Here is a 232,648-nt window from a genome sequence, read left to right as displayed (position 1 = left end):
GAACGCTGCTAGTATCATATAGGTGAATGTTTGTCCACTATATAAAACCAGACCATTAGCCTTGCATATTTTTAGGTAACCGTAGGGAAGAAAAGCCTTAGACTATTTAGAATTTTAAAATGCATATTCAAGGAAAAGAGATGGTGTGAGTTCAAAATTTGTCAAAAGTAGATCAGTTCCATTCAAATCCATGTTGTTGGTCTCTCATCGTCACGGGAAAACAGCTAAGCAGTTTGACAATTTTTCAGCGTAGTTCATACTATCGCGAACAGGGTTTTATTATGTCATTTTTATCCAAGTTCATATCCCAAAGGGACTTCAAAATTATGCCAAAGTGTCTCAGGAGCGCTTCAAGTTAAAGAGATGAAACTCGTTAAAATAATTGAACACATCGCTGAGCATTTTCGAAATTTCTGCTTTTGAGGGGTATAAAGGTTGCCAATTTCTATATTTTTTCCGTCCACATTCAAATCTGCATTGTTTGTAATTTTTTATCGCATCACTGGAAAACGACTAAGCAGTTTTAAATGCATATTGCAACAGTGTATAAATATTAAATTTATTTATACTAATAGTCTGTATTTACCATTGTTATTTTTTAAAAGAAAACCTATGTGACATATTAATTTTTATACATACATTTTCGGAATGTAGAACGAATTAATGTTATCTCCATTATTGATACGAGAAAGCTCTATTCTGTTCATGACACCAGTAACACACTTAAGCTCTTGAGCGTCAGTCGCTCTGCCACTATATTAATATTTCAGTAGTAGTAATTAACACCATAACAGAAATAATTGTGACAAACAATTTTTCGCTTTTCCTTCATAGGCACTACTCGACAAAGAGGAGGCCCAGGAATCGAACTTCCGGATAGTTCCGTAACTGTGTCAAAGCAACGCAAAATTTGCGATAATCGGTACAGCAGTTATGATTTTCTGCGTTGCGTTTCTGTATCAGAGGTACGGAATGCTCCCTTCGACGGCGAATACTAAGAAAAGCGTCGTATGTTGCTTTCAGTATAAAGTACATATCGATTCGCCTTTAAAATAATAATAATAATAATAAAAGCAAATAACTGCTTTCAAGTTTATCCTACATAAGCTTTTGTTTATATCATCATAGATATTCAGCCAACCATCACTAAGACGATCACTTGCCAAACTGAGAAGCGTGTATGCACACAGTCCTTAGCTAACCTCTCTTCGCCTTCATGTAGCAATTTTATGTTGTAATACACTCCGTACCTGTAACCTCTTTCGTCCCCTCTCTTACCACTATCGTACACTCGATTATATCTCTCGTGAAAATTTCTTCTCAACGATTTTTTTTTCTCCTATTATTCCCAATACTTCCTTATCACTTTTTGTTCAACTTTTTTCGGTTGCTTGCTTGTTTGTTTGTTGCCATGTTCCGAATGCACCCAGTCTTTTTGTCATCACTTCCGCGAAGTTTCCATCCTTCTGTACCATAAGATACAATACTCCATACACACACACATTTATTTTGTCTTTTTCTTAACTCTTTACAAAGATTGAGTTAAACGTGTGTTAATACACGCACACACACACGAAGCGTAGATCAGTGCTAGAGCGCTTACCTGAAGTGCGTGGGGTCCCAGATTCGATCCCCAGCCAAGTTAGTTTGTGGTGGACAACATCGTGTCCGTGGGTTTTCTCAGAGTACTCCCGTTTCCTTCCATTTCCTCATTCCACCAATTCTTCTATCATCGTTCACTTGCTTTAATCATCTCTCTCAGCCTGAGGGGCATAATTGTGGGACGTTGAACTCATTTTCATGAAGCCTAGAAACAACATTCGAACACAGCATCTTGAGTTCAACTTTCCACAAATTTTTATTGAACTTTGAGAACATGATTTTCGTTAAATTTTGCATGCATTCTTTTTTCTGATCGTAATATTTCGTCAATTCCGAGACAGACTCTATGAGAGTCTGATCCGTTTCCATCGAAACAACTTGCAGACATACTTGTCAAGCCGGGTTTCACAAGGCAACAAATCAATACGCACATTTTACCAATAATCTTCCAGCTATTCCGTAGCAGAGTGGAAGAATTGTAGTGGGCAAAATTCCGCCGAAAGATGTCGCTTTTTCGTGCAAATTATAGCATGTTCTGCATGGTGAACAATGGCCAGTGGTACAGTTAAACGTCATGCACAACTCCTATTACCAATGAAACTGCATCCAAAAAGGCCATCAGTGAAACTAACGAGACTTGTACTCAAGATCCAAGATATGGCGACTTATGAGAATCCATTTCTGTAGTGTTATGGCGAAACTATTATTTGTGGCCCAATCAACAGTGAATCGTGCAATCCTTGCCCTAGATGGTGACTGCTGGAAATTTGTTGTGACAATGAATGAAGCATTTATCTACCTAAGTGACTGTAGAGTAATTCGGGCCATTACCTACAAGTGTGTTCACGAAGACAGATGTAACTTTGTAGCTCAAAGGAAGTTCGTCGAAATGTTTTATGATTGTTACTGGTTTTCGCTATAGAGAGATGCTCAAGATTCTTACGGTTGGAAAAACTATCACAAACAATGGTGCTTATTACCAAGAACATGTTTTATAGCCACTTTACACAGATGAAATATCAGCATTGTATGGCGTTAACACCCATCGTGTGGAACCTATCGACGCATGGCAGCTGCAATTGATATCCGTGCTATTCCCTTCGAGGATATTCTCATTAGATTCTATAGCACGGCCAACAAAAGATGGTCTCTGACGTTTCTTACCACATGCGGTGGGACATTGCAGCCCCTACTTTGAATCCAGTGTTACCAACCACGATCACTCTGTCTTATACCATTACTTAAATTGCCACTACAATTGCACCAAAAAAAAAAAAAAAAAAAAAACCTTGACACGCGCGTAGTGGCAATGTCACTGCGAGCTGTCAGAGACGTTTTCTTACTGGACGCACTATAGTATCTTTTGGACTTCTCAAACGTCGCCTTTCATTACACCGGGTTAGCAGGGTGAACAGCCTCTGGAAAGCCTGCAAATAGGAGTGGGACAAGTACAGTTGCAATGTCATGCAGTGGTCCATACCGATGACTATCGTCCTAGGTAAGCAACAAGTTCAATTGGTTCTGATGCAAACCGATCAGTCGCTGTATTGTTAATTACATATGCAAACAACTGCAAACTCAGATCGTTCTCGAATGATTCTTACGCAAACTAGTAGTTGCGCTCAAGACATCGCCCCACTGTATACAATAGGTTAAAATCGTGCCGCGTAAAGCTTTGTTTATATTTAACAAATTATTGAGTTTGCTCACCAATTACCCCAAACCCCACATATTTTGCATCTATTCAAGAACTTTGCTATCCACAGAAATCCCATAAGTAGTGACATTACTGTTGAAGTATCTGCCAAGCAGGCAAGTGATAGCATGTTGCGCAATCTATTAGTGTGACGCAATGTGCGTTTGTCGTTTATTATAAGGAAGTCTTATTGTACCCTTTATCTTTGTACAGTTAACACTACAGGTAAGGTTGTATAACTCCCATAGGATAATCCTTACGACTATAGCATGTATATGTTACATGTACTTGCAGAAATTACTTGTTGCTTCGATCAAAGGAGAAACTGCAAGCAATAGAGTAAATTTTTAGTATAAAGTACCTTATTTTCCTGTCTTGTGTGTGAATCAAATTTGCTGCACTTTCTATCACTTTCGTGTTAGTTCAGTAATAGAATATTCTACATCACCACTGCAGTCTGATGACAACTTTGTGCGAAAATCTCTCTCCTGCTATTAAAGAAATTCAATACAAAAGTTGTAAATACATTTATACGCTTTCATATCTCACTCATAACCGCACCCCAAACAAACCTTGCAGTGACTCACGTGATACAAATAAATCCTGAGAAGCAAGCGATGGTTGACTTGCCTGTTCCTGTTTTTGTATGCCTTATAATGTCTATGCGTCAACACAGCTATCATTTCTTGCTGCAACCATATTTTTTCCCTATCGACAAAACAGGAAACGAATTGCAAACGTTATCAGTGAGAATTATGCATTGCATATTTTCGTGACGAAATGGACACGTCTCTTCAACACTAGATGGAAGGTGGCCTGTGTACAACACAATTACTTGACTTCAACTTCATGGACTTCCCACATACCAACAGTGAGTACTTGCGTGTTTAGAATTCAAAGAAACATTTCAGTAAACTATTGAGACTGATGGCGGGTATAAAACATTTTGTATTAAAGTGCTATGCTGTAAACCAGTTCTCTCCCAGTTCATAACCTTTTGGTCATCCTCTAGGGCCGCTTCACCATAGTTCAAAAATTAAGTACACCTTGAATAAACTTTTGGCTTTAAAGCTTAAGATTTCCAACGTTGTGCGTTCGTTTTTAATGTATTTATCTGTGAAAGCATTTCACCATAGAGATGCTTAATAAAGATTGTCTATACATCATGAAAAATGTTTGGGGGGACTACCCTTGCTGAATACGCTGTGCATGCTGAATTTAGGGAGCAACTTAAGATTTTCCAAAGCCCGGAAGCTCAAATTGTGAAACCACTGCAGCAAACATTGTTCTTGTCCAGGTCCTGGTCATCAAGGACGGAAGGCTAACTGTTGATGGTATTTGTGTTTTTACAAGATTCTCTCAATACATCGTAGAAGTGGTCTGTCAAAATTCTTTTCAGTCGAACAAGGTCGCTTCAAGTTTAGCCCCTCGATAGCTCGATGATGAAAAGATGCTCTTTTTACAGAATACAAACATCAAAGTAGTCTCTAATCCATTCTGCTTCCAAGAACTAACCCCTTGTAGGCACTTTCAAAGCTGAAGGATTCATTGCGAGGCGGACGTTTTGAGTCCAAAACTGCCCTCGGAAGTGTAATTTTTCAGTTTCCAAAACATCCCCGAAAAACACTTTCGATAGTAGGGTACAAAGATTACAATGGTGTATACACGTGGACACGAATTGTGTTGAAAAGTAACCAATATATAACTCGAAAATTAAAAACTGCGAGAGTTATGAGAAAACAGCACATACTTTTGGCGTGCATCTCACATATCTTCATGGATTGGGGAAAACTGGAACCTGTCCTTTTCATGCTGTAACAGTGTTCCAAGTAGCCATTTATATGCAGGTTTTGACCACGGACCTGTTTCACAAGACGTACAATTTTCCATATTTTTTTTCCTTTTCTTTTACAAGTCGTAATACTACAATAGCGTTATGAATATTACAACCATCACATTTTTATATACTGTATATATTGCAACATATCTGTTCTACACTAGAGGATCAGTGCCTTTGGTAAAATAGGATCAAAATAAGCTCGGTGAGAAGTCTATGCACGAGTTCTAATACAAGAATGAATGTAGACCAGCGTCCATAATGAAACATGGAATACAGAAGCTGGATCAATAAGTAATAAATTTGCTAATGATGGATATTTTTTTTCTTGCCTCTTTCCGGAACGGATGAAAAAGCAAGAATTTTGAGATTGGCCACGAACATCTGCTGTTGAATTAATGTACTGCATGGCAGCAAGAACTCGGAATGCATATAGATATTCTGGGTTACTCAGGGATCTCTACGCCCTGGTAATTGTATGGCAACAACATTTTTTTCTTCAAAAGAAACTGCTCTGTTAAAGGATACATTAAAGTGTTCGTCCTGATTATACATGCCTCGTAACTTTATTTTTGTACCTGCTTTCCCCTAATGAATTGTTCAAACTTTGCATCATCTTTGTCGATCTATCATAAATATCTTAAATCTCACGCGTGATTTCCGATTAAATATATTGGATAATTTCCTAATTTAGTAGCCTGGGTTTTTATGCAGATCTCTAAAGTGGAAAACACTATTAAACCGAACCGAATCTATAATTCGTTCACATCAAGAAGATAGCTACTATACTCACTTCACATGATGTTATTCTTACTATTTCCGACCACTTTTGTCCATATGGTATACATTGACAATATTTGCTTTCTCTGTAAAAACGAAGAGTCAATAACTAAATAGGATCTCACATGTGCATGTACAGCACCACATATCTTGAGTTAGTACTTCTAGAGCGTGCTGTCTCTGCCTGGGTCCCAGGCCATAAGCATTTGTGATGGACAAAATCGTGTCTATGCTTAGTCCGGGTTTTCTAGTTACTTCTCATACTCTCATCCCACGAAGTTTCTCATCATTCGTCCCCTTTAGCCTAAAGGGTATAACCATGGATTATTTTTTCTTCTTCTTTTTCTGTAAGCTAGTACCGTTTGCACTGGTTCTTGTGTAGTAAGCGAATATGACGTTAGTAATGCAAAATGCAAGACCCCTCACATCTTCAAACAGAACTATGGGTGCGTCGTTAGCTGGAGCCAGTGTATACACGACTGTTAATGCTTCATGTGCATCAAAAGGAACTGCCTAAGATACCGGGAACTTTGGGATTAGGAATTACATTTCTGGGCTTTCGCATCTATGGCCATGTTAGCCTGTCACGTATGAGGGATGAAGTCCCTCGGCGAGCCCAATATCCGAGGAAAGGGGAGGAAGGAAGCGGCCTGGGACCTATGTTAGGTACCATCCCAGCATTTGCCTGGTGTGAATGAGGAAAACCTCACTCAGTATGGCTGCCCCGCAAAAGCTTTTACACTTTTTCGACCAAGTGTCCCCACCGGGAATCGAACCTGGGACAATTCGCACCAAAGACAGCGTTAGCGATTTACGCTACGCGGGGCCACCCGAGAACTCGTGGCAGCAAATCTTCAGACAAGGGGAATATTGGACGGAAATCAAGCCTGGGTGACAGGGTTCACTAAACATTGAGCTTGATAGGCAATTGTGTCGCGTGACAATCCTCGTCAATCAGCATCTAGAACAACCTGTTTCTATTATTATACCCGACGAGAGTTGCATGATCTCCACATCAACGGTAAGAAAGAAAGACAAAAAGTGAATCTAAAACATCGATCACTGGAAGAAAGTAATAAGGTGCGGTGACTCTGATTCCAGTAACAGGTTGGGTATGCTCCAGGTTTCGTATCTCCTAAAGAATTACGGTAGCTCTGTAATGGTGTGATCCGCAATCTCATGGCATTCTCTTGGTCCTATTTCACTCTCAAAGAGTGCAAATTATTGTGAGTGATGATAATATGGACAGTTCAAGTGACCATGTGCATTATATGCTACAGATTGGTCCTTAACAATGATTCAGCCTTCCAAAATGAAAATGCACTAATACACACTGACACACATTTGTTGAGGCGTGGTTTGACTTGAGTAACATTTCGCCAGCCCGTAATTAAGAATATTATTGGCCATCTAAAGACAGTTTTTGTACAACGAATCCGGTCATATATCCTCCATCATGCCTGATGCAACTAAATGCACTACATCATAAATAGCCTATACAACAGTACTAATGGCTAAAGATGTTCCAACTAGAGATGAAAGAACTTGGGGGGAAAAATTGTTTACGGCTTTTTCGCTTTTTTTTTTTTTTTTTTTTTTTTTTTTAACATTTCAACTTCAATGAAGGTAACATTTCTCTTTTTTTCTCTCATTATAACACGAAAAACATTTAATTACAATATTCTGCAGATAAAATATAAAGTTCAATAATGGAGAAAAAAATTGATCACTCAATAGGAAAGAAAAGGACAAATCGGTGAGCATAACGAGTTTTCTAGCTCAAACGAATTGTTTGTAAAGCTAATAATGTTCTACGAAAAAATGTTTTAATGAAAATTTAATAATGTTAGCAATAACTGTTCTGAAAACGTAGTAGTTAGACTTACTGGAACAATATCATGGTTTAGAGTTTATGCATAAATTAAATCGTCAATTAGTAACGTTTTATGAACTAAAGACATATTGTATGTAGACGTGGAATAAGTTTATCTATTCATATACGTAACATATATTGAAGCAATTAAAATCCGAAGAAGGGAAGGTTCTATTTCAGATATACTGGCAGGATATAATCAGGGTTCCCACTCTCTTTCCCCCCAAAATTTCCAGGATGTTTCCAGCACAAATCACCAATTTTCTAGGACTTCGACACAGAAAGGTATAACAGGAGTGCAACTAAGTTCAAAACTCACAACAGTGAAATGCAAAATACAGTAGCTTATGCAGTGAATATTAATGCAAGTACAGTATTAATACACAAAACGGAACGTAATGTGCTTTTTTTTGTGTGCGCGCCCTCCCAACTCCCTTTATAGAGAAACCCGATCCACCCACATCCAGCACATGTATTTTCATTTTTTCTACATGGCATTTTAATTGTGCACCGAACAACTTTACAAACAACAAAAATCTATTTTTCGTACATGGCAACATTGCGTGACAATGTGGTTATATATATATATATATATATATATATATATATATATATATATATATATATATATATATATATATTACAAGAGTTTCAACTGAGTATGGAGTTGTGTGATTTCCTCATCTATAGACATAATCTTTCTTCTTTAGCGAAGCTGCTCTACGGATAACACTTGACTTTGTCCAAGTAAAGCAAGACTTTTGCTCTGCTTCATGTGCAAGCTAGTTTTCAGTACTTCTGTAAATTTCAAGGACATTTTCAGGATATTTCCAGGACAAAATCAATTCAAGGACATTTCCAGGACGAATGGGAACCGTGTATAATACTAAACACGGAACAAATTATATAAATAATGAACCTCCACTACTGCTAAACTATCATCATACCTAAAATGTCTGTTCATGGATTCAATTTTGTAAACTGAAGTTATATTAGTTTTAATTAAATATCTGAAGTTGCAATAATGTGTTATAACTGAGAGCAATATGTAAGCAAAATTCTGCATCAAAACAAAAAGTTTGTATGTTTTTTGGTTTGATAGTTTTCGTCTGCCAGTTTGAATTTTGGGAACCCATAGAACACACACATGACAAGATGCATGGGCGTCTCTGGCGAGGGGACGCGTCCCCCAATATTTTGAAATACGAAATATTCAATATTTTAATTTAATTTATTTAGATACTCACTAGCAGTTAGATCATTTCCTTTGATGTCTCCCCCAAATTTTACATGCCAGAGACGCCAATGACAAGATTTGTAACTTTCAAGAACTTGATAAAATGGTACGCAATTAAAATGACCCTTGTGGTATGTTGGACTACTTATAAGCAGTGAACGTTATTAAAATACTTTTTTAAATTGTAGAATCAACTACCCGAAAACTTAAATGGTATTTAAATAAGATCTTAAAAAGGAAAAGAAAAATTAATGCCATTTTGCGTATCTAGGTCGAACGCCGTATTAATCAAATAAGTTGTATTTTGTTTAAGTATTTCCATTAATTTGTTACCTGCAACATCTATATACACAGCGAATGTTCGAGTACCTCACAGCGCCAGTTATATGCAATCTTAAACAGTGTCAGATGTGTAACACTTGGCATTATCATGCAAAATAATTAAGGTTATCAGCAAGTGCTATCGCTTTCTCTTGAGCGCGGGATGAAAGCAATGTTGCAAGAAATTATAGTAGTAGGCCTTAACAAAAGACCTTAACAAAATAAAGGAAAGACCTTAACAAAATCCAACTTACCTGATTAATATGGCGTTGGATCAACGTGTATTCGTCGCACAACTGAGGCATGTAACTTGTGAATTGCTTCTATGGCTGATCCTTAATACAGTGCACTCGCTGCTCGAAAACTGACCACAAATGTTCAATAAGTTAGAGATTGAGAGATGCAGGGGTGGTACTGGAAGTTTATTCTGATGACGACCTACCTCGCCTGAGCAGGTATAATTATATATATTGGTGTTAGTGAAGACTGCGTCGATGTTCGGGAATACAATATTTCTCATCACCTCACCTATCCACATGATCATTGGCAGGATTCATCCTTCGAGTATGGACCACACACACACACTATGAAATTGTGGAACATATAAGCAGAGCTGCTGCAGTGTGTAGCATTAGGAAGTTGGAAATCCGGAGCATACACCTATTTGGGCATCCGCCATACGTAAACCCAACCTGTTGTTGAAAAGAATATGACTCATCGGACCACATTAGTCTCTTCCCATTATTGTGTCATGTTATGCTTTGTTCTCGACACTTCTTTTTTTTTTTTCCTCCGCGGAACTGCATTGATCGTGATGATGTGAGATTTTTTCGCAACCTGGAGAGCAAATCAACTTAGCCATTCCGGTAAGAGCTACATAACTTTAACATCCACAGCTAAGTTCTGCAGTCAGTTGTGCCATATTAGCTCTTTGATTGGTTGTCAGAATTTCTATCACCTAGGCTTTATCTTCGTCCACTAACCCGCTTGTCTGACGAATGTCTTGCCGTGAGTCTTATATATCACCATGAGCTTGGTAAATGTTGCTCTCGGTACAACTTCTGAATATATTTGCTGCAAGTAACCGTGCACTCACAATTTGCCCTCTGCCTATCTATAGGTCACCAATTTTGCACCACCAACGGCTATCACAGCATATACATACTCACATAATGATACATATATTAATAAATCAGGCCAAAGCGCAAATGTTGAGGTATTTTGAAAAACAAATGACAAAGTCAAGTATTTCTGCTTTCAAACATGGATCTTTATTCATCTGAAGAGACTTTCAACAAAACAAGAAGTTTCGGTTGTGGAGTCAAACGTGACTCACATTAGCACATCCTGTTTTCTTTTTTTTTTTAATCCCACATCGCGCCCCCACCCACAAAATCCCCAACCTCTCATCTACTTACAATCAAAAACTACCCACAATTCTATGGGTACAAGCATCCAACAGATTCACACAGCCCCAACACAAGTCAGTGGGCAGAGTTTCTTGTTGGTTTCAACCTAATGTTTCAGGATTTATACAATACATTCATGAAATATTTTCTTCACTTAGAAAAAACAAAATATCACAAGTTGCAAGGAGAGAGAAAGAGAGAGAAAAGTATGAAAAACATAATTATGTTACGTTATTTGTACATTTAAACTAGAATATATCGTCCCATACGACAAAAGGACTAAATTCTTTGGGATCTTCATATTAAAAGAGTCCTGCTCCTTGATAACACTAAATCTATGTAATTAAATCAGTTCTTTGTCATATAATATATTTATATATATATATGGCTACCGATGAGCAAATATGATACTGCTCAACCAACCTGGCCCCGAACTTTTATTTTTTTTAATCCCCCTGTACTCCTCTTTCAAGCCCTCCATTCCTATCAAACTAGCTAGCTAAATCATGTTTCAACTTCTCTCCCTGCATATCCAGTCTTATTGGACAGACATACAATTTACACCTAAAAAATAGGCAGTGCCCTAATTTCAACATATCTTGTGAATAACACTTAAGCTCACCAGATACAACTAGACTTATTTTATTATTTTTTTTACAACTACCACTGCCACATGATGACAAATAACTTAATTTGTTAATATCATTGCACCTGAGCTTTGTATATAATTCATGTCAGAAGTAACAACGAACTTTTTTTTAAAACTTGGAAGAACAAGGTATGAAGATCAACAGGAGGTTCTGTTATTTGGGTTATAATAACTCTCCTGTTGGGAAAAAATGCGTTTATGCTTGTATGCGTGTGTGTGAGCATATTTACACAGAACGATGTCTACCCATCACACACACATACAAACATACACCCATACATACATACATAGTTTCAAGATTTGTTTTTAAAAAACCCATTGAACTACGGAATACTCAGTCAAAATAATGGGTTATGCTATTATCTGTCTGAAAAAATGTCAACACCAAAAAACTACAGAATACATTTGCTTATATAAGTTTTTTTCGTTTTTAAATATCTTTGTCACACACCACAAACTTATGCAATTATCAGGAAATGGAAAACCCCACAAACTGGAATGAAAACTATAATAATTTTTTCCCCTTAAATATATCTTGCTTGCTTACGTTTTTAAATGTAAAAACACATACAGCATTCACAACCAAGTCACACGACTTGTACCATTATATATATATGATTATATATATATATGTGGATAAGGCAAACTTAGGCGAACATGATGTTTTTTATTATTTTTTTTTCAGGTTTGATGAAATATAGTTACCTGACATCACAGCGGTGCCAGACCGCAAACATTCCTACGACTAACTCATACAAATAACACCTCTATTATATTCATGATGAAATCACTAATACTGGCAAAATGTTCGTCTATAAAACAAAATTGGCAGTATCACAATGCTAAAAAAATATGTTGATAATAACAGTCATCAGTCTGCATTGATGATTTTTTTTCTTTCTTTTCTTCAAGATTCAGGCATAAAAATATGTCTATTATTACAAGACAGATAGGAGAAAAAAAAAGGAATTTAAAAAATTCTTGAAGGAAGTATAAGTTAACAACAAGAAACTCTGTACACATTTATCCATTACAATTAACTCACAGTGCTGCTACGTTCACTGTTTATGTAATAAAGATCCTTACTTCCTCTTCACTATCCGATCACTTTTGTTCTTTTTTTTTCTTTTCTTTTCTTTCTTTTTCTTTTTTTTAAAGTTCTTTGTCACTGTACAAATCTGCATCACTTTCTCCCTAGTATGGGAAGACTGGAATGCACAGAACATTTAACAACCCTAAAACTGTGTGACGAAAAGTCCACTTCAGGCAAGCTGTACAATGTTCATTACTTATTTTTTTTTGGAACTTTTTAAAAACTTTTTTAATAGTTTTTTCCTATTTTTGTTTTTTTTTTTTCCTACAGAGGCTGAAGCATAGCATTCTTTTTTTCACTGTTATTTACAAGGAACTTGGCAATATTCACAAATGTCATCAATAATGCAAAAAACTTGTCACATTGACCCTAAATGACTTCACACAGAAAAAAAAAAATACGGATGACGTCATCATTGCATAGGATCGATGTGTTTCAAGAATTCCCTTTATTTTTTTCCCTGGAAAACTACATCTATAAAACTCACAACAAGAACGTCTCACAAAAGTTTTTAACAAAATAAACTTCTCTTTATGTAAGTATTATTTATTCTTCTTTCACTCTTTGCTAAAGCTCCCTAAATCAGAGTAAATTCTCATTCAAATATATATATATGCAGTTTCAAAAAACGTGGGGAAATCAAACCTACTCCTCAAATAGCTGAGACTAGAGGGAAGAGTTAGAGAAAACTAAGGGCACTTAACTGGCCAATGCCCTGGGCAAAAATCTTTCACACCTAAAGAAACTGTAGTTTCTTGAAAATAAAATTTTTTCTCATTTGTTGTTATTATTCTTATTCTTCATTGCTGCTATGGATCAGCCTCTAATATCTACAAACTACACGCCTACAATGCTAAATTCTTAAAGACATAAGACCTACAAACTACACTTTTTTTTTTCACATACAAATTGTCACAAAGGACTCCACAGGGTGACAACACAGACGTGGGTACATACACATATAAGAAAAAACTCAGAAAAAAAGAGAAAAACAACAGAAAAAGGGAAAAAACACCGTGACTTAGCTCTAAATCATGCTCCTTCCCAACTTGAGCATCGTGTGGAACCTGGACACTCACACACAACAGTTTTTATTTTTTAAGTTTTTTTGTGTTTTTTTCGCTACTACAACTACTACCTAAGAAAAAGGGAGGGTAAAAAACGAGGGACTTGGAAAGTTACAACTACTCCTATAAAGCTACCGCACTAACTTTTTTTTTTTTAATAACTGCCTGTTGAATCCAAGTTTCACTTGAAAAAGTTGAGAATAACACCTATTCTACATCGTTTTTTCAACACTACGACTGTCCAACAACGGACAATATTTCAATAAAGCTGTTTTTTTCATTTCGCACTCATTTTTTCTTTCTTTTTTTTTGTAATGTTCACAATAAGCAACACCAAATCTTGCACAGCACAGCAGTCTCACACTGAATTCTTCAAAATTGGAACACTTGAGGCTGTATTCAGCTCATGATGTCTTGACAGTAGTCAAATCCTAAAACGCATAATTCTTTTTACACGTACATATATATATATATTAGACTGTTTATTATTAGTGTTTTCTTTTAAAAATAGTACCATTTCCCATCAAATTTAGATGTACCAAAATAAACTTAATTTTCTTCAGTTAACAGTAAAATCTTGATTTCAATAGTGGAGCTCAACTACTGACGGAGGAAACAATATATAAAGTTACGTTGCTTCCAAAGACCAGAAAAATCATCTCTTAGCAAAAAATGACAAAAATTCACTTCACTGTACACGCGCAGGGTTGGTTTATAAAGTAAACACTACTTCACACAGAGATTGTTCCTTTCAATCAGCTACTGCTGGCGAATAAGTCTGCATCCAAAGCCAATACTCTGAAAACTCGTGTTTCATTTCTTCCTTTTATTCTGTAAGTTAAATCACCATTTTCTAGCTACTCCGTTTACCTTATTTATTCTTTTTTAGAGTATCCTATCTACAAAATGTCTTACCTACAATTTAAAAACCGATTTTTAACCCAAACTGTTTTTTATAAATGTCCAGAATGGGTTCTTAATTTATTTCTTTTCCTTTTTAGAACATCGTGCTCTTTTTTCTTTTTTTAAGACAGATTCCGTACACCTGACGCTAGGTCAACACTTGCTACATGGGCTGGTTTTTGCATGCTCTACAACTAGTCAACTTAATTCTTTTTTGTTTTTCAACAACTACAACACAGAAACAATGAACTAGAAGGTAATTTGGCTTGGTTTTCAATAAATCCCTGTCTTGGATTCTGAAAGGCACATATCTAAAAACTTTTTTTTTTTTCCTTACAAAAATTTGAAAAATTTTTTAAACCTGATTTTTCTTTCTTCTTTCTCTTAAAAATGTCAACACAGAAAATTTCCGCCAAATCCGGCACAATTGTACAAGAAAAAAAAATGTAAACAAAAATAAGCTCTAGGCAACAAAGTGATACTGGAATGTGAGGATTACATTTAAAACAATGGAAACAAATTAGAAAAGCGGATAAATTTTTATCTGTGACGAAGAAAAAAAGACAAAAAAAAAAAAAAAGCCTTGAAAGAAACCCTCAGTGAGCCAGCTCTGGAAGGTACTGGAAGAATTCGATGAGCAGCAAGAGGATCTCAAATGCTTACATCATAATGAACTAAGCATGACTTAGTAAGTAAAACCACATATGAAAAATGTCTCAACCTTCCTAGGTACATGTTCTGGTGTAAAAAAGTTTTCACACACAAAAAATGCTTTTACGACTGACAGTTACTAGCCCCTTTGTCTGGTTGAATGGGACCTCCTGGAACTTTCTTCAGTCGATCACAAATTCAGTTCAACTGTTACGAATCTTCTCATTGCTCAAATTACTCCTGAAACGAAACAATAATGTGTTACCAAGGTCTGAAGTTTATTTTCTCAGCACATGATATCTACCAGGCACAGAAAAGAAAACAATCTAGTTAGTTCTACAATTTGACGAAATCAATTTAAAATTTATACCAGATAATTTCATAAGTAATCTTGACGTTACTCAGTTAAGAGTTGAAAAAAAAAAAAAAAAAGCAATGAAATTCCACTGTCTACGTTTAAATGCCACAGGAAGGAGTTTTTCAATACTACTAACAAACGGTATTCGCGTGCAGGAGTTAACAGCAGGGAGCAATCGAAAGCTACACATACGAACTCAATGGTCGATCAGGTTATAATATGCACAAATGAACACAAAACCACAAAGTACAAACTAGAGTACGGTAGAAATTAAGCAAACAGAGCAAACAGCAAATACCCTTCTCAAGAGTCATCCACGGCATCCACACATCTTTGCCAATGAGAAAAAAGACGTTGAAATCGTCGGCTCAGAGAGATCCGTCAGTATGTACCACTTGTCAAGGCTTCTATATCACTGGCAATGTGTGTGGCTTTGTATTAGAGCATGATCGAGCAATGAATTCGTAGCACGTATTTTTCGATTTGCTCCTGCATCCGGACACTTAACTGTTGCGGCGTTGGAAAGCACGTTCCTGTGACTTTACAACGCATATACAGAATTTGCATTGCTGTAGCTCTTTTGGTGGTTGTAGGATACTTGAAATTACAACAAAATCAGAGATACGAGTTCACTGGTTGTTTTCAGAAATAACATTAAGAAATTATTATTAGACATATCCTTAGAGCCATAAAATGAATTGAAATCCTTAGAGTAATGTGTCTCACGCTAACGAAGAAGAACGACAGAATGAAATTGAGATAATACAAGTTGGAAAAATTATCGGACACGACTATTCGAATAAGAAGTAAGAGCTTAACCATTGAAGCTGCTGTGTCCTCTTTACTATTTTTTTATTTTGCGTGTAAATTCGCACGAAGTTCCCCTCACAGACACTAAGAGAATTCCTTTTTTAAGTAACATCTAGATAGAGGGTCAATTTTGGGTGGCTGATTAGATTGTGGTCGTTTCCATTTCAGCACTGGAGATACGAGGCGTGGATCTACAGTGTAACGTAGAACCAGAACTCCGCATGATCTCTTGCAGAAAATTGAGCCCGGGTCTTCCGCGCCGAAGACGTGTATGCTAACCATATAACGATGACGAAGTTCGAAAGAGCCATTTTACATCAATTTATCAAATTATATTAAAATAGGCACATCTATTTTTAAATGAACTATACAAGCACTACCGCTTTCTGTGACATTTGCCAATTGAGCGGCCCAGATTATTTTTTTTTTTGTAGAGGGCGGGAAACTTTTCTTGTTCTACCCGCCTCTTAGGTTCATCCAGAATCTTGAAATATATACCTAGAGTAACCTGGGGAAGTAAAGAGGTCGGAGCGTAGTATACATCACCTCCATGTGTATCAAATAAGTAACATACAGCCCTTAGGCTTTCCTACCCTGTTCCGAGAGGAGCTGGCAGCCTTTACCTTTACTGATGACAATTTTACACCTCTCAAACTCAATTTAAAAAATTAAATACCTACATAGGAGTACAATTTTCTTAATGACTGTATCAGTTCGTAGAAGTTTTCAAAGCAAATACAAACATGTATTTCTTAATGTTTACAAACATAATTTTCATTCTATTCATTTCATAGTTTATGATCTCGTTCTAAACTCCATATTAAATACGCCAAGACTTCCCGATCGTTAAAGACAGAAACTGCTTAAATTGGAATCGCCAATGCTAAATGAAAACAGGCAGAATTACGGTTGAACTTGATGGGAATGAAGTTAAATCTTTCAGTTTTACGTCCCACAATTATGCCGTGTAGGCTACAGGAGACGGTGATGAAAGTGAATGAAATAAAGGGAGGAAACGAGAAAACTCACGAACACGGTGTTAGTCCACCACACAGCCCATGTGGTGCGAGCCGGGATGGAACCAGAGGTGAATGATCTATCACTGAGTCACCGCAATCCCTTGAATATGATAGACTACAAATGAAATAGTAAGTTTAAATGCAATAGAGTATCTTCTAATATCTCCAATACTATGCTTTCATTATAAGCTGTCTGAATATACAAAGAAAAATAGTATCCCTATTTATCATTGACGCAAGGTGTACAAATGTGTTAATCTTCGGTCGGTTGCGTTCTTACCTCAAGTCATAGGACGCAGCAGACACTACGTGCTGTTTCACTGATTTCACGCATTTCTGACTATTTCTTAATATCATTATGAAAAATAATTATCAATATCACTATAATTACTTTTTTAAAAAAGTAGGGCTTAAACTAATTATTTTGAAATTCCATGATCTTCCTTGGAAAGATCATCTGTCGCTCTTTTTTCGAAATTCCAAATCGTATGGTGTCCAGTAGGTGTGTTACTGTCCTTTCTCTTCCCATCAAATTTCACATACTCCTGGACTCTTTATCCCTAATCACACGACTCTCTCAGGTTGGACTGTCTTTATATTAGTATTTTGTTGTTGGTTTCGTGTAGTTTTACTTGTTGTTATACTCATTAGTGTTGTAGTTCCTAATTCTGCTGAACAACGTCAACTGTACAGTTTCATTCAAAGAACCTTGCCACCCACTTTCTTCAAAAAGGCTTGTATTCTAACCCACAGTTGAAACTCAATCAAAAATTCGGGTTTTCCTTGGCTACCTGGGACTTCGATTTTTTCGAACAAGACTGTATACGTACTAGTCATGCGACTTTTTCTTTCTTCAAAAATGTACTTTTGGGTTGGCACTTATGAAATGTCACTCCGACCGACCCTCACGAGGCACGTGGTGGTTGTGGCATGAAATCGACATGACACGGTATGCCAATGTAGTCATGTGGCCAAAGGAGGTGTGAGCGATTAACTTGCGCCCGTTCAGTGAGCACTGGCATTCCTTGTCTTTTTTTTTTTTTTTTTTTTTGTTTGTTTGTTTGTTTCACGTCCCATGGTTATGCCGGTTAGGCTAAAGGAGACGGTGATGATGAGATGAATGAAATGGTGGACTGAAGAAAGTGAAAAGAAATGGGAGAACCCCGAGAAAACCCACGCACACGGTGTTTGTCCACCACAAAGTTCACTTGGCGGGAGCAGGGTTTGAACCCGGGACCCCAAACACCAGAGGTGAACGCTCACCACTGAGCCACCGCGGCCCACATCATAGAAAGATGTTACTATATCTCTCTCTAAAATTCAAAAACAACCATTTAACCGCGAATTTCGGTTCAAAACATCAACAGGATTGGGGAAGAACATAACTAACGGAAGAATCATTTGACGTTGGTCTACGAAATTTTGTCATGTCCTTGAACTCCATGCAAATGTACATCCATGAAACAAGCTTTCCGAAGACCTGACATAAGGTGTCTGGCTAATCCTCAATGTGTGTACGCTTGCGGAGACCTTGCATCTGTACGACAGCAATGTGGTTAGTGGGTTTTCTGGAATTATGGAAGAAAGATGTTGAGCTGGACCCCCACAAGCTCACGGAGGTTCGTACGGCTCGCCGATTTCAGCTTTGAATTTCCCCTGCATTGTATTGTCACCAATGACGAAGTAGATCTGCTACGATGATAATCCTAGATTCAATGGATGTAAAGGAATAGCCATAAAAATGTCAGATTCTTCGCCATTTTTTTAAAACCTGCTTGTATAGGTATAGGGCATCATCTATTGTGCTTTCATCAACCAGAAATTAAAAAACTTTTGGCTGAGAAATTGACATTTTCTCTCTGCAATTTCAATTTGACTGAAGAAGCAACATTTTACTTCGTTTTCCTTTCATTCTTTCTTGTCATAACACAAAATCAACTTAGATACTGTATTTAAGGAAATAATAATAATAAGCAACGCCACTTTGGGAACTAAGAGAGATGGTATTGGATTGAACCTAGATCTCGAGAGGTATTACTATATACTATGAAGGCTCTGGAATTATAGAATCTACCACAGAAAAGATCATAGTTTGTCTGAAAGAATCTGTATGTGACTACGAAAATGACATATCCCAGCCCCTTTGATTGCCAAGTCCCTGAAGTACCTGCATATATAACAATACTACAGAAATAAACGTGTACAGAAATGTTACATGTACTTTGCTTAATATATTATCATCAATTTATGATTATAAGACATCTTGCGAATACTGCTTATTAACTTTTCAAATTTGGGTGTAGGAATAGACACTAATTTAAAACACATTTCTCGACGTTCCATCATCATAGTTCTCTAGATTAATGTCATTGCAGAAAATCCTGAAAAATCCATCTAAGTACAATGACGCAATAAGAATGATATCGTCTACTGTTACCTGCTACACCAAAACTAGTAACAAATTTCACTTTCCATTTACTAATAACACATTTACGTTACATCAGCATGCAATTGATAGAAATGAACTGAAATGAAATCTGTCAGTTTAACGTTCCACGATTATATCATTTCGGGTAAGGGAGATGAATGATTAAGTCAAGTGAATGATGGAAGAATTAGTCGAATGAGAATGTGGGGGATCCCCCGAAGAAAAGACATTATGTTGTCCACCACAAACTTGACCGGGGATCGAACCAGGGACCCCACGCACCAGAGGTAAGCATTCTACCACTGAGCCACTGTGACCCTAGAATTGAGTAGAGAGAGATTTCAATTCGACCATGATTTTGGGATTCTTACAAGAAAATTTAATTTCCACCTACTACTTGAAATATGTTTGTAGTACCTTGTAATATCTTAGCATTCAAATTCGTTAACTGTGTCCTTCACATACTCCGTCCGAATCATAGAATTTTTACTTTCGACGTTAAACTGAAGAGTAGAACCAAAACTGCAGTAACAGTATGCCTGATAGGTATACAGTATTTTCAACCAATTTAGTAGACCTTGAACAGACTACTGATGACCTGTACGCCGACTTCACATCTAGTTTATTCCATTCCGGCGTTACTTTTCCGATTTTCCCACCTCTCATTCCCCCAACTGAACCCACTTACTAACTGCGATTCCATAATCGCTGAAAAAACTGCAAATAACTGCTCCAGAATGTTGGCAAAATTGATTTGCCGATCTAACATTACAGAAAAAACAGATCCTTTCAAATGTTGATAGTGCTATAAAATAATTTTGAATATGTTTTATTGAGACGGTTGAAAATCCATCATGATTATCACTATTAATATTACGGAAGTAATACAACTTGAAACCTAACATGAAGGGGGGGGGGGGGATCAGCTGATACCGAGACAAGGATTGATCTTTTTCGGCTAACGTAAGTGTTGATTCCTCTGATTTTATCTATGAAGAAATTATATACAGAGAATGGACAAAAATATGGAAACGCCTGAAAAACTGCACATTACCTTTATTAATAGCGAGCAGGACCACCTTTGGTACGCAGAACGACCTGCAATCGTTGGGGAATGGAGAAATACAGGTCGCGTATGGTTGTCAGTACCATTCTTCTATCAAAGCAGCGTCAAAGTTCTTGTAGAGACGACGGTGGTGGGTAGCAGGCTAGCATCTTGGTCTCCAAAACTGACCACAAGGACTCAATATTATTGAGGTCTACGACTGTGGAGGTCATGACATGTGACATTTCATCTTCGTGCTCATTAAACCAGTCCTGGACGATGGTAACTGTATGAACACGGCATTATCATCTGGGAATAAAGTTTGCACCATGAGATGCATATAGTCACTCAAAATGGTTAGTCCTTGGCAGTGATATGTCCATGCAGAAAATGATAGGTCCGGCAGAATATGGTTGCCCAAATCATCACTGAACCACGGTCATGCTTCACTCTTTGTAACAGACAGTCTGTATCGTACGCTTGTGCTTGAGTTCTCCACATGTAAACTCGGCCAACAATGTAAAGGAAGACTCATCCTACCAGATGTCAATCTTCCATTACGCAATTGTCCAGTTTTTATGGGCGCTGCATAACTGTCTCCGTATAGCAGCATGGTCAACAGTTACGAGTGATTTGGGAATTGCAGATCTGTCATAAATATCCTGCTTGTGGAGTTCTCCACTGACTATTTTGACGCCAAAAGGGTTTCTAAGCACTGTATTCAGTTCAGCTGCGACTTTTAGTGCTGTGATGATCTGCTTGGTCACAATCCTACCCAATGTGGGTCTGTCTCCGTCACTTGTGTCCATGCTGATGCTTCGCTGTTGCTGTTTTCATAAGCAGTCATGATCTTCGAGACTGCCTCTTGATACACCAAACATTTCCGCTACTTTCATCACGGAAGCTCCTACCACATGCGTACTCACAATTTGCCCTATTTGAAACTCTTGCTAACTCAGACATGATTCACGAATACCTGCACGGACCAGTCGCTGAACTGTAACTGGACATCTGTTCGATTGGCCAGGTTGTATATCTCACAAGATGTACCGTTAACTACAGCGACACCTACCATTCACAAGCAAATCGTGTTTGAAATGGCTACCTGTTTTATACCAGTTGTTTTCATATTTTTGCCCACCCCTTATCTTGCGTCTATACAAGGTACACCATTTATCTTGAAATGCCCTTGTAACTTTAAAACTAACGGATAAAAACACTGAAATACTGTGCGACACGAACATTGACAGGGGCAAAATTGTTCGACATACTCCGCAATGCCAAATTAACATTGTTGCCAATCCAAGGATTTTTTTAAAAAACGAAACAACGTGGTTATTGCATATTTCAAATCTACATGTAAAACAAAAACTTACTATGTATCACATTTATCTTATATTGTTGACAACGAAGAACGCTACAGACTCATACATACCCACAACTTGGAGACCTCTACAACAGTAATAATGCATGTGAGACAAACTGGCCAATGCATATCTGAAGTACTTTAGTGTAGAATATTATGCAATATTTAACGCACTTAAAAGTAGCAGCAACAAAGCTGCAATGGGCAGATTTTTTTCTTTTTTCAAAAAGCTTTATTAAAAAATCTATTTACGTAAATATCACATCCAATCATGCAGATGGTCTTCAATACATATCACGTCATAATGACGTTTGCAATAATTTGATACTTCCAGGAATATGAAAAACAAGGATGGAGATTGCTACACTGCTAAAAATTATGTACTTGTTGGGAAATGTTTATTGCATTCCTCTGCTTCTATTCCATTACAGTAATAGTTTTTGGTAGTGATAATTACAACCATTTCTCGCAAGTACACTCTTTTTAACAGTGTTGCAACCTTTATCAATGTTAATTATATCTCCGGGATGATAGGAAATTGCTGCAAACGGCATTATGATCCTTACCTATTGTAGGAAATCAATTACGAGATTGGATTACGCTTAACTAACAGTTTCCAAAATTAAACTAAAATAAATCAACTTTCAATCCCTTGTACCTTTGTTCTTATTTATTAAAAATACGTCATATTACAGTCATAATACTCAACACCAAGGTCTTTGGATGTGCACTGACACATCCGTTTCACTTGCATTATCCTAACTATATATAAAACTACATGAACTGATAAAATAAAAGGGGTGCTTCCTGTTCACGTGAAAAGTTGAAACTTGGCATGATTGCAGCTTTTCGGAACTAACTCACAGGGAAATTGACAAAAGTGAATATTTTTAATTTTTAAGAGGCCTAAAGAGAGATGAAGAAATTCCCATGTTACTTAAATGGGCTTTTTGTTGGGATAAAAATAGATCTACATAGTTGACATAGGAAGAGAAACTAAATTTCGTAGAATTGTGAGTTTAAAGAGGTACGAGGTCGTAGGCCAAGCAAACGCGTGAGTCTTTCGGGGGTGGGCGGGTGGAGCGCCCACCTAGCCGAAGGCTAGTTACCGTTATGAAGACCCTTAAGATTTAGAGGTTTGGTGACCTATACGGCAGTAATAACGCAAGTGAACCAGACGGGGTAATGTATATCTGAAGTACGTTTTAGTGCCTGATACTGTGGATTTCGAATGAACATGAATAAAGTTACATGGGATTGAAAATGACCTCTTTTAAAACCTTTATTTCGAAAAACTGCTTAGATAAGTACTTTATTCAATTCGGTATATGTTAAGATCACGATGTCGTTTACAGCAACCTGGTATCTAAAACCGTTCTGGATGTATGGTAAAAACAAAGTTTGCAACGCATTTTAAAATTATGCAATTCTGAGAACTTGTTGTAATTACACCTGCCAAGAAGTTGTTGGGATGTTACAGAAGCAAAAGAAAGCAACGAGTTTTAAAAAGGTTCCACAAATACCCCATTTTAAGCAATATAGAAAATTTTACCATTTTTTCGTATCTTAGAACGGTTTGAAATTTCAAATTGTTGTAAATGGCATTGCGATATTTGTGTCTATTCAAAACCATCCAGTAATTAGATGTAATACTTATCCAAGCACTTTTTCAAAATAATCTGCTTTGAAGAAAGTCAATTCCTTCTAACTTGGTTTGTACTTGTTCGAAATACGTCATATGATGACCATAGTATTCCTAGAAACAATAATAGCACTAATGAACTTTGAATTTGCATTCCCTAGCCCCTCATTTGCCTTATTACGGCTGTAGAAGCCTGCAAAATTTTGTTAATTTTTGGTGTTTATTATACTGTAGCGTTTTTTGTTTGCAGCACTGCGTAACCAGTGTACTATTGTAAGTTTTTATTTAATACAAAGATTTGAAATTTGTAACAACTTGACGTAATGTCATTTGAAAAAAAAAAAAAAATGTTAATCTGGCTGTATTGAAATCTATATCAAATGTCTCCATGTCGGTACCTGCAGAGTACCAAATTTCAGCTTTTTCACAAATTAGTTTAAAAGTTACAATTGCATACCAACAGAGATGGTCAACCACATGTCTTCTTCGTAGTTTTATAGTAGTAGCAGTATAAGTAAATCAAATTAATTTTAAAGCTCTCAACGAATAAAGAAAAATAAATTTTAAGATGTAGACACGAAACGTAGGGCTTCACCGTATAAAAACGTGGCTAATCTGCTTAGAACGATTTTTTTGGAACTGAGACATATGCCGAAGATTGGTATACAGCTATCTTCTTTCTAGAATAAGCTGTACTCACTATAGGTTTGTTTTACTGCAATATATTGACAATGGAAAGCTAGCTGTTCTGTTCTGCTGTTTGGTCCACTGTATATATATATATATATATATATATACTGTACGTCTCTTTCCGGCACCGAGGTCATACGACATTGGATCTACTACTCAACAGGATCAAAATTACTACTTAGGAATGCATCCGTAACCCACATGTACATAAGTACGGGACCACATGTACATAAAACAGGTGTGTTAACCTCTTAGCCAGTAAGGAGCATAACTGATTAAGAGTATTGGTTTCTTCTCACTATCAGATGAATCACCCCTCTCAGATGATCTTTATGACGACTCACTTTCAGATGATTTGTAATTGGAATTTTCTAATTACTTTGATCTCGAATTATTTCAGTCTGAATTTCTACGTATATCTAATGTTCTTTTCATTAAAATACTTAGAAAAATAGCACGCACACAATTAGTTTTATCTCACTCATTTCCAGTATAGACTTTCTCAATCCATCATGTGTCTTTGAATGTTACATAATACGTAACTTGCCCTATACAGACTAAAACAGCAGCAATTTGGGCAATCTCATAACTCAAAATTAGGGTCCACTCTATGTTACTTTTCTTCCAGAAATGGCCTCAATTTCAGTACCCCTCAAATATGATACATTCACTTCTGGATCCAAACTTCTACTCCTATGGGGCAAGATATAATACTAAAATTACTATTATTTCTTTTCTCTGTAAACCTTGAACATGAATATTTTAGGAATTTATACATTCCAAATGGCTTTTTCATTCACATTGCCCTCACTTTTTGTCTTTGCAGAAAATGTTCTTATTAGTAATCTTTCCCACTCCTGAGATTTTCCTTCCTTTAAATTCTGCTAAATATCTTGATGCTTTTGTCCAATATCTTTCTACATTCTCACTACAAGTTCTGAATTATTTACTTTTTGAGACATTCAGTTATTTATCTGATAGGATATATATATATATATATATATTACAGTATGGAGAATTCATTAAATAGAAGTATTTAAAGGAATTCTTTGTATTTGGTCTATATTGACGTACGTAAAACAATAATAAAACCAACTCTCATTTACCAACACTGAGATAAAGCTTGGAAAATATATATAATTCATTTATGCTAACGTCTGATATCTTCCAAACTTCATCAGCAAAAGGACAAAAATTAACGAATTATGTAAATCTAGCAGCAATTATTAGAATGTACTACAGCAACTCTATTTTTAGTCTATTATTTACCTCGGATTTTTATCGTAATCTTTAAATTAGTCCTTTGCTGATGAAGTATGGAATTTGCTAAACAAAACTACGTTATTTATTTGGACATTCCAGTTACAGTAAATAATACAGTTTTAATTTTCTCATCCTTCAAAGCGCTGGTGTTAAGCATATCGAACATTTCTCTGTGGTCACGTTCCATACATAGTTCTATTCATAATTCAATGCAGATACAGTATAGTCAAACTACTACTGTATATACATATCTATTTCTGTCATTAACAATAATGTTCCCGTTTCTATTGCGTATCTCTTACACCAAACCTGCACATGCTTTCCATACTCATATACATTGCTTCCTCTTGCAATGATATCTATTACAGGATGTCTTCCAATGCTTTCTGTTGCATCCTGAGTCACCAAAAGAGAAAAGCGATATATATGGACATACACACGGATAGTTACCATAATAATGGAATACCTTAACAAAATGCAACTTACCTTATTAATATGGTGTTCGATCCCTTTAGCCTATAATACAACTTATATTTGCAGTGGAACTGACGTAAGTAGTTTCCATACAGTGCAGCACCCGTTTGCGTCAGTGTTGACGAAGGAGAAAATTGCGTCAGATTCGCTTCTCTAAAACTGACAATAGGGGTTCAATAATCTTCAAATCGAGTGCCTAAGCAGGCTACGGGAGGTATCGAATTTAATCCTTTTGTTCTTCAAACTACGTCTCAACAGGTATGACTGTGTGTGTTGAAGTATTATCATCTAAAGGCTGCGTCTTGTTAGAGAACATCTGTATCATAGGATACTAGATCATCTTAGATGTCCACATAATCATTCGAAAAACTGTCCTTTGAGTAATAGGACCAACAGAAAACCACGAAATTCAGAACCACATCAGCATAAAGCCATTGCTGCATTTAACCAGTAGCAACTACGAACTTCAAAGCACAAGTCTTTGGACGCCCGCTCTACATAAACCTAGTTTGTTGCTGGAAACAAAGAAACAGATGACTCATGGATCACGTTACAAACTTCCAATTATGGACAGTCCATGTTTTACTTCCTTGGCACCATCTACATACTTGCACTACCCCGCGTTGACGACTCCCAATTTGAAATCGCAACCCCACAACATATGTTGCGATTGTGCAACTGGCAAAAGATTATGATTGTAAAAACAGGTCGCTGCACATGATAACTGAATTCTGCACTTAGTTGGATTGCATAAGCCGTATGGTCCTTTGTAACAATCCACTTCAATGTTTGGCGATTCCTTTCAGCTAGGTTTGGTTGCTGTCCCACTATTCCTCCAAAGCGCTAACACAAGACACCATCAATACACGAATGTTTCTATTATTTTAGTGTATATTATATACATAAGGTGTATCGGAAGTCCGGGGCAATAGCCAACTCCGTTGTGAATAAAGATTATATATATAAGCGAAGTTGTTGAAAATAAGTAGTTTACAAATTTATATATATATATATATATATATATATATATATATATATATATATATATATATATATATATATATATATATATATATATATATATATATATATATATATCGACAGCCATTTGGGCTCTATACTAGTAAGGCGTCCTACTTTAAATGAAGAAACAATGTTTCTAGTTTAACAGGCTTTCGAACAGAACCGTAAAGCAAGGCAAAAATGACATAGGGAATGAGCACATTGTTATGTGAGAGAATCTAAAACACCTCAAATCCCTTTCAGTAACAATGCTGTACTGTTGTTACGATAAGGGACCAAGAGAACAGTTTCCTAAACTAGCACCTATTTCCAACAATTTTAAAATCAGGAATTAAACAAATAGTAATGTCTTCTAGAGTAATGTTTACTCAGTATAGAAAACTGAAATGATGGATTTCTACCATTTTCAGCTTTAAAAAGATTGGAGTAGAGATGGAATATATTCATGGGACGCTGAACTCACTCGCTTTCGGTTTTTACTTCCTAGTGATTTATGTTAAAACTGGAAGTGGTTGATTTATGTTATTTCCAGTTTCAATAGAGAGTTAGAGAGAAGATTTTACCTATTCTTAGAGCACTAAATTGATTCGAAGGAAAGTTTCTTGCTATATCTTAACGTTATTGCTCTAGACAGATAAATATTGCAACCGGTAGATTTGTAGTAGATTTTACACTTCCAGTTTTTGTAGAAAGTTCACGATGGAGATGAAATTTCAAAACAGCTCAATTATAAAGGAAACTTTTGAATGAAGTATTTTTTACATTACTGTACTTTGCACGTAACTATACATTGTTATTAGGATTTCGCCAGCATTTCTATTGAAACAGAAAAAAGATTATGTCCCAATCATTTACGTTTACTACAGATAATAGCGATATCACGCGGTGCTGCGTAAACATTTGCTTCCACTGGAGACAACGGTGTTAACCTGAGTGTTGAGGAGATACGAAATATTTTCTGGGAACAAAACTGGTGTTAGTTTCACAATTGTACTGAAGAAATTACAGTATTTAAAGTATATTCTGAATTTAGTCAACATTGTTAGAAAGCCATACGTACAAAATCGAGATTGATAACTAAAAGAACGGAAAACTACTCAGGGTAATGGGATTCCATTATATAATACACAGGTCGACAGCAGAAAAATAAGTCATCTCATATGTTCTATATACTAGTCATTTCAGTTTTACCGGTAAGGGGGCAAGATTTTCCACCGAGTTTTATCTTTTCATTGTGTATAGTTTATTAAAAAAGGAGTGCATCTCAAACTCAGGGAGGGTGCTGCTCTCCCCAAATGACGCCCCTGGACGTATATCGGGTGAATACACAATTTTACCCACGATTGTACAATTTTCAGAAAAAGCTCAAGTGATTAATGTAAAGCGTCTCTGCCGCAACGCTATTATTTCTGCTTTTCTGATCAAATTCTCTAACTCAAGAAGCTTCTTAATTGCTCAGGAAACACCAAAAATTGTTCTACCAGAAATCAGATCCAGGAGCGTACGTGCCTCAAACGTAGAAAATAATGCACTTATTTTTATTAGCTCCATGCACAGATAGCTCCAACAGAAAGGTACACGACAAATACACCACACTGTGTAAGTCTATCTAGGATTAAAGATACAGACATTCTAATAAATTGTGGGTGGTAGTGTAAATATATATATATTTTCTTTTCCATTCTTTTTCACCACAACACTTCCTGATATAAACTTAATAAATAATAATAAAAAAAGAAATAAGAAATAAACTTGGATTCTTCGGGGAAAGAGGAGACAGCAGACAATTTTCACCATACGTTTCGAAGACGTATAACAACCTTACTCATTGAAATGAGTTCTGAAATTACCAGAATTTATGATGTTATGTAACGCCTCCAAGTAAAACAATACTATCCTTTATAGTTGATAACTTCACCGCCAAGTAATGAACCAACACCGCACACATTAGCAACTGTTTGTTCCATTTTCTTTTGAATTTTCCATTTAAGTGTTGTATTTCTCCCTACTGTAGTTCCTTCACAGTTACTTGGACTAAAGTGATTACCTTAATTAAAGAAAGCAAATTCAATAGTTGAAGTTCAATGACAGTTCAGCTGGGCAGTTTTACAAACCGATACCGTAAGTTACCTCTTACTAAGCCAAATTTGGGTTCTTGTAAGTTTGTATGTGTATTTGCTCATGTCGATTAATTTAAAGAAAACGAAGAAAAAGAAAGAAAGAAAGATTTAATACCGAATTCTGTATAGCATTGTTTCAACCCTATTAATCTACGACGTACAGAAGTGATTGATTCATTGCATGTGTTTTAAATGTATCATCTACGCTTTTGCTTTATATGCTTGAAAAGAAAATCTTAAAAGATCGGTCGGGATAATCAGTATACATTGGGTGATACTATCTAGATTTCAAACGGAAACAGAAGAATAATTGCAGGAAAAAAACATCGTTAGAATTCAGTCAAACTGTATTTTTTAGAGAACGAAATTCAGAAACCGAACAACATGTAAGCCCTAATGGCTACAGAGTTTATTGCACAATTCTGGCATGTAACCATACCATTTTCTTAGAAAAACTTAAAAGAATGAATGCTAGTAACAAAAATTTAGGAATATAAACTATAAATTCTGTTTGAAATATATTATCTCCAAATTTTTAACGTAACACTCAAATATCCTTATTATTAATAGTAATCTTTTAAATAAATAATTATTTCTTTCTAAAACTTTGTAGTCTACAATTAATAGTGTAGGTTTAATTATATTCTTAACGAAACAGATCTCAAAAAATCTTATTCGTCTTATCTTCGGGAAGGCGTTTAAAAAATTAGCTACTTGATTTTTCCTAATTACAGTAACATTTCTTTTTAAATTTTAAATGTCTAAAGCAAGTCACATTAAGTTTTTGTTTGTATTGCTATTACCTGGAATTACTTGGCAGGCTGGTTCTGGTAAGGCTGGTATGGCTCTTCTGGTGAAGCTGCATTTGAAGTCTGCTCTGAATCGGCAATAGGAACAGCATGGATAATAGGTCCTGGACCGGGGTAAAACGGATATGGATGAGGCCCAGCAGCAATGTACTGGAACAGAACGGAACAAGTAGTAAGAACAACGCGATTTAACAATTCCTCTAACTTTTCATTATAAATAAATAAACAATAAAAAATAATAATAAAAGCGGTAACTAAGAACCCACTTCAAAAGCATGCTAGTTCCTACTCTAGTAATACGGTAATTTACAGCTGAAAATCTAAGTCGGATTTAAACATAGTTCGTTCAAAACTTCTGTGGCAGAAGCATATTGAAACAGAATACAAAAGATTTGCTAAAAGAAACAAAGGTTTTCAATCGCGATGTATAAATCGATCAAGTTTTTATTTTAACAACAAGATACATTTTGGTTTCAACTTGCCATCGATTATCCCACTACCCTACTATGACAAACTACGCAAATATGTAAAATACCGCAGGTATCAGACTTGCTATAAGAAAAAAAAAAATATTCCTTGTATATTGGGTAACAGTTAACTCGTGCTTCCACCCACTTAAAAATCTACATCTTACAGTACATCTGGTAGTAGAACAATGGTAAAGGGATACACTTTATTAAGAATTGAGCACTTGATCTCAAAAGCAATATCGTTTATTACTTATTTGATGGATTTTAAATAAAATGGATAACACCGTGGCAACATGATCCATTTCACTCAACAGCAGTTTGTAAATTCTAGAGAGACCTTTAGTCTTTGAAAAAGCTTTCGGTGGAATTTCAGATGAAACCTACGAGGCAATTTACAATGAAATTAACCATCCTATATAAAAACAATGAAAAAGGACCTCAACCAAGTCTTAATTTAGAGAGGACGAACTTCAGTTAGATTAGCCTGCCACCTGATTCGAACCAAATACCTTCTGACTGGGCGGGAAGAAAAGGAACTCGAACTTCTTGCACATTATCGCTTAGTAAAAAAATGCGCTGTAGTTTCAACATACAAACTGTGTGTGTATATGGGATACGATATTTTAAAAGAAAAAAGAAAGAATACATTATCGTCAAAATATTGTTTCTTTTAAGTAACCGTACACTCACAGAAGTTACAGCTTCTAATACTTCCAGTCTAAAATACTCCCACAATTTAAAAATAATAGGTTCTCATTGTCATAATATTTTTTCCGCTACATTTTCATCTTGACAGAGAAAAAAATATCACTTTTAAGAACTCAGAATGTTTCTCCTTGAAAATTCATACACAATTAAGCCTTAAGTGAATTTACATCTTTTGCCTGTAACTTCGGAAATATTTACTTTTTTTAAAAAAAAATATAAAGAAGTTCTTTTCGTTAGTTTACTGAAACCCGTACTAAAATAGATCAATTTGTACCGGTTAAAGACTAAAAGTGTAAGGTGTTAATACACATATGAGCTTGATTCTACAATTTATTTATTTATTTACTTTGTAAATAATTGAATATCTTCTGAAGTGGATAGGGCATAATATTAAAAAAATATAAAGTACGAAGGACTTGGGGTACATGTGTTTAAACTGAAAAATTTACGAATATTTGTTAATAATTAGTAACGATAAGTTTATGCACTTACCGTTATCGCGTTTAGTGAAGCTCTATATGTACAGTTTCGGTAGATTTTGGTACAAATTTTTCCAACACAACTGCTTACTCACAAGTACATCTTACTATTTTCTAGAAAATATCATTTCCGGTTTTGAAATCGCCTCCATAAACTAATTCTACTCCTAATTTTTTACCTACACTGACCGAATTCGGTGCTGATTCATCAATTAGTATTTTTGTTTTGTTTTGTTTGTTTCCCTAATGGCCAAGATAAATGTAGAACGCAGGCTTGGTAAGCCAAACTCCTAAATTGGCTGATTCTGAATATCAACATTTCTTGTGGTTTGAAGTAAATCGATTTCATTCGTTTTTTTAAAGAACAGGTCTCGTTAGTTGCAGATGAAACTGTCAGTTTCGTGGGTCACCGCTCAGTATTTCATCTGAAATCAATTAGAACTAACAACGAAAAACAGAATATAGAGGCTCCCATTGAAAATTTCGGCATTAATAAATATTTAGATGCAGTCCTGAGTGTAAGTTGAGAAAATAAATTGATTTACTTCAAATTAGAATGAATCTTTTACGTTCAAACTAAAACAAATTATTTATTTATTTATTTTTTTCCTTGCAGTTTCATAACTCAAAAGTGTGACATTAACGTAATTGAAATCCAGAAATTTATGCAAAGAAGTGTTCCTTCCAAGACAAGAAGTCTGTCGTTTCCAGTGTTACATAGACAATTTTCCGCTTGGTTTTTCAAGTCCCTTGGATTCATCATTATGCAGCCATACACATGTAAGTGGAATATATGTATCTTTCTTAGAAAAGCAAGAAGTGCTTGTGAGTAATAAAGTTCTGCTGGGAAAGATAGTACTGCTGAAACTGTATATATTTAACTTCACTAGATGCAAATTATTAACATGACGTTTTGCAAGTTACTTGAACTATACCCAAAACCACCCTTTCACTACTACCTTATTCACGAAACAAATGCAAACGCTAACCAATTTTAACAGTTGTACAGCAAAGTTTAAAAATAAATAAGATTATAATAGCTTTCAAAAGTTTTACATCTTTTAACGTAAATAAGATTACAGCCATTAATGGTATGTATTCTTCCTAAGTCATTCATTTTGACAAGGCTATGTAACAGCACGTGGTAGTTAAGTGAAAACGGACCACACACAAAAAAAAAATAAATAAATAAAATAAATAAATAAAAGTCCATACACACTTCTAAAATAGGATTGTACAATTCTTAATTTTCCTTTTCAAGTATTACTGAAATATATGCACAAGCACCACAAAAAATGATTATGTTCTACCATATTCTTATCGATTTCGAAATGGTCTGACCAATTTCGTTACATTTGTACATTTTCTTAGAAGTAGAGATAACGTACTTCTCTGTAAGGTTTCGCAAACTGTTGAAATTAGTCAAATTCGTGCCACTCTCCTTGATGAACGAACAACTACTCGAAACTTAACATTCTTACGATCGCCAGTAAAAATGTGAAAATATACGTGACCAAGTATATATATATTAAATTAACAATATTAGTATAAAACACCTAAGAATACTATTTTCTTGCTTAACTCGTAAATATGGTGATATATTCTTATCGCAGACCTAGCAGCATGCATATACGTGTTTTCATTTAAAAAAAAAAAAAATTAAGAATAGATTCGTCTCAATTTACAGATGTTTATACCATTTTATACTTAGCAGTCTTGTCTGACAAAAATACTGAACAATATAGCTAATTGCAATATTCGATTTACAGTTTATAAATGAACAACTATATAAAATAGGGAATACACAATATTTATGTAAAATGTTCGCTACAAAATACTCTTCTAATGTAATACCAACAGTATTTGTCACAGATTTTTGAATAACTGAATATTGGTTTAGTTTCTCTTCTTTAAGGTACAGTTCATATTAGTCACAATACAACAGAAGTACAAACATTGAAAAACATATCTTTCACTCACTCCATTAAATCAAGTTAGTCTGATGTTGACACAATAAATCCAATATTCCAAAAAGTGACAAATACTTTATTCCTTTTTCGTACTGAAAATTGGCTAAGTTCTACGAATACGCTTTATTTTACATTTTAAAAGAAATGAAAATACATGAAAAATATTGACGTTCTCTTTCTCCTTCGCCAGATTTCAATTATTAATTGATTTTGTAATTTTCGTTGCCACATTGTTAGCATTCTCAATACTAGCTTTTTTTTTTTTAAAGTTAGTGAGAGAAAAAAAGAAAGAAAATGGAATTATTTAATTGAATATAAAACATAAAAACATAACAGATTGTAGATTGTAATAGATGATTTGCTGCTCATAAGAAACTTCACTGGAAAGAACCTAAATTAAATACAGTCATGGGTACTCTGGATACAATATTTACACTGTGAAACCATCACAAGAACGATCATCTTAATATCTTAGATTACGTGATTTCAGTTCGTCTTTCTCGTTAACTTACTTTCTTACCTTTTAGTTTCAAAAACTCTGTAACGGTAAGCAACAAAAATTCAATATTTAATTCATAATTGAAATCTAAGCCACAAAAAGAAATCGCACGGTTATACCGGCTAGGCTAAAGGAGACAGTGATGAGAAATGAATGAATTCATGGAGTGAATAAAGTGGGAGGAAACGGGAGAACCCCAAGAAAACCCACGCACACGGTGTTTGTTCACCACAAAGGCCACTTGGCGCGAGCTGGATAGAGCCAGAGACCAGAGGTGAATGCTCTACCACTGAACTACCGCGGCAGAAATTTAACAGTGTTTGTTCTTATTTACAATTCTGCTTTTCCAACGCTTGCACGTCCCCACAGCAGGGTTATAAAATATAGAACTAAACAAAATAATCGGTGCTTTCCAGCAACTAATTATTATTCAGTAATTTTTAATCCTGGCCTTATAGTGTTCTGACTGACTAGCTGACAATCTTGAAAACACTGACCACTTTTTGTTTCATAGTTTTCCACAGATTGTTGTATATCTCGAATTTTGAAATTAATTTGATTTTGTTATCCTTTATTCTTTTGGAAATAGCCACTGCAATAGTATGACTTCGATTTAACTTCAACGTTACAAATTATGAATGACTGACAACCGTCATGGTTAACAGTTTAAGCCGATTCAATCTCTCTTTTCATTATAAGACGTACAATCTGCGAATAATTGCTATCTTGTGTAGTACGCGAAACTATTCATACTTAGTAAACCTTTGAACTCCTTATTATACCATACTTATTCGAATATAAGCGCCCCTAAAATTTTCTGTTTATTTTGAGAATCCTGTCAAACACTTCCTATACGATCACTGGGACTTTAAGAGCCCCTCGAGGACATCCTGGAAAGAAAGGATGAAAAAAATGACGCTAAAGTAAATCAGGAAAACTGACTCAAACTAACGAAACGAATAACTAAAGGTGATAAACGAAAATTACAAGATGAATCGATGCCGCAATTATATACCTACTATTACCCTACTCCCGTGTAAGCAGAGTATATAAGTATTTCGGACGGATCAGGAATTTCTACTCAATGCATGTTACCCGATTCTTAAACATATCCCGGAAAAAGAGCCATTTCTAAGACATTTCTTGGAACAAACGGAGCTACGATCAGTGCGTAAAACTGCATTTATTTGTAACTAAACCAGATTTCACGTAATATTTATTTCACTGAAATGCAATTATAGAACTTTTTATCAATTACGAATTAACGCTATCTGATAAAATTTATATTAAATCTTTCTTTTCTCACTATGAAATGTATGCAGATCAGGTCTTCTGTGTCAACTAGTTATGAAATGCATGCAGATCGAAACTGCTGCATCATTAACCAGTATTTCAAGTTACTGATCATAAAGTATTAGGTGTGAATCTTTGTCAGTTACATGCAGTTTTGTCATACTTCGAACACTAATAATGGTAGATTAATAATACAATTACACCTGAATTAAATTTACATTTGTAAGGCTGAACTGTGTCAAATTTCAAACTTTGAGATCGTTTTTAATATATTCACTGGGGAAAAAAAGATATCAACTGAAGATCTAGCGAGATCCGGAAGCTCAATTCGTACAGCCACCTCAGAGAACTTCGATTATGCTGAGGCCCTAGCTACGGAGGACAAAAGACTAACCGTTGCAGATATCTGTAACCTTACAGAATTCTCTCATTGCATTCTGGAAAGAATTTTGACAGATCACTTAAGAATTTTGACAGATCACTTAAAAGTTCGGTCACGTTGATCCCTCGACAGTCAGATAAGGCGGTGGTTTTTTACAGGGTAAGAATATCAAAGTGGTCTCTTATTCATTCTGCTTTTAAGAAATATCCCACAGTGGCACTTGTTCATTTTTTAAGTGAAGGATTCATTGGACACGCTTTCAGTACAGATCTGTCCTCGGAAGTGATTTTCCAGCCTAAAATATAACCCAGAAAGACTTCTGAGACACTTTTGACAGTGAGATACAAAGATTCCAATGGTTCTAGAAGAGAGTGGAAATTGTGTTGGAAAATGACAGAAATATAGGACAACTATTCACCACGAAAGGAGTTATATGTAGACAGCATGTACATTTGGTACGCACCTTGTAAGTTAGCACTGATGAAAAACAGTCCATTTCTGAATGTACATATTGCTATAGTATCTTTTATTTCAAAGTAAATTGCGTTTTCTTAAGTTAGAGAAAATTTCACCGTCTATTAGAATGTTTTATTAGAAAAGAAAAATATATAGATTGAATCCAAATAAACTTCCAGTTAAGGGGAAAAAAATTATTGTAAAAAAGAAAAGAGTAATAAATTAACGAATTCGAGTCTGTTCTGTTTAACGAGGATAATGATAAAACTTCAAATGGCAGTTTTACGCAACAACGTATGATGCATATACCCACCTGAATTTTGTTTTTAAGCTTCCTATTCTTATCTAAATCCACTTTTGAGGAAGAAAGAAAAAGAAACTTCTCATTTCTCTAGGCTTAAAGACAACACTTTTGTACTGTAAACCACGAACACTAATTATTATGATTCTCAGATGCCAAAATCGGCTACATGTTCTCATAATTTTCACAACTACTCCATTCGTAAGAGGTGAGTGTCTGACTTCTATCGAAGGAACAATCCCTTATGTATACATGAATATTCTGTGTAATGCAGCCATAGTTACTTAATCCTTTTTACATATGCGATGATTAATCTTAATCCCTATCTTTATTCCAGGTGCATCTATTTTCCGCAGTTGCTTTTGAAACCCAAACGAAAGAACTTCATTATTCTGCCCCTCCTACATTGGCTTAGAGGCCTTGCATTGCAGACTTACATAAGGAAAATGGGTCCGAATCCGTCTTTATCTACATGAAAGTATGTAAGTCACTAGTTTCCACACCGAATTAAGCAAAAGTGCAAGTTCAAGCAGCAATTACATACATGCATTAGGCTAGCTTTGAGATTCTGAATTCAAGATATGAATACTATAACAACACATTCAATTGCACACTCAATGACACGCTCAATTGCACGCTCATTCAACATATTGCACACTCAATGACAGTCGATCAGCGATAAATCATCTTCCGTCATTTGAGGCATATGCTTGAAGAAAGAAAGAAAAACAAAAGTTAGCATTGCAAATCAGAACACAGAACCTTCGTACAGTGGATTTTTGTTTTCGCGATTTAATGCTATATTTCACTTATCAAATAAGACTTTCGTTTATCCTCAGCACTTTTTACAGGCAACTTGCTCCGATTATTATGGAAGCATACTCACGATATGACCATTGCACGCTGTTCCTTTATTGCTATTTTATATATATTTTACAGAGAAAATTATGGGAAAAGAAGCATTATAAAATACTACTCATCCTCCATCAGGCAAATATGGGAATAACCTAGTTTTCCCAAGTCGAAAACTAACTACCAGCTTTTGCCTTGAACACTAAAAGTGTAGTTGCCTATCGTATAGATTATTATCCTTAATTCGTAAAGGGGAAACCAAGGTCAATTTTTTCTATGTAGATTGATGTAATCATCCGGTGTACTTTTCAAAGGAATAATTTCAATACATATTTTACCGAAAACTAAACTAATTCAGTGCAAATCGCAAAACTGAATACTTTTAATCAATACGTGAATGAATTAAGTCCATATAGTTATGTCCTCGAACATGGAATTGAATTGTATATCTAATTGTTGTTTTACGTGTTAATTAGTTGCATGCAATGTCTCAGTTTTTATTATTATTATTATTATTTAAAACTTACTAATCAAGTTTTAGGCACAGTCCTGCGAAGCTTTTTACACCGAGAATACATACATTGGAACACGCATTAGTGCCTACTAAAAAGGTGATGCAATGGAGCCGGTTGACTATCAGAAAACCCCTATTGACATGACGCGAGATTTAGTTAGTACCTACTGATAACGATGCAATAACGTTAAACATTTACTTTCTTTATGTGGTACATATTCTATTCCTGAGATTTTAAAGAGCCAGAGAAAGGACGCGGGCACTTGTCTCACGATTCAGAGTGATGTTTAGCTGGTAAAATCATTGGAAAATTCATTCAGGTTGAAACTAAGTATATTCTTAGAGATAAGTTAATAAAATTGACTCAGCGAATTCACTGACCTCTGCCATTTTTAAGAAATTTGCTTTTCAATTTTGATCTCATTACACACACTTCATGAAACACTTCACTCACTTCATATGTTTGAACACAATTATAAGCGAAAAGGAAGGAAAAATTAAAATCTCGAACACAAACTTAATTCTCTTTGCCTTTAATGATAATGCAAAAAAATACCTTTTACAAACAACCTCTTCCCATAGTTGATTGCAACATTTCTTAAATATTAACATACAAGTAATACATAATAACCAAATTGGAGCAAGACAGAGCTCACACATTTATATATGTATGTATATTGTCTAAAATTGCGCACAAACACGTGATTTTTTACTACTTATAGACAAGCACAATATTGACTTTTTTATTTAAAAAAAAGAAAAAGAAAAATAGTGAAAATTCTGCTTACTACATGATCAAGCGAGGAAAAAAACATTGGATACATTATATATATATTTAAGAAAGAACATGTTTTATTTACATAATACGCAATCTGCTTCTTTCCCGCTGGAACTTCGACACACAGTTCACACGATCAAGAGGAAAATTTTCGTAATAGGAGAAAATAATCATACACTCGAACTTCAGCATCACTGAAACATTTTTGTGCTGCTAATAACGGCAGCTCCACTTTTCATTATCAACACTAATAATCACTACTCTCATCAATCAAAATGGAAAGGTACTAGGAGAAATCCTTTCCTTATGCATCAAATTGACAAAAGCACCTCACTAGTATTCAAATAGTAAAAGTTTCTTTATTGATTTAACTTTTATATTAACATATTGTTCAAGAACTGTAATCACGAAATCATTATTTCACACGAAGCTTTATTTATTTTTTTTAAAGTAGGAATATCCTTTTTTTTTCTTGCACTGATAAAATATATCTTCTTACTGTGTGAAACATCAATGTGGTAAATAACTATCCTCTCCAAAACATTTTCTGCCTTACCAATACTCCAAAAACAAAGTATACAAGGTTTTAACACTTATTAACTCACCGATCCGGTAGTTCCAAGTTGCAGTGCGGACATATGAGTAGTTAACTGAGGAATCATCGAACCATACTGAACAGATGGATCTGAAGGCATCACCTAAGGAGATAAAATCTCAAAGTCAAAAGCATCGAATTTTTAAACTTTTATCATTACTGTCGTATTATTAGTATATTCATTATGACAGGGATCAGACAGTAAATACCGCTAACCTTAAAAAATTGTAATTGCAAGTCCAGATTTTTCTTCACTTATTTTTTGCAGTACTATTACCATATGTTTATCCGTAATTTGTTTCGAGTTTAACCTCCTTTTCCAGCAACAATTCAATGACAAGTGGACTTGCAATTCCAGCAGGAATCTGCCTTTCAGAAGCAAATCTAAATCCCTCGCATCATATGTAAGCGCCAATATTTTTACACCGAGCTCAAATACTACTATAGAAATGTTACAGCAGTTAAAACTGCAGGTTATATTATTTAACATGTATAGTCACCCACAAAAGTACCTGGACCCCAGGGGTCCAGGTACTTATGTGCGTGAATGTATTATAGGGAGCTAGCTTTAATGCGAGGCTGAGGAATTCAAAGTTGATTGGCAGGTTCCCCACCCTGTCGCCAAGAAACGGTCCTGGGCAGGGTTGCCAGTGCGTTGTCAAAAAATTCAGCTGATACTCACTTAATTCAAAGAGTTTATGCAATTATGCAATCCCTATCGAAGATCCCTGTATACGTGGACACACGCAAATTAGGCTGTGATAACAAATGCTTCATTTTTTTTTCTCCCTCGCTTCTTCGTCGCACTGCATTATGGCCTTCCTTATTACTTCTCTAGCTTCGCTGTGTATAGTTTGCCCTCTCTTACGCTGTGAAGCTATTGTCAAATGAATAATAAGCAACAAAACCGCAACCACAACAGCACACAACAAATAACCAACTCACACTAACTCTTCAGAATGACATTCATGTGACAAATTTTTAACCCTGGCAACGCTGACATATAGAAGGGGGAAAGAGAGTATTGCAAGAGACAGGCAGAAAAATTGTTGAAATTCTTCCCCCTTTACCTCAGCCCCCGCTGGTAAACAAGCTAGCTCCCTATAATACATCTTTCACACTCTCATCTTGAAGAGAGAGCGAGAGAGAAATTCAAAATCCTGTTAATTTTCTAACCAAATCCCTGTTTCTTCGGTGTAACAACCATCTTGAAACATTTCTTTCATGCAATGTTTGAATTTCTGTTTTGCATTTCCCAGTATAATGAAACAATTCTTACTACAATGTGTACTACGAGTTTTATATTTCGTACTGTGTGTAAGTAATAACTTTCATGATATTCGTAGCTTCTACTGTTAATGCCAATTAGCTCCAACACTACTTTTATTTGAGAAGTGAAAGTCAGTATAGTCTATATATATCGGAACAAGATATGAAAATTAGGTAATGAGGAGGGTCTGTTATTGATCCTATCCTTAAAGCGATCATATGCAAGAAAAGATAGTCAAAATTACAACAAAATGATTTTCTGAGATAGCTTCGTGCACACAGAAATTTCTCTCTTCCTCATTTCATTATGAAAGCTTATTTAAGGGTAATTCAACACGTACAGTTTGTGAAGTGCATATCACCTCACCAAAGCAATTTAAGTAATCGAAGATGTTAGCTAACAAGTTAGAATGGTGGACAGTGGTATGCTGTACTCTGAAATGTTCAGTGTTGCGTTTCGTGTATGATTTGAATGCCGCCAGATGAACGTGAAATGAAGTCTATTCTGGAACTTTTCATTACAAGTACGAACAGGACTATAGCGCTAGGAAAGCAACTTGAAACCTTCATTGTGCGAAAGGTGAAGCAACAATTGATCACAGCAAAGCGATCAGATTGTTCAAGAAATTTCGCTTGGGTTGCAAGAAGCTCGCCAATCACCCAAGGTCAGGCAGGCTGAAACCCACGGATTATGTGGATTCTGAGGTCGCGCGCCAAGCAAGAGGTAACTGCAATCATTAGTACTCGGACGTTATTAGGTGAGCTCGCTACTTAAGCCCGGTGTAGCTGATCTTCACGACCCCGTCAAAAGCACTCCGAAGGGCCGAATTGAACCGAGCGCAGGCACAGAGAGTGTACAAATATGCCAGAAACTGAAAAATCCGCATGATTTGCATTTTCTAAAGGGAATAATAATGTGTGGCGAAAAGTGATATTTTCCGAAATCCTAACGTGAATAGCTAGTGGTTAAACATGCGCCAGGTTCCGGAATCTGTAGCCAAACACGGGCATTTCGAATACAAGGCAATGCTCTGCAACTGGCGGGTTATAAGAAGATAATTTACTAAGAGCATTGTGTGCCAAAAATACCCTCTATCGCTGAACAGTAGGCAATCTATTTTGCAGCAAGGTACCGCAAAAACTCACAAATGGCCAAAATAGACTCCAATAAGTCACCAAAATATTGCAAAACTTTTTACTCTGTCTTGCACTTTGTTTGTAGATCCAATTCGGGAACAAATGTTATAAATCCTAATTCTCCATAGCATGATTATTATTTTAACTCACGTTATTAACGATTAAGTTCAATACATGTAAGAAAATATATTTTAGAAGAGGAATAACTAACTTTATAATCTAATCTTTTTCCGGCATTCTTTTCACCAGTTCAGCGATCGACTTTTTCGTGTCCCTCCCATATGAACACGACGGTTATACATAAAAAGTAAATTATAATAATTAATGCATTTCTGCTGTTAGCCTAGATGGGAACAAAGCTGGTTTAAGCCAATGTCAATTAAAGAAAAAATATTATAGTATATCAAATAGTATGATTAATCATGTTCTTTTATATATTATATGCTGATATACATTAACTTACCACTTATTTCCTGCTAACCTGACCTTGCATATACGAGATGTATTATCGAACCTTATTTCTTTTTCCACGTGAATGATATGTACGTCCTCTGTCGGTGGAAATGTATAATGAACATTCATGTACGTGTGAATTTTTGCTCGCTCGCAGATAGCGAAAGTCACGATCAGAAAGCCACTGAGTGCGAACGTGTAGTGAACACTGGTTGGATTTGCAAATTGTGTAAAAGGGCGGAACGACTTGAGCAGTGGATGTGCATCACTTTTTGCCGAAAACTTAACAACATCCAAATGAAGACTATTTGCATGATTCAATAGGCGTTTGGGGACGATACCATTAACATTTCACGAATCACGGAGCGGCACAACAGATTTAAACTTTATTGGTTAAACACGGTATTTCCATGGTTCATCGGACTCCCTAACCACTGATATGGCGCTATATATATGACTTTTGATTCTTCCCGAAGTTGAAAATACCGCTGTGAACCGATTTAATTCAAAAGAAGACATTATGCGGAATATGACCACCCAGAATTTCATTCCAAAAGATGTGTTCTCTGTTTCCAACAAAGGCACGACCTCTGGGTTAAGTGTGTACATTTTCAAGGGAACTACATTGAAGGAGATTAGATTTTTTTAAAGTTTAACTTCCCATAATTATACCCTTTCAGGTAAAGACAACGAATGATTAATAGGAGTGACTTTTTTGTGCTGTACCACTGGGAACAGAACTCGGGACCATGTAATCCAAAGGTGCGCGCGCTTATCAATAGATAAGTGGGAAAGGAGATTAGAGTCACTGCATATAATATGAATAAATGTATTTTTGCCGACCAAAGATTTAATATTTTTAACGCACTGTATATAATTAAAACGTCAATGATTAATCTCTCGGAATTCAACCGTAAAAAGTAAGGAGAAAATACTGTAAGTGTAACAATAATACAGTTTGTGTGACGCGTGCTTCGTAAACAAAACATTCTCAATGCTAAGTCCTATACCAATAACCTTGGATTTGGACAAGCTTTTCCTCACATTGCTAATGAATAACAAGTTAATATATTTAACGAATACCGTTTAACTTCAATTATTACTGTTGTTCAAGATCGTGTATTCATGGTGGAATTCAGAAGACCTATAGAAAAGAAAAAGAAGGTACTTACGAAAACCATTATGGGTGTTAATATTTTAAACATAAAATAATGATTACTTTATTTGTCAATGGAATTTTTTTAATCAAAAAATATCCACAGGAAATAGAAATCCATTGCTATCCTAATATTGACGGTTTATTTCCTTTCCTATACCCTAATGATTATGCACTTAATATTTTACTTTCTTTATTATAAAGATCATTGTACTTTTTAAATCTACACGTTATTTAAACACTATTTCATAATAAAAGTATCTGACCATCAAACAAACCAGTCAAAAAATTCTGATACAACGACTTTCGAGAACAGCGAAAGACAAACAAGAATATGAACCTTACCATATTACACCAGGATATACAATGACAGTATATGATGGTTGTAGTAACAACTAATAAGGCATATTACTGTCTGATTACTACATAAGAGCAATACTGTTCATTCTGGGTTTGGTCTTTGCAACGTAACTTTCCCTCAAATTAACTTTACAATAACAGTTATGTAAAGTTAATGTGCTGCTTTTCTTTTCAAACATACATACATGTGATTCATGAAGGTTAGTACATAGCTCATGCTATTATGAGGATGATTTCTACTGGAGGATACAGTTTTCTCTATTTCTATTTTCAAAATAACCACAAGCACATACTCACTTGACATTTAGTAAAGCAAACCTGTTAATAGTAAGCTTACTTTTTTTTTTTAATACCTTTCCCGTAAATTGTCAGTAGGGATTTTACGCGAGTTTGTCATACCTTCAAAAGCATTAGCACTACTAAATATATAATTTAATCCACCAGTGTGAGTATTAAAAGGATCGATGATCAGGTATTTACAAGGTTAAAGATAGAAAAATCGGTACGCCCCTTGGCTTTTTTTAAAAACGAATTCCCAGATATTGAAGTATATTTTTTAATTCATCCAGCAGATGCTGCATTATTGAGGTGATTATGAAAGAAGTTACTTTTAACATACACACTCAATGTTCTACAAGAACCTAATTTCTTTTATATATATACCCTCCCTAGAGTCCTCATACGGTGCATATTTTGGATTTACAATTCTAGTGTTTATCCCTTTTTACAAGAGACTACACAGACTGCAAGAGATGAAAGATCGTTAAATAACTTGATGCCTAAGAAAGAAATACGACAAGAGGTAGGAAGACTTGGAAATTGCACACAATAAAATTTATTCTTGCTTGAATAGTCAATTCCACGAACAAGTCTGAATAGTTTACGTTTACCAATTAAACCCTTTCGCAACTACAACTAAATACGCGACTTCAACTAGAACTGAAGACTGCCTTCTGATATATACAGTATGAGCTGCGCAGTGCCATGGTACTTGGCACTTGCAATTTATTTTATTCATTTATGGCAACATAGTTCAATGGTATATCAAGAAACAATTACGAAAATAGAATTGCACTTGACCCTAAATTAAAGGGGGGGAAAACACGTGCAATATGTTTATCACCAATTTATCATAAAGAAAGATTGAGTACATTTTTTTTCTCGGCAGTGTATGTGTTAAAAACTAAAATCGAAAAATTAACATGTAATATAAATCTTTATATAAACTCTCTCTTCGAATTCCTACATAACAAGAAGAATTATAAAAATGATTATGTATTGTGTTCTATGCATAAGAAGCAGAAAACCTACCAAATAATAATAAAATAATCTTGCTTCCATCACATTCTCTAAATTATCAAAGCCATGAAATTTGCTACTTAAATAGTAATACGATTTAAGTGCTTCATGGGTTTATCTGAACTACTATCGAGGTTCCTGCATTGCTGTGACCTACAATTTTTTTTTTTTATGACGAATATTGAAAGATAAAGGCTACACATGTTTTTTTTAAAGTTACGTTCATTAAGAAGTACTTAAACTAATTAACTCAATATCATACCTCTACTTGTTGCACGTGGGGAGCTTGCATAACATACTGTGCAGGTAACCAAGGATTTCCAGGAAGTGAATAACTCTGAACTTGAGTACTGTAATGGCGTCCATATTGATTCATGGTGGGAAGCATCTGGGTAGCAACTCCGTTCTGGGGCATGGCATTGGGATCGTAGGAAACAGGGGCTCCCTGCGGAATGTTAGAAAGTGAGCTTTACACTCCGGTGAGCTCGAATATGAAGCACAAATCTAGCAAGCACCAACACACTTGTTATAAATGCAAAAATAAAAATAAAACGAGTGTTAATAACAGCTACACACTTCATATGCACAAATAATGTTCTAGTCATGTGTTTCAAAACGTGTATAGGAAAAAAGCTTAAATTATAAAATAAATGCAGACAAGATTAATAATAACGTGTAACAGTTCGTATCTAGATCATAGAACAGTTTTTAAATCCTTAAAAGAAGCAGAACAACTTGTTCTGCAATATATTTAATCTTTATATAAGAACACTATTTAGTCTTTAGGTACCATGTGGTAACTTAATAGTTCGTTTTAGAAGGATTAAATTACATCGGACACATTTATGTTAAGCTATAGATTTTATGAAAAAATAATAATTAACCAATGATACCTAACAACATAGTAGTCTATGAATGTTATTACTACTTGCTACAGAAAGAATATACAAAAAGGAAACGCAGGCACTACTGTATCAGACAAAAAATGGATTCGATATGGCAGACTTTCCAGACAAAGAAAATTGTGAGAGTTATTTAATTTGGTTCCAATATGTCTCCAAACTAATTTCCAATTAATGACGATTATGTTAAAGTTAAACCGGCAAAAATTCTGCTATGCTATTTAATGGAGAAATTAGTAACTTAATATAACACTCTTTAATTGCTGGATGAAATGGATAAATGTTACAAACTTTCTCCGTTTAATATCCAAAAGCTAATACTTTACAAGTTCAATCACAAGAAACTTTTAACGCATGTATTTTCCTTCTACTTACTACCAAAGCCAACATGGTAGGTTTATTTCATGTTGGTTTCCAAAAGCCCATTTATTTCCAAATGAATCAGACAATACAGGTTTTCAAGTCAAATCGTACATTATCGTATTTTTGACATGGTATTTTACATTATTGGGAAAAATATTAAATACTTCCATAGATGTAAAGATACCAAATTTTGCAAAATATAGCGAATTACATTTTTTTTAATACATTAAAACAACTTTATTAATTCTGACGATTTTTAATTTAACAGTGCAAGTTTTGCCTCTTGTATTAATTAGACTTGACGTATCTTTTATATTTGAGTGTTACATTTTTCGATTTCTAATACCACCCTTCACAGAATAACTGTCAAGTCATTTTTTGTTGTTCAATTCTATGTTCTGCTCATTTCAAAGCAAACGCAGCCGTTTGATAGTCCCCCCAAGCAGCTATACCACATAGAAATAAATTACTGTCGCTTACTGCCCAGAAATTTAACAATGTGTGAGCTTCTATTTTTACCTACTGTACAGAGTAACTATATACTCTAGAGGTACATGAACGACTGTATCCCATCGATGTTTGCTGCTTAAATAACATGCACGTAAATACAGACAATTGACACATACTTCTCCTTCCCTCCACATCCTTTGATCTGGGCTTTTGTACTGGTTCCTCTTCTTGTTGCCTCCATCCGCAAATTTTACTAACAAAGGTTCCTTCGATCCCGTTAGAGAGGTTCCATTAAATATTTGAATTATGTGTTCACATTTTTCCTTCGACTCCATCCTGCAAAAAGATCAACATTTATTATTTGCACACTGCACAAATGTGTCCGATTTATTACTTTTTTTTTTAATCTATCTTTGATATTATATAATTTCCCCTATTTTTTTTCTTAAAGGAAGAATCCCAACGCACCAAGATTTTGGACTTATTCACGACATAATTAGATTTTCGATAAAACTACAAGGTACCCAAATAAATTCTTGCCGTTTTTGATGTCCCATTATTCATGCGCTCACACAGAAGAAACGAAATGATGCACGTGCCTGCTAAGCGATCGAAAGTTAGTCTGACAATCGACCTTCAGTAATACAGGCTCGTTGTGCACATACAATAGTCACAGCTCGTCCGGTATGGAAAAGAAATGGACGTATCGAAGCAGCCTGTTCGCATGTATTTGTTGTAGGACTTTTAAGTAGACCTGTCACCTGCCGCATCAGGTCGCCACATATGCCAGGCACTTGGGAAGTATGCCGTGAACAAACGCACCGCCACGCATTGGTTCCTGGGATTCCGTTTGGAAGACGCACTCTTTCAAATGAACCTCGCAATGGACGATCACATGTACTAGATGAGGAGGCCCTGAAGGCAGCCATTGAGGAGGACAATGGTCTAACGTAACCTTTCTGCATATTCATCACACATGTTTTCACTGCACCTGCATGGGATAGGGAAGTCATACAAGTTAAGCACGGCAGCCAACAAGGAACAACGGGTAACAGCCTGTTTATCCTTGCTCACTTGGCACATGAACATATCCATCTTTAGTCGCCTCCTTACTGCTGACAAAAAGTGGGTCCTCTATGACACTTCTAAGCGTACCAGACATTGGTTGTCACCACGTGACCTTGTTCTTCACACCTCACGAATACCTTTGCATCCACGAAAGGTTATGCTCTCTGTATGGTGGAATTGTCGGCAAGTGGAGCATTACGAGCTCCTTCCAACTGACCATACCTTCACTGCTGACCTCTACTCTCAACAGTTACAAAAGGTGCAAATGTGCATTGGGACACAAGGAGCCGGCATCGCTGAATCGCAAGAATGTGCTGTTCTTGCACGTCAATGCCAAGCCACATGGCACAGAGGACTTGGCAGACACTGCCATGCACCATTCACCAGACCTTGCACCAACAGATAACAACCTGTTTCATTCCCTCGACAACCACCTCCGCGGAAAGATCCTTTGCAAATAAGGGAGACCTGCAGAATGCAGTCACTGACTTCTCTGCATCCACGACCGCCGAGTTTTATCAACAGGGTACTGTAAAGCTGCAGGAACGTTGGCAAAAAGTGATGAACTCTGATTGGAGCTTACTTCGAAATCTAAAGATACGTACCGTCCACTGTATTGCTCTCTGTTTATCACTGTTCTAGGACGGCAAGAACTATTTTTTGGATACCTTGCACTTTCCTGTACAACAACAGTTTTGTAACAAAAGGTATTACATTTTCCTGATAGCTATAGAATTTCACCTTAATGTGCAGTTATTTGAAATGGTGGTATTCCTTATCCTTTTCTTCCTTTATGATAAAGGAAAAGTTCCTCTTTTATACGAAAGGGAAAAAATAAAGAAAAATAATGAACTTTAACTACATAACAAAATGTGATTTTCGACTGTTTCTCGCCCTCCTTTCGTTTGAAATAATAAAAGAACTGAGTAGGAACAAAGTACCTACTAGAGATGTTCACTGTCAATATGCACATATACTTATCATTTATTTGGTTTGAAATTCAACGAATATTCTATAGTTGCCACGCAAAAACATGTCTACTCCATGCATGTTCTTTCGTCAGTAATTTCCGATCGAATGGATGAATGAAATACCGTTTTCTTTGACGTAAAGAGAGAGAAAAGAGGAAGTATATTCACTTTATGCTATCGAAAACTGATCTCTCAGTTGATGCATTTGTATAAAAGAAAACTAATTAGACGATAATTTACTTTTACTGCTAACTACACCTGCTGATGTTCTAAAATCTGAAGTTTATTACAAAGAAAGAGAAATTAAAAAGAGGTTGTATTTACTTAAAGTCAACAGAAGCGGATAAAAAAAAAAAAAAACTTACCGTGCAAAACCAACTCCTTTACTCTGTCCATTTGTATCCCTAAGAATTCTTGTCGATATAACTTGCCCATATTTAGCTAACAAATTGTCTAAATCATTTTCCTTATAGTGGAAAGGGAGGTTAGCTATATAGAGATTTGTTGGGTCTTGCTCTTGTTGCTGTAAGACAATAAAAACGTTTACATGAATTCTATTCGCTTACAATTTTACTACTTTTCACACACATTTAATTCCTATACATAAAAAACATATTCACTAATTTTGCGTGACATCAACTATCACTCAAGTGGTAACAGTTATTGAACAGTTTAATACAATAAAGTGAAAGGTCATGCAGTGTTATTTACACTGAACTGGAACATTAGCTACCACAATAAACACGAAACACTACGAAACAATAGAAAATTGTTACAATTTCCAACATTCTACGTTACATAACCTAGAAGATAACCCCAAATTATTAAAGCAGATACGCAGAGTAATAATTGTTTTTGTACAGTTGGCTTTAAAAGTTGAACTACGTTTGAACGCGTTTTACTGTCCAGTCAGTTTGGAGAAAAATTAGTAGTATGCAAAATATCATACACTAAAATGTTCATCTTGATTATAACATTAATTTTTGTTTACTGGTTAAGAAAACTATTTTATTGGTCTGATTATTTTAATCTACTATTGTACAGCCAATTTATTATTCTTCCTGCTGGTCTAGTAGCTAGCGCGTGGACGTAGTCCCGGATTCGATTCCCTGTGGGAATTTTTAAAAAATTATCGCATTGTGGCGGCTACAATTCCACTTTAAACTGTAGGCCCATGTTTCACAAGGCCTCGATGCTGAAAAGGGACTCTAAATTTCCCCGTCATACAACCCAACCGAAATGGTCCCGAAAGTATGTATTTTTTAAACAGTCTGTAAAGAAAATGTTTAAAAAAAATAGTTCTGATAATTGTACGATACGAATATCATCCTTCATTCAATTTTCATGCTTGTGAGGCGTTTGTATGCATTTTTATTACCGTGAACACATAATTTATTAATTTTTTGTGAAAAATCACCCTTCACGGCATTTTTAGACTGCCAAAAGGAGCGTAATTATATTGGAGCCGGTATTGAGTGTTATAAAATTAACCTACATGTGCAATCCCGATATTTTTGAACGACTGCTGGTATTCTGGAGTTTTGTGATTGAATTTATCGTTAAGGCTTTATTTTATAACGAAGTTTTGAATAAAGAAAGTTCAAGAGGTAAAAAAATAAATAAATAAAATTTACACAGTAAAAGATTAATTTAAGAGAGTACCCTTCCTTTAAGGTCTAAGGAAGCACCCAACAATAAGAATCAGAAATATATATATATATATATATATATATATATATATATATATATATATATATATATATATATATATATATATATATATATATATATATATATATATATATATATATATATATATATATATATATATATATATATATAGCGTGATTCAAAATGATGTGAACGATTACAACTCCTTATAACTTTTTTATTAATCATCCAAATAGCTTCAAATATTAGTTAAATGCTAAACTCTCCAAGTTTTTGTGATAAAAAAATGAAAATAGTACATCACAAATGTTCTATGTGGGCCCCCTTTGTTACCCTGCATACATCTATTCGGTATTCCAATTCCGCCCAGACCCATTTCAACGTTTGCATCAACAGTTTGCACTGCAGCAGTGATGCGCTCTTTCAGTTCATTCACATCTTGGGGTAGAAGAGGTTCGTAGACAATGTCTTTTACATGTCCCCACAGAAAAAAATCGCAGGGGGTTAAGTCCGATGATCTTGGTGGCCAACGTAGAAGCTGATTATCATTTTTACCTAACCGCCCAATCCAGCGGTGTGGCAGTCTGTTGTTGAGGAAATTTCTGACATTGTGATAAAAGTGACATGGAGTTCCATCCAATTGATAGATGAAGTTTGCACTGTCATGTTCGAGCTGTGACATAAGCCACATAGTAAGCATTTGTAGAAATGTTTGTCCAGTCACAGTTCCTTCGTCAAAGTACGGACCATAAACTTTTGAAGATGAAATTGCACAAAACACATTCGTCTTCGGTGAATCACGCACAATTTTACAGATTTGGTGAGGCTTCTCAGTTCCCCAAATGCGAACATTTTGTTTATTCACTCTTCCTGTCACATGGAACGTAGCCTCACCATTGAAACGAAGTTTGCCCAAAAAATCATCATCAACACTGCACAACTCTTGAAATGACTCACAAAAAGTCTTACGACACTTTTAATTAGGTGTTAAGTGTTATAACAACTGCACTCGATACGGATACATCTTAAAATTAAATGTTTACGTACTACATGCCAAACAGTTGTTTGAGGCATTTGACGCTCTTTGCTAAATGTCCTTGTTGACTTTTGTGGACTGCGTTGAAAACTGGTTCGAACCCTTTCGACATCTGCCCCAGAAGTGGAGGGCCTACCGGGCGATTTTTCTTTACAAATGCATCTCATTCTGTTGAATTTGTCATACCACTTATGTATGGAGTTCTTTGATGGTGGATCTTTATGATATTTTGTGCGGAACTCGCGTTGAACACTAACAACAGACCGACAAACGTGAAACTGTAAAACGAAAATGCTCTCTTTGCACCACAGGCAGCCATCTTGGAACTAATCACTCTGCCACCTAGCGGATGAATTTTGAACTACTAAGGTTGTTCCACACAAAACTTGAGGATAATATTGAAAGTATTTCCATAGATATTTCATTGTTGATAGAGTATTATCACTTATAGAGCGTTTCCTTATCGTTCACATCATTTTGAATCACGCTGTATATTATTATATATATATATATATATATATATATATATATATAGTAAAATTCGAGATTTTACTCATATAATACGTAGCATGTACCCCGTGCATAGACTTAGTAATTTAGAAAACGAATTTATTTTTAAAAACAAATTACACATAAACGTTTACATGCACAACCAGAATTGATTTCCCATCCGTGTAAGCTGTAAAAACGAATGTAACAGTACTCGTATATAAAAACGTACGAAAGTGAACACAATTACAATTCACTACCAGTATCATGCACGAAACTGAAATAGGAGCACTTTTTACGACAAGTAATGTAACTGACACTCAAGGTATTGAGTTAACGTGCTTTCATCTCCGAAGCCTGGAGACATGAATCTATAAAGCAACGTGGAATTTGAGGTACGGTGTTCCCAACTGAAATCAAACTACGAACCACACATGCACGAAATATTCGAAAGCCCTCTACGTGAGTAGGATTACGAACAACAGAGGAGTTTTTTTTTTTTTCGTAAGAAGTTATTACGAGTTACTTGACGAACTGAAACAGCATCATATAGAAGTTTTAATATTACACATAAGCATGTTTAACAAACGAACGTTAAAAGTATGACGTAACAGGTAAGAAAATTAAAATGAAATACCAAATAAAAAACAATCATAAGACACAAAAATGCAATTAACCAGTTCCAGAAATAAACTTAAAAGTGCTAAAATGTTAATATCCTACGGTTACACGGGAACATCAACCCTTACAGTCTAAAAAACAATCTATCCATCCACTACTGATTTCCCCTTTAATTGTAAAAAGAAATAATTTTACTTCACAGCAGTTACTGAAAGAACATATTATGGTTTATGGCAAGTTAGAAGAAAAAGAACATACAGTATATATGATATCAGAGAGTAGTCTCAGTAGCAGAAGTCGGTTATGTGCAAAGTATGAAGAGAAGTCAAGGATTTCTAGAAATATTTTGACAGCAGAGAAATATCTCAAGAATGATGTATAAGAATACAATATAGTAGTTGTACGGAGGAATCTTGTATAGAGTGAAAATTGTACGCCTATAATAGAGAGAAGTGTTGAGTTGGCATATTATACATATATACAGATAGATAGATATTAATACATGTCATAAATTTATCATTTTACATCCAACCACTTACTTCATAAACTATGAGGGAGTTTTAAAACGTTTTCCAATCAACTACTATTTGAAATAGGTATTGCGGCAGAGGATTTAAAAAGTTCGTAACTTGGTAGTGCTCATATCATCACAAGGTTGAAGCCATTTCAATATCCAGAAGACTAATATAACTCGATTGACTAATATAAAAAATGTATGTAAGTATATGGAAAGAACTTCAATCGCATGATTTCTCATCATGTTTGTGTACAAGCTAAGAATTTTGTATGCACTAATCATGAAACTGAACTCTGAAGTCGTATCTCACAAACATATATACATACACCCATATATATATATATATATATATATATCGCTACATAATCATCTTACAAGTAACAACAGGACATTACAAAAGGACAAATCTGATTGCTATGTTACTGTTATATTATCTAGGAATATAAGCAGTTGTAATACTTAATAGTTTCAATCAAAATGCAGGTACAATTGTTTCGTTGATGTTTCATAAATATTTTAGGAAGTTAACATATCTGGGCATTCAGCATCTATGGTCTTTTAAGGCAGTCACGTACGACGGATGACATTCCCTCAGTAATCACAATACCTGGGGAAGTGGGAAAGAAGGCAAGCAGCATAATATGGATGGGGAAAACCTAACAAACAAACAAACAAACAAACAAACAAAACCTTACTCAAGATGCTGGGCTAAAAATACTTTTACACCTTTCCGAGCGTCCCTACCAGAAATCGAACCTAGACTATTCGCACTACGAAAGGCGAGAGGGTTAAGAGACTACGCTACGCGAGGGGCTTATAAATATTCTTTTTAAGATCGAAAAGGTGCTGGTTAATTGTTAACATTTTCACTTGCCAATACAAGTTTCCGGGTCCAAACTCAAGAGGTCGGACATTTTGATTCAGGATTTTCCCGTCCTTTTTCCGTTACTCCAGCGAATGCTGGAATTGTACCTTTAAAATAGACCTTGGTAAATTTCATCTTGCATTTGTTATTATTGATCGTTAATGATTCCCGTGTAAACTAGCTTAGGATGTTTATATGCAAGTCAGTTAAATATGCAAATTATATTAATTATAGATATATTATTGTTACAGTGTAAGTTCAATTTTTATGTAGATACACTATTTGGTCACGCATTGTTTTTTATTTTACCACATGCAATATACGTAAGTGGTTAATGTTTCTTACGCACTATAATTAATTTAGCAATTATATATTGCGTTCTGCAACGTTATTTCACAAACTTTGCATACAGATTTTTATGTCATAAGTTGAAAATTCACGTCTTAAGAAGCATCGTTGAATTATGGTAGTGGGAAAACTGTACACAAAAACTGACCAATTTGACTTGTTCGTGTTTCTAACACATGGTGACTTAAACATTTTAAATGATACAATTTCCTTTGAAGGTGAGAATTTTTCAATGTACTTCGGAATTATGTCAATATCAATTTACAAATAATTTTAGCAGCGATCAATAAAATGGCTACTACTGTTTCTTTTGATGTGAAGTAACTATATTTCTGTCTATAGGTGCAAAATATAATTTTGTCTTATAATAATGCGAAAAAGGAAGAAAAAAGTATGCCTGGGAAGTTTGTGAAATATATCACGGAACACAATGAATTTGGAAAGAGGTAGTACGAAGTGTAATGCAACTCATGCATCTTATGTACCAATTTATACATATAAACAGCTTCTTGAATGAAGAACCTACATTGACTCACTACATAGCACAACCAGTATTAAATAGTACAAGAGTACAATCTACAACAGCGCCAAGAACGCTAACAGTAGATCACATTAACTTACGTTCGGAGTACAGACAAGGAAATAACTTGTATTTTTGAGACGAGGCAATACTATAAGGGATAAAGCACATCATTAATGCTATAGTTACATTATACTTCACTAAGACAAGAGGCTACTCTCCAACGCTTGCATGCAACGTACACTTTGTCTACGATGGATTACTGAGATACCCACTTTGGCCATCTGCGCTTGGATTCCCTTTGCCTGGAGAGCCTTAACTGCAGCTTCCGCAGATACAGGAGATTCGAAGTCCACAAAACCATATCCTGAAATAAACAACATTCTTTTCATTCTGTGACCTAAGTATAGAAATACACGAGGATGTTTACATTTGAACTGGATTTTTCTTTAACAGTGCCTATTATTATTATTATTATTATTATTATTATTATTAAGTTTGGTAATACTGGAATTTTACGCCAATCGAACGTCCTTTTTTGTTTATCGTTGTTAATAACATAAGACTCGTATTTCAAAACTACAATATCAAGCGGTGTATGTAGGCCTCTATGAACTGCAAAACTCCATCTCATTTTTAGAACGCGACGATGCCACTAACAGTTGTTACACTGGTAGAAAGAGTATAGATAATAGCAGTGGGGACTCCATGTCCATGTAACTGATTAGTTTTCAGCATTGTATTAGGTAATTTTAGGAACTGCCTTTTCTCGTTTTGCTCTCTGTCAATCATCAAAATGCACAACAAACTTCGCTGGATTCTTCACACAGGTCAATAAATAGCACCTAATCCTGCCGAATAAAAGTGGCAATAACTAATTTATGTTGCTAAACTTACCCTATGACAGGAAATTTTATCCAGAAACGAGATTGCCATTTTCTAGGTTATTATAACAACCATCCCTAACTTTCATTCTCACCTACTGCAAAAGTAACTATTTATTTAAGATTTTTCAATGCACTTTTATTTCAGTAGGGTAAATCTGACTATCTTGTATCATGCTTCTTCTCTTGTTGACTGCAGTTAAGATAGCAAGTACTTACTTGAATATATTGGGCTACACAGACTATAAATTTATTTACGTAAAAATGTTTATAAATAACTACATAAAGTGAATTATACCATTGACTCTCCATTTGTTCTGCGAACAGACGCAATAGTCACATTTTAAAGAATGCTCTATTATATGCACACGTGTAACTGGCATAAATAGCTTTGGCAGAAAAGCGCACCATTTGCAACACGCTACGCTACTATGACGTATCTTGCGAACTTCTATTTTAAGATCTAAAAAATTGAGACTAATAATTTTTAAATTCTTATGCGCGGAAGGCGTAAATGGCAATCAAAAATGCTTGAAACATGAAGTTTGTGGTGGTGGTCGAGTTTTCACACTCATTACTACATGGTGTTAAAAGTTTATTCTGGGCAGGACCGTAACAGGAAAGAAAAGCAACAGCTGTAAAACCTATAGGAAATTACAATTAATTTTAGTAAATCAGACAGACGATTTTCTTGAAGAAAAAAGGAAAAAGAAAAAAAGACGGGAAGAACTATATAACCCTATAATTTCAGGAATAAATTTATATGCCATTTCAAAACCGACTACGGAAAATTACGCGTTAATGTCAACATCATTATGTTACACACTTAAGCAAATTACCCATAGCAGCATATATACTGTCAACTTTTGGGGCATGCTGTACACTATGTGGACAAAAGCAGTAGCTCCCTGCAGAGCACAGAAAGATATGACTCACTGTTGATTCAGGTGCACAAGTGAAAAAGATTTCAGTAAACAGCAGTCATGGAATGGGGCGAATACGAAAACCCTGTTGCTATCCAGACTACTAAAAACAGTTTTCAAACTTCTCCAGAAGTTGATAACCTCGAGGAGGTTCGTCTATAGCACAGTCCAGCGATATCATGAAACTGGAATGGTGAAAGACTATATTAGGCAAGGACGGCCACATATAGTGCTGACTCCCGAGTTCGTGAATGCAGTGATAGCAAATGTGCGAAGAAATCCGGCACAAACGCTATCAGTGATGACTCGAACTGCACAGGTCTATACTGAATATAAGGTGTGACCTACGAGTGCAAGCTTACCAACGATGTACTGGACAAATCTTCACTAATGAGTTCAAGTTATCAGAGGGTCTTAAACCCTCTTAAAAGCAAAACACTTGCTGAAGTATTACGCAGCAAACCAGCACAAACGAATCCTCTACAAGAACGGAAAACTTTTCATTGCTGAGGCGACGTTCGATCCCTCCAAATGATATGATTTATGTACGCCGCAAGTTCACAAGATGGAAAAAAGCTCGACGTGTTCAGAGGGGTCATCGTTACCCTGCTTCAGTTATGGTGTGATTAGGGATCAGTTATGAGGGCACTGCGGAGTTCCATTTTTGTGAGAAAAGGGTCAAAACAGCTAGAGTGTATCAGCAGACTCTTAAAGAGACTAGTGAAAGATTTCAATATACTATTCTCAAGCCCAGGTCTGCAGCTTCCAGCTAGATACGCTCCACTCATGGCTAAGAGCAGTCACGAGTGATTGAAGAGGAAACGTACCAAACCCTGTCTGCAAGAAATGATACAATATTGCCAGTTTGAAGAGCTCTCTTACGCATGCAATACCTTGATTTTTCTTTAAAAATAGCACGTAATGCAATTGATGTATGACCACAAACATAAAAGTTTCGTCTGAGTGCAAAACGTGGTCATTTTGAGTAATAATTGGTGTTTCCTATTCACAATGCACTGCTGCATGTCATAGTATTCAGATATTATATCACCATATTTGGTCAACTTATTAATCACCGTACTTTTTGTGACAGTTTATGGTTAGTACACTGTCCAAACTAATAACTAAATTTACTACATATTAAATTAACGTGAACGACTTATTATTAAAGAATCAATATTATTAGTATTATTAAAGAATCAATATTACAGGCCTTTATACGAGGGCTGCTGGGAAAGTTCCTCTAAACTACTTCTTACAACGGAGTGTTCAGCCACTATAGAGTTCGGAAGAACAGAAATTTTAATTTACATTATTTTCGATTGTTTGTTGAAACCTATTCCTTCATTTTTCACAACAATTTGTAGTACGTAGTAATTTTGTATGAGAATGGAAATTTCTCATGAACCCTTTTGGATTTTTTTTATTTATTTATTTATTTATTTACTTTAAATGAAAGTTAACACCAAACAATGCATCGAGTGACTTAATTTGGCTTTTGGGGATGAAATAATATCAAATAGAACTGTGTGCAGTTGGTTTCCAAATTCGAGCGTGGTCGCACATTCTCTCTGTGATAGTCTATACAAGTTTGTTTTTGCCAGTAATGTTAATGGTGTGTGTGTGAATCACGGCATGTGATATACCGTGAAATTCACAGAGTGCTTGCACAGACATGAAAGCAATACTACGATTTTATATGGTTACCTGAACGTATGGTAACTTTCAAACCGTTGCCTATCGTAAAACTTCACCGAACTTCAAAAAGTTCAACCGAGGTAAGTCACATTTGGTGTACTACATCGTTACAGGGGGCTAAATTTCGATTTATTCATGTAAGTCCGAAACTAAACAGCAATCCACTGTTTGTGTTCAAAGTGAGCCGAAATCAACAAAAGTTGTTCGACGAGTGCTGTCAAGCAAATGATTGCTTGTTTCTTCGGTTTCACCAGACATGTGGCAACAACAACTTTTTAGGAGATCGAAGGAACTCTAAATGTTGACTGATAGACAATCATTTGTTTGCCACGTCATCAATGAATTGTGTCAACCCAAACTGTCCCATTATTATTTTTCCACCACACTGTTAATTTTTTCAGTAAAAATGTTTAATTAATTACTACCCGTACGTACTTACTTGACGTAACAACTAATTACTTTATTATTTTTTTTTCACACATGAAGGCGATGAAATCACGCATGTGGTGAGTTACTTGTGTCACGTGAAACGCAGCTGGTTGATTTACGGTCAACAGAGGTTTCTGATACACTTCTTCAAACTTCTGTAAACAATAACCGAATAGGTTTAAACAAAGATACTTTAAATACAGGTCTATTCTTCTGAATTTTATAATATCGAAACATTAACGCCATTGTAAGTAGTAGTTTCTACAAACTTTTCCAGCAGACCTTGTATATGTATTATATTAAAAAAATAAGCTTGAATCACTTTATAATACATATGAAGCATTCCTTACCTTTACATTTATTAGTATTTTTGTCTAATATTGCCTTTGTAGATATGATAGTGCCATACCTGAAATTAAAATAAAACACACTATACTACACATTTCAAGTAATTTTAAATTTTATTATTATGAGCTCAATAAATATCCCAATACATTCAGCACATATGATGACAAGGGATTCCTTACGATGAAGGACACATAGCGTTTACTAATCAAGTCACATCTTTAAATCAATATTTTACTACTCGAAAAGAAACATCTGCACTTGTATGTTTGCTGTGTGCTTCTTTTCTGCGACGAGCTTATGTCTGTCTGATTGGTCCTGTTTTCGTCTTTTACAATATTCGATTGCTGTTTCAACAAGGGTTAAGAATATTTTAATTCTCTGTTGTGACACTGGAAATTGCCACGGAAAATGAACTGCAAAATTAGCTTTGCTAGTGATTTTATCGATTTAATAGTGTAAAGCCTACGTTTGTCAGTAAATAATAATTTCATACGGCATTTATGAGATTCAGAAGTATTTCAGTATTCTGTTAAGGAATGTAATGTATTCTGTATAGTGGTATGCGACCCTTCGACAAATTTATTCTATTAGATAGCAAGGGAAAGGAAAAGTGGAAAATGCTAGTCTCTTCTTACATTTTCAATGAGTTAAAGCTAACGAAGAGCATGAGAGTTGACTAGTAAGAAAATTGAAATAAAATATTCTACAGCAGGGTTTCTCAACCTGAGGGTCGCGAAAGGTTTCATAGGAGTCGCGAAGATAAACGGAAGATGAATGAACTGACCAAATTTGGATTTAATCTATTTGCTTTTAGGGAAGTTACTGTATCCACTACATACAAGAAACGGATTCTACTATTATAAAAATAGATGGAAATCGTGAGGTCTCCACAATAAGTATATTAAAAATTCTACACAAGCTTATTACAAACCAGAAATTATATGGGGATCGCTGGCACGAGAGAGTGTTAAAATGGGGTTGTGATATGAATTAGGCTGAGAAACAAAAAGAACTATTTTTTTTAACGTCCCACCATTGTAATTTAAGATTTACGGTCAAATGATGAAGAGAAGAAAGAAGAAAAACACAACGAAAACCTACGCAACGGTGTATGTCCACCACACAGCACACTTGAAATCTTTGGCACCAAAGGTGAGCGCTCTACACCTCCCCCCCCCCCAAAAAAAAAACTAATAAAAAGAGAGTTAACTAAAATAACGATGTAATGGAAGAATTCGTCATATTTATAAATATATATATATTAAGTCAAGATAAATGGGAAGTTCGACTGACATCGCACTGTTAGCAAGAAAGGGAGAAAATCTGGAAGAGGCACTAACTGATCTGAATGAACAACTACTGAGAAGAAACAGAAAAGAAAGCAGAAGAAGGGAAGTAAGGACTTTCCTCGACGGAGAAATTATGAACAAATAATGGCATCTAAATATTTGGACAGTAAGATATTCTCTGATGGAGGAATTGCAGAAGACATGGGAAACAGACAAAGCAAGCATTCTACAAAATCGAAAGACTGACATCAAAAAGCACACCAAGAACAGTATGGAAAAGATTATTTAAGAGTTGTGTGTGGAGCTTTCGTCCGTATGGTTTAAAAATAAGGAACATTTCGGAAATTAGGAAAAAGGACATTGGAGAAGAATGATGCGTGTTGGTTGGAATGATGGACAGAAAGAAGAACCAGATGAAAACCAATGCATGTACTTTGACCACGATAAAGAAAAAGGGACAGACGGATGTGAAAGACTACGAAGAGAGTATTTAGATAATAAAAACAGCAAACAAAGTTAAGTAAAACTGCTACTACGGAATTGGTATGCAATCCACCAGCTCTTGGTTGAGAAGAGAAATAAAATACATATTTCACTTTCTTCAAATTGTACGAATACATGAGCACAAAGGCGTTCAGCATTACACCCCTGCCCACGAATACAAATATATTTCAAATGGGTGAAATACCAAAACAAAGGCGTGGTAAATTTCTTACTGTAGTTCTCTGGATACTACACATGGAGTGGTTGAGTGATACAGCTTAACATCCCCTCTGTGTACCGAGACAACATGAGTTGTGTTGCCCTTTTAAGCACCTCCGTTGTGTAAAGGAAGGTAAGTAAAGCATAATGTACTGGGTACTTAACATGAACACATTATAATCATGTAAGCAATCGCCTATATAAATATACATTCTGTAAATTTAATCCGTAAATATACCCTTGGAACTACTATAATTAATTGTGATTTTGTTTAATTTATTAGTACAGCATTTTGACTACACATAAAGTTTATATAGTGTGGGCGAAAAACTTGAATTAAATGTAACAAGAAAGAAGAAAAGAAAAGATGTTATAAATAAAAGTACATTGAATTGTTATGATTTGTCACAGTATGTATCAACCGGAAATGCAAATAAATAAGTGCTTACAAACCCAACTTATGCAGCAGTATTTCATACATGGTGTAACCGTTCTTAAGTAAGTTTAACACATTTGTAGGTGGCGCAACTTTTGCCAGGCTATCTTTGAATCTTTGTACATTTTGTGGCCGAATGGTGTGAAATATGACAATGTTTTCCTGACTGATGGTGCTCCTTGTGTGAGGCAAGCTGGTGAAGCTCTTTCTGTATGCTATCGTAATATGATTCACGTCGTAACGTGTTTGTACACCCCCTACATCTATCGTGTGAAAAATCCCTTTATCCTAAAGTAGACAAGTTAATGTCAATTTTTTTTTTTTTTTTTTTTTTTAAATACCTTTTCGTAAAATCGCCAACTAGAATTCAACTTTTCAAAGAAAGAAATCCCGGTCAACACCCGTAATCACGCAGTGGGGTACCTGGCTTAATGCAGTACTATTTTATACGGAGAATTTTGAATCATTTGTATCTGTAGTAACTAAACTAAACCCATACGATGCTTCATCCATTGAAATTGTTCAAAATTTAGTAAGTGACAATGGCTTGAAATGTGACATAGCTTTCATATCTGCCAATTTCGGTTTCTTGACTCACTCTATAAAGAAACTAGAAATTACAGGTGATTTATTAAGTACTTCGGTTAAAGAAGTACAATGCCTTGAAAGAAAGCTGAATGTTTTTTGTGCTTCGAAAGCTGAATTATTTTTTTTAAAGGATTTGTTTGAGAAAAAACATAGGCTATAAAACCCTATGTAAAATATCTAATGTATTGGAAGGCCAAAACAAGTGAAGTTGATTGGGTGAATATTCGTGATGTTCCCCTTTTCAAACGCGAGGTTAACATCGCGTAATGTAGAACGTTTCTTTTCTCAATATAAGGTATTATTCGTGACAATAGGCATGGCTGTACAATGGGCAATTTGTAAGTGACGTTAGTTATTCACTGAAATACTCATGCAATGTTGACCTGATGACTAGGAGCCATTGGTGAGCACCAGTATTTATTTTCCTTATGTTGGGCGTTTTTCCATACTTTTCCTTGTTATTTTTTGTTAAATATTTTTTTTAATTTTTAGCATTTTTTCATTTTTAGCACACAAAAATCCAGGCCTTGCTAATGATAGTGCCGCATTAACAACTAATTGCAATATAAAAATAGTAGTTAAAAGCTATTTGTACTTCAGCAAAACCTACTATTTCAACAACAGACCCATTTAGATTTATCAAATTTCCTTCCATGTCAAAATCATCTTATGGCTAAACCATTTCTGAAAATGTGCTTTATTGACGGCCGATACTACCGCTCCAGTGTCTAAGACAAACATGTTGATTCTCGCATGAAACATATAAAGAATACTCCTGTATAAAGTGGTTTTCCAAGCATTTATTACTTCCAATTCAAGTTATTATATACTGCTACGAGCTATAACAATTTAATATACTTTTATTTACAGCATGATTATTTCTTGTTATGTGGTATGTTGCATTTAATTCTCTTTTCGAGTAACAAAGTACTTATTTTGTAATTTGTACAGTAATTTTAAAGAAAATACATAAAAGCAAATATAAAACGGAAATTCTTGCTTTAATTTAATGCCTTAAGACTTCAGTACTCTACAATTTTGTCATCGCTCATGGAATATGCTGTATTCATTACATTAGTACACATGAATGAGGTATAGAGCAAAAATTAGTATTATGTATATTATATTATATTTTGAATTTTGAATGTGTAAATGGTACTCCAAATATTTGTTTCTGAATATGCCATACTCAATTTATCCCTATCCCAGAAGAGTTAATTAATAGTTCACCTTACACTGTTTTTATGCTAAGTTACATCAAGTAAAATCACGATGTCATCAAATCGTATTTTAAAAAAATGAACACACAATATTAAAAAAGAATCATTGATAAAATTAAATAATAGGAAAATCACAAAGAAAAGAAATAATTTTATACACACACGTAAGATAACGTTAGAAATTAATCCTTACTGTGAACACATGTTGACCAAGTCCTTGTCTGTGGTGTTCTGCATAAGACCACGAATATACAGATTGGTTTTGGACAGCTGCTCCCCTGTGTTGTTACTCAAGTTAGCACTTATTGTGCCACTTTGCGATCCTGTATTCGAACTACTACTGCTAGTGGTAGAGGGCGATGTCGCTGTTGGCACCCGCTGGGAGAAGGAAGAAGTCTGAAAATTAATACATACATACAATGCTTCCAACTGTTACAATTTTAAAACTTACTAACGCAAATTTTGACAATTCATGTGTGACGTCGTGAGTTGCCATGGCAACGATCACGTTAAGAAAGTACTAACATGACACAGTCACGTTGACGACACATGAGATTGCAAAGCAACATTCGCTAAAGGAAAACTACGTTCATTGAAATTATTATTACCCGAAAAATAGTAATATAACTTATTACGGATAGATTCATATATTGTTCTAGACCTTTATAAACAGTAAGATGAGAACAATTAAGAGGCCTCATCGCGGCGAAATTAAAATACCGCTAATTCTGTAGTAATTATCTTATATCTTTAAATAGATAAAAGATAATCGAAATGTGGAACAAGAGCGCCCTCGACAATATCATTTAACATGAGATACCCAATGTTGCTATTCAGTCGGTTCGCACCGGTTCGCTAGAACCGGTTGTTAACATAGTGGTGCTATTCAGCCGGTTCGCAAGAACAGATTGTTAAAATATTTCGAGTTCGTAGAACCGTTTGTTACACCCAGATCTACATATACATACATAACGAATGGCCCAGCCAAGAATGAAAGAAAGAAGCCAAACAAATTAGTGAAAACAACTCTGTACTTTTACCGCTCGCTTGTATTGTTGTGAAAACAAACAACTTTTAATTGTTTCAATTCAATGGGCAGACAGATATTTGAATGAGCAGATGGAAATTTGAGTATGAATTCCGGGATTTTGTCCGGGATACTGAGTTCTGTAAGTGTAATGAATGTGATACGTATCTAAGGATTCGTCCATATATTACGTAATGTGGCAGAGGAGAAGAGAGAGTTCGGACTTGCGTTACAAAGTATGACATGAGGGAGGAGGCGGTTAACGTCTTCGTTACGTAACGTGATTTTTTTCTGTATTTTTTTTTTTTTTATTCTTAGGTTTATATGCAATTTTATTCAGTTCTTTTCATTTTTGTAAATAAATATTTATATTGTTTTGGAAAATTGAGAACATACAGCCTGTATAAATTGAATCATGCAGAAGGGATTTGAAGACGATACTATACACCAGCATGACTGGTGACGAACCCTGAGTGTATTACAATACAATAAAGCTCTGTTTTGTGGCTATCGCCGCAATGAATTTACGGTACACGCTTTTCTGGAGTTAGTTATTAGCGATCATAACTACAGCTTAAAAATGCCCTCGCATTCCCACTCGTATCGCTATTTGAGAATAGCTTTAAAACTTTTGATCTGAATCATTACCCACTCTATTCATCCAAGGGGTTTTACATGTGAAACAGAAGAAACTCTTTTTTCGTAAAATAATATTTTCTGCGACAGAACTATCCAAGCAAAATAAGATATTAAAAACCGAATTCGTCGGATATTCATCTTATACTGATTTTTTAATCTTGAGATTTGAATTTTCCACGAGAAATCGAGTTTATTCGCATTCTGGAACTGATTCAGGACAAGAATAATTTGAAAAGGGGTAAACTGAAGCAAAAAAAAAAAGCCGAAAGCTTGTTCACAAACGAGATGTCCCTGCTCCTTCACGTGTGCAGCCACGTCAAATCTGTGACCTACGAGGAAGAGAACTTCTTTGTATTGTCGAAATTGGGAAACTTCAATTTCAGGAAGCATCCTGGATTTCAGAAAAATAAGAGGTCAATGTCAATTCTCTAGATCCTGTTTCACCTGCATCTTTCTGCAGCGCTTCCTTCTTGCTAATCATCGGTGACCTAAGAGATTGGGTGCGATCTCCCTGGAAAAATGACAGTATGGAATTTCGAAAAATTAAGACTGGTTAACTATTCAACCTTGGGGTTTAAATATTATTACGGTATTACCATTTTTTAATACTTTGATTTATTGACGAAAAAAAAAACTACAAATATATTCAAAATACAAGCATTTTGTAATGAAAAGTTCTGCTATTATTTTTTTTTATTGTGATAACCTCCAAAATAAGCAAAATTGGTGAAAAAAAATCAAAGAGCATTACGTAATAAAGGGGGGGTTCAGCATTGCATTATGAAGTGTGACAAGGGAGGGAGGGGGTAAAATTGATCAAAAATAGCGTTACGTAATATGTGAACGGCCCCTAATGTTTATTAAGTGTGCTACCTATCTGCAACACATTTTTTAATGACTCCAATGTCTTCATTAGTTCTCGAGATATGTACCTTTGAAACAATGTGTTGAAATGAAGTAGTCTTTTCATCGATATCTCGATCGATTGCTTGTGTTGACCAATACTACCATTCCTCTAAATAGGGTCTATGGCACTTTCCTGATGGGACTCCCTTTACATATTATTTTCGCGTTTCTAAACGGCTGAAAACTGTAAGCCACTAGGTGACTTGTGATAACGGTACCTCACACAAAAAATATTGTCTAGGGCGCTCTTGTTCCACATTTCAATTATCTTTTATCTATTTGAAGATATCATATAATTAATGTAAAATTAGCGGTATTTTAATTTCGCCGGGATGAGGCCTCTTAAGGGAAAAAATTACAACTTACAGTCACACTGTTAACAATGTAATATCGCTTTCAATAGCTTTGCTTTGCTGTCTTTGTACAATCCGTAGCAAAAAACCTGCAACATGAGCATGTAAATTTATTGTGAAACGACGAAGTCCTTTGCTCCAAAATAAGTGTGCAGGGGGGGGGGAGGCCGACGTTTCTCTGGCGTGATTCGTGCCACTTAGACGTTATGCTGATTCCCTGCGTTGTTAGGCGTAGTTTCACAATAAACTTACATGCTCATGTTGCAGGTTTTTTGCTGCGGACTGTACACTACAAATACAATCCGGTGAAACGAAATATGTAAAGGAATAGAATATAACAAAGACCATTTAAGAAGAATAAGTGATCATCAAGAAAAGGAAGAATATTAATGGTACACTGCTTCCCACATACTTCAACCCTCCCTTTCATGATACAAAACATATGGCTCTTGGTTTCTATTGGTCATATACATGCATATTTGAACCATCTCTATATTCACGTAATGCTCAGAAAAATATCTGTCAGTACTGGCAGCAAGAAAAGTCATTCAGTGGACCTATGGGGGGCATGGGAGGGCAGTGCCAACCCAACTTTTTGACAAAAATCAAAATACCACCTATAAGATGGCCATCAACCAAGACCTACCTACCAACATTCCACAGGTCCGAGACCGAGCAAAAGGTCTGTCCCCCAACAGGTAATTCCTTACTCCGCCCATGCTCTTATGGGATCAACAATGTGTTGTGGTCTATGCATCAAGGCCATATTTATTCAGACAAAATTATTTTGTATATTTCTTAAGAAATTGCTATTAGGAACTTATTAAAAATTTAAATTTACATGAATTTTTATTGAGACTATCTACTTTTTGTGAATCATTCAATCATATTCTAGGGCATATTTCTGTCATTTGGGGGGGGGGGGAGAAATAAGTGCATGTATATTTTCAAAGTTTTTAAGACTATACAAATCTGAATCTTACTGATGTCAAACACTAGGGACAAAGTTTCTGCGATAGCTGAACTGGTTTTAACTCCCTGCAGAGAGGATGATCGGGAAGCCTCAAAGTTAATGTCCTACGCTAAAATCGAACACTTAGTAACGAAAATTATAGTAGCACAAATTTTTGAAATAAAGGGCGGGAGTAAATTCACAATTTCATTCTTGGTAGATCTTAACCCGAAGTTGTGGTGGGGGGGTATTCACAATATCATGAAGAAAATATACACTAAGTTTTGAAATAATCGAAAAATGTATGCGTGGTTTATTTTGGAAAATTGTCGTGCATGTTCATGTGTAAACTTGCAACACTGGGTGGATTTTACCCCTTTTACCCTCCTTACATTTGATATATTGCAACTCCAAACAATAGGGTTACTTCTGCAAATGGAAAGTACATACTAAGTTTCATAAAAATCGGATAAGTTTTACGAGAGTTCTCGTGGAACAGATGGACGGATAGATGGGCACACGTACTAATGCTAATCGAGTCGAATAGTAGAAGCTTCGCCAACGCTTCCTTAATTACAGTTTTCCGGATGATCCTCAACTGTGAAACATCATTCACAATGTCGCAGGCACGGATAATAAACAGATTTAACAATACAATAGGATCAATAAATATTATTCTACTAATCAGTACTTTAAAAATATCAGTCAATTATATTGCAAAAGTGTATTTAATAAGAACACGTATTTACAACTGCGTGTACCTACAGGAATGTGCCTTGCACTTCGGATCCTTATGGAGTTCTTTCTTCTGAGGATACAATGGGAATTAAAGGGAATAAAAGGAAAAGAGATGTAAAAGTGTAAATTGACCACATAATGAAAACTAACAACGAACCAATTGATTAAGATTATTTACAGTATTCTTAATTTTCTTGCAATTCATGAAAAGTGGCACGAGGCCTCACAGCAAGTAGCCCCAGTGGTATAGTGCTCACCTCTGATGCGAGTTGTGGTGAACAATAGTGTACGTGAGTCCTCCCATCTCCTCCAACATTATATTTACTCCGGTTCTTTCGCAATCCTCACTTTCATTACTCATCTATCTCCTGTAGCCTAAATGGCGTACTCGTGGGATGTACAAGATTTTATTTACTTTCTACAGCAACTAGTTTGTTTCGTTACTTTTCATAAAGTATCTCGGTTATTTTACTAATTATGCAGCCTTCTACTCTTTATTTGGCTGTTGTATTATTTACTGCACCTTTGATAAAAAAAATGTAAGGACATAAGAATCGAAAAAAATTCAGATTTTTTTTAAACGTTCAACAATTAAATACCGAGGATAACGGAGACCATGATGGGATGAATGATAAGGGAAAACTGAAAGAAGCCGATAACATTGAGTAAATCCAAGCACACGGTATTTGTCCACCACAAAGCCCATTTGACGGGATCTGGGATCGAATTAGGGATCGAATTGAACGAATCAAAAATGAGTGTTCTAACACTGAACCACCACAGTCCCCAGCACACAGGGTGAATAGTTTGTTTTTATTGTATATATATTTAAAAGAGCGTCAGTGCAACTTCTTTAAAATGCTCTTTTCAATTTCTTTTCTGAAAAATGAAAATGGAATCATAATGACAACATTTAGGTAAAATTCCTTCAACGAAAAGCCACTGCCTCCAATTTCGTTGTAGTACAAAAATGTCTTCCTACATCTTTTGCCCTGCTTCCTAAAGCTTTCCAGCACCTTGATTCCCGATTCCGAAATCTGAACAATGAAAATCCGATATTCGAGCTCCTTCATGGCTAAGCGGTTAGTGTACGCGCCTTTGGCGTGGGAGACCCGGGTTCGATTCCCGGCGGAAGCTCATGTGGTTTGGATTCCACATTAATCAGTAGTCCTGTCTCATACAGCCTCGCTGCTGAAAGGGACGTTAAACTCAAAATCAACTCAACTCAAATCCGACATTCATTTCTCATGTCGATGTATTAGTGAAATCACATAAACGATCAACTGAAGTTCAAAACTTTTAAATAAACTTTTAACATATTCAGTACCTACAGGGATTTAAAAAATAAATAAATCTTAAGACCTTTACGTTGACGGCCCTAGTACTCCTAATTGTCACAGAGACATGGACGATACCTCGTTGTAAAGCTTATGGAACACTGAATGTAATGAGCTAACTTTTGTGACCCCCGTACCCGACGAGTTTAACGTCTCTTTCAGCAGCTATACGAGACGGACCTACTGATTAATGTGGAATTCGAACCACATGAGCTCTCGCCGGGAATACTTAAGGTATGATCCCAACCACATGAACTCTTACCGGAATCGAACCTGAGTGTCTCGCGCCAAAGCGCATCGTTAACTATATAGCTACAAGAAAGCTTTCTACAGATGTTCTTGTTTACTTCTCTACTGGATATGTTTCCTTTATCAAGATTTTCTCATTACACTACTCTCAATTTTGGTATACTGAATTTCCATTTTACTATATTATACATTAATTTTACTGATACTTCGTGTACTACTACGTTATGATCACTGCATGTTTTAAATTCCGTGAATAAGTAAGTGGCCAACAAGTAGGGTTGGCAACTCTGGAAAATAAAAAAACGGCACCCCCTCAAAATTACCTATGATATAGATCTAAGTGTGAAGTATCTCTGTCCGGACCTATCCATGGAAAGAAAATGTACTATCCTGAACAAAAACGCTTTAGCACCTGTATTCTGCATATCCTTAGTACATTCAATAATAAGCTTAATAGATACGTTGTGTTATAAATGAGAAACTGACATCGGCATTGATCATTTTATTGCATTTACCAGCAACTACCACTTCCTTAAAATTATCGAAACAGATGAACAAAAGTATATTAATCTTTACGTGACAATTTTGGATTTGGAAAATTAAATTTATTCTTTAAACTTATATTTCAACTACAGGAAATTGCTTTAAGAAGTCCTTTTTCACTCTCAATAAATATAAATTTTTTTACAAGTAAATTTCAAATTTTCCTTGATACAGTACCTATCATCTCATTAGATTATCTAAACAGATTATGGTGAAAAATGATAGTGTCTTGGATTTCCAGAATTAAAGTTACTTCTTAAATCTATACTTCGAACTAGATGAAACTGCTTCGAATAGATACAAATTTGAAAAAAAAAAAAAACTGGTCATAAAGGAACTGGCAAGAAAGTTTGTTCGGTCACCGGCTTTAATCAAAATAACAGCAATATTTCCGGCCAGTTGGCAACCTTACCAAAGAGAATTGTTACAATAATAATGTGTAACCATTTGCCTTTGCAATTACACTGTAGATTAAAGAAAGAAAAAAATGAAGCATAAACATTTCAAGATCCTTGGAAAAACTAGAACATATATCAAATGTTATAACGTTTAAAGTTTTCTATCGACTTTTGACGTTAAAAAACAACTTTCTGTGTTAAAACACATCGTATTAAAAATTATCAAATGGTTGATATACGCAGAAAGTGATGTTAATAATTCATGGATCAGAAAGGAAATCTGTAATCTCGCAACTTTAACGATTTGCAAATGATGGTCATTTGATGATTTCTTCTCTATATTTAGTAGTGTTAATTCAAATGTACTCGTAGGGGGCGCGGTGGCTCAGTGGTAGAGCGTTCACCTCTGGTGCTTGGGGTCCCTGGTTCGATCCCAGCCGACGCCGTGTGGACAAACACCGTGCTCGTGGGTTTTCTCGGGGTTCTCCCGTTTCCTCCCTCTTTCATCATTCCACCATTTCACTCATCTCTCATCATTACCGTCTCCTTTAGCCTTTAGATAAGCGTGGGACGTAAAACTTAGATTTCATTTCATTTTCAAATGTACTCGTGACTTGTTGAAAATTATAGATATATCTGTGTATACACAGGCGTCTCAAAATTCCCCTGACATAGGGTAACTGAATCAGAGCTACAACAAAATATAAGAGGGGAAATAGGAGAAATATGTTGTTTTCAATCTAAAATTAAGTTTTTGCTCAATGTTAAATGAAAATTAAACGTTGCCATTTACCTGGATCCACAACGTAAGTGAATGAAGTTACTGTCTGTTATGCAAACGTGTCGATGGCCACCCCCATTTCAAACATGCCCCATTCACCATACTCTTACAAAATTCGGCAACCTCCCGTCCCGTCCTTCCTAGCCCCAGGTAAATGGCAACGTTGCATTTTCATTCAACATTGGGCACATAAAGAGTGTACAGCCCAAACGGCTCGTCCGATTAAAAAATTCCTTCACTTCAGATTGAAAACAATATATTTGGAGACTGTTTCCCCTCTTACATTTTATTGTAACTGATAACAGTTACCCTATATCAGGGGACTTTTGGGACACCCTGTATTTCTTTTATAAATACTTATCGATTAAACATTTCTTTCAAATTCATCTCCCACCTCTATCCCTATCCTATAAATAAGAGAAGATATAATATCACGCATTAATGATTAATTTTAATGTGAACACAAATATATTGAATGAATGCATACTTAATTCTCAAAATAACCATAATAATAACAATACAAACCAGAAGAAATCCATTTTTGAAACAAAAGTATAAAACTGATCAAGTCTGCTCATGAAAGCACACTATTTTGAACATCCGACTGATTAAAACTTAAAAGAAAAAGCGAATGATGATGAAAGAAAGGGAACTTACCGTGGGAGGCTGCGCATAAGCAGTTGTGTAGGCTGCGGTGGCTTGGATAGGATAGCGCATGGAAGGATACGGGCCCCAATTGCTCTGCGGTCGATACGAGGGTGTTGTTGTTGCCGCCGACGTCGGCGTCATATTGGACGGCCGTGGGCCTTTTTGACACCCGCCACCATACGCTGGCCTCGGCGGATTGGTCCCCTGAAACAAAAACTATTCATTAGTATTAATTTTATCCATAGAAAAAACTGCAAGGTATTGACATTTTACTTAAGTGTAGGAAGAAGGATGCGAATGTCATCAAGACCCTTCTTCACGCCCACACAATTTTTATAACATACAAAACAACACACTAGTGGAATGAACTTAATTGCTGACAGAATGGGAGCAATAAACAACGCAGTACATCTTGTTCAAGCGTTTATATTACATAAATGCTACAGAATAAACGGGTGATATTATTATTAATCAAAATTTACATAAACCCATTAAGACTCATTGCTAAATGTATCTTACAAGACACTAACTTTTTTTTAATACAACACACAGAACGTTTAATGATGAAGTCTCATGTAATGTACTAACCACATATCACACAATTAAAATGGAGGGCACGGTGGCTCAGTGGTAAAGCCTCACCTCTAGGCTCTTTTTCGTCAGAATAAATATCAAAATTACCATCTGCGGGTGCGAGTAAAGAACATAAAATAAAAACACAGGTTTTTCAATTTTTCTTTCTTTTTTAATTTATTGGCCTGATTAGCAGAATTGCTACCGTACGCAATTTCGTAGCGTGTTCCTGGTTCTACTGCCAATTGGACCACTAACAATTTCTGGTGTTTCCCCATTATCATGAAGGGCTGCGGTAGGCCAGTAGCAGAGTGCTCTTTTCTGGTGTGTAGGGCCCCTTGTTTGATTTCAGCTCACGCCATGTGGGCCTTGTGGACAACCACCGTAAGTTTTATCGAGTTTCCCCATATCCTTCCATTTTTTATTTCGTTTATCATCTCCTTTAGCTTCCAAAGCATATTCGTGGGTCTTAAAATAAAATTTCATTTCATTTTTTCATCATCATGAGACATTTGGGGAACTGCGTGAATTAAGAATTAGTGAACTCAGGTTTAGAAAGTCAGGAATAATGACACCTGAGGCCTAATGCACTGACCACGCATTACCACACTGAATATGTTACATCCTGGCTAGCCATGGCTCTTCGTATTACAAATAAGGTATTTGAAGCTTAAGTCATTTTATGGTTGATATTATATATATATCTAGGTACCGATATATATATATTTTTTTTAGCACGCGAAATTCTTCTTTTGTTATCTGTTGTAATGTTCTACCACGATGAGGTGCTGGAACGAAGTGCGGAACGAAAGTTGATTTGACGAAGTACGAACTATGTAGTGTGTACTCCAATTGGACAATTTAAGCTTGCAAACTCGAAGTATGCACTATTGGAACTATTGGAAACGACTTCGATTGTCAGAACACCTCAAAAACGTCGGCCTCAGCCAACCGAAATATGCAAACAATTGGGAAAATAACATCTTCACAATTGAAACTAAACCGGCCGTCTAGAAGATCATGCATGTCCCATCGCAGTTCTTTTTCGCCTGAGTGATATCTTCTTACTGTCATTTATTATTATTATTATTATTATTCGAATAGTTCCCCAGTTGCCTCACAGTGTTTCTTGAACACCAAAACTTTTTACTCCTAGAAGGTTTGGAACCTAGGCATTCCCATTGCATGTTTTTTCTCCACTTTTCTACTCGTGACCCCCAACCTCTCTAGCGATAAATCAGTTAAACACAATATCAGATTAACACAATCAGTTAAAAAATATTTTTGAAACTTTTTTATTGAACCATTTAACTATATAAAAACGAACTTCAAAATGAGAACTACAGTGTATAAACCATATTTCACATGAAGTACTGTCATGAGAGAAAAATGAAGTAAATTAATATTCGTATGGGCCAAATACCGAGCATTCGTTGACATTTTCCACTTTAGTCAATTATTTTTCGGTTATGTTCTCTATCCTGTACTCTCTAGCAACACTTTTTCAGTTTTCAATAGCCTACCTAGGTATGCATTAAAAGCATACGAGTGGCACGGTGAAAGCTTTTGGATACTGAAATTCAAATAGTGTTGCTGCACCGAAACGTATCACGTTTAAAAGCGCACGCCCTCTACTGGTGAAAAGTATAACTATAAGGCTGCAAGTTGGTTTCCGAAATGGAACTTCACCCTCGGAAGTTAAACGAGCACGGAGTGTGAATAAAGTGGTCGTGACATCTATTTTCTCTAAGATCGGCCATGTACGATGATAGTTCAATAAGTAACTGCAATATCTTTCTATTCATTTTCAGTTTGGCTCTACGGCATTATGTGCTCACCAGACACTAAGTGGCATCGTTGGCTTCGCCTGTGGTAGGTTGCAGCGTTATCACATAATTCCGTAGCGAAGTAAAGATGGTCGTCCATTCTGTATGTGAACCAAAGAAAATCAACGTTCTGTCATTCAGTTTTTGTAGTCTGAAGGTGTACCCGGAACGGAAATTCATAGAAGTCTTTCAGCACAATGCGGGAACAATGTGTTGCCATAGCGAAGCGTTTACCAGTAGATTGAACTGTTCAAAGTGGTCGAACGAGAGTGAAGGATGAGGACAGAGCAGGGCGTCCGTGCCTTGATTCTGAATAACAGAAGAGCGACTTATTAGTTTTCATAAATTAACACACTGAATTAGCAACTCTGCTTCCTTTCCAGGTCTTGAATAGTTCGGGAATTGTTCTTGTATACCTCTTGCTTTAAGTAGCCCCTATAAATGAATAGCAGTGTTGCCGGGTGCGTGTAAGTAAAAATTTTATCATAATAATTTCAAAGTTCGTTTTTCATTGTTTTCAGGAATTGCATAATGTAGACAGATTCTAAACATACCTTTTGATGCACTGAAATATCAGCAAAGTTGCCAATTCAGATCGTTAATTTATGAAAACTACGATTTCCCTAGCTCCCCCTTACAGACGGCTCTTCCGATTAGTTATCGCTGGAAACTATTTTTTTTTTCTCCATATTTTGCAAGCTACTCCAACTAAGCAAACTGAAAATTAATGACAGAACATCCATACGTATGAATTATGAGTCAATTTACATGTTTTGCAAAAAAAAAAAAAAAAAAAAAAAAAAAAAAAAAAAAACCTTCGGTTACATCTGGAAACACTGTGTGGTTCCTAGTGTACTTCAATCGTTGCTTCCTAGTTTAAAAATATATCCATGAACAAGGCTTCAATTTGGTATAACCATTATTTGAGTATCACTTCATCACTTCAGGTTCAGAAGTTCTACTATCCCAAACTCCGGGTTGCATTGTATATTGGACACCCTGTATTTTGAATGTGTGTTACTCATATCATTTATAAAATAAAAAAAAAAAAAAAGGAAATGTAGGAAATTTTTACTGTACGCTATGTAGAGCATTATTCATCTAAATTTCTTTGGAGTAGTTTTAAGAATTTCTACAATCATATGAAAACTACAAATAACCATTACGATTCATACGGTAATTCCTATGAGTGCCGTTTTTAAATGGAAGAGGAAATGAGTTGAATGATATAGAGTGCTACGTCGCTACCACACCATCCAGACAATTATGACGGACCTGTGAAAACAGTTTCATCCCTATGTTGGAGATAAACAAGGGGAGACTAAGATACATGGGAAAGATAAAGAACGTGTAATGTTGGACAGTTTTGATATGAGTATTTCGTATCTTGAGAACTGAAATATTTCTAGTATTCTTTTCATTGCATGATGTAGGGTCTTTTTTCTACACATTTTTCTATCAATTCATCTTAACTACGTGTATACCCATAATTTATTAATCAAGTTTTGAAATAAATATTTACTCAACTTTTGAAAAAAAGTTCTCTACTTGTATACACGAAGTCAATATTTTCTTAACGGCAACAGATGGCAGCACGTATCCTTACTTTTTTTAATGTACAGTATTTGTAGGCAGTGACAATATTCACAATAATTCAAATTCAGAGACCAATATTCAAACTTTCTCAAAGCTCAATAATTAGAAAATAATCCATGTCGTTATTTTATATTCTGTTTCACTCATTGTTGAGAGCTATTTATTCTAATTCTACGAAACATGTTCCTAATAATAAAACCTTTTTTAACACGACAAACACAACATATGAGGAGTGATCGGCAAGTAAGGTAACAGTCTGAAATGAAACGTGTATGTATTATTTCATACAACCAATATAGCTAACAGATAGTGCATGCATTAGGTTATCATTCGACAGTTTCCATATCGGTAGAGGTACCTGTTCAACCGTGGAATGAGTTTGACGATTCTTTCTTGGTAAAAGTCCTGTTCTTGCATGTTCAGTTATGTTGTCACGAAGTGGTCCACCTCCTACGTGCCCCTTCAAGTACGGGAACAGGTGAAAGCAGCTTGGTGCGATGTCTCGGCTGTAGGGAGGGTGTTGATGATATTCCAGCGAGATTGCTTCAACAGCGTGGTGGTCTTTTGGGCTGTATGAGGACGCGCGTTGTCATGAAGAAAGATGAAGCCCCAGGCGAGAAATCCTGGGACATTACACCAGCCTAATCGTCTACGTAAACCTCTACTAGCTGCCAGCGCATTTCAGCCGCGGTTAATATGTTCGCCCACAGAAATCGATTAACTGAGCGGACTTTTTTTGCGAGACCAGTTTTCCAAACGAGTCGCCGTTTGTTTACCTACACTAGCACCGCTGGTGGCTGAAACTGCACAGTTGCCAACTTCATGTATTAAAATTACCAAACTCTCCTCATTCTTCTATATGAGACGGAACTCCAGAAATTTCGGCCTTGAAACCTTAGTTTCTGATCCTGCTTCGTATCATAAAAGTTGCATAAATTATTCTGACTGTCCACGGTCACGTTGCGAAAACAAGTTCGAATATGCATATGTTGGATCTGATTGAATCATTTTGATATTGTTGCTGCCTACTCAATATATTGGAAAGATACGGAGCACGTGCTGCCATCTGTTGATTATTTGCACTCCTACTACTGATCTCTTGTTTTCACTTCTTGTATGTTCTACTAAAAGGTAAATTCTAGTCCATTTACACTAAGGTAGCTACTACAAAGGGCCATTAAAGCCAGTTAGTCAAGGGTTGGGTAGACCAATTCATTTTTTTCTGTGATTTAAAAGGGTATGACAAAATGGTAATTACGGGAGAGGTGGGCCTATTTCTCAGAAGTACTTGTCTTGTGATACTAGTGTGAACTTTTCAAAATCAAACGTTTTAGAATTGCTAATATCAAAAAATCATGACAAATGAGAGGTATCATCATTAGTATTTACAAATTACTTTTATTCTCTAGTTATCGCGAGGAGTCGTGAAGCTTGACCTAGATTTACCAATTTTACCATCCAAAAGAACATGGGGAGGGGTCCCGGTCGTCACCACTATCCATGAAATTCTACCAGTGTCACGGTATACGGAGAACAGCTCCCGAGTGTGCAGTGTTGTCTGATTGCCACTACGTTTGGTTTCGTTGTTACTGCTTTTGTCGTAGCTTCTTTAAGTCCTATTTTTTGTCGCTCGACTGACATGTCTTCTAAGTTTGGCTACGTTGTTGGTGCATTCACTATGGTTCTGCTGTTTCACTATCTCTCAAAGTGTGCGTTTGGAAGGCAGCTCCACGAATTGTACCGAATTCTTCCGAGGCATCACACGTGACGAAAAGCAGTTCTATCACTCGTGTAGCGCCCAGGCCTCATGACTCGTCGTGGTCACTATAGTGTTTGTTTCAAAATATTTTACGACATAAAAAAAAAACATATTACAGAATTAATAACGCTGAGAAATAGGCCCCTGAAGTAGATCTGGTTGAGAATTAGGAATACCACGTATGCAAGACACTTGTCATTATGGCTTCAGTATATAGGTAGTCACGGTAATCACTTGTACACCTCAATTAATATTGTTCTGATATAAACCACTGTGCCTTCCAACAACGTCAAGAAGTCAGAACAATAACCTTCACAGACAATAACCTTCGCATTAACAAAATCTACTGAACTCTTTATTTACTTTAATTTGTATCTAATAGCACATAAGTTAGAATACCTAAGGGAAGTCACTGCTACATAAATATGATTTCCAACTCCTGGCGCTACAAACCCACCAAGTCGCCTTTTAAATTGACTCATGACTGATATATTGTTCAACGATATTTCTGGCTTTATAATTTCCTACATCTCAATGACGACGTCAAGGTTTACTTTCTTAGAGGACGAAAAATGGATAGAACAGAGAGGTTTGAGGTCAGTTATTGTATATCGAAAAGCAGTGGTTCCAAACGGGACGCGCCCCTTACACAAGAGAACAAGGGGACGCAAACTACAAATGTAACAAAGAGGCCTTAAATTAAATACCATTAAGTACATAAAATAAGCTTTGAGTAAGAACTATGGTGCCATTAAGAAAAACTGGTAGAAGATAATAGTGTATTACAGTGGTATGCAATCTTCCTGGAAATAAATATAAATTGGTGAGATTATTATTATTATTATTATTATTATCAAAGATTTGAGAATTCCGTTCTTCATCTGAAATCGCAAAAGAGGTCAGACCAACGAGCGGCAAGGAGAGGGAGGCGTAACGTAAGTAGTGTTCACAAAAGAGGTGCAAGGAAGAATAGGTTGGGAACCGCTGCCGGAAAGAATAGTTTAATATTACATGACCTACACATGTCTGGCTTAGGTGATCGCTCACTCCGTCCTCCGGCGTAATTACTGCTACGACTTATTCGAGTAAACTCCCCAAATTGCCTCACGATGCTCAATTAATATGGAAACAACATGGATTGAAGACAGGACCACACGCGATAAATATTCGGGAAGGCGGAACGTCTTTTCTTCTTAATACTACTCAACTTTAACCTAAATTCGAAACCCTTAAAAAGCAAGAAGAAAAATCTTTACAAGGTTTCCTTCCTACCAACTAATCATCACAAAATAATAGTACTGGTGTCACACCAAGAAAATCGTAAAAGATTATCAAGTTATTAACGTTAATTATTCGGTTACGTAAAATTAAACAAAAAAAAAATAAAAGTGTTTTTAAGCACTTTTTGCTACCAAAGCTCAGCTCACGAAAATCATGGATAAAATCAGTGAATGTACTTTCATATTTAAGGTAACAGTTCTGCATTGTTAAGATTTATTGCGAGTTGAGTTTGTTGAATAAGATTCCAAGCTCGTCTGCAACAGCGCAAAGCACACCGCAAGCTCAGCATACCGGCGCTGCATTAGCCCTTGAGGCTGCGGCAACCAGAGGCACAGGAACAGGCCATCTTCGCGGTCAAGAACAGAAGGAAGCCCACCTGGACATCTGCCAACATAGACACGTGACCTCATTCACAGCCAGCCTTATCCAGCAGTGTTGCCACCATATACGTCGCTAAGGTCAAGAGCTTTCACTTTCTACCTGTCCAGGGATGGGACATTTAACTTCATCAACACATCCTGTCACTATTTCTTATTTATTTATTCATTTATCCTTTGCTAGACTCGATAATACCTTCCACCTATATATTGCACTTATCCATTTTCACAATATTTCTAGTTTTTTTTTACACTGTACTGATATTACAATGCTATATCATACAAAATATTTTATCTGGAATGCAATAACATAAGGCACTGTAAAATGACCATGTCATAAGTAAATCTTCCCAATGAAAGCATCGTAAACATCTCTCTCTCTCTCTCTACAACGAAAGAAGGTACAAAGTCAAGCCTCAAATACCTTGCAAATCCAGTAACATGTAATGATGGATGTTGTACAGAAAAAATAAGTAGAATAGCAAAGTGAAAGAGAACTTTTGAAAAAGTAAAAATATTGCGTGTAACAAGAAAAATACCTAGGGATATAAAGAAATTTGCTAAATATTTTGTTTGGAGTGTAATTTTGTATGGTTGAGAGTTATGGGTAATCACAACAGAAAGAAGAAAATAAAGTATTTTGTGATGTGGCTGTGATGAAAGATCCTCGAACTGCAATGGACTGAGAAAATTTTAAAAAAATAAAAATAATAATAATACCTAGGAGAAAAAAAAAGTAAAATGGTTGAGGCACATACTGCGTCAAAACTGTCTCCAGGAGACAGTAATAGAAGAAGAGGACGAGGAAGAAAAATCGAGCGTGTTCGATGCCGTGAGAAACTGAAAAATAGACAGATGAAAGAGGCACAGAGGACACTACAAAGAGGACATTCAGTTAAAACTTGCCATATGACAAATCCACTGAGAACAAATAAATACCTTTCTTGGCTAAGAATAAATCATTTATCTCGCAGTTGAACTCAAATTGGTTGGTTGGTTAGTGTTCGCGCCTTTGGCGTGGGAGAGCCGTGTTCAATTCTAGGAGGGAGCCCAGGTGGTTCGGGTCCCACATTAAGCTATGGGTCCACTAGCCTCGTTGCTGATGGGATGCTAAAAAAAAAATCACAGTAAATCTCGCTCAACAATTTTCATTCTATTTTGTAGTGTATATCAGAGCAAAACAATGAAAAATAACTACAAGATCTGTCAGAGTATAAGAATCACAGGAAAGAAAAGCTACATGTCCTTGTGATGGGTAGTCAAAATTTGATGGAGCGACCCTGTAAAATGTAAGAGACCTCGCTGAGGCCAAACAGTGATTTTCCATTGTAGGAAACCGAATAAACATGAAATTATGTCTGAAATAATTAAGACATGGTACCTTAAGAAATGTTACGTCCGGAATCGAACACGTGAATACTGGAGCTCGGGTAGTAAACATAACTAACGCACTATAAAAGTATGCAGTAATAATGCAGAGCTAATATTTTCTTTGCTTCCGGGTCACTGGGTCTAGCCGGATCACCGGGTATGGGGAGTGAGACTGACGGGGGGGCGGACAGAAGTTGTGGCCCACGCCAAACCGCACACGGAATCCTACATACCAGCGCGACATTCAATATAATGAATGAAAGAAAATTTCAAATTGAATTGGTTTTGATTTATTGGAAATCTTAGATAAGTTGTATAATCTTAAGTGATCTCCTAATAATTTGGGCCACTAAATCTCATGGATATAAATTTAACGTGGCAATAAAAAGTAAGTTGAGAAATACGTAAATGTTTTATTTAAGATGCTCACGATCAAACGTTTAATATCCTATTTTGATTACAAATTAATATGTACAAATTAATATTATATTTTACTGCAATGTGTGATACATTTTTAATAATCAGACATTTTCCGAAGATTACACGTTAGATTAGTAATAAAGGATTCTTAAAAAGCATCTGTATATCTATCTCTCTGAAAAGCCATGCACTCTTATCTAACTATTAACTATTTTGATTGGCTAATTACGGTTTTTTCAGGCCAAAGTACTGAAATGTCCTCCATATGGTAATAAAGTGGCTTTTAAAAAATTTATAAACGAGGTGTACATCAAAAGTACGTTGTTCTGAAGTCCACATTTTTGTCATTTCAGGAAAGCAACTGCGGCGTCGGAGACCTCTTCATCTCTCAGCACTGCAGATTTTGTCTACTACTGTCTAATAAAGTTACAATGCCTGAACTTATCGACCCCTCCCAAAACAAATTCTTGCATACGTGCCTCTCTGAAGCCATTTACTGGAAACATTTATCAATATGATACGGGCATGCACTTTTAATGGACGTTAACCAGGGGCCTAAATATTAAAGATTAAAGATTCAGTCCTAACTCTCTGAAGAAAGAAAAAAAAAAAAAACTGGAAATGAAATTGTTTTATTTCTGAGAACGAATTCAGGGTGTATCATATTCTTCAGCCTACTAGTTTACTTGTAGTTATTTCTGGAAGACTGTATTCATTTACTCTCTCGTAATGAAATCATCTGCAGGTACTTAGCTCATGTAATTCGATTAGATACTTGTCAAAGAGCTTTTTGACCTCAAAGTACTTTTCTCATTAGTAACAATTTAAGTAGGAACGTATAGCTCTTTTCTTAGTAGGCAACATAAACTGGTTGTTGGCACACAGACATATTCACCCATATTATTTATATGTATGTATATGAACACTACTGAAATTTGTGAGTATTGCAATAAAGTATTCCATTAAGACGAATTGCTGTCCGAATTGTATTATCGAAGAATTTATTTGCATGTACGGCAACATGCATCCTTTTCAAACAACTTTTATATTATTATTATTGTTATTAAGCATCGGGCTTCTGCATTCTATAACAGTAAGTTTTAATTTTGCGTACATAGAAAAGCAAATTCTCTTCCACTTAAATATCCGTCCGATCCGTCTAGTTACGCGACTCATTGTAAGTTTAGATCTTTTCGCCTATTCATATTTATGTGGGTAACCATGTGTGACCAGTTTTATGAGGTTGCTCACCTATGATGGAAACTGAAAACTTCTTATTTATCTCCAAAACATTCCTTGTGACTTCAATATTACATCTCAGAGTTATGATAAAGTAAATTGAAAGAAACGTGAATATAGCAATATTATTGAGTGTTGACAATACATGTTTATCCAATGAGAAATCTTCAACTTGTTTGATCCAGAAAGGGGGGAGAAAAAAAGCCTCATTGAAATCATGCAACCATGCTTTACACCTGTTACTACAATGAAAAATAAGACTAAGTTCACCCACGAATAGAATTATTTCCCTAAGTCTAACTTATTGGGAAACGGCATACGGAACAAGAGTTACTAATAAATTCGGTCTTATCAAACCTGAGGCAAATAGCAACAAAGTGACCTTGAATAATATGTATAAAGTAAACAGCTGCCTTTTACTTCGGCACTAAATGACCCAGTTCTTCTTTCGGGGTGAACGAACAACTCTCAAGGCTGATAGGTAAGGAAGAAAGAAAAAAGTCATTGGCCTGTGTGGCATGTCCTACAATGACGTCAAAACGGCTGCAGAAGTAGTGGTCCTAAGTAGTACATAGGCAGTTTCAACATTATCATGAATGACTTCACACTACAAATAAAATGCTTTCTACTTGAAAACGGAACTCCTTTCCGTCCGGCTCGTATGAGGAGGGCCGGTCTACTTGACCATCTCTACAACATTCACTCCAGAAAGTTTCAAGTGAGACGGACATCTCAATTCATTCCAGAAACTAAACTAGTACTTCTGTTAACTATATGGCAAAATAGATTAATAACCATCAAATACATGGTATACTTTTTGTAAGTGTTCATCTCTACCACACCTCACCTACATACACTTTCACGTTTACTGAAAATAATTATCGTTAAGTATTATGTCCCTTCATTGATACGACATTTTCCGCGAATTAAGAGGCATACATGCACAAGGTTCTCCGTTCACCTTACGGATTAACCTCTATTGTCCATCAATTGCGCCCATCACATCCGTAATATGACTAGTTCTACGTAATGTTCTAATTCTTATTTTAATACTTCTCATTCAGGTTTTCTTACAGAAATATCTATTCGGATACGGGGGAGTCAATGTGAGAAGGTTGACCTGGGGCACTATGGATGAGTCAAGTGATTTCGACACTTACGCTCTCAACCTAAATGCAAGGATCTTAAAATACATTTTCAGTTCCAAACAATATGTCTGTTTAATGAAGAAAGTATGGGCGAGTGTATTTCGGCTTATTTTCATGTAAATAAGTTTTCCTCCATTACTTACCCTTGATATATTTGCTCTATAAAGTTCTCTCTCTTATAGGAACTTAAATTGCAATTCTCTCTTTCATTATAAGTCAATGGAAAACTACTATTTTAAAATCCATACGCAGCTCATAATTTTGGAACCCAGCGAAACCAAATGAACAACAAAGACTGGCGGAAATACGTCATACTTAACCCGTCCATTTGCTAAAGGACGGTGCTGTGCACAAGTATGACATATAAGCGGAACTTATCTTTTAGCTCGAGAGGAAGCGAGGGTTGGTCAAGTCTGGGAGAAATACTGATCTCATTAATTTTTTGTTTCATCCATTTATTTCGATTTTTCTCTTATAAGTAACATTTTGTCCTACGTCCCTAGCTCATTGAATCGTCAGTACATACTTCCCAGCATATTTTAAAAATATATCAATCAAATGCGTTATTATATTATGTCTGTATCAGAACCTGTTCTCAGCACAAACATATGCTTAATAGAAACATTTTACGACCCAGTAAATTTTCAAATCTACAGTTAAACATGTATTAAGCGGAATCGGAAACAGTAATCTAGATTCTGAATAATGGAAATTAATATAGAAGTACATTTCTATTTATCAGTATTTTTTTTAAAGTATTTAATAAAACAGATGTTAGTAACTATGTAGAAAAAAAACGTAAGATTACTGTTCACTGATAAATGAATTTATAAATGTGAAAAACTAGGTCTAAAGTCAAAATTTACGGTTTCTAATTTTTGGAAAAGTTCTTGATAATCTCTGTATCTTCCTGTTGAAGTCGCGTTTTTATAAAACCATTAGGAGCACAAACTGAGTAGATAGTAGATAAAGAAATCTTAATTTTATTATAGTTTTTTTTTTTAAACTAAAGTATAGCACAGAGATAGGATAGTAGACTATCGACTCCGGGTTGCAGGAAAATCAGATTTTTAAAAACATAGCAAGTATACAAAAAATAGTCATATGACATGTTCATTTGCAAATATCACTATTTCTCCCACAAGTTTTAAAAATTGAAATACACAATATATGTGGCACAAATAGCATGTGTCCACTCCCTTCAGTTTGTTGGTAATTCGGATTAATTGGTTGACTGTAATTAAGCATCCTTTTTCAGCATCGAAATTATATGAGAAGTGGACCTACAATTTATGGTGGTATCTAAATCATCGTAATGCGTTGAAATTCCAATGAACTCAAACTGGAAATCGAAGCAGGGACTCCCGCGCATAAAAGAGGCGTGCTAGCCAATAGACAAGCTAGGAGGCGTAATTTGCATTAGTGTATGTTAAGCAGGAGACATATATAGAGTGTTTCAAAACAATACCGACAACATTTGGGAAGTGATTCCTGGCACAGAGATGACACAAAAAGTACAGACCAACCTGGGTGCACAAATGCTTCCTTTCAGTGTTACACGCTGCCGAAAGCATAAAAACGTGAAATTTAAAGGTCCGTAGCTCAAAAATAGGACCTACCGCAGTTTCGTCAAGACTTCATTTAAGAACTAGTATGTGTTCTATCCAAATATTCATGTTTCTGAATTCTGCGATACTTCCGCAACAATTTTTACAAAGGTAATTGATGACTACTTCAAATTGTATGCCCGTAGACAAACTCCCTCTATAAATATTGTTGCGTGAGTACCTTAGGATTCAGAAACATTTATTTTCGGATGGGATACGTATCAGTTCCTAAGTGGAGTCTTGACTCGACTACGGTAGGCCCCATAGTATTGGAGCTATGGACCTTTAAAGTTCATTTTTTCCTGTTTTCGGGAGCCTATAACTCCGAAAGGAAGCACATGTGCACACAAGTTGGTCTATACTTTTTGCCTTATCTTGGTGTTAGGAATCACATCCCAAAACGTTGTTTTGCTTTGAAACACTCTGTATAAGTTTCTTAAAGCGCTATCGCATAGCAGTTGTCAATGCAAAAACATGGAAATGCGATACAAATTTAAAAATGTATCGCAAATTGCTATGTGTCTTTGCACCTTTCATTATTACCACGGAAGCTAAAATAAGGAGCAAGTTGAAAAAATATTACATCAAGAAACTTTTCTTTGAATGGTCGGTTGCTGCAAGAAAAAATACATCGACTTTGGGTTACAGAACAGTTTTCCTCTCTGTCTTTCCTTCCTTTTGTTGGGTTCATGCTCCAGACCTCAGGTTTCGGGTCATCCTTCTTGTTTCTGAGTGGGTAATAAAACAAATGTCCCTTGAAAAAAGGTGCACTGGTAGCAGAGGAAATAAAAGTTTGAACAATATTGGACCTAGCCGATATATGGTGTAGCATGAATAGGGCTTGGATATGGTTAGTAAAATGCAAGAGCGGCATTCTTCCGCGCAGAAAATAGAAAAATTCACTTGTCTATCTCTCTCTTTTTCCTTTCGCTTTTCATTTGAAGTACTGATATACCGGATGCCCATTTATAACCTTTGTAAATCAACATACAATATTTGTAAGATTTCTCCTCGCGAGATGCCACGACCCTAACTCAAAAAAAAAAAAAAAAAAAAATCCCGACCAAAGAGAGACTGTGTATGTGGGGGGGGGGGTCTGAAGAAAGCAGCAAATGCGCTGTTCATCTGGGCCTAATTGTTAAATCTGCCGCTGTGGTAAAACCCTCATTTCGCTAAACTTGACAAATACTATAATAAAACTTGTCCAGTAATTCACAATTCTATTCATAATGAATGGAATTATGAAATACTTTCGTATATATCGGACTTCTCTTACGAATCTGTAATTGCTCATTATATAGTACAGAAATCGCGATACAAAATTTAGAAATTGCGATACTAATTGAAATTTGTATCACAAATTGCTACACAAAATATAAATTGCAAATAAAAACAACAAAACGTATATTATATATATATATCCGCATCTTTTTCTTCATACAATCATTCCTGTATTTTCCATTTTCTCTTGTGATGTTAAGAGAATGGTGCTAAAATTTCTTCCCAAAAAACTTTATTTTCTGAGAGGCTGAACAGTAAGCAATGTGAAGAAGAACGAAGAGATAGAAGGTATGAGTGTTTGTGTGGTACATTTGTGATTTCAGTGTAATGCTTGGGATATTTACATTTTTATATTGGAGTTTCTTGAAGTACACGGAACTTATTTAGTTTAACGCCTTACGCTTATGCAAAAAGGATAAGACAGATTGAATGATAATAGTGGAAGGCGAAAGTGGGAGGAAACGAGGAAACCCACGAAAATCCACGCATGCGGTGTTTGTCGACTATAAAGCCCACTTGACGGACGCTGGAAGTGAAATGGGGACCCCCATACACCAGCTGTAAGCGCTTTATGGAGGTTTTTGCCATTAGACCAGTGACACCTAAGAGCAATTTCCAAATTTTGACCCTCCTTTAACAAGATTTTTTTTTCGAATTCACTTATTATATTGATATATATATATACGAACATACAAACCGCCCTGACTGAATTTGTGCACGCCACTGTACTAGATAATTGTAGTGCTCTTTGTTCAGTATGTAGGTTGTTTACAAGATATACCTTTCCAGAAAGTTCAGATGGTACGTTAATGTCGAAAGGTTTCACAAATTGGATAACATTAGAGGTAAAATTCTAGAAGATAAACTCTTAACATGAACAACGCTAATCTCACAAAACAGTTCTCGGAAGAGATTGCAACGCAACGGGAATGTAGCTATATATTCAATTTTTCACAAAGTTTACAAAAAAAAAAAAAAAAAATCTTAATTGTAAGTAATCTGTTAAGACAGCGCACTTCATGTTCAAGAATGAAATTTCCCTTACGACGAAGTATGAACTTTTCATTTAACCTTGCTGCACAGCTGAATCAATGATCAAGTAGTGAGTTTATCATCCAGTCGCCACGAAACGCAACATATAAAAGTATTAACACAGTCATCGAGTTTTTAAAAGCAAGAAATCAGTGGTTATCAAATGAAATATTACAATATATAAAAGCAAGTCATGTTGTGTGCTGGCCAGTGAACCGGTAGCTATCGAGGGACTAGAGTACGTTTGTTTTATCTTGACACGCTTCCCGCCAGCGCGCTTGGTTGACTTTTACAGTATTTTCTGCTAGCACTCACGTGAACATTTTAATCCAATAAACATCTTATTGGCTTTATCGTGTAGGTGACGTTAGTTGTCAGCCAGCCCATCAAATGAGGTCATTGCTGTTTGGCGGGTATTTGAAGTGCTTAGTTGCCACACGCGAACAAGTGCTACAGTGACTTGTAAATAATGTGGCGTTTAGGTTTGTTTCCTAACGTATTGAACTCGCAATTTAACGGCGGAGTGGCAAGAACGCGTTGCAGACAGATCCATCATTTAGGTGGGAAGAGTGCCAAGATACTACGAACATACACTAGGTAGACGCGCATAATCTACGAGTAGCATAAGATACACGAATACTTTCCATTAGTAATCCATTTCTTTCTGGTTGCTTAACCTTATAACTGCAGCAAAATGGAAGTAGCAATGGATTATGTCTCTCCATAGATCTTTGGATTTCCCCCTTCCAGAAATTGAGGAGACTGGATAACCTCAGAAAGAAGGATCACGTTACGGCATCTGATGGCAGAATTGGGAATGTCGTTCGGAATCGGTGTCAAGAGCAGGATTTTTACCAGAAGGGAATTTTTAAACTCATCCAACGATGCGAGAAGTGTCCCAACCGATATAGTAACTATGTCGAAAAATAACAATGTAGGTACTATCTGTTAAATATATTGGTTATATGAAAGAATATATAGACGTTGCACTGCAGGCTTTGTAACTTTACTTTCTGATCATTCCTTGTAATTTAGCATTTCAATAAATCCTCGACCAACAAAGACATTACGGAACACCTACTGTGAGTAGAGTGGAGGGTTTGAAAACTGTCCTTTATGTTGATCACGATTGAAATAGTGACGTAACCATTTACGATTGTTACAGAAGATCCATTTCCTGGCTCAGAAGCGAGGGCACTTTCCTGGCAATTCTGTAGTCTTACGAGAACATCTGTACATCTCCAAATGGCAAGTCTTATTACCCGATGTCAACTTGTCCAACTTTTTCACCTAACCGATTACGCGATGCCGCCAAACGACTGCAGTATGGCGTATACATATCTAACTCGTCTGCACTTGGACGAACGCTTTTCCGAGAGTTGTTTCCACGGTGTTCTCATGAGCTAATCAGAAAACGTGCTTGATCGATGACAAGAGGCTCACTCTTCAATATTACGTCAACGATATGAAAATTCACAAAGAATGAACACAGAGTTCACTCACCACTTCCGGCTCAAATACTGTTTCTCGGGTAGTGCAGAATGTTCCAAGTTTGAATTCGTAAAGGAAAATCTCTCCATTTTGTGTTTTCCACGGTCCAGATTCACAGGACCCTGTTCACTACCTCCTGACAGACTGGGTACCCTAAACGGTTTTCTGTACTTGAACGAAGTATGTGATGTAAGTACGACGTCAGCTCATCCCTTAATCCGTTACAGAGAGTACTTTCCCAACCGACGCTTTAATTCCAACACGAGTCTCCCATCCCAATACCAACGAACTACGAAGTTCTTTTAAATATTCCTTTTACAGCATACCTACTGACCAAGTGATAAATCAAGACCCTCTTATCAAGAGATCCAGCGATGGATAGAAGATGACAATGAGATGTTAAATGCAAGAAATATTACAGACTACCGAAAAAATCCAGTAGCACTCATATCAAATGTTTCGTGTGAAGTATTGACATCTACGAACCTGAAACATGACACTACAGAAAACAGTCGAAAAACTGAAGTTACTTAAAATATGAATGTGAAGAATGGAGAAAAAGAAGACTGAACGTAAGAGAAGGCAGGATGGAATCAGTGACGACGATGACTAATTTCTGGGGGGGAGTCAAATGTAAGGGTAGACAAAATTTGGGAGCAGCTATTTTCTTACATCGAAAATAATATGATTTGATACCTTATAATATGTCTTAGGGGTAGACGATGCCATCAGAACGCGTCTTTCCTCCCGTATGGCGTAATCAGTGAGTGGAATGAAAAGATTTTAAGAAAATGTTTTGAGTTATTGTGTTTCGCATTCTTACGCAACATTTGGTTATGAAGGATGGGACCTACCATTAGCATGGGTTCGGAAACACAAACAGAAGTTTGTCTAAATCTGATAAATATTGGCGGGTGCACTGACCAATGCAAGATCAACTCACGTTATACGCCATTTCCCACCAAACTACCACGCCTCAAAGAGGGCAGGATTATAGGACCACACCATCGGCCCCGGCACAATAGAGAAAGGATACAACTCGAGGCTATTAAAAGGGATACTTGCTAAGTAGGGCCGTAGTACATGAGAGAGTCTGCTAACATGGGTGGCAGATTACTAATTATACTATTTAACGTTACCTTGAAATGGCCGTTTTCTTATACATATTTTGTCTTTCCTCTTCCCTTCTGTATCGCCACCGAAAAATTACAGGAAATAAAAGAATGACGGTACTTTACATACGTTATTTTGTAAATCCGTGACCACTGGTATACTGCCATCATTTGATTTACGTACCCCATTTTCCTTTCGCCCCGTGCATCACCGAGTAGTATTGAAATTATTTGTTAGTTGGAGCTTAGCATCTTTTAACAACATCAAGGCTATTTAAATGTGGGCTTACAGTTTAAGATAAATCCGAATCACTGTAATGCACCCGAATTTCAATGCTTTCCCCACTGTGGATCGAACTCGGAACTTCGTGAACGAAAGGCACTAGCCACTACACCAGCAGAGAGCGATGTTATTATTCGTGTATTTAAACTAACCTTCGAAAACTAGATTAGGCTATATATAAGAACCCGTAGTTGCCGGGTCTTGATTCAGAAATCTGAATAAAGAGAAAGTAGTTCCTTATTCCACTGCCCGGTATTTATCATCTTCTGTTATGTAAGCCCGCATAAGCAATATGTAATGTTGGTTGCGTACTGGCAAGACATTCTTAGAAACTACCAGAAACGTGCATGCATTCTCGCATACGTTTTAACCACCATTGCAAATTCCCACGGAGTTAAAAATCGAACAAGTCAGCTTGGTGTGCAACTAGATTTGGTGAAGATTATCTATGTACAAAATTTGGCGGCTCGAGGTGACCCTTTTCTATGCGAAAATTAAATGACGAATATACATGTTATTTTACTATTAAAGATATGCTATTCATTTATGTCGATAACTACATAACATCAGTCAAATTATGACAAAATGAATACATACTAGACCTATCCACTGTATTATACAGTTTCTTCTGTTCCTTATAGAGACCAAATGTTTACGCATTAAAAACCTGGAAAATAGGCACTTAAAATTAAAAAAAAAAAAAAAGGCACTAAAATGTAACTAGAAATAATGAAGATAAATACTCAATACAATAAAAAAAACGTAGATTCAAAAAATTAAAACTTTTTAAGTTTTACGTCCCACGTTTATGCCGGTTGGGCTAAAGGAGATGGTGATGAGTGAAATGGTAGAATGAAAGTGGGAGGAAACGGGAGAATACCGAAATGAAATCTTTGAGTTTTACGTCCCACGGTTATGCCGGTTAGGCTAAAGGAGACGGTGATAATGAGAGATGAGTGAAATGGTGGAATGAAGAAAGTGGGAGGAAACGGGAGTACCCCGAGAAAACCCACGAGCACGGTGTTTGGGAGAATACCGAAAAAACCGACAAGCACGATGTTTGTTCACCACAAAGACCACACGGCGCGAGCTGGGATTGAACCAGGGACCCCAAGCACCGGAGGTGAACGCTCTACCACTGAGCCATCGCGCCCCCAAACGTAGATTCAAGTCATAGATAATGTTCAAAGAATATAGAAATATATTTGTTAATATTTTCTTTTACTATATATCAGGGTGCAGAACTTCCGGTCGCCACCAGTGTTCAATATGTCACTGAATCATTTGCTGACAATTTTCATCAAGCCCTTCACTTAAGGACTTTGATTTGAAAACTGCAATCGACAACTGGTACGCAGAGAGCGTTACACAAATGTGATTTCTTAAGGTAGGATAATGTATACGAGGTCTTTAACATGTATATGAACTGTTTAATTCTAAATTGATTATCCTGAATCTAATTTTCTGGTTTTGAAATTTTATGCCCTAATGTAATCTCTTTCTTTGTCAAAGCAAAGGCCGTGGGGTATATATATGTACCACGTGCTTGTGTTTACAAACACCTACTATGTGTGTGTGTGTGTGTGTTCTATTTATATCATATAAATTATATAATTTTACAATGAAGGCTTATTTTGAAGAAAATGCACAGAACAGACAAAATAAAAGTGCCTTAAATCGAAACTATACCCTTATATAAACTTTAAAATGTTATTTTTGATCATACCTTTAATACTGAAGAATAGGCATTTTGCGTAACATCCGGTCTTTACTTATAAAATAATTTCTATACAAGAAAGTATGTACAGAGCGCCAGGTGAATATATTTAGCAGCATGTATCAACTAACAGGATAAGACTTAAATGATGTATAGTCATGAACGGAAATTCCGTCCTAATGGAAGTAACTTGCCTAGAATAATTTACCATGAATTAATTCCAGGTTTGCTCCTTGATTTTATAAAAGCAACACATCTTGAACAAATTCGCCGTTGCAAAGTAGAATTGCAGACAAAGTACATTTAGTGTACAACAAAATAACCTTTGCAATGACCATACCATGTATCATTTCTGCTATCTAGAAGGAATTCCACGATTCAGCATGTGTTAACGACAAACATAAAAGCCTACATGTCAGGAACCTTGGAATATAGTTTCAAGCGAACTATAAGCTTCTTAACGACCGCGGTGACTCATGAAGTCTGTAGCATGGGAACTCTACCAATTTTCCTTGTGCCAACATTTGCTTTGTGTTAGCTTAGTTACAATTCACTCTGATTTTAGTAGTACGTCATTACTAGTGTACAGTAGAAATGAACGAAAGACTTTTAAATTCGGGTGATGGTAAAGATTCACTACCGCCATTGAACAATTACAATGGCAAGCAGTATGGCTCAAATGAAACATATACTATATTTAATTAAAATTGGCAATTTTACCGAACTTATCATTGACCTTTCTCAATATCTTTAAGAGGAATTATTCTTCTTGTCCTTGATGTATTTTAACACCAAACAACAGGGTAATTCTTAAGTTTTTCGCTCACTCAATTTGTTTGTTCTTTGAACTTTAGTGAATAATTTAAGCAGAATGAAAATTGTCAAAAAGATTTGATAGTACGAGAGATGATCGAAACAAGGTTACAAAACTAAAACTTCTACATTATTCACTGTAACTTAATGAAAATATATTTGTAGATTAATAACATGTGTCTTGCTACAGGTTTCAATACTTCGAACTCTGATCATGTATATCCGAGAAGTGGACATTAAAAATGACTCGTCTGAAAAATTGGTGGAGTAGAAATGAAGTAGTCAATGGTATGGTTTCTATGGGCCAAAAACACCACACCTGCTGACATTCATGGGCAGATTCTAGAGACGTATGGGAGGGCTAAATTTCAAAGCAACATGTAGGGAAGTGGTGTCGTGCCTTTAAAGAAAGATGGTTGTTAATGACAACCCTGGACACAGCGGTAGACCCAGCACTTCAACTACTCATGATACGCTTGTAACGAAATGAAAATGAAATCTTTAAGTTTTACGTCCCACGGTTATGCCGGTTAGGCTAAAGGAGACGGTGATAATGAGAGATGAGTGAAATGGTGGAATGAAGAAAGTGGGAGGAAACGGGAGAACCCCGAGAAAACCCACGAGTACGGTGTTTGTCCACGCTTGTAACGACTAGAGGATCCCCTCTACAGCCCTGACCTAGCCCCAGTTACGTTCACCTTTTCCTTGTCCTAAACCAAAAAAATGGCTGGCCGCCATTATCTGCCATGTGATTACGTCAAATCCGCTGCCTCATGGTGGCTACCAGAGCTTGTCGCGGATTTCTAAGCAAATAGTATAGAAAACTATCTGCCGTTGTGATTTGCGGTTGAAAAAGAACTGTGATACATCGAAGCCTATTGTTGAGTGCTCTCTATCATCACGTATGTTTATCTCCCAGCTATATCACACGTAAGCCGTAATAGACTTTGTATCTTAAGGGACGCTAAACTAAAAATCAAATCAACCCAACATTCCTCGTATCTCCAAAATCCTATTTTATGAACTACTAATAATTGTTTTCAAGACTTTTCGTATATTCTACAAATTTGGGTATCAAGAACTATGACGTCATGAATTGCGAAAAATGAAATTTCAGGTCGGTAAGAAAACGTCTGAAACGGTTATTAGTTCATTTAATAACATTTTGTAGACTAACTACATTTTTAAATTCATTATTTTAAAGTTATTCATTACAATTTTAAAAAAGTAGGGGTGAGCTTAGCGAATATTAACCCTTAAAACAAGTTTTATATACTCTAGGCAAATTGGAGATTTTTTTAAAAGAGAAATTTATCCTGGACTAGCAGCGTTCACCCCGCTTCGCTGCGGTCACCCCGGAACGCAATAAACTTTGTTACTTAGATAATTTTTACTTTTTCGCTTTCAAGTGATATGATAAAAACCATAGAAGATTGCAGTAAATGTTAACATTATATCGCCTGTCATTTATGTTAACCCGCCCCGCTTCGCTGCGGTCACCCCGGAACGCAATAAACTTTGTTACTTAGATAATTTTTACTTTTTCGCTTTCAAGTGATATGATAAAAACCATAGAAGATTGCAGTAAATGTTAACATTATATCGCCTGTCATTTATGTTAACCCGCCCCGCTTCGCTGCGGTCACCCCGGAACGCAATAAACTTTGTTACTTAGATAATTTTTACTTTTTCGCTATTGCAGTAAATGTTAACATTATATCGCCTGTCATTTATGTTAACCCGCCGAGTGACACGGTCATGCGGGTTGCATATAAATACGTTTATTTTTACCTATGATGAATAACTAACAAAGGATTTGTACGTTATGGACACTTGAATGGTCAATTATCTCAAGACACTGGTAATTAAAAATTAAAGTGATATGATAAAAACCATCTAGGGTCCAAATCCTAATAACCCCCCAAAAATAAAAGAAATTGGTTCAGCCGTATTAGCGTGATGAGGGAACAAAGGATTTTGTACGTTCTCTTTTATATATAAGATTGTTTTTTCTTATTCTTTATTCCCGTTATTCTCAACTGACTTCCAACACGTCCAATATGTCTGTATGCAAACCATTGAAGGAAGTCGATGTGCCATTAAAATCTGATTTCACCAATTATTACTTAAAAAAAAAAAGGCCTAAAGAGACAAGCCCACAAATAGTGTGTGCCAAAAGGTTGACTCTCTCCTCCATTATATACGAATGAACATTATAAACAACAGAATTAACATTGTGGAGATGGATATATTCTACATTTCGTAGGGCCTAATAAGAATTCCACCGTGAGGTCCAGCACTCGTAAAATAGAAATCATATCTCCACCATAAACACGTTCACCCCAACCCTCTTGTTGTATTCAAAAAACAGGAACACTGACATAGCAAAAAATTAAATATTTTACTTCGTGTTATGTATTCCACCGAAAAGAAAAATATGTATTACGTAGAACTACGACTTTACACAACAGGGTGTATGTGTAGTGTCAATTAAAAAAAAAAAAAAAAAAAAAAAAAAAAAACAAACAAACAATGAGAAAGTGTTAGTTAGGCACAGAACGGAAGAAATTAACACAGTGGACGTAAAAAGTGTGGGGAAGAAAGTTGTTACAACATTAAGAAGAAACCATTGAAATCCCAAGAAATGACAGAAAACACGATAGAATGAAAAAAAAGGAGAAAATTAAAGAATTGATGGACCGTCTTCACAATTTGAAAATCACGTTTTATCTGAGGAAATTCTCAACTTTCCTCAGCTGCATCCTACCCTAATATCCCTATACGAAGGCTGATTTTAAGGTAGAGGAACGAGGCAGTAGCGCAATTTGGGAGGGCAGGGAACAGGGTTTGAAAAAACCCGGGCTTTTTTGAAAAAGCCCAACCCACCTGGGCCCATATGGGTTTTTTCGGGTATTTTCGGGTTTAATTGGGTTTTTTCGGGTTTAATCGGGTTTTTTCGAAATAATTCAATGTCTTTGGGATAAAAATGTTAAAATGTGATTTATATTTCAAGACTGTCATTGTCACAACCTGCAACAATTTTCTACTTACTGCTGTTTTGAAATAAATGGCCGCTATTTTGAAATTTTACATTCGATCGTCGAGAAAATCTATACAGCAAATTTGGCAGATCTCGTGCTTTCACCGTCAAAACTTCAACTTAAAAGACTGGAAATTTCGCTTTGTAGCGTGGATACTCGCTGTTTTGAAGGAAAAAAAAATCCGCCATTTTGAAAGTTTACGTTGGTATGCCGCCAAAATCTCTACAGGAAATTTAGTGTCTCGTGCTTGTATTCTGAAAATTTTAACTTAAAAGGCCAAAAGTTGTACCCAGTAGTGTGTGTGGTAGAGGCAGACAAACGAGTTGAGTTGATTTTGTGTTTAACCTTTAGTTTACCATTGACAGTACACTGTCAAAAGTGTACATCCGTTCGTCCCGCTGCCACTGTACTGACAGAGGCGAAAGGTCTACTTTTACCAGCGACACACCGGTTGAGAACCAACCTTTTTGGTTTCTTTCAGTATGGACTATCTCTTCATACAATAAGGCACATCATTTTAAAAAATAAGTGTGCTGTTCCTACTTTTTTCTAGCTTTTAACAGCAATAAAAATTTAGGTTTGTGATTTTTAAAAAGAATGGCTTTTAAATTTTAAAAACTCTACGTTTCACAGGATTTTATAAATGTTTCGCAGGGAATGTCATGGTGATTCAACGTATAGTACAGTCCGCATTGGAAGAAGGCGAAGAAAACTCTTCTTTTTTTTTTACCACAGCTAGGAGTGCGGGGGGGAAGAGTGAAATTGAGAAATCGTGTTTTCCTCCCTGTGTAGACTAAACATATCTCGACGGAAATAATTTATGAGCCACGAGCAGGAAGCTATGTTATCTCCAATTCGTTTTAACAAGTGGGCTATATACACAATTTGCCCTCTAACCCCCCACCCCTCACACCCACGAGCTCAAACTGCGCTGTTTGTTCCTCGTGTACAAATCCATGTGGTTCATTTTCCGGTGTGTGTGTGTGGATGGAATTCTTTTACGCAGAAGAGAGTAGAATCAAGAGTAGTAGGTTCGCTTACATTTCGAGATGGCAGCAACAAGCCTTTCCAAAGAAGAAATTCAAGAAGCCCTCTGGGAGGAGACCGACACAGAAGATGTAGATGATTTGGACGTTAGTGACAATGACGAACCAGACATCGAACCCGAGACATTGAGTGAAGACGATTCCGACAGCGACGACGAAACACGTCCAGACTACAGGCAGTGGATTCGACGGGACAGATCTAAACCTTCCCCTACACCTTTCCCTTTCACTTTGCAAGCTGGACCAAAGACCGACAGACTGACTGCATCCTCAAACCCCATTGACGCTTTTTGTCTATTTTGTGATGGTGATTTCTTCAACATGTTGTTGACAGAATCGAATAGGTATTATCAACAACATGTTGCAAGACACAAGCCATCCAAAATAGAGCCACCCATTACGCTGGAGGAACTGTATCGTTTTTTTGCTATCCACCTTAGTATGGGACACAACAGACGAGACAGGTACTCAGACTATTGGAATCGGTCCGGCATCATGTTCTCTCCTTGGTACGGCGAAAATCTTTCCAGAAATCGTTTCTTTCACATTTTACGCTTTCTTCACTTCTCTGACAATAGCAGACCACCTAACGTGAACGACCAGTCCTATGACCGCTTCTGGAAACTGAGGGACGTTTTCGAATATCTACGTGACAAATATGATAAACTGTACCAACCGACAGAAAACTTATCGCTTGACGAAGCCATGATTCTGTACAAAGGTAAAGTGATTTTCAAGCAATATATCCCGAAGAAACGCAAACGATTTGGGGTGAAACTCTACATGCTTTGTGATTCTAAGGGGTATGTTGTCGATCAGATCGTTTACCTTGGCAAAGATAAGACCAGACAGACAACAGAAATGACTTCAACACACGCATTGGTCATTGAACTGACACAGAAAGTTCAAGGAGTTGGCCATAAAATTTTTATGGACAACTTCTTTTCCTCTCCTGATCTTTTTGACGATCTTGCAACAAAGCGTACGCAATGTTGCGGGACCGTCAACAAGAACAGACGTTCGATGCCTGACGACTTCAAAGACCGCTTTTTCAAAACAACACGAGGGGACATACATGTACGGACCAGGGATGACTTATGTGCGGTTTGTTGGAGAGATAAACGAGACGTTTTTCTTCTGACAAACTTTCACAACTTTCCTGTCGACGGTAACTTCCTTGACGAACATAAAAACGCGATCAAGCCGCACATTGTTCTGGAATACAATAAACACATGGGTTACGTTGACAATGCTGACAAGATGACGAACACGTATAACGTGCGAAGACGGACAATGAAATGGACAAAGAAGGTTTTCTTCTACCTTCTTGACCAAACTATTTTAAACTCTTTCATTCTGTTACGTTTCTTTCGACCTTCCCCTGCCTTACGAGACTATAGACTACAACTGATTTACGAACTGGTGGCTCTGGGGACACCACCAGTTCCAGGACCGTCGCACATAATAAGTCGACCTCCACCTCTAAAAATACAAAGGTTGGAAGCTGCCAATTCTAAACATTGGCCCAAGAAAGTTCACGAATGCAAGGACTGTGTGGTGTGCTCCAATAGTAAAAAAAGGAAGAGATCAAATTATGTGTGCTCGGAGTGTAAGGTTCACCTGTGCGTTGATCCATGCTTCGGGGTGTACCACACGCGACAGTGACCCACGTGACCCTAAGGGACCTGAGTGCATTGTACACAAGCTGTGACCAGGCTGTTGGTAAGTACAAGTACTAACTTTCATTTATATTGCATAATTTTACTTCTTTGTCAATGTCTATAATAAAAAAAAGGCATTGGATTGTTACTGGAGATATGTGCAATGTTTCAGAAGAAATATTTATAGTGAAAATACTATTTGATTTTAAGACCTAAACCAAAAAGATTTCGCATTCGGAAGGATGTACGTACATTTTCAATACAATTCTTTACAAACAATATTGAAAAGAAGGGGGTTGGGGGTGTTTTCACCCCCAAATTTAGCATTTTTTTTAGATTTTTTTATCTTTGGCGCCCCGTGGCGCCCCCTGAGTTTCTACCAAGTATGTCAAAGGACTCAAACATTATACCAGGGACCTTCCTTAAGAATACAAAAGTGATTTCATAACTTAGTCGCATTTCGTAACGTCAGAAAAAAATGTTTTCTGGTACACTGCAATGACATAAATTTTACACATTTTTTTCGCATTTGCAAGGTGTCAGAAAATAATTTATAGAAACATTACTATTTCATTCTAAGACCTCAACCAAAAAGATTTCGCATTCGGAAGGATGTACGTACATTTTCAATGCAATTCTTTACAAACAAAATTGAAAAGAAGGGGGTTGGGGGTGTTTTCACCCCCAAATTTAGCATTTTTTTTAGATTTTTTTATCTTTGGCGCCCCGTGGCGCCCCCTGAGTTTCTACCAAGTATGTCAAAGGACTCAAACATTATACCAGGGACCTTCCTTAAGAATACAAAAGTGATTTCATAACTTAGTCGCATTTCGTAACGTCAGAAAAAAATGTTTTCTGGTACACTGCAATGACATAAATTTTACACATTTTTTTCGCATTTGCAAGGTGTCAGAAAATAATTTATAGAAACATTACTATTTCATTCTAAGACCTCAACCAAAAAGATTTCGCATTCGGAAGGATGTACGTACATTTTCAATGCAATTCGTTACAAACAAAATTGAAAAGAAGGGGGTTGGGGGTGTTTTCACCCCCAAATTTAGCATTTTTTCTAGATTTTTTTATCTTTGGCGCCCCGTGGCGCCCCCTGAGTCTCTACCAAGTATGTCAAAGGACTCAAACATTATACCAGGGACCTTCCTTATGAATACAAAAGTAATTTCATAACTTAGTCGCATTTCGTAACGTCAGAAAAAAATGTTTTCTGGTACACTGCAATGACATAAATTTTACACATTTTTTTCGCATTTGCAAGGTGTCAGAAAATAATTTATAGAAACATTACTATTTCATTCTAAGACCTCAACCAAAAAGATTTCGCATTCGGAAGGATGTACGTACATTTTCAATACAATTCTTTACAAACAAAATTGAAACGAAGGGAGTTGGGGGTGTTTTCACCCCAAATTTAGCATTTTTTCTAGATTTTTTGATCTTTGGCGCCCCGTGGCGCTGCTCGGTTTGTACCAAGTATCTCAAATGACCCCCAAAATTATAGCAGAGACCTTTGGCAACAAAATGCTTTTTACTTTATGTCTCTATACGCAATAGTAGTTATTTTAGAAGCTTTTCTTTCATACACTACAAACTGTTAAAAATCATTTAAATTTCCCGCGGTACGGAGAAGCGTACACCCTGCTGGCCGGCGGTAAAGTAAAGGTTAACGTCCCTTTCAGCAGCGAGGCTATATGAGGGATCTACTGATTAACGTGTAATCCAAACCATATGAGCTCCCTCCGGGATGCAAACCCGGGTCCCAGGCTGAAAATGCGTACACTAACCGCATAGCCATGAAGGAGCTCGGCAGACAACGAACAAATGTAAATCAAGTCATCCAGAAGCCTGACTGACGTTCGCCAAATATGAATACCAAAAGGGGTCTATTAATTTAAAACAAAGATACAATTCATGTTGTATGAAATAAATACATGTTTTAAAATGTCTTATATGAAATTAACATCTTCCAGCGTAAATAAACCTGCCATATTTTTTCCATGAGAATACGGGACACTTCAGATCCCCCCCCCCCTTCCTCAACTTTCCAACACAATGCAATGAACTGTAGTCTGGTTATGAACAAAAGTATAATAGGCCGCGGTGGCTCAGTGATAGAGCGTTCACTTCTAGTGCATGGGGTTCCTAGTTCGATCCTAGCTCGCGCCAAGTGAGCTTTGTGGTGGACAAACACCTTTGCGTGGGTTTTCTCGAGATTCTCACGTTTCCTCCCACTTTCTTCATTCTGTCATTTCATTCATTTCTCATCATCACCGTCACCTTGAGCATAGCAGGTATAACTGTGAGACTAAAAGTAAAAGATTTCATTTTATTTAATTTTAATTTTTTTTTTTTCAAGAATATAATTGGCAAAAGTTCACTAAGAAGCAGCTGCTTTTCTCATTTCGTACCCTGCAATTAATTGTATAGACTAAAGATGCCTATGGCTGTATCTGTCAAAATTACGTTCGTCAGTTTAATCTGATGAAAAGTTGATTTTTCTCCTTGTGTCGTGTGTAATTATCAGGACCAGATTCACATTTTTCTAAGACCTGGACCAAAGCACAATTCTGTGCCCCTAGCCTCTGAAAAAGATTATGATTCTTGTTAACTTATCTAATGTGTTGTTAAGAAAAGGCTAGTCATCTGCCCTATGTTTGTAAATGTAGAAACACTCAAAGCCATTTTTTTAATGCTCCGGAGAGTATCCGAGTTTCCATCAAGTGCAACGGAAAAAGTAGCATTGCAAATTTAGCTCGCTATCAAGTCGAACAGGGTGGTGTTATAACTTCCTCGAAACTGTTATATGCAACAGCGTACTGTTCATACACGAATTACGGGATTCCCAGCCAATGTCAGAATTTTTTGTTTTTCACTTTTCGAATAAGCTGATATTGATAGCAGAAATGGAACGTAGTTAAAATATGGGACATTTCCCTGTCCCGACTAAATTTACGGGGACGCGGGACACTCGGGCCCAAAAACGGGACACTCCCGTTTTTTCCACGGGACGTATGGCAGGCTTAAGCGTAAAATAAATAGTTTTATTGTTGAAGTATTCATTTCCGATCCTTCTGCGTTTAATTCGGGATTTTCCCGAGCACTTCTTTCACAGCGTGTACATCAAAACTTCCACTAGTACGGAAATTTGAACTCAGCACTTGAAACAGTAAGCGTTACGTAGTCTTCGAAACCCCGAGCATTAAGCGTCTTAAATTTGACAAGAATTTTTGCGCTATTGCTGGTGTTGATTCTACAGAATGCTTACTTGAAGAGTAGCAACAAATGACTGAACTAAACTGTTATTGTTGGAAAACCAAATTTTAGTTGAAGAACCTTGTGTTTTACATCAAAGGTAAGAAATAATATTAATAGTGTTACTAATGTATTTATATATGTACTATTAGTACCGGCACCTATGACCTTAAACCCGTCAAACGTATGAGTGATAATGTCCCTCGGTGTCGCCAAGTCGACGAGCATACTATTCACGGGAAATATTTTCTAAAGTACAGAATTGCTTATTTTACTTCAAATAGGCTATAAGCATAATCCACACATTAATTTGTTCTATAACTATCTCAAGCTAAGGTAATTTTTTAAAAATTCATTTAGTGCATTCAGAACTTTATAAAGGTCTTATGTTGAATGTTGTTATATACCTTAACGTGAAAGTATTTAATTCGCCCAAGGAAAGTCTGAAATCTGATAAAAATCACTTACAATGTGATCACCTTAGTTGTATCAATAATATACTAACAAATAGGTCAAAAACCCAGGTGGGTTTTAAAGTGGGTTTTTTCAGGTGGGTCCAACCCGAAAAAACCCACCGGTTTTTTTCGGGCTGGGCCCACTTGGGCAAACCCTGGCAGGGAAGCAATTCTCCTTCCTGAGTTGGAGACCTCTCAATGCTTTTTAAGGGTCTTCACTACAGCGAAATTAAACTATCGCTAATTTTAGAGTTTTTCTGTAATATCTACAAAACAAATAAAAATATTCGAAAAGCAGAAACGTAGTGAACTAGACAACATGATTTTACATGTGATACCATTATCGCAACTCATCGATCTGCTTTCGATTTGTAACTCTAGATAGATTTAGCATTTTTTGCGGGTTCTGTAAATAGCGGCATACCAAAAGCAGATAGGTGAATTCTAGTAAAGGTGTCACATGCAAAATCGTATTGTCTAGTTCACTACGTTTCTGCTTTCCGAATATTTTTATTTGTTGTCAATATATTACAGAAAAACTCTAAAATTAGCGGTAATTTAATATCGCTGTAGTGAACACCCTTAATAAATTGTATACTAATAAAAAACGTGAAAAATCTTGTCAGTGGGCAACTTTGCACCTCTGGAAAAATCTGAAACGGTGGAACTGGAACGAGAGGGAGGGAGGATAAAGAAAGAGTAAAAGTGCTTTCATATGTAAATGGTAGCCCACAACCTCGTGCGTAAGACGGTTTATATAACACACAGGTATAATGTAACTAGACACACACACAAACCAGTCGAATGACACCACCTTAAAGGAGACGGTGATAAGACATGAATGAAATTGTGGAATGAAAGCAGGTAGAAATGGGAGAACCCAGACAAAACTCACGCACACGGTGTTTGTCCGCCACAGGGGCCACTTGGTGCTAGCTGGGAACGAACAAAGAACCCCACGCATAAGAGGTGAACGCTCTACCACTGAGCCACCGTGACCCCCTGTCATCTATGAAATCAAAGCTTTAAAAGTTGACCGTGATGTAAACAAAACCAAGTGTACAGAGAAACATATTGTTTCCTGAATCCTACTGTTCCCTTACATCCTGTGTCGTAGAAAATATAGTTCATCTTAATACAATTTTACAGTATTTCGACATAATGACGAGGAGTAAGTGTTGACGAAGTAAACTATAAGTAATTCCAGATGGTTGAGAACCATGAACGCCCGAAGGGGAGGGAAAAGTGGGATCTGAGCCCCCCTGGCTCACGAAAATGTATACGTGATATAGCATATTAAATACCAGAAATACCAGACGGAATAGGAATATAACTATCCTAGAGAATTTTCTTCGGACGCCCCTGCTGAGAACCACAAAACCGCTAACTCCTAATAATACAAAGTCAAGCTAACAGTTGTCAGTACTGCCGCTAGCCTCAGTATTGCCTGCCTCATGTCAGTAGGTGCCGCTAGCAAGCAGGCAATTTGAACATTTAAACTCACTTTGACGATTCAATAGCAACGTAAGAACTGCATTGTTTCAATGTAATTATTTCGTAACAGGACAGAGGTTGTATAATCATATCAGGAAGTATTTTTTAAAGCGGTATCACATCGCAGTTTGCGACGCAAAAACATGGAAATGTGATTCAAATTGAAAAGTATACCGCAAAGTGCGATGCATTTTTATCACCAGGGATGGCCAAAACCATGGTTTTTATTGAGAAAAAAAAACTTTGCTTTTTGTTTAAACCATTTTTTTTAACCCTTTTAAATTATGGCTTTCTTGAGGTATTTTGTACTTTCACTCAATCATCTATTGCGTGAAGACTATTTATCGTAGGATCATGGTTCAACCCCGTTTTGTTTCTAGTAAAGCAGTGTTTCCAACTGCATCCGTAAAATTTCCCTAAAGTGTACCATATGCGGGAAATTTCCGCTCAAAGTGAGGAAAAAGGGATTTTCTTTTTAAAAAATCCTTTTTTATCGCGAATATCTCCCCTTTGGTATAGGATACAATCATGCGAATGCTACTTTAAAAAACTTTGCTTTATGGTGAAGAGAATGAGATACAAGGAGTGGCCCTGGGATGAATAGTTTTGATGCTACAGCCGATTTACATATTTTCCCTTGGTAATACCTTTTTAGTGAATTTCTATACTATCATCATCATCATCATCATCACCACCAAGATTGTTCATTATGGAATATGAATTGTAGCTCGGTTTCTTTGCCATGAACCAGTCTTTCAAACAGTACCACTCGCATCTCTCTAGCATGTACCATAGTGGAGAAAATTTGCGAAAAAGGAAAAGTCAAAAAATTCCTTTTTTCCCTGTTTTGGGTCCCTCTAGCCGGCCCCCGTGTCAACCCACAGAACCCCCCAAAAATCTCAAACATACTACATACTATGTGTAATAACTGTACGAAGTTTCAATGTTATATCTTGATAAATAAGAGGAAAAAAAAATATTGCCCCATGTGCAAACAGTATCAACTTTCCCCTATGTGAGCAATGGAAACCCATTTTTATATATAAAAAAAAATCCTGACTCATCCCTAATTATCGTAGAGACATGATTGATACACCGTTTTGTTTGGCCAAAAATAGTCTTTCAAAACGGTACCACACGCATGTCTCTAGCAAGTACCATAGGAGAAAATTCGCGAAAAAGGGAAATTTGTCAAAAAATCCCTTTTCCCCAATTTCCCTTTTTTGCTAATTTTCTCCACTATGGTACATGCTAAACACATGCGAGTGGTTCCGTTTGAAAGACTGGTTCATGCCAAACAAAACGAGGTACGTATCATGACTTTAGAATAAATAGTGATAACACTGTAGATTCTTTACTAAAGTAATTGACTAAAAATGTGTGAAAAATGAAAAAAAAAAAAGAAAAGAAAAGAAATCGAGATTTTCTGGACGCACGTCTGTTGATTCTAGCAACATGAGTCATACCTCATTTTCTTCAGCGTAAGGCAGCCTTTCAAATGGTACCACTCAAATTTCGCTATAGTGTACCTGTGAACAGAAAAATGGGGAAAATGGAAATTTTTCTTTAAAAAATTCCCTTTTTCCATTTTGGACGAGATTTTCCCGCTTCTGGTACACGATAGGGAAATTGGAGTGGTACATTTCGAAAGCCTGTCTCATAACGAAACCAAGGAGGTACAAACCATGATTCTAGGGTAAATAGTAATGTATCAGGGATTTTTAGAAAAAAAAAAAGTTCTCACCCATCGTCAATGTTTGTGACGTCACAGCCTTCAGACAGAGCTCGCGAGGCTGCAAAATGCCCATAAAATATGTTCTATGATGCTTCCATATTTGAATGAATTAAAAAAAAAAAAAGGTCTAAAAGGCTTTACTAGGGACATAAAGCAAATTCCGAAGGTCGACGCCATGGCACAGGCGTTGGGCCATCATAATTTAAAAGGGTTAAATAATTTGCTCTATGTATTTATATCACATATAAATATCATTTATATTTATATCACATTTATATAAGGTTATTTCGCCTTTGTGTTATTATGCAACAACCGGGTTATGCTGGAAAGGGTACATAAGCTTCAAGTTGAATCCAAACCGCTTCTCGGCTTACATCCGAGAGAAATTGTCCTCCATTTAAACTCGATATCGGGACTGGTTTAGGACCCCTGATAAAAATACGTTGTACTGATCTTCACATACTTGTTAATATAATTGTCAAGAGTCATTTCAGAAAGACAAAAAGATAAACAATTGCGCAAGTGAAACCATTATACAGAATTACATACGGACAATTTCAAAGTACTGCAGAGTACAAAAGAACTAATTCAGTCCAAATTAGTTTGCTACGACTTTTATTAGTCCAAGTTAAAGAAATACAACGACTTACCTTGCATATCAGTATGAAAAGTGAATAAAGATACGAATTGTTTGAGTCCACTTTGGCTCTGACTCATTTATACATAAATAGATAACAAAGATACTTCTAATTTCAATAAATGCCTCTCATGGGATTTGTATGACCCCCCCCCCCTCCCAAAAAAAGTACGGCATTTCGATGTATTTTATCAATAATAAACATTATTGCAACGAAACAATATTTAGAATTTTCCTTTGATTGCAATTGCATAACAATAACAACAAACTGCATTTGTAGAATAATCTCTGAGTAATGAAGAGGGAATTTAGGTCTGAATATAATACGAATAATATACGGGAATGAAACGTGATAACCCACAAATGTGTTCATTAAGATTTTAGGAATAGTTACACTTTTATGAACATTTTTTTTTTTTTTGGGGGGGGACCAGTTAGTTTAAATCAGCCAACCCTGTTTATTAAGAAGCTAAAATAAGAAGCAAGCTGAAAATATATTACAATTATTTCAAGAAACTTTTCTTTGAAGGGTCGGTTCGGCAAGTGAAAAAAGGAATCCACTTTGGGTTACAGAAGTTTTCCTTTCTGTCTTTCCTTCCCTTTGTCGGTTTGTTGCTAGTGGGTCATCCTCCAGACATTCTCAGATTTCGGGCCATCCTTTACTTGTTTATGAGGGTGTAATAAACAAAAATGTCCTCTTTTTTTTTTTAAGAAATGGTACATTGCAAGCAGAGAAAACAAGTTCAAAACTATATTGGACCTAGTCGATATATTGTGTAGCATCAATGGGGCTTGGATGTGGTTAGTAAAACGCAGAAGTGCGCACAATAGATCACTGAAGTCCCGAAAATATAGAAAAATACACTCATCTCTCTCTTTTTTTTTTCCGCTTTTCATTTGAAGTACTGATATACTGGATGCTCATTTATTCCCCTTATAAAAGCCAACATTCATTATTTGCAAGATTTCACCTCGCAAGACACCACGAACCTAACTCAAAAAACATCCCGACCAAATAAAATAATAGTAATAATAATAGATTTATAAAAGAAATCCAACAAATAAAGAAGTTAATTCACAATTCCATTCATAATCCATTCATATTTATTTGACTTCTTTTATGAACCTATAATTACCCATTATAGTACACAAAATGCAATACAAAATTCACAAGTTGAGATACAAATTGAAACATGTATCGCAGTTTGATACACAAAATGTAAATTGAAACCACACACACACACATATTATATATATATATATATATATATATATATATATATATATATATATATATATATATATATATATATATATATATATATATATATATATATATATATATATATATATATATATATATATATATATATATATTATATATATATATATTATATATATATATATTATATATTATATATATACAGGGTGGTTCAGTAATGTTGGACAGCCCTGAATAAATCGAAAACCAGAAGAGATATTAGCAAGAGTTTGGTGGATCCAGATACTTGTGGAAGGGGGACGATTTTTCATTCCAACCCTGTCTTCTTTAGAACTTCCAACAACAATTCCCAATTCACAAAGCCATTTCTAAATCAAATATGTAAATGTATAACTTTTCGTACGGTATTTTGTTGAAAGGTGGTTTCACCTCCTCCCTGCACGTTTGCCATTGTATCTGCTAATGTTGACACGTATTAAAAGTGTATTTGACTACGACAAGAACGAGACAAGACAACATAAATATCTTGATACGGTAATTACAGTAGCAGCTAACCTTCCCTCTATAATCTTCCTTAATTTAAACCGAATTTAAGAGGTGACGTCATCCCATGAGAGCTAGGCTGAAGTCGTATTCACAGATAGATTTTGTTTACGACTGAGATTTTCAACCTGCTTTCATAGTTCACGATTTAAATATTCGAAAATATTTCTCAGAGGCTTTGAATGAATGATTACGATTGATTTTTCTAATTATGGATTAGTCGTTAAAATCCCATGAATATAGTGCTCTAGACGAAATGACTGCTGGACCAAGGAAATATTGTTTCTATCAGAAATAGCTTAAACCTACCATGTAAATAACATGGAATACAATAACGAATTACACAAAATTGCGAAGGAAAAATATTTGCTTAGCAATTACTTTGTTTACGAACATACACGCTAGTTTATCGGTCTATGGAACTGGAAATTTTAGTAGTTAAAAGCATAAACGGATGCTGTATGTACAACTTGTTCATAATGTAGTCCAAATAATCACAGCACACCATATTCAGTCACCATCCCTGATATACGAAATTATATAATGGAATTAGAATTTTTAATCATCTCTGCTATCCTTCTGTTTCACCTTCCCCACCCCGAAAAAAAATACATGAAAGTCTTTTCAGCATTATTTGCAATAACTACTGCCCAGCTGTTACTACCGATATTTTGGAAATATACTCGTGCTCCCCCCCCCCCCACATGCCAAAACTCGAAAGTGTAATCCGTTGACATTGATTTTGCTCCAGTTTGAAAATAAATCTCTAAGCTTTACGTCCCACGCCTATGCTGTGTAGGAAAAAGGGGACGATGATGAGAATGAAAGAAATGGTGGAACGAATAAAGTGGAAGGAAACGGGATAACAACGCTGCACACTTTTTATTCCCTTACAGGGATTAACGAACATAGCTTTGATGTAAGAGATTCTAGGTTTGATTCTCAGTGAGGTACAGAATTCTTTACGTTAAACCAACAACGTAAGTTAATTAGAAGCTATCGCCTTTGTAATTACGAAGGACAAATCCTGTGAAATCGGGTCAGAAAGTGTTAAATTTAAAGAAAAAAATCAATAACAATATAGGTTTCACCATAATTTAAAAAACAAGAAACGCGTAGAAACAGTGTTCATATATCAAAATTTGTTAATGAAATAAAAATATGTTGATAATGTCACACAGAAGTCGACAAGAATTCATTTTATTTTAACTGAAATCCACCACGCACTGTAGAAAATTAATATTTGTAATTTGCATATAGAAAAATTTCCACAATAAACTTTAACGAACTAGGAGCGAAATAACGTCTCACACAGTAATACATTTCAGAGTACAACTTAATAGGGGAAATAACCCTCCCTATCGTCGTCTTCATAATGACATTCCAAAGCAAACGTCAAGACTCATACTAGGAACTACACAAACGCCGCCACACGGCAAAATTCTCTACTGCTTTGCTTCATCATTGTCCGTCGGCTACTTTTCGTAAAATCATTACATGTCACTGAATACTTTATACTGTTACTATTATAAGGAATTATGACCCATGCTTCCACTGTTTGTCAATAAAACATACACATTACTCATGTCAATATATTATTGATCGTCGGCGCACCTCACCCAGCAGAAGAAACAAATTTAATAATCACAATTTTATTTTTATAATTTTGTAATCAACTATATTTTTCTACTATTAAATATTTAAATATCTAAATTTAACAATTTTATTATTTGCCGGTGCACCAACATTTCTTAAAAGTCATTTACCACGATTTTTAAAATGACAACCGTGTTGCTGCATGTCGAAATCAAATTGGAAATACGGTGCATCTATACATTTTAAGCTAATCAATTTCTGGGAAGTATTCAACAAATATTAAATAACGTATTCATACATGTTGTAATCTTATTTGCACTTTCTGAACTGGGTGGGGTCACCCCAAAAAAAATCTGAAAAAAAAAAATTGGCACGATCATTCAGAATCAAATACTCACAAACGTCTATTGAAACCTTATTATTCGGGGACCTATTCGATTATCACATATGTAAAATATATTATGATGACAATGACACATACCATCATTTTGTAGTTAACCTTCCGACCCGTCGAGTTTTCCATTCGCACTGCCATCTTTCAAGGTTATATCAAGGGGTGTGCCGCACAGTGTATGAGAACTTGATACCACAAAATGCAGGAATTCAACTTCACCATCACCAGCTCACTCAACACACAGCATATATTTAACAAAATAAGGTAGTGAAAAACACAAATCAAAACATTTAAAAAAAACTTATAAAAAAGATTTGTTTAAGCAGTATGTTTTAAGTCGAAGGAACCACTCCCCAGGCTTCCCACCATTTTGCTGCACCAGTTGCCAGTTCCCACTAAGCAACTGCGGCGGAGCCACAATCGCCTTCCACTTCGTGGGGCTCAGGAATAAGCAGTACATCGCCAAGGACGACTTCGGACGAAAATAAAAGGCATTTCATTTGTTTTAAATTCCTCGAAACAATTTTATTAAAGATTACAATACAAATTTAATTGAAAACACGATATTCACTTCACATATTTTATTTTTTAATTACCGTTCAATAAATTTAACGTTAATGTTGGTCGTTTCTAATACTGTAAATGTAAATGATACACTTATGATTCACATTGCAAGATCATAGAAAAAAATGCGAAGTCTAGAACTCACGTCCCATATTTTATTATACGTTAATAAATTATCGGATTGGATAATAAACAAATAAATATAATCATTCATCTGTCTAGATTCAGACTTTGACCTCCAGTAAACCAGGTTCGCATCTAGACTGTAGCGCCAACTGCCTGCCGACTAGATGAGCTGCGGCGGCGCATTACAGGGAGGGAGTATGTGGGGCAAATGCCATCTCACGAGGGATTTTAATCCGTCCGAGCTGCTTCCCCGTTTTGATTTATTTGCTACGTTATTTCCTAGTTCACTTAACCTAATGCAGACAAAGATAAATGACCATGAATGTTAATTCTTTATAATTAAATTTGATCTAACGCCTCACACTTTCCCTTTCATCTGCACGTCAAAGGATCAATGATAAGCGTGTTTTCTGTATGATAAATGTAATTTTGAATGGATCTCAGAAATCCTCCTTTTTACTGAAGTTCAATGTAGTTTTTTTAAAAAAAAAATCCAAATCTCTGTAAGAGTCCTATAATTTTTATCAAAAAATAAATAAATGAATGAATGAATTTGAACAACTCTTTTTTAGACTCTAACATTAATGAATGTGGCTGCTCAAGACCTTTATTTAAAATCGAAACACTGACACTGCTACGTAGGGTTGCGAGAAAGTAAGCCTTTTAAAAAATGTGGGTGGCCACTTTTTTTTTTTCGGCAAGTCTGCACCTTTTCAACGCTCACCCATAAACATTAAACATCTTCCAGTTGTAAGCTCCCTTCCGGCTATAGGTTAGCACAGTGGTTCTCAAGCAATGTCTCGCGACAGACTCGTATGTCACATAATTCCCGAGAGTGTGTCGCGAAAATTTAGAATTTAAAAATCATGAAGAATTTAATGATAATTAGTTAAAATCGAGGAAGACTGTATCAGTCAACACCTCCAACGGTAGCAATAATGCTCAGTGCTATATAGAGTTATTATAAAAACTAATTAGTTTCAATATTATAATAGATATTATTATTATTATTATTCTTTATAATAAAAATATCAAACAAGTGTGTCGCGATGTCCTGCACGTTCAGTAAAGGGTGTCAAAAAAGGTTGAGAACCACTGGATACGTGTGGAAAATCTGGGTTCGATTCCCTGGGGGAGCTCATGTGGTTTGGATTCAACATTAAGGTTGGTTTAAAGAGACATGTTTTGCCGATAGATGTCACTATAGTATTCGTATCTTTCTCATGTATTTTTTCACCTTTTACGAAAATTCACGATTTCTCTTACAAATTTCAACCTAGAAACTTCAAATTTTTAGAGAAGGAACTTCATAACATATTGAAGGCAAGAATCCGTGCCAATTTTTTATTTAGAATTTTCTTCATTGTTGAAATGGCTTGATTGTTGAGATGGATATCCAAACCTTTAACAATATAACTGGTTCAAGATTGAAGAAAATTCTAAATAAAAAATCGGCACGGATTGTTGCTTTCGATAGGTTATGAAGTTCATTCTCTTCTCTAAACATTTGGGGTCTGTAGGTTGAAATTTTAAGATAAATCGTGAATTTTCCTGAAAGATAAAAAATAGATGGGAGAGATACGAAGACTGTGGTGACATCTAACAGCAAAACTTGTCCCTTTAAACCATCCTTAAGCTGTAGGTTCAAGACTCATAGCCTCACAGCTGAAAGGGATGCCGAACGTCAATCCAAAAAGTCCTCCACTTGTATCAAGCCCTAGGGTATATGGTCCTAACGCAAATCAAAATGGAGACTGCTTTTCCGTACTAATAATTCCACAACTAAATATCAATATGGTTTCTGTTGGGTCAGAGATCATCGCTAGATTTTTCTCAAAGAAGAGGGCACAAACGATCATCACAAAAGTGCAGTCGCGAATAGTATACGCCTTGATACACGTGTGAAAAATGCTACTTTATGTAAAACAAGTATTTACCACAATGTGTAACTTAGTATAGCACATGCGAAGGAAGTTGAATATGTTTCGACATGTATTTCGAAGAACTGAGTCACTTCTAAAATCCAGGATTGGTTAATTGTGCTTCTTGCGCCACTCTGCGCAAATACTCATTTCTAAAAACAAAATTTCCTCCATTTCTTAGGTCCCCACACAAGTTTTAACGTCAGCACTGCCAAGTGTCGTAAGAACTCTTACGGAAACAGTCAAATCATAATTCAGAAGTCACTCAAGTCTTCCAATACCAATGGAATAAACTTTATTCTAGCACCAAAAAATGTTTACAGAGTCGCTAAATCTGTATTTTTCTAATTTTATTTTACGTTACATTATGATTTAGATTTCTGGGCTGTCGGCATCTATGCCAAGTTAGCTTGTCACGTATGAAGGATGACGTCCCTCGGCGATCACACTATCTGAAGAAAAGGAAGGAAGAGGACTGGGATCTGTATGTACAGTACTATCCCGGCATTTGCCTGGGGTGAATGAGGAAAACCCAAGAATACTTCACTCAGAATGGCTGGTCTGAAAAAGCTTTTTACACTTTTTCCGAGTGTCCCCAATGGGAATCGAAACTCGGACCGCTAATTTTATTTTATTTAATTTCTACGAATGTTATGATTATATTGTAAAATTGTTGATTTCAAGCGTGAAGAAATCGCAATAGTACACATATTCATGTCTCCCTACACATATATTAGTTGGGGTGCGGTGGAGTTAAATTAAAAACCATTATTTGTAGATAAACAGTTACAGTTCTACATGGAAACTGGGAAGCACTGGGTTCGAATCTGCTGCCCTTTATGCCAAGCAAGGACTTTTGGATATTTTCCTCAATTTTAACCTGAGAAATGGCGCGACTGTACCTAGCCAAAAGGGCGATTTTATTGTGATTTATTCAACTGCATTTATATTTATGTTAAGAAATAAAAGCTGTTAATACTATTAAATATTGCAGAACTTTTTCTTTCTTTTAACGCCAGACACGGTTGAAAAGTTATTTAAACTGGAAGCTATTTTTGTACTGAGACTGGAGAAAATATTATGGAAATGCTTGTACTTATAGGTGTCATCCCATCATTCGCTTGGTAGGATCGAAAAAAAAAAAATCTTTAATGGCCTGCCAGGAAGGCTTTCCGCGGGGTTCAAACTTAGCATAAATAATTAATCTATATCCGCTTGGATATCAATTCAATACTGACGGAGCAAAGGAAATGAATTTCAGCTGGAGATCACATCATGAGAATGAAGCTTAGGACCAATGCTAATTATCTACTGATTTTTTTTTTTTTTTTTTTTTAACTAACAGTTTACCTACTCAACATGTGCCAATGTTACAGTGTACACAACATGAAATTGCAGTTTGAATTTTTGCATTTCCCCTCACCCTCCTTTCGCAACTCAAAAACGTTCATAAGATACGTTAATTAATATCTGAAAATAGAAAACTGAAAAATTCGACAGATTTGTCAAGTAGAAAGTCACTTAGTTTTCATTTTAGCGTTGTATTCCACGGCGATATTACTATTTTGCACCCTGAACACTATGCTAATCCGCTAAACTAAACAGCCCTGCGGGTAGTATACCATGTAAGATACTTCCTTATGTGTACATGGCGAAACTATTTTGACTCTTCGTACCTTGTTAACTCGAAGAATCACCTCCAACAAGGAATCAGATTCCTGGTTTTTGAAACTCTATATCCTGGCCAAAATTGAGGTAATCCATAAAATAGTTTGTGCTTTCCCCAGTCACCACCCCAATTATGATTATTCATCCGAGATTTACGAAGGTCATTTTAAAAGTCTTGCGCGCGCGGCCGTTAGAGTGGTGTGACAAATTCAATTGTTTGTCAGTTGTGAGTCAGAGTTTGGGCTTGATGGTTGTGTCTGTTTGCTGGTTCAGGTGACTGTGCTGTAAGAAATTCAGAGTTAAAATGGAAGGTGGATCCGACTCAGGCCCGAGTACACATAGTGACCAGCGTTCCTATATCAAAATCGAAATTCTACGTGGGAAGAATCCAATTGAAACTTACAATGCTTTACGAGAAGTCTGTAGAAATAGTATAGTGCAGCGTTTCCCAACCGGTGTGCCGCGAATAGGTCGCTGGTGTGCCGCGAGGAAATCGAAACAAAATTGTCAATTCTATAGGTATCAAATTGCAAGACAGGGAAAACTGTATATTTGTATTTCACATTACTATGAACCTCTACTATGAATGTATAAAGGTTTTATACTGTGTTACTTTTCTGTACATTTTTAACGTTGAGAAAAGTTTTTGTTATCACTGTCATGACCATTATTGCTTCATTGTTGTTGCACTTTATTTCGTAACTTGAAATTTTAAAATATCATTCAATCTTTTTGACAAAGCAAACATGCGTAAAAATTACCTACATTTGTGTGTTAAAAGTACAAGAGGTTTGTTTATTCGTTCGTTATTTAGTGATCATCCTTTTTAGTGAAAGGTTGGACACAGTTTTCGAAAGATAAAGTGTTTTTTTAAAAAAACCGTGTCCTATATTTCACTACAATTGTTTACTATTTTTATATTAGAATGAGCAATAAGCATAATGATTTACCACAAAGGAGAACCAGTCATCGAGCTTTCTTCTCTGTGAGAAGATCAGTAGGCCTAATCACAGAAAAAAAATCACAGTATTTCATATATACAGATAATAATAATAATAATAATAATAGCTATATATATATATATATATATATATATATATATATATATATATATATATGTGTGTGTGTGTGTGTGTGTGTGTGTATGTGCCGCGAGAATTCAAGTTACACTTGTAGTGTGCCGCAAGTTGAAAAAGGTTGGGAAACTCTGGTATAGTGGATCGTAGCACTGTATCATGATGGTCAGCTTGTTTTCGTGAAGGTCGTGTAAGCACTGCGGACAACCCAAAAATTGGAAGACCGTCAACTGCAACGGACTATACTTCTGAGATTATTGTACATGACGTTTTGAGAGAGGATCGATGAAAAACATGAGGAAATTGCATATGAGGCCAGAACGTCTGTCACTTCAGTTCACAGAATCATTACTGAAAAAGTGTGAGAGAGAAAAATCGCTGCCAGATTGGTTGCGCATGATCTGAGTGAAGAGAAGAAAGCATGTAGCAAAATAATCCTTCCCCACCCACCATATAGTCCTGATTTGAACCCATCACTTTGATTTGTTTCCCAAATTGAAGGAACCACTTCGTGGGAAGCGTTTCAATAGAATTTACGAAGCCTCCAATTAGGTGATTCGACTGACCAGACAGCTCAACAATGAGTGGTGGGAGAGCACTAAAATCTGAACGCCTTACAATGGTTCGAATTCGTGCTGAAAACGGATGCCAAACTTCATCACAAAACACTGCACAATCTTAATGCACCAAGCGAGTGCTAGTGAATGATCACCGTTCTTGCTTTGAACTGAGGTGGTTCTCTGTTAGAATTCCGCGGTCGATATTCAGACTAAAGATTTGATTTACTTTAACTTCATTTTCAGTTTAGCGTCCCTTTCGGCAGCGAGGCTATATGACACGTGAACCTACAGTTTAACGTGGGATCCGAACCGCATGAGCTCCCGCCTGGAATCGAACCCGGGTCTTCCACGCAAAAGGCGCGTACGCTAGCCGCTTAGTCACGACGGAGTTCTCTAGACTAAAGAGTTTCCAGTTTTTGTCTTACCATATGACTGCAGAGAAAACATCTATGAACTTAGCCCAAACCGATTTCCTTCAAAGCTTGAAATGAAAATGAAATCTTTTTAGTTTTACGTCCCAGGTTATGCTGGCTAGGCTAAAGGAGGCGGTGATGATGACAAATGAATGCAATGGTGGAATGAATAGAGTGGGAGGAAACGGGAGAACCTCGAGAAAATCCACGGACAAGGTGTTTATCCACCAGAGCCCACTTGGCCAAAGCTGGGATCGAACCAGGGACACAGGCACCAGAGGTGAACACTCTATCACTGAGCTACCGAAGCTTCCATTCCTGTAATAAAGTTTGTGCTGTGTGTGAGTAAATGATATTTGCCCAAGGCAAGTACAACAGTGTCAGGAGAGAAAATATTTAATTGTAGTATTCTCGCTTTATTGTAGCTACTGCGTGTAAAATTATCTTTGTGTCAGCCTCTTCATGTGTACTACTCACTTGTCAGAGATGCGTATGCAATCGTTCCTTTAGCAGTTTGTCTCCAAGCTATGACCACATTCAAATTCATGGTTGTCGATAATTGCAAAAGCTAGAAAATAGACAATTCGTGCTTTGTTTCCTCATGGGAAAGAAGCTTCTGCTTTAGTAGAGAGTATATCAGCTTGCAGGTTCAGTTCGGTAATAGGCATATTGCAGGTTCAACTTTTCCAGACGTTTCGACCCTATAAGTTGTTTCAGATAATCATCAGTGTATACATCAAATGGAGACACCTGTATCTACCATATTTGTTAATTACGAATATACAGCTGATGAAATTGTCCGCTAAATCAGACTGTGTCCTGATACTTCGTTGTTTGTAATGACATTACCAAGGATCTTTGTATCTGTAATCACATTTATCGGGATACTTTCATACTGAGACTTATCTAGTAATGCCTCAAGTAATTCCAAGGAGCAAACATTAAAATGAGGTATTACAGAAAATTCGTAACTGTTTACTGTATCACCGATGTCTATCAGAGGGCGCGATCTTGACACTATCAGCATTCTTGAAAATAGCTCTCAGTCTTCTCTTAGTTCTAAACTGCTACCTTTCTGTTTATTTTAGTTCTCTGAACTGACTGCTTACAGGTACTCACATTTATCTTCCTCATGAGATCCCACATGTTGACTTGTCCAGTCACTGCATTTCTGTGTGAATTCAATGAAATTTTTCCCTCCAATTATTGACATTTTACAGGGACGCGGTGGCTCAGTGGTAGAGCGTTGATCTCTGATGCTTGGGGTCCCGGGTTCGATCCCAGCCCTATCAAGTTAACTTTGTGGTGGACAAACACCGTGTGCATGGGTTTCCTTGGGGTTCTCCCGTTTCATCCCACTTTCTTCATTCCACCATTTCCTTCATTACTCATCATCACCGTCTCCTTTAGCCTAACCGGCATAACCGTTGGACGTAAAACTCAAAAATTTCATTTTATTTTTTACATTTTACACAAGTGGTTCTTCGTCTTTTGTGACACAATGCACTTTGTGTTAATGATTACAAGTTCATTTCTAGCACAGATGAATGGGTTTCCTGCTCTCCAAAATGCTTCTACAAGTGAATGTATAAATTTACTTTATCTGTTAGATTTACTTACTGACAATTCATGATGTTTCTTCTTGCAATTTTGTTAAAATTTAGCCAGTTTTTATTATTATTATTATTATTATTATTATTATTATTATTATTATTTACAAACCGAAAATGCACAGGAATTCAAGAAGAAACGTGTACTTTAATTCTCATGCAATGTAATTCTAACTATTCCTCCGATTACTTTCATAGCTCTATTTTCGTATTCTAAAGTATTCTGCATATTCTGTGCCTAACTGCAAAATGAAATTATGACTTGTTTAAAACCCAGTTTCCTTTTTCATTTTTTTTTTAATATCTGGTCTAAGATTTTTTATCTCATTCAAGTACAAAGCAATTAGCCTGAGTAATTTAACAGATATAAAGCAAAAAAAAAAAAAAAAAAAGTCATGCAATGAAGGAAGATGCAGTTCCCAATTCCTTGTTCGCACAGATGAAACAAATGCTAGTAAGAATCCTGACTTTTATATACTGCCGCACTACTACCGGATGTCAAAAATATTGAGAACGAATATTTTTAGACTTATTTACCATTAAAAATCAGATCAAAATTGGAGCAGAGGGACTCGAGATACCTCACATTTTTTGAACTCTCAAGCCGCCATTTTTAAATGCACGCTATTTTGAAATGATACCATTATGAAAGTGACACCAAAGTATTCTGATATCCTGACACATCTAGAAATTACGTTAAAAGTAGTCCCTTGCCTTCTTCACGTAGGAGCATACGGAATACTCGTATGGTCCCTGACTAAAACTAATTCGCAATACTTGCTTCGATCAGTTTGCTCCCTCAGTGTGCCACCAGCCTTACGGAACAAAAGAGGAACAAAGAACTATATTACTGAGATCTTGGAATTCCACTACCACTGAGCCGTAGTGTCCCAATAGCAAACACAAATATCTTGTCATAAACAGAGTATCTCAAACTGTGATCGCGGGCCACAATTTGGTCCTAAAGATTTGCCCTTCTAGTCCTTAGATTGAACCTTAGACTAGAAAAGATGAAATTTAGGTAAACTGTGTGTCACACACTATAGTTGGGAACCTTAAATATGTACAGACTATACAAATGATAAAATACAATTTAATAAGAAAATATTAAATTATCTTGATAGTCTTTACGCATTTAAAAAATAATATGCGTTTCCTTCTATTAGTACAAATATAAATTTCATGGTATTTTAACTAATACTATTATAAAAATATAACTAGTTTATACTGGTATTACCATATGATCAAAACACTTTTAAAAAAAGTTTTGAAGGAGACATAGGTACGGTAATAAATAGAATATTCTGACTATAAAAGTGACCCCACTTGAATCAACGTTTGAGAAACACTCCCACAAAGGATCTCAGATTACGATATCCACAAAAAAGTAGTTGATTTTTCTTTAAAACCATGATTATAAAAGGGAAAACTGACAATTTGTTACACTATCCTGGAACGTAAAACAACATTGCTTAAGAGATATGTAATACTGGTTGCAAGGCAGGGGGTACAGTAAGAATTCCACGTAATAAACAATAAAAACCTCAGTGCATCACGCTAATTCTCAATCATGTTAATGAATATCACTACATACGCTATCACTTGTCTATATGATCCTAATAGATGTCGCTACATGCGGAATTACTCTGTATAACGTAGCCCTTGAATAATTATATAAAAAGTATGATATGAGTTTGGGGTGGTTGCTGTGGAAATTTTAACCCGCAGCATACAGTGAGAACAAAACTTGTACGCAACAACCTGTATATATATTGACCATTTCCACAACAAGATTGAGAAAAGGTTGTTACATGCTAACATAATAATAACAGAACCTTTGTCCTACTCTGCTAGCACGAGTGAGTAGACTGAAATATTCCTTGGAAGCTGTTTTACTGTTACCGGTCTCTCACTTCCGACATTATTTTACGTTCTATTTGACGAAATAAAAATAATTAGCCTCAACCCTCTTATGCCTTCAAGGATTCTCATCAACTGCTGGTATTACCTGTTCAGCGCTGTACTACAAAACACATGGATAAAAACGGCTGCTAATAAAGAAGGTCTGTCAGCTTCATACAACAGATGAGTAGAGTGTCCATGGCCTCAGCAAACTTGCAATGACATTACAATCCTTTGCGGCCTTGAATTACAACGGTGTTGCCTAAGCCAGTCAGCGATGTGCATATTCTGCCTCATAAAATATTTACTTTACAGCCAGAGACTAATCTGAGGAAAATCATAAGCAAAGTCAATAACGAGAAAAAAAAAAGTGGGAAAGCAAATGAAGTCTCAAAGTAGCAGCTTAACAACACTCAATACAATATTGAATAATATTTAGTATACAGGGAGTTAAGCAAGGGTAATCAACAAATATTTTAGACTGAATTCTTCTCACAGTAAGATTTTATTGATTGCGTTTTTCAACGCGTAGCTGGGTGTTCTACAGGGTGACCAAAATGTTGCGTACATCAAACGAAAGAGGTAAATTTTGCAGGTTTAAAGTAGTGATGTGAGCCGGGTAAATACTCACTGGGTAGGTCACGAGCGTCTCTGGCGGGGGGACGAGGGGGACACGCCCCCCAATATTTTGAAGTACAAACTACTCAATATTTTATTATAAATTTATTATTTACTATCGATAGAATAACATATAAATAATAATAATTTTATTTGGAATATAATATTCAGGCTGTGGAACGATTATAACAGAGTTCTTGATATACCTCAGGGAATCCGTGAAGATAAGCAGAAGATAAAAATGGAATCGAAGATAATAAACAGCTTGGACTAGGAAGTGCCATTTAAATCAATGTCTTTGATGCCCCCCCCCCCAAATTTTACATGCCAGAGTCGCCAGTGGGGTAGGTATATATAAAACAGGTATTTATCAACAGAAACCATCAAGCATCGCTGTTACAATACCGGTGGGTACAAAATTTTCGGTATAGAATTGTAAAGTGTAAATTCTATTGCTATTATTACAATTACAAATATCAATATCCAAAAGTATCTGACGTTCTTTCTTCACTTAGATATATTCATCTCATGTAAGTAAATAGAAACAAATGAAAAAGAAAAATGGAGGCCTTCAAAGTAAAACGTAGACAAATTCACCAGTGCTCACAAGATGCTGTCTACAATACACTGAGCAGCGTAACTCGGTGGGTCAGAATGAGTCATGGTAGGTGGTGGGTCACAGTGAGTCACGTCCTGTTGACTTAAGACCCACTGATTCACTCCATCTCTGCAAACAGCAGCGTTATTTTAGACTTTGCTTGTAGGAGAAACAATATACTCAGCCTCACACAAGAGTATCACATTTTTTTTATTAGTATATTATTATATCTGATTAAAATATGAGTATTTCTAAAGCTCAGGGAGAGCAATTGCCCCCTGCCCTACACAAATGACGCTTCTGATATCAAACTGTGTATGTAAATGTTCGTAAACCAAATATTGGTTTGGTTCCCTGTTGATACCCTAGCGAGTAGTTAGTTGGACGCAGTTAAGAGCACACTTAGAAACGAATTAAAAGAAAATGAAATGAAATGAAATCTCTTGAGTTTTACGTCCCACAATATGCCGGCTAAACTAACGGAGACGGTGATGATGAGAAATAACTGGAATGGTGGAATGAATACAGTGGGAGGAAACGGAAGAACCCCGAGAAAACCTACGAACACGGTGTTTGTCCACCACAAAGCCCACTTGGGATCGAACCAAAGACCCCATACACCAGAGGTGAAAGCTCTACCACTGAGCCACCGTGCCCCACAAGAATTAAAAGAGTAGAGGGGATCGTTTCATTCCGCTAGGGGTAATAGAGGGAATGTACAGTAAGGTTAGTGGAAAAGCAGGTGATAGTGAATATTGGTAACCACCAATCAATACTGCTTTACTTAATATGTATCAAATAAATTTTGGTAATTAGCAATCAATACTGCTTCATTTAATATGTATCACATTCAATCATAAATTGCTACTAGCTAAACCTCCGCCCTCTACACAGCGCATCATTCATATGTGAGCATGAATCTCCTTGTCATTCCTTACAACATCTGTACATGTCACTTTACAGACACCAGTGAAATACGTCTTGATAAAAATCGGCAATGAGTACCATAAACGGGAGATTTTCTTTCGATTATTTCTTGAACATCTCGCACCGTTTGCAAGATTTGAGCCTACTTCCGGTTGGAATTTCTAATTCATGTATAAACAATGTTTTCTTTCTTCTTGCATGCAGTATGTAATAAGCAAATACACTACACACACAATTAATTATAATGTCAGTGATATATAGTGTTCATTGGGCAAAATGCTTCAAGCAATAAAGGTTCATGTTTGACTGGAGAAATGGTTATCCTTCGTTTTTCATTATCATTTGAGCATGAAACACACGCCTGAGATATATACTACTCCTGTATACAATTATATGGTGTTCGAATGTATAACTCATAGGATATGTTTTTTTTTTTTTTTTAAATTTCAACACTTCCAGTATACTTCTAAAATTGTAATAAACAACGGCCATGTATTTTAAATGTTCAATTAGAACTGGATAACCTACACAAAATTTGGAATCAGACAGTGAAAATGGCACGTTTCTAGCATTTGTGGTTTTCGAGCATTTGCAGTTTTCGAGAGAACTCATTGTCGAAAGGTTGGAGACAAACATATAAACTTTTCTTTGGAGACAAACATATACACCTAGCATTTTAATATACAGACAGATAGATTTTCGTCGACAATTACTGCTCCTAATTGAGGTGATTCAAATAAGCAAGGAAGAAACTCAACCGAAACCAAAATACCCATTTGAGTAAATAATCAGGTATTTGTTTCAATAGATGAATACCCAACTATTTTACGTCACTAGTTTAAAGTAGTTGTGGGCACGAAAGCCGGTTTTATTTTTTGCAATCGAAACGGGTTTTTGAAACTTTCAAAAGAACGGTTCGGTCTTTTATCAAACTGATTTCAATTTCAAACCCAGTTCGATTTCCTAATAAACTTTTTGGTTCCTCATTAACATGTTTGGAAATGAGTACTACAAGAACGAAAAAGGATACCGGCTTCAGCAAAATTACAGTAGTTTCGGCAAATACCCAAAACTATTTTCGAGAAAACAGAAATGCCAGTTCCTTTTTAGAAACCAGTTATGCCCATCCCTAGTTTGAAGCACAAACTACAAGACATACAATATGTTTTAATATTGTCTATTGTTCTCGTTGTCTCTATATTGGAACCACGCTTCGTCAATGAAGGAAACCTAATTAAGCTCTTCAATTCAAAGGACAGCAATCAGTAAACGCTAAGCGTTTTTCTTTATCCAGGCACCTTCAGTTTCTGCACACAAAGAACATGATATGCACGAATGCATATAATCCTTATCGCTTTATGAGCACTTCCGTATATTTCTGATTGTACTGATAAACTTCGCAGGTTTTTTGAAAGCGAACGCTGTATCATTTCCTTAACTTCTGCCAGTTTAGGCTCAATAAATTGATCGATCTACCTGATCTCTTCCTGGCCGCAACCAAACTGCATCCTGAAAACGGACTAAGAGCACTGCCACATGCGGATATTTCTACCTAAACTCATCTTTAACACACGTGAGATAAACTGGTGAAATAATGTTGAATTCAAAAATTTGTCGCCCTTAGAAAAGACAACACAATCTTAGCTCTACTTAAGATGTCATAAGGTATTCTAAAATATTTCCGAACTCACTTAAAATCTGTACAGTGGATCAAGAAGCTTAGAAAAAATTGGAACACGAAAAGTTGACTGTGTACCATTTATCCAGACTCAGAATACGATAGCTTATATATTTGTACGAGTCGTATGTTCGTAAAAACTGATCCATTTTGTATGATATACCATTTATCTAGACTCAGAATACGATAGCTTATATATTTGTACGAGTCGTATGTTCGTAAAAACTGATCCATTTTGTATGAAAGATGTCACAATCTCATTGCTTGGTCTCTCTTCAAAAACTTACAAACCAATTGCCTAGGGACGTACTCACCTCAGACTACATACGTAAAAGATAAACATTTCCCCAGATTAGTATACACGGTTTCCGATGGGAGCTTATCTAATTTGGGTCCCGCGTTAAATTGTGCGTCTAGTATAGCCTGGATGCAAATGAGACGATGAACTTCAATTAACAAAACAACCAGAATACACGGACAATTAATTGACTGAGCCTGTGTTCCCTGGACACTCATTCGCGTGTTATCGACAGAGGAGCACTTTTTGTCTTGTCTGTTATGATAACAAGTAAATGATTAAAACGGGTAGACTTTAACAATCTTACCTTTACACTGAGAGACAAGCGGCTCTCCAATGTAGGCACGAAGTCCCGTCCCTCCCCAATAATTACGAAAAATATTGATTAAAAATAATTATGGATATTTATTCCTCTTCAGGAATGAGAAACGATCGAACAAAACCTTTGTTTTACTATAGATTTTGCCACCGTGATTAATGTCCAAGAGAGATTTGGCAATAGAGTAAATCACGATGATTTGATGTTATCCTCTGCACAAGTATGAAGGCTTGACACTCGCATTAGCCTGTCTCACAGAGCAGCCCTTCAAATGCCTTACATTACGTCCCTTTCTACCTACCCTCTTGCGGCGGGCGGAAGGGTCAAGTCTCTTGGTTCCGTGCTGCTTTTGCGCGCTTCACACATTGATGGTGGGAGGGAATACCCCGAGAAAAGAAAGACTCATATTGTTTCAAAGGCGAAAGGACTAAGCAGAGCACTTTCGAAGTATTCTTTGCAACGTTTATATATTAATACAAATTACTATAAGGAAAAAATAATATATTTTCTTAATGCAATTTACAATTTCGGAATTTAGTACGACTAGATATATGATAACGTTTTCTTCGCAAGCACTTAAGAACGAACAAAATATTCTTGGACTGCATTTTAGATAAATATATTTTCAAATAAATCATTATAAAAACCAGTAAGTAGAGACAAATCAATACTAGGGCAGAGTACTATCAAGGCATGTATAGTAGGTTAATGTGGGCAATACTCAACAGGGGCTGAGTAAATTTGGTTCCCGCTAAATTCCCAAGACGTCATGCTAATTTTGGAACTTCCCTGTGAATATATGTTTAGCAAGTCTTCTGTATGGAATTCGCGGAAGAAGCAGGGATGATTCTGATTCTACATTCAACAGTAGGTATCCCTTGGTGTTGACAATGAATGGTAGAATGAAATAATATATGATAGTGCTCTGAAGCTGTCAGTACTCAGAGATACAACCACAGACAATTTATATTTTACACTATGAACCTGGGTTATATTCGGATCAAAATTAAGAACGAGTGTAAATTTGAGCTAAAAAAAAAAAAAAAAAAACTACGTCACGGGGCTATTAACAACACAGAGAGGGGCAAATCATAAACGTCGTGATGGTAGTAACAAGTGGGGGGTTTCTGTAGAAAGGGAAAAAACCATTACCATGTTGCCACCTGTAGCATCTTTAGAAGTACTTGTCAACCGAAGTGGAGGACGAACAACGAAAGCCTCAGCGGAGTACGACGAGGTAGCAGGGAAACAAATGTTCCCCAAATGTCAATTCGTTTATTTTGATCAAAAAACAGTAGTAACAGAGTCGATTTATGTTTCGACTTCCGGTTCCGGAATCTAAATAAACGTTTTAATTCGACGAATCTGCATACACATAAAGGAAGTTTGCTTGTAAAACTAGGACATTACCACAAGTCTGAAATGAATTCTTAAAATTATTCTCGGAGGAAACAATGTTTATCCAGAGAAATACTAAAATGCTCAAATAAAATGAGTAACATTCCCGCTTTGTAAACGGAATAAAGCCTCTACCAAATCATCCAAATCATGTGGAAGAAATTGCAAGTAAGGTCTTGCAAAGTCTATTACGAACTCATTCATTTAAGGAGCAGCTTGGCTCAAACGAAATTCGAGTGAGCAGTAATTTATTAATTGAGCCGCATCACGAAACAAAAAGATTCTTTAGAGAAAAGTAGTTTCGTGATGAAGAGGATACTTCTTCAACCAAATGATGAGGAGAACAGTCTGTAGCGGAAGTCGACAAATGGAATTATGACGCAACTAGACAAAAAAATTAAAAACATGCACTTCAAAGGAACGGACACTGGACACCACTAGTTGTAGATATACTTTCTTGCAAATGAAATACATGAAATCATCTGTCTTCCTGTTACGACATATAGAAATTGTATAGTATGTGGTAGTGCTATTCAGACGGTGTACAGTGCTGGTAATTAAAAGATCTAACAATTTATTTTTTTTCTTTTCCCTTTTTCGCCTTAACCCAGAATCTCCTTTTTCTAGCCAGGGGAATTGAAGGGAAAGATTAATAATGATTACTGTAATACAGACCACTGCTACGTTCTATTACAGAGATATTGTTTGTTGTGAAGTTTAACATCTCTTTTTGGCACTGAGGCTATATAGGACATTAACCTACAGTTTGATGTGGAATCCGAACCGTCGAAATGCCTCAGTGCTCTCTGACAGTAAATCGAGCCCGGGTTTACGCGCGCTAGCTACTAGTTCAGCGGGGAGAGTTTCCATTTAGAAAGAGTATCCTCACACATACACAAAAAAGTAATACTAGGATATTAGTTGGAAATGCGCTGAATCACTGGAAATTTTGGTTTATGTCAAACGAATACGTATAACCCCGTAGTAACAAAATGCATCAACACTTTCCGTGGGAATCAAATGAAGCTAAAGTAACTTATCTTATACAAAAACGGTCATAAGGAGGGGAGCCAAAATGCATTCATTCACGAGTAATAAGGTATAAAATTAATGTACGGGGAAGGGTCAGAAACTAAGTTACAAGGCCAATATTTCTGGAGTTTCGTTCGTTATAGAGGAATGAGGTGTGAGGTAATTTTAATACATGGAGTTAGCAACTGTGCAGAGTTTTAACCAACTATGTAAACAAACTGCTCTCGCGAAGAAATCCGCTGTTATTCGGCGAAACATGTAACCGCGGCTGAAATTCACCGGCAGCTGGTACAGGTTTACGGAGAGACTGTAATGTCTCGTCAGCATATCGCAGAATGGTGTCGAAAGTTTGCGTCTGGTAGAGAAAACGTCACCGACGAGCAGCACAATGGCCGACCTGTTCAAGCAGTTTCGCTGATACGTCATCGATCAACCTCCCTATAGCTCGGACCTCGCACGAAGCAACTTTCACCTGTTCCCGCACTTGAAGGAGCACCTAGGAGGCCGTTACTTCTCTTCATATAAGGAGATGAAACACTTCGTGACAACGTGGCTAAAGACGGAAGAACAGGATTTTTACCAGGAGGGAATCTTCAAACTCATCCCACGATACCACAAGTGCCTCAACCGATATGAAGACTGTCGAAAAGTAAACTAATGTCTATCTGTATTATCTGTTGGCTGTATTGGTTGTATGAAATAATATACATACGTTTCCTGCAGGCTTTGTAAACTTGCTTTCTGATCACACCTCGTACTAGGTACTAGATATATTACTCTGTAGGCAAAAGGGTATACTCCAAAATTTAATTCAATCAACCAATTCGCTTTTGATGTTTCTTCCAGCAACAAGATCTATGAGACGTTGACCTACAGCTTCACGTAGGATACAACCAGTTGACCTCCCCAGGAATCGACCCTAGGCTCCTACAACAAAGGGCGACCACTCTAATCAAGCAATATGGGAGCTTTCAAAAATCTTTAACTACTAAGCCACCATGAGTCAAAATGACCGGTGAAAATAAATATAATTCTGAGTTGCACACCACAAAGCAAATATGTAATAAAATCTTGCCGAAGGTAGAACAAGCTTCACGAAATATCGCAAATATATTACCAGACCCGCGTGAACCTCAGCTCTGTTTAATTAATACCTTAACTCAATCCCCACTAATATCATAAGAAGAATGAAGATGTTCATACTTTGTTGACAGGTGCTATACGGCAGTGTAGTACTGTAACGCCTTCTTTGTCATCACAGCAGTAGTATGTAGTGAAAAAATTCCATACAAGTCATGCACAATCGTCAAAGAATTTGAAATCATTCCGAGGTGGTGTATGGTCAGTGACAGAAGTTCTTTCCGTTTGATGAAAAAACATCAGATTCGAACAACAATTTGAGTATAGTTTTCAGTAAATGAAATATTTCAGTTTTACGTCCCACGATTATGCCGGCTGGGCTAAAGGAGACTGCGATGTTGAGAAATGAATGGAATGATGGAACAAAGTGGGAGGAAACGGGAGAATCCCAAGAAAAACCACGCACACGGTGTTTGTCCACCACAAAGTTTACGTGGCGCGAACTGGGATAGAAATAGGGATCCCATGCACCAGAGGTATGATTCACTCCAGCGTTGAAACTCGGTGAAACTCTACGTTCCACCCGTTATTCTCAAAATAAATTTTACCAAACGAAAAGAACTTATGTCGCTAACTGTGCATAGATTCGTATTTGCTCCACATATTCAACAACAACAAAAATAATAAGCAATATGTATCACATTAAAAAAAAAAACTATCCAGTAATCAAAAGCAGTATGAAACAAAAGTAATCAATCAGTTCACTGAAGTTTCAACATACAATTTAGTAAGGAATCCAAATTATACACGTGTACGTTTCTTTCTGTACGTGTGGTCTAGGGTTTGACACCAGTGAGGGTGCTCGTCCCATACAGCATTGATGCTGCAATGGGCCGCTGAAGGTGCAATCAACCGAATCACAAGAGCTGTTATGTAGCATCAAATCCGGTTTCGTGGTTGTTTGTTGTTAAGTTTGGCGTTCCTTTTCGCACCGAGTAGTACTGTTGCCCACACCACAAGTTGGGACAGAACTTTTGTCACAATATATGAAACAGAGATCTTCCAACAAGAATTTTAGGAATTATCCCCTCCCCCCGAAAAAAATCAAAAGAATGCGATCTTGGTCAATATTCTAATTAGTTTCTGGATCAGGGGCTACACATTTTTTTAACGGCCTGTATTTTTTTTTTTTTTTAACGGAATAAGCACGTCATACTGAATAAAGTGATAGTTTGGGTTTGGCTATACTATATGAACTTCTTCAGATATAAAGGTCTATAAGAATATTTTTTGATTAAAATATATTGGATTTTTTGAATCAGGGGCCACAAAATTTTTGAACGGCCCCCAAATCTAGTTCTCGTTTTTTTTTTTTTTTTATGAAATAAGCACATCATACTGAGTTAAGTGATAGTTTGGGTTTGGCTACACTATATGTAGTTCTCCAGATATAAGGCCTAGAAGAAAATTTATGACTGAACTATATGGGATCTTTTGATTCAATAAAACAAAAACAGAGCGCGCACGAGAGAGAGAGAAAGAGCGAGACTGACTTTTTGAGACGAGAACGAACTTTCACAATGTATTTTCGATACGAGACAGTTCCAAATCTACTCTCGTGGACATTACCGAATAGGACCCAGACAAATGTGAGCTTCTGTAGAAGAATATCGTATTATTAGAGATCCCCGTTTGTTCGTACTATTCCCGTATAACTACAGTTATCCTCTATTTGCAATAGACATTTTATAGCTAATTTGTACGCATACAAATATGCCTTTTTCACTTTTCTTTTTTAAAGAAGAAATATTAAATATAAAAACAAGATTGAAATGTTAACATTTATTTAAAATGAGTCTGAGAGCTCCATGTGGCTAAGCGGTTACCGTACGCACGTTGGCGAGGGAGATCCGGGTTCAATTCCCGGAGGGAGTTCATGTGATTCGGATGCTACGTTAAACTGTAAGTGAATGTTTCATATAGCCTTCCTGCTGAACGGAACGCTGAACCGAAAATCAAATAAAATCAAAATAAGTTTAATAAAGTATTGGCTGTCTACTACAATTTGCTTGCATTTATTGAAATGAAATCGTTGTTTTAGGTCCCACGATTATGCCAGTTAAGCTAAAGGAGACGTGATGATGAGAAATGAATGAAAATGGTGGAATGAATGGAAATCCCGAGAAAAACCCATGCACACGGTGTTTGTTCACCACAAAGTTCACTTGGCGCAAGCTGGGATCGAACCAGGACCCCATGTACCAGAGGTGAACGCTCTACCACTGAGCCCCGCGGCTCCCGCTTGCATTTACTGTCCACCTTTTTCTTGTCTACACAGAAAACATGATAGCACAAGATTATTTTCCCCTGCAGCCAGGAAATACTCCCGTAATGTTAACGAGCAACCTGACAAAGTGAGACTATAAAATTCTAGAATACTTAACAGGAAATCCACGTCCGATTCGAACAGGAACGTTTCACTTTTTTTTTAACATAAAAAAGAAAAGTACAAAACGCCTTTGACACCATAAAAGAAAAGAAGAACATCAATATTCTTTAATATGTGCATAACTAATGCACGTCAATCACACTTGAATAGACTTATTAACAACGGTTTCTAAAACAAACTTTCCATCAATCACCTAAATAGGAAAAATACACAATGAACCTACAAAACTAAACGCATTATTTAGTAAATAATTAATGCTGTCTAAGACGACTCACGTCAAGTTTGATAAGCGAAGAGAGTAAGTCAATACTAAGATAAAGTTTAACCATCTCATTCTTTACAACTAAACGAATTAAACGAAAAAAAAAAAAAGTACTTACTTCGTAAAAGGTTTCTAAGATTTATTCGCAGGCACTTTCTCCTATTTTCATCGTTTTTTTTTTTTTTTTTTTTTTTCAGAAGGAAATTTTCCTTTTGTTTTTCCTATTCCACAGAAATAGAATAAGGATTTTTTATATCATAATTTATTTCAGCACTTTCAAGTACTCCCTCTCCACATAGGCCTACTACGAAAACGCTGATCTCCTTCGTAGTTTGACTGATTTGTGTTTACTGGTGCTGATAAAATTCGAAATATTCATTATTCAAAATTCATAACTCAAATACTTGTTCGGGGAAGGGGGCACGGGAGCGCTTACCTCTGGTTCGTAGGGTCCTTAGTTCGATTCCCGGCCAAGTATTGTATCCGTGGGTTTTTCCGGGATACCTAACAAAGCTGGAGATACTGGAGAGATACGACTCCTCAATGGACATACCTTCAAAGATTCGAGAAGGGAAAACAACCACTTATGGTGCGGAATTTGGGTACTGCTAGCTTTCAAACGAAGTTATCCTTATCGCGGAATATTAGAAACATCTTTTTTAAAATATAACACGCATTGTTCTCAAATATGTACAGTCCGCAGAAAAAAAAAACCTGCAACATGAGCATGTAAGTTTATTGTGAAACTACGCCTAACAGCCAAGGAATAACACGTCTAAGTGGCACAAATCACGCCAGGGGCAACTTCGGCATCCTTCCTTGCACACTTATTTTGGAGCAAAAGACTCCGACGTTTCACAATAAACTTACATGCTCATGTTGCAGGTTTTTAGCTGCGGACTGTACAATGAAGCTAAAGATTCCTTTACAATGTTTCATCAAGATGGTGTCTCTCCTCATTACAGCTTTGTATACTGTAAAGATTGGAAGTCCAGTTCTTTGACGCATGGATCGGTCCCCGTGGCTGCATAACTGGTCACTGCTATCTACAGACCTGTCGCCAATTCTTTTCTACTTTGGGTTAATTTAATGGCGGTAGTCTATTCAGTTAAGATTCAGAATAGCCAACATCTGAAGAAATAAACTGTGCAACAATTATACTGAACGTTCTGTCACAGGTTGTAGAGAACTGGAAACTTGCTTATACATACATTTAAGGTGAAAGTGCATTCACTGGGTAACTTCTGACCCACCCTACAGAACTGGTACTCAATACACATAATAATAATAATAATAATAATAATAATAATAATAATAATAATAATAATAATAATAATAATAATTGTTCAAGAAGTACTTTGTTAAATGCTTGCTGTAGGCGATAGCAGGTGTATATTGGCTGGTTGACATTTAACATTTTTTTTTTTTCAGCATAGAAGCTGCATGACACGGGATCTATTGTTTGAAGTGGAACCTGAATCACTACTAGGGTCTAGATCTGTCCTTTATAATCTTGGTATTGCATAACATGAAACAAAAACTAACAAAATGTGAAATCGAGCATGGGACCACACGCACAGAAAACAAGCTCTTTTTCACTTGGTCAAGAAGAAGTACAGTTTTCGATAAATACAAGATTAAAATAAGTGCATGTGAAGTAGCTATTATAACTCGTATTACACACGTAGTTTTTGAATGTTTGTTGTCTTCGTTGAAAGCTTCATGGTGTATGAGAAATCCGTATTCTACCTGCCACCTCTCTTCCACGTGTCAGCATTTCGTAATTACGATTTTACCATTGATATCGGAATCTTGAATGCAACGTCAGCAAATGATCTTCAGGGTCAGAGAGAATATTTGCATACAAAAAGAACTTCTGTCCACACAGTAGCTGTACAATTCGATTATTTATGAGCTAATAATAAACTAAATTCTCTGTTGCAACAATCTACAATGAAGACTGCGGTTGGCCAAATGGGTCCTAATTACTTTATCAACTTATTGAATGTAAAGGAATCACCTGAATCATTTTCATTATCATTTCTATGATGAATTAACCTTTTTACATAGTAAGGCATTGAGTAAAATGGGCGACATTTTTCATTTACAAAGAACGCAAATTGTTGGTGTCCATTTATGTGATATTGGCTTGGCAAAAGAGCCAAATGTGTTGAGTGTGTCGTAAGGCAAGCAGATGACGACCCACAAAACTCACGGCAAAACCACAGCGGTGAAGAGGAATAGTGGTCGAAAGACAATCTTCAGTGACATCCCGGCGAACATTAAAAGCAATTCGAAAAAAAAAATCAGTTTGTTATCAACGACATACACTTGTAGTTACCTTTTATTATGCACATTACAAGGACATTACATTACTTTTCAACATATCCACCAATCAAACTGAGGCTTGTCATAACATTGTACAAGATTACATATCCCTTCTGCAAAACACTCTCCCGCCCAGGAGTGAAGCCACCCGCTAACAGCACTGTAAAGTACATTGTCATTCTCGAAGCGGTGCGATGTACGCCACTGTTCCATGTGCCTGAAGGGTGGTAATCGCTCGGGACCAAATCTTGGCTATAGGGAGGATAATCAAAAACATCCCAGTGGAAATGCTTCAAACGTTTTTGAGTACATCCAGCGGTGAGCGGGCGAGCATTATCGTGAACCAACACCGCACCGGAAGTAAGCATGCACTGACGCTTATTCTGGATAGCTCGTCTGAGCTGTAACGTTTCACCTCTTAAAAATTACCTTGTCCCAGTCTCCCCGTCGGTATTCTGACTAAGGATCTGGCATTCAGCGTATTTAATCTATGGTGTGCGTTTAATATCTTGGAGGAAGATGCTACATGGAAATATAAGGCGAGGTGGACGAGAAAAGGCATAAATATGAATATATCTAGAGACACTGCGAACATTGCCGACCTCACGCAATTCCCGACGAAGTGCGACCGACTATGACCGAACGTGTGCCTTACTGAGAGTAGCGAGCCTGGGTACTTAGACAACTCAGACAATTAGATTAGTGAACAAGAGCCTCATTGAACATAGCAACTCTAAACCTGAGATTTATGAGTTCAAGCCCTGATTAGAAAATGGTCGTCTCTGTGACACACATCAGTGAATATTATTGGAAAATTGATCACGAAGCTAAATCTGGCAATGGCAACATCGAACCAGTACAACTGTCGTCTCCGCGACCACCAAACTTGATTCCTACCACTATTATAATAAAATACAAAGTGTAAATGGAAGAATACCAGAATTTTAATTTGTTTTAATGTTTCTTCGATTAAGTATACGATCTTCATTCATAACCAGAATCGAAGAGAAAATATGAGAGCATGCGCACACTTCCCTTGTCATTCAGTTTGACAACAGTATTGAAATGTTATAACTTCCATTAATCCAGACATGATGGTGGTAAGAACTCGCCTATCAGTTGGACCGTGTTCCGCGTGATAAAACGTACTCATACTACAAACTTGTAAGGAAAACAGTACGTATGTATGATTCAATCAGAAATATTACACAACTTTAAAAAAAAAAACATGTTTTTTTACGCACATCCTGTACAGCTGGTCTTCTATACTCCATGATTTTACGTGTTTATACCTATATTTTATATCAAGGTCAGCTAGTATTATAATTAAAAAGCTTGATAGTTTACAATTACTTAAACAATGGCCGAATAGCGATTAGATACAATAAATAAGCATGTATTCAGTAAACTGCTAACTTCTTCAATACTTTCATTTCTATCTGCTACATCAATTATAAACGCTCTTCACAATGACTCTGCTATTCAGTACGTGCAGGAACTACCATGGCAGAGACTGCGAACACATCACTATACGATCATAAAATCACTGAGAATGTACATAACCTAATACACTTCACAGAATGTGATAATAATACGATGTCTTCTTACCTTATTTGTTAACAAGAATTCTCTCTCCTGCTAAATGCAAGGTATTTTGCGAGTGAAACGAGAGAGAGAGACCATTTTCAGTGAAGTAAAGGATTTCCCCCACAATTCAAATGACCCGATGCGGAGGAGTTGAGAGTCAAAAGATGGCATCCACATTTTCCTTTACTTGCTTTTCCTTTTCCACGCCCAAATTCGTAAAGTACGATCCCGTGATAATCAGCAAGCATAACTGTATACTAGGGCTGGCCAAAATTTTTCGGAATCGGAAATTTCACTTTCCGGATTTCAGAAAAATTCCGGATTTTTTAAATTTTACTTTTAGGATTCCGGAAAGTAAAAATTCCGGAATTGGCCATCCCTACCATATACACATGCTTACACCGGTATTCAAATACAGGCATAAAAATGTGTAGCCTAGCTCTACGTTATATGAATAAGCCCATTAGACAAGAAACGAATGATCCATGAAAGGGAATGATTCTGAAATACTTGGTTGAATAAGGATGTTGGATGAAACAGGAGTTTCACCATTGAGCTCAGCGACCCCGAAAACTATGGATTTGACATTAATATCGGTCATTTTGAATTAATTCTAGAACATTCAGGAATATTCGACCAATAATGATTTGTGTAGAAAGAAAAGCAATATGGAAATTGAACATAAAGAAATGCACGCATTGTCGTTAAAATTTAACCCATTTTTTAGCACAGTAACGCCGTTGCTAGGGCGTTTTCTCCCTCTAGAACCCCTGCTGATCCAAACCAAAACCTTCATGGGATGGGAGATACAGGGCTATAATACCATATAACTCCCATGGGGCTCTCGGTTTTGGTTTCAGAGCCTTTGTGACAAACCACATTTTTATATTATATATATAGGGTATACCACGGGGATCCAATGGGTCTAGACTTCCTTTAAAAAAAAAAAAAAACTTCCTAACATACATTTGTATTAATAAAATATATCTGTTTAACTGGAAAATAGTTGGTGAAGCATGAAAATTTGATCTTACATTTCATCTGTACTCTTCCTATTGGGCGATTCTCTGGCAAGTGGTCCATTGTCAGTAAATTTTCAAAATTAATTTGAAACCATGATGTTTATGTTTTTCTATTACGAAAGAGTGTAATTATATACTGAGATATTTAAAATCTTTTTGTAAAATATATTTACTAAGTTTTGACCATATAAACTTTATCTGTTCTACACAATGCTCAATGCTGTTCACATATCCCAATTTTCAAATAATTTTCAAACTAAATTCTAAATCTGTAATTATATGAACAATAGCAAAAAATATGAAGTGGACCTTTGGCAAAAATTTGACAATTTTGTTTTAATTAATGTTTTATTCTGGTAGGCAAAAATCGTAGTTTTCTCATGTCATGTTTTGCTGTCCCGTGCGTCACGGAAAACATGTATTTTTCGTGTTTCCTTTGTAATTATAGAAGATAAAGTATTGAAACTTTTGCTCCAAAGTAGAATTATTATTAGCTTGTTAGTGGTACTTATTAAATTTGTTTATCCTCCTCCTTATTTATTTCATGAGGTATAGAAATGTTGTCCCGTGCGTAACGTTACGCACGGGACATTTACAGATTTATGCAAGGAAGTGAATAAAATTAAGTTATTAAGATTTCAATACCTGTTTATTGTTATTGAGGTTAAACAATGAACAATAAACTCTTATATTAACTCAGAGAAACATGAATTTGCTGAGAGAAACTAAACCAAACATAACTAACAAAAACGTCTACGTTAAGTTACATAGAAACATTTACCACGAGGCTTAAAAACAAATTATCATGATAAATCATTTTTTCTTTTTATTAGAAAGGTAGGTATCTAAGTTGGTTTGACAGTCTTGTAGGGGGCAAATGGATTCGCTTCAAAACTCTTTAGTTCTTTACAAAAACGGGTATTGGTCCTGGAACTTTATAGTATATTCTTTCACCCATTATCAGCAAATTAGGTGCTTGAAGTATATTTAAAACTTGATCGAATGAGACATAAGATCTGTTCTTTTCATCAAAACAAAATATTGTACAACTGTTGTCCATGTATTTCAGATTTGTTACTCTATAGTGTCCCCATCTTCTACGTCACTTTCAGACACACATACATACCGATATTTAATCCTATTTCTGGAAGAACCACAATCAAATTTCACTAGGAGAAGTAAACCTGCTCTAATATTATCCATTCTGAGCTCGACAGTTGGAGGGTTGGAATATCATTATGAACATCGTCTTCAAAATTGTATTCTAATTAATGTCGCTCTCATCACTTGATGAATATATCATTCTGTACACTGCACTCTTTTTGTTTTTGTTGAACCAATTTAACGTGAATAACCTTGTTCTTCACATTTTAGTGTGTTTTCCTCTTCTAAATGGTCAACAACGAAACAATGCGGAATGAGTTTCGCAAAAGGAACGTGAGAGGAAAAGAGTTAATCCTTTAACTTGCCTATAACGCTGCATCCTCACTTTATTTTTCAGTCTCACTTTGTTCCTATGTTTAACTCTATATTTTCTAGTCCTTTCAGCGTCACTCATTGTTTTTGTTGATCGATTCAGTTCATTTCTGACAATATTACTTGGAACAGAGTTACTTGGCTGTGAATCCATATTAGTTACTTAAAAAACTCACACTAAAGCAAATCTTCACTATGAAGTAACAATCAATAATACCAAATAACCAAAAACTAACTGTCTCCGTTCAATTCACTTTCCTGCATTTCATCTGACAATGACAGTGTTCAAATGACTTAACGTATGGTAGGTACCACAGAGGATCGAGCAGCACAACAGTTGAACAACATTATATAGTTTAAACGCCACCAATCAGCACTCAGACAAATACCCCAAAGACATGGTAATAACACTAAGCAAGTTGCCTAGCAAAGTTCGACTTTGATACTTTGGAATGTAATTTAATTAATTTAAATTAAATTATGGATGCAAATTTTTAATGCTTGTTAATATCCAAATGTTAATCTTAAAATATCAATCTCTTTAGTAAGGATATTGCATAATAACAGTCTTAGAACAACCAAAAAATGCATGTTTACTTTTCTGTCCCGTGCGTAACGGTGAGTCGAAAAAGAAAACATAATGTGAAGCTAATTAAATTATATTTTCCAATTTAAAAAATATAATGCACAGTAAGGAGAATGAATGTAGAACATAAGTGATGTCATATAAAATGAAAATGCTACCATAAATCGCAGAGAATATCCAATGAAACTGAGATTGTCAAAAGAGCTTTTTGTCTGAGTCCCGTGCGTAACGCTTAATTTTGGCTTATAACTTTAATTTGCAATTGTTTTGAGAGTTTCATTTTATTTGACTATGCACTAATAATTCCCTCCCTAATTTTGACATACTTTTTATTTTATTTGAAAATACATTTTTGTTTAAAAAAGCAGTTTTTGTGTACAAATGTCCCGTGCGTAACGCTGAGAATCGCCCTATTACTGTATTTAAAAAAATAGCTCTATTTTTTTCTGAAAATATAGGTCGAATTATTTAATTTTACAATTATCGTGTTCTCGGGTGCAGAATAATACCTGTTCAATACTACATACACCTAATGGCTTGTAGTGCTGGACCCCCTCCCAACGAAAATTTATATGAGTGGGCGCCAGGGGCTAGGGCCTACCAGCCGACCTGTAGGACTCATGCTTTTGAAATGGTGTGTGATCGGATTCATCAGTATGAACGGTCGTCAATTTTCCCTCTGACCAAACCTGGCACTGCTTCACTTTGCTTAACTAGTGCTGCTAGAGCGCTGATTAATATTAAATACATCCCTTCAAACATCAGGAAGTAGTGATGTCCACGAGACTTGATTTAAGTCGTGAGTGTCACCTTGAAAAGTATATTTAATTTCCATTGGAATGTCTTGACTCGTTTCGTAAGAAATACGCAGCATAGTGTGTTAAGCTTACACTGTGGATATAGAATATGAACATTAATATAATCTGCAGACATATAATTAGAAAAAGAATTAAGTTGTTCTGATTTGCCCCTGATTTTGTCTGGAAGTGAATTAATTAGAAATCTACACCCTGAGCGACCACGACCTTCGCCACATCATCCCTCGAAAGACTGTCCCTCACAGCAGCAGAGACGCTGGAGATTTAAGAGGCCTGCGAAACACCTGCGGAATCGTTACTGTGCTGCTGATACACAGGCTTACAGCATTTCTCAGTAACAATGATTCGGGAACCTTCGAGTATTTCCGCATATACGTTGTGACGCGTCGGTTGTTCGGCCCAAGATACAAGTCACCGTCCTGACACGTGCTTCCAAACACTTCCAATGCCATGAAGCACCGTTGTTCGCGATACAAATATATGTATATATATTTCCAGTGACATTTTTTGAAATATTTCGAGTTTCTAACCTTGACTCATGCCACATACACAGAAGAAATTATCTTTGTATAACTGCAGTGATTACACTAACTTTGAAACTAAGTTTATTTCTAAAATACAAATATGTGAAATACACTAGATTCGACACACACTACCATTACAATAGTATCGTAACTAATCCGGACGGATCTGAGTAGTGCCATCAATAAACTCCTTTTCGAGCAGGTTTACGACCCCCTGCCAGTAAATCTAAAGTTTCTCTAATCACCAGTAACATATATTATTATTATTATTATTATTATTATTATTATTGATCTAAGCAACATAAAATGGAGAATGTTATTTGCAATTGTTAATGTTAATTATACTGCACAATAAGACTTACAGACCAAAATTTCTTAGTTAAAATCACGTAGAATGTGATATGGTACACTACACAAAGAATATTCAATCTACGTTCACTGTATGTTATTAATCATGTACCGAAATTAGATTTAAATTGATTTGTAGGCCCCCAACTATACATTCGAGGGTCTCCAGAGGTCCGAGAACCACAGTCTAAGAATCGTTGGCCTATACTATGAGGATGGCATTGCATATTGGTCTGTGCATCCGTCAATACAGACCACTACTCACAACTAAAAAGTGCATTTCCGTCGTGTCGAGAGTTCCAGATTTGATCTATGATTGGGAAAATGTATTTCATATCCCACCTGTATGTCATATATATAGCCTCGATGCTAAAAATGGACATTATACTCCAAACAAACTGAAAGTAATATTCGATATAGTATGTTTACAAATTCAAGTTGCATTAGTTCCGCACATCATAATTCAATGCATCTTAAAACGTATGAATTATCTGTGAAAGAAAAGGAAATTTTTAGTTTGGGCTTTTAAAGCTAAAGACAACGGAAGAATACACGAAAGTGACTGTAAACTTATTTGACCGAGTATCGAACTAGAGACCCCTCGCATTAGACTTGAGCACTCTACCACTATTTTAGGAACTGTGTGCCTAAAATATGAATGCAGGATCGTTGTACGGTATACTTTGCCTTGGTTGCTTGATCTGTTTTATATATATATATATATATATATATATATATATATATATATGGATTATTTCATCCGCCTTCGAGGACAAATATTCGGGGTCTAGTCAAGAGTTTTGTCTAAAACATACAAAACATGCCAGTAATTAGAAATGATGTATGAAAATAATCTATCGCTGGTTTGAAATGCTATGTTGGTTGAACTTACAGCACGATTATTGTCCTCTGTTTCTTGAAGAGTAAAGATCGAGAGGGGGAAGAAAGAGGACTGTGTTGCTGTTTTGGTCCTACACAAGTGCAGACACTCTCCGACAACCAACTTTAAGTTAATACAGTAACTGAACATTATACAGAAATTCGTTTGTCGCACCATACAACGATATATTGAAACCAACTCTCGAGGATACGCCTCGCACAGATATTATTAAGGCAGCAAAGGCAAGAAACGCTCGAAATTCGGTCCGTACGCAGAAAATCATGGCCCTGCAAATAAATATGTCGCGATCATCAATGAAAAGGTATCAATGAAGACCTAGAACTGCATGTCTATCGCAGAATGATAGGCCAGCGGTTAAATTAGCGCTTGATGAGAATGCGACACAATATGCTACAACCAGTGCTGTAGCATGTAAACAAGTTCCCCGAGTCCAACGAGGTCATCACTCTGCACCATTGATAGTTTGGCTGGGTGTGTCGTATCTGGGTCCCACTGACGTCTATTTTTTGGCAAAAAGGTGTGAAAACAAGTCCACCTGAAGAACATTCTTGACTGGTGGTGAAACAAATTGGCACGACTATGTTCGAAAATGTCTTGGGTGTTCCAATAGGACTCAACACCAGCTCACAAGGCGAAGACGGCGCAGGAGTGGTTTCGTCGCAACAACACTGTGTTCATCACCACCGAAGAGTGGTCCTCGTCCAGTCCAGACTTAAATCATCCTGACAAGATCTGGTCCTATTTGAAGGAAAAGATAAGTGCTCATTCTCACATAACTGTGGACTGCTTGAAATTTGCTATAGTGTAAAAAGTCGTTGATATAGACATGAATATGGTGCGTGTTGTCATTGATGACTCGTTGCGTCGTTTATGAGCCTTTGTCCAGGAAGAGAGACAACATTTTGAAACTGCTATACTAACTGATTTGTTACGTACTCTTGTATTCTTTCTCTCCATACTTTATTTTTATGGTCAGCTAACCATCAGACAAAACTTTTGATCAGACTATGAATAAAGTCCTATAAGGTTAGCTGACCATAAAAATAAAGTATGGAGAGAAAGAAATGTGTAATGCAATGTATACAAGAGTATGTAACAAATCAGTTAGTATAGCAGTTTCAAAATGTTGTCTCTCTTCCTGGACAAAGGCTCATAAACGACGCAACGAGTTATCAATGGCAGCACGCGCCATATTCATATCTATCAACGACTTTTTTTCACTATAGCAGACTTCAAGCGGTCCACAGTTATATATACAGTGGCCCAAAAGTAGGTAGATAGACCAACACCGATCAAATATGATATTTTAATTTACTAAGATAATGCATTTATTTGCTTCGGTCTGTTCGAAGATTTAGGTATAAGTGAAAAGGTATTAAGAACAAACAATAAAGAAATTACGTTAATACGTGTGTGGGTAATGAGTAAATGATATAAAATGAAATGAGACGATCAGTACGGGACTATATACCTACTTTTGGGCCACCTTGTATATAATGGGGCGGAATTGGTACAAATTTTCAAGTACCGATACTGTCATCTAATTTCCCAAATCATCTCATTTGTCTAATCTGAAACGATGGTATGGTCTATAATACTGAATCCATAATTTGCTTATTTTGCAAATACAGTTGTATACAGGAACTTTCCACATACCAGTACTTTATACTCCTTCATGAAAAATATTTTCATACCGGTACTGGTAAACTGGATAATCTGATGAAAGAATAGGCATACTATCAAGGTCTATTACGAGACGAATAACACTGTGATGGTGTTCCCCCTTTAAAAGACTGCAATAGCTGATAAATTATCGAGTTCGAGCAATTGTAGTCTTATCGGTTATTAGATCAAAGGCAAATACTAATTAATCCTTCAATGAGACTACAGGAAATGAATATGACTCATTTCCATGTAAGTTTCATTATCACCTCCATCCGCCCCCAAGTCCAATAACATCGCTGCTAAGCATTTGGATCACTTCCGCTCACGTTGAGAACAATATTATTCTTCTATTCAACGCATACTTTATATAATACTTGTTTTATAAATTATTTCCCGATTGTAAAAACAATTTTTAATATGTTTAAAAATGTTTCTATTTACAGCACATACACCAGTGAAGTTAAATTGCTGTGCTGCTAGTGATACATCACGAGCCTCGCCGTGTCCATTACATCATTCTGACGTTTCACGGTTCAGCCAATCACAAACGCTCAGGGCGTGGTTTGCAAGTCGTCTGCTACGAGTTGCCAGAATGAATGAGTGAAGGCGAAAACAACTGGACTGGCGGAAGCGACATGGAGAGCAGGCAGGCAGCGAACTGACTTTGCAACCCAATTCCATTTCTTGACGGTAACTCGTTTGTTTCTAGCGCACACAGTATTGCTTTCACAGATTCACACACTATTGATTTTTATTGAGAGCTGTCAAAGAAATCGAAATATTCTTACTACTTATCTTCGAAATTTGTACAGTAACTATCCATCATGTAATTCCTCTGTTACACCACCTTCGAAGTGCAGAAGTACAGTTAATCAAAAAAAAAGTCTCGAGATTTGTGTAATATTCTTGTTGTACGCCCATATATAGTCTGTTTGGATCTTTTATTTTTCGGATTGAACGATCAATCAAATTATGTTTCACCTACATATGTCTAAAACTTACGGTCACGCCGATCCCCATCATCAGATAGTGTGATAGCAGTGGCTCAAACTTCGTTACTTCGAAGACTCATTTCATATGATGTGCATTTTGCCGGGTCTCTAACAATCTATCTATTAAAATGCTACAAAACGAATAAAAACGCCAGAGCTCCAATCTCTAAGTTTTGCTTTCAAACCTTTGATATACGGTTATTTGTGATTTCACGTTTAACATGGACAAATATTTTAAACTTTGTGTACTTTTAAATAAATAATTTAAATAGATTTTTTGATAAAGTTTATATAATAAAATTATTGTTCAAAACCTTTGTATTTTAATAAGCCTTCTACAAAATTAATGCAAATGAATTGTGCTGCCATCTTTGTTCTTTTACACTATACGTATGTGGACGTTTATATGATTGTGGCCAATCCTTTCGTCAATGAGATATCGGAAACTACAGGCTCTAGAAAGACGACGTTTTCACTGATCGACTGCAAATTTTATGTAGATTGTCCAGATCTAATTGAATATTTAAAAAACATGGCCAATATTTCCTATTACATTTTTACGGGCACGCTGCAAGTGTTGAATCCGTCTCCTTTAGCCTAACCGGCATAACCGTGGGACGTTAAACTTAAAGATTTCATTTCATTTCATTTTGCAAGTGTTGAAATTTAAAAAAAAAACTAAAGCATCATATCCTACGCATTATACATTCCAACATTACATAATTATATACGGGGTTTTTATATGTCTCAGGCGTTTGTTTCATGGGCAAATGATAATGAAAAATGAAGGATAACTATATCTCCACTCTAAGTTGAATCTTTATTGTTTGGAGTGTTTTGCTCAATGAACACCATATATCACTGACATTATAATTAATTGTGTGTGTAATGTATTTGCTTATTACATACTGCATGCAAGAAGAAAGAAAACACTGACCATACGCGAATTAAGGCTCAAATTTTGCAAACGGTGCGAGATATTGAAAAAGTAATCGAAAAAAACTCCCCTTTATGGTATCTCTTGCCAATTTTTATCAAGACGTCTTTCACTTGTGTTTGTAAAGTGTCATGTACAGATGTGAGAAATAACAAGGAGATTCATGCTCATATGTGAATGATGCGCTGTGTACAGAACGGAGGTTCAGCTAGTCTATCTATTAAAATGCTAGGTATATGTTGGTCAAGGAAAGTTTGTGTGTTTGTGACCAATTCCTTTCAACAATGAGAACTCGAAAACCACAACCTCTAGAAACGTTTTCGCTGGTCGACTCCAAATGTTCTGTAAATTTGCGTTCTAAATCAAATTTTCAAAACAACAAAAAAAACTGTCTTTATTTTTCTATTTCACATTTTAGGCGTCGTTTCTGATCCTGTTAGTTTAATATTACCACTTGGATGTTAAGGTTTATACCCTTGTGAAAGGCAACCAGTACAGGAGCTACGTATAGCGTGTTGACGGACATGTCAGGCGCATTGCTTTAATCTGAATGACAAAACCTATTGCAAGCTAGCAACTTTGAAGGCTTGTGGACCCACAATGGGTAGTACTCGGATATGGAATTGGAGGGGGACTGCATTTGGTACCATCTATCACTTATCCAAGTTTGCCAAAAACTCACCCCAACATTCTTAGTGTGTAACAATTCACTCCCTTTGATAGTCTTCTTGTATTTTATTTATGTCTGTATCGTATATGAACTTCTCCATATATAGTGAGAAACAAGCGGAGATTCACATTCATATTAGAACGGTGCGCTGTGGAAACGGCGCAGGTTCAGCTAGTTTCTTCTTAAATAGTACTAGAATATTTTCATACATACGATTTATTTCCCACTATACAAAATATTACAATCGTAAGTTTAATGCTTAAATTATGAACACTGCCAAACCTAGCTCTATATATATATACAAACTCAGAACTGTTTAATTTCTATGAATAGATTAAACGTAACAAATAACATCGAAATCACAAACTAAGAACAGTGTATACAAAATATTAAATTTACGAAAGATTATTTCCAACATTTTTCTTCTTGATTTGAGTTTAACGTTTCTTTCAGCAGTGAGGTCATATGATACGGGACCTACTGATTAACGTGGGATCCGAACATGAGCTCCCTCCGGATATTGAACCCGTGTCTCCCACGCCAAAGGCGCGCACGCTAACCGCTTAGCCACGAATGAGCTATATTTTAATTTTTATTGGGAAGAAATCTGGGAGAGCAGTTTCAAACGTAAGTACCACACTCAAATTTCTGCAATCTTCTGAAAGGCCTTTATTAGCGTTTTGTAAGTATTAAGTTGTCTACTTTTCGAAAGTGTCATTGTTTCTAGTGTTGTTAAAATTATTTGAATTTTAACAGCTCTAATTGTTGATTATTATTATTATTGTTTACATATTTTTTTTAAAAAAAATACGAGAAGCGTAATGAAGATTCTTCGGTCGGCTTTACGTCAATATGTAAAGCAAAACTGAGCTAATCGTGAAATCAGCTTTCTGCCACGCTTCAAAAATTGTATCAAACTTACATTCGATCTAAACTCGAATACGCGACGCTTGTATGGAACCCAGACACAAAAATTAACTCACTAATTTTTTAAAAAAAATCCAGTCCAATTTTTTTAGATATCTTGTATATAAGGAAACAAACATTATCCCAAGAACTGAAAACTCTAATTCATTAAATAGGAATTTTGAAACTCTCACCCTCAAACAAAAAACGTTATATGACCTGACAAGATACTTAATAATAAGCTAGACTCCAACGAATTGTTTTCGGACTTTGAAATAAACGCACCAGGTAGAGAAACACGTCCAAAAAACTATAACTTCTTTTATTGTGCAAAAGCAAGGACGAATATCCTAAATAAGTCGGCAACATGGAGGATTAGTGCACTACGGCAGACTTTAAAATGGCAAATAATATATTTATGCTGATTGTCTCACAAGGGTTAAAAGGAAAATTGTAAATATATTATTTCATGAAAGATGAACACTGTAACTGGGTATAATACGTTGTGTTCTGTTCCAATAAATAAAATAAATAACAGTATGGCTGTGGAACTATAGATGTCAAATGTATAGGTTTTAGTTGCATATGTACTCTGCCACAACTGTCTAAATATAATAATATTTTATCATTATTTGATACCCTTACGTTGTTATGCAATCCAGCAATAGCGATGTGCGGCGTAGTTGCTTATACGTCGAATTTCAATGCAGTTTTCACTGATGAAGTAAAGAGGGTTGTTGAGTTGATTTAGAATTTAATGTTCCGTTCAGCAGCTAGGCTATATGAGACGTGGACCTACTGATTAACGTTGAATCCGAACATGAGCTTCCGACGGGAATCGAACCCGGGACTCCCACGCCAAAGGCGTGTACGCTAACCGCTTAGCCACTAAAGAGCTCTGAAGTGAAGAGGGAATTTGGCAATAACGCAAGAATACCTTGATCAGAGACGTCTTCATTGCTAAATCATGTAACAATGTCCACTGAACAACTGTAAAATTTTGGTACTCAGATATTCGGTTATCGAGTTATAGTAAAGGTTCAGATCGTATGCCAAGTACATATATTATTTCTATACGTGCAATACGTAAGCAGGAAAATGAAAAATATATATATATATATTTCTACTCAGTACTACACGGACGAAATGGATTTCGTCTGCTTTGTGCTCTGATGATCCTTCCATATAACAGGAGAAAATTTTTCAATTAAACGTTCTCTATATCAGTCACGCACAAAGTTGACCAGATCGCATCCATATTTTGCACGTAAGATTTTTAAAAGGATTTTTTTTTCAATACGGAAATATATATTTACGGAAAACGTCTGAAAATAATTTTGTTCATTTCATCGATAATTCTACAACATTATTTTTCTCTGTGCAAAATCCAGACAAGGTACCTTATCAACGAGTGCAGCTACGCCGAACAAATTAATGAGTAGAAATTGTACCCTTATTTTTACTTCGAAGTATTTAATTAAGCACAGTACAACCAGAATCAAAAAATGAGTAATGAATGAAATGGTGGAATGAAGAAAGTGGGAAGAAACGGTAGAACCCCGACGAAACCCACGCACACGGGGTTTGTCCAGCACAAAGTTCACTTAGCGGGGGCTGGGATCGAAACCGGGACCCCAAGCACCAGAGATGATCCCGCTCTACCACTGAGCCACCGCGGCCTCCAACCAGAATCCAGTACATCTTACCAAGGAGTGAACATGTAAAGGCAAGAACTCTTTGGTTGGACTCACTCGCTGTCAAATTCAAAAGCTGAAGATAAATAAGGTTGTTTATTGTTCCTGAAAAAAGACAGTGTAAATAGCTAGGTATGCTGCAGGTCTATTCTGATATCACATTTTCTTTTGATGGTTAACATGAAAATATTAAACCTTGTCAATTTTGTCATAATTTATGTTAATGTTTAAAGAACAAAAATGTTTTATTATTATGTATACAATAAATACTGCATTCTTCAATAATTTTTATTATAAATCTGTGCCATATGCACTCTTTAAACATAACTCATCTTTATGTTCCATAGCTATTACATGTTTACTGTCCACAGTGGCGTATTTAGGGGGGTGGCTTCCGGGCTTAAGCCCCCCCCCCCGAAATCTTACTTAGTATAGTAAAGTAAATGAAATATCTTGCTGAATTTTCACATTTGCAGGCAAAGCCCCCCCGAAAGTTAGCAAAGCCCCTCCCGAAACAAAATCGTAAATACGCCACTGACTGTCCACAATATATTCATAATAACTCATATCGTAAACATCCACTTACTACATCCATCGTAATTCTGTATCTTACTTGGACAGACTTTGTCCCCTTAACTATATATCGGACATTCTCATATTTGTAAGCACTTCTATCCCAATCCTATTTCCAACAATTTTCTGCATACGTTGACTAGAAGTGAGCCCGAGGTGTTTCAAATTAGAGTACCCATTCAGTAAAGTACCCATCCTCCAACGAATACAAAGATATGAATCCTGAAATTCGATTTTAATTTGATTTGATTCTGTTTGACTGATTTTGCCTTTTTTTTTTTTGTAGCGAGGCTATATGAGAAGTGAAACTACAGCCTAACGTGGGATCTGAACCACATCATTTCCGCTGGAAATCGATCCTGGGTCTCCTGCGCCAAAGGAGCATACGCTATCCACACAGCCACGAAGGAAGTGAAATCTCACGCTTTAAATATACGCTCAATTCCAACTCAATTGTAACAGCAAACTTTTTCGATATTTTAAATCTGTGTTCCGCAATCACATGTCCTGCTACTACTCACTTAGCAGCATAACGTACTTCCATGACCATCTCCAGTATCTGGTGCATAGGTCCTGCGTTCGATTCCCGTTGCGAGCGCATTAAAGGCCTGAACGCATTGTGGTGGTTCGAATTCCACTTTAATTGTAGGCTCATGTCCCATACAGCCCTGATGCTAAAAAGAGATGCTACGAGTAACAACTGAAATTGTGTTCTCATGTACAAATCACACATTGAAGAAAATAAAACGTCCAGATTCAGCTTCTCAAAACGCCGCGAGAGTGTTACAGCAATAGATGACATTATCCGGAACCATCAAATAATTTAAATCCTGTTGAAGATTAATTCTGTCAAGTGATTTAGTTAGTAGCGTTGTCATGTAAGAATACCGCAAGTTTTCTCAAGGTATTTAGCAACCAGATCAATAATGCAGTGCACGTCATTAATCATGAATGCTATCGATTCACCTTTCTCTGCGCTGAAGAGTTATTCGAGATTATAGATATATGAACATCATAAGAACTGACATAGGCTTCTTATGGTCGAATTTGTTCATAAACTTATTACAAAGCGACTTCAGATTCACAATCCTGAAGTTCATTCATTCCGAAAGGCTTGTACATTTGCCTCTACATGTACTTCAATGAAAACATTTACTGTTGATGAACTGACTTACCATCATGCAACGTTATGCAATAATGAATTCCGCACGCACTCCAATTAAAAATGTTATTTATTAGCTATATTACTTTTAGTGTTATTATTATATTAGTTTAGACGAGAAATTGCTAGTCTCTCGTGTGGACAACACTAGTTTACTCAAGTCTTAGACTTCAAATACTCTTTCAGTGTTACGCATTTTACAATACAAAACTATAAAGTGAATGTACGAACATGATGGAAAACGTTTATTAACGTTTAAAGATATGCAAATCATTTCACGATATACCCCAATAATAAACTTGGTATAAATGATGTTATATCATGCCCTTTGTGGACCTCTCGTAACATGGAAGAATTTTAATACCTGCTACATGAAATATATTTTTTAAAAATACGGGCATAAGTTTTGTATAGAAAATATCTTCGAGAATCCAGATGAGACGAGAAAGAATTCTTCGAGAGACGAGACGAGTGGGCAACACTAATTATTTTTAAGTTCACTGCGCTATTAGATTCTGGTACTGTGTTTAACCGCTATTCAAATTTGGAGTGTTATCACTTGATACAGTAATTCTAACAAGAATTTTAGGAGTGATCGAAAAAAAATAGATCAAAAGATTGCGATTTTGGCCAATAATTAGTTTTTGGATCAGGGGCCACAAAATTTTTGAACGGACCCTAAATCGAGTTTTCGTATTTTTTAAGGAATAAGCACATCATACTAAGTTAACTTATAGTTTGGGTTTGGGTACACTATATGTAGTTCTCCAGATATAAGGCCTACAAGACAATTTTTGATTGAAATATATTGGATCTTTTCATCCAGAAATACAAAAAAGGGAGAAGAAGAAGTGAAACAGAGAAAATGAGAAATCTCCGGGTGAATCTCCCGTGGCAATTGTTCTTATTGCTTCGTGGTGCTTCACGGTAGTCCACAATCATGTTGAATGTTATTGGCGTATGACTTGGAGGAGCAGGTCTAGGGCATGCTGTTCGGCAAACCTCGTGGCCAGAAGATGGCCGATGATTGCCCGAGAGACGCGGTTCTGTACCCTCCGTAGTTCGCGGTGATTGGAAGTTACTGCGTATTGCCACGCCGGGTATGCATATTACATGATTGGCCGGATTCATTGGGCATAGACTTTTCGTTAGAGTTCTTGTGTGAAGTTGCTGCTTAGGAGGAATGATTGCAGGGCCTGGAAGTGCTATTTTACTCTTCGCTGATGTTTTGCCAAGAGTTATGTACGCTGTCATCCACTTGGGCACTGTTCCTCTTAACATACCTAACATACTGACCACCTTAGATACACTTGAGACAACTAACTGCGCGCCCACAATTTAACCCCAGAGTATCCTATTTTGCATCACTGCCGTTTGCCCGCTTCAATAGATGCCTCTGATCTACACCACTTGACGTACTACAAACGATCACCTAACATGCTATAATAACGGCCAGTCGTTGCACATGCACCCTCAGTGTTACCAGCTTACGCATATTAAGTTTTTCCATTGTTCTGATAACCATCTGTATTTATTAACAAACTTCTATATATAACTCTTAACAATAGTTCTTAAATTTGATGTAACAAGGATATGTGAGAATAATTTGAAAGTAAGTTGGTATTACCAGGGATCTATATGTGAAATAAAATACCATTCCAACATCAATGCCTGGTGTGGCTGCGAAATCTGTCATGATGACCAACAACTGGACCTGAATACGATTACGAAGTGAAATCACTAACTACTCACACGCATATCAGATCCATTCACTGAATAAATCGTTAATTTATAATAGATTTATCGTGTAAGTTTTCACTGTTTTCTTAAACCGACTATTTTGATTATTTTCACTAAATCTTCCCTCTGAGTTCATCAGCCGAAAGTGAAGGTCAGGATGTTCATATTATTTCTATGTAGAAATAAATCAGTAAAAACGTACATTTTTGTGTCAATTTATTATTAATACTTTTTTTTAAAACTTCACGTCTTGATGTCAACGCAACTGACATTCGAAAATTGAAGAGTTTTGTTATGTCTACTTTTGGTAACCTTCCTTTTTGCTCTATTCTTAGAAGCCACCCTTCAAGACAGACACTAAAAACCACAAAGCTTGTAGGTCTTCCTCCATCTCTTGTATGGCTGCTACGGTAATCGTCCGGTTTATACATTCTACAATAATTGGACGAGCCCGCGCTCCAATCAGGTGCATCAGGTTAGAGATACCAAATTTACTGAAGGTATTCCCGCCTTTATAACTAACCTAGCAATAACTATATTGCTGATCATATTTGCTTAGCTTCCTCAGCAATCAGTATCATCTACCTCTCAATATTTTGTAGGATCTGATCTTTCTTAATTTCCTATTGACTATTAGTGCCCTGAGAATGAGTGCCAGGTTACCAACCATGTAGGCAAACTTAGGAAAGGGTGAATCAAGTTCAGGTTTATTGGTTGTAAGGTTTTCCACCGCATTCCTAATTTCTTTCCTTCCTTTTAATAACTCAATAACGAAACGTAACAACTTCGAAAAGTAGCACGATATAATTAAATGAACTGATAGTTGTTTTTAAACCTTTCATACGAAAGCAGGAATACCAGTGTCCGCTCCACATATAGCAAGATTAATCCACGCATTTCGAATCTGAAAGAAAGGATCTGGAAACAATTCATTTAATAACACTCTTTAAAAAGCAAAACTGAAAAACTAAATTTTTCAGTTATGCTTCGTATGATTATGCCCGTAGACTAAAGGAGATGGATGAAGAATGGAACTCAGTGACAATGGGTTAAAGTAGTAGTGCCAATTTATAACGCATTGCAGGCCAAGATAAAATAATAAACATGCTTGAGGCTAATTTTGTGTTATCCTTGCCTTCTACGAAGCGACGTTTCACTCAATGTGCATAACGGCCGTGTGCACCAACGAATGGGCTTTCGAAATCTATAGTCACTTTAGCCAAGGCCTGAGATGGAACCAAGGAATTCCCACATTAGAGATGAGCGCTACACCTGAGCTACTGTTCCATAAAGAAAAGTTGGCTTGCTTTCTAGAAGTCTGACTTTGTTAACTGATTTTTATTTATTCATTAAATTCAAAATGTAGAGGAAGTAAAATGGAGAGTCTTAAAATTGCTACTTCTAAGGAAGGTCCAGTTCTCGCCCGTCTTGCAAGGCTAAATGTGATTTCGATCAGTGAATTCCCTCTTGAAGATCTTCTGATGCACAATTACATTATTCTCAACGAAGATTTACGCACTTTCTAATCTTCCTAAGATAGAGGAATATTTCTGAGAACGTGAAAGTTCAAAGGATTAGCGGGAGGGTAGATAGATTATAACTATACGATAGTAGCGTCCTTGGGCTCTATTAAATAACGATACGTACTGACAAAATTCAAATTTCCCATTGCCCATCCCCTGCTTTTCTTCCTTAAATCCTTAAGTAGACATTTCCCACCCAATAATGTAGCCTAGCAATGAACGTACTAATATTTCATCATATATCTTGGGAAAGGAAGATTCTCCATGTAAAATGCAAGTATTCTTTTATTAAGATTCTTTTTAACTTATCCTTTCTTCTGGGGAAAAATTCTGCTATTTTCTTTCATTCATTTCAACAAATACAGTTTCCTTAAAGTTATTATTATTATTATTATTTTACACACTTTGGTCGGCCTATTTTCTTCTAGTTCTACAACCCGGAATAATACAAACGCGAGCTTTCTAACCATTACGGTTAAGTTTAATATATTTAAACAATCCCTATAGTATTTGACAAGAACAAAAAGAATGAACGCTGGCTCAACGCAACAGCACCCATCTTGGGTATAAGGGGTTTCTGGTTCGATGCCAGATCATGTGGCTGTGGTGAACAACATCGTGTATATTGGTTTTCTTCCGTTTCGACCTACATTTTCATTTTACCAATGCTTTCACACTTACCCACGTTTACTTATCATTTATCTCCTTTTACCTGCAGGCCGCAACTGTGGAACGACAAAAGTTCGTTTTAAATTGGGAAAAGAGTAACTTAAATGGTAAGTGTAGTTTCGGTTGGGCAGAGAAATTCTCTCTTCAGGTACAATTGATACTGGAAATTGGTGATTGGCGGAGATGTACTGTCTACGTATTAACAAACAAACTAAAAATTACATTACTTACCTGGGTTACAATTTCTTTAATATATCACTGCAGACAACAGATAATGTTTCTAATGAAGGGAATTATCATCGACATATCCCCCCCCCTTAAAAAAGACTGACGAAATCATATTCATGGAGTGTGGCGTTGTATGGATATGAGGCATTCACTCAAACAGGAAATACGGACATGTGATACTACAGAAGGGTGTTGAAACTTAGATGGGCGGATATAGTTCTAAATGATGGTGTATTGAAAATGGAAGGAGATAAAAGGAGTACACTAGAGAACATTCCGAAAAGACGAGAGCTAGAATGATGGGACACATTATGATACCCCGTTTGCACACACACGGGAGGTAAACTGGTAAGTAACCCCCTCCCAAACTCCGTAATTTAACATACATTTTTAAACTTTCTTAATGAAACTTTACTTCTTTAGCTGAGAAGTAATTGATGTAGACTAAAGATTTGACCTTACTCATTACCTGTACTACTTCTTTTCTGATAAAACCAATCTAGTTTTGTCTTTATATATAAAGTAGCAGTACTTAAAAATTACCTATTGTTCTTTTCGGCTGAAGAATAATACCTATTCGGTATTGTACCCAACCCCCCACAAAGAGAAATTTCTGGGTGAGCGCCTGTATGAGATATGGAGGAATAAGTATTAGCTATGGAAGGAATGCTATGCTCTTAATATTTAGCAGGAAAACTAAACGGCGTGACAAACATCTTGGCATTTGAAGGCGGCGTTGCAAGTTCCTATTAAATGCTGCTAGCAAATGAGAGGCCAGCGGTATTGCCACGTTTATTTTGTACACATCCTCGTCTGTCCCCTGTTACCCGGTCGCGCTGACTTCATCTGCTTAGCCATAGCCACACCCCTTTACTACTCGGCAACGTCGCGTCAGAGCTTGCGTTTTATTCGTTTAGCTGAAATGCCAAGATATTTGTCACAGGCTTTAGTTCGAGGAAGGTCGCGGTTGAAATAGATTGACCAAATAGCACAAGATGTAGGGAAGGAATAATTGATACCGAAATGAAGTCTGGCTCGGGATAGGAAAGGGTGGAAAGTTGCGTCAAATCGACTGAAAGACTGCTGACCTCAGACGAAGATGATGCCGAAACTAGATCACAGATTAATAATAAAATGAAATGAAATCTTTAAGTTTTAAGTCCCACGGTTATGCCGGTTAGGCTAAAGGAGACGGTGATGATGAGAGATGCGTGAAATGAAATGGTGGAATGAAGAAATTGGGAGGAAACGGGAGAACCCCGAGAAAACCCACGAGCACGATGTTTGTCCACCACAAGGTCCACATGGCGCGAGCTGGAATCGAACCAGGGACCCCAAGCACCGGAGGTGAACGCTCTACCACTGAGCCCCCCCCCCCAGATTAGTAATAATAATACGAATTTGATTTGGTCAAATATTATGTGTTATACGAAGTTCCAAAGCTCGAATGAGCAGCATTATCTCTGACGTAATATCCACACAAATCTCAAATTTCGATATTCATGTTATACCACGCCAGAAAACAGAAAATATTCCAGTTAAGTGTCCACTTCAAAGAAGAAAAGTAGTGATAATACGTGCCATTGTGAATGCTTTCATGGTCAACTAAATATGACCTTGGAGGTCAGTTGTAAAGGAACGAATTGAATACAAGGTGAAAATTCAGTATGATCGACGAATACTACGGCATACACTTTCCTCATACAATGATACATTCTTAGTAGCAAACACAAGGGGAAGTGACTACTTTGTAATTATTACAACTCCAGTCTTTATTTTACAAAGACTGCACACGGAATCGCCTCCATAACAGCATTAACTTCCACTTGTTAGTAATGGACGGATTCCTCGCATACAATTTGCCTCCAATCACTAAGCGCATACCATCACGTGACAACCTACTTCCGGAAGAATGAAGAAAAAGAAAAAAGACACCTTAGGAATTTATCAGCTGACCCGGCGAACAGAAGTATTCTGTTACCTTAGGCAAGCACTGTGTATTACATCTTCTGTCTCGATTGGCTGTCGTCTCATCCTCTTCCTCTTCATTTTGTAGGCCATGTTGAAGTGAAGTACACGATAAAGGAATCGTGGACAAAATGGACAGTGTGACGTTTATGACCTCTGGACAAACTCATATTCGTTTCACAGCTGATCGAAACGTGTCAACACTCGTAGGTCAAACTCGCCTACACGGGGTTACATATACACATGTCACAATAGTAAGGTGGTTTAGAAATCCTCGTATCTGAAGAGTTCTTCTCACCTAAGAATTGTCATTATTAGGCCAAAAACTATATACTTCTTTTATCCACTACCTATCAATGAAAGGAACTTCAAAAATTAATTTAAAACGAAAATATCCCGACTGTTGTTGACTCATTTATTATAGTAGCTAGTTGTTGGCCCAAGCCTTGGGTTCGCTATACATTAGAGGTTAATATCATAGACTAATTAAAAGCTATAATAGTTGGAAAAGGTGGAAGGAAAGCGAGGAGCAGGAAGAATACAACTGATCGATGATTTAAAAATTATAAGAAAATATTGGAAACATTTTTAGGTCTGAATTTAATATATATATATATATATAATGTTAAACCTGCATGATCTCAATAATACAGAAAATCCTTTTAAACATATAAAAATAGTTAAAAAAAATATGTATTTCTTCAATTGTAAATGAAAAATGAAAATCCATTTTTCCATCTCCGTAGGTTAAAGAAGATTGATTTTAATGAAAGTGAAGAATTATGAAAGAAACTGATAGAATGAGGATGTGGGACAAAGCGGGCCAGAGGGGCCCAAAATTTGGAAAGGATTTTCTCAAAAAAAAAATCCCCTTTTTAGGTAATTTTCTCTCCTGGGGTACATGGTACCGACATGCGAGTGGTACCGTTCGAAAGGCTGATTCATTCCGAAGAAAACGAGGTACAATTTGTGTTCCTACAATGAATAATCTTTACGCTGAAGCTGATTGAATAAAAATTCACTGAAAATGTATCCAGGGGAAATTGGTAAATCGGCTAGAGCATTAAGATTATTTTTCCTCGGACCATTCTTCACAATGAATCAAAGTTTCTTTGGGTACCATTCGCATGTTCGCGTCATGTCCTGAGGGGAGAAATTCGCAATAAATGGGTACTTTAAAAAAATCCTTTTCCCACTTTGGGCGGGAATTTCCCGCCTTAGGTACAAAATAGGGAAATTTGACACAGTTGGAAACATTGCTTCATTTCAAACAAACAAGATATGAGCCACGCTCGTACGATAAATAGTCTTGACGCAATAGCTGATTGAGTGAAAATCTGCAAAATGCCTCAAAAACTCCCAAAATTTGAAAGGAATGAATATACTGAAAGGAATGAATATATATATGAATGAATAAGTTCTTCCCAATTTTAGGTAAAGCATTGAATATTTTATTTGCCATAATGTCTGCGGTCCTGTTGTACCACTGATAATCTACTAAAGTAAGACTTTTTGTTTTGATGTTTAGCATTGTAATGATGATTTTTCGCCTAATTTCCATGTTGGGTTAGACTGAAAACGGATGCTTCATATATGTAAATAAAACAAAAATATTAATATAATTGATTCTTTAAAAAAAGGGGGGGGGGGAATTTTGGAGTCTGTAAATCGGTAATTTCGGTCTCATTCACAAATTGTTCGAACTGGCGTTAAGACAAACGTTCTCACCTTATCATCTAAAAGCCCCCTGGTCGACTTCCGGAAATGACTGTAGCCACGTAACATATTGCCTCCTGTGTGTTTTGCTTATTTCACAAGCAAATGTATTCTTTAAAAAATATAGGGAATGCGTGTGTGTGTGTTGTTGCAATGAATGAACGTGGGAAGTTAAATGCTCTACCGTCCTTACAATGCGGAAATTACTCCCGTCCTCTCATATTTCACACCATAATGTACATACAACAATAAAAGTTCTGTATCTTCAACGAAAATCCGACTGGTAAAATCCTCATTTGACCAAGAATAATGCAACTCATTTTTTTTTCTCATTTAGATTACATACTAGAACTTTTAATATTGAAAAAAGAAAGTACTTTTACTGCGTTGGGAAAGTTTTCTTCTCCCTTATTTTAATCATAGAAATAAATTTTAACAATAATCGTAATAATAATGACATATTTTTCTACAAATAATAGAAGCACATGAAAACAAATTTTTGATTTTCGTAACACTGTTAAAATTTCAGAGCTTCACTTCACAAATGTTAGCACGCTGTGATGTATTAATATCAGGGCTCCAATGGAGGATACGCCTGGGTTTACGACAGATTCACTTCTTTTGCAGGCTATCACTGTACATTCACTACAAATCTCCTCAGGATTTGAGATCAGTTCTTCCAAAGGAAACACATTGCACACAAGGGGATATTAACGAAAATAACCACTAGTGTTATCATCATTATAGGTATTCTGCTATTGTTGGCGTGTCACTTGCTGCAACTGAGAAGCTTCCATGCTTCACGGTCCTCTGCTATCCTCTTCGTCTTCACGTGCGATTTCTGTTTTGAAAATTCTCCATTAATTGTAGTCTCCTTCGCCCTCTCCTTCTGTTTCCTGCCACCATACCTTCTAGCACGTTCCTCACGATACAATTCCCTCTTATCCAATGTCCCAACCAGTTTCTCTTCCTCTTCTTAATAATATCTAAAATTGTTCTTTTCCTTTTCCACCATTTCTAACATCATCTCACTTGTTTTTCGCTCCACCCACTAGTGTAAAATAAACTCAAAAAGTTTGACTTGATTTAAGCGATGTGCTATTTAAAAAAATACTTATAACTTGTGATTTAAAAAACAAATTTATGTAATTTTTCAACCAATGGACATAAAGGCACGAAACTGGGTATATCGCAATTTGTTGCTTCACAGAATTTAATACAACAAATGAAATGGAGGCAACTGTTGAAGTAGCCGCAAGGGAACAGACACGCAGCTTGCCCTTGCTATGGTTCTTGCTTGACGCACTAAATACTACAATTTCATTCAGCTAAACGAATTTCGAATATTCCACCCGTATGGTGAGAAATATGGAAGACTGCACTGTACGCTAATCTTCAAAGCATGTCTGGACAGAGAGAATTACTATACGAACGAAATATTACAAGAATTCATAACTAAATTATTTACACTGGTTGAACAGTTTCACAGATGATCTTGAAAACAAACGCATTCTTCCTAACAACTGAGTCAGCTGGAGGTTGACAGTCATTTCAAGAAAACTATATCGTAAAATAAAAATAAATAAGAAAATAATGAGAAGTTGCTTGCTTCATTGTTTACGTACTGATCAGATTCCTGGAATCTCAGCATAATCTTACTACTTTTATTTATGCTCCGTCTTCAGTGCTCGTCAAAAAATAGTGTGGAAACTCACTCACACAGTTATTATTTTTACATTTACTTGTTACTCCGGTCACGATCGTTGTTAGAATTGTGTGCGTCATTGTTAGGAGTGTGTATCACTGTTACCAGAAATCAAACATTCCATACAATAATCTGATAATCTGTGTATTTTTCATATTTAGTACATAAACAATCTACCCCGGAACAATAAAAACTGACACTTGCATCTGATTGCAAACGTATGACGACATGCCTTTAACGTCGTAATAATAATAATAATAATAAAGTTTTCTCAACGACTGAATCCTACAACTGCTTTGCCTCACGTTTTGATGCATCGGTACGGCACGATTTGTGAAGCTGCCTTCCGAACGCACATTTAAGAAAACGTAAAACTGCAGAAGTACATCACCAATATCACCAAACTACAAAATATAGCAAAAAGCGACAAAAAAAAAAAACAGTTAAAGAGCTACAACAATTATTCCAATTAAACAGTTGTTAACAATAAAATACCAAAAATAAACAATACGAAACAGCGGCAATCCGACAACACTGACAAAATTTCATGAATGGGGGGGGGGGTTGACGACTGGAGCACATTCTCAACGTTCTATTAGGTGCTGGAATTGATAAATCTAGGTCAAGCTTCACGACTCCTAGCGATCACTATAAGCATGAAAATTCACCCTCAAGCTGTCATTTTGTTCAGCCGGATGTGCTCTATCGATTGACACAGATCTTGAAATGAAATGAAATTTTGAGTTTTACGTCCCACGGTTATGCCGGTTAGGCTAAAGGAGACGGTGATAATGAGTAATTAATGAAATGGTGGAATGAAGAAAGTGGGAGGAAACGGGAGAACCCCGAAAAAACCCACGCACACGGTGTTTGTCCACCACAAAGTTCACTTGGCGGGAGCAGGGTTTGAACCCGAGACCCCTAGCACCAGAGGTGAACGCTCTACCACTGAGCCACCGCGGCCCCTAGATCTTGAAAACTATACACTATACTACCTCACGTGTAAGAACGAAGCTTAGAATCTTTATTCCCTTGTTAAAACTCACAATTCAATTAAGACTAACTCTTCAACTTTCATTTTTATTCAAGTACAATAATGTCCAAGGATAAGAGATGTATCAATCAATCGAGCTGAACAAATGAGAGCTTGATGCCGTAGTTTTCTCTCTCAAGTTCCACTACACACTTGCTGATTACTGCATAAAATTTCTACTACTTATACAGTTTGTTCCCCCATTTTTTTCTTTTACTTATTCTTTTCTTAAACCTGACGATTCAATTTTATGCTATGTAAGGCATGTGCAAGTTGGAAGAAGATATCAGACAATTACAGAAGACATACTGGCGTTGAGAACCATATGAAACAATGTGCAACATTTTCACAAGTTTTACGTCCCACGTTATGCCGGCTAGGCTAAAGAAGACAGTGATGATGAGAAACGAAGAAATGGTGGAATGAAGAATGGGGGAAGAAACTGGAAAGCCCCTATAAAACCCACGTACACAGTGTTTGCCCAATGCACCAGAGGTGAATGCTCTACAACTGAGTCACCGCGTCCCCACATTTTCACAAGAACTGAATAGCTATATTCAATAGAGAAACTAGTTCATCGTACACTAACTTAAAAGGAATAAAAAAAATAAAAAAAACTGTTTTACCAGTAACCAAAATTCTTATTTACTACACAAAAGCAGGAAAAAAATCTATTTGCCATTTTAATGGGAAACGGCCGAACGTACTTACGCAACAATTTTTATAGATGGAGTTTGGCTACAGGCATATATACGATACGAAGTACTTATCAACTATCTCCATAAAATTTGTTACAGGCGTACCGTAGGATTCTGAAACATGGATATTTGGATAGGGCACATATTAGTTCCTAAGTGAAGTCTTGACCCGACTACGGTAGGTCCCATTGTTTCAGAGCTATGGACCTTTAAAGTTCATTTTTTCATGTTTTCGGCAACTAGGGATGCGCACGAGACGAGTCAAGACAGGATTTTCCTGACAAAATTCGAGTCGAGACATCACTTCTACAGTACATTTTCGAGACGAGACAGCCACAAATCTTGTCTCGTGCGCATCCCTATCGGCAACCTGTAACTCTGAAAGGAAGCATTTGTGGACCCAGGTTGGTCTACACTTTTTGTCTTATCTTGGCGTCAGAAATCACCTCCCAAACGTTGTCGGTGTTGTTTCGAAACATCCTGTATATGTTTTTCAAAGCATTTGCTGCAGATTTTTTGTACTCGTTTTGAGACATTTTGTTATGTTTTTTCATCAGGACTTCTGCCTAGCAACACAAAATTTACCTGTTTGGGGATCTGTGTATACCCCGCGCGAGTACTTAAGGGTTAGGAGATTACGTTAAAAAATGCACATTTTCAAGAATGGGTTAGGCGGACCAGATGAAAGGGTTTAGTCAGGCTGGGACTCCCTGTTGCACATGCCTGGCTATTTCGCACTATTAACCATTGGTGCAAATCCTAGAGGGGATGAGGGCGACGTCCCCCCAATCTTGGACTGGGGGATTGTTCCCCAATATTCCGATTTGAAATGTTTTTTGGGGGATGAATGGGACGATTTGTGTCCGACTACCACAAAGAAAAGTGAGACAAAATTGATGTCCCTTGCTGTATAATCTACAACAGATTCACCTCAGAAATCAGATTCATTTACCGTAATATGAGTCTCACCTCCCCCTTCCCCAGAACAAGCCTCAAATCTGCCCGCCTCCTAGTAATGAAGGTAACTCTGCTCCCCCGATCCCTTACAGCGTTGGTTTTCAACTTTATAAATGTTTTGAACATCGCTTTAAAAAAATATATATGGGAACGGTCTTACCCCGCCCTCACTCCCAAATGCGGAAGACATTTGCACCAATGCTATTAACCATACTGGATACTGTCAACTTGTTGGTATCATAGTGGAAAATCTAATTAATGTGTACCTCAGTATCAGTTACAGCTTAAAAGGCAATCGTACACATTAATTTTTAGTTCATGAAAAAGACGTTTTCCTGGAGAACTGCACTACTAGTAGAGGATTTACACAAACCCATATCACTTAGTTTAAATCAATGAAAGCTATCAACTGGTATACGTAGGCGGGGTGAAAAGTTCATGGCCTGACACAGAGATGGCACTCCAATCAGCAAAATTTTATTGTTCTTGCCTGAGGGCGCTTTTCAGTTGTTCGTATAACAAGTGTCAACTTGTTCTCTCAAGTAGTTTGTGTACAGGCATTGTTGCAGTTAGACGTCTTGCGTGTTAGTTGTGAAAATGGATAAACTTGAATATCGTGCGGTAACCAAACTTTTCATTTTGGATGGATTAACCCCGGACTATGCTCCTTCCATGTCAACCGTTAAAAAGTGGGCAGCTGAATTTAAACGTGGTCGCACATCCCTCGAAGATGACTCACGTAAAGGAAGGTCGAAAACTACAACCACACCGGAAACAATCGAAAAATTGGATGATATCGTGTTGGACCACACGCGAGTGAAGGTGAGTGAGATAGTTGACAGTGTGGGGATAACGGAGGAACGGGTGCGAAACATCTTGCACAAAGAACTACGGATGCGAAAGCTCTACGCAAGATGGGTGCCGCATTTGCTAACTGCGGACCAAAAGCAAATGCGAAAACGATTTTCGCAGCAATCTTTGGACCAATTCTAAAGAGATCCGACCGATTTTGTGCGGCGATTTGCGACAATGGATGAGACGGGTTCACCACTACACGCCAGAAATGAAACAGCAGTCCAAGCAGTGGGTGGAAGACGATGGTGCAGCGCCGAAGAAAGCGAAGACGATTGTATCGGCCAGAAAGGTCATTGCCAGTGTGTTTTGGGATGCGAAAGGGATCCTGTAATTGATTACCTTGCAAAAGGGAGAACAAATGCAGGCGAATATTACTTCAACCTTCTTGACAAGCTGGATCTCAAAATTCGCGAGAAGAGCCCTGGCTTGAAGACGAAAATCATCTTTCACCAGGACAACGCACCTGTGCACAAGGGTGCGATGGGAAAACTGCGGGATTTGGGGTGCGATTTGCTCGGCCATCCCCCATATTCTCCTGATTTGGCACCATTTGACTTCTATCTGTTCCCAAACTTAAAGATTTTTTTTTCTGGGAAGAGCTTCACTTCTAATGAAGAAGTTGAGAGGGTCGTGGATGACTACTTTCACAGTCTTCCAAACTCTCACTTCCGGAAGGGAATACTGATATTGGAGAAACGCTGGACCACGTGTATTGAAGTTAGAGAAATTGTGTCGAAAAATCATTTTTGAACTGAAATTCGCAGTCTTTCATTGTCAAGCCGAGAACTTTTCACCCCGCCCTCGTATGTCTCATCTCAGGACTTTTTTTGTTATGCACTAATAATACTAGGCTTTTTTTAAAAAAAAATTTCCTGGTAATTAATTAGTAAATCATTTTGAGATTCCAATGAAGGTTTTGGGAAAGATTTTTTTTAAAATCGATTCTGTAGTTTGAAAAAATACAGCCCATCATTTTATGTATGACATATCCCACCTATTATAATTTTACTACATTATATTAGATTCAATAATTATAAGCCATGATTTCTAATGAATGACGTCATATGCATAACACTGTTGCTGACGATTCAGAGGGCCAGCAACTTTTAATGCCTTTAATTAAAAACTGGTTCCAAACAGTTTCTCTACTATGTAGCGCAACATAATGGAAGTAACTGACAACTTTACTTGTCTTACCTGGCCTTGAAGCTGTTATTTCTGGCACGGCCACCTAGAGACATTCATATTATGACAGAGGCAATCAATGGCCATCTCTTATCATCAAACGTATGGCCTCCAAGCATCACATACATAGCCTTAGCGTTGTTAGGAAATATTTCTATCATCAAACGTCCACAAATTCATACAGTTTTTCTTTGCCTATAAACAACACATGAAGCTCTTATCCCATAAAAACGCTGACAATGCGAGTCTATGAAACAATTCCACAGTAGCGAATCATATGCAATGGACTGGCTCGTTTAGTTTTCTTCTGCTGCCTTCGTATTATTATACAGGTACTAAATATTGCATGATGATTGAGGGCAGACTGATACGAAGCAAAGTAAAGGATTTATCAAGAACGTCAGAATCATAAAATGAGCTAAAATGAAAATATTATATATATATATATAGTGTGTCTCAAAAGTCCCCTGACAGGGTAACTCTGTTATTATCAGTTACAACAAAATGTAAGAGGGAAAACCGCCTCCAAATATGATGTTTTCAATCTAAAGTGAAGGATTTTTTTTTTTTTTTTTAATCGGACGAGCCGTTTGTGCTGCACACACTTTCTGCGCCCGATGTTAAATGAAAATGCAACGTTGTCATTACGTCGACCCATAACATGAGTGAATGAAGTTGCTGTTTGAAATGGAGGCTGGCCATCGACATGTTAGCCTAAAAGAAAGTAACTTCGTCAGGGCGTCTACTAAAATTCCAAAATGAAATTTCGTGATTTTTTCGTGACCTTTTCTTTACCAAATTACAAAATTTCCTAACATTTTCAAGAGCGAATTTGGGTACGAATTAGGACGAATTTTCATCCATGTGATAGAAACTTACTTTGCTTGCGATTCAGTAGCGCCTAAAGCCGACCAAAGACATATTTAGTGGTGAATTTCAACGTTCTTCAGAACAAAATTTTCCAATCTGTACTTACATTTGTACAGTTAAAAAAATCGTGACCCAAAACCTAAATTTCGTGACTTTTTCTTGACTTTCATGACCGTTTTCTGATTTCGAGACTTTTTCGTGACATTCGTGACCGATAGACACCCTGTTCGTTCACTTATATTGTGGGTCCAGGTAAATGCCAACGTTGCATTTTCAATTAACATTGGGCAGATAAGAGATATTGTTCCTTTCCCTTCAGACAGCTAAATGCGGCAACTTACCAATAGTATAACAACACTATGAAAATAAGAGCTTGATCCTACTTCCTAAACGATTAAAGAAATCCCATATAAGGAAAAATCCGCTTTACCTATGCTTTAAAATTGCTCTCCTAAAAAGTTTAGAAATGTGACTTATAGTGTTTTTTCCACTGTACCCTTCATATATATAGATTTTCATTACGAAAAGCAATCAATGACATTGTTTTAACATAATGTCATTCAAATTCTCCTCTGCTTGATGGTTGAAATGGATTCTGAATGTCGAATTTTGCACCAGTTTTGCACACACATTGCGTGGTAAATTTGCAAATGGTGCGTTCAATATTCTTCAGTTCACGAATTGTCAACGCCTTATTCTTATAGAGTGAGCAAGCAGTTCACATCACCATCTGTAAAGGTCATTTCCAAAACTGCTAAGTCAATTTGAGCAAACATTAAAATAGCGTTTGTTCCAAGTTTTTTCACACTTCCCACTATCTTAAAAAAAGAGATGAAATGTGATTTTGTGTGTGTGTGTGTGTGTGTGTGTGTGTGTATGTGTGTGTGTGTGTGTGTGTGTGTGTGTGTGTGTGTGTGTGTGTGTGTGTGTGTGTGTGTGTGTGTGGTGGGGGGTCGCGGATATTCTCAACACATTTTATCTCGTTTCAAATAGAAGTGCTAAAAATCTTCGTGCAACACTATTTTAATGTTTGCTTAAAATAGACTTGGTAGATTTTGGAAATGGCCTTCACATTTCTCGACAGAATGCGCTCGGCGAATTTTCGTGCAGTAATCCATTACACATACCGACGCAGACGAGGACAGCTGAAGGATATTATCCGCTTAATGTCACTGATTTCTTTTCCCAATAATAATAATAATATACTATGATTTGTACTTTTCATTTTATCTCATTTCAAAGTCCTGACATTTTATTGATAAACCCTATAGTGTATCACTTTGAATGAGAGTTCAGTTCACCTTGCCCTATCAACAGTGGGTTTTGTGGTGGAGAAACACCACCTGGGTGGCGGACTTTTCCTCGAGATACTCCTCGCACTTTACATCGTTATTTAATTGCGTAATCATTCACCTGCATTTATCACTCGGCCTGAATTTTTCCAGTAGTAATTAAGAAGTAGTTCACGATCAGTTTCCTAAAATAAGCATACTCCAGAGCGTCAAAAGTATGTTACGCAAATTCCCAGCGTAAGCTATTTGTATGATAGAACTGGTCTCTACTTTTAAATGAAAAATGCTACTTTATACGTGTTTACAAAATTACAATCCACGCTCCACAACTACGGGATTTCTTTTAATTATTTTTTTTCTTAGAATAATATTTCTGTTTCAGTTAACGGATTATTTTACTTGACTAAAAAATTTGTACCACATGATTTATCACTCCACCTAACGAACACCTCACCGTCCGTGTCGAACTTTACCTGCTGAGAAAGAGAGAGAGAAAAAAATAACAAAAGGCTTCTTCAACAGGTAAGTCTGCAAACTTTTCTATAGCCTGAGAGCCTGCAGATGTGTTTGCAGCGCGACGTCTCTACTAGCATAGGGGTCTCGTAGTAGTAAACCAGATAACAGCTGCCCCAACGAGTTCAGACCAAAACAGTCTTCCTTTTTTTCTCCGTCGTTCCTGTACTTGTCTACTACGTTTGACAACAGAGACTGGGAGACCTGAAACAATGCCAAGTCTCGCTTTCTTGCGAAGTACCTCTGAACGATTTTTTTTTTTTTTTTTCTGAACCCAAGAAGCGTACCCTACACGTACAAATAATATACTGCCGCAAGGAGAGAGAAAAATATGGTTGGTATATTTGAAGTATTTATGTGTCGAACAATTTTCACTTATTCCTTCCACCAAAAAGAACATTACGGACTACAAAGAAGTCGATAACAAATCGATTCCAGAGTGAGGTTAACGTATTTTAAAATTATAAAATACAATAAGGTTCAGATAGATATATTTATGATTTTCCTTTTCAGAGCTGCAGTGCTGAACTACGATTAGTAGTAAAATTGGGCGTTTGGCGTCTCTTTTAGCATCGAAGCCATATGATACGTGGACATATAGCTTAACGCATCCGAACTACATGAGCTACCTGAAATCGAACCTGGGCGTGTCTCCGCCACCGGATGCTAACCATATAAAGTCATTTATTTTAACGCTATATTCCACGAATAATCATTATTCTGCATTCTGTGCATTATACTAATCCGCTACTCTCAACCGCACTATGAGTAATCTACCATGAGGGAGTTGTATGTTAAACCATGAGCTCATGGCGGTAATAATGCTTTATTACTGATCAACACTTCTACCAAGATCTCAAAATTTGTCCACGTTCTTTTTCGTAACAGTACAGACTGCGGTAACTGCGAATATATTTTCAATACATTGTGTCTATATTCCTCACACGAAGGAAAGCAGGTGCGACTCCAGAATGTGTTCCAGATTGGGGGGAGGGGAGTACATGTCCATATGTAATTCTGTTCATTGTTAAGTTAGAATCAAATACCGTAACTGTGACTTTTTATGTGTAAATTTATATCTGAAAAGTTAAACCCTAAATGCGCATCTGAAGGCGAAGTACAAAGGGTAATAGAAAATGTGGAAGCTTTTAAAAATAGTCTGAACAACGAATAACACCACACAGGAACTAGAATTATGCTAAAACTGTTCGAGACGTATTGTGCTTCAGCGAAGTTCCACTGCATCTCGTTAAATACATTGGAGCATGTCCCTTCCTGGAGCACAACTTGACAATATGTGCTTCTATTAATGTGAAGTTGAACCTTTCCTTTCAGCTTCAAGCTATTATGAGGTCAGTTTAATGCCTACACAGAAGACTGAAATAAGAATCACGCACAATGAAAGGAGAACTGCAAACTACTAAGCTTGTTGAGCCCTTGACAGATCATGCAAACGAACAAGTAGCAAGGTTAAAGTGTACACTACGTGAAAGATTATTTCTCAACGTATACACCGTGAAAACTGAAGTTAAAATTTTCACTTTTTTCCTGAACTAACATTTCCCATTTGAAAACTTTAGTAAGATAGATGATAGATTTGCTGAACAGAAAAACATCTATTTTAACGCTGTATTTCAAGACTTTGCATCCCGTGCACTTATACTAACTCGCTAATCTTAGCACTGCGGGCAGTATATCAAACAAGGATGATGTCCATTATTACTCCCATAGGAAAACATGGGGAACCGATTTTGATTGTCTGAATCTTCGGATCAACTTGATAGATCACTTCCATCAAAGGAACTCGAGTCCCAAATTTTGACCCTCTGCACCCTTACCAAATTTACTGATCCATTAACTTACACTAAAAGACAAATGCTGAGCAAAGCAAGTTTATTATAAAATAATAGTTTTGGATATCTAACATATCCTTCTTCAGACACTATCGAAAATAAATGAAAATGCATATATATGAATATATAGTCATTGTTATGACAAATTTTAAAATTCTTTAACAGACACACACACACACACACACACACACATATATATATATATATATATATATATATATATATATATATATATATATATATATATATAGTGGCGGATCTAGGATATGTTCAAGGGAGGGGCTAAACCATATTATGCCGTTTTATCCAGTGTAAAGCAGGATTGAAGTCCATTTTATCCAGTGTATACCTGAGCGTCAAGGGGGGGGGGGCTATAGCCCCTATAGCCCTCCCCTTGGATCCGCCACTGTATATATATATATATATATATATATATATATATATATATATATATATATATATATATATGTTAAAAGAAATTAAATATATAGTCATAAATATAGTCATTGTTAAGAAAAAATTTAAATTCTTTTAACAAACATACATAACGGAAACACGTAAATTCTGAACACTGATTGGCTGATCAATAAAGAATCGGCCAATCATAATAGAAGTTGATCAAAATTGAAACTAATCACCAACATCCTCCCTGGTCCAGTGAAAAACTAAGCTACAAATTAAGACTTTCCAATAATTTGCCCCACTGCTCGTCACTTTTAAGTTCTGTATTCCAATTCATAACACAGCTTTCCTCTTTTTCAATGAACCTGGCCTCCTCTCATTTTATTAACGTCCTTTGTTCCTTTGCTAACACTTCAATCTCGCACCAATGAATATTGTGCCCTGTGTCCCTTACATGTTTCTTTCTCTTTCCAATCTAACATCACCTTGATGTTGCTTTAATCGTTCTTTTAGTTTTTTTTTTTTTCCGTTTCACCTATATAACAGCTATTTACAATCACCACACCTTATCTTATATACCACTCCTCCTCTTTCCATCAGCTCCTCTCGGCTTTCCTCTTTCTCTTCTTTCTTCGTTTTTTTTTTTCATTCTTAACACATCGAATAGTCTTCTACTCCCTTTCCTGTATGTTGAAACGTTCCCTATTTTCTTAAGAACTCTCTTGATTATCTCAGCAGTTCCCCTATACTTTCTATTCCCCACCATGGCTTATTTTCTTCCTCTCCTTCTTTCGTATATTCCTTCTTCTTTCTTTCCTGGTTCTTTTTTCTTATCCTTTCCATTTTTAGCTTTCTTTTATCATAGCCGTTGGTCTCCAGTTGATTGTGAAATTTCTCTAAAAATTTCGATATTATAATTGAAAATAAAATTTCTCCTATTTCTCACAATTAACTCAATAAATACTTTTTTTTTTCCTTTCTGAGTGAGGTTGCTTTACGAATGTCTAAGGAGTCGTGAGCCAGCTTCAACCATGTTTAAAAGGGCTTGGTAGTGGTGCCGAAAAAGGTGTCCGTCTAAGTTCAGGTATTTTACTGTACACTCTTGAAACACGCCTGGCCACTCACCCCCCTCTTAAAGACTATATTCTCGTAACCGTAAAAATGTCAACTGTTTGATTTGATTAATACACAACTCCTCAAAGAGAGAAAAATGTTCAGTAGTTTTTGCACAAGACTGTACTTATCTAAGCACGCATAACTGCAAAAACATGAAAAGGTTTTTTATATGCTTTATCAACATTATATAGTACGTTCGTATAGCAAACACATTTAGCTACCCCGACAGCAAACTTTTAGGTTTATATTTTGAAGAGCCTCTAATAGATATATATGGTCCCAGTAAAATTACCTTAAAGGTAAAACTTCCATCACCTTACCTTATCTTAGCGCATCACTTCCTTTCGAATTATTTTGAAAAGCAGTGAAAGTTACTGAGACGCGAGATTGTCAAACGTAATTTTCTTTCCCTCCATTAAAAACTCATTTAGTTACAACACGTGCTGAGATCGTTACAAATTTGACAACATCGAATCGCATACTTAAACTGTTTAACTGCCACCAATAGGGGAACATAGAGTGGTATAGTGTGTTCAATTGCAAAACACTAATCTCTTCCTATCACTGATTTGGACTTTGCAAACAACGTTTTATTTATCTCTTCATTGGAATACTGTTGACAAAACCCATCACGATCCTAGTTTCTTCAGTGTTTCGAATTATATTTTAAAGTTTAGAAGTGTAATTTAGCCTGTGTCTCATTTTCTATGTTAATAATGATATGTAATATTGAGCGTCACACATTCCGGAATACATGTATTGTAGTAGTCTGACCAGTTGACGCGGAAAAGGGTGAGTCTGTATCACATGATAATGAAATTATTCAAAGAAATGTAATTCTTTACCTTGTCTGATTCCCGGAAGATTCAGACAAACATAAAGCCCAGACACGGAAATTTATTATCTTCTTTTTTCCTTCTACTATAAAACCAATTCGAAATATCAAACTGCCAATTTCATTCTAAATTTCAATAACTCCTGTTCTATTTGAAAATGATCCCGAATGTCTAATTAAAAATAAATTCAAAGCACGGTTTTCAACAATCATAGTCGCACTAGAAATTAGTTTGGATAGAAAGACGAAAACTAGAACAGAATATGACTAGAATCAAGAATTTTCTTCTCAGGTACGGAAAGATTTGAATACTTTGCTTTGAAGAGTTAACGAACTGTGCTATTTAAGGACCTCAATGATTCATCTCTGCAGAAAGAAACGAACAGCATTGGTTACTACGAGTATCCTACACGAAACAAATCTACTCAAGATATTCATATCCTACTATCCCCATCATCAATTTATCGTTTACATCAGCCATTTCCCCGCCAAGTGAACTTTGTGATGGACAAACACCGTGTGCGTGGGTTTTCTCGGGGTTCTCCCGTTTCCTCCCACTTTCTTCATTCCACCATTTCTTTCATCACTCATCATCACCGTCTCCTTTAGCCTAACCGGCATAACCGTGGGACGTAAAACTCAAATATTTCATTTCATCAGTCATTTCCAACTGACCGATGAATGACGCTGGAGCAAAAGAGGAGAACAGACTAAAAGAACTGTTAACAGTGTTCGACCTTGAAAAAAAAAGGTAGGTCATAAAAGATGGGATGTGGGCTAAACAGACGCGCTACAACGCGAGCACGCAGTCAGTTAACAGATACAACTCGTTCTCTGCCATGAATGTGCACTAAGATGTGGCAACATTGCACCTCTTTCATTTGGTAAAAGGGAATTTGGAGCGCCGTCTTCAAACGCCATAAACGCTGCACCTTACTGTAGTTCCGAATCCACATGTAGTACATCTGTAAAACCATCGACTAACTTTGTTTGCCTGTCTTCTATTAATGTTAAATTTTCTGACTACTCCTTGTTCCCTCTGTGCGGTTTATAAAGAATGTGAGTGACAAACTGTGACGTCAGAGACCATCCAGTTTAGAAATTACTACTATATGTAAACTCAAGATATCTTTTACCCAAAGTCATTTCAACTAGAGTTATACATCCTGCACCAACATTCTATACATATTTCGAGCTTGTTCATCTTAATATGCTAATATTTGTCAGTTAATGAGTAAATTAGCTATCCCAATCTGCATCTTTCCGACAGTTGAACGTAACAAATAAACAATATGAACAGAACACTTACACATATCCGAAAACAGGACTACCCCAACATATACATTTATGTATGTATATAGGAACAAATGTAAAGTTTGCTAATTAAACATTAAGTACATTCTACACTTACTGTGTACCGAACTTCCATTGTTTAGCTTTATTACGTTAAAATTAAGGTACCTTTGTGAAACCTACTGTATTTTTCCTTTCAAGACTGCATGGAACTAATTCTCTTTACATTTGTATGGTTAATACGTGAGAACAGCGGAAAGAAGGAACAAGAGAATCATCTTAAAAATAAAGTATGTTTTGACTGCAGTAACAGTTAGACTTTTACGATGAGAAACTAGTTTTCTCTCCCTTTACTTCATTATTCATTAAATGTAACAAATATGTTACAATACAAATACGAATTAATGTAACAAATATGTTAATTTGGCGGAAAACTTTGACGTTTGCCTTCTTGCGTAATCTCCCAGAATTAGCATTAAAGCAATAGAACTAACAAATATTCTTTACACATCCGCCATGAATAAAATGTAGATATCTGAAGTTATGGAAGTTATTATACAATTCCTGTATTCAAAAAAAAAAAAAAAAAAAAAAAGAAAAGAAAAGAAAGAAAAAAGAAAAAGAAAATAAAAGAAAAAAACTATTCTGTTTCAGTTTGCAATACTAAACTTTAAAAATACCTCAAGAACACAAACTCTCAAGCCTGAAACGACGATTTTATAACCTATACTAACTATAACTAACTCTATGGCTTATAAGAACCCGGAGGTTCAATGCCGCGTTCACAAAAGCTTTCCATTTGCTTAGCGTTATCCTTAGCAACTGGATTCAGTTTCTACCTTGTATTCCTATTTCTGCGAAATCTATCTTAATATTGCCCTCCTATCTGCGCCTTGGTATTCCTAATTGTCGTTTTCCGATTGAATTTCCACTTAAAACTTTTCAAGTTTTCATACTTTCTTCCATTCTGGCTACATGACCTGCCCACCTGAGCCTCCTGGATTTGATGACCCTAACAATATTTGGTAAACGGCATAAATTATGCAGTTCCTCGTTATAAAGTTTCTGTCATTCACCATTCCCGTTCCTCTTGGGTTCGAATATTAGTCTCAGGATCTTGTTCTCAAATACTTTCAGTCCCTCAGAGTAAGCGACCATGTTTCGCAATTATACAGCACAACAGGCATGATTATCATTTTATATATTTTAAGCGGAATTCGAACTACAGTAATATATTAAATTCTTTCCCGCTCGGAATCGAACCTAGGATTACATGAACCAAACTACCATGCATAGCTACTCGACCTGTCGAGAGGGCTCCTCCACTTCCAAAATTATCTTTTTTTTAAAAAAAAAAAAAACTTCACCCCTAATTAGGTAAAACGGGTTTGACTCAAGTCGGGGGCTTAAGATTTTTGGTGTTAAGTTAGCATTCTAAAGTAATTAAGAAAGGGACGCGAGTGATAATGCATTGTGAGCCAAAGTTGGTGTTTTATATTTTAATTTGCTTACTTGCCCCTATGATTCTGCCCTTAATGGTAAAGACGATGAGAAATGAGTGACAATATAAAGTGAATGGTGAAAGAACACGTTAACTCCCACCCTCCGAGCGAGATTCGAATTCGCGACAGACAAGTCTTGCGATTGTCAACCTTATCTCTTAAACAAATGATTCCTAACTTTTGACTGGCGACACATTTCACTGAACGTCCATATAGCGACGAACCTGCTTCATTTTTCTTAATAATAATAATAATAATAATAATAATAATAATAATAATAATAATAATAATAATAATAATAATAATAATAATAATAATAATATAGGTTATAATAGTGTAAGCCTATAAATTTCTATAGAATAGTGAGCACTGCTGCTCCCGCTGAAGGAGTTGGCTAATACAGTCTGTTCAAAATTGATTTTAACTAATTGTTAATTCATGATTTTTAAATTCTAAAATTTTGCGACCAATTCACTCTCTCCATTCCATCAACATTCACGTTTACTTGAACCAAGAAGGCACAAGTGTAGAAGTTTCATGTCTTCATTCTTACATTTTCAAAGATTACATTCAAAACAGAAGAAACAAATAAAGTTTCCTCGTGGCTAACAGGTAACGTACACGCCTTTAGCGTGGGAGACCCGGGTTCGATTCCCGGCGAGAGCTCATGTGGTCCAGATCCCACGTTAAACTGTAGGCCCACGTTTCATACATCTCGCTGCCGAAAGGGATGCTAAACTCAAAATCGAATCGAATTCATTTCACAAATAGACAGTTACTGCAGCCGGTCTTCTGGGTACATGTAGACGAAAAAAAAAGTTTATAATACATCTAGGTGGACCAGAGGAACTTCTTGCGAGAAGAATCCCAACCTACAGATCTCAGAAGAATCCGAACCCACTTGACCACCTCATTCTTAGACACGCACACGAACGTTAGCAACCAGAGTCCGCCGCGCCGGTTGGATTTACCGCCTGAATTGTCTACTACCAGTTAGCTTGATATGTTAATATCTTCTCATTCAACCACAGGAAAAACCAGTGTGCTGTCTTACAAAAATGTATCTTTCTTATGTGAGAACTCAGACAAGTTATTTTCTGGTTTCACTGAGTAATATTCCCGTATTCATAAACAATACATCTTCAAGAATGTAATAATTCTATTAGAGTGGTGAACTTGCATGCATTTATCATCACAACATGTTTTTGTCTTAGCCTTTGCAACATCTACACATATCTGCAATAATTATACATCGTAATAGTTGCGAAACTGGGCCCAAATCAGTCGTGGGAAAGGCACTTATCCAGTAGATTACTATCGAACGTCACTATTATATACTAGTTAGAAATAACACTCGCCCACATGAAGATGTTTTACCTTCAAGCAATTTCAAGCAACATCCATTGTTGACACTGTGCCAATACTCGCGGTTATTCTTTCCCGAATTCATTAACATACATTGCAGGAACGCTTAATAATAAGTAAATATCTGACAAATTCTTCAGACTACAGTGACCAGGTTGTTCGTGGTACACGTAGATGGTCTTCAAGTCTTGTGTGTAACTTATTGTACGTTCATTGGCTTCACAAATGTCCTTGCATATTAAATAAATGTCTCTGTCCTTGATTTTTTGCGCCATCTTCGCATGCTTCATCGTACAAGATAGTGCAGCAGAGTGAATCCTCGTAGTGAAAAGATCCTATGTTAGATTCACCATAACTGATTTTTTATCTTTGTCACAAAAAATAAATATCGGTCATTATAAATAAAGCCCAAGTATCTTTCCTACTGATTAAACGAAACAATAAGAGAGACAAATTACTTTAGTTTATGACTAATTATCGTGCACTCAAATTTCTACACTGGACCTTGAAAATTATTTTATTTAATACCATTTTTAAAGTATTACTTGAGTTATTAATAATAATAATAAAAACGTGTGTGGAGTATAGTGAAAATTCTCAATGAAGAAACAAATTTACCACTAAATTCATCTATACATATATTGGACCAATTTCAAACGAAATTTATCTGAAAAATGCTTATGATGGATAGACAGATGGTTACATGATAAAAAGCCTAGCTAGTGGTATGTACTAAAATTCACCTGAGTAACTGTTAAGTAATTTTCCCATGATGCAATCAGAAAAAAACATTCTAAGCTGTATGGCGAAAAATCAAATTACACAGAAATACAATCCCGCCTCCCTCTTAAAACGGGAATTTCAAAAACGCTGGAAACGCTTCTCCTTATTTTATATTTGAAATTTGACGAGCCCATGAGATATTCAATTTTTCGTATAAATTTTGACTCCTATACAAGCTCAGACTGAGTTTTAATCAAACTTACACGAATAAAACACAGTTCCAGGTAGGGGGTAACTATACTGAAAAATTTATTTCAAACGGTTCTGTCGTCTTCCTTTGATTCAATTCCACACAACAACACTTTCATTTTTTATAAGCCCATATTAGATACACTAACTGACGTAACAAGTAACACAAATAAAACTGAATCCAGCAAACACATGTCTGCATAAATAATCAAGCTGTTCAAACGATGACAAGGCCAGAGCGGTATTATAAAGGACACATCACCCACCACCTTACAACGTATACAGAAAATAGAACAGAATTATGAACCTATCTAAAAATAAGATCCAATTCTTTTTTTGTTGTATCCTCAAAATTTGAAATATTTAATTTGTGACATGTATGCGACGGAGCCCACCATCGCATGGCGTTCCTGTTGTGTGGATTGTGTAAGTGAGAGACGGAAAGCATGCACCGAGGTGAACGCACGCGGGGTCACGGGCAGAGGCTCACCGTGGGATTTAACTAGTCTCCCAAGATATGAGATCCACATCTTCATTAGAAAAGAATAAAAAAGAAAAAAAACATATGCACAACATTCTTCTCTTCAATCAATGAGCGAAAGCATCACAACGGAATATGGGATTGCGCAGTTATACCATGCTTCCACTCATTTATCACATACTTTCAACGTAAAAAAAAAAATGCATTCCATGTTCAGATAGATATAACTATACGGTGTATACACAGCTAGTCATACACGTAAAATTTCATTCATAACAGGCAACGGAAATTGAGGTTAAAAATATTTTTGTGTTTATGTTAACAGCAGATGAAAACAGCACACTTTATTTTATTTTAGGTCATTAAATACAGAGAATATGAAGGACAGCGTCTGTCATCCACACTGAGAACCGAACTTAGCGGATATACAATCATCACGCAAGATCACTTTACACAGAAAAGGCCCTTCCTCACTACACTAATTTGCCTCCAAGATAACTAGGTTACCACGTTGCCAATGTCCCAGGCTAAAGCATACTTTAGTTTGATGCAAAAGGAAGACCACTCAAGAGTGACGGAGGGGGAAAATCCATCCGGCTATTTTTTTTTTCTTCTGATAAGCTCAGTCGGTTTTGTGATACAGAGAGCCGAATGTCCCCACTCTCAACTAACGTTACTGCTGTTAAAGTAGTTCCTACCGATTGTACACACGTTGATAAAATGAAATGAAATGAAATCTTTCCGTTTAACGTCTCACAATTATGCCCTTTAGACTAAGGGGACGGACAATTAAAGGAAGTGAACGAAGATGGAAGTATTCGTGGAAAAAAATGAAATGAAATCTTTGAGTTTTACGTCCCACGGTTATGCCGGTTAGGGTAAAGGAGACGGTGATTATGAGAAATGAATGAAATGGTGGAATGAAGAAAGTGGGAGGAAACGGGAGAACCCCGAGAAAACCCACGCACACGGTGTTTGTCCACCACAAAGTTCACTTGGCAGGAGCAGGGTTTGAACCCGGGACCCCATGCACCAGAGGTGAACGCTCTACCACTGGAAGTATTCGTGGAATGAGAGTGTGGAAAGAAACGTAAGTACCCCGAGAAAATCCACGGACACGTTGTTGTCCACCACAGTTACTTGGATAGGGATCGACCAGGGAACTCACGAAGCAAAATTTGCGCCCTACCACTGAGCCACCGTGTCCCCTGTACACAGGTTGATGATTTGATGTCAACAACATATACCAGAACATCGAAATGGCGAAACGGTGCTCCCCTACTTTTCAATTACAGTTTGAATACTTTTTTTTTTTCAATCGTGAAAAACTACACCTTGGTATAAAAATGTAATACGAAATAGGGGAAACAGTCTACTTCATACGTCACGGATCTCGATTGGTTTGATGCAGCTTCCAACTGTTCCCTACAAGGAGATAGTCTTTTCATTGTTTTTCTTCTCTATCCCTCTTATTATTTGGTATGTATATTTCAATCTCCACCTTCCTTCCTTCCTTCTGCCATTCCCTCTAGACAAAAGCGGACAAATCCAAGTCTCATAATGTATCCTAGCATCCTATTCTTCACGACAATCTTCTATATAAATAAAAATGAATGTAACAATGCTTGAACACTAACTCCACCTAGACATGGCAATTTTGATGATTTGGTACAAGATCAGGGGAGCACCCACGGCAGATCCACCGGGTCTAGACCACCCAAAACTTCCGAACATAAATTTGTACACTTTCTCATTAAAACTGAAGGGTAAGGGGAAAAAAAGAAGGAATGTCACAAAACTGAATTTTCGAGGAAACGACGTTTTAATATTGAAAACCGAGTATAAAATGAATAGGGTTAGTCAAATCTCTTGCCCTTTTCCTTGGGCATTTCTACATCTACGCATACATGATATATGCAGTCAAATAGTATATACATGGACATTCCTTGTTTTTTCCCCTTACCCTTCAACTATACTTGTTTAACTGGAAAATGACTGATTTCGCATGAAAATTTGAACTTACATTTCATCTATACTCTTTCTCTTATAAGAACAATCTAGTTCTATTGTATTATTATTATTATTATTATTATTATTATTATTATTATTATTATTTGAAAATACAGGTAGATGTACTTTACAATTACTTGTAGTCTTTCCAGATGTAGAATAATACCCTTTTAATACTACGTAAACGTAATGGCTTGTAATATTGGACTTCCTCACAAATTTTGGACCCCTTCTAACAAACTGGATGCGCGCCTATACAGAGGAGAAACTGGCCTAACCAATTTTTTAGCACATTTTCAGCAAGGGATTCAGGACATGTACAATTAATCAAAAACGATTGATATTAGTGTCGAATCCGTAGTTTTCGGGATCGCTGAGATGAATAGTTACACGCAAGATACCGTTTAAGTCTAAATTCATCCTCCATCGAGAAGAGGGTGAGAGTGACATTTAAAAATGATCGAAAACGACCGACGTCAGCGTCCAATTCAGTTGTTTTCGAGTTCAGTGAGATGAATAGCTACAGTGTCGATGCCGTTGAAATACAAATTCATCCTCCGTATCTATCCTAAGAAGGGAGAGTTCATAAACCTATTCTCTGCATGAAAAAAAAAAAAAAACAAAAAAACGGGCATTTCAGATAGTATAAAATACTTTATAATCAATTTCCAGTACTAAGTTTATATACAATGCCGATATTATACAACAACTTCAAGCAAACTGCTTTCTTTTGCTTTTACATACGTCAACATCGTCATGTTCTATAAATAATATTAGGTCAAACTGGAAATCGAACCTGAAACCTTACACACAGAAAGACTAGCACCAGAGTATTATCTTAATCAACAGTCTTCTATAACCAAAAAAACGGGTAAATGGTCATTATTATTATTATTATTATTATTATTATTATTATTATTATTATTATTATTATTATTATTATTATCATTATTTTTATTATTTTCTCAACTGCATCAGACGTAAAACACTGCTAATTCTACACCCGTCTACCCCGAGAAGAAGTGAGTAATTCAATAAATGTTTCATCAAATAGCATCCAGTGTATTTACGTAATACTGAATTAGCAACAAGAAAGATAACTGGGTACATCGAAACTGTGATAAGGAAATCTACATTTAAAGGAAAAATGACGCTGTTGCACCACTGCTGTACAGATGAATAGCAGAAATAGTTGGCACCCATAGAACATTCAAATTACTTCGCTAAAGGAAAAGTGGATTTTTCTTTCTTTTTAGCTACCCAAATACGAATGTAACAAAAGTTGTTCCTACAAAACTTGAAGTGAATTTTGAGTGCAAAATTCAACGACGAAATAAATTATTTAATCTTGCCAAACTCTGTATACGACTAGCAGAGCACTTGGCCCTCACTAAGCCAAAGTTCTCAAATTTTCCTAATGTTTGGAATCAACTTATTGCATACGAAAAAAATATATAAAAGTTCTCTTCCGTCGCTCTCGGTTATGGTGTTACGACAAACACTTTCAAGGTGAGCCCAATATAATTAAGCCCAAATGATAATAGATGGAAAGATCCAAATGTTGAACATTGTTCATCTAACAGACCTACGAAGGACAGTTAAGATGTATCTGTCAATTCAATTCTATTTTCATGATATAAATTCCCTGACACTACAGCCGCAGACGGGTGTAGGTATGAGTTTAGTGATGTTCAATGAAGTGACGCGTTGTCAGCACACAAACAATATATTCCACTATTTCTCGCCACCTCTTCATTCTAGTAGTTTCCCAACTGTCCCAATTCTTACTGCAAACAGCTCTCGAACTGTCTCACGATGATGAGTCAACACCACTTTCTCTCTCCACCACGAATCAAACCCGCTCTAACTGTAATATAACTATAAAGAAATGAAATCTTTGAGCTTTACGTCCCACGGTTATGCCGGTTAGGCTAAAGGAGACGGTGATGATGAGTGATGAATGAAATGGTGGAATGAAGAAAGTGGAAGGAAACGGGAGAACCCCGAGAAAACCCACGCACACGGTGTTTGTCCACCACAAAGTTCACTTGGCGGGGGCTGGGATCGAACCCGGTACCCCAAGCACCAGAGGTGAACGCTCTACCACTGAGCCACCACGGCCCCTTTAACTATAAAGAATTACTGGAGATGTATACACCGGTAATTTCAATATAGGGCTCCGTATAAGCTGTAAACTTATAAATAAACGTGAAAATTATTAGGGAGGGGGAGGAAAATGGCCGAATACTTCGAAATGAATTTTGGAACATGGTTTGTAGGATTAGGATTTAGATTTCTGGGCTTTCGGCATCTAAGGCCATTTAGCCCTTCACGATTTAAGGGATGACGTCCCTCGGCGAGCACACAATCCTAGAAAAGGGAAGGAAGAAAGGATTGGGGAAGGAAGGAAGCGGCCTGGGACCTATAAGTTAGGTACCACCCCAGCATTTGCCTGGTGTGAATGAGGAAAAACCTAGGAAAACCTCATTCAGGGTGTCTGGCCTGAAAAGGCGTGTTACACTTTTTCGACCGAGTGACCCCACCGGGAATCGAACCCGAAGGTATGTATCTACTAAGCTTCCACTGTATCACTTCGATTAAAATGCGTATTATAAGGGGAAAGGGGGTCCAAATTTTAAATAAAAAAGACGATTTCCCGAGCCCTTCACGTTCAAAATACGAAACCGGAATAAAAACTCATTTAAAAAAACAAGTGGACACATGTCCCAGCGTTACCAAAAATTCCTCTTTTAATGAGGAGAAAGTGAGGAAAATTTCCATACTTTAATTGTCCAGTTCTTATTCGGAAACGATTGGAATGTTTAAAATGATTTTTTTGAACATAGTTGGCACTTGGATTGGAACATAGTTGGCACATAAAATTTTATCATTAAACTCTAGATTGAAATGTGTGTTCTAAGAAGGTGAAGGGGTTCAAAAATACATTCAAACCTATTTCATGAGCCTATTTTTCCCATGTGAAGGACAAGCATTTAAGCTACTGAATTAATATAATGTATTAAAAAAAAATATTTAAAAAATAAAATTATTAGTTGTGCTCAAGCGTTTGACTTGCTGTATACAGTAAGGTTAAAATCGCGCTTAACCCTTAACGCACCACGCCTAAATCGTCGACGTTGTTTACCAAGCTGGGGTCTTCTAGGGACCCCAAGCATTATTTTAATTTCTCGACTTTTTTTTTTTTTTTTTGCACTTTTTTAACGAACGTATCATTGATCTAATCATGTAGCAGATATCCCAAAAGGATGCAGGCCACATATAAAAATCGAGAATAAATTGGTTCTTATAGTGGCAGTAGTATCACCAATTATCACCCTCTGGGGCCCCTAGAGGACCCCGCTTGGTGTGTTAAGGATTAATTAAAAAGGTCTAATTGTTTACATCTGACTTTTTATTTTATTTATTGTTGTGCATCAACCAATCCAAAATCCATACTGTATTTTTTATTCGCAATTAATCAAGGACTCCATTAAACAAAACACTATCTCAGGTAGCGGCATCGATTAGTGTGACAGACAAGTGATAACGCACGTCGTGACATGAATTAACATGATTGTTGCCTATTACGAATTGCTGTCACGCACTGAGGTGATTACTGTTCATTATAAGGAATGCTCAATGTGCCCCTTGTCTTTCTACAACCAACATTACATATCTCTTAAGCAAGATTGAATTACGTTTCAGAATACCCTAACGCACAGATTGACATGTTTCCCTTTTAAAATTTCGATTTAGTAGCTACGAATAGTTTTATAATTCTGCACTGAGGTATAAAGTATACTATTTCTGATACTTGTTCTGCTATCTTCACTGCTGGCTAGGGCTCTAAAACAGCGTTTCCCAACCTTTTTCAACTTCCGGCACACTATGTGTGTAACTTGAATTCTCGCGGCACACTCAGATTTTACTATATTTAAATATAAAATACCATGGTATCTTTTTCTGTGATTACTGATCTCTCACAGAGACGAAAGATCTATCACTGGTTTTCCACCATGGTAAATCATTATGCTTATTTTTCATTCTAATTTAAAAATAGCAAAACAATTGCAATGAAATATTGGACTTAGGTATTTAAAAATACGCTTTCTTTTTCGAAAACTGCATCCAAACTTTCACTAACAAGGAAGATCACTAAATAATGAACGAACAAACAAATCTCTTTTACTTTTAGAACACAAATGTAGGTAACTCGTATGCATGTTTGTTTTGTCGAAAGGATTGAATATTTTAAAATTTGAAGTTACGAAATAGTCTGCAACAATAAAGAAGCAATAATGGTCATAACGTCATAACAATGATAACGAATACCTTTTTCAATATTAAAAATGTACAGAAAAGTAACGCGGTATGAAACTTAAAATTGTATATTCATATTAGAGGTTCATAGTAATGTGAAATACAAATATATATTTTCCCCTATGTCCTCAATTTAATTGCTATAGAATTAATAATTTTGTTTCGATATACTCGCGGCACACCAGCGGTCCATTCACGACACACCGGTTGGGAAACGCTGCTCTAGGATATAGATATGAGGCAATATGTATCAATGAAAAATGGTAGTGCGTTTATCCCACTGTCTCTCATACACATATATTATAACGACTTTATGTGCTTTTCTTGCTACTTAAAAAAAAAAAAAAAAAAAAAAAAGTATTTTTTTCAGTTCGAACTGAAAATGAAAGTCTAGTCTAGTTTATCTCGTGACTGTTCTTAGTAACGATTTAAGATAAGAATTTTAAAATAGTTAATTTCAATGCCATATAAGAACAAGCCTTATCATACTTTCGCCCATCTTATCTGTTGTTTTCATATATTGTGCAGTTGGAAGGTGAGGGGAAAAACGGCTGTTTCATTCTTGAAAACAATCAAATGGAATAACGGCAGAAAGTTACTGGCAAACTCTAGTTGATATTGAATCGTACAGACCAGATCAACATATCACCTAATGGAAAAATCAAAAGGAAAGATGAACAGACAGATTTAAGATACTAATGTTGACAATTGTTTACGCAGAAGTTCGTTAATGGGGAGTTAAGTTAAGCTCCGAACTTTCAGGCGTTTGTATGGATATATCAATATGGTAAATGCATATTATCTTGCTCAAAGTAGGGTTAAAACCCAGGATACCCTCTTGTGTACGCCAGATTGCTGAAAGACTAACTGGACCAATACCTAGAGGGTTTCCTGTTTACTTCATTATTATGCATACATATTTACGAATGTGTAATTGCTTTACCACTTCATTTAAAAAAAAAATAACCACATAAAAGCAGTACATAGCGTGTATACAAGTGTAGATGGAAATAATCTGGCTTGTAACATGACGATATTAACTGTAACTCAGTGGTAGAGCCCTCTTTGGCTGCTGAGAGAGCCACCTGGTTTGATCCCAGGCTACGTGAGTTGTTGGACAACTTCGTGTCCAGGAATTATCTTAAAATCTCGTTTCCTCCTACATGTTCATTCTATCAGTTCCTTTCATAATTATTCACTTTCACTAATAAGTCTCCTTTAGTCTAGTCTTTAGCGGACAACTATGGAATGTATCACTGATAGATTTGACTACTTTTATTTACAATCAACGTGTATTGCCATAGAACACAAACGGTAGCAGATAATCTCACAAGAAAATGTATCACCATTCGCAACACACTACTAAAGCCGGAAGTGGCTGGCATTTACTATAGTGCTGCAAAAATGTCTTGCGCCGTGGCAAAAATGTAAACTAAAGCTCACACCCGCTACACACCCACGCGTTGAACCAATAAGGTTTAGCTGTTGCTAAACGTGAGAGCCTTAGCGAAAGAGAGAAGAATTCGCTTAGCCAATAGCAGCGCTTGTAATGGAAGACTAAGTATCAAGTCAATGCAGTATATCTATAGTATTTCCAGTTTTAATATTGATTTCAATAGGGCAAAAATTGTAAAAAGTATGAGGAAGCTGTTTTCTGCAACTGATTCAGTGCCCCAAAAATAAGTTCGATCTCTTCCGTTAACCCTCTAATCAAACCGGAAGTGGAAGAAATCAACGATTTCTTGTTTCAACGCTTAATGGCAGAGAATGAAAACGATAATAGACACATGGTTCTGCAATTGACACAGCATCTCAAATATACCACCATCACCACCCGCAAAATTTACAAAATCCGAAGTATTTTAAATTTACTGCTACTTGTGGTTTCAATACTTAACTTATATAGAAAAAATTTCTGGCACAGAGTCAGCGTCCTAAGAATGAATTTTTACCTTGATTTTTATCTTTGTTCAAACCGGAGCTATTGAAAAAATTACAATTTCTAGTTACAACAATGATCGCATAATGGATAAAACGGAAACAGATATCGACAAGCGGTTGTATATACACAGAACTGCAAGAATACTTTTCCCCTGTGATTTCATTCTTCTATTGTACGCGTAAAGGATAAACATCAATTAGTAACTTCACATTTCAGTATTAACCTTCACAAAGCAAAAACAGTAAGATACAATGAGTAATGGCTTTTGATATGGATTGAGCGTCAGAGGATGATATTTACTACTTTGAGTATTGAATTCGCATAGTTTGGAAGTCTACCATAGTATCATACTGTGAAACGAAACTCACATGATCTCCTTTCTACACGTTTGAAAAGATCTTCTGTTTTATTTAGTTTGTTTTTATATTATTTTCAAGCATGTTTCTTCTTTTTTATGAATGCAATTTATACCCATTGTAAATAGGCCTCGTATACCGGTTTTGCATAGCTTGAACGTTTCTTGGAACCAATCAACCGCGTTATGCACGATATTATTCTGTATTCTTCATTCATTACTACGAGTTTAATAATTACTGGAGGCATGTTGGTAAGAATAGAAAGAAGTGCTCCGAAATATAGTGTTAATGAACTATACCGACAAATTGAAAGAGGTGATTCTCCGCATCAAAATAACAAACGTAGGTAGTGTTAGAACTTGGCCCGTTCAAAACTTTAGTAGAAAAGCTATATTTCATCGAGAAGGCGTGGAGTGGCAGTCTACACTTGCGAAAATAAAGTCACACATATACCATTAAAAAAATGCATTCTTCAGTAATACGCAATGGATTCCCTAGAGAGCATAATTCCTAGACTGATCCCAACAGAATTCAGATATGGTCTTACTTCAAGGTGGGTTCAAAGTAGGTAAAAGGTAAGTATTCAGGGCAGTGAATAAGGAATGATTCGGCAAACACGAAGGACCGTGGTACTGACGGTCCCTAATACTTCCGACTACCCGCCGAAGCATTCCGTGTTCACTGCTCCGAGGACTTGCCTTTTGCTTACTTTGAACCAACTTTGAAGTGAAGTCAAGAGTATATCTGACAATTCTGTTGAGTGCGTGTCTGGGAATTATGCCCTCTAAGTTTTTTTCTTCTTTTTCTTCCTTGCTTACTCACTCGACATCGCTGAAGCATACATTCTTGGATGTTGTATGTGATTTTCTTTACGTTGATTACCTCTCCATGCATTTCTCGAATTCGAAATAACTCGTGTTAAAATGTAGCTTTTCCACGATTTTGGACGGCCTAGCTATGAAACGATACACTTTTCCCCCCTTATTTTGATGTGAAGAATCACCTCTGACAAATATATGCGAGCAGAAACAGTTCTCTGATTATTGACTCAAATGTTGATTGCCTGCTTTATAGTTTAGCATCCGTTTTGAAGAATCAAGGCTATAACCAGGGTCTGCGCAAGACCCATGCGAACGATGCGGTCGCATCGGGCGCCGACCAAACTGGCGCTCGCCACTCGCATCTTTATAGGGTTACTTGAGAAAATATTTTATTAAATACTTTATTTTTTATCGTAAATAATTCAAGCTTAAAATGTGTATTAACCACCTTTCCTGTAATAACCTCAGTAAATTAACCCCGTTTCACTACGTTAAGTATCAATATCTTTACTTTAAAAGTACGTAAAGCCAGCTCAACTTGAACTCCCCGAAGTCAACGGCAATGATGAGGCTATCCACCTTCCACCACTTCGCAAAACAAGTGACTCACCCCTCGCCCTAACCCGTCGTGGCATTCTAGTTATGATATGACTCACTCATTGTGCCGCTTTTATGTAGATGCAGTATCAGCTGCGTTCTGTCATTATTTACTCTCATATATTAGTGGCGGGCTATGTTAATTCTGGATCTCCTCTTATTTCCGTAATGGTTTAATTCTTTTGCGTTTTAAATGGAAACCAATTTTCAATAATGTCTCGAAGAAAGAAACAATCAGGTGCATTTTGTAGAAAACGCACGGCCGAATTAGAGTAGGAAAACACACACACAAATAATAATAAATAAAACAAAGTTAAGAAATTTCAACAGTTTTCCCTCTGACTGATAGAAATCAACCTATGCATAATGACAGTGAATGAAGACAAAGACAAGCCAATTTCCAAGAAATTCTTGGTAACTACGCCTATACGGAAATTTTGTAAGCAAAGAGTTTCAAAAGGGAACCCTGAATTTACAAACTGACTTAGCACTAATTGGAAGTATGCAAAATCCCTTGAAAGGTATGAGATCGGAGAAAGGTCTAAGCAATGTTATCTCATGCAAGGAAAGTGGCAGAGAAATTGAAGATCAATCTAGAATTCTCAGATGACTTAATCGGACCATGAAAAGTCGAGAATTCCATTTTTTCATACGAATGTGATGGTCAATCTTTAAAGTAGGGCTACAAAGGTTTTTTTCCTCAGTCTTCAAAAGTGAGAGAAGTGTTGTGTCGATCTCCAATCGTTTTGATCCTTGAAAACGAATGTGATATCGACAGAAATGAGATGTTGGAAGAGCACTCACTTATGAGCAATATCGCCTATTTCTAGACAATCTCAAATTCGTTTACTGACACTTTACCAAACATTTTTGTTGACTTAAGAATTTTACTCGCCATTCCAGTGTCAGTTGCTCGAAAGAAAAAAATTGTTTTTCCCAATTTAAACCAATAAAAATTTACCTAAAGTATTCCATTTCATAAGAATATCTGAGTGGATTATTACCGTTAGAAGTTTATAGAAGTTCCATTTAAATATCGTGGACAGGTGTTCAACCAATCAGCGATATGAACTTTTGGCCAATCACAACCAAGCCAGTCCCAAATCTGGGTCAAGTGTGAGGGGAATTTGAGTTAGTATTGAAAATCTTGTATTACAATATTTGCATTTCTTATGAACGTTATGGATTGGACAGATCGTGCAGTATCTCAGTAGTGATTTACAGTAGGGTCTATTTTAGTATTAAACAGTAGTTTATATTCAGAATTAACTCTTTTAGGTATGTTACTCCAGTAGTTTAATTTCAAACAGTAACTTTAGGTCTGTATTAATAGTGCAAGATTTAAATGCTTTAAGGCTTAATGTGATGTATTACAAAATGTAGCTATCTTATTCTCCTGTGATTTATTTTTTTAAAGTGATTCAGTTTCTGTGACTGAACTTTGCTCATACCAATTACTTTCGAGCAAAAGCCACAATTACAGTCTTCTTTCGGGCTAAAGCTACGAAATTGACGAATGGGGAAACAGTATGTCGCGCAAAACTATGGTTCGATATAAATGTCGGAAAACATCTTAATTCAGCACTATAGCACAAATATATTCATATTTAATAAATAAGACAGGGAAAAAAAAAAAGAGCAGTTCACATTCTCCAGCGGAAGCCATTTTGCAGATATGCAGGAATCTGGCACCTCATTTCTGTCATCATTGGCACATGGTGTTTGAGGTTTCTTCATTCAGTTCTTCGTAACGTGTCGCCATTTTAAAAATAAATGCATTCTGTGGATCAAGTCTGAAAGTAATTCCAAATACATAAATTTACAGGCACAACCTATTTTTTTAAAACCAAATGAATCGACCAAACTATTACGGTACTGCGATCAGCTGAAATTGTGAGTTGTTGAGTTGATTTTAGTTTAGCGTCCCTTTCAGCAGCGAGGCTATATGAGTCGTGGACCTACTGATTAACGTGGAATCCGAACCACATGAGCTCCCGCCGGGAATCGAACCCGGGTCTCCCACGCCGGCTGAAATTGTGAAATACTTAGGGAACACTGTACTGCTCATAAGGATTAGGATTTTAGATTTCTGGGCTTTCAGCATCTATGGTCTGCAAGTTTCAGGGATGACATCCCTCGGCGAGCACACTATACGATGAAAGAGAAGGAAGAAAGGATTGGGGAAGAAGGAAGCGGCCTGGGACCTATAAGTTAGGTACCACCCCGGCATTTGCCTGGTGTGAGTGAGGAAAACCCAGGAAAACCTCATTCAGGGTGGCTGGCCTGAAAAAGCGTTTTTTTCGACCGAGTGTCCCCACCGGGAATCGAACCCGGAACCACTCGTACCGAAGGCGAGAGCGTTAGCGACTACGATACGCGAGGCCAGTACTGCTCATAAATAAAATATCCTGTCATTTATTTTTTCTCAACAAGTCAGAATAAATTTTAAAGAATAGTAAAGTAACCTTTACCATAAAGTTCGACCTACTTATGTAGAAAATGAATATAAGCTAATGTCTTCCGAGATTACCTTTTCTTCTTTTTCTTTCTTTTCTTCGAGTAACAACTAAAACTACTTTTTAACGCTTATATTTCAACTAAAATTCAAAATTTAAAATTCTGAATCTACCTAGATATTATATACGTAACTTTAAATAATAATTACTCTATACATTTCCCTACATAGTAAATTATGAACGCTACTGGCACTGTTTAAAACTAAACGTTTCAGAAAAGAAAAACAAAAGATCTAATCGATACGGAGTATACATGAGGATCAATACGTTACTACACCGATTTTCGATAGTGGACATAAACAAGTAAACGTCAGTCCAACTCCTGTAAACAAAACAATCACACACACACATATTCATACTGTCGATAAAGCATGACGTCAACCTTCGGAATTTCCAAGAAATTATAAGTAATTAGCCTACAGACTCTAACGATGCTCTTCCACATGAAACGGTAAAGGGCTATTAAATTATCTACATCAAAATTATTGAAGGTCTATTGTTGTCATACCATAGCAGTTACTGTAGTAGGCAAGTAAGCTATCGTACCCACAAGCATTCAAAATCTTACCACTCCACTTTCTGTCTCCAACAAATAACGCAAACGACATACGTAGCTTCTTGAAGGATCTTAATATTTCCAAACCAAAGTGAAAGCAAGAGACCAGAAACATCATTACAGTATACTCATTTCCGAAAAATGAACACAAGCAAAGTGTACATAAAATTTTAAAATGACAGTATTAATGTAATAATGTAGAAATATGACGAAAGTTTGATATTAGAGAAAACGCATATTTTAGTTTCCGACATAATTCCCTCGAAGTTCAATGTCCTTGTCCCATCGTTTCTGCATTTTGCAATTCCTTCCTGGAAATGAGTTTCTTCGAGACTTTTCTCGTTTACTCGCTCTTCAACCCGTTCATTTAACTCAAACTTTCGTACCACTGAGTTTTGGGAATCAATGGCAGTTCAAGGGAGCTAGATCTGGTGAATAGAGAGGATGCAGAAGTTCAAATCACAGCTCGGCACATTTTTGCTCAGCGACACAGCTTTTTCTCTGCTCTGGAGTGAGAAAACGCAGCACTCATCCTGTGCAAAGTTCTTTTATGTGCAATTCACTATGTAAAATGAAGTGACCCACTCAACTGAGATGCAAGCCACACATTTTCACTTGTCTGTTAACTAAAACCAAATCATGGACATTACACATGATTTCGAGTGTCGCATTTGATTTCAGGGCTTCTGGATATGATGGATCTTCAATGCTTGTTCTGCCACGCTTAAATTAGTTTACTCGACGTCGAACAGTATCATACGACGGACATGAGTCAGCCAACGAACGTATGTAAAATCATCTCATGAATTTTCCTTTGTTGTTTCCCTGTCCGAAGAAAAGAACTGAATCACACCACAAATTGTCATTTTTATTAATCTTTCACTATTATTCAAGTCACTTCTGTTTAAGGAACTGTCGAACTACTATCAGAATGACTTGAGACAGATTATTTATTCACAGAAAGGAAACTTTATGCCTACATACACAGATGACGTTAGCACTATCTAATTAGTATGCGAACTAAGTTACTTCTCAAAGCCCCCTCGTATGCAGAAGTTTTCTTTCATCATAGACCCCTTTCTCATTGACTCGAAAGAATAAACATGAAGGTGATTTCTTGTAATATTATAAGTAGGGTTCGGAATTCTTTCTTGCCTAAAAATTTTGAAACCATGTATTCATCTATACGCTAAAAAAGCCAAATTATCATAGAATGACGCACAAAAAATAAATACATTTTCAATAAAATTTCCTGAGAAGGTTAAACCGTCCTCCACCTAGACTCGAACCCGGGATCCTTTGATTACAAAGGCGATGAGGCTACAACTTATCTACGGAAGATATCTGATAGAAATGCGCCGTAAGGATCTTACATACTTGAGACTATTTTAAGAGTCACTTTAAAACTACAAAGAGATACATACACAACTGCGTAAGTGAAATCACTGTACAGTGTTACACACATTGTTGAAATAAATGGGCAATTTTAAAAGACTACAAAGTATAGAAGATAATTGGATATAGATTGGACTAATTTAGTCCAAATTAGTTCACTGAGTCAGAAATATAATCTCGTAAGTTAATTTGCATATCAATAAAAGAAATGAATAAAGATTCGACTTATATGAATTCACTCTGACTCTCTAAACTATTCATCAATTTACGTATGTAGAAAATATTTATGATTTCAATAAATCCATATGTCCTGGGATTGTAATGTATGAGAAAAGATCTTCTAGATGATTTGAGACATGTGTAAATGTCACTATGAAGTTTACACGATTTGTTCTATTTTAAATTAATCTTTTTGGTCTAAACTAATTATTTCTGATGAAAAAGAACCTGCTTTAAAACCAACTAATTCTTATATTTAATTACACATACAAAAATATACCAGGATAAAAACATGACATCATAAAAATTCGTGCCTTCTTTACCAGTATAAAATAATACAAGGTCTGTATGATAAGTAATGAGACTCGCCGCGCCGCGGCGCGCGTGTCGCTGGAGCGGGTTTGTCGGTGATGGAGGATGTAGGGGGGGGGTCCGAGCAAAGCAACGCACCGCGCGTCAGTTGGCTCCGAGCCTTAGTGGAGCGCGGACAAGCCTTGGACAAAGCCCTTGTGAACATTCTTGTCACGGCGGAAAATCAACAAACATGGAGGGTTCCATCGAACAGCGTTATGCGATCAAATTTTGCGTTCGCCTGGGGAAAACGGCTACTCAGACGCTTTCTCTCATCACGGAGGCCTACAAAGAGGAAGCCCTATCCAAAGCCCAGGTGTTTCGTTGGCACAGTGCGTTCCGGAACGGCCGGGAAAGCGTTGAGGATCTGGAGAGGGCTGGACGCCCGACAACAGTGACTACGGACGAAACTGTGGCAAAAGTGAGGGATCTCCTGAACTCAGACCGTCGATTATCGTTGAGATTGATTGCTGATGAACTCGATATGAACCACACAACAGTGCACAAGATTGTGACGGAACAATTGGGAATGAGAAAAATCTGTGCGAAACTGGTGCCGCGAGTGTTGACTGACGAACAAAAGCAACGACGTGTTGATTGTTGTCAGGAACTGTTGAACCTCATGAACAGTGACCCTAACTTTGAAGATGACGTCATAACAGGTGACGAGTCGTGGGTGTTCCAGTACGACCCTGAAACGAAACGTCAAAGCGCGGAGTGGCACACTCCTGCGTCCCCGCGCCCCAAGAAGGCCAGAATGTCGAAGTCAAAGGTGAAAACAATGTTGATTGTTTTTTTTGACAATGTGGGGGTGGTCCACAAGGAGTTTGTACCCCAAGGACAAGCCGTCAACGCCGCCTTCTACAAACAAGTCCTTGAGAGACTGCACAGGAGCGTCAAGCGGAAAAGACCGGCGATCGCTAGCCGGTGGAAGTTGCATCACGACAATGCCCCTGCCCACACCGCCTTCTTAGTGACCTCCTTTTTGACCCGGATTGGGGTGGAAGTCCTTCCACAACCACCCTACAGCCCAGATGTGAGCCCGGCCGACTTCTTCCTCTTCCCGAAGCTGAAGCCACGCTTGAAAGGAACCCGTTTTGCAGACGTCACAGCCATCCAAGCAGCCGTGACCACATTTCTAAAGGACATGCCGGCTGCTGACTTCCAGGGGGCGTTTGCAGCGTGGAAACATCGATTGCAGAAGTGCATCGACGCAAGAGGAGAGTACTTCGAAAGCTTTTAAGTCCCTGTACAGATCAGATCAATAAAACAATGTTTCCAGACCTGGTCTCATTACTTATCATACAAACCCTGTATATGTGCAAATTATAATCAGGCTAATAGTTCAAAGCACTGAAACAGCAACCAATTACTACTAGAAGAATTGTCTCTAACTTCGTAAACAGTAATATTATCCCAAAGCAACACATGATCATTAAACATCACGCGGTTACTTTATTACATTTTGTTACAAGTCAAATAATGATTTCCTAAACGCCAATGAAGACTGAAACCCAACCAGAAAATGCATAGTTATAGAAGCATAGTTATTTAACGTGCAAGTTCTAACTTTTCGACTACTGTGAGGTCTCATTGTAAAGGCTGATGGATAGATGGGTTCAGTTATTGCCAATTCCTGTATCTACTAAAAATACAAGGCATATCTGAAGCTTATCATTTCTGTGATCACTTGATATCAATGAAGCACACTGTTCTAAAATCTTGTCCACATATACTGAATACATTATCAAGTCTTTTTGATGCAAAATTTTAAAATGGAAGGGAGCTGTCCAAATGTTGCAAAATATATCTTCGTACAAGAATTGCCGAGATATTTTTACTTTGTCGCGTAACAAAATATATACAAAACTACCATAGAGGTTATACAATAAACCCAAATAGGAGATAACAGCTGGTAGGAAGGAATAAAATCCCCGGAAGTTTGTGATATATTTGTCTCTCCTTGCCTCTCGAACCCTCAATTGGATACTAGCAACGAAATTATAGAGTTAGAAAATATTAATGTTTAACAATAATATAACTCTTTACATTGAAGAATGTAACTACTTTATAAGTTCCATACTTGGAAACGAAAAAATTGTCAAACTTTGGTCAAGTGTCCCCTGTTTACATAGTTTTCCAGTACTTTGAAGTAAAACGTGAGCTTAGTCAAATTATATAAGCACATACACAATTATATCCCGTGCAGATACTACAGCCATCGTAAACTGCAAAACTCTTTCTTGCTAAATGCTTTAGAACTGTAGGATCAACCTGAACTACATACGCACATACAGTGAAACTCTTGAATAACACACACCAACGGGATACGATTATTCAACAAAAGGTGTCCGTTGCAGAGAGGTTACACAACTCGTAGCATAATTATATGTACTATGCAGTAAATACATTCCTTATAAATGTAAGTATAGGCTAATATTCAAATACTGCACTTAAGAGTTAAAATCACTGAAAGAACTTTCGAAACACACACAGAAGCAGAAGTACGCCTTGTTGAAGTTTTATTGTAACCCACACGATATTTTTTCCTTCACACTTCAAGTTGCAAGAAAAGATGCACTCCCAAGGGAAACTGAAGCCAATTTGTCAGGGAAGGAAAGAAGTTCTGCATCGACTTCTTGATCATACGCCTGATTCTCCTCGATTATTCTAGCGCATTGAAGATTTATCAGAGGATTTACATCAAAGCAAAAAGCAACACAGAAAAAAAAAAAAAATATCTCAAGTTCAACTTCCAATTTTAGTGTTGTTTGCTGGTGGTCTAGGGAAGGACTAGTTACTGTAGTGGTTAATGCTCCAGCATGGTAAGACGACAAATCGGGTTCAATCTTCGGCCAATAGCAAGTTTTTCTCTGATTTGAATACAGTTTAAAGTACAAATATTATTATTATTATTCTACCCCCCCCCCCCCTCCAGTAAATGAAAGAAAAAGAACATATCAATAAACTAATTCTGCTATTCCAAATTCTTATAAATCGTTCAAAAAATTATATTACACGAACTTCCGCTCACAACTAGAAGCATCTTCAAAACTTTGGTAAAGAGCAATTTGGTAGTAATAGGGAGTATGAAAACTAAATGTTTACACTGTTTCATTGCGCCACAGGATACATACACTTCTTAAATCTTTCTACTTTTTCTTCAATGGTTGGTGGCGACGATGATGTGTAAATGATGTTATTCCAGTTTTTGTCTCCAGAGTGCCAATATCCTAATTTAATTTTGATCCAATGAAAATAGTTTCATATGCTTGTCTTTCTACGAATGATGACTTGATCCATTTCACCTTACTGATCTTATGTTTTGAGCCTCGAAAGGCGTTTCGAAAGGCACAAAGTTGGATTTACTTCACTATGTCCTCTCTGAATAAATGTATTTTATTGAATATTTCGGCTAAAAATCATCATTTCTTGATTGAGAAGATAGGATGAGGATGTTTTAAACTTTACCAACCATCAATTTAACGAACAGTGCAGTGTTAAACTTTCTATCCCCCCTTCCCCAAATCTTTTAAACACTTCACCCTATTTTCGTGACGTAAGATGTCAATTTTCAGTCAAAATACTGAAGAAATTAAATTCAGTCACATATAGTCACCTACACTTTCCCTAGAGTATTCTTCATTTTAAAGGGATATATTTTTCTCCTTTCAAGTTTTGGTAACAAGTTCACTATACATGAAGCACAATCAGAAACAAATTGAAAGTTCAAAGTTATGTGGAAATTTGTATTCTGAAGGGAGTCTACGTCACGGGGTTATAAAGTTCACCGAGAGGGCGGTCGGTCGGTCACAGACAGTGGGCTGGTAGTTACAAGTGGAACGTTTCTGCAGAAAGGGGCAATAACAGTAACAACACCCTTGTAACACATGTTTAGAAACGTTTGTTAATCTGAAGAAATATACCAGATGCGTGCTTCTCCAAATGTCAGCTTATCTCTTACTTTGCTCCAAGTATAAGAAATTAGAAATACAAAAGTTAAGAACTTATATATGATGCCAACTACTGTTTCTTTCAAAAATAGTCAACTCGAAGATAAGTGTATCTTGAAACGAACAACATACATATTGTCACTAACTCCAAAAACATTTGTATGGAGCTAAGCACTTCTTCCAGTACGAGGACTATATAAACGGAAATATCCAACGTTCTGATACGTATTATTGAGACTAAATGTAGGAGATGGTATTGTTATGCCACGAATAACCACGCTTAGCATTACAATTTTACCTGCTTCATCTAGCCTGATAATGTTAGAACGGCGTGTATTTCACCTTGTGTATCGTTATCGTACTGGAAGAAATACCTAACTCCCTTCGTATGTTTTTGGAATTTGCAACTTCTGCCTGAACGCCGACTAAACAATGAATTACTGTCCAGAAAATAGTGTTGACATAATCACACCGACCACAACTGTATACAGTAAGCACCTTCGCTAACACTTCATCAAATAGCGAGAAGGGGGGGGGGGGGTAGAAAAAAATTAAAAGAACAAGCAGCTGTGAAAAGTCTAAGTTGGTGGGAAGTTGAAATATATTGTAATACATATTTATATATTGTTATTGTGCATTTCTAATGCAATAAGTTCGACTATTACTTCCGAATTTTATCAGTAGAAATAAATTCTTCAATAAACACATAGCATTCATACATAATTATATCCTCAATTTGCCACTCGCACATTTTCATTATGGTTTTCCAAATGTAATATGCAAACTAAACAGTAATCGCTACTGCATATATTTCATTCAAAGACAACAGATGAACACACACATTTTTCAATATAAAGGCGTTCTTCAAGTTAGTATTCAGAAACAAGTGTCCCTCCACAAGAGAAACACTTTATAAAGAAAACATATAGCTTCGTAAATCCGTATAGTTTCCCTGTCTCCACTATATACTTATCGAGTATAAAAAAAAAAATAAATAAAGGACTATATATCATACTATATACCATAGGCATAAAAAAGAAATTGCACAACCACCTATTGTATTTTCGGACAATTCCATTGGTTTCCTTGCGACACATTGGAATAAAATGTCCCATGAAAAGTTCTCAAAAAAGATCACGTACACAGTCGCTGTTGAGCTCAGATGGTCAACAGCAACAAAATAAAAATTAACAACATTGACAGCACAGGGAATATATATATATACTTTTCTTTGTTTCTCCAGGATCAAAGTGGAGACGTAGATAAGTCAACACGTTTGTCTGTATAATATGCAGTAAAACTCTTGTAACAGTGATCCCAAAATCCCAAATCAGTGATAGAAAGAGGTGTTTCTCATAAATAACACGATTGCTCTACTAAAATTAATTATTGTTATTCTTTGCTCTCCTTCATGTTGTGAAATGAACCATAGGACTTAAACTCAAGAGATGTTAACGCAGTGTTGCCAAGTCTGTTATGACAAGCTTACCGCAACTCTCATTACTTCCTAATATTTGACTAAGAACGTCATTTCATACAGTACGCATTATATGTACTTCTATACGTGATAAAAATAATGTCAATGAATGAGTTCAACGGAAAGCCATATGAGACAAAATGATAAGATTGCAAAGCGGCGCTCAACTGTCACTGCTTTTCAAAAAAAAGTACTTATGGCAATGACGCGTATAAGATAATAAGATAATGTGACGCGATGAAAAAATATTATCTTTAAACAAATTATAGTGACATCACAGACAACAGGAAGTATTCAAAATTGGATAACTTACTTTCGGTTGGATCAGGATTTATGTAAGGTATTGAACATCACAAAATGAGATCAATAAAGAGTACACAGTGAACGGTACAGAGCCCATCTGTGATATTAAAGGATTTTGGCTCGATTTCAGGTCATGTGAATATGTGGTAGATACTATTCCTTGGTCGTCTCAAGGAACGGGCTTTCGTCCAGTCGCCTCCAAGTCTGTTCATTTCAGGAACTCATTCATCATTTTCCCTCTGTAACCTGTTATCCATCTCCTACAAGTTTATAAGCATGAATGGTAAACTAAAAATGTTATTTCTATTATTCATAGTATGCCTTCAATAATCGTCACGTCAGATCCTAAAATTAGACGTAGCTCCCTCGTAATTCAGTGGTTTGATTCCCAACGAGAGTTCATGTGGTCCGGATTCCACGTTAAGCTGAAGGTCGACGCATCATACAGATTCGCTGCTGAACGGGATGCTAAACACAAAATCAAATCAAATCAAACAAGTAGAATATGCCTCCCTGTTAGAAAACTAGCAACAACAGATGCAATCTACTTCCTAACAGCTTCTTTTTTCATATATAGTAGTATAGTAAACAAAAAATCTGTTCCAGCGGAATAAAAGCCAAGGCCATACTTTTGAGGTACAAAAATTTGTTTTTCTCAAAAACTGCGCATGAGAATTTACCTCAAGCATCTCATTTTGTTCAGCTCGATTTCATCTATCCATTGATATATATATATATATATATATATATATATATATATATATATATATATATATATATCCTTGAGTAAGATTATAGTTAAATAAAAATTAATCACGACTTTCGCCTTTTATCATTAACTATATTGTGTTTTACCGTATTACCAGTTTCATAGTAAAGAAAAAAAACTGTTAAAGATATTTTACTTCAATATCAATTTCATATTAATACGTGGCGCAGGGCTCATAGTGTCTGGTCTCTTGTAAATAGTTGAAAAATGACCAAAAGCACACGAAAAAGTGACCAAAATCTCATGCCCCTTTTTTCCTTTATCAATTTCTCCATCACCTATCTCTTTGTTTTTGTTGTTTTGTTTCTTCTTTACTTCTTTTTGAGCTTCCTCCTTTCTTAGGCTTTCTAAAAGTATGCTTTGTAGTTACGGTAAGCAGACTTAGCAGATGTAAGAAGCTTCTGAGTAAGTAGAAACAGTTCTGACCTATTTCCGAATTTCTTCATCTCAGACATTAAATTTAACTTAGCACTGATAGTTCTCAAACCCATGAAATATTCAAATTCATTACCTACTCTTAAGAAGAACATGCAAGAAGCATAACAAAAGACGAACATGATGAACCACACAAACACAACATTGAACGGAGCGTTAACTATTACAAGTGAAAACTAAAAGACTATCATAATAGAAGAAAGAATAGACACAGAAGGGTTCTAAACCCCACCTGAGAGCTTAAGCATCCACCAACCATCCATTGTGCTTTAGAAAGAATAAAAGCTGAAGTGAGAATAAAGCTGACTATTTCACATGTGGCAGCAAGTACGGAAGCTTTCAGAAGAGTAATGGGTAACAAGTTTCTGCCTTTTTCAATTTATTTTTATAATATTTTTCTTAGAAAACTGCCAATGCAAAACATAAATAACACGAAAAAGTCATTTTAACTCCCAAAAAAGTAACTTTTAGTGACCAACTTGAAAAAAAAATTAATTAGTTAACAAAAAAAAAAAAAAAAAAATGACTTGCTATGAGCCCTGTGTGGCGTGATTTTCATAAACAATAGATCTCTAGATTTACAAAGCAGCTGCATAGCTTCTCGCATGAGAATTTACACCTCCCATATCATTTGGTTGAAATCCATGACATCTATTGATTGGTAATGTGAACTTGTTTCTTAATAGTAGCATCCGTCACAAATTCTGTCAGCGGAATAAAGAAACATAAAAAGTTCACCTACATGGATACATGTGAAAACAATGCCACCCTTTTTCTCTTCGCCACAGTCGCTTATATACCGTATTAAAGTTACTCTCGAAGGAGCAGATTATTAAACGATTAAACCTGTTATAAAATTAAGATAGGAAGATACCGTAAAGGCACTGAAAATTTTAACATTGTCACATTTAAGGTTATATACAACATTTGTTATATCTGTAGCTTTTGGATACTTATCTCGCTCACAATGTATGTAATATTTCAATCTTGAAGTACTCCGAAATTCGTCACTTTACATTTCAGAACTGACGCAACTTCCAGATTTCAGTTTAAAAAAAAATAAATAAAATAAAAAAAAAAGCCTGAGACGTACGTGAGTACTACGCCTCCTTGTGTAACAGAAGTTATGGTGGACGTGGGCTTCCAAGGATGTTATAAAATAGAGAATCTACCCATGCGTATCTTCAACATATGAGCTCAATGAAGCCAAAAAACAACCGAGCATCGTCTGAGCCGGCACGTCTGATTGGCCACTCTCGTTTCCGCCATGATTGTTGACTCAAAACATTGCGATCTTAGTGGCGCGGAGTGAGCAGAGTAGGTGTGGCGAAGCTGTGACGTATGGTTTCACGATTTTGCTGTATGGGCAGATCCTCTATTTTATAACATCCTTGTGGGCTTCAACCACGATTGGGGCTTGAATCCAGAGCAGTTGGCAAGTGATAGACAACCATGCAACATGAACCTTTACAGCATTGGCCGTTCTCCACCACACTATGTCGCCTCAAGAGAGCTGGATTCACCGACCAGACACCCATACTCGAATACAACCTGGCGTCGCCAACACAGGAACATATTCCAAATAACAAATACTGTGAATGATATACTCTGTAGTATGAGAAGACGCTCTACCCTCTACATGAGTCGTAAGTGTATGTTAGAAGCATAAGAAATATGAATGAAAAATTACATACTGAAACAACGTGCACACTTCTACAATAGAGAAATTGAATTAAGTACTTACGTTGGCATAGCCTTGACCCATTGGCCGATTAGCCCTGGTACCACGGTAGTAATTGTTATTGTACATCAACCCAGCAGGTGCAGGGGTTGGGCGGGGTGCTTGGCTGGCTGGCTGCATGCTCTGCAAGGCAATCATAATACTCTCTGAAACCACAAAATAAGTAAATAAATAAATAAGTATCCTATAAGTTTTCTGATACAATAATAAAACACACACTCCAAATATAAGTACATAAATAGCAAGATCAAATAACTTTGTTATATGCATAGAGTAGAAATGGAAAAATAGCTTTTATTTGGGATTGAGGATTCTTTTTCACACAAATAGCAGGATTTTTGAAATAAAACATGGAAATTTTATTTAAAATATATATATATATATATATATATATATATATATATTTATTTTATTCCAGGATCACCTTGTCTTTCTTCAGTGGGTTTTACAACTTAAAAAGTGCCTTTACAACAGTCATTAGAATCCTCTGTTTAGTTCAGGATTGGTTGTCTTTACTGATTTTCAAATTGGCATTTCACTTATGGCCAGCAAATGTAAGATATGCAACCTACATGTCATTAGGGCCATACTGGCTGCCTACCCACCTTATCTGGTTCCTGCAAGTTACAAATCTTGTCATGTATGTTGTACATGTTGCCTAAATTCATGGTCAACATGAAAAAAAAAATAATAGTAATAAACCAAGCAACAGGTAGAAACATACTTGATTTAATACACACTTTCGATCATCACGTTCTTCATTTGGGAAACACTTTATTGTAAGCTTCAGATATTCTATATAGCTTAATATGAGTTTTGTTAACACCATAAATGGCCATTTTGGGTAGTAGAAGTTCGTTATTCACAGAATCTATTCTTCCTTTCTTTATACTACTATCAATATTTGACGACCTTTTCCCACTCGAGTATTAACGGCTATTACGCGTAACTTCCTACATAAAAGGTGTATTTAGCTTCAAAAAAAAGTCGAAGTAGTACTTTTGCACAAATTGTAAGTGATAATTTCGTTACACTAAGTTTACAATTATGCCTGAAGAGAAGCATTGGAGAGCAAAGGGCTTAGAATTAGTAAAACTATGACAGAACACTTACATTGTCCTTTCAGGAAAAATTTATTCGAGAATACAAGAATATTACTGAACGAAAAAGATGTGATAATGACGAAGAAATTCAAGTACTCAGTATAAGTTTTGCAGGAAAATGCAGGAATAGAAGCAGATGTAAATAGCAGAATTAGCAGCGGATGGGCGAAATGAAGAGAAGCGATAGGAGTGTTGTGTGACCGTAGGGTACCAATACGCCTTAAAGAACCTGTCTTACTATACGGAGCGGAGTGTTGGATGACGAAGTAAGAGAAACGAACAGAAAGTTGCATGCTGCGGAGATGAAGATGCTATGAGGCGGAAGGATAAAATTAAGAATGAAGTGATCCGGAGAGACCAGTAGAAGAAAAACAGCAAGAAAGCAGACTGAGATGGTTTGGGCATGTAAGAACTAGAATACCTAGTTCACCAAGTAGATGCTATAGAAGTCAGTGGGGAAGCCGACCAGAGAAGTGAGAGAGTGTGGTGTCACAGCGGATATGACACAAGATAGAAACAGGTGGAAGACAGCGATCCGAAATGCCGACCGCAGCTAACTGGGAAAAAGGCTTAGAAGAAGAAGGCGGCATTTTCCGAACTGTTATTCTTAACATTATTAAATTCTCAGTAAAACATTTTTGTCGTACAACAATGCTCTAATAGCTTTAAAAACAATTCGTCCCAACTAGAAAACACATTGCGTCCACCAATTTGCCCTTGTTCTTTTCGGAGAAACCGAATATCCTTGGTTATTGAACTTTTATGATGCATAAATTAAAGCCTGTTCACGTTATAATGGGAAAAGAACGCCCAAAAAGGCCCAAAATCTCCCAGTCAAAAAAAAGTCATGGAAAACAACTTGGGTATTTTTCCGAGCCCTACTAATTTAAAGTATTATCTACAATTGCAGGTTCTAAATTGCAAGGGGCTACACCGAGAATCCAACCCAGCAATCTGTACACCACAAAACACACGCGCTAACCAGCAGACCAACCGTCAAAGAGTAGAGAAGATTCCGCCAGCTGTTGAAGAATGAGTCAGTGATTCAATCTAGCGTCGTATATAATGCATATATCTGCTACTATTGTTGTGAACTGCAGAGCACATAGGCCACATCAAACAATACGAAGTTCAAGAGGAACAAATGTAAAGAAAGTTATCAAAATAAGCTAGGGATTCTACGGTTAATCCTCGGGAAAGGCTTTTATTTCTCTATTTTTTGCACAAGTTGGACAGTATTTAATTATCAATATGATTTGACTTAGCAAGTACCTGCTGTAGATGCTATAACACACATAAAAAATTATTTTCTTTTAAAAGTTTAACGTCCCACACTCTTGCTCTTTAGCCTAAAGGAGACGGATGAGTAATGAAAGCGAATGATTGTGGAAGTAAATTTTTAGTATTCTCCCACTGGTAAACGAAACTGGGTCTATGTGCTATTTACTAGACCAGCGTGAACAGCTATATAGAATACAGCTGTATATAGAATGCACTGTAAATAACTCAAAAACAGCCTTACCCTGTATCATTACCAAGTAGTTCAATTTCAGTCAAACAGATTCAGTGTGCGATGAGCACCGTCGTCGACGACACTTGAACACTGAAAATATACCTACAGTTCCCTGCCTTCTTGTGGAACCCTTCTAAAATAGAAGACACACTTTTCAAAATTCACGAATTCGGTTTCTTGAAAAAGTTACGATGTAGAGTCGATTGGCTTATCAGTAGGACTCGGATTTCTATGACATGTCATACATGTTTAATTGAGTATAAATACACTTCTGGCTCTCCAAGAAAATACAGTCATTATTGGCCATATAAATGCATATCTTAAGCACACTTTATTACGAGTTTCAGTTATTGCAAAGGTAACAATAATAATTATTATTGGTAACTTGGAATGTCTTTCTTAGAAATACCTGGACCTTATGTAATGGGATTTGAAGGAATACGTACAGTGTAAGTATATATATATATATATATATATATATATATATATATATATATATATATATATAACGTAAAGATGGCATTTGTCTCCCACTTCTGGAGTCTAAAAACGCCTTTTAGGTTATGTTTTGCCACCTTTTAGGGGATAAATCAATGTATATCTTTAAAGCTTTTAGGCCAAAGAAATCTGAATCCAACTTATCAGTGATTTATTTTTGTTCTCCTTCCTGTGAGTTAAAAGTGTAATGTAATGAAATTTCTGATCACTGTGATTCACTGTTTGGCCCCAATTCAAAAGTGTACTGAACTCTGCTTCAAGGCCATAGACTTTTAATTTGTTGTCATCCGTTACACTATAGACTGGCCGAAATGAGAATCACAAAATTTATTTCATTTTATTTTATTCACAAATTAAGTTAGTGAGAAGCCAATAAACTGTGCATCGTAACTTTCTCAAGAAATTGAATTCGTTAAGGTTTTCAGAAGTGAGGCTCTTTGATTTTTTTCAGAAGGGCTCCATAGAGAAGGGGAGAACCTTCACATCTGCTTCCACTTAGCAACGTTCAATGTCGCACGCTGAAACTTTTTGATTAAAATACAATTACCTGTGATACGAGCTGAGAATGTTTTTAGTTGTTTTATGAATATATGCACATATTAAAAGTTTTCTGCGAAATTAAACAAACAGCAGACATGAGCAAAATACGAAGTCCCACAGATTTCGGAGAAATTGTCTATTATTCATAATAAATAAAAAAAACATAAAAAACGTGCTCACATTACTTCGTTTTTGGATACATTCTGGAAGAGATTTATAAAAACTAAATTTGAATATTTTTAAATTCGCCAACAATGAACATACTTCTCAATTGTCGCTAACTGGAGGAAAAAGTTAAAAATTCGGGACGAAATCAAACGTTATACGGCGAAAGTGGTAACTGAAGAAAACGAAATCGTGTCCTAATATGAACGCTGGAGGGGAAGCAGTACAGCACGAAATTAGTAATACTGCAGGTACTTAGGGGTCATTAGTGAAACGTACTATATCATGAATAGCGTGAACGAAGTTACGAGAGACATACCAAGTGTGTCGTGACGAGTGTTGTGTACACACCAAGCAGAAACGTTAACTTTACAAACGAGAGAACAAAATCCGACTGTAAGTATTCAAAATTAATGTCAAAAGTAATGAAGAAAAACTACATGAATGGAACGAAAAAGCAAACGACTAACGGTTAGCAGAAGCTGGGAAGAAAACAATACTAGAAGCATTAGGAAAAAAAAATAATGAACTGACAAAAATATTTAAAGGGGTATTTTAAAGCAAAACGAAGAACCTGAAAGCAGTGAATAAAGCTGCAGTGTGTTTTCGTATAAAAAGTCAGCCACTGATAAGGGTGAACTGTACCATGAGAATCTTGGTATCTCCTTATTTACAAATTTGAAATCTTGTGCCCTTAAAGCCTTAAGATTCGTCAGAAGATGTTAAGATGCTCATAGCAGTTTTAAATTGTGACAATTTTTCTTAGCCCAAGTATGTTTACCACCGAAGTGAAAATGGAATACAAGTAAAACAACTGAAACTTCAAAGCAGTGTTTAATTAATCATCAATCGCCAGCTTTAAAGGAGGCAGATTACTAATATGAGTGCACAAGCGATTGCATACAGAAGGGTTACTTACCAACAATGACGTGGTTCGGCTAGCACAATAGTTCTCAACCTAGAGAGCGCAAAATACTGATAATAGAACTACATTTGTAATTACAAATATTAAGAATGTTGTAAAAAGAAGCGTTAAATTAACATTGTACAAACACAAAATAACTATAGAGTTAAGAACTGTGGTCTCATTACGAACAAACGTGGCAAAATATAATACCGTAGTACAGAATATTTGCTGAAAATACAAATTTGCCATCGTAATAATTATAATCATTAATGATCTGAGAATTCAATGCTGCATTTGAAATCGCAAATGAGGTCAGTCTAACAAGTAGCGAGGGGCGTGAAATATGCAGTATTTATGAGTGGAGGGGGAGCAAGATAAACAAAATGAGAATTAATGACCTAGTAATATTAGTATTCTAAAAAGATTCGTGTTACGGATCACAATAACCTTGCACTGAAACGTTCCGGGTAGAATTGTATTCTAAGCGTTTTTGATAAGTAAAACTAAACCAAATCATCTACCTAATAATATTCCTTTGAACTTTTCCTCCAGTATTCGATGTAATATTCGGCCATTCATTCTCAGAGGCACTAGTATTTGGGAAAGACCCATAAGTATTAGTAAAATTTACGTAACAGTCTTACCACTGTTAAGCCAATGTGTGCCCCTGAGGATGAATGGCCGTATGCCATTCAAATTATTGGAGGAAGAATTGATTGGAACATTACTAAGTGACTAACTTTATGATATTACAATGTGTTCCATACGCTCGACACCTATAGTTATTGCACGGATAAGTGGGGAAAACAACTGATTTTTCTCACGCCACATCTCTGCAAGTGCGAATTCAAAGAAACTCCAAGAATGAAAAAGGCACGACTGAACTAGGACTCGAACGAAAGTAATTGTTATTATGATGACTTTTTTTGGGAGGGGGAGGTACAAGAATAGGAGTATATACATTAATGCAGGATGGAATAGGAGTATAATTGCAGGATGGTCATCTAATTCGGTTTATCATGCAGGTGCGTTAACCATTACAGCACTCAGTCTCGTGACCAGATGAACGGTAATGCACAGAGTCAAGAGAAGAATGTGATTTAAAGTACACGTCTTCGACGAAGATCAGAGTTCGATTCCCGGTGGAGGCTCATCTGATTCGAATCCCATGTTCAGCTGCAGGTTCACGTCTCACATAGCATCGGTGCTGAGGGACGCTACACTCTCTCCATCCCAAACCTACATAATCCAACTCGTCTACGAATAAAGCTCCGAAGCGGTCAACCAATTAGTCACACGAAAGGCAATAAATTAACATTAAAAATACTCAACTTCTAATCTGTCTGACGTCCGTTAGACAAAGGTTGGATTTATATCGACAACCCAATGGTGTGCAAATTTTTGAAAGAATCATGACTAAAATACGCTATGCTGCAAATATTGCGTTAATCTTCAATGGACCCAATTTAATTCAAACACCTATCATTCTGCGTTCGTCGCATAGCCTATAGCCCCTTGCAAATAAGTGCAACTCTCCCACATATTTCAATTCTGTACCTAGAATTCGTGTTTTAATTTTGTGAGAAAATATACATAACTGCCACTATTCCTATGTGCTCGTCAGTAGCGGTTATATTTTCATCATTTCCTCACAAAATTAAAGTAGAAATTGTAGGTACTACTGTACCGCAACGAAGATTAGCGCAATTATAAGGTAACAAAGCTTTTCAATTTATTTCGTATCAGTACAAGTTGCATAAAACTTAAAACACTTAACTCAAAACCAAGTATGAGCTCTCAGTACATAAACTTAAAGGACAATTTCATGTCAAAAGTATCGAAGGTGCAGATTTATTGTACACATGAATACATAAATTCATTGCATATAATTCTTTTCTAGTAATTCGAATTTTTATATCTTAATCATTCTGAGGGTACCGGCATTTCTCTGTACAGACTCACTTTACGGGGATTTCAGTGTACGTACACGATAAGAACTATTGCGCAAAATGCACTAAACAATTTGTGTTCGGTATGCACTAAAAAGCACGAATGTTAAACCAAGCGAGCCAGGGGAGGAGGGGAGCCCACGGGGCAACGAGGGAGTGCGTTCGTAGGGAGCAGGCGCGTCAGCAAAATTGAGGGATTAAGTTCCAAAGTTGGGCGTCCGTTTCCAGCAAAACTTTTAAAATTTACAGGAAAGATATGGATAATTTGATCGTTTGTGTGCTTGGTAATATATAAGTGTCGAAAAATCTGTTTATTTGTTATATATAAGCGGTTATAAACATGGGACTATACGACGAGCGGAGGGAACTACTTGGCGCAAGGTAATCGAACAGTTGCATTGTGGAAAAAAAACGAGCATTTGTGTTATCAAAATGGCGAATGTACAAAGGCAATGAACTGACAGTTTTAACATTTGTGAAGCAATACGTTGATAACGAGCAAAAAGTTTTAAAAGTTTGTGTAGAGCACGGATTAATGAACCTAATAACAAAATGCAGAAAGTGTGTAAAGGAGATAACAGCGAGAAAAAAAAAAAAAACGTGGCGAAAATGGACGCCCAACTTCGGAATAAATGCCAAATTGAGTATACAAAAAAATAATAATAATAATAATAATAAAATAAAAAAAAGATAGCGCAAAACAGTGTATATGGCACAAAAGTCTTTATCTTAGGTTTTAAATTATGCATTTGTTCATTACTAAAGACATTATTGGTAATATCCTGATATAATTTCATTGTTTGCATATTTGTGTTACAAAGTAACAACACATTACTAACGTTAATTTCACAACTATGTGGATCTCTTATCTCTCGGTCATTTCTTTAGTTGTGCATCATGAGTTAGTACATTGACTTCAGATTCTTCATTTCGTATACTGCGGTTACTAGTTACCTAATGAGTGAACATGTGCATAACATTTCTATTTCCATTAATGTATTTTTAAGTGTATATGTATCCCAGTCGTAAGAACACAACATATTCAGACTATCTACACATCAGCCTATGAAATAAATATTATTACAAAGATGCCCTGTAAATTTTACAAATCTGTGCATCCGTATGCTAAATCTGCACCGTATCATCTAATAGTGATTTCCATGTGTAATCAGACAGTTTATGAAAGTCAACCATCACAAACTTCTTGTCCAGTGTGAATGTTTCTCATTCCACATCAAAAAGCAAGTCCATGTTTCAAATACTGAAAAAGAACACTGAATTCCAAGCAACAATGTTGCAAAGATAATACGTACGTTCCATGCAGAACTCATTTTCTTTGTTCAGCAATATTCATTTATCCAAATTGAACAAAAACTTATAATATGATGCAGGCCCATACGTAATCCGTACATTGAATACCGGTTAAGATATAAGTAGCCTACCCAGAAATCACAGAAATAACAATAATACAACATACGACGTATTACTGTGCACTAATATACCTAAAGTCAATTGATTCAGTACTTGACTACCTCCAAGAATAAAGAAGCAATTTACCAATCCCTACAAAACAAAACTAATTATTGGTAAAATCTTTATTAAATAAGTTAGTTCATTTCGATAAATTCCTAACTGACTATGTGACTGTTTCATAGCTACATATTGGTTGTCGAAGTGAAGCCTACATTTTAAAACATCGTTAATTACTCCGGTTCCGTTGTATGAGACAAGTAAACTTTTTCCAGTTCCAATAATAGCGACTAATCACTCGGCTATTCTGCGCACTGCTATTGAATTAAATTTCAGTTGTGCAAGTACTCTCGCAGCATTGTGTTAAGCAAACATAATGGTTACAAGGTCTATGTTGCAAATCACAACTACTAACTTCCGTTATTTTAGCTGAATATTCAAGTAACTTAAACTATTTTAAACCTTTCAAACTTCTTTCCTTCAGATAGTATTAAAATCACGCATATTTGCTAAGAAATAAACTACAGATAATATATTTTCCGTTAATTGACAAAGGCACGCCTGTACATGGAAGGCAGGCTTATTGCATTCAGCCATCAATATACCACCGATGGTACTGCAGTTATCATGCTGCTTTTTGTGAACGAGTCGAAGGCATGCACGAGGTGCGACTTCATTTAGTTAAATTTAAAGAACATTTCACATTTTATTTACTAAAACTATCATTGCTTATTTAAATGTAATAATCCTAGCTAAATATAATTCTAAGCAATAAAACGTATCTATCAATAATCAACATAGGGCAGTGAACTTACCACCATAATCCTATCAAGAACACTAATTCACAACTAGTTGTTCAAACACATCTGACATCAAACATTCGATTCAAAGGCACCAGCATCAGTCTCTTAACGAATATACGTCAGTTACAGTCACCAGCATCCCTTATCATTGTCTCCCACACTTCTTTTCTGATTACCGCACCGGCGCCGCGAACTACCACATCTTACTATAAACAACGCCTTGGGCAGGCTCTGCATCACGAGACGAGATGCACATTAGATCCGAGAAAACTCACATTTTAACTCTCTCTTTCCGGAGTACGCGTTTACTCGGAAATAACTTTCTCATATTTAAACTAACTGAACCAGGCATCCCAATCCCTGACATTATATGAAAGTAACACAAATTTTAGTATTGTAGTTCGCGATAATAAATATAATATTCACTATTGCTTATACCACCTTTACCATTGCATTGCAGCCCGAAAACTTCGCAAACATTTGTAACACAGTAGGGATCTCATTTCATACGATTTTGCGACAACAAACCGAAATTGTGCGTTATATTTTGCACGCTGTTACAGTTTACTTAATTGTGGCTCCAGCGAGCTTGAAAATTTATTTTCTAATTTTTGACGAAACTATTTTGTTATAACTATTTGTCTAAACATTACCCTTATATTATTTTTCATATTGATGTTATGGGATAAAACATTAAAAAGCTCTTGGTTAGAATAGTAAGAAATTATGGCAACAAAATTACCATTCAAGAAATCGTAGAACTCCAGGTAATTATACGTACTATTTGCGTCAATTCAACACAAAATATGGGTCTCGTTTGCAATAATCATATACTACTCATAATTGTATAATCCAGCATTTACAACGTATTGATTCACAAACTTTAGCGAAGGCTAGTACCGAATAATCCCACATACATGAATGATTTGTGTAACGCAACACAATACAAAGTGTTTTAGTTGAGATAATAGCCAAAGCAGTTTTAATTCATTTCTGCTACCTTTGCACTGAGGACGCTATGCACTTTTTGCAAGAACTGGAACAAAAAGTTCTTGTTCATAATAATAAGAAAATAAAGTAATTGTTAATTTCACTGCCACTTCACAGTCTGTTCAGCGAAGCCAACTGATAGTGGAAGACGAAATTACACAATCATTAAACACTAATACATTATAAACGACTCATACCTGTTTGCGTCAACACAATCCAATATTTGTGTATTTTTTCCGATAGTAGATATATAAACTATAATTGCCATTATGAGTGCAGATATCATTATTGCATTTTTTGCGATGCGTTGCGATACGGGAAAGTGGCTAAGACAGATACACAATGAGACCAAAAAAAAAACATGTGAGAGCCTTGTAAGATTGGATATCAAGAACTATTAACTTCTGTTCCCCATGATGAGTGCATTTATACAGTGATGATAGTAAATCTGAGTTCGCTTCCACCCATCAGTACATTCATAAAGTAACGTCGGAATCGTGTTCTAATTACCTAAAAAGGTTTGGGTCAACGAAAAATTAGCATTTGAAATGCAACCATTGGCATAACACTTATAATAAATACTTTTACACTTTCTGTGTTGCATTTGATGTCCAAATTTGGCATTGACTGATTCTGAGTATCATTTAGTAACATATTGCGACAACGCAGCAAAAATTGCGTTTAATTTTGCGGTTAATAGCCATATAATAATAAAAACTTTTTGCAAAACGCAGATCTGCGAAAAAGAATTTATGCGTTTAAGAATAAAGTTTTATTTTAAAGATTTTCTATACAAAAATGTGAGTACTGTGAGTAATCCTTATAGTTTAAAATATATTTCTTACAAGCAGATTAAATATAACTATTGGTAAAGTGATTTTGGGGGATTTTAAATTGATTAGAGATAAAAAAAAAATAGTGGATACTATAACGCTACTAAGTTGTATCAGTGTAGTGGTAAGATGTTCAAATATTGGTTGGAAAATAACCAATGTACGAAATTAATAGAATACTGCGATGAAAGAAACATCACCAGAATTCCGGACTTCGCTCTATGTATCTATCAAAAGGAAGAGATAAAGAAACAACTACAGTCACATCTCTAACATGAATGTCTACGAAAATATTTCTAGCTATTGCTTGTAGAATAGCTCAAAACTTTTAAGATAACTATCATGAAAATATATATTATTTCATTCAAGATTTTAAGTAACATTAAAAAAATGAGTTATAATAAGAATAAAAGAGACCAATAATCAACGGAGAGATTGAAAATTCAAAATGACGAGATGAAAGAAATAGCAGCACCATACAATAATGACAGTTTTAAAAATTCTTGTCTTATCACACAAGAAGAAAAAACACGTGATGCATTTCCTTTTTGTGTTCTTAGATGTCAAAAAAATATATAAATCTCTTAATGAAGCATCAACTATCCATATTCCAAAGTATATACGAGAAGTTTGTAGATCTTAACAGTTTTAAGTTGTTCAATTAAATTAAGCAAGAGCTAGAAGTTTGTAAATATAAGGGTAATGAGTTTTGGACATCATTATCCGAAGTAGATTTGATTAAAGGTATTGATTGTTTATACGATTGGTTACAGTTTGGTTCAAATTTTTATGATTTTTTAAAAAATATATATCTTTTGTGGATAATATCATAGAAAGGTTTAGTTAAAAAATTAAACATTAAACAAAACATCTGTAGTACGATCCAATGCTAAATTTAAAATTTGTTAGGAATATTATGGTATTTTCTAATTATATCCCTCCAATCTAAATAGTGTATAAATAAGTTTATAAATTCCGAATAAAAGTCTTCATATTATTAAATGCAATAGCAATAAACCCTATATTTAAATTCTGCAATAAATGATTTAATAAAGCTTGGTCGAAATTAATATCCATTCTACTTTATTAATATAATTCATTATAAGGTATTCTAATAATTCTGTGCTGCGCGTAAACGTATAAGCATGTTTTCCTATAAAACTTTCTGAAAGTTTAATCACAAAATTTAAAAGCATGTTTTCCTATGAAACTTTCTGAAAGTTTACTTCTCTAAGATATACCACTAAAAATCAATTTGTCTATGTACTCATTAATAAATTTGTCAGACAAGTTTTAGTTTAATGATATTTCCTCCTAGTCAACTTTATCTGTGAATTCTCATAAAATCTGATAATTTTTGACTTTCGAAAATAATTTTCCAATCAACTTTATCTGCAAAATTCTGGAAGAAAGTCTTCTGATAACTTTGTCTGTGACATGAGTTTCTTGTTAACCTTATATTTATATTTACGAATGAAATCTTGCGTGATGTTTTCTAACATATCCGTCTTTATAATCATTATAACATATAGAAGACCATTGCTAATCAGGTAGAGTATTTAATACTATATCTGACAAGTTCATGACATAAAGAATGTTTTGTACAAGGCATTTGTCATTTTCTTTAATAGCTTTTTAAATAAACGACCTAACATATCAACAAAGATGCAAAAATTAACAAAATCTTTATTAATATAATCATCCTTAGTGTAGTCATCGCAAATATATTTAGATAGTTAAATAATTAAAAACGCGGTCAAGCACAAGTTAAGAGATAATATATTTTTAGTACATAACATACTCGATTACAATTTTTTAGTATAAATGTAATTAATTTCATTTTTAAAAATTTTCTCTAATAAATATAGAAAAATGTCCTGATTTATTGTATGAATATTTTAAACTTCTTCACAGTGATTTTAAAGTAATAGAAAAAATAATACTATTAACGGAACAGGAAATGTAATTAAAAGAGCGATAAATCCTGAAAGAACAAGAAAGTATACAACAGAATTAAACTGTGATAGTGACAAAGAAAATAGATCTGTAGAACTAGTGACAAAGAAAATGAACTTGAAAATGATAGTGATTGTGATCAAGTAGACTTAAAAATGAATTAGTTTCTAATAATATGTTTGTCACTTTAATAGGGCATTCCTATACAAGTCGACCTTCCAATACAACACGCTAATAATCGCAAACAATTTTCCAGGCTCATACGAATATTAACTGCTGTATTAGTAGTAATGTAAAAACAGTAGAAGGAAAGATTTAAATAAATATTAGTGGTAAAAAGAATGTCTCTATAGAAAACAAGGTGAAATATATAAGTAAATAGACCGTATTTGAATTTTAAAATCAAACAAGGAAAAGGGCATAACAAATTGAAGACTTTGGGGCAAAAACCCGTTAAGTTCAAAAAGTGAAGCGTAAAGGAGATAGCTTCACAAGAGTTTCTTCTCATCCGATTTTCTTCAAACTTGGCACCTATATACTAGACTCAAAATAAATCGACACGTATTTTTTGTTTCTTTCGAAAAATAGGTTAATCCGGGCAAAGTTCCCCTTTTCAAAAATGGGTCCCTTGATTAAAAGAGCCACATTAAAGAAAAAACTCTGCCGATGCAAAGATGACTTCAAAATAGGAGATTTGGTTTTTGTCGTTTTTGCAAGAAAAGGATTACAGGGGCAATACCCTCTTCGAAATGACAAAGGACCCCGCACCATCCTTACGGAAGTTGAATTTCGGTGGAATTGCTTGAACCTGTGATTTCTTTTAGATATGGTGTTCCTGAGAAAAAGTCTCAATGGGCATAACCACAAATCACTGACCATTTGGCCATTACAGGACCACTTTTTTGGAAACACCCTAAGAAAATGACATTCCGGATTTCGGTAAAAATGACTGAAACCGTGATATGTTGTAGATATTGTGATCTTGAGAAAAATTCTCAAAGGGCATAACCACCAATCACTCATCGTTTGGCCACTTCAGGGCCACTTTTCTGAAAGCAGTCGAAGATAGTGATAGTCTGGATTTCGATTAAAATATTGAAACTGTGATATGTTGTAGATGTTGAGATCCTGTGAAAAAGTCTCAATAAGCAAACCTGCCCACCACTGACCGTTTGGACACTACAGGGTAACATTTCTCAAAACAACAAATGGTAACGTTATTCTGAATTTCGGTAGAATTACTTGAAACCATGATATGTTATAATATTATGATCCTGAGAAAAAGTCTCAATTTGCAAAACCATCCATCACTGCCCGTTTGACCACTACAGGATCATTTTTTAAAAAAGAACAGAAGGTAACTGTAATATGTATTTCGATGGAATTACTAGTAAACGTGATATGTGGCAGATATTGTGATCCCGTGAAAAAGTCTCAAGAGGCAGAATCACTCATCACTGACGATTTGGCCACTATAGGGCCACTTTTTTAAACGAGCAGGAGGTAACGGTATTCTGGATTCTTGAGTAATTGCTTGAAACTGATATGTTGTACAGAGTGGTCCGGAAGTGGGTGTACCCCTAATTGGTGTTTTCTGATGGTTTTAGGTTTTACCCACATTTGTTTGGTAACATTGCTTGGTATTGTTTCGTAACATTGCTTGGCATGGAACACCAGGATGGAGCACCAGCGCACTTAGCGATTCATGTGCGCAATTACCTGAACCAGATGCTTTCATACCGCTGGATTGAAAGAGGTTGTGCATTTTCACCAGCTCCCTTTGCCTGGCCTCCAAGAAGTCCCGATCTAACGACATCAGACAATGCTCTCAGGGGTTTCATAAAGCAACAAGAAAGAAACACTCAATATCACACAACAGCAGGAATTACGAACAGCTGCAGAACACATCTTCATCCTCGTGACTCCGGAGAATCTCCGCAAAACAACTGCACCGAATTCAGCTGTTTATGACACAGATAGTGATAATATCGATGTTTATGACTCTTAAAACTCTTAAGACTTCAAGGTAACTGTGTATAGAAATTCTACCATAACTAACAATAAACTGTTGAAACCTAAATGTGGTACGCCCACTTCCGGATCCTGGGCAACATTTCTTAAAACAGCAGAATTTAAGGATACTCTGCAATTTTGATAGATTTGTATGAAACCCAGAAAAGTCCTATCCCATAACCCGGAATAGGGATGAGAGAGTAGCGGATAACATCATTTAAGCATAGACCGCATTCAGATGTTCATCTTGAAGAACAAAGGAAAGCCCTGGAAAGCCCTGGACAATATTTCTCAGGATCATGATACCTACAACATATCACAGTTTCATTCATTTACATCGAAATCACAAATATCGTTATACCCGCCTGTTTTTAAAAATCAGGACCTGCAGTGCCAAACGGTCATAATTCGTTGGTTGTGTCCATTACGACATTTTCTCATGATAAGATCTTCAATATATCTTAGCTTTACTCAACCTTACCGAAATCCAGAGCTTTATACTTGACTTTTTTCAAGAAAGTAGCCATGCAGTGACTGTAATATACCTTGTTTGTTACAGACAAGTTAATAGGCTCAATATAAATTTTGGATTATATTACTCATATTATTATTATATTTTAATAGCGCGATTCAAAGTTTTCTACTTTTATTGCTCTTTCGCAATTGTTGCGTTGTAGTGTGGCGGGTGCGTCACATAGTTTGCGTTTTTGCTGGTTTTTAATTATGTCATCAAGAGATAAACATAATATGTCTTTTTGTCAGTTTTGATGATTCACATCGTAATACAATATATTTGTAACTAAAACTAGAATAAATCGATAAGAATTGTCTTTGTATTTTCTTATTAAGGATACTACGTCTTGGACTGTTTTGTCTCTCAAAGTTCTTCTTTTTCTTCTTCGTATATCTTCTCTTGGAGTTGCACAGAATTGGAGTATATACAGGCATAAGGGCCTTACGGAATGAGGCCAGTCTGTAATGTTGATTTATAGTTCGAATTAATGTTGTAGTTTTCTTTCTTTTCTATATTTTGTTCATTAATATTTGTATTTAGTGTAAACTATCTTTGTTTCAGTCAACCAAGCGTTGCTAAAGACTTCACCGAAATTTCCTAGGAGTAACAATTGGTGTCGATTGGAGGTTATGGTGTTTGTAGAACAGCTTTAGAGTGTTCCTACATTAAAGTGAAGACAAGTTACGACATATTTTATAGAAAGAAGTGATAACGATAGTGTAATCTAAAACAATTAACAGTACAACAACTGAGATTGTATAATTATAATAAGTTATACTAATACATAGTATAAACTTTTATCATATCCTAAACATAGCACCCATCGTTTCTGAAACTTTCCTACAAAATTGGTGAGATCGTTCTTGTGTTATTTTTTAGTTAATAATAGTGTCCCTTTTCATTCATATTGTGTTGTTTTTAGTAAAGTGTTCATTTCAATTCAGTATTATGGAAAGAGACGATGCATATAAATAATAGTAAAACTTGATATCATAAAATAGGAAGTTCAGTCAATAACCAAAATGGCTGAGAGTCAAAATCTAGAAACTATGGATACCGACAACAGGGTTCCGGTATCGGAACATAATCTAGACAACATTAAAGTAGCACTAACGCTCTCGCCTTCGGTGCTAGCGGTCCCGGGTTCGATTCCCGGTGGGGTCACTCGGTCGAAAAAGTGTGACACGCTTTTTCAGGCCAGCCACCCTGAATGAGGTTTTCCTGGGTTTTCCTCATTCACACCAGGCAAATGCCGGGGTGGTACCTAACTTATAGTTCCCAGGCCGCCTCCTTCCCTCCCCAATCCTTTCTTCCTTCCCTTTCCTCGGATTGTGTGCTCGCCGAGGAACGTCATCCCTCAAATCGTGACGGGCTAAATGGTCTTAGATGCTGAAAGCCCAGAAATCTAAATCCTAAATCCCTAAACATTAAAGTAGGGGAATGCTCGGTAAATGCAAGTATAGAATCTCAACCTCATAAATCTAACAACAAAGGATCTTTCTACATTAATAACAACACGTACCAAATAGAAAAGGTTAAATATAAGACTCATCATCTTGTACCATGTGTTTCTAAAATCCAAAAAAGAAGATATTGGCCGTAAACACATTATGAGTATTAGCAGAAAATTAGTTTTTGCTGAAATTCCAGGTATTGAGAATATAGATATCATAGGTAAGAACTTGTTAAAGATTCAATTTCGTTCAGGGGAAGAAGCTAACAACTTCTTAGAACACGGAATCCTAAATCAACAAAAATGGGAATCATTTATACCATACCATGTAATATACTCAACCGGAGTCATAAAAGGGGGTGACCCAGAAATAGAAATTAGTGATTTATTAAATGACATAAAATGTGATGTCACAGTTACGTCTGCTCGCAAGATATACAGGAAATCTGACAAAGGTGACTTACAACCTACATATACGGTAATTTTAACCTTTGATGCACAATCTCTCCCATTAGATGTAAAACTGTACTATATGAAAAGAACGGTCTATACATACATCCCTACTATACGTCAATGTGTAAATGGCTGCAATAAATTCGCACATAGAAGAGCTAGTTGCAGGCTCAAAAAATCTCTTTGTGTTAAATGTGGAGGAGCCCACAAAAGAATCGTGTACCAATCCGTTACAATGTATTAACTGTGGAGACGAACATGCGGCGAACTATTCTCAATGCCCAGAGAGAATCTGACAGAGGAAAATTATGGAACTAATGGCAAAGGAAAGACTTTCCTTTAACGAAATCAATAAGTTATTAGGAAAGAAAAATCATCAGTTACCTAACATCATACGACCCCTAGTAAGAATTCACTCTATTCACTTCCTCTTCAAGGAAAATATGATTTTAACACGCCCAACAAATCGTATGCATCAGTGGTCTCATTTGAAGACATGCCACCTCTAGTCACACCTCAACAAGAGATTCTCGATATCCCGCCTGAGGAAAGAAGACGTAGTCAAACAGACTTCAAACCTAGAAAACCAAACTCAGAGATATATTCAATTAACAGTTATCCAGAGTCTCCACTCCGGAAAACCTTACCACGTGCAAATTCATTTCCTACAAGTTTTTCAAAAACCCAACCTCTCGAAAAAAAAACAGAAAGGAATCGCCAATTCCTGCACCCAATTAAAGAAGAATTGAACATTAAAAGATAAAGCCTGGCGAACCAAAACATACAAAAATTAAAAACAAATACATTTGATTTAACATTTCATGACTCAAAGGAGAAATCCACAATCCTTCCATTACGTCAGTCAATATGACAGACCTATGACCTCAAAATTTCCTGAACATGAGCAAAAATCAGACGGCAGATTTAAAGCTCACAAACAAAAAATAATGGAAGCTATTAAAAAATGCTTAATACCTTTGTTGATCCAAATATGGAAAACAGTAGTAACCCTCAATTAGAAACCATTCTCACTAACATTCAATCATGTTTAGAATTTAAAAAAATAATAATGGATAAGACAGAATATAATAGGTTAACAATTTTACAATGGAATATACAAATTGTTACGGAAAGGGATACTATCTTCAAATACTTATAAATATTTTCTCATCTGATATCATTTTCTTTCAGGAAACCAGGTGTAACTCCAAAATACCTCTAAATCTAAAAGATTATAATTGTGTTAATCAACTTAGATTTGACACATATGGAGGAATAGCAGTTTGTATTAAAAAGGATATCAATTACCAAACATTCTCTTTAGACTCAGTAACTACCATCCTCATATTCAAGCAATAGGAATAATAATACATAATATTAAAATGTTAAATATGTACATTCCTCCAAAAATACAACCGGAACTAAGGTTTTGGAATTCATTACTAAATCCAAATCACAAATTAGACTACATCATAGTGGACTATAATGCTAATTCTAAAATTTGGGGCTCAAATAGAAATGATAAATCTGGAAAAGCATTAATGAAAGCAATGATGAATTCGAACTTTATATATTTGAATGATGGTTCTCCCACTCGTATAAGTATTAATTCTTACAGTGCTCCTGATTTAACATTAACAAAATACACCCATTACATAGAGACGGAATGGTCCACCTGTTATCACCCATGCACCAGTGACCATCTTCCTATAATTTTTAAAACTAATTATTTTAAAAATTTGGACAAGTCTTCACAACAAATAATTAATAATTCAGGTTCTAAACTTCAACAAGTTCATTATAATTTCAGCCAGAAGGAATACCAGAAAATTATCGATGACAAAATCACTTTATCAACTAAAACGTCAGATATATTCAAAATTATAAAATCTACATCGACCCAAATAAACAATCAGAGGAAAAAAGAAAGTAACAAAACATTCAAAAATAATTCAAAAATCAACAGAAAACCCATATCGTGGAATAAAAATTGTCAACAAAGCGCTAACGTCTGTCAAGCAGCATTTAAGGCCTTTATTAACAACCAAAACCCAATATTATTTTTCGAATATCAAAAGAAAAAAGCAGAATTAAAAAAATAGTGAACCAAACTAAACGATCAAGCTGGCAAACCTTCTGCGATTCTCTAACGTTACGTACTTCTTCTTACAAGATTTGGTCATTTTGGAAGAAATTCAAAAACTATCCGTATAATCAGGAAACCCAATTACACTTAGAAGATTCAACTTGGATAGAAATATTTCATCTAAAATTATCTCCTTGTTCAGTGAATAATAATCGGATCTTAGTGAAAGACTTCCTATTCAGCAATAACTGTACAGAATTGAATTCAGACTTTAATATGAAAGAATTACAAATAGTTTTAAATAATATAAATCGAAACTCAACTCCTGGAATTGATGGCATTAGATATAAGCACTACAAAAACTTACCATTAAAAGGACTTCAGTTATTACTAAGTTATTACAATCAGATCTGGAACACTGGTAACATTCCGAAGGAATGGAAGAAGGTACTTATAATTCCAATTCCGAAATCAAAAAAAACATTAAATCCAGCTGAAAACTTCAGACCAACAGCATTGTTACCATGCGCATACAAAATCTTTGAGAATCTAATACTAAATCGACTGAATTTGTTTTTAGAATACCATCAAATTTTTCCATATAACATTACTGGATTCAGGAAAAAACAATCAACATACGATGCCTTAGGATTATTAACTTTGGACATATATAAAACTTTCATTACAAGGAATGTAATGTTATTAACTTCATTCGACACAAAAGGGGCATATGATAATGTAATTTTGGACATATTAATTAGAAAAATGGCTAATCTAAAAACTCCAGGAAAAATTATAAGAATTGTACACAATACATTAATTAATCGAAAGATATTCATAAAGATTAAAAATACATACACACAGGCTCGAGAAACATCTTCAGGATTACTACAAGGAAGTAAACTTAGCCCAGTATTATTTAATATATATATTCTTGACTTAATAAATATGACATGGAAGGACAGCTCAATAATATCATTCGCAGGTGATATTTTACTCAGTAATATTGCTTCTAACATAGAATAAGGAATTAAAATTGCAGAATACAATTTAAATTTACTGGTCTCCTGGATGCACAGCAATGGTTTTGAATTGAACTGGAACAAAACAAAATACATAATTTTCTCACGTAAAAAGCACATTCCTAAACATCAGCTAACGTATAATAATAGTAAACTACAACCGGAACCACATATTAAATACCTAGGCATTTATTTAGATAAGAAACTCAATTGGAATGAACAAATGCAAAATTTATTAAGGAGTACAGAAAATCATGCACAACTCTTAAGATGTCTAGCTGCAAAAAATGTGGGTTTCAACCCACTTACCTTAATTAAAATATTAAAACAAGTAAGGCAAGCAAAACTTTTATATGGCAGCATATTTTACAATATAAGCAACAAATATTATAACAAGATAGAACAAACTTTATACAAAATTGCCAAAATTATTTTTTTACAAGCTGAATTTTGTCCGAAAATAGCTTTATTATAAGAAGCCAAATGTCTACCAATTCAACTGGAAATCTCAAAGTTATCTAACAAGTTTATCTTAAATAGTTTTAGTAAAGCTAATTCAACTTTAATTACCAAACTACAAAAAATAACAAACTTATTAAAAGAAAAGAAAACTCCATATTCGAAAAATAAACCATGGATTGTGGAAGCTTTCATTAAATTAAATAAATACTATCAATATATACATAAATTACCATCCATTGCTTGTTATGCTTGGAAATATTCAGTTAATATGGTATAAATAAAAGCAATAATTCCTTCATATATTAATTTAAAAAACATAGGTTTGAAAAATCAATTATTTTAAAACATTTGGCAATATAACATAGAAAAATTTGCTCAAGATCATTCTCTAATATATACAGATGCATCAAAATATCCCAACCTCTATGTTGGGGCAGCTATCTACATAGCCGAAACAAACACCACTATCAAGTATCAATTACCAAAAAACATGTCTATTTTTGAGGGTGAAGCATTTGCAATAAGACAAGCTTTCTTATACATTAAAAAACGGGCAATAAAAAAGCATTAATATGTACAGACTCCTTAAGTGTAATCACTGCCTTATCAACCACGCATTGGAGCAACAAAGTTTCTTGGTTAATACTTAACATTAAATATCTCTATGCTACCATGAAGAAACAAAATTACTCAATTATACTGGGCTTTATGAGGGTTCATGTCAACATTAAAAATAGCGACATTATCGACGGAGCTGCAAAGAGTGCGTGTAAAGAAGGAAACAAAATTTTAATAAAATTGAATCCAAAAATTTTTACTCGGAACTATCAAAAATATTACAAATAGACCTAAATGATTGGAAAAATCATCAACCAAATCTGCCAGGCAAATTATACTGGAATATTCACACTAACAAAAATGAAAAAGAACAAATTCTTAAAACATGGAACAGGAGAGAGGTCATAACATACTATCGGATACTATTTGGAACAGCTTTAACACCCTACAAATTATATCAAATTGAAAAGAGGAAACGTATCATTGTTGGTGCGACAAAGGAGTCGGCAAAATCAACCATATACTATTCCAATGCGATGCATATCACGACTTAAGGATGGACTTACTAAAACAATTAATAAAAACTTATGGATACACCCCTTTATCATACAAATATATATTGGTCACTAACAATTGGACTTCGATAAGACTCATTATTCAATTTTTGATAGCTACTGGAATTAATTTTTGAGAAAAAATGTTCGAAAATACTTTAACGCACACAGAAGATCAATACTAACAGAGAGTAGAAAAAAATATATAATAATGATTAACTTAACACGCTACTTGCATATACTGCCTAATACAAATTTTTCATCAACATTCAAGAAGCTATATGATCAGGAAGACTCAAATATTCATAAAATAAATATATATATTTTAAAAAAATCAAATAGAAATATTATTGGCCTATATAGTTTCAAAAATGGTTACTTCATATAGCTTCAAAAATTGAATCAATAAAATAGACTTTGAGATACATCTACAAACGAAATAATCATTAACTAACATTAGAATCATATTTGGGTGAAAAAACCCGATGCAAAAAAACAGCACTATTAAGTGAAGAAGACAAGACAAGACATGAAATTTCCTACAGAGAGAATGAGAGAGAAGCGACGCGGTAAAATGACTGCTTTTATATATACTGTGTACTTCACCCACGCCGGATTGAACTTGTGTTTTGTGCTTTTTTTCTTTGGTGAAAGAAATTTAATTATTTGAAGTGTTAAAAGCTATTCCGTCGTTCTATTCTATTTAGCATGATTCTCGAAGGAGTCGGGCTGCTGAAGAGAATATTATTCGTCCAGTGTTATTGAGGAGAGACAGATAATTCTCATGTAAAGAGGGTAGGCCAGCTGAGCACATGGTGATTCTTTTGTACTTCGGAGTAATGCAGTGATAATAGCAATTCCCTTTATCTTGTAGCTGCATTCCAGGTAATGTGATTAACTTTAAGTCTATCTACGGTGACTGTTCTGCATTGGAAACATCGAAGTGAAGTGAACTTAACTCTCTTTATTGGAAATATTGAATCTTGAAATCAGAACCGTGGGAAGTTAATTGATATATTTAGTTCAGTTAAGTTATTACGGAACAAGATCGTACTAAATGAAACTATTATTCCTTCTTGACAGCTATAGTAGTTTATCAAAGTTGAGATAACGGTTTTCTCCAGATGTACAAAATAATATTTGTGGGTACTAAAATGTATAGCTTACGATCGTATTTCACACACGACATGATGTCCGAGTAAGGAGTTCCTATGGGGGGAACCTTTTCCCAAAGGGACCCGGCCAGTGCGCGGCCTCGAACAGTCCTAGTCAGCCCTCTCATCACGTAAGTCACACGTTGTGTTAATCTCTCTCTCTCTCTCTGTTGTGATGTCTTAAGTCTTGTGTTAACCCGAATTATCAGTTTATTAGTTTATTACATACTGTTAAAAGCTCTAGTTTAAGTAAAGTTTCGTATATCATAGATTGATGGTATTTACCAGTGCTCATCGCTGTTGGTTATAGGTTCAGATGGCTATATGAGTAAGGTTGCCACGTTACAGAGGTTGTTCTTAAATAGAGTCTACACGTTTTCCAGAAGTTTTGTCCACCCTTTGGGTTATTCCATGGTAAGAGTAAATAGGCTTAACGGTGATTTCTCAATGAATTCATAGACATTCTAAGCTACGTTAAGTCCGCTCGATATCTGTCAGTTAACTGTCTGTCTATCCAGTCCAATGTCTATCCAGTTAATACATAAATATTTCATCCAGTCGTTGTCTATTAAGTGTACTATATTTTATCTCGTCCATTGTCTACCAAATTCAGATTGTCCACCTGCTGTCTACGGTTTATACTGTCCGTCCAACTTATCCGCCCGGAAGGGAACATTATTATCAAAGTTCAAGTCACTAGTTGCTGTGTTGGCCCGGTTGAATGTTCGGCTGTACACATTATTATCCAAGCTGTTACGGCATATTGATCTATGTAAAGTGTGTGAACAGGAGTTCGATCATGCTGAAGTGGTGACTGAGATTTCAGGTGTATAATATTTGACTTCGTTAATATTATGACTTTAAAGTTAGTAGTAAAGTGCGCCCATGGTTGGAGCTGCCGAGCGGGGATGTTCCGTAAATATTTTTCTCCGTTCCTTCGTTGGTTGTTGACTTCGGCACCTGAACTGAGCCAGGAAGCGGTAACACTTCTTTCAGCTGGCGCTCGCTCAGGCGATAATTACTCTGTTCTTGTTATTGTGCCGTACATATGATAAGTGATGTGAAATTCTTAATGTTTATTCAATTTGCCTGTGACTAAAATACAAGTGTTTCTCTTAAGCGGCGTGACGAAGTGTCAAGTAACTGTTTTAACACTGAAAGTACAATCTACTCCAAACTATTGACTTACTGACAGTCCTGTTATGAAAATTGAATAATGGAAATCTGATAATGGTTTGTAACGTAAAACGAATTGATATGAAACTGACAGACAGAATCCTAGTTGTATTCTTTTGATCTTTTTTCTTTCTTTTCCGATGTCCATATGTTATGTTATATGTCAAGGCACCTTACTCCGATTCTAATATTTGGGTTTAACAACTGCGAGAGAGTAATTGAAGTATTGTTAATAAACCATATCTAGAAATGATTTAATTTTTCTTTTCTCAAGTACTTAAGACAAATCAAAGTAAAATTTAAGTATATACATATATTTAAGGTAAAGTTTTATTAAAAAGGGTGAACTAAATGGAGCTAGTACTCTTTCTTCTAAGCTGCATCCGCCGGAGGTAAGTTTCTGGTTCTTCGTTGTTTTCTTTTTTTTCCGTTGCGCAAAGATTTCCCTTCTCGGTTCCTTTCAAGGTTGCCAGGATGTCGAATCAGGGATCAAGAAGGTGAGTTCAAGGGAGGCGGTCGTTACGTATTGGCAATAGTCAAGCCTTCCCTTGGACTAGGTCTTAGATTGTAGTAGTCGTTACATGACCAAACGATTAGTGATTTGTGGTTATAACCATTGAGAGTTTATATCAGGATAACGATATAACAATATACGTATTTCGGTTTCTGTCATTCTGACCAAAATCCACAACATCACTATCTTCGGTTGCTTTCAAAAAAAGTGCCCTCGTAGTGGTCAAATGGTCAGTGATTGGCAGTTATGCTCATTAAGACTTTTTCTCAGGACCACAATATCTGCAACATATCACGGTCTTATTCATTTTTACTGATATCCAGAATGTTGCCACCTTCGGCTGTTTCCAAAAAAGTGGCCCTCTAGTGGCCAAACGGTCAGTGATTTGTGGTTATGCCCACTGAGACTTTTTTCTCAGGAACACCATGTCTACAACATATCACGGTTTCAAGCAATTCCACCGAAAACAAATTTCCGTAAGGATTGTGCAGTCCTTTGTCATTTCGAAGAGGGTATTGCCCCTGTAACCCTTTTCTTGCAAAAACAACAAAAACCAAATCTCCTATTTTGAAGTCATCTTTGCATCGGCAGAGTTTTTTCTTTAATGTGGCTCTTTTAATCAAGGGACCCATTTTTGAAAAGGGGAACTTTGCCCGGATTAACCTATTTTTCGAAAGAAACAAAAAATACGTGTCGATTTATTTTGGGTCTAGTATAAAGGTGCCAAGTTTGAAGAAAATCGGGTGAGAAGAAACCTTTGTGAAGCTATCTCCTTTACATTTTCACTTGTTGGACTTGACGGGTTTTTGTCCCAAAGTCTTCAATTATTCCCGATTAAGGGAATTAGAAGTGTTTGAACGTATTAAATAGTATGAAGACGAACAAACAGATTAAAAATTAACGAATGGTTTCAATTTTAAAAAGAAATCTTTAGAAAACGAAAAGTAAACACCAAACATTACAAGTAAATGTAAAACTTCAAAATTGAGCATTTGAATCAAGATCAGAAACTTTGATATTGAAAACAAATTATAATGCACATTATGCCCTAGAACAGTATATTATTTCAACATCAAAAACTTATAATACATAGAATGAAAATCAGCTTAAAGAAACATGACTTGTAAAGAGTCAGAAGAATGAGAATAAATTAATTCCAAGCTAGATATTCATGTTGGGATCTTATAATATTAACTTTTTAGGATTAGCACTTAATAAATATGAACCATACAGAAAATCATCATACATAGAGCTACCAAATAAATTAAAAAGGAAAAAACTGTTATTAATGTACAAATCAAATATATTAAAAGTTTCTTATACTCAAAATGTAGAGCATTATACCCTTCAGAATACCACAATGACCGAGTACCAAAAGAGATAAACTATTTAAAAACTTAGTAGGAAACTTAAAAAATATTAATCTTCGTATAAACGTAAGTGAGATTCCAAAAATTGAAAGAATATTCTATATATCCATTAATGTGTATAAGTAAAAAGAAAAATGTGTACATTTTATATCATATCCAAAATGAGAAATACAACCATGTAAATTTATTGTATGTAAAAGAAAAAAATATAATACATTACTGTTGGATTAAAGATTTAAATAGACTGTCCTCAATGAACTAAATGAAAAGTTCAAAAATATTTATGTGATAAAGTTAGTTGTACTTTTGTTTGCAAAATACATTGGATAAACAAGAAAAAGATTGTGCTGCTCATAAAAGTGTTGAAATAGAATTGCCAAAGGAAAGTACATATGTTTAAAAACTATCAATATATGATGCGAATGCCGTTTGTGATTTGTGATGATTTTGAATGTTTAGTGCACAAGGGTATGGCGTGTAAAGAGTGTTACACAGAAAACGAATGATATACGAAAAATATCAACAGCATAAGCAATATGGATTCTGTTATTACATTGTAAAAAGTGACGGAACTTTAAAAAGTCGTATAAAGAGGTAAATGTATGGCTAAGAATTTCATAGTAATGATAAAGAAGCTAAAAATTATTAAACAAAAATATCAAATATTATATAAACCAAATAACGACAAAAATAAAACGGAATCTTTCAGTTTTGCGTCCCACTGCTATGCCGGTTAGGGTAAAGGAGACTGTGATCATGAGAAATGAATGAAATGGTAGAATGAAGAAAGTGGGAGGAATTGGGAGAACTCCGAGAAAACCCAAAAGCAAGGTGTTTGTCACCTAATAACGAATTACCGTTATTCGAAGAACTACGAATTACACATAAACAGAAAAAAAATCAACAAATCTGAATGCTACATTTACTGTAAGTAGAATATACTGGAAAATCATTAAGTTAAACATGATAACCATTTAAGTGAAGAGTTTTTGGCTGCATTATGTAATAATTTTAATTTGAAAGTTAAAGCGTCTAAGTTTGCACCAAGTTTCTATATAACCGAATGTGAATCTCACTTGTTTATTAAAGAGCTTAGATGTAATAGATGTAATAAAGAAAAATAGATGTAACACATGATTAAGTTATATATATATATATATATATATATATATATATATATATATATATATATATATATATATATATATATATATATATATGATTAAATTAAAAGTTGGAACTATCGAACTAAAACTCGTAAATTCACTTAGATTTATGCCATTTAATTTATCATCATTATTAATCATTATCATCATCACAAATTATCATCAAACCTAACAAGAGAACAAATTGTTCATACACAACTCTTCTATCTCGATGAAGAACAATTTAAACTTATAATAAGAAAATGTAAAATGTGTTATTCACACGATTCATTTCATGATTAGAGTAAGCTTAAGAAAAAGATAACCAAAAATGAAGCATTCTTCCAAAATATCAATAACATAGATATTAGTGAAAAACTTATGAACATCTTTAAACCGATTGGACAAGTATATTTAGACAGATATGTTGTTTTTAGCAGACATGTTTAAAAACTTTAGAGTAACATGTTTTATGTTTTCGGTTAAAGTTGATTAAAGAATTATATAGATTTAAAGACACAGATGAGAGCAAAAGGAACCTTTATGAAATCCTTCTATATATTAATGAGCTACCCGGTATTTGGGAAGACAATGGAAAATATTATAAAAAGATGTAAGCCTATAAAATAGAATGTAATATAAGAAGAGTAGAAAAATACATTCCTCCATCTAATTTTAAAAAAAAGATTTGTTTATACAGAGAAATTATGGGTAATAATAATGAATAAAACCAAATTAACTGTTAGTAAACCTATATGTGTTGGATAAGTACATTATGCGTATCAAAATATTTGATGTGTGTTTTCCATTAGAATATGATGAAACCAAATATGAAGACAATATACAAGTACGTTACAGAGACACAGAGTTATATTTATTATATTCAAAAAGATGAATAAATATGAAGAACTACATTGATTACTTCGACACTAGTGATTATCCTCAAAATAATAAATACAAATTACTCAAATAAACAAGAAAATACTTGCTAAAATGAAAGATGAAGTTAAAGGTGCAATCATACAAGAATTTGTTGGATTAAAGTGAAAATACAAAATTAAATTAAAGGACTACAGATCGATCTAAGAAATATGTAGACTTTTAATGAAAATTCGATAAAGAAAAATGTTGTAAAAAGCAAAAGATGTTAAAAAATGTTGTGTATTCGCATTTAAGGAATATAAAGACTGTTATATAAAAATATTGTAAGATGAATTTAGTTGGAAGTTACAAGCACGATATATATATATATATATATATATATGTGTGTGTGTGTGTGTGTGTGTGTGTGTGTGTGTGTTTAAAGCTAAACCAAGTTTTTTATCAGGACTAAAACTTTCAAAAGGTGTTTGCGGACACGTGCGGTTTGTCAATGAGTTGGATGTTGCCTGTATTACAAAAACTTAGCCAAACTCCCTATCGCCAGGGTAAATAATGAAGAGGAACTATTCTCAGTACTCAGTGTTGTAAACCAATAATCAGATAAATAAAACAAGAATAACCACAAGACATTCAAAGAATTACGTAATTTTCTCTCCTATTGATATAATAATAATAATAATAATAATAATAATAATAATAATAATAATAATAATAATAATAATAATAATAATAATAATAATAATAATAATAATGACTACTGATTCGGACTACTGTTCACTTTTATTAATGCTTGGAAAATAAAGTCGATCCTGGGCCGCCCGTTAAACCGATATTGCATTTTTACCCGAATGAATCGTTTTGGCTCGTTTGACGCTACGAATAGAATTGGCCTGATAACCCCGTTTATATGAAAACAAGCTTAGTTTGTCATTATTGAAAATAGTGTGTTGTTTCACTTTATTATCGTAACACAAATTGTTCTATTTATCATGTACGAACTCGTAACGAGTCTATCGAGTCAAAAGGTCCAAATAAGCCAAACGAGTCAAACGGGTTTATCAGGAATAACGGTCGAGTAAACCAAATGCAACAGGTATCGGACCGGTACCTGTTTACCGGAAAAGTTCAAGTACTGATTATAGGTTAACATCATAATTAAGAGCTCTAATTGTTTATATTTACTTTTTAGTTAGATAACTAATTTGCTGTAACATAAATGTAATTTATCAAATATAAATTATTATTATTATTATCATTATTCGATAGGCCATCTATCTATAATGACAATTTTAAATTTTCTAAAAAGAGATGGTTGAAAAGCATTCTGTTAAGTAAATAGATCCTCGTATTTATTAATGTATGCAGGTTGATATATGAGTAATAAAGCTTATTATTAATTTCCTGTGTGTAGTATCCTAATTTACAGCTTGTCCAGTTTTTATACACGCGATGAATCTCATTAGAAAGAAACTGACCAATTATTGACCTGCCTAACTATATCATAAAGTGAAAAATTATGTACTTACGAGCAGAGTAGAAAAACAGGCAGAATCTTTATTAAACCTACTGCTGATATTATTAGAAATAATAATAATAAATAAATAAATTTCTGCGTAATAGCCTTTAAAAGGCCTGGACTTATGGCACATTATTCCTGTTGGCTGGGGTGTTGTCAGCAGATCGGCTACCCTTGGCGTTAATGCTGGCTTCCTAGACTGCAGTTCGCTACTTTGTAGCAGCTTTTCGGATCTGCTCCTCTTGTCCAACCAATGTGTACTTTCAAAACTGGTGAACTTATCTGGTTAACACATTAAATAACATTTCCGAAAAGGAATTACAGAACTTTCCCGAATCGTTCCCAGGTCTCGATAATGAAAGGAGCATAAAGCACCGAAAGGTTGTGATGTCTCGTCTCGAAATCCTCATGGACATTCAGACAATCACTTAGACCGCGACACACGAAAATACGATTCACACATGAGACAAAAACACATTGGATAAAAGAATATTATACTTATTTATTAGGTGCATTATATGTATAAAAATAATTATGTAGAAGAAAATAATCACAACACGAAATACTGGTATGAAGGGGACAACTAAATACTTCAATAAACACAAAATTACAATTCACATTTCAAAATACGGTGGCCCTTTTAAATTTTTATCACATATATACACGAATGAAATATTATATTTTGGAAATCACCTTAAGCAATTTTCTCACACCACTAAGTGATGCACATTGGGATTAACACTGCAGGATAACACTGAAAGTAATTCTACGATGTAAGTTACTGGCTGCTGCGATAAGAATCCATAAAAATTTACAGATGTATTCTGTAGAACAAACACAGGCAGTCGCAATGTATAATCCGTTGAGTTGATAGGATCCGTTAACTAATTATACGCATGTGCTCAAAAGACCCTGAAATTAAATAAATCGGGCTAGTCGCTTAGAAGATCCTTGTGCAACTACTTAGTAACTTATGCCCCTTTGCATAATTGCATCACAAAACAAACTAGCGTGTTAACTCCGTCAACACACGGAGAGAACTCTTCGGGTCGAGGTACTCAGGGTTTGAACTGGGTTGACCAACTGGTCAATGTTGGTAGTTCATTTTAAAATGTAATCGGGTTAAACTTGCTTAATTCACAGTTCACTGGCTAGAATATAGAAGAAGAGGTGGTTAGTTTTATCCGTTTAGACGAAGGAGGAACCATCTGATTTCACAATTTGTGCTTGGATGTACAATAAAGTTTGTGGCAAATCAATATACGTATTCATCACTGCTACCACTCACCACAAATTCTATTGGTGAATTTTCAGCTATTGAACTAATTGGTTTGTAGCCAATAATACGATTGTCCAGAACACTGGTTTGCGTGGGTAATGTTGAAAACATGTCCAATTCCCTTTTTACACATTCACAGGATTGATTATGCAAGAAAGCCATCGTTGAATTAATCAAAAATATCTGGTGACGATGCCAATGATCTTTTCTTCTTCTTATGTGATAATTTACGTCTCTTCGTAGGATTGATGATGTTGTTGTTCGCTGGAAGGTCAACCTCAAACTGAGAGCAGTCGTCCCATTTTCGTTTATGATATCCACTTCCCAGCATAGTTTTCAATTTATTTTTAGCTTTTTCTTGTAAATGTGATTTTGCCTCTTGCATACGTTGATGAAACGATTCTTCCAGCGGTTGATTCGAGATCACAACATCATTAATCATATTGGCACCTGATTTTAATAATTCTTTTCCCACAGTTTTAGCTCCTTGCTTCACAAGTGGTAACACTGAACGAAATAAGCCACCAAGGAAAAATCCAACGCCATGTCCTGCTTGATAGGGACTTCCCACATAGACGTTGTCGATACCGGATAACGCTTCTTTTTAATAGTATTGCAAGTACGGATTAGTCATGACGACGACGACGGAAATGTAGTTTTGTACACACCGTTCCAAAGGTGAATGACATACGATGACCTGTGCTATCGTTTATATCGATTTCTATTTGCTCATAATTCATTTTTTCAATCGGAACATAATGTGCAGGATTAAAGATTTGTACTGCATGACTTCCAAAAGTATGATTCACAGGATCCATGTTGACAATTCGTAGCAAGGGTACCATTGTATCTCCAACAATGACAGATTCAATAATGTGACAGTAGACGTACATTTGTGATGGTAAACCTAATCGTACATCCGGTGTATATTGTGCCTTTTGCATATCTTTTACATCACTATTAGGTTCAAATCCAAGCATTGAACTAACACGTGGTGAGAATTGTACAGAAGTACGGATTTCCTTATTGGGGTGTCTTATAAGGCATATATTATTACTTGCATCATGGGATTAAATAAATTGATTTCTCTATGATGTGTATTAATTGAATGAATAAGATCCAGTATATTGTTATAATAGCATACAGGGATTGTTACAACCTTCCACGGTTCCTGATCATTGCTGCTTGATGATTTGTAATATATTTTATTGTTTTCACTGTTAATGTTCAATAAAGAATGTGGATAATGAATTTCTACAATTGCCACATCCTATTTCTGGCGAAACTCTACAAATTGTTGTAATTTCGTAATATATGAAGTCAATGTATTTTCTGGAAAATAATCCATGGAACTATTACTGGAAAGTGTAACGTAAAAATCTTGATCAGGTTCCATTCTTTTTCTTCTTCAATGAAGTTGCAGGGATCCACGAATTGAATGAGGAAGGATATCCTTTCCACTGGACGAGATACTCCTTTCTGCGACCTTTTGTTCTTGTACGTAATATTTTATCGATGAGGAACGTCGAAGGGAGCGGTACTGGTTGTAATTCTTCTCTGTAGAAAATACCATCGATGAGTTGATGATTTAAATCCTCTAGTCGATGCACTGGTGGGTTCCTTGGTACAATGTCTTTTACTCTAAATATTTCCCAAGTCCAGTTCTCGAGGTAACCCTTGTGAAAGATTCGTTTTGTTTTACTAATACGAACAGTATCACCAACAGATAAAATGTTTTGAACGTTGTAGTTTTTTGTCATATAAGTTATGCCACACCTCCAGTAAATTGTGCTTAGAAACGTTTGCAGGTGCCATTTTAATACTGGAGTGTCGACTTTCATTGTATGCTTTTACAAGTAAAGGCAATACTTTGATGTAATTGTATGTTTGATATTTGGTAAAGTATTTCAACATACGATGCTTCAATGTCTGATTAAATCTTTCTGTGATGCTGGCTTTAATATCTGGATCCTTTGTTGTAACATGTTGCACGTTGTGTTTCCTGAGAAACTTTTGTACTTTCTTGTTGGTAAATTCAGTTCCTTGATCACTACGTAGCACAATTGGTTTCGAGTCCTGGAAAATCATTTCAAATGCATTCACTATATCCTCAGCAGTTTTTGATTTTAGTGGTACAGCCCACCCGACTAAACACATCAATCACTGTAAGAATATAATGGTAATTGTCATTATAGTTTTCAAGTGATTGTAAATCATTTAAATCACATTCCCATTGATCATCAATATTGTCGACAAGATAAAATCTATACGGAAACGACGACGTACAGGACGATGTAACGTGTAGATAGGTTGTTTGTTTAACCAAAGTTTTATTTTGACTAGAGGTATAGATTTCCCTGTGGCTTGCCATAATTTCTTTGCACTAGAAAATGATGCAGGATGTACTGGATTGTAATAAATAAATTTCAACTTTTTGTTCATGGTTTGTACGTTAACCATTGCGGAATGATACGTTTTCTTTTT

The 232,648-nt window shown here is 36.0% G+C and overlaps 1 protein-coding gene across 10 annotated transcripts; it reads right to left on the bottom strand.

The window, feature by feature from the left end:
• Window positions 1-10,594: 10,594 nt before the first annotated feature.
• On the bottom strand, window positions 10,595-208,483 carry shep (RNA binding motif single stranded interacting protein alan shepard). 10 transcript variants are annotated; one of them, XM_081741452.1, is made up of 12 exons: window positions 208,247-208,479; window positions 199,290-199,432; window positions 72,055-72,261; window positions 63,668-63,870; window positions 59,242-59,300; window positions 55,200-55,324; window positions 49,256-49,413; window positions 47,028-47,187; window positions 45,399-45,581; window positions 39,473-39,565; window positions 30,160-30,315; window positions 10,595-15,358 (listed from the first exon to the last, which is right to left on the bottom strand). In XM_081741452.1, exons 2-11 carry the CDS (start codon window positions 199,422-199,424, stop codon window positions 30,166-30,168), a joined length of 1,473 nt encoding a protein of 490 aa, XP_081597578.1. In that variant the 5' UTR covers window positions 199,425-199,432; window positions 208,247-208,479; the 3' UTR covers window positions 10,595-15,358; window positions 30,160-30,165. The 10 variants fall into 10 exon arrangements, with proteins under 10 accessions (XP_081597578.1, XP_081597582.1, XP_081597579.1 ...); XM_081741456.1 differs by having other exon boundaries at window positions 63,668-63,852; XM_081741453.1 differs by having other exon boundaries at window positions 199,290-199,409.
• Window positions 208,484-232,648: the final 24,165 nt, after the last annotated feature.

This window comes from Thermobia domestica, chromosome 15, assembly GCF_964235325.1.
Source record: "Thermobia domestica chromosome 15, izTheDome1.hap1.1, whole genome shotgun sequence".
NCBI lineage: Eukaryota > Metazoa > Arthropoda > Insecta > Zygentoma > Lepismatidae > Thermobia > Thermobia domestica.
The sequence above is the reverse complement of the archived record's forward strand: the minus strand, read 5'-3'. Positions and strand labels throughout refer to the sequence as shown.

Excerpts from the sequence above, each read along its gene's own strand:
- shep (XM_081741452.1), bottom strand. The coding sequence starts at position 199,424 with ATGATTGCCTTGCAGAGCATGCAGCCAGCCAGCCAAGCACCCCGCCCA. Across the intron at positions 47,188-49,255 it reads AAAGGAGTTGGTTTTGCACG|GATGGAGTCGAAGGAAAAAT; the intron begins GTAAGTTTTTTT and ends ATCTTTTTGCAG. Across the intron at positions 39,566-45,398 it reads CCCACGTGCAACAAGTAGAG|GTGATGCCTTCAGATCCATC; the intron begins GTATGATATTGA and ends TTATCTCCTTAG.